Below are 288,358 nucleotides of genomic sequence, written 5' to 3' on the forward strand. Positions count from 1 at the left end.
GGGGGCTACTCTTCGTTCTGGTGCACAGGCTTCTTATTGTGGTGGCTTCTCTTGTTGTGGAGCATAGGCTCTAGGTGCATGGGCTTCAGTAGTTGTGGCATGCAGGCTTCAGTACTTGTGGCTTGCTGGCTCTAGAGTGCAGGCTTAGTAGTTGTGGTGCATGGGCTTAATTGATCCGCGGCATGTGGGATCTTTCCGGACCAGGGCTCAAACCCATGTCCTCTGCATTGGCAGGAGGATTCTTAACCACTGTGGTACACAGGGAAGCCCAAGGGTCACATTTAATATGTCTGTATTTTTATATGTCTCCCAAACACTTATCACAAGGTTTGGAACACCACCGATGCAAAGTAAGGTTTCCTTTCCTGAATTTACGCATACTTGTTAAGGCTTTGTTATTTCCAGGAGTCACTATTGCCCACATGTGCATGAAGTTAAAATATTTTGTAATCATCATGTCTACAGGTATCCATACATTACCAATGGTTGAGGTTCGTTATATCACTATAAACAAATGTTTATGGGTATTTATCAGACACTGTTCTAAGCTCTGTTCTAAACAGATTGAGACACCAGGCCTTTTCCTGTCCTTAGAACTTTGTGCCTGCTGTTCCTTCTGCCTGGAAGCCTTTTCCTACCCCCTCCATATCCCCACCTCCCTCAAGTCTGTCTTCACATGTCACCTTCTCAATGAGATCTCCCCTGGGCATCCTATTTCTAAAGATACCCTCTCTGCCCTCATAGTTACATTCCCCATCCTTTCTCCTGGCTTGATTTTTTTCCCCTTTATAACATATCACGTTTTTAACATTTCTGTATTTCATCAACTCTAAGGTGCCACCTTATTGTAAGACACACCATTATTTTATGTACTACTAAGGAAGGAAAAAATGCTGCCCATTAAGCCATGATATGGCATAAATTAAGACTCATTTTGACTTCAGAATACTAAAAGTGGGAGAAAAAAAAGCCATACCTGGCTTAGAATGAACACTATAATACTATAAAATGCATTCATTTACGTTATTTATTGTCTGGCCCTTTTCAGTAGAAAAAATATTTTAATCTTTTTTTTAAACTTCTAATTCCTCAGGGTCTTGAATACTCCATGAAATATAACAGACATTTAAAATTTTGTTGAATGTGGAGGATATAATGCATGTCTTCAAGAATGAGATGAGATCCAGTAAATAGTTATTAAATAATATAATAAATGCTTAAATAGAAGGTGGTAGGAAATGTTCTTTGCAAGCTGAGAGGGGCGTATATCCCTTCTCCTGGTGGGAGGCCTCCTGGGGAGGTAATGGCCAAGATGGTCCAGAAGGGAGTGAGAGGCAGGCACTGTAAGGGGCAATTTTCCAAGCAGAAGGAACAGCATCGAGGCCCAGGGATATGAGTATGAAAAGTTAGGAGAACTGGATGTTATGTCTGAAGCTGCGATTCTCAAACTTGAGCATGCATCAGGATCACCTTGGGGAAGGGACAGGGATACTGATTCAGTAGGTCTGGGCAGCAGCAAGAGAATTGTGTTTCTACTGGGTTCCTAGGTGATCCTGATGCTGCAGGTTCAGGGACCACACTTTAAGACCTGCTGGTCTAGGGAGATGAGGTTGGATGGTTCGAGAAGGGATCAGCATTTCAGCTCGTGTATATTGTGGGCTCAGCTGTGGAGGGATGATGTAAGCTGACACAAGGCTTAGAGGTGATTGGGGGTGAGGAGAGGACAACAAGGGGCTTTTAATTTCCTGAATATAGCTTTCTAAGATGTGAATGAAATAGAATACAGAAACTTTTATATAGCTACATAAGCCCATGGGAAAGTAAACACCTTTTCTATCTAAGGCTGCTCTCTCTTTCCTTAGAGGAGCCTGGGGTAGACAAAATGTACTAGGTTTGTTCTTTCAGTCTTGTCATGGGAAGAGGCCAAGATGGGGTTAAATGTGATTTTGACAAAGGCCAAGGAGTTTAAAAAAGTGAACTTTCTGAGAGCCAAATGTTTATGCCAAACAAAAGTTATGGAACTGTTTTAAAGGCTGGAAGGAAGTATTTCTCTAGCCAAATTGTCATTCCCATGAGGAAACTGAGGTCTGTAAGAATTAAATGCTGGGGCAAACTCCCATGCTTCCAGCTTTTACATCCCCATCAGTAAAGGTGAGACCAAGGCACTGGAACTGTTACCAAGTCCAAGCTCGTACTGCTCACTGCACGACAAGCCAGTAAATCTGAGAGATGTATTGTTGGGTCAAGGAATAGTGACTGTATTCAGAAAGCCAGCAAACCAAGAAGATGGTGGACTACTGTCCCAAAGAACCACCTTGCCTGGGTTTGGATGCTAGTTTCTTTTATAGCACAAAGGGTGGGAGAGGTGAGGAGGTAAAGTAAAAAAGCAAGAAGTTGTTGCAAATATTTCCTGGTTCTGGCCAGCCTCCAGAGGGGGATGTGTTAATTTCTTCTCTCCTGCAGCCTCCGCCCATGACTGAGAGTTCCAGCTTGTCCTTCCTGGTGGCCTACCTAGCCAAGCTCCACAATTACATTAGCCAGTTCTTTGCTATAAATCTCTTAATATATATCTCCTACCAGTTCTGCTTCTCTGGTTGAGCCTTAACTCATACATGAGGTTGATAGTCATGATTTCCAAGTTGCCAAATCCAAAGATGAATTCTTGGATTCTTTGACACAGTGATCTTTTCCTCATCTTGGAAGCACTTTGTTCATTGGCTCTCCTGGTGACTCTAATGGATCACTGGCTACTTCCCAGTTCCCTTTTGTGGTTCCTCCTCACCTGTCCTTACTTCTTTTTTTTAATCTAGGTAACTTTGGTTTATAACATTATATGTTTCATGTGTACAACACTGTATTTCTACAACATCATATTTCTGAATACACTACAACAGGCTCACCACTAAAAATTTGGTTTCAATCCATCACCATACAGTTGATCCTCTTTACCCAGTCATGTTGTCCCCCTCCCCCTTTCTGGTAACCACTACTCTGTTCTCTGTATCTGTGCTTGCTTTTGTGTCAATGGTGTCATATGGTATTTGTCTTTATCTGTCTGACTTATTTTACTTAGCACAGTACCTTCAAGATCCATCCATGTTGTTACGAATGGCAAGATATTATCGTTTTTTAATGGCTGAGTAGTATTGTCTTAACTCTTAAAGTTAGAATGCCCAGTTCTCAAACCTCTCCCCTTCTCTTCTTGATTAAATCATTCAGTCTTGTTCCTTTAAATGAACTGCATATGTTGATTATCCCAAATTCTCACCTCAAATAAATCAACTGCTTAGTATCTCCACTGGGATATATAAAGATATTTCCAACTTAACAAATCCATGATTGTTAATTTTATGCATCAACTTGGCTAGGCTATGGCGCCCAGATGTTTGGTCAAAACCAGGTTATATGTTGCTGTGGAGGTATTTTTAAAATGTGATCAACTTTTAAATCAGTAGACTTTGAGTAAATAGATTACCATTCATAATGTGGTGATCCTCATCCAATCAGTTGAGGCCCTTAAGAGAAAAGACTGAGGTCCTCCAAGGAAGGAAGGAGTCTGCCTTCAGACTGCCCTCAGACTTGAACAGCAAAATCAACTCTTTCTTGGATGTCCCACCTGCCAGCCTGCTCTGCAGAATGCAGACTTGCTAGCGTCCATAATCACATGAGCCAGTTCCTTAAAATAAATCTCTCTCTACACACATTCTATTGGTTCTGTTTCTCTGGATAACCTTGATTAATACAATGTCCAAAACCAAACTTCTCATTTATCCCCTGCCTCCACCTCCCAAAACCCTGCTTCTTTTCAGCTGTTACAGTTAGCAGAAATTCCAGTTGTTCAGACCAAGAGCTTCTAAACCACCACTGACTTCTCCCAGTCCCTCATGCTCCACACCTAACTCATCAGAAAATCCCTCCATCTTTCCCTTTTAACCAGATCCATGATCTGACAACTTCTCATCATCCTTATTGCTCTTACCCTGGTTTTTGCTCCTCTTATCTAGTTAAAAAATTTCCTAGTTAGTCTTCTGTTTCTTCCTTGGCTCACTTGTGGCCTTTTCTTCGCATGCAGTCAAGAGTGATTCCACAGTGTAGATGAGACCATGTCAGTCACTCCTTCCTCCAAACTCTGCAGTGGTTTCCTCTTTCATTCAGATGAAAAAGCCAAGCCTGTAAGTCTGTCTATGTTGTGGCAACTGTTACATCTTCTACAATCCCTTACCCCCTTCACTCTGCTCACATTCTGCACATTCTGCTGCCTCAGGCCTTTTGCTCTAGCTGATCCATCTGCTGGGAGCTAATTAAGGATTACACTTGGCTGTGAAGAATGGAAAACCCAAAATAACAGTGACTTAAACAATATAGCAGTATATTTTTCTCAAAGAAAAGTCCAGGAGCCATTGATCCAGGGTTGGTAGGCTGTTCCATGGTCTCAGAGATTCAGACTTCTCCAACCTGGAAAGGCCTTCATTCTCAATGACCCCTCATAGTCCAACCAGTAAGGAACAAAAGACACAGGAAGAAAATGGGTCAAGGTCAAAGGAGAGACAACTGTTGTCTTTTAAGAAGATGCACTAAATCTTCCCCTGGGCTCCTGACATTCCATTGCCCAGGATGTAAGCACGTGGTCCTACCTTGCTTCAAAGGAACCTGGGAAATGCAATATTTATTCCGGGAAGTCATGCACCTTGCTCAAATTCATAAGTTCTATTTCTGAAGAAGATGGCCAGAAGGATATTAGAAAGAATGCCAGCAGTCTCTATCTCAGCATCTATTACAAAGACAAAGATGTCCAGTGTGGCTTGGGAAGACGAAAAAAGTGCAGAAGTCTGGAGAGATAGGAAGGTGTGTGGAAGATTATTTCTAAAGATGGTTGCCCCAAATTCCTCCCATTGTTGAGCATTTATATCCCTCTGATCAAGAGGCAGGTCCATCTTCTCCCTTGAGTCTGGGCTACCCTTGTGACTTGCTTTGATCAAGAGAATGTGGTGAAAGTGATGTTGTGTGTTTTGGCTTAGGCTTTAAGAATACTGGCAACTTCCTCTGATGTCCTCTGGAGATTCAGCTTCCAGAAAAAGAAGCTTGACCTTGACCACTAAATGCTGAGAGACCATGGGGAGGGGGAGAGGCCCAGGTAGCCATCCTGGCCAAGGCACCAGACATGTGAATAAAGTGTATTAGACATTTCAGCCTCAGTTTGGCTCCCAACCAAATGCAGCCATACAAATGACCCCAACCAATAAAATGGAGCAGAACTGGCCAGCTGTTCTGCTGAACATCATGAGAAATAATACACTGTTGTTGCTTCAAGCATTGTTTTGGGATGGTTTGTTATGCAACCATAGATAAATGAACTAGCAGGGGCCAGATCATGGGAAGGTATATAGGCTCAGGAAAGAAATATGGCTTTTATTTTTAATGCAGAGGGAAGAACTGGAGGATTTTAAGCAGATGAGTTATACGATCTGATTTACACTTCAAGAGGCTCAGTCTGCTAATGTGTGGAGAAAGGGCTGTAGGGGCTCAAGAGTGAATGGAAATGAAACCAGGAGGCTGTGACAGTTGTCAAAGTGAGGAGTGATGGAGGCTACAACCAGGGTGGTTTTCCCAGTAGTGTTGGGAAGTAGTTCCATTCCAGAAATAGCTTGGAGAAAGAGCCAATAATACTTATTGATTAGACCAAGGGGATGAAAAAAAGAGATAATCAAAAATTATTCTTAGAATTTTAACCTGAGCCCGGGAAGGTGGAAATATCATTAATAACTGAAAAGTGGTTTAAAACAACAACAACAACAACAACAGGAATTCTGTTTTGAATGAGCTAACTTTGAAATGCCTATTATATACCCAATGGCAGGTTTATGTGGGGATCAATGAGGAGGAACTGCCAGACATATAAACTTGTGAGTCTGATTACTGGGGATCATTTTTGCTACTTCAAGGGAGGGCTGTGTTGCTTTGCCCCGCCCTTTTGTGCAGGGTCCACCTTCTCATACAAATGCAAAATATTAGTGAACCCAAATAGTAGTCTTTCACACTGAAAAGTAAATTTAGAAAAGCACACTGTCTTTGAGACAGTCTCGTGGCTTCCTTGGCACCTGACATGCACATGCCACGGACCTGGGATGATTAATGGATGAGACTGTTCGTGACCCACTTATGGGCTGTTGCTTCCATTATAAACCCTTTGAAATCTGGAAGGCTGGCTGGAGTCCATTCCCACTGGACACACTGTCACCTTTTGTATTTATTTTTAAATCATAAGACGAAGCAAAACAAAACAAAAAATACCCCTCATGACCCACCCACTCATATCTCTAGAGATTTGTTGCTACTAAAATATAGTACATATGATAGCATCTGTGTCCCTCTCATGTTTTTTGTCCTATTTGTTAAAACATTCGAGATTAGATCCAGTGCTGATTAGTTCTCACCAGTTTTGGTGATCAACGTTGATCATTTAAGAATAACATATTGCAGGTTATTCATGACTTTCATTGTTATTATTGTTTTTTACATTTCTCAGCAGTCACCTCCATACCAGAATACAGTCAGTGAAAGAGAAAAGACAAAGCAAAACCTTAATATTTTTTCTTGATTGACTAATCCATTAAGCAAAGGTCAAGACATCTTTTGCACGACGTTGAGGACTTTGTTGTCTCATAGTAAAGTTAAGACACATACATGGGCATCTGGCACACTCTGGCAGCTGGAAGTACCATTTCTTTATTTTTTAAAATCAGAACAATTCTAATCTGAATGTCCTCCCCCAATCCCATAAAATTTCCAAGGTTGAGGGGAAGTCCAGTGCAGCAGATACTCTTGGTGCCCATTTATTCCCCTGTGGTCCCCGGCAGCTTAAGGACATGGTGGTGTTCATGCCTCCTGCCTCAAGAACCCATGGCTTTTTCCTGAGGGCTTTCTCTGGCCCCTGGAACTTGCTCAGCCCACAAGGGGCAGGCTGGAAGTGTGAGGAGTTACTACCCTCAAGAACAACTCTCACCCAACAAGATGAGAAAGTTAGAGGATGAATAGCCTTGTCTTCACCCCTGGTGGGACAATCCTGTGGGGAGTGCTACACTCTCTCCATCACAGAGTCCCCAGTGGGATGGAGCCCCAGTTGCCCACAGCAGTAACAGTGACCATTATTATACCGCTAGTGTTCTATCCACCCCCACTCCAATCTCTTATTATGTTTCCTGAGATCACCTCCAAAATAGAATACTTGTACCCAAATTCTTGTCTGAGGGCCTTCTTTTCTGAGACCACAAGTTGAGACATCCAGCATCACCTAATTGCCTTCTTCCCCTTCTTTTGGACAATGCAATGACACTGGGAGGCCCTGAGGAGTGGGGGGGGGCACCCACTCCTCAGTCCCAGAGGGCACTGCTGCCACTGTTCCTTGTCCCAGTCAACATGGACTGGGCTACATGTCCAAGGCAGCCATCTTTCTTGTTAGCTCCCTTCCTTCTATAAAGGCTGGCAAAGCAGTCAGGTAGCCTTCCCATCTGAGGTTCTGCCGCTGCCCAGACCCTGGGTTTCAAAAAGCCTGTTCTTTGGGGGCTCCAAGGGCCCTTTATTGCTTCTCTCGTCCAAAAGCTAGAGAGCTGTGTTTTCACCACTCTGCTCCTCGACTCTGGGGTACTTCAATCTCCTTCCCTCTTGTTTACTCAGCTCCAGTGGGCTAGATCAAGGGCTGGCAAATTTTCTCTGTAAAGGAGAAGATGGTAAATATTCTAGACTTTGTGGGCTAGGCAGTCTCTGTTTAACCCTGCTGTTGTATGTAGCATGAGAGCAGCCATAGGTCATACATAAATTGACAAGTGTGGCTGTGTTCCAATACAACTTTATTTATGGACCCAGAAATTTTCATTTCATATAATTTTGCAAGTCAAAAATAGTTTTCTTTAATTTTTTCCCCCAACCACTTAGAAATGTAAAAGCATTCTTAGCTCGTAGATCATCCAAAATCAGGTAGCAGACTGGATTTGGCCAGTGGGGTATAGTTTACTGACTTGTAGGCTAGACTTTCAAAGAAAAATCCTCTTTAGATTTTTTTTTTTTTTTTGCATTATGTGGGCTTCTCACTGCTGTGGCCTCTCCCGTTGCGGAGCACAGGCTCCGGACGCACAGGCCCAGCAGCCATGGCTCACGGGCCCAGCCGTTCCACGGCATGTGGGATCCTCCCAGACCGGGGCATGAACCCGCGTCCCCTGCATCGGCAGGCGGACTCTCAACCACTGCGCCACCAGGGAAGCCCCTCTTTAGATTTTTTTATGCAGTTAAGCTCCTTTTTGATTGGTATTATTTGAATCTAATTAAGGTTAGGAATGCATTGGATTTATTGGATTTATCAAGTTTTGATGTATTATCAAAATAAATCCTTCTAGGTCAGGGAAGTATCCTTTGCATTTTCCCCAGAGCACCCCTTGTGGTTGTATACATAAATTAATTTATAATTGCACCAGAGTAGAGAACTTATTATTTGTTCTTTATTGTGCTATACACTGTGCTGTGGGACTCACTCAATCATTTTCTCATTTGAAGAAAAGATGATAAAACCCACACTAATAGGTTGCCATGACAATTAAATGACATTGTGTCTGTGGCAACGCTTTGTTAATTGTAATTGTAAAATGTAAGGTGGTATTGTGATCATGCTTTTCAGGTATAAGATATGATGATCTCTGTTACAGGGTGGTGATTCTGTAGGCAAGAGGAATTTGGAAGCTGGAGAATAAATATATTTTATTCCTTAATCTCCCATTATGTGGCTTTGTGACCTTGGATTCAATAATTTCTCCATCTGTGCAATGGTGATAATGTTCTTGATTTGCCTGTAACATGGTGATTAAATGAGAAAGATTGTTAAATGCTATAAACATGTAAGATTTAAAGTTACCATTTGGTCTCAGACCCCTTTAAATTTTTAAGAAACTCAGAGGATTTTTATTTATGTGAATTAAATGTCAATATTACTATGTTAGAAAGGGAAACAGAAAAAAGTCAAAATAAAAATAATAAACCCATCATATGTTGATATAACTAATGTATTATTAACATAGCATATTTCAATAAAAACAACTATGTTTTCTAAATATTGGTGGGAAGGGTGACATTGTTTTACGTTATTGCAAATCTCTTTAATGTCGGGCTTCACAGAAGTTATCTGAGTTCTGGTGTCTTTTTCTTCATTCAGTCCGTTGTGATATGCCATTTTCATTGAAGTATATGAAGAAAATTTGGTTTCGCACAGAGATGGGTTTGATACAAGATGACCTGGCAGACCCTCTGAAGGGCTTTTGGGGACACTGGTCCACAAAGAGGTCCTTGATGCACACTTTAAGAACTAGTTTTAGAGACTATTCCCATCATTCCAGAAGGTTCCCACAGGAACCACTATCCTGGCCTTCAAGATTGGGATTACCTCTTCTTGAGTTTCATATATATGGAATCATAATGTAAGCACTTTTGTGCATTCCACCGTGCATCAGATATACCAGATTTTATTGATCCATTCTCCTATTGGTGCACATTTGAATTGTTTCTAGTTTTTTACTATTATGAGTGAAGAACATATTTTTTGGTGAACACATGCACTCATTTCTCTTGGAGTGGAATTGCTGAAACATAAGATGAGCAGGTGGATATTTAGCTTAATAGATTTCCAAGCCATAGAAAATATTTTTATTTGTTGAATTTTATTTCAGTATATATCATTTAACATAAATTTTTTCATAATTTTCCTATTAATATACAATCTATTCTATATCTTTCTTTTAAAATGTTGCTTTAAAAATCCATGTAATTTCGCAATACTATAAAATTCCATTGCTAGACTATTAAATAAAAAGAAAAATCTGTTTCATTTTATGTGATTGGACAAGGTTATGTAGTAAAGTAATTCCCCATTTACCTGAGTGTCTTCCATTTTTCTGGAAACTTAAGGATTCATAACTAAGACAAAATATCTAAAAACAACTAATGAATATTAGTAGCTAGGGTTGTTCACATGATATAATTTTATTGACCAAGGAGCCCAAAGGAAGGAAAAAGAAGGTTTAAAAACAAACAACAAAAAATAAGACAAGAAGGAGGGGTAAGTAAAAGAAGAAGAAAGAGGTGTATGTCAAATGATAAGGTTGAAAGCATCAGCAGTCCAAGTTAGAAGAAGTGAACAACAGACCCTCAGAAGGTTCCAAAAGAAAATAGAAACAGACACAATGAGATGCAAGAGACACCAAACATGGCAGCTTAGTAGTTGGCATGGTTCAGTGGAAGAGAAAACTGTGTCCCACTCACATCAGTGATTCCAGTGGCTTTATTTATGCACAGTCTCTGGAATTCTGAGATGACACTTTTATCATCTTCATATTCCCAAGACTTGGATGTATTAACTATTGCCACATAACAGACCAACCCCAAATAACATCTGTTTACTGTTTCTCATGAGTTTGTAGGCTGACTGGGTGGTTCTACTGGTTTGGGAAAAGCTTGGCTGGTCTTAGATGCAAGCTCACGCATCAGCTGTCAGCTAGTAAGGTGGACAAGATGACTCAACTCTCTGTGAGTCTCCCCCACCACCAGCAGGCCAGTCTGCACTCGTTCTCATGGGAGAGGCAGAGATCCAAGGGAAGGAAAAAAAATGCACCTCTGCTTTGACAAGTTTGCTGCCATCCCAGTGGCGGAAGCAAATTACATGACCAAGCCCAAAGTCAGTGCAGCAGGGTGCTACCAAATGGCAGGGATACAGGAAGGCATGACAAATTGGGGCCATTAATGCAACCCATCTGTCATACTGGCATGGCCTAAAACTATAATTACAGATAATTAAAAAAATAATATATTACTAGTTAAAAACTATTGGATTGGCCAAAAATATCATTCAGGGTTTTCTGCAACATCTTATGGAAAACCTGAACGAACTTTTTGGCCAATCCAATATTTGAACATATATAGGATTACAGTGGGCTCCTAATAAATATTTGATCGATGAATAAAGTTAGTTCAATGCTGAGAATGTGTCCACTACAACCATTCGTGTGTCAGTCAAGGTATATAAGAATTCATAATTTAGTCTTATAGTCTATAGGGTTCAATATGCTGTTTTATGAGCACCACTCTCTAACACAAACACCAAGATTTTTCTACGGAGAAGCAAAAGATAGAGTTTAAAAGCTGTGTGTGAGAAAATTAAGCATATATATTGCTTGAAAAGGGTAAACAATAAGTATTTTGAGCGACAAGTATAACATTTCCGCATTTAAGTTATATAAGTTTAGAAACAATCAAGGGTCAAATTCTTTTATCTCCCTTGTTATGTTTTAAATACATTCAACTCACCTAAAGCTATTGGGTCATGGTGTGAGTGGTTAGGTATACAATATTAAACTGGCCTCCTTTGGAAAAGTTTTCCAAATTTTATCTTGGTGGAGACTTTAAGGGGTCTCAAAAATTTCCAGGATGAAGTCGCTTGGGGACTGTCCCTTGCCCCAAATTTCCAAGGAAGTATCATGAGGAGAGGAGAGGAAGAGGCATTGCTTCATTAATCGAGTAAAGTGCTGCCACCTATTTTTTCTTTTAATGTAAAATCAATGATACTGCTATTTTTAATCATCTCCCTGCTCCCTTCCTAATATTTTTGCATTATTCTAACCTATGGAGCAGAACAGTTTTCATGATATATTATTATTATTATTATTATTTTGTGTGTGTGTGTGTGTGATACACGGGCCTCTCACTGTTGTCGCCTCTCCTGTTGCGGAGCACAGGCTCTGAATGCGCAGGCTCAGCGGCCATGGCTCACGGGCCTAGCGGCTCCGCAGCATGTGGGATCTTCCCGGACCGGGGCACGAACCCGTGTGTCCCCTGCATCGGCAGGTGGACTCTTAACCACTGCGCCACCAGGGAAGCCCCATGATATATTATTAAAGAAGATGGCTCATAAAAATTCATCCCAGAGGTACTACCCAGGATTTATTATGACATTAAAGTTGTGCTTGGGATTCTGTGAAATGCCAAGCACCAAGGGAAAGTTGTAGAGAAGAGTGGTCTTCTGCTAAACTTTCACATGTGATGATAAAGAGAAGCTATTGAGGGCTTGGAATGAGGCATCTCTAAGACTACCTCAGCACTGAAATAATGCAGGGTGTTCCCTCTTCACTCTCCGTAATCACACTTAGTGTTGATGGAGCCACATTGCCTGTTAACCATTGTAAGAATCCTACTGCTTTGAAAGGATGTTAACAATATGAACTGAGGAAAATTGTTTTTCTTGAAATTGGGAAGGAAACTTACTTTAGCCTTTCATTGAAAGACATTGCACAAGAGGCCAAACAGATAGTTACAAACCCTTCATTCATAGAAAACAACTTAAATGGTCATTGGGTAGTTACTGACTATCTGTTCTTTGCAAAGCAAATAAACAAAGCCTGAAAAGAAATTAGTCTGGGCAGGTGGAAAAGTCTATGCTTAAACAACTTTTAAAGTATAAATGGATACATTCAGAAGAGCAGATGATTTCTTGCTTGGGGGAATGAGGGAAGTTTTGAAGGTGGCATTTTTGGAGGTTGCTTTTAAGAACTGATAGATCAACATCATGTGACGTGGCTAGAAAAGATGTGTGCTACGTGTATGAACAGAGAATAGTGATAATCCAGATTGGCTAAGTGAGGGTGCAGGCCGGGGCCAAAGCCAAATGCTGATATCCGTAATCTCAACATTATTCTTTAGGTAGTGGATAGGAACTCAGGCTTTACCAGCCAGACAGTAATATGATCAGAGCTGCTGTTTGGGAAAATTAACCGAGGTGTAGAAGAGATTTGAGGGGCAAAGAAATTCAATAGGAAGTTACTAAAAATTTTGGGTATTGAAGAATGAGAAAAGTTGTAAGGGAGAAGGCAACTTCCAAGACAGGGTAGAATTCATGGGTTTTATAAATAGATTGAATGTGGGAGCACACAAGGTTTAGCGCCTGTTATGGACCATTAAACAGGGAGGACAGATGGAGGGAGGGTCTCTTTTTTTGATTAATTACAAACAATGTGCATGTGGGCCACTTGTTTAACCGAAAAGCTAAGAGGGGGAACCAGAGGTTTGGAGCAGTAAGAATTATGTGCAGAGGAGTAGAAATTGAAGACATGTGACTGAATGAAACAACTAAGGGAAAATACACATAAAGAACATTCTTTGAATTGATGGTGAGAAATAGATTTCTTTCTGCTTTTGAAATGCTTTCCAGGAAGCTCACTGCTAAATTTCAAACCCAATCGTGTAAGTGCCCTTCAGTTTAGGTTTTCTGATATAGATATAAGGTTTCTCTTGTGCTCTATCTTTAAAATGAAGTCCCCCCCACCCCCATTAAGACTCTGGATTTGAGTAGTTTGTATAGTATTTTTTGAAATACTATATATTTCATGAATTCCAAGCTTCACATATTTTCTACATTTTAACATTCCTGAAATTGAGATGTGTCTTATAATCACTGGATGGTGTGTCATAGTTTAACTGGCAGCATGCTTTCATTCTTTGAGGAATATAAAATAGTAATGGGCATGTTCTAATCAATGATGTCTTGGATTTGATGAAATATGGTACTTCCCGATGGGTTTCCCTATCTTGTAAATCTGCTTTCTTTTCCATGAAGACTTTTATCCCCCCAAAAGGGGAAGAACAATCTACTTAGGGAAGAAGTCCAGTCCAGTGTGAGCATTCTAATCAATCATCCATGAAAGGCTGAATATCCTTTCAGGGCTGATAGGAGGGAGAAAGGTAAGAATTGAGTCAAGTGCCTTGATCCCCAGATTGGGACAAAAAGTCCTGGAGGTGGGAGAAGGAAGATGTAGTAGAACCTCTATAGGCTTGCTTTTTGCTTCTTGTGGCATAGCTCTAGAAAATTACAAGCCTCCTGGAGAAACCCCCGTGGTATTGGAACAGCATGGCATTAGAAGCTGACAAATGGCCGAAGGAGGTATTTAAATGGATGAACCTGAGCTAGCACCTCTGGTTCCCATTCCCAACAAAATACAGAAGTTTCTGTGTATCCCAGAAGAATGTTGGAAAAAACTGAGCCTAGGGAGAAAACTCCTCTGAGCAGAAACCTTGAGACACTGGGATGGAAGGGCCCACCTTGCAGGCAGTTAGGACCACCCAACAGATGAGACCAGATGCTCCTCCCCATTGCCAGGAGGACACACAGGCTTCTATTCACACCAAGAGGCCACCTGGGGAAAGAAGGAGGGAGACCTCCTTAATGGGGAGGGAAGTCTAACTGGGGGTTTGACTTTGAAGTAATTTAATATGCCTCTGAAATAGGTGTTTGTTTTTTATTTTTAAGTTGGAAGAGACTGAGTAACTGTAATTGGCAAGATTTTTTTTCCTTCATAATAAGTGAGAATGCAGGATTTGAGTGCAATATGAACTTACAATTGAAAATAAACACATCTTTTTGTTGTACATTTGAGCTGTGTGTACATTTTCATCCTATTACAATGGATCCTTTCAGGGAATAAGATGTCTCAAATACTGAAAGTAATCTGGATTAAAGAAAAAACTGGCTCTGGATTTAAGCTGGACCTCAGAAATATTTATGGCAATGTAGGAGGATGAAAAGCCAGAGAAGAAATCATCAGAAAAGTGGGAAAAGTAGGAGCTTGCTCCTTCATTTTCTGCTTCTCTCTCAGAAGAAGAGCAAAAAGCAGGGGAGTGATGGATTCAGTCAAGTGCTACAGAATGGTGAGCTCAGCTGAGCGCTGGGAAGAAGCTATTTGATTTGACGAGGGAGCCATTTGGAATCTCTGAAAACTGGCCATCCAAATGTGGTACCATTTTAATAGCCATCATTTTTCATGGGATGTTGGTGTTGAAAGATTCATAGTCTAACTCCACAGTCTTACAGATAAGGAAATTTGGAACCAGAGAATTTCACAGAAGCCAGTTTAAACGATAAGTATGAGAAAAAGAAAAAAACAAGTACTTTACATTGGGAGTCAACTAGAATCAGCCTGTTTTGTGTCAGGAGCAAAATGTGTTGGGTCATGCATAAGCCCCCTTCAATGAGGAGATATTTTATGAAACAGGAAAAGTACACTGGAAAGCATCCTTGGGAGCAAATACTCTGATGGGTGTTAGATGTGTTTTCATTTTTTATTAGAGAAGTTGGAAGTTTAATTTTAATATTGATGGTAACATAATTTTCTCTGCTTTATTCAGAGGAACACACAGAATCAATCTGTACAAGCATATACAACAATTCAGTTGGTGGTTTGTGCCCTAAAATCAGTAATCTGATTAGCTCTAGATTACGGTTTCCATGCACTCCTCTGGGCTTTGGGGCATGGCTCCATTCCCAGGGGGGACTTCTTCATGCACTCTCTGCAACACAACTACAGCAGGCTTAAAGACCATGCAGATTAACACTGTAGCAAATTGTTTTGATATTTAACAGACATAAAAAGGTTATTTCCTGATATGAAATTCTGAAAATCTGCATAAATATTTTTGTGTAAAATTAAATTAGTTATGTATTTATTTTTGAAACTAGAACTTGAAGTATCAAGAATGCCCACATAATTCATATACACATATATATAGACTTCTTCATTATGCTAAAAGTCTTGAGAGTCAAATTATATTCTGTGCCATACATTTTCTTAACCAGTATTTACTTGCATTAGGTTAACTCTGTACGGATTAGTCATAATTGGTGCTTGTGTATCATGCAAACATAGTTCTAGTATTCCTGTTTACTAATCTTGTCATGTGGCAATATTTAGATGATTTTGCTCTCTGACAGTGAGAATTAGGAGTATAAATACTTTATACATGGTCACATTTACAAACGTTTGCCAATAACCACTTCACAATCTTTATGGTGTGAGAGTGAGCTGTAATAATATGGAATTGGCAGAAGCAATTCCTAGAAAGCAATGTCAGATGTCAACTTTCTTAAAAGTTCCTGACAGAGTTCTCCTTTTGAGCATGGATGGGTTTTGGCACAGGGACACTGTTCTTTTTTTTTTTTTTTTTTTCTATTGTTCTAATAATTTCCACAACTGTTACGGGAAGTTAGCTTCTTATGGCATGGTGGAGACTTGGCACTTACTGATGAGGTAACTTAGATGTAGAAAAATTCCCCCAGACTATTTGTCTAGCAGATCACCACTTCTGCTGATAAATTTGTAGACAGAGTTTTTTTTCCCCCTAGTGCATGCGCTTACTATCACAAGGCTAATACACTATTTTTGCTGTTGCTCAAACATGTCCTAATGCATCACAAAGCAGAGTTGTTAACACCAAGCTCATTTATCTGTGATGGTACTTTATAGCAAACATGTTTAAGTGGTATGATCAATGGGTAAACTCTGCCTTATTGGAATCGTAATTTTGGGGGATTTGTAACTACTTTTGGTTGGCCAAGGAAATTCAGTATTCAAAACATTTAAGAGAAGTATGTAAGTCTCTGTGGTTTCAGGTGACATCTTGTCTATACATAAAGGAAACGCAAAAGATATCAGCTTTCTTCCACGGAATTTGTGTTCAGAACTTTGGGAGTGTTCTTTTGATGCAGTGGTTCTGTGGTTTCAGTTTGCGTCCTGGAGTTTCACACAACTGTTGCTGGTCTGCGGTCCATCTCGGCTTCCAATTTCACCATCTGCTGCATCTCCTTCGCCTGTAACATCAGAAACATGACCTTACATGTTGAAATCCTCTCCTGAAGCCATAGAGCAAACCCAACTTCTCTTCTCCCGTAAATTTGATGCTCGTCATTATGTCCTGGCTACTTAAAGTGTGGTCCATGGACCAGCAGCATCAGCATCCCCTGGGATCTTGTGAGAAATGCAGAATCTTGGACTCCACCCCAGACCTACTGACCCAGAATCTGCATTTTAATAAGATCCCCAGGAAATTTTTATGCACATTAAAGTCTGAGAAGGACTGGTCCACACAGTACCAGGAAAACAAATTGAGAAGAGGCTATGCCTGTTACTCATAGATTATGTCGTGTCTAACTGTTTGATTTAGTTTCTACAGATTGACATGCCTTGACTGTGTGTAGATAATTTGATCACTTTTAGAATAAGCATTGCTTATGCAAGACTTATTCCCCAAATAGCCTGAAATTTAATTGAAAGTAGTTGCCTAAGCATTTCACTGATGGAGAAGTTCAGGTGGGAGCATATCACATTGATTTGGTTGGAGTATGCTGCATACAGAACGTTACAGGAATATGTAGGGTTCCTGGAATGCTATTGTCCAAAAACTATCCTTATAGGCTCTCACTTCTCTGGAGTAATTCATTTTTTTTTTTTTTTTTTTTTTTTTTGCGGTACACGGGCCTCTCACTGTTGTGGCCTCTCCCGTTGTGGAGCACAGGCTCCGGACGCGCAGGCTCATTGGCCATGGCTCACAGGCCCAGCCGCTCCACAGCATGTGGGATCTTCCCGGACCGGGGCACGAACCTGTGTCCCCTGCATCAACAGGCGGACTCTCAACCACTGCGCCACCAGGGAAGCCCTGGAGTAATTCATTTTTTATGGTCCACCCCAGGAAGTAAGCCACAGTGAACTCAATCTCGTGAATTAAGGCTGTCAAGAAGATAACCAGCTGATTTGGGGTGGTGAAAAGGCATCATATGGGGACAGGTTCTGATGACAAATCATTGCCTGGCAAAATAGGGAAAATCAGTTGGTTCATTTTATCTTTTACTTTCCAGCCGTATGCTTTTTTCCAACCCAATACATGGATCTTTTGGAGGAACAATAAAGCACCCTGTCCTTTTTTAGTGACACATCATTTTGAAATAAAGGGCATTTAAAAATGGAAACATGGATATAGAAAGATATAACTCAAGAGGAGGACTCTCATGAGCTCTGATAGTACTATTCATGTCTACTTAGGTATTCCAACCAAATGGAAGGTCAGTGGGAGGATTTCGTCAACTCTGCAGATGATACTATGAGCATCTAAATGTCCTAAATGAAGTCCTGCTACAAAATTAGTTTAACCCACAGACCATAGAGTGATTTCCTTCTTATCGTTATTTTTATACTGTGGCTTTAAATTTCATTTTGATGAGGATGGATATAATAACATCAAAGGTGATAACTTTCTGCTTACATTTGGGATGGATGGTTCCCCTTCCCAGATTTTTTTTATGCCTGGGATATAATAATGCTCTAATAGAGAAATGGAGAAATGGAGAAAAATATACAAACATGAAACTATGACACAAGCAGTATTCATAAGAGATGACAGTGAAACATTATCAGCACTGGAAATTAAATATTTTTATGTTCACTAAGTAGTAATAAAGGATTCCCTATGCTTCTCCCCCTATAGCATTTAAAGACAATATTGAACACTGTTTAAAAAGAAGGATCATATTAACACTAAAAAAGGATTCCAAGAACCAGCTTCTCGTATGAGCAGGGTAACCATTCATGCCCACTTGTCAAGGACGGTTTCAATTTATGCCCATGGTCTTGGCTACTATGAACAGCTTCCCCTTTCACTTTCAAAACTATCTTGTTCAAACAATAAATTATATGGTCACTTATAAGGGGTGATTAAGGTCCCTGGCAGATTGGATCTAACACAAAGCATGCCAAGAGTCATTGTATAATGACATTGTATAATGTTTCTGCACGCAGACCATAACTCTTTGTCATTAAAAACCACCAATGAATTTTTACCGGGGTGCTTTAAAAATTAATGGCAGTCATATTAATGTTTGTGAAAGATCTGACTCTGTGACCCAGTCTTAGCTGTGGTCTGTCCAAACAACAACCATACACCACTGTTTTTGATGCCTGGGTACATCTTCATTAGCATGACTTGAGTTTCCCAGGTCTGAAACTGGAAAGGCTACTAAAACTCCATCAGAAATAATTTTCTCAAGATGTTGGCCAGTTTGGTTTGAATATTACATTAGAAATCCAAGCATTAAATAGTCACACTTTTAACTCAAACCCTTGCGATCTTAACTAGTCATGAGCAGATGTGAATCATCAAAGCACCAAGAATACGGATGTAGTTAAGCAGGAAGGCAATGTCTTGCTTATCAGAGTTTTCAGTCCTACCTTGCGTTTGGGACACTGCATGACAGGATTTCAAAAGCTGTTTGTACAAAAATAATAATGTCAAAATTGAGTCATACATACAAAACAAAGAAAATAAATGAATACTGAAGTGAATTTGAAAAATGAATGCAAAACCATATACAGAAAAGCAAAAAGCTAAGACTAAAACATGTATACAACTGTCAGTGACAAACTTCCCCCAAGTTGATCTCAACAGAAAAAAAAAAAAAAAAAAAGAACAAAACAAACGACCGATGCCTATTAGCCCAGACTGCACCTCTCTTGTGGGGCACTGAATGGGGAACCCTCCCTTGAGCGAGACCCCCTCACCTCTCTTTATTAAATGATAGGATTGATGGCAAAAATCAATTTTTAACCTTGGGTGTGACAGTAATGGAGCATTTCAGGTTTGAAATGGTGCATGTCAAGATGGATGAGCTCCTGTGTGTCTGGGAGGTCGATGGGAAACAGCAGCAAAAAACCTTTGGAGTTTTAAACGAATAACTGGCTGACCAAGTAGACAAGGCCATTAGGAGGCTTTAAAAGGCCACATGAAGTTAGGATCCAGAGTCAGGACCCAAATATATTAAAACTTTAGTTGTTTCTACCAATGCCCTCAACACTGTCTAGCTAATGAAGTAGATCGATTCCAGGCTTTTCTTTGAGAGTGACTGGGAGAATTTAGGTAATTAGGGTCACAGGAAAGCAGGTAAGAAACCTCAAAGGGAGGTATTAGGGGAGAATGTTAAAATTCATTTATTTTTGGCTTAGAAACATAAAAAAAGTCTTGGGGTTTAACAGTAGTTTGGGAGATTGTTATATAAGTTTGGGATTGCCTGGAGACAGGAAACTGTTTTCTGCCAATGAAATACTGGTTATAAAGGGAGCTCTCCAAATGGTTCCAGACCTCGCCTATTATGAGGGAAGAAACAGAGTCACTGTGTCTTTTGCCCTGTGTCTATGACAGTGTTGAAACACACCGAGTAAATGAATTGAGAGGTCTCTGCTCTTTAAATTCCAAAAAAAAAAAAAGTATACCAGAAATACCTGGGATTGAATTTGCTATAGAATAGGCCATATTTGTAAAGCAAAGCTTAACAAAGAAATTCAAGTCCTAATTCTACATTTGCTGGAAGTGTCACTATATCTTGAATTTCTTTTCATGGAATCTCATTAAATCTTCATCAAATCTCAAGCATTCTCCTGTTTTTTCCTAAGCTTCTGTGACTCAAAGTATCAGGTGTGGGTGGTAGACATTACCTGTGACCCACTAAAAGGCATTATATGAATTTTTGGAACAAAAAGTCACTGTTCTCCCAATATGATCCAATCAATACAGTTATCACTAATCCAGTATTTCAGTGAAAGAACTCTGGAGTGATTTGAGTTACACATGTATTAGGATAAAAGCCCAAAGTGATTTTTAAATTATGCACTTTAGTGCTCAAACTAAAAACACTAGGTAACCATATTCTCTATCTCTGATATATACCACTATTGTAGTGATGAGTAATTTTTAGCACATTTATATTCTTTAGTCAAACTTGTTGCCAAGCAACACAATGATTTCTAAGTAGTTTCTTAATTTAGCTAACTGAAACATAACTGCATCTTACCTCCACTGTGCCTTCTTCTAAGGCATCCTTACCCCAACCCAGTCCTGATTCACTAAAGTGGATCCTACTTTTTTGGAGATGGTGGCTCTACCCTTACTCATTCTCCCATTCCCCCCCACCCGCCCCCTCTGGGAGCACTTTCTGAGAAATGCTTTAGGAGCAAAATCATTAGTAACTTGTACCAGAAGGTGATGTATCTATGAGTTGGTCAAATGAGTTGGACCCGTGGGACAATAAACACTTATTGCCCCCCTTAGGGATCTGTGGACTGTTCATGAATAGAAGCATTTAGCTGGAAAAGAAATGGGAAACATAACTCAGAAGTATGCCCATGAGTAAAACTTCTATCAACCAAAAAGTAAAGAATCTGAAACCAGAAGTTGGATTTATTTGTTACCCAATTGCAATACAAAAAAAAAAAAAAAAAAAAAAAAAAAAGAAAAGAAAAGATTTTATGGTTTTGTTTTACTTTCTCAAAGGTAGTTTTTAGTGTAATTTCCAGTTAGTTGTTCTCCAATGGAAGCCATTTACTCTTAAACAATATACCTTAAATAGTATTACTTTATATATGAAAGGAAATAGGAAAGAATAATGTAGTACAAATACGTATTTCAGCAAAACCTCTTTAAAGCTTCTACACTGAAGTAAATTATCTAGAAACTTCCAAACCAGCTACACCTAAAGAGATGTATTTGGACTGAGACAGACTGAAAGTTTAACTGCTGCTGAGGGTCATTTTGCCACATAAGCTAGAGGTATTTCCATCAAGTTGAAATGAGAGTGCGGATGGCCGATGGGCTATAGCCCATCTATCTGTACTGCTTGAGGTAAACACACATTTATTCTGGTGTTGGTATATGCCTGATAGCTAAATAGTTGGATTTTGGATAACTGTTTTTATTTGTGTACATTTTTTGTGTTTATTTTTATTTGTGTATATTTAGCGTTTAGCATCAAGAGTATGGTATCCACTCACTTCCAGTGGTTTGTAGAGTTATGGTGGCTCATGCCTCTAGGTTTCACTTGTAAGGCCTAAGAAGGTTCTATAACTTCATTTTTAGATTGAGGTTGAAAGTAGGTGGTCTCTCTCATTTGTTTTTAAATATAACCTCACTTGTCTCTGGGGTACAAGTGATAAAACTCTACATGAAAATGAAGAAACAATTTGTAATCTGTTTTCTCCTCCTCTCTAAGAGGAGTAGAAGTACTCCTCCTCCTCTAAGAAGTAATGTCCTTCTTAGAATCCCCATAATCTAATCAAAACATGACTTTTGATTCTTTTCTCCCCACAGCCACATTCCTCTCCCAATTCAAAAAAGAATACTTTCTGTTCTTGGTGGATGAAATGGGGTAAGTACAGTAGGCACCAAATTTTTCTAGCCATCTTTCCGTGCCACTACTCAGGCCACGGGTTTTAGCGGAAGGGTGACTCTGACCCAAGGCATTTGCCTCCCGAAGCTGGTTGGCTGCCTACAACATTTTATGTTTTTTAGATGAAATACCTGCTCATTCTGCTTCTCTAGGAATTCGAGGTGCTCAAGCTGGACTTTTTTCAACTGGTCCATTTCTTTGGACTGCTTCATTGCGAGCTGCAAAAACAAACAAACAAACAAAAACATCTGATCAACTTTGGATTGTAATCTTAAAACTTATGGATGAAGGTTGGTAGTTTGCAATTTAAGTGATGGATATAAAAATATATTAAAAAGAAGGAAGAAAAATAGCCTGAAAATTGGGAGAGTTTAAACCCATAATTTTTACTGGCAAGATAGTTCCTGCCAAAATCTTAGAAAACAAAAGAGTACTTGTGCACGATTAAAATCTGGCTTTATTTTCTGTATAAAATGGAGCAAATAATTATCTTAAAGATTTTAGTGAGAGATTAATTTAGCTTTCAGGGAGTGGAGAAGAGAAGCGAGAATGTTTAACGTACAGAAAAAGCAAATTAAGCAAATTAGCTAGTAGTCTGATTTCTAAGCATGAGCTACTGTTTATAGCTTTTTAAAGGAAAAGTGTCAAGAAAATTATAAAATACTTACTCGCTTTCTTTCTTCCAGAAACTTTTTAGTGTTGCTGCTGTTTAACTCCCTGACCCGCCTAAAAGCAACAGGTACAAACAACAGTTGGTATGACGTCGGTTGGGATTACATGATATTAAATAAGAAAGAGTCATATTCCATTTAATTATTTGGATGGGATTATCACTTCCTTTTCCTAATTTTTATTGAGGAATTTTGAAATGTACAATGTACAGAGAAAAAGACAAAAAACATGTGTACCCATCACTCAGATTAGTCAACATTAATTATGTTTTACCATGCTTCTTTCATATTTTTAAAGGAAATAAAGCATTGCAGATATAAATAAACCCCCCTTTGTATTCTTCCTCACTCCACTTCCCTCCTTTTTCTCTCTCCAGAGGTAACCACTATTCTGAATTTGGTGTGGACCTTCCTATCTGTGTTTTAATATTTTTTATTATATATGGATATATCCATATGTAATATACACAAATGTTTCTCAAACTTTCACATGCACACAAATCACATGGAGATACTATCAAAAACACAGATTTCTGAACCCACCCTCAGAGGGTCTGATTCAGTGGGTCTGGGGTGGACCTGAGATTCTGCATTTCTAATAAGCTCCCAGGTGATGCTGATGCTTCTGGACTATACATATACTGTTTTGTATGGTTTCCAAATTAACCTAAACGCTAACAAATTCTGGGTTTCTTTCTCTAACTTAAAATTTAGCCTTATGATTAAGAGATATAGCTATGTTTCAAACAATTCCATTATTTTCATCTGCTGCATGGGTTTTTCCGTTTATGAGTAGATTACAGTATTTTCATTTTGCCATTGATAGAAAGTAGGTTATCTCCCATAAATGCACAATGGTTTGGGGCATAGGGTCCGGAAATGCTTGGCACACTATCTATTGGCTAAATAAATTAAGTGTAGGACATATCTTCTTGTGCGTATGAGCAAAGGTTTCTCCAGGGTGTAAACCTAGACTTGCAGGTTGGTAGGGAGTGAACAACTTCTTCATCTTTACTCCAAAGTACCTGTCTCAGTTTGCACTCCCACCCATGGTGTCTGGGTGTTACCCTTTCTCCATATCTTTGCCTACTCTTGTTACTATCAGACATTTCCTTTTCTGTCAATTGCTGGTTTTTTGAAATGGCATCATGCTGTCGTTTTAACTCACATTTCCCCTGATTATTGGTGAGGTGGAGCGTTTTTCATGACTAAATAGATGTATAATTGATTGAATTTCTATAATAGTTATAGGTCTATTCAGGTCTTCTCTTTCTTTTACAGTCAGCTTTGGATATTTTAGTTTTTCTAAGCAATTGTCCATTCCATCTAGGTTTTCAAATTCATTAGTAGTATTGTTTATAGTAGTCTTGGTTTTCAAAAATATTTACTGTATTTGTAGATATTTCCCTTTTCATCTCCAATATTACTAATTTGTGGTATCTCTTTCTTTTTTATCAGTCTTGCTGGAGGTTCACTGATTTTTTTTTTTTTTCAAATAACAAGCTTTCGCTTTTGCTTTTTCACTTTTTTACTTCCATTGCTTTTTGTTCCATTGCTTCTTAAGTTTTTATTTCTTCCCATCTGACATCTTTGGGTTCAGTTTATTTTTCTAATTTTATGTCCTCTTTGAGCATTTACTTATTAATTTTCATTTCTTTAAAAAATATGCATCTAGGCTATAATTTTCACTGTAAATATCACTTTAAGATCTAGGGGCAGGAAAGGAATAAAGATGCAGACATAGAGAATGGACTTGAGGACACGGGGAGGGGGAAGGGTAAGCTGGGATGAAGTGAGAGAGTAGCACTGACATGTATACACTATCAACTGTAAAACAGATAGCTAGGGGGAAGCAGCTGCAGAGCACAGGGAGATCAGCTTGGTGCTTTGTGACCACCTAGAGGGGTGGGATAGGGAGGGTGGGAGGGAGACGCAAGAGGGAGGGGATATACGTGCAAGAGGGAGGGGATATAGGTATATACGTGTAGCTAATTCACTTTGTTATACAGCAGCAACTAACACAACAATGTAAAGCAATTATACTCCAATAAAGATTTTAAAAAAAAGATCTACTCTCTTAGCAACTTTCAAGTAATATACAGTGTGAGCTACAGTCACCATGCTGAAATTAGATGCCTAAAACTTATTAATCTTATAATTGCAAGTTTGTATCTTTTAATCAACGGCTCCCCATTGACTCCCCTACCATCACCCCTGGTAATCACCATTCCACCCTGTTTCTATGAATTTGGCTTTTTTTATAGACTCCCCAAATATATAGTATTTTTCTCTGTATGATTTTGTTCACTTAGGATAATGTTTTCAAAGTTCATCCATGTTGTCCCAAATGGCAGGATTTCCTTCTTTTTATGGCTAAATAATATTTCATTGAATAGACATCTCAAATTTTCTTTAACCATTCATCTGTTCATAGACACTTAGGTTGTTTCCATGTCTTGGCTATTACAAATAATACTGTGATGAACATGGGGATGTAGGCATCTCTTCTAGATAGTGTTTTCATTTCCTTCAGATATATATCCAAAAATGGAATTGCTGGATCATATGGTAGTTCTATTTCTAATTTTTTGAGGAACCTCCTCCATACTGTTCTCCATAGTGGCTGCACCACCAATTTACAATCCCACCAAGAGTACACAAGGGTTCCCTTTTCTCCACATCCTTGCCAACACTTATTATCTATTGTCTTTTTGATAACTGTCATTCTAACGGATGTGAGGTGATATCTTATTGTGGTTTTGATTTGCATTCCCTGACGATTCGTAGTGTTGAGCATCTTTTCATATACTGTTGGTCATTTGCATGTCTTCTTTAGAAAAATGTCTATTCAGGTCCTCTGCCCACTTTTAAAATCAGATTATATGATTTTTAATTAATTTAATTAATTTAATTTAATTATTTTAATCAATTATTTTTTGCTATTGATTTGTTGATTTACTTATATATTTTGGATATTAATCCCTTACCTGATATATGTTTGCAAATATTTTCACGCATTTGGTAGGTTGCCTCTTTATTTTGTTGATTATTTCTCTTCCTGTGTACTTCAGCTAACTCTGACAAATTGATCAACAGTGTTTATGTTGTCATTCAGTTATAAATATCATGTCATTTATGTTGAATTGTCTTCTTTGACCCAAGAATAGAAGTATTTTTCAGCTTCTGTATGTCTTTCTTAGCTCTCTAATTATAAATTTTTAATTTTATTTCTCAGTAGTTTGATAAGGTGGATACACACAGCATGTGTTTAAAAAGGTGACCATTTGGCATAGAGAAATTATTTTTTAAGAGACCAGCCATTTGTAGATGTTTGAGAGTCACCTAACCACTGGATACTGAGTTATAATAAATAAGTATAATAAGTCAAAATAAGGAAATTAAATAAAAAAACTTTCCTGGTTAAGTTATCAGTAACTCATAATTTAAGATAACTTGATCTCAACTGGGTTAAAGTCCATTTTGCAACATAATTGAAAAAGTATGATAAAGAGCTATTTAATAATTAGAACATTTATCATGTTGAATTTTATAGTTCAGTTTGGACAGTCTAAAACAGTTTAACGAGGTTTTATCATGGCATGAATATTTTGTGTTTTTCAGCTAAAGTGGACAATGTCATTTCCATGTACACAAGGCCATTAAGCAAAGATCTTTGTCTGAGAATAACGTCCAGAGGGTGGCACTCTGTTCAAATAAACAAGAACCAGATAACTACCACAAAATGATGGTGTAAATGAGCATTGATTAAATTGAGTAATAATCTCCCTAGAGAGACACAAATGACACTCCATGTTTACTGGGAAATTTCTTGGCCAAAGTGTTGAAAAGGCAATTCATTTCCAGGTCAAATTACTGTGGAATTCCAAATCCTATTGCTGGCCAGTTAATTCCAAACCATATTTAATCCAACAAAGCTTCAGCATAAAAATGCACTGGATGGTATTATGCTTTATATTTTGTCCTATTTCAAGTTTAACTTTAATTATGATTAATAAATGAGATGCGTTTTAAAAATCAACAATATTGAGGTAGTTGGACAGCAGTTACTGCTGTGTTCAAGACAAGGAGGAAACATCAGGTATCAACTAAGCATCCACAAAAGACTGTGTAGACAGTGGAATTGAAACAGGGGTACTTTGCTTGTAGTTGCAAAGTTTCCTAACAGCTCAGCCTATGGTCAACAGCTGAATGACGTAAAGCCCTAAACTTCATGCTCATGTTTTAACTCCCAAAACTAATCTTCACTTTGCTCTGAATTTTGTTGAGCATAAAACACAGCCTTTGTGTGGGTGGTGAACTCAGCCGGCAGCCACATTCTATCCAAGTCTATTTCTCCAAGAGATGCAATCCTGCTGTGCTTGACCACTGCTGTGTGAACCTAGCTCTCAGTTCTGGAGCAGCCAGCATCTGTGTTCTTAGAGACTTTCGGGGCAGCCATGAGCATCACAGGTGAAGATGCTTTTGGGGATTACTGGGAATCAAGTGCTGTTAACTCCCTCTCTTGGGTACTATGACTACTGATGTCCTCCCAGATCCCCTTTACCAGCTTTGGCTAAAAGGCTTGCACCTGGGATCTTCTCTGAAGGTCACACAGACCTTCTCCCAACTCTATGTGGCCAATGACTGATTAACATAGAAGTACAAAAGCCAGACACCTGTGGTTCAAAGGGACAGATCATGGTAGAGTTTACAATCCAGAGGTTGGGATCAGGCTGAAGAGGAACTCTAGCCGAGACCATATCCTTACTTAGCGCCTGCCCTGGCCCCCTTCTGCTCCTCCTCTCCTCTTAGCTGAAGATCCTTTCCTCAGTAAATCATATGCACACAAATTCCTGTCTTTGTTTCTAGAAACCCATTCTAAGACAAGGATGAACCAGAAAACCTGTGTGTGTGTGTGGGGGTGGTGGTGGTTTGAGATGTCACCTGGTGTCAAGGACAGCACAAGGCCAGTCAAGGGAAGAAGACTATCCTACATGCTGTTATAAAGACTGTAAGTCCATTCAGAATGGGCTTAACACCTGAGCAGATGAGATGCTTACAGGATGACCCAATGGGATGTGGGAAGGATATCTTGCCATATTTTATATAATTTTGTTTGTAAATTAGCACACATATATTGAATGTAAATCTGTTTTACTAGTGGTAGTAAACAATCAGAAGATGTTTTACAGCAATAATAATACATCTTCTAGCAGTTATAATAGCAGGATTCTAAACCAGAACTCACAGGTTTTTTTATATCGCAAATGTGAATGTGTGTATACACAAAGAAATATTGTCGAGCCTGTGTATTCAAGTCAATGTTATATTCCGGCAGTGAGCGTTCTGACTCACCTTTCCCGTTCTGCTTTATTCTTGATAGATTTATCTTGGCTGATGGCTTTGCTATTTTCCATAGAAATCTTAGCCTGGTGTGCTCGCATTTCCTTGCTTTCCCTATGTATTAAAAATAAACAAACAGGTGGTGATCATTTTGTAATGTATAGAAATATTGAATCACTATGTTGTGTACTAACATAGAAGCTAACATAGTGTTGTAGATCAATTATACTTCAAAAAACGAAAAACAAACCTAACCAAACTCCTAGAAAAAGAGATCAGATTTCTGGTTACCAGAGGCAGGGGTGGGAGGAGGGGGAATTGGAGGAAGGTGGTTAAAAGGTACCAACTTCCAGTTATAAGATTAATAAGCCCTAGGGATGTAAGGTACAACATGATAAATATAATGAACACTGCTGTACTTTATATATGAAAGTTGTTAAGAGAGTAAACCCTAAGAGTTCTCATCACAAGGAAAACATATTTTTTTCTTTTTCTTTTCTTTTATATCTATATGAGATGATGAATGTTCACTAAACTTTCTGTGGTAATCATTTCATGACGTATGTAAAACAAAAACACTATGCTGTACACCTGAAACCATACAGTGCTGTATGTCAATTACATCTCAGTAAAACTGGAAAGAAGAAAACTAAATTAGGGGAGTGGAGAGCTAGTGTTTAGTGGGTATAGAGCTTCAGCTGGGGAAGATGAAAAAGTTCTGGAGATGGATGGTGGTGATGGTTGCACAACAGTGTGAATATACTTCATGCCACACATTTTAAAAATGGTTAAATGGTAAATTTCATGTTATGGATATTTAACTCTAGTAAAAAAAAATGAAAACGTAAACAGAAAACACATTCCACATGTAACAACGGAACTAGGTTCACTGTTTATTTCACTATTGTGCTCATCAAGTTGTTTTGTACTCTGTGTCAAGGAGGGCAGGAGCCCCCGTCCACGAGGATGCTTCCCCTGGGGGCAGTGGGTCACTGTGAAGTAACAGTGGTGGGCTGGGAAGAAGTGACATTATGTGTGTCTAAGCTAACCCTAACCACACAATGATCATATTCAGCTGCCCAGAGTAGGACACTGTCATTAACATGCCATAAGAATTCTGAATAATAAAAGCTACAAATCCTAAGTTATATACAAATATCTCAGGCAATCATGTTTACCAACCTATATACAATTTTAAAAAAGTAAATAGTGAATACAGCATGAGAGTAATCAAAGAATGCACAGGGACAACCACTTATGGTCAGTAAAATACAAGGATATTCCAGCTTTGCCCCATGTTTTTTGGGATCAGATGGCTTGGAAGAGAAAGGATATTCTAACACTCACAAGTGACCATCCTGTTTTCTGAAAGCCCAGGGGAAGGAAGGGGATGAAATGGTTTCAAATAAGCATAGGAAATAGGGGGGAAAAGGATGTTTACAGGTGACTGATCACTGTGTGTGTGAATACGTGTGTGTACCACAAAAACTCATATCTTTAGATTGATGAGTACATGAAAAGCACACAATTTAGAACACTAAAATGAATATTATTAACAAAGACTCTTCCCAGGAACCTGTGGTGATCTCCTTGAAGCACTGCCTGGAAATGAGGGACCAAGGAGTGAGGTTGTTTAAGTAGTGTTTGTACTTCAGGGAAAGGGATGGACAAAGCTGAAACAGAGAGTTCTTCAGTCAGAGACCTTAGGACCACAGAGGCTGGAATATGTATAGAAACTCCTGGGCCCAAGAAAATGGCTCTCAAAATTTTTCATAACTTGTTATTAAATTGGCCATCTCTTCTTTCATTCAACAAGCACGTATCTATAACCAAATAATGCTGCTGAATATTAAGAAGGCAAGATTTTTTAACCGAGAGCGACAGCTGTGATGGTGACAAAGAAACACAACTATAGAATGCTTGAGAAAAAGCTTCGATGCTGTTGTTTTTTTGAAAAATACCCCTGCCATCGATCTATTTTTTAAGGTAAGTTAGTAATAAGGTTATGGTTCCTTCAAATGACTTCCTGTGTCATGCAAGAATTCATTTACTTTTTTTTAAGACAATGTCTGCTGTTGTGGGCTAATTTTTTCCCTTTATTCAACTTCAAAAAAAAAATTAGAATAGAGTACCTTATTCTTTGAAGTATCTTTGAATAAGGGTGGACACCTAAAATCTGGTATTGTAGCAATGGTCAAAGGGAGGATGATGAACAGACCATTCTGTGTACTAAATCAAGAACATTTCTAAGGGAAAAAAAAGACAACTTTTAATCCTATACAAATAAATAGAATACTTGAAAATGGATAGGGTCTGGAAACTTAGCCCACAGTAAACTCAGGATAGTATACCTCATTTAGTTGATTCATGTGAGAATCAGAAACTATGACAAAAATACTTCATGTTCTTATGGCTGTATATCACTCCAAAATAAAGTTGGAAATCTGAGAATGTGCCTAGATAATTCATGCAGTTAGATTTTAAAAGATTTTTTTGATTTGTTTGTAAAATCCTTCTGTTTTCTACTTTTTTGTGTGTTTCAACAGACCATAACTGTGGCATACAGTTGGCACTAGGGAAGGTGCAGGCGAGCTGCAACAAAGCTGTGATAAAAAGACATAACTGACCTAAACACTCTTCTGCCCTAGGAAAAAGTCCAGCTCATCATCTGCAGTATGCAATTGGCTGAAATGGGGTGAGACCAAAATAAACAGATACTTTTTGCTGTTTCTTAATCAGGCCTGCTTTTCTAGAATTCACAGAAGTCCAGACAATGGAAACAAGGGTCTTTCCTTAGGTACCTCTGAGTGATCAGAACCAATCCCTCTAGGAGCTCAACTGCTTGGTCTTTATCTCCTTCTATGTCTTCTCTTCTAAGAGGCTCCAGATCATTTTTCAAAGGCCACCTGCAGTCCTATCATTCTGTGAAGCATCTGGGACCACTTGGAGGCGGTAGAGCCTTTGACACTTTTTAGTATGTATCATACGCTACTTGTAACGTGACTTAATTTGTCATGGGAGTGTGAGATCTTGCCAACGCTTGGAAGCCCTTTGATGGCAGAGGCCATTTCTTATAGTTCCTCTTGCTCACGTCAACTGTACAATAGGATATATGTAAAAGCTCAATGTTGTATGTCAAGTTGATTTTCCTTACTACCTTGACAGGTGCATACACACACACACACACACACACACCACACAAAACTAGTCTTTTGTAAAAATTGGGAGTTTCTTCTGGAGCTAACTCTCCCACCTGTCATGGGACAGTTTCAACTGCTGGGTCTGCTGCTCGTGGGCGTTGATCAGGAGCTTTTTGAGCAGCTCACACTGCTGGCTGAGGTGCAGATCCCGGATCTCCTGCTCCTCTGCACTGTGGGTGTTGATCATGTCTGACCACTCTTTTGTGTGCTGTGCCACGATATCCTTGACCTGCGTGGGGAAAAGGGGGTGGTGCCACCTGGAATTCTCACAGGTCAGGTAGGAACTGAAAGCACAATATTAGCCATGCATTTCAGATCCCTCCCACCAGTTTTCTTGGTCAATCAGTAGATACCCACATAACCTGCAAAAATATGTACTAATCAGTGGGAATCAGGAAGTCATTGCTTATTAAAATAGAGCAATCACTTTGGCTCTAAATACTTAATCATGACCCGTTATTTCAACTGCCTAACTCGCCCACACTCTGGTTTGTCTGGGCTTTGGGCTCTTTTACCAATTCTATCAGAATTCTCTTCATCATATCATATTTTTCTAGCTTCACTTCCACAAGGCCACAGATCTGAATAGAGAGATGTGTGTTCTCTTATTCCTGGATCATGACTTATTGTGTCATTTTAACAGACACTGGGGTAGAAAGTCTTCCCCTGCAAAGAGTATCTACATTCTTCACACTGTGGTTTTATAGCTCATCAATAGCTAGAGTCTCTTTCTCCACCTCCTTGAATCTGGTTGACCTGTGACTTGCTTTAGCCACAAGACAGTAGCAAATGTGATGCAAGCAGAAGCTTGGAAAGTACTTATCCTTTTTCTATGCCTGGAACCCTGAGGCTAACCTGTGGTAAAGCCTGTGCTAGCCTGCTGGAGGATGAGAGGTCATGTAGGAAAAAACAACCAGCAGTCAGCTACCCATCAGAGAGCTGAGTGAGGCCATCAATCTCAGGTGACTGTTGACACACACGAGCCCAGCCAAAATCAGTAGAACTGTCCAGTGGAGTATAGCCCAAATTCTAACCCACTGAATTGTGAGCTAATACATGGTAATTGTCTTACGTCACTAAATTTTGGCATGTTGTTTCATGCAGCAAAAGCAAATTGATACGGTGGCCAATGTTTCTGCTTTCCTATTTATGCAAAGCATTTAAAAATCATGGCATGTTGCATAGTTGTTAATTCTCAAATATTCCAGTTAAGAAGAGAGAAAGAGAGAGTGGGGAACAACTCTCAAAGATACACAGCTTACTGCCTCTACAGACTGCATGGCAGAGTGGACACAAAATACACAGCACCAAAGAGAACTTCGGCTTGGATGCCTGGCTGGCCCAGGTGTGTGGCAGGGTCGCTGGCTGGATGACAGTGCTGCATGTAGACATATGGAGGCTGGCTGGTTTGACCAAAATCTATAGTTGGAAACTTTCTTTCACAGTTTCTTTTCTTTTATAATTATTATAATTATTTATGTTCTTGACGGCACCTTGGTGCTCAGCTCTTCAAAATGTCCATAATCTTAATTAATGTCCCCTAAACTATTTTCTTTTGTCTTTGGGGGAATCCAAGTAATTAGGCTCATCTCCTAGAATCTCAGCTCTGGATTTTTTCCCATCCCAAACTTCCATAGCAAAGTTAGGACGGAATAAGTATCAAAGAGCTACTGAACCCTCAAGGTGGGTGGTTTTCTGTTCTATGATCAATGTTACTTCTATAGGGAATCATATTCTGTATTTTATACACTATTTCCTTTTAGTCCATTTATTATTTCCCTTGATGCCTCTGAAGCAGACAACATAGATATTGTGAGCATATGTTTACAAATTAAGGAAAAGGTGTTCCATGAAATGGCTCTTCTCCAAGCCAGTGAGCCCAGACCAGCCCCAGGCTACTGTTATTTCTGATTTAAACTGGGTGCAGCTTCTAAAAACTTACACAGTATCTTCCGTAGTTGCTTCTGTAAAAACAGGCATTTTCTTACCTTAGATTTGTGATCTGATGTCAGCGTCTGAATTTTAATTTCTGTTTCTTTCTTCATTTCGAGACAATTACTTCCCCTGAAAATGGAAAACCACAAATGCATGCCAGGCATTAGATATCTTTCCTCTCCCAGGAACCTTTGCTCCAAAGCCTTCCAATGAAGACAATTTGTTCATCAAACATGGACGCCATGGCTCACTGGGCAACCTCGGTTCTTCCAGTAATAGATGCACACCTTACAAAATATCTGTATCGTGATTACTCAATTCAACCACTACACAAAGAGACATTTCAGACCTAACAATTATTTCATTGTTAAAGGTTTGTTTTCAGAGTTTCCATTTTGGTTCCTGCTTTTCTTCAAGCTATTCTTTATTTATTCAATAATACACTATTTAGGATGAGAACTGAAAAATAGGACCTCAGCCTTGAAGCGAGTTTTCAATTCTTCCACTTTGGTTGTAAAGCCAGATTTTTGTTTTTGACACATGCCAGCAAGGGAGAAAAATAGCATTTCTTGGCAGTGTAGGGTAATTTTTTGCTTCTTACTCTATTGTGAGTAGGAAATATATACTAGGCAATTGCCCAGAAAATATTACTGCTTATTTCAGTGATTACTTTTTCCTTTTGGAATATCCATATCATTGCTGAAACCAGAATAGGCCCTGAGCTTCTGCTTTCAGCATATATGCTCTGATTTATTATGGCCTAAGTAAGAGTGCTTCATCATATTATTAATAGAGAGTGTCTCTGAGAGGCACATTTTAAACATCCAACTTATCACTTCTCCATGGCTGGCACTGAGTATGTTTCCCTCCTACACTGTTATTCAGTGAGCTTGCGGCATCACAGAAACATTCCCCCAGCTTAATTCTATCAATAGATAAAATCATTTTTTCTCAAGTGCGAATGGAACATTCTCCAGGATAGATCATATCTTGGGTCACAAATCAAGCCTTGGTAAATTTAAGAAAATTGAAATTGTACCAACTATCATTTCAGACCACAATGCTATGAGACTAGATATCAATTACAGGAAAAGAGCTGTAAAAAATACAAACACATGGATTCTAAACAATAAATTACTTAATAACGAAGTGATCACTGAAGAAATCAAAGGAGAAATAAAAAAAATACCTAGAAACAAATGACAATGGAGACATGACGACCCAAAACCTATGGGATGCAGCAAAAGCAGTTCTAAGGGGGAAGTTTATAGCAATACAATCCCACCTTAAGAAACAGGAAACACCTCAAGTAAACAACCTGACCCTGCACCTAAAGTAATTAGAGAAAGAAGAACAAAAAACCCCCAAAGTTAGCAGAAGGAAAGAAATCATAAAGACCTGATCAGAAATAAATGAAAAAGAAATGAAGAAAACAATAGCAAAGATCAATAAAACTAAAAGCTGGTTCTTTGAGAAGATAAACAAAATTGATAAACCATTAGACAGACTCATCAAGGAAAAAAGGGAGAAGACTCAAATCAATAGAATTAGAAATGAAAAAGGAGAAGTAACAACTGACACTGCAGAAATACAAAAGATCATGAGAGATTACTACAAGCAACTCTATGCTAATAAAATGGACAACCTGGAAGAAATGGACAAATTCATAGAAATGCACAAGCTGCCAAGACTGAATCAGGAAGAAATAGAAAATATGAATAGACCAATCACAAGCAATGAAATTGAAACTGTGATTAAAAATCTTCCAACAAACAAAAGCCCAGGACCAGATGGCTTCACAGGCGAATTCTATCAAACATTTAGAGAAGAGCTAACACCTATCCTTCTCAAGCTCTTTCAAAATATAGCAGAGGGAGGAACACTCCCAAACTCATTCTACGAGGCCACCATCACCTTGATACCAAAACCAGGCAAGGATGTCACAAAGAAAGAAAACTACAGGCCAATATCACTGATGAACATAGATGCAAAAATGCTCAACAAAATACTAGCAAACAGAATCCAACAGCACATTAAAAGGATCATACACCATGATCAAGTGGGGTTTATTCCAGGAATGCAAGGATTCTTCAATATATGCAAATCAATGAACGTGATACACCATATTAACCAACTGAAGGAAAACAACCATGTGATCATCTCAATAGATGCAGAGAAAGCTTTCGACAAAATTCAACACCCATTTACAATAAAATGCCTGCAGAAAGTAGGCATAGAGGGAACTTTCCTCAACATAATAAAGGCCATATATGACACACCCACAGCCAACATCGTCCTCAATGGTGAAAAACTAAAAGCATTTCCACTAAGATCAGGAACAAGACAAGGCTGCCCACTCTCACCACTCTTATTCAACCTAGTTTTGGAAGTTTTAGCCACAGCAATCAGAGAAGAAAAGGAAATAAAAGGAATCCAAATCGGAAAAGAAGAAGTAAAGCTGTCACTGTTTGCAGATGACATGATACTCTACATAGAGAATCCTAAAGATGCTATCAGAAAACTACTAGAGCTAATCAATGAATTTGGTAAAGTAGCAGGATACAAAATTAATGCACAGAAATCTCTGGCATTCCTGTACTCTAATGATGAAAAATCTGAAAGTGAAATCAAGAAAACACTCCCATTTACCATTGCAACAAAAAGAATAAAATATCTAGGAATAAACCTACCTAAGGAGACAAAAGACCTGTATGCAGAAAATTATAAGACACTGATGAAAGAAATTAAAGATGATACAAATAGATGGAGAGATATACCATGCTCCTGGATTGGAAGAATCAATATTGTGAAAATGACTCTACTACCCAAAGCAATCTACAGATTCAGTGCAATCCCTATCAAACTACCACTGGCATTTTTCACAGAACTAGAACAAAAAATTTCAAAATTTGTTTGGAAAAACAAAAGACCCCGAATAGCCAAAGCAATCTTGAGAACGAAAAACAGAGCTGGAGGAATCACGCTCCCTGACTTCAGACTATACTACAAAGCTATAGTAATCAAGACAGTATGGTACTGGCACAAAAACAGAAAGATAGATCAATGGAATAGGATAGAAAGCCCAGAGATAAACCCATGCACATATGGTCACCTTATCTTTGATAAAGGAGGCAGGAATGTACAGTGGAGAAAGGACAGCCTCTTCAATAAGTGGTGCTGGGAAAACTGGACAGGGACATGTAAAAGTATGAGATTAGATCACTCCCTAACACCACACACAAAAATAAGCTCAAAATGGATTAAAGACCTAAATGTAAGGCCAGAAACTATCAAACTCTTAGAGGAAAACATAGGCAGAACACTCTATGACATAAATCACAGCAAGATCCTTTTGGACCCACCTCCTAGAGAAATGGAAATAAAAACAAAAATAAACAAATGGGACCTAATGAAACTTAAAAGCTTTTGCACAGCAAAGGAAACCATAAACAAGACCAAAAGACAACCCTCAGAATGGGAGAAAATATTTGCAAATGAAGCAACTGACAAGGGATTAATATCCAAAATTTATAAGCAGCTCATGCAGCTCAAGAGCCAAAAAAACAAACAACCCAATCCAAAAATGGGCAGAAGACCTAAATAGACATTTCTCCAAAGAAGATATACAGACTGCCAACAAGCACATGAAAGAATGCTCAACATCATTAATCATTAGAGAAATGCAAATCAAAACTACAATGAGATATCATCTCACACCAGTCAGAATGGCCATCATCAAGAAATCTAGAAACAATAAATGCTGGAGAGGGTGTGGAGAAAAGGGAACACTCTTGCACTGCTGGTGGGAATGTGAATTGGTGCAGCCACTATGGAGAACAGTATAGAGGTTCCTTAAAAAACTACAAATAGAACTACCATATGACCCAGCAATCCCACTACTAAGCATATACCCTGAGAAAACCATAATTCAAAAAGAGACATGTACCAAAATTTTCACTGCAGCTCCATTCATCATAGCCCGGAGCTGGAAACAACCTAAGTGTCCATCATTGGATGAATGGATAAAGAAGATGTGGCACATATATACAATGGAATATTACTCAGCCATAAAAAGAAACAAAATTGAGCTATTTGTAATGAGGTGGATAGACCTAGAGTCTGTCATACAGAGTGAAGTAAGTCAGAAAGCGAAAGACAAAAACCGTTTACTAACACATATATATGGAATTTAAGAAAAAAAAATGTCATGAAGAACCTAGGGGTAAAACAGGAATAAAGACACAGATCTACTTGAGAATGGACTTGAGGATATGGAGAGGGGGAAGGGTAAGCTGTGACAAAGTGAGAGAGAGCCATGGACACATATACACTACCAAACTTAAGGTAGATAGCTAGTGGGAAGCAGCCGCATAGCACCGGGAGATCAGCTGGGTGCTTTGTGACTGCCTGCAGGCGTGGGATAGGGAGGGTGGGAGGGAGGGAGACGCAAGAAGGAAGGGATATGGGAACAGATGTATATGTATAACTGATTCACTTTGTTATAAAGCAGAAGCTAATAAAAAAAATTATAAAACTAGATAAAATCTTTCAAGGTAAATGCAGTGATAAGTTTTATTCAACAGTTTCATCTGTTGGCATAAGCTAAGGATTCGTGTAATATAAACATCAAAATTGCATTTTTTTTCCTTGAGTGTATCAACCTTATTATTTATTACCTAGCAATGCAAAATGATTTCTGGAATTTTTCCAACTGTAATTTGTCCTTCCTTCTCCCCCTCGACCCCCATGCACCTTAAAGGTACCATGAAAGACACAGTTATTACTTCATTAACCAACCGCTGCAGAACTTGAATAAAGCTCTTCTTTTCCACTTCAGTCACTCCCTTCAGCTGAGTGACTCACTTATTTTCCAGGAATCACAGTTAATGATGAAAACACAGTTAAGACTAAGTTCTTCCTTGGCCTAAACAGGCAGTTGAACTGTGGGAAAAGACAAAACATAAAAAGGCAAAAAGCCTCCAGAAGGACATATACAGCATTTACCCCTTCTTCTTCATTGCCTTCTCTAGGATTTTCTCATGAGTTGACTTCTCCTTGTCATACTGCGCCACAATTTTGTCAACTTGTGTGCAATGTAGCTTCTGCATGGTACTGTGCTCCTGAACGAGAAGAATTTGTAGTGACGAGTTAGAACTGTAGTGTAGCTGCTCAACTTTATCCCATGTTGGTCTGGCATAATTTTCACCAGCTTTTTCAGAGTCTTGGTTTGAAAATCAAGGAGTAACTGAGTCTGGGAGCTGGAAAGACTTCCAATCTCCCACCCAACCCAACAGTTTCTTGTATTCACATAAGGTCTCTCCAACGAGGGGGTTTCCAGCCTCAGTCCAATGAACATGCCCACCTCAAAAGGCAGCCCTGCCCACTGCTGGGCAACACCAATCATCCCAAAGTTCTTTCTTCTGCACATATATGTCTCCATAGAACTGCCACCCTTCCATCCTTGTTCTGCTGAGTCATCTAATTAGTCCACTGCCCCTTCTACAACCTAGTCCCAAAAACCCAAGTTCAGCTACCATATTTATTCTCTTACACATGCTAAATATAACTATTCATTATGTAGCATGGCTTCTAAACACCGCGCACTTTTTGGAAGGTCTTGAATACCATCATTACACAATGAGAACCTCCATTGTGGTTGTCAATATCAGCTCATTTTGAATCCCCATCAACTGATATTTTTGCCAGCTTCCTAATCTAGATGCACTCACAAGGCTGACAGAATGTTCAGGAACCTTGGCCTTCACTTTTACAGATAGTTAAAATATTTCTCCATCTGCTTCCTTCAATCACTGAAAATGGGGCTGCAATGCTTTGAAAATAAGTATTTCTTTATAAACATTATTTCTTCCTGATAATTTGGCCACAGCCAGGGACTTAACTGAAATCAGATTCCTTTAGCTGCTCAGCCCCTAATCATAGAGGAAAACAGTTCAATCAGTAATATCCACTGTAAGATGGTGCTTGATGTTATATCCTAGTCTTACTCTTGAGAAACTTAGAGAAATGAGATGATACTAAAGTCTGGAATGGATCGACTTTGTTCAGGTTATATAACTACCCTCATGGTCATGTTTCCTTTTGCTTATTTTTTTTAAGTGAGTAACAAAACTGAGTGACTTATTTTTTTAATTAATTTTTTTCCTAAGGTAGGCTCACCTTTAACCTAATTCATGAATATCTTAAAAACTTTCATAAAATATAAATGGGGGAGGGATTTTGAACTTTCCCAAGATTTTCTTAATTTCCCAACACTGTTAGCAGGTTAACACAGGACTTGATTTACAGACAATTTATATATAAATTCTTCAGAAATGCATTGGTGCATATGGTCTCAGCATTCCTGTCCAGTGAATAAATGCCTCTGGGAGAAGGCATGGAGGAAGGTCGTGCTAGGCAGGAAGGTTCTCGGAATAGGACCTGATAACAGGAACAATGAGTGCTCCAAGGTTTTGTTACCTTGCTCTGGATTTGGGGTTAGGGAATTATATGTAACAATGTCCTGCTTAATTTGTGGTAACCTGAAACACCTCGTAAGTCCAGTCCTGTTACCAATATATGTGCCCTTTTGTGTTATAAACTAGGGGTTCTGCATTGGGTTAAGGACATGGACAGTCTCAGGTCTTAGGACAAGCTTCTTACCCTCTCAGTCTGTTCCTCTTTATAATTGGGAGAGTGATACCTTCTTCAATCTTTATAATTGGGAGAGTGTTGCCTACTTCATAGGCTTGTTAGGATTAAATATAAGAGAAATCATATTTCAAATGTCTGTTATACCTTATTCAAAATACAATTACATACAAACCTACTTATATTATTCAGTACTCATGAAAACATGCAGAGAGTGACCTGGGAGAAGGGAGAACAGCCTGAGAAGTTAAATCAATAAACTTTTCCTCCAAGCTTAACCTACTGCCGCAGGAATAGATTGACAGGTCGATGTATCCTTATTTAAATGGATTTAGCTACTCTTGCATTGTCATGGGGAAAAAAACCCACTAAATCACCCTACTACTAGCCTTCCTTCTAAGATTTAGTAATCATCATGCCTGTTTGGCACATGTATTAATTTTCCTGGGCAAATAAGGGGCTCTATGCAAATCTAGAATAAAGCATTTCAGAGGTGCCACATTCCTATGTCTCTTGCAAATATCATTGAAAGGAGGGTGGAGAAGATTGTTTCTTTAAATATTCTAGTGCAGCACAAGAAAAGGAAAAAAAAAAGAGGCTTTGAGGATTGGAAGTAAGCTGACATAGACTATTGCTTAAGGAAGTATTCTGGTGAACCTTAATTAACCCAATTAAGATATGAGGAATGAGGGTGTTTGTACCATAAAGGCATTCATGATGGCTTCAAGTATATAAGATATGCTCTACAAGGGCAGGGAAAACCTCTTTTTTTCACCACTACACGGCCCAATGCTTGGCACACAGTAGATTCAATAAATATTTGTTGCATGAATTAAAAAAAATAGCATGGAAAAGCAGTAAGAGGACTTGGATTCTGGTCCCAGCTCATCCTAGTGGCCTTGTGTAACAAACGTAAATCTTTCCAGGCTTCAATTTCTTTGTTAGAAAACTGAACAGGACCTTGTTTGTCCAACCTAATTCATGGTTATGAGCTGCAAGTTACCTAGTGTATATAGAATTAAAAAAAATAGAAGCATATTGAATTAAAATGATTACAATGAATACACATAACAAGAAAGCTCACCTGGAAAAATTATCTCTTGTGTTTCTCTCTGTGCTCAAAACTATCCCTGCGTGGTAGGTAACAGGTATTGAAGTTTTGGGATAATCTGGTTCCCAGGCACCACTTCCCCTTTCACAAAGGAATGGGGACCTAATTACTGATCATCACGTGATGGGCATGGCAGTGGGCTCAAGCCTCAGCTTCCTGTTGTACAAACTAAAGGAGCCAGGAAATGATCTCTAAGCCTATTTATACTAAAAAACAAAACAAACAAAAAAAAAAAAAACAAAAAAAAACTATCATTGATTTTATTCTTTTGGTCCTTAACTGAGTCATGAGACCCTACGGAAGAGATAAGTCCTTTTTCATTCTTTCAGGTCAAGAGTACCAAAATTAAATATGTTGACTTAAAAGTCTATCTTAATTGGAACATTTTGGGGAAATAAATGTATGGCTTTTAGCAGGATTTGTATATGTTTCTATCAAAGTTAAGAGTACCTGCTGTATATGTGTATATGTATAATTGATTCATTTTGCTGTACACCTGAAACTAACACAACATTGTAAATCAACTATACTCCAATAAAACAAAAGAACTGTCTACCACCATCAACTGCTAAAGGAAAAAAAATCAATAGTAACCTCAAAAACTACAGTATATCTATTTTCTCAGTGGAAAAAAAGTTAAGAGTAAATTCAGTTTCTTCTGGAAAAAACTTCTGCTGCAATTCATTCTTGTGGCTGATGTGACTCTGGGCATAAATTCTCACGCCACAGACGATACTGAAACATCTGAGTAAATCGTGTTTGCTCAACACGCACCTCTGAGATTACCAGTAAGCTGCCTTTGTGGGTGGTTGCTGTGTCTCTGCCCATTTCTACTTCATGACAGAGTTGTAGGTCTGTTACTGACTTGTTACCACGAATTACATTTGATGAGTTTAACAGTAGTCTTGGTCTTTGCTATCAGCAAAACTGCTTGCATAGCAAAGAGCATATTTTCCATTAGCAGCTTTACTGAAATGCCAAATTTTAGTCAGATTCTCAGGCATTTTATTTGACTCATCTAGTGATGATGCTGCAAACTGGTGGTCCAAGGGATGCATTCAGCTTTTGTTATTGTTTTTTTTTTTTTTTTTTTTTTTTTGCCTACATGGTGTTTCAGAAAAAGACTGAATTAGTGGCCAATATTAAAAGAAGAGGAAATTCATGTAAGATTTCAGGTTCTGTGATTCTCCTTTAGGGAATGAAGCTGGCCCACAGACTCTCAAGGTGGGAAGACCTCAGACTCAGACCAATGGTGGGAACTGAGTCTGACTTGCCCTTTGGACAAGAATGAGTGCTCCCTGTTTTCTATATGGGGCCAACTTCCTTCATTTACTTCTTTTACCTCATCTGAGTTGGAATTCTTCTTCTAATGTGTTATTGGGGATATTTTTTTAACTTTGGGTTTAAATTTTTTGCTCTAAGGATTGGACCACATCTGACAATTGAAAAGCATGCTTGTCTTTTAATGAAAGCAACCCTAGCTCTGGACCCAGATGAGCCCTGTGCTAGTGTGGGATCATGGTTGCTTAGTTCTGCTCTTTCTGTGTCTCATCTAATGGACACTTGAAAAGCAGTCCACTAGTTTCCATTTCAAATTGAGAAAGTGAGAGACAAGTAGCAGTTTGACTGTCAACCGCATTCAGAGGATCAAAAGCAATTGACCATTGCCATTTTCCGAAAACTAGCCATGTTAGCTAGCATCTTGATCCCATTTGGGGCTCAAATGGTCATTACCTATCTTTTCTTCCCACTGTCCTAACAGCAGATCTCACAACTATTTCTTTGGCTCTCTTTCGTATATGGTAGATCCTCATTGTCATATCACTATTCCTTCTCCATCCTGCAGCTAACCTTTAAGTTTGGAAATAAGCTCTCTTATGGACCATACATTTCTTAAGCCACTAAGTTAAGTAAACCACATTCTCTGCTTCCCTTTCTGAGAAGTGGCATGATTTAATCAGGCTGATATGTAATAGCTGAGAGTGCCCTACAGTCACTGAACATGGACTAAGTACTGGTCTCTGCTCTTGGCTACCATGTGCCATGGTTGACCCATGGGTGCTGTGATTGGAAGGTGCAGCATAGGCTACCTTCCCTCCTCTGTAGGTTATTTTATAACCCAGAGCTTTGAGGTAGCAAACCTTAGCCCCATCTTAGGTAACACCACAACTGTTAGAAAGGGTTATATAAATGTTCTTTCACAGAAAGGCTGGGGTAGTTAATCCTTACTATTGCTTGACAACAGGGCAAAACCCATTTTTCAGGGAGGTCTGCTCTGCATCTTTATAGGCCTTTAGTGGGGTTTTCACTGAGGAACAGTAAAGAGTGCTAAATAATATTCCTAAAGAAACAGTTTTCAAACATTAGTGTGCATAAGAGAGGAGCTTATTTAAAATGTATTTCCTAGACTTCTCCTTGGAGATGATAACAAAGTCTCCAGTGGGCACAAGAATATGCAGTTCTATGAAGCCTCCAGTTTTTGGCCCAAGGATCATGTGTTGACAAAGCAGTCCCAAAGGATGCCAAGGTATCTGTGTCCTGTAGACTCATGACTGCTCTTAAAAACCTTTTACTAAGACCATCAAGATGTGTGGAAATAAAAACTAATGTGGGAAAACTCAGAGGCAACCCAATATAGTGATGAAGAGCTTGAGTTCTGGAGTCAGATAGGATTTGGTCCAAAGCTTGGCTCCACCATTTAAAAGCTAGGTGATTTAGTCAAGCTGTGTTTCTTTTAAGTATAAATTATCTCATCTGGCAAATGGTTGGTAGACTGTTTGCAAAAAGGGCCACAATGATTTCTCTTTCTGTATCCAATCCCCTTTGCAACCTGACTTTGTGGTTCCTCCTGCCAAGAAGTAGAGTCCTCATACCTTGAATCTGGGACAGCCTTGTGACCCGCTGTAGCCAAGAGAAGGAGGTGGAAGTGATGTTGTGCCAGTTCTGAGCTAAGGCTTGGTCTCTTGGGACCCCTACCATGTGAACAAACCTGGACTACTGTTGAAGATGAGAGACCACAGAAAGCAGAGGCCTTCCGAAGTCAGCCAGGCCCCCACATCTGCCCACCACCTGCCAAACTGGTAGTGACAGCAGATGTACAAGTGAACCCAGATGAGACCAGGAACATCATCTAGCTGAGCTAAAAAATTGTGGGCTAAATAAACAGTGGCTGTTTTTAGTCACTACATTTGGGGATAGTTTGTTACTCAGCAAAAGCTAACTGATACAAATTAATATAATTATAATACTCCTTTATATAATTGTTACAAGAATACCAAATAATAAATGCTTATGTATATATTAGCTAGTTTTACATTTTGAAAAGTATTGACAGATAGAAAAACTAGTGTTAGGATAAATAAGATCAAATGGGATCAGGCACTAAGCGGGTCCAGGGGTAATAGATTCACCACATCCTCTCACCTCCTTCATCAGTGTTTCTTTTTTTCAGTTTTAAAGACAAGCACATTAGTTGAGTAGACCTCAGTATATATTGGGCAAGTAAATATTCCAATATACCCTTAATCTTAAAAGTTGGCTCAGATGAGACAGTGGAAAGAATTAGGGAAGTACTATAGACTGAAAAATTACAGAAACTTTATAGAGAGAAAGGTCTAACAGTTTGAAAATAATTATTTGCAAAGCCTTTGGACAGTTCAAATAGATGAAAAACACTTTAATTATAACCAGCATGAATGAGTTACATTGCTCTATGAACTTCTCTAAATTTCATTTTATTCATGTATAAAATGTGGATAGTACCATTTGGGTTTCAGGTATATTGTGAGAATTTAAGAATGTATATACCATGTGTAACACAAAAGTGACACTAAATAAATGTCAGCCTTATTAGTAGTAGTAGTTCTATATAAAAAGATTATGGAATTCAGAGTTCATAAATTATACTGCCAAAGCATGCTGAATAGAAAAGTGGGCCCCCTGTGTATTTAATGTGGGAGAAGGAATTCATCATAAGCTTATAATCATACATTTGTGACTTGAACTTCTGAAGTACATGAGGATATGGAAAACAAACCATGAAATTCATTTGCCTGCTAAGAAATGCTTTCAGAAAGCATTCTGAAAAGCAACAGGCAAGCACTATATATTTTACTGTGCAATTTGGCTCTGTTACTTGACCGAAGGCATTTTGAAGGCTTCCTCCAAAAAATGTACACTAAAGCTGTTATGAAAGTCCACACAAATTTAGATGGTAGGATTTAGGGAGATTTAAAATCTCCTTTTAAGTTTTGGTTCTATTAGAATGTGGGGCTCCAAGAAGCTTGAAGTTGTTTCTGCAAATGAAGGCAACTTGGATTCTATTCAGCCATATAGAATTTATTTGTTACTAAATATTAATATTTCCTCACCAATAAGCGTGAAGAAAATGGAAGGAATAAAGTTCAGTGGCATCGGAGGTGGAGGGGAAGAGCTGTCAAAGCTACCTCTAAATTCTCTCATGGAAAAATAATTTTTCACTTGCTATTGACTGAATATTTGTATCCCTCCCCACTCTGAATTCATATGTGGAAGCACTAATTCCCAGTGTGTTTGGAGGGGGTGCCCTTGGGAGGTGGTGAGGCCATGAGGGTGGAGCTCTCATGAATGGGATTAGTGCCCTTATAAGAAGATACAGGAGAGAGATGAAAGCTCTCCACAACATGTAAGGAGAAGTAAGAAGGAGGCTGTCTGTAAACCAGGAAGGGGGCCCTCATCAGACACTGAATCTGGTGCACCCTGACCTTGGTCTTCCAGCATCCAGTACTGTAAGAAAGAAATTGTTGTTTAAGCCACCTGGTCTATGGTAACCTGTCATAGCAGCCCAGACTGACTAAGACACCATCTTTGCCACTTTTCCGATTAAGCAGATAGGCCTGTTAATAGAACTGAGACAGTCTGAACTCGAAGGTTTAGATAGGGAATCAGCAGACAATTCTGCTCAGTGTTATATAGGTTAAGTTCTAAAGAACCAAGGAGCAACCTTCCTCAGCAGCTGTCCAGGTAACCAGTATATTGACACTGTACAAACTAGATGGAGATTTACATACTGTCCCATGTGCTGCCACTGCCTTTGATGCAACACGGGAACCTGTTTACTTACTGAAGCATCCAATATCCTTCACAGAATAATGCAATAAGAGTATGGGTTCCAGACTCAAGACAATTAGGGTTCAAATATTGGCTCTGCTACCCTCTAATGCTGGGGCATTAGTTACACAGCTTCACCTCCCTGATCTTAACTTCCACATGTGCACAATGGGGACTTAGAATTTATCTTATAGGGTAGAGGGTACAAGATGAGGTAATAAATATAAAGTGCTGAGCACAGCATCTGGAAAATACTTCACATACAAAAATCCTAGATGGTATATTATTCTTATTATTATCAGACATGGTATATTTCCTGGTCATGCCTCAAGGAAATATTAAATGAGACTCAGGCCAAAATGTTTAAATTTCCAATCAGTCCAAAGGCCATTGAGATGCCTGCCTCAATAACAGAGATCCAACTTAAACGGAAGGAAAATCTGGTGGATGACACCTTACCATATGCCTACCAACTCCATTCCTAATAACCAAAGTCATTGAAAGTGCATTTGCATTCCCTTTTCTCTCCCTTTTCTGTTCCCTTTCCATATTCCAGCTTGCTGCCAATGACCAAGAAAATGGAAATCCCTACTTGAGCTCTGTCTCCACACTTATAAAAATCTGTGGCGAGTTGCCCACATGGGCAATGAAAGGAACTTCACTGAATAGAATTGAAATTCGAGCAGTCTTTGAAGTGACCTCTATATCAACAAATCCATGAAGCCAATAATATAGGGACTATTACTAGGCCAATATTAGGCCAAATTTCTCAAAGGAGCACAAACCATTAAAGAGATGAGAGAGTTCCAGGCTGCACTCTTTGCATCTTCGTATTTGAAGTGACTCAGAGGTTCATCACTCAAGTCCAGCTCTGCAGGCTGTGCCTTGGTTTGAGGCTGGGGTCAGGGTATAAAGAAGTGGGATGGCAACATGAGCTTAAAAGAATTCAGAAGTCCTTTCAAGTTAAGAAATTAAAATTTCTCTTGCTCTCCTTACCCGTAATGGAAGAGGACATATTTACCCTTCCAGCAGCAGCAGCTGTTGTGATACATCTTAGGAAGGAAAAAGATATCACGTTTATCTCTTTTCCCGGTGAGGGAAGACTTGAAAGCAGGATGGTGTCTGGGTGCTGTGAAGTTTTTCAACCTACATGAGAATTCCTGCTATTCTCTTAAACTTGTACCTAACTTAGAATTTCTCATGATCACTGTCCAAAGACCTCTTCTTATGGGTAAGTAGGAACAACAACTATATTCCATAAGTAGGCCAGCAAGCAGAGTTTACATAATGGGGGGAAGGTGAGACAAGCTCTTTCTCTAGGTGGCTTGGGTGAGAAGTTTGGAGCTGGCCAGCATCTCCCCTGACACACTGTGTATGGCAAACTATTTGCCAGTGACTAAGGGAATTTCGGTACCCAGAGACTAAGACTATGTGCTGGTTTTCAATAGTCAGGTGACAGCCCACTCGTTTAGATAAAGTCAAATTATGAAACAGTTTTGAAATGGGTGAAGCTTGTTATGCTTTTGAAATAAATGTTAGAAACACAGATCACAAATCAGTGACAACCAATCCCAAATGGATTCTTTTTTTAAATTTCATTTCTAACCAGTTAAAATGAAGGTCCTTCTGCCCAGTTGGCTGGTATCAGTTTCTAAGTAGTGTTTTTGGCTGTGAGGTTTCATCAGAGAGCTGAAAGGAAAAAACACACAAACAAGCAAACAAAACTACACACACAAATTGCTTGCTCACACAAAACACTGTACCTTTGCATGTTTCTTCTTTAAAGAATTGAGCTCCTTCTGTTGTTTCTTTAAATGCTTCAAGTAAGCCTGTGGTGGGGGGCGGGAAGAAAAACAGTATCCCAAATAAGTTTGTGTAGTACTACCACAATGATTACAGTTGGTGAGAAACAAAAATAAGTCAGTTTCACTAACAGGCAGAACACAAGAGTGCTGGCAAAATGACGGAGTAATTTTACCTTCATCTGCTTTAAATCTTCTATCCTCACTTGAGGGATCAGTTCAATACCTGAAACAAAAAGTCACTGTGTATATTAAAAATGAGAGAGAATAAGTGATCATATCAAATTCACAGTTTTGAAATCACATCTAAAGATGCTGACGCAGCTTTTCCATGTAATGTTATGGATATAAACCTCTTAGTTTCCTATTACAGAGCAATTAATTAGACACTTACCCGAAACGTTTATTGTCTTAGGTCAGGTTCCCTATTATCAGAGCCTGAAAAGGGGATTTGGGTACACAAAATTTATCAAGGGAAGGCTCTCAGAAGAAACCCCTTAGAGGGTGGGAGAGAAGGAGCATAGGGCAGAGGAAGAAGCTTGGGTGTCTTTCTAGCTGAAATCCAGCCTCGGTCTGATACTATAGGAAATTCTTTAGCGTAAATGGCCCTCTGGTGTTGTTCTAGCTTGAGGTAAGGAGACTGGGCTTTTGTAACCCCATATCACTCAGCTAAGGGTGTCAGAGGTTTTACAGAACCTTCCTTTTCGAGGCAAGGGAACTCCCATCGTCTGAGGGCAACTCTAGGGAGAAAAGTGCAGCTGTGATTTGCAGTCAGCCAGTACTCCTAGACACTGAGGGTTGTGGCACCAGCCCCATAGAGGAGATCAGACCAGGCACAGCAGCATCTATTACTGTTACCTTTATCTTTGTATTTGAAGGCTCATCCTATCAGTCCACTAACTACCAACTCCATTCCCAGCTTAACCATCATCAAAGAACAAAACATTTTTTCAGCTGCTTTCTTTAACTGAATTTAATTTTAGCATTTAAGTGATATGCTACTGAGTCCAAGAATGCCTTTAATAGAAAATAATGAAAATAATGAAATCAAACCATCATAGAACAGGACGCTGTCATGAGGACCTAGATTAATATACTAAGTCATCCTGTTACTGGAGTGATGCTAAGCCAGGTGTTGTCATGGCAACCACATTTGTAGGCGAATCCCAAAACATGTTCTGTTTGACTGCAGAGTTTCATCTTCGGCAAACAAGACGAATGTGCACTCTGTACTATAATTGATTTCCGTTAGAATCCCAAAGGCTAGGTATGAAATATTCAAGAAAGATAGGTGTCAAGTTCTAGGCTCTTGTTTTTCAGCTGTACTCATTTAAATAAGATGTGCACATCCAGTGTGAGTGTGGTAAGGACAGAAAAAAGGAGAGTCATGGCAGAGAGAAATCAGTCTTCTGATCTATAACATTTTGTGGTAGAGGTGTCAATGGATCATGGGGCTACTCTCTAATCTCTTAGGTCTGACATCACAAGCTAATTCCCTGCTTTACTGCAGGGCAGAGGAGTCTATCCTGGCATCACTAAGAGCTTCCTATCTTTGGGTCTCTTTTCTCTCTTCTATAAAATGAACACACAGAATTGGGGGGCATGCAAGGTCCTCTGGAGATCTAACAAAAACTAAGAGTTTGACCTAGTCTGATGAGACTCTTTTTTGGTGTTTGTTCAATGAAATCTTGATTAACAGGACCCTGTGAAAACATACTTTTTGCCTTTTTTGGAGAAAGACACATTGTAAAAGTATTAGTTCCTATGAATGATTCAGTTAGGAAAAAAACACACTCTACAGAAGAGGAACTGGTACATGCCTGGTTCCATCTATATGTCCAAAGCAGCTTGTCTGATAGGACTTCCAACAAGAGTGGATATGTTCAATCTGTGAGCTGTCCAGTGGATGGCCACGAGTTACACGTGGCTCTTGAGCACCTGAAATGTGGCCAGTGTACCTGGGGAACTCAGGTTTTGATTTTTAAGCCTAAATAGCCACATGTGGCCAGTGGTTTCTATATCAGATAGTGTAGGTCTCCAGGCTTCTGGTGTGAAAGTAGGGGCGAATTTGTACATTTTGGGCCCCAAAGGTTTTGACTAGTTGAAGGTTCAGTATATAAATTTTTTGTTTTTATCAACGCAGCTCATTAAAAATGACTTGTTTTCACTCAAACCGTAATTTGGAGATCAAATAGTTGAGTTTCCTTAATTCTTTATCCTTAAAATTAAAGAGAAAATCAAGCAGCATTGGTGCAGTTATTGCTATTTGGCTGTGTGTCTAAAAGAAATCATGTAGAACTTCAGGACTCCTCACCTTCATAGATGTTCACAGCAAATTCTGTCGGGCTCCACCCTGACGGCTTCCTTTTCACCCTGAAACTTCTCTTCTTGGCTCAGATAGGACACCTCTCTTCCCTCTTTATGCAGCAGGATTGTTTACTTTCTCTTGATTCAGCTCTTCCTCAGAGCCTGTTTCACTATATACCTCTCTTGCATTTTCCTTCTCTTTCTCTTCACTGGTTCCTACCAACATGCTACTCTTCTCCACAACAACCATTTTATATCTTAAATCACCAATTTTTCTAACCTGGTTTCCATTCTCATCACCCAGGCATCCCTGATCCAACAGTAATTATGCAGTCTTAACTTCTCTGGACTGTCTACAATACCTTCCAAAACTCATTCTTCTTTTTTTTTTCTTTTTGTGGTACGTGGGCCTCTCACTGTTGTGGCCTCTCCCGTTGCGGAGCATAGGCTCCGGACGCACAGGCTCAGCAGCCATGGCTCACGGGCCCAGCCTCTCCGCGGCATGTGGGATCTTCCTGAACCGGGGCACGAACCCTTGTCCCCTGCATCAGCAGGCGGACTCTCAACCACTGCACCACCAGGAAAGCCCTCATTCTTCTTATAACATAGATCTCTCTCTGTTTTTCTTTGTTTTCATTCCTGCTATCTTTCTAAGCTTTCTCACATTCGCTCTATCTCTCTCTTTCTCTCCCTTCTCCCTCCTCTTTACCTACCACAGCTCTGTTGTTGCACGTTTCCACCCAGATGTACCACCAACAGCTTGAACTTGATGATGTCCAGGACCAGAATCATCTTACTCAAAGCTTTTCTTCCTCTTGAGTTCTCTACTTCACTCAATGGCACCATCTCTCTCTGTGACCTGTGCTTGAAGTCGCTGAGTTACCTTCTAAGTCCCATATCCAAGCCACCAACTGATTTCCATCCTTCCTTTCCCTCTGAGTACTTCCAGCCTAATTCAGGCCCTTCTGGCCATTAGTATGGCTCATTCGTTCATTACCCATTTACTTCTTAAGAGAAGAGACTTTAGATCTTTACTAGGCATCGTTCCAGGGACACATTGAATGACAGAGGGGTGGTCTTGTCGGCAATAACTGCTTTCTCTGGTTGTTATCACGTCATATAAATATAATGTGAATAAATATATAATATAAATGTAAGGTGATAAGTGTTATAGTAGAGGCACAAATACTCTAATTCTTCACTTGCCCTTAGCATCCATTCCTTCCTTTTAAAGAATATTTCTGCCAAGACTGTATTAATCTTCTTAAAAACATCCTCTGATGTCATTTCCCATTCTCAGATGCCCCAGATCCTTTCCAGACCAGGACTGGCCCTGCCCCCTTTCCAACCCCTGGCTGCTTCCTATGTGGCCTCTTCCTGGGCTCCTCTACCTTCTCTTCCTGTTCACGTCAGACCTGCGTTTCAAGGCCCAGCTCAGTTAGGACATCATCCTTAAGTCTCCTCTGAGCGCCAGCTGGAAGGGGCCCTCTCCCTCTTGTTTCTGAGAGGTCAGTGCTCACAAACACTGCCTGGCCGAGGGGTGGAAGCCTGTCCCATCTTACCCCTTGGGCCATGTGAGGTCCCTGAAGGTGTAAAGGCATTTCTCATAGAACCGAGTACTGCCACTTAGAGGAGGCTCCCAAGTCTCCTGAACAAAAGGCCAAAATGAGCGTGTAGACCCTCTTCCTCAGGGCGTCTGCTGAGGGGACGAGGGAAAAGGAGAGCTTTCTTCCAGTGGCTCCTTCCTGTGTAACCTCATTTGGAACCAGGAATGAAACAGTTCAAAACACAAACATGGTCCCTTCTAGGACTAGGATCACTTCTGTCCTCTGAAAGCTAGTCACACTGCTTTTGCAGGCCACTTAACTCACTATAATTACTAACGTCTTTATGCGCTGGTGGGCATGACACAAGAACTTTAACTAAACAAAAACTCTTCCATTTTCCACTCTCTATCTCTGTCTGGGTGGCTGATGTTAAGAACGACCAGTGCTGGACGGAACGCCCAAATCCTGTATCATTACCTTCTTCCACGTTCTTTCCAGGGAGAAACAGACAAGTTGCAAAGTACAACTGGGGCTACTTTTGTGCTGTCTCATTCTCTAATTTGTTTCACAAAGCTCAGTGCACACTTAGTTTCCTGCTAAATTACAATGCTGCTTTGGTTAAGGAAAGCCTGTCATTTCTTACCTTAAACTGCAGCACTGTGTGTATTTAAGTACACAGATAACTTGATCTTCTTATACCAAAGATGCTGAATTCACATATAAATGGGAGATATATATACTGAGTAGAAAACCATTAGGAAAAGCAGAAATTCTTCTTAAAGTAAGAAGAGTGAATTTAGTAAATGATTCAGGTCAAGGAGAATATTTACAATATTTAATTATCATATGGGATGGGGACCCTCCAATCAGAATGGAGGCCTGGACAATAAGAATGGAAGTTCCCTTTAAATAATCAGTACAATTGCTACCCCTACACACCAGCACATGGGACACATAATTCTTTGCAATGCCACCTCTAATGATCTTTTGTTTCATTCATAGGTAACCACACAGAACTGGCCTTCAGATGCCCGTCAATAATTTTACAAATAAATAGTCACGGATGCTAAATATCTACAGATGGGGGGAAATTATCAATAAAGGAATCCAGGAATGTCAGAACAATCAGGATTCTGTTGGTTCATAAGCTCACTGCTCATGCCTATGGTAGTATCTGGAGGAGAGAGGGGATGAGTTTGCTAAGTTCACTCTGTGAATGTTTCTTTCCATAAAGGACACCAAATGTAAACATTTTTAGATCTACGAATATTTTACGCAGTATGACTACAGTGCAGGGGATCTAGCAGATGAAACACTGACTTCCTGTTAACCACTCAGGGAAATTAAGCTGTTTGTTCAACCCACAAGAAAACCTGCTGCTCTTGAGATTATGGAACCATGAAAACTGGCAAAATTAACAATTCTAAATACCTGCATCAAAGATTCTAAAATTGCCAGAAGAGACAAGGAGCCCAGACAACTCTCCTTTACCTTTCTTGGCCTCCAGGCCAGCTCCCAGGGTGGCCGTGGTGGTGGGCCTCAGCTCTGAGCTGCTCTGAGGGGTCACACTTGCTTTCGCTGTGTTGGCTTTCCCTTTCTTGTCATTCTTTGACGTGTCACTGGGCACATCGGCGATGTCACTCTGGAACAGAAATGTTTATACTGACCCAAATGAATGCCACCGTGAGATCAAATGTCTTGCACATTCTTCCTTTTACTGAATCCAGTCTGTACCATCAACTTTTCCCCTTCTGCATCCTAGCCTCTACTCCTTAAATAGGTCTTGGCTTGGCAGGAGTAAACACATGGTTTTCTCAGGCTTGAGACAAATGATGAAGCCTAGGAAAGCAGATGTAGCTCCTTTACAAGCAGTGTATACCTTCTTTTTCTCCAGCTACTGGAGAGATTTCCATTTCCATTCTAAACTGAGGAGTAAGGGGAGTTTTAAAAACAAAGAAGCAAACACCACAACTGTGAACTGAAATTGAAGGTTGGATGCAAGACTAGTAAAAAATAAATAGTAAACGCCAATTTCATTAATACACTGAATAAGGTTAGCTGGTATTTCAGTGTCTCACAAAAGCATCCTATATTCTAAATGTTCCTAAAAGCATCATGAATGTTTTCCATTTCATTTCTAATGGGGCCAGGATCCCCGGATGTGAGTAAAGCCACAGTGAGGAAGTGGGTCACATTTTATTAAATATGCTACACCCTCATAGACCTTTGAAACTCTTTTGTTGAATTGATAAGTTCAGTTTCAAAAACAACTTCTGAACTTGTTCTATTAATTTATTACTTTGTCTTGCTCATGTAATCACTGTTAGACAACCAAACTTCCCCAACTCAGCTGTCTTTAATTGACCATTGCTACTTACGGTTTCAATGCCCATAGCTCTCATTTGGTCTGCTCTCTTTTCCGTAATGGAAAGAAATTTCTTTGGATCTGATAAAGCATCCACAATATCTGGGGGAAAAAATATCACTGAGCTGTAAATTCTCTGTTTTACTGAAAACATCTATGAAAATTCAGCTAACAAACTGTTTATAATCTCCAACCCCTGTGATGCCTCTGTTAAGTACCTTCTCCTAGGACATAAGACAAGGTTAGAAGAGCACAACTAGTTGCTGAAAACAAGAAATAAGTAAAGGCAAGAATAAAAGACCAGATGATTTTCTCTTCATTTCCCTTTATTTTTTTTCCCAAATGAAGAAGACGGAGAGGCAGGTCAAGCTAAGTGAATTGCCTTGGGGTCTCTCTACTTGTGTGACTTTGAACAAGTTGATCAATATTTCCAGCCTCAGTTTCTTCATAGGAAAATTAGAACTAATACACCCACCCTGCAGAGGCACTATGAGCATTCAATGAAAAAGTACCGGGCTTCCCTGGTGGCTCAGTTGTTGAGAGTCCGCCTGCCGATGCAGGGGACTTGGGTTCGTGCCCCAGTCCGGGAAGATCCCATATGCCACGGAGCGGCTGGGCCTGCAAGCCATGGCCGCTGAGCCTGCGCGTCTGGAGCCTGTACTCCGCAATGGGAGAGGCCGCAACAGTGAGAGGCCTGCGTACCACAAAAAAAAAAAAAAAAAAAAAAAAAGAAAAAGAAAAAAAGAAAAAGTACCTGGAGCACAGTAGACGCCACCAGCACTAACCTTATTTTTAGATACAGAAGGAAAATGCATATTTAAAGCCAATTTTTGTACCATGTAGATAAAGTGAGTGCAAGTTATAGCTGAGAAAACACTGGAGAAATATTTCAAGATTTCATCTTTTAGGGAATTCCCTGGCAGTCCAGTGGTTAGGACTTGTTGCTTTCACTGTGGTGGCCCAGGTTCAATCCCTGGTTGGGGAACTAAGATCCTGTGAGCCTCCTGGTGTGGCCAAAAAAAAAAAAAATTGTCTTTTATGTAACATCAATTGAAGAGTTCCAAGTACTTTCAAATGGAATTTCATACAATTTTGTATAACTTATCAATATTATAGAAAGAATCATTATTCTCATACCCTTAAAGCAGTACATAATTTACAACTCTTAAAAGTTGTATTTTTAAAAATTTACCCCTAGCAGAATCACCTTCTAATTACATTGATATGATTTTTAATTTTTTTCATAATTTTTTTCTTTTATAATAGAAAATAATATATGTACATGATAAACATTCAAATGTATAAAATGAAAAGTAAACATCTCCTCTCCTGCCATCCTAGACAAAATTCAACACCCATTTATGATAAAAACTCTCCAGAAAGTGGGCATAGAGGGAAACTACCTCAACATAATAAAGGCCATATACAACAAACCCACAGCAAACATCATTCTCAATGGTGAAAAACTGAAAGCATTTCCTCTAAGATCAGGAACAAGACAAGGATGTACACTCTCACCACTATTATTCAACATAGTTTTGGAAGTCCTAGCCATGGCAATCAGAGAAGAAAAGGAAATAAAAGGAATACAAATTGGAAAAGAAGTAAAACTGTCACTGTGTGCAAATGACATGGTACTATACATAGAGAATCCTAAAGATGCCACCAGAAAACTACTAGAGCAAATCAATGAATTTGGTAAAGTTGCAGGATACAAAAGTAATGCACAGAAATCTCTTGCATTCCTATACACTAATGATGAAAAATCTGAAAGGGAAATTAAGGAAACACTCCCATTTACTACTGCAACAAAAAGAATAAAATGCCTAGGAATAAACCTACCTAAGGAGACAAAAGACCTGTATGCAGAAAACTATAAAACACTGAGGAAAGAAATTAAAGATGATACCAACAGATGGAGAGATATACCATGTTCTTGGATTGGAAGAATCAACATTGTGAAAATGACTATACTACCCAAAGCAATCTACAGATTCAATGAAATCCCTATCAAACTACCAATGGCATTTTTTACAGACTAGAACAAAACATCTTAAAATTTGTGTGGAGACACAAAAGACTCCGAATAGCCAAAGCAGTCTTGAGGGAAAAAAATGGAGCCAGAGGAATCAGACGCCCTGGTTTCAAACTATACTAAAAGTGACAGTAATCAAAATAGTATGGTATTGGCATCAAAACAGATACATAGATCAATGGAACAGAATAGAGAGCCTAGAAACAAGCCCACACTTATATGGGCAATTAATCTATGACAAAAGAGGCAAGGATATACAATGGGGAAAAGACAGACTCTTCAATAAATGGTATTGGGAAAACTGGACAGCTACATGCAGAAGAATGAAACTAGATTACTTTCTCACATTATGCACAAAAATAAATTCAAAATGGATTAAAGACTTAAATATAAGACTGGAAACCAAAAAAACTTCTAGAAGAAAACATAGGCAGTAGGCTCTTTGACATCAGTCTTAATAATATTTTTTTGGATATGACTCCTCACATAAGGGAAACAAAAGCAAAAATAAACAAATGGGGGTACATCAAACTAAAGACTTTTGCACAGTGAAGGAAACCATCAACAAAACAAAAATACTATCTACTGAGTGGGAGAAGATATTTGCAAATGATAAATCTAACAAGGGATTTATATCCAAAATATACAAAGAATTCATACAACTCAACATCAAAAAAACAAACAATCTGATTTTAAAAAAAGGGCAAAGGACCTGAATAGACAGTTTTCCAAAGAAGACATACAAATGACCAAAAGACACATGAAAAGATGCTTAACATCACAACTCATCAGGGAAATGCAAATCAAAGCCACGATGACATATCACTTCACACCTGTCAGAGTGGCTATACAAAAGTCACAAACTTCTAGTTATAAGATAAATAAGTACCAGGGACGTATGTACAACATGATAAATATAATTAACAGTGCTGTATGTTAAATATGAAAGTTGTTAAGAGAATAAACCCTAAGAGTTCTCATCACAAGGAAAAGTTTTTTTCCTATTTCTTTAATTTTGTATCTATATGAGATGACGGATGTTCACTAAACTTATTGTGATAATCATTTCATGATGTATATAAATCAACTCATTATGCTGTACACCTTAAACTTATATAGCACTGTACGTCAATTATATCTCAATACAACTGGAAGAAAACATTATATAATATGCTTTTTAGATGTACTAGGTTATATATGTAGAGCTTTAAAAATTATCTTTAGTGAGTAGACAATGTTCCATTGAGTTTATGTATAAAACTACTCACCACTGCTAGATATTTAGATGGACTTTCATTTTTTCTATAAAAGATGACTTTGCAAGGAATATGTTAGTGCAAAAAATGATTCCTTCATCATTTTTAAATCAGAAATTAGTAGTTCAGATATATAATATAACAACCTATATGCCTGATGGGCATTCCTAACAAACTTTGTTCCTAATAAGCTTTAAAATAGTTATTGAAGAATAATTAATGGAAAAAAATGAGTATAGAGAAAATAAAGCAGAATCAAGAGGGCACATTGGGTTGAATACCGTCTCCAAAAATTCATGTCTGCCCAGAACCTCAGAATGTGACCTTATTCATAAACAGGGCCTTTGCACATGTAATTAGTTAAGGTCTGAGATGAAACCATTCTGGATTAAGGCTGGAGCTAAATCCCATGACTAGTATGTTTATAAGAAGAGGACAGGACACACAGAGACAAAGAGAAGAAAGGCCAGGTGATGATGGAGGCAGATTGCAGTGATACAGCTACAAGCCAAGGAACACTAAGGGCTGCGGGCAGCCACCAGGAGGGTCTGGGAAGAGGAAAGGAAGGATTTTCCTAAGAGCCTCCAGAGGGAGCATGGTCCTGCTGACTGCTTGATTTCAAACTTCTAGCTTTCAGAACTGTGAGATAACAAAAGTTTCTGTTGTTTCAAGTCTACCAATCTTACTTATTTATATTTTTTCAAAATACCAAGTATTTTGGGGTTTAGTGCCATTTCCAAAAGGCTGGTCTCCTGATGAAGAGTTTCCATGTATATTCCTGTTTTTCTCCTCTTTCCTTCCTGCCCGTGTTTTCTCACTTCCATATAGAGTTGAAAGCATCAACTTAGGTATCCCCAAGAACTGCAAAGAAGATGGTGGTTCCTTAGTACAGACTTCCAGATACTTATTGGCTTTTTAGGAGAACTCTGGGTTTTGTTTGTTTGCTTATTTGTTTAACCACTGTTTTTCAAGGCACGTGGGTGCCTCAGTGGTGAGCACCAACCATGGCACCTGTGACATCCTTCTCTCCCTCCGTGTGCTCACTCCTGGCCCAGGTTCCCTTTCATTCCCAACTCTACTGTTTCTACCTCATCAACAGGTAAAGGCAGCAGAAAAATACATGTTCCCTGTTGGCTTCAAAGTGATGCTAGTAAAGATCAACAAATTCTATAACTATGATTTTGGATTAGCTCTTTTAGCTTCTACCAAATGATTGATCATTTCCCAAACTGCATTTCCAGGAATGCTAGAAGATACAGAAGGTTCAGAGGCCAGAAGATCTTGTGGTTGAATAAGATCAGGAAATCCTCACGTCTCCCTTCTTCTCAGACATTCACAGAGCATCTCAAGGAACTATGCAATAAACATGTATAAATTCACTTAGCCTAGCAACTCCCAATGTATTTCACCATAATTCATCCTGCCCCCTTCCCACTAGAGCTTTTCTTCTTGGTGTTCTAACTAATATTTTCTGTAGTTCAGAAGAGGTCATAAAAATGGATATCACTGCTATGTGAATCGGTTTTTCAACAAATATTTGATAGAAAGAATGAGACATTTTAGCATCCATGAAGGACAGGACAAAATGGAAAATCTTTAAATTGTACTGGGAAATTCTGAGGTCATACTCCACAAATGGCATATTAATAATGGTTGCTCCTCCTCTGGAACCATCTGATGTAAGAAATGGTCAGTTATCTTTGCAAAGAGGTTGGAAAGCAACCCTGTGAAGATACCGGACAAGTGAACAAGAAACACCCCCACCCCACGCTGTATCTTTAACCATAAGGGGGGCAGAAAGGGGAATTGGGCAAATAAACAAAGAACCACTTCGTCTTTGCTGACATAAAATTAGCCTAGTTGTAGAAGAGATAATCTATAGCTGTGGAAGCAGTGATAAGCATTGCTCAAGGGACAAGGGACAAGAGGCTCATGAAACACAGCTTGGAGTGACACAAATATCACACTGGTGATCCATGAACTCTGGAAGCATAGCTTTGACTCTCTTATTTGTTCTCCTCACTACCACTCAGTAATGATAAAATAAATACAAATGATAAAAACCATCAAAGCAACAGTGGTGGGAAAAAAGAAATACTGACACTCATTTAATTGTCATCATCTTTGGAACCGTCTCCCGTCACCAACAGCAGTGGCTAACAGTGGCAAAGTTGTTGCGATAGGTAAATGCCATTGTCAGTGGTGCCTGCACCTACAGAAAAAGCAGCAAAGACAACTCAGCACACTGAGTCTCACTGGATTTGACAAAGGAAAATGCACTTTAGCACCCAACCTAGTACTTCTACTGTGTGTGTGTGTGTGGAAATGAACGAGAGGACTGTTTTACTCTATGTTCAGTAGAAAACTAATATTACAAAAAATTAAACTCAGGCTTGATTCCTTCCTAGTCATTCTTCTTCTAAATGTTACCTTTTATTTTTTTCACACTCAAGTTTAGTTTCTGAGAGCTGAGAGACTTCATCTCTGTTCTTAAGCCCAGAGATAATTTACATCTAGGCAGCTCAGGAGCAGAAAGATCTATGAAGAGTTCAGAATCTTCCAGAATCATCTTTGTTTGCTTATCTCTTTGTGTATCTTTGGAGTTGTTATAATAACGAGAAGGAAAAGTGGAATTCCCTGCCTCTGTCTCCCGAGGGGATGAGGAATGAAAACAGGGAACTCACAGGAGTGGAAGAGGGTCAGGGTGGAAAACACTGGTTCTGGACCTATCTCCTGTTTGGGAGGGAATGGGTCAGCTCAGAGTCCAAGGCATCTAAAGAGTACCGCATGCAAGAAAATAGAAATATTTTGAGCAATTACAGAAGTACCTAGTTGCCTCATCAGTAGAGATTCATCATCATATGGTGACCTCATAGCACAGAAGCCCAATAAATAAGTGACCAGAAGCTCCTGCAAAAGCCCAAGCCCTCCCTAAAGAACTGCCTTAACTTGGAAAAGCCATTTAAGAACATTTTTCTTATTGCTATAAAATGACATCACCCACCTGACATTACTGAGATTTAAAATACATATAAAAATCATGTAGAATACAGAGTTGCTGGTGCTTAAAGACAATCATAGTAACATTACTAATACATTAGAATTCTGAAGCTTCTTAGCAAGCCCAGGATTAAGAGATTTTTCTTAGGATGATGAATTACTTATGACAAAATAACTTACTGCATGGGCCTCCCTGGTGGCGCAGTGGTTGAGAGTCCGCCTGCCGATGCAGGGGATACGGGTTCGTGCCCCGGTCTGGGAGGATCCCATATGCCGCGGAGCGGCTGGGCCCGTGAGCCATGGCCGCTGAGCCTGCGCATCCGGAGCCTGTGCTCCGCAACGGGAGAGACCACGGCAGTGAGAGGCCCGCGTACCGCAAAAAAAAAAAAAAAAAAAAAAAAAAAAAAAAATAACTTACTGCAGTCAATTAAAGAGTAAAATTAGGGAGAAGAAAATAGAACCAATTGAGTTTTCTTTAACTCATTAGAAATAAATAAAATGAAAAAAAATAATGGAGGGCTGTTATGGTCAGGTACTATTCCAAGAGCTCATTTGATCTTCACTTATGAGGAGGGTACTACTGTTATCGCCGAATTGCAATGAGGACACTAAAACAAAATGTTATGCTAAAGTCATCCAAGGTTAGACAGCCACGGGGCTCCGTCAGTGTTCTTATGTACCTGTTATGTGGTCTCAATGAAATAGCATTCTTTCGGGACAAGAAAAATAGACAGTCTTTGAATCTCCAACCATTACATTCATAGAACTTTATCTAGACATTAAAATGTATATGAGACCACTTTAGAAATTAATAGAAAAAGATCTTATGAGTAAATTAAAATTTGATTTAAACAATTACTTAAGAAAAAGAGGAACAACCCAATTTAAAACAAAACAAAACAAAGGCACTAGAGTTTTTTGCAGGCACAGGAATATGTGACAAAATATATATATATATACAAAATGAGCTCAATCTGACTCATAATTATAAATACGTGATTTGAAATGATGAGATACCACTTTGACTACCACAGTCCAGAAGTAATAAGTGGAGTCCTGCCATACTGGACAGTGAATTCTCTGTGATGTTCCTGGACGCTGTCCAATGGCATGGGGAAGCTCCACCAAACCTTCACCCCTACTCTCAGATAGTGGTGACACTATTAACGTTGGGTATGTATCCTTCTAGAATTTTTTATGCATTTTATACATGTATAAATAGAGAGTTATAGGGCTTTTTGTAAATAATAATGAGATTGTTTTGCAATTTATTTTTTCACTCAGCAATATATCACTGTCATATTCCTATGTTCAAATACTGAGAGCCAAGTTATTTTTTTTTAGTGCAAATCACACATTTTTCACTAACTTTCTTAATGCACTGAAATTCAAAGTTTAATTTGTCATTGAGAATTTACCTGGTTTTTTTTTTTGCATCTTTATTGGAGTATAATTGCTTTACAATGGTTTGTTAGTTTCTGCTTTATAACAAAGTGAATCAGCTATACATATACATATATTCCCATATCTCTTCCCTCTTGCATCTCCCTCCCTCCCACCCTCCCTATCCCACCCCTCTAGGTGGTCACAAAGCACCGAACTGATCTCCCTGTGATATGCGGCTGCTTTCCACTAGCTATCTATTTTACATTTGGTAGTGTATATATATCCATGTTATTATTTTTAATGGCTATTAATGCAGTATTCTACAGAATGGCTGTAACGTATTTAACCGATCCCTAGCGATGGATTAGGTTGTTTCTAATCTTCTTTATACAAATAATGTTACACGCCACTACAGTATACTTTAAAAAAATTGTTTGCTTTTAACAATCTGATTAAAGAAATAATTCCTAGGGTAAGTATTTGGTGGACTGTAAAAGCTGGGGCTTACTTAGCTTGGTCAGGCCTAAGAGGTCTTACTTCTGTAACTGGATCTAAAATTATGGAGTGATTTTAGACAAACCGACCCACCTAAAAGCCGAGAAGACATAATTTACCAAATTACTTAGTGCCCTGACAATGAGAATATTTTCCTGAAGGTGCCCAAGCTGTTCAACAGGAACAGCACACTGTTCTTGCTGACTAACACTAGGTTTTGAGGACACATCCTCAAACAGGAACCAGATCTTTTCAGTGTTAACACCAAACACACTGTATTTCAGCTTCTTCAGAATGAATCAGTAAGTCCAGCACTTTCCTTATCAAGGCCTTGGCCTGGGCTGCTTCCCTATCTGGAGAGAAATCCAGTCTACCTCTCTGCTGTGATGTATTATTCATCTTTCAAGGCCCAGACAGCTACTGAAACCTCCCTACTCTGATTAATCACTCCTTGGTTCAATGCTCCAAATACCATCTGGCTACTGCTCTTGGGGCATTTATAGAACAGGTTACACTTATCTACGTATACATATATGCCTGCTTACGAAAATGTATATGAGTACAAGGTTGGAAAATTCTTGAGGTTAAGTGTACATGACTTTTTCAACTTTATATCTCTTACTCAGGCTATTCATAGAGTAGGTACTAAATAATTGTTGAAAATATCTATTCTCTTGTGAAAAAATAACTTAAATGAATACATGAATGGTATGCCATTTTTACTTTTTAAACTAGTAAATGCTAACAAAAGTTATAGCTCATACACTGCTGATGGGTTATTTGTCAACTTGTATCTAAAGCTTTAAATATGTATACACACTTTGATGCAACAAATCCATTTCAAAGAATTCATCTTCAGGAAACAACCACGAATATTTCCAAAGCTTTACATTTAGGGTTCTTAGATGCAATATTGTTTATAAGAAAGAAAAATAGAAATGAGTTTAATGTATCAATAACATGATAAATTACAGCATACATAAAATTGAATCTCATCTAGCCAATAAGAATAATTCATGACATGGAGAAAATACTCTCCATTATGTGAAAAAAAAATTAAGTCTCTGAAATATGAATCCAACTGAGTATGCATAGTAAGATCCAATTTTATTAAAAATAAAATAAAGAGAAGAAATGATATTGGAAGTAAAGGGACCAATATGGTAACACAGTTCTCTCTGGGCAGTGGATTTATGAATGACCCTTTAAAAATTTTTTATGTTGTCAGAATCTCTTTCTGATACATATTGTACCTACTTTGCCTTTTACAGAATAAAACCCGCTAAACACATTTGTGGAATGGATGAATGAATTCATATTATCTCTCTTTAGCCACATAAAGATCTGATGATGTATATTGACCACTTTCTTCTTTTTTCCCCAGAAAATGTTGGAGTGCAGTGGTGTAGAATTTCATTTTGAACTTTTTCCTATAGAATCAACAAATATCAATGTTCTAGGCAACAGGGACTCTGTAGACTTCCTCATGTGCTGGCTCAGTACATAAATGTTCAGATCTGAATGTGGGTGGTTAGTTAAGCAGATGAAATACAAATACATTTTGGAAATCAAGAGGCTGTAAAGAAGATCAGAAATGTGGAAAAAGTTCTCATATTCTTATTTTGTTACTTTCAGGTAAGTCTCTTAAATAAACCCTCATAATGCCTGCCCTCGGTTTCTTCACATATAAAAGAAATGACTGATAATTCTGAATAAACAGCCTTTGAATGTCACATCTGAGGTTAAGATGTCAACTGCAGAATCCCATCAAGGATAACATAGTACAGAAATTTCTGATGCTTCTGATAGAAATACTCCAATGACATTGTTAGGAAAGAACACTTGCAAGATGATTTTTGAAGATTTGAATCAATACTTACATAAATATTGACACTAGTAATAAGCCACATGATAAATACAGATATTTCTTCAGCATACATCTACATATATTCACATCCATTCTGAACAATTTCACATTTCTGGACTCTATGTAATGTGTTTGGCATAAAGTAGGAGCTCAACAAACTATACCATTTCCTTTTCTATTCATTGCTCTCTTTTTTTAAACATCATTATTGGAGCATAATTGCTTTACAATGGTGTGTTAGTTTCTGCTTAATAACAAAGTGAATCAGTTATACATATACATATGTCCCCATATCTCTTCCCTCTTACATCTCCCTCCCTCCCATCCTCCCTATCCCACCGCTCTAGGTGGTCACAAACCACCAAGCTGATCTCCCTGTTCTATGCGGTCGCTTCCCACTAGCTATCTATTTTACGTTTGGTAGTGTATATATGTCCATTCCACTCTCTCACTTTGTCACAGCTTACCCTTCCCCCTCCCCATATCCTCAAGTCCATTCTCTAGTAGGTCTGTGTCTTTATTCCTCTCTTACCCCTAGGTTCTTCATAACACTCTATGACATAAATCACAGCAAGATCCTTTTATACCCACCTCCTAGAGAAATGGAAATAAAAACAAAGATAAACAAATGGGACTTAATGAAACTTAAAAGCTTTTGCACAGCAAAGGCAACCATAAACAAGACCAAAAGACAACCCTCAGAATGGGAGAAAATATTTGCCAATGAACCAACTGACAAAGGATTAATCTCCAAGATTTACAAGCAGCTCATGCAGCTTAATAACAAAAAAACAAATAACCCTATCCAAAAATGGGCATAAGGCCTAAATAGACATTTCTCCAAAGAAGATATACAGATTGCCAACAAACACATGAAAGAATGCTCAACATCATTAATCATTAGAGAAATGCAAATCAAAACTACAATGAGATATCATCTCACACCAGTCAGAATGGCCATCATCAAAAAATTTACAAACAATAAATGCTGGAAAGGGTGTGGAGAAAAGGGAACACTCTTGCATTGTTGGTGGGAATGTAAATTGATACAGCCACTATGGATAACAGTATGGAGGTTCCTTAAAAAACTACAAATAGAACTACCATATGACCCAGCAATCCCACTACTGGGCATATACCCAGAGAAAACCATAATTCAAAAAGAGTCATGCACCAAAATGTTCATTGCAGCTCTATTTTCAATAACCAGGACATGGAAGCAACCTAAGTGTCCATCATCAGATGAATGGATAAAGAAGATATGTCACATATATACAATGGAATATTACTCAGCCATAAAAAGAAACAAAATTGAGTATTTGTAGTGAGGTGGATGGATCTAGAGTCTGTCATACAGAGTGAAGTAAGTCAGAAAGAGAAAAACAAATACCATATGCTAACACATATATATGGAATCTAAGGGAAAAAAGAAAAAAGTCATGAAGATCCTTTTCTATTTAAACAGCCCATTTCCCTGGAATAAATTAGAGTTTCGTTTGAAAAGGAACACATGTAAAGGCAAAACCTTTAAGTCTTCCAACATATTTGTTTATACAACTATTTTTAAAATGTATTAGGTATTATGCACTGCCTGCTTCCTAAGTGCAAGTATGTGGAACCTGATTTAATCCATCTGCTGATGTCCCGTGGCCATCACATGCTTCTCAACACCCACGCAGATCTTCCTGGCTCTTTTCTGACCCGTTTACCCAGCCCCACATCACCCAGTCCCAGACTCTTCCATGTGCTCATATCTGTTACTCTGTGTTGCAGTTTCTAACAGACTTCCTTTTCCACGAAAAACAAAGGGAAGGGGAAAGGAATCTTTACTCTTGATTTCTCAACTGAAAAATCCTCGTGGCTGACCTTACTTTTTGAACCTGCACTCAAGTTGTTAACGTTGAGCATTAGTTGCAGAAAATCTGCCCTCCAGAGAAGTCTGCGTTGTTAAAAACACACAACAAAATAACCTAAAGTTCCCCAAACAAGACTGTGATGTGTTCCAGTATAGCACAGAAACTAGATCTTCATCTAGAGCCAGATACATGTGTGTGCATATATGCCTTGTTATGTTATATACTGTAATGATGAGCACACACTTCATAAGGATGTTATGAGGGAGACAGTAGTGGTACCTTTACTCTACAGGCCAGGAAATGAAGGGTTTGAAAGGTGATGTCACTGTCTCATGGTCACTCAGCTAGCAGTGGAGAGTCAGGACTTGAACCCTTGTTAATTTGATGTACTTTGTGTACTGTTTCCTGGTTCAACAGACTCTGAAAATATAGAGGATCTTTGTTTTCTTTTAATGTTCTTGGCACAGTTGGGGGTTATAAAAAATTAATATGTTTGGATTTAAGCAAAATCCTATGACTTGGTCCAACTTTTGATTCTTCCCATTGATTTCCTTAGTATAACCAAAGGTGGTCTTTTATGGACTGATGACTGGATTTTGTGTGAGGATGAACTCTCCTGTGATTTGGGAAAAAAAAATCCAGGCATGTTGATAGTTGAGTTCAATTTTAATCTTTTTAGTGAAACCAATTGACAAGATATCTAAGGTTTTACATCATTCATGTCTTTCCTCACTTTAAGTGATGGTGTAAATGTATTTTTCACAAATGTATTTGTGAAAGTTGAAAAACAACATAAAATTACAGTATTTTAAAATAAGAAAGAACCTTAAAGATAATCTAGACTTGCCCTTTCATTTCTTACTAGAAGACCTGAGGTTACTAATTCTCCCTGATTTCTTCAGTACTATAGGGGTTGGCAGCATTGTCAGCAAAATACTTTTTTTAAACAATTGTTGAAATAGCTTATAATCGTGCAATTTAGGGGGAAATATATACACACACAAAAATAAATAAATAAATTCTAAAAGTTTAACTAACCTCCAAATCCATCAGGCACATATGTTTTAAGAACAATATTGCAGAAAATTGTTGGCAGTGATAAAGGTTTATTTCCCTCATTTCGAAGAGAAATGTGTCGATAGCCTGCTTGGAGGCCATCCAGTGGCAGAATCCTCTGGCCAATCAGCTTGTTGTTGTCATCATACACTGCAATTCTCAAGACTGCCAGGTCAGGGAGGATCACCTGCAAACAAGAAATGGTACTTTTCGTTGCTTTTTGGAACGCAGCTCCCAAGAATTACAACTCTAGGAATCTGGAGTATATTCATACTGTTCTGAAAGGCTTCTTTATGGTGAAAATAAGCCAATGGTCAATTTGCATTCTTAAAGCATACTGTATAAGCTACAATGCCCAAGCCATTGAGAAAGACAATTGGAACAGGTTGGAATTCATTTCCTGGAAATCATTTCCTGAAAATTTTAGATGGAATGAATGGATGTGAAAGATGACTACTCCAACCCTTGGCATCTTTCCCCATCCCACCCATGTAATGGATAAGCAAAAGGAGACCCTGAGAAATAAAGTGACTTTCCTTTATGTCAGAGATGGTCAGTGACAGCTGGGCCTGGATACTGGGGCTCCTGATTTCTAATCCTGTGATCTGTCTACTACCTGGGCTGCTTATGACATCAAACTCTGTTTTTAAGAATATGGAAAGTATCTTTGAAGAAACACCTCATGTACAAAAGACAATCTATATATAAATTTAGTTTTCCCCTTTTCCTTGCACACCTCAGTTTTTAACACATTTTGGGATATTAAATAGAGTAAGATGGGGCAGCTAGAAGCATTAACATAGGGAATTCCCTGGCAGTCCAGTGGTTTGCACTCTGTGCTCTCACTGCCAAGGGCTCAGGTTCGATCCCTGGTCAGGGAACTAAGATCCCGCAAGCTGTGCAGCACAACAAACAAAACAAAACAAAACAAAAAACCACCACCAACAGAACAAAAACAACATTAACATATACACAAGACATCTACTCTTGCCATCCCCAAACCTAATACATGGCCAAAACATCTGAGCTCAGATAGCAGAAGCCCTATTCAGATATTAAAGAGCAACATGACAAAAAAAATCCTATGTTTTTTAATCAAGAATGTCTATTTATTGGCTATGAGCCACTAAGATATCTCGCCTGATTTGAGCACTATGACTAAAGCTAGACAATGAACTGGCTGCTTATTTATGACTAGAGGTTATAATTTAATTCCAACTTCATGAAGATGAACAGGAGAAACCAAGATTAAATGCATCCAACCTTCAGTCACTATGTTGTTCCTCACGTGGTGATGGGGGGCTTACCTTGTGAGATTAGTGCAATGAACAAAAACAATACCAGCAAGAAGGAAAATAAAGTTAAAGCACTTGGTATCAATGAAAGGCAATGTATTGTAACTTCTGAAGAACAGGGAAGGACGCAAAATTGGCATCTTGTTTCTGGGGCTAGTAATACTGCATGAAAAACCAAGTTTGATATTTCCCTATGCATCAAAAACAATGCCTGAAGCCAACTTTCTGAATTTCTAGAAATGTGTGTAGGGATTATTCATTATGCTCCAAAACACTGACCATACTGACAACAGATCCATCTATAACAAATTGAAAAACATGGGAAGAAAAAAAGACACATCACAGCTGTGTATGCAATTCACACTGCACTCTGATCATAGAAGAGAAGGTGAAAATGGGGGGAGGGTGTTGCATGGATAATGGTATTCACATAACAGGGAGTGCCTACATGTCAAAATGGCTTGATTTATTGAACTATATTGATCTTCTGTAATATGCTTTCTGTAAACAGGTTAGCCAATTCTGAGGTTGATAATCCCTATTTTTGTTAAGATAAAAAGCTGATTATCTGTGTTGCATGACATACGTATGTCATGCAACACTTGGAAAACCTGTGCCTGAAGAAGAAGCAAGAAAGCATTTTGGTTGGATAACAGAACAAGTGAGAAAGAAACAGGCATTTTTGAGATAGTACTGCCAATGCATGGATTTTTCAATACATTTTCCATTGATGAAAGAGAAACAACTGGAAAAAAAATGGTTACAAGATTAAGGGCCTCCCCAGTGGTTCAGTGGTTAATAATCCACCTGCCAATGCAGGGGACATGGGTTCGAGACCCGGTCCAGGAAGATCCCACATGCCGCAGAACAACTAAGCCCATGTGCCACAACTACCGAGCCTGTGTTCTAGAGCCTGTGAGCCACAACTACTGAAGCCCGTGTGCCTAGAGCCCGTGCTCCACAACAAGAGAAGCCACCACAATGAGAAGCCTGCACACCGTACCCCCACTCGCCGCAAATAGAGAAAGCCTGCACGTAGCAACGAAGACCCAACACAGCCAAAAATAAATAAATAAAACAAATTTTAAAAAATGGTTATAAGATTAAAAACTGCATCATTACAGAGAATGACTGATTGGTCTTAGCATCAAGGTATAATAAGGAGATAAAAAACAAAAAGACAAAAACAGCACATGACCCACAGGACCTGTGGGTAGCAATGGGGACCACACTTTCTGGAGGCACAGGACAATACCAACTGACCCATTTAAGGACATTTATTGATCTCAGTCTAGGTGCAACATCCTACCCATACTCTTGGCTAAAGGAACAGTGCAAGTCACCAGCTGCCACAAGGGCAAGGAAGAGCTCTCCCACATGTGGTGCTGTCCACCTGTAGGGCTCCCTCTGAGTAGACTGCTAACCTGGGGCTTGGGCACTGCCATGTGGCAGGTGGGCTCCACCAAGGAGGAAGGAGAGCCAAGAGGGGGACAGGGACAAACTGAAACAATAATCATATGATGGCTGCAGAACTCATGCATTAGAAGAACACATTTAGGGTTGAATAACTGTCCCTATATCATGTAGTGTCTCTACATTAAAATGTGGTTCCCAACTTAACAGAGTGAGTCTGACACATTGAAAATACCCTACCTTCCGAAATACAAATGATTCTTCATTGTAAACTGGATTGAGTCCATTGTTCATCACCATGCGTGTTCGGAATTCCTTCCGGATAGTGTCGGTGGGCAACCCATACATATCCACTTCTACATATGTGCCAATTTTTTTATCTGATAAGAACTGACCTGATATGACCTATAGAAATAGGATGAGAGAGAAGTAAAGTCAGTGTAATCATCAGTAGCAAAGAATAATCTGGAAGGAAGAGATTCTCCGTTCATCTTTAGAAATTTTAATTATCTATGGAAATAATGTATTCATTCCTTGTTAAACTAAAACATGGTTGAGCAAGCACTACATGCAAAAAACTATTCTAGGCAGAGGTTCTGCCTCCGAGAACTGCCTACAAAAAGAAAGAGGGAACTATACATGAATCATCTATTACAAAAAAATACTGTCCACAGCATCTTCACCTAAGTGCCCATACCTATGAAATGAAGCAATGGATTCAAATATGCCCTAAGGTCACTTCATAGCTCTGAAATTCTGTCACGCCACACTTTTACTGAATTCTTTCAAAAGTCTTGAGACACACAGAAAGAAAAGCAGTGCTAAACTGATGTTGACAATCTTCATACAGGACAGTGTTATTTTTTGTAAAGACCAGTATTAAATTTTATCTATTTTAAAGTTATGGAGAGACTATTTTTCATTTATTTTACAAATGACTACAGCCACTTATTAGGTTTTTTCACATTATCTAATAGCTAATAATTGTGAAACAGTTTTTCGAGGTATAACTGACATAAAATAAACTGTATATGTTTAAAGTGTACAATGAGATCAGTTTTTCCACATGAGCACACCTGTAAAACTATCACCACAATTAAGACAATAAATATTTCCAACAACTCCCAAAGTTCTTTGTGCCCTTTTGTAATCCATCCCTTCTTCCATCTCTGTCTAGAGGAAACAACTGATTTACTTTCTGTTACTAAACATTAGTTTGCTTTTTCTAGAATTTAGTATAAGTGGAATCATATAGTACATATCTTTTCATTAATAAGCTTTATTTTTATAGCCATTTATGCTTTACAGCAAAGTTGAGAAGAAAGTACAGAGTTCTCATATACCCCTGTCCCCATAAACACCACTTCCCCCACTATGTGTATCTCGCACCACAGTAGTATACTCGTTACAATCAGTGAACCTACATTGACACTTCATTATCACCCAAAGTCCATAGTTTACATTTAGGGTTTACTCTTGGTTTTGTACATTCTATGGATTTGGAAAAATGTATAATGACACGTATCTACCATTGTAGTATCATACAGAATAGTTTCACTGCCTTAAAATCCCTTGTGCTCTGCCTGCTAATCCCTCCCCCCAACTCCTGATCTTTTTTACCATCTCCATAGTTTTGTCTTTATTCGGAATGTTATATAGTCGGAATCATACAGTGTGTTACTTTTTCAGACTGGCTTCTTTCACTTAGTAAGGTACATTTAAATTTAATCCATGTCTTTTCATGACTCAATAGCTCATTTCTTTTTAGAACTAAATAATATTCCACTGTCTGGATGTGCCACTGATTATTTATACATTCACCCAATAAATGGCACCTTGGTTACTTTCAAAATTCTGTCAATTATGAATAAAGCTACTAAAAACATCCCTGTTAAGTTTTTGTGTGGACATAAGTTTTCAATTCATTTGGGTAAATAACAAGGAATACAACTTGCTGGATCATATAGTAAGAGTATGTTGAGTTTTGTAAGAAACTGCCAAACTGTTTTCCAAAGTGGTTTTATTATTTTGCATTCCCACCATCAATGGCCAAGACTTCCCGTTGCTCCACAGCCTCTACTAGATACGTTTTGATCTGGTGTTTTTCATTAAAAGCAGCTAATAACGTCACTAGTAGAAAAACATGTTTCTTAAGAAAAAAAGAAAGAATTTAAAATCAAAGTTGAGAGCCACACATGGATCTTGCAAATTGACATTAATATTTTTTTTTTAATTTGGCTGCACCGGGTCTTAGTGGGCACGTGGGTTCTTAGTTGTAGCATGTGGGATCTAGTTCCAGGCATTGGGAGCATGGAGTCTTAACCACTGGACCACCAGGGAAGTCCCAACATTAAATATTTTAGTTGTAATTTCTTAAGACTTTTCCAAGACCACCTGCATATACATTTATACTATTCTGTGAAAAACAAGCACCTTACCTGCACTGAGCAAGTGGCTGCAATAACCCCATCAACAGGCGTTTCAGAGAAGGGATCAAATGTTCGATCGGGCCGTCTCATGAAATCTGGTTTGAGAAGGTACCTGATGGGACAAAAGTGCAGAAGGATTTTATTTTGTTAGTTACTTTTATAAAGACTAAGAAAACCACTATTCAAGATACTGAATACATATTTATCCCCATTTCTAACTTAGGAGCTAGGCTTTTAGGTAGAGGATCTCAAGAACTGAAGAGAATATCCCTGCCCTCTGGATAATCTTAATGAGGAGCAGGGAAGAGCAAATGTTCTCTAGATTCCAGGCTCTGGGACATCTATGATTTCCTGACACTACCATCTTCTCTGGAACTTGTTTATGCTCTTACATGCACAAAATATAATGAAAAACCAACTAAATGAGCTATAGTTGTCAAAATATGGGAAATATGTGATATTATTTATTGTTTTAATTAATGTATTAAATTATGGGATATAATGAGAAGTTTGATAACTACATAGTTTCAAAGTGCCGATAATCATAAGACTATTTTGAGAGATTTCTAACAAAAGTAATGAGATGGGGCTTCCCTGGTGGCGCAGTGGTTGAGAATCTGCCTGCTAATGCAGGGGACACGGGTTCGAGCCCTGGTCTGGGAGGATCCCACATGCCACGAAGCAACTAGGCCCGTGAGCCACAACTACTGAGCCTGCGCGTCTGGAGCCTGTGCTCCGCAACAAGAGAGGCCGCGATAGTGAGAGGCCCGCACACCGCGATGAAGAGTGGCCCCCGCTTGCCACAACTAGAGAAAGCCCTCACACAGAAACGAAGACACAACACAGCAAAAATAAATAAATTTAAAAAAAAAGTAATGAGATATCTGTGATTTATATCGGTGTCAGAGTCAGAGGTACCACTAACATTACTGCAGATTGTTGTCTATTTTCATAACCGAAGGGAATGTAAAGTTTCAGTTAGAGGTAGGTGAAGATAAAGATGTTATTATTTCTCCAATTCTAGCCAGGATAATTAGGTAAGAAAATGAAATAGAAAGGCATCCAGACTGGAAAGAAGTATTTAATACTATTTCTATTCTCAGATGATATGATCTTATATATAGAAAATCCTAAAGAATCCACTAAAAAGCTATTTGAACTAATAAACGAGTTCAGCAAGCTTACAGGGTACAAAATCAATATATAAAAATCAATTTTATTTTTATGCACCAAGCAATGAACTATCCAAAAATGAAATTAAGTAAACAATTCCATTTATAACAGAAACTAAAAGAATAAAATACTTAGGAATACATTTAACAAAATAAGTACATATACTTGGAAAACCACAAAAAATTGTTGAAGAAAAATTTAAAAGAACTAAATAAATGGAAAGATATCTTGTGTTCATGGATCCGAAGGCTTAATATTGTTAAGATGGTGCTAGTCTCCAAATTGATATGCAGATTCAATACAATCCATGCCAAAATCCCAGCTGGCTTCTTTATAGAAAATGACAAGTTGATCCTAAAATTCTATTGTAAACTCAAGGACCAAGAATTCCCCAAACATTCTTGATAAAGAAGAACAAAGTAGGAGGTCTCATACTTCTCAATTTCAAAACTTTCTACAAATCAACAATAACCTAAGCATCTTGGTACTGGCAAAAAGACAGATATATAAATCAATGAGATAGAATTGGGAGTCCAAAAATAAATTCATATCTATGCTCAACTGATTTTTAACAAGGATGCCAAGACTAGTCAGTGAGGGAAAGAACAGTCTTTAAACAAGTGGTGCTAGGACAACTGGATAGCCACATGCAAAAGAAAAAAATTAGTCCCTTCTTTCACATCATAAACAAAAATTAACTCAAAATGGATCAAAGACCTAAAAGTAAAAGCTATAACTATAAAAATCTTAGAAGAAGACTTAGGGATAAATCTTTGTGACTTGGAATTTGACAATGGATTCTTAGACATAACACCAAAAGCACAAGCAACGAGCAAAAATATCAATACATAAACTTCACTTCATCATAAAGACTTTTACACTTCAAAGAACACTCCCAAGAAAGTGAAAAGACTAGTCATAGAATGAGAAAAATAGTTGCAAATCATTTACCTGATAAGAGGCTTGTATCTAAAATATGTGAAGAACAAATAACCCAGTTAAAAAAATGGGCAAATGATTTGAATAAACAGTTCTCCAAATAAGATATGCAAATGGCTGGCAAGCACTTGAAAAGATGCTTAATATCATGAGTCATCAGAGAAACGCAAACCAGTACCATAATAAGATAACACTGCACATGCACTAGGTTGGCTACAATAAAATAAAAAGTCAGGTAATAGTAACTACGGACGAGGAGATGGAGAAATTGGAGCCTTCATACGACATTGCTGGTGGGAATGTAAAATGATGCAGCCACTTTGGAAAACAGTCTGTAGTTTCTCAAATAGTTAAACATAGAGTTACCATATGACCCAGCGATTCTACTCTTAGGTAAACACCCAAGGGAAGTGAAAACATCTGTCCATACAGAAACTTGTACATGAATGTTCATAGTGGCATTATTTGTAATAACCAAAAGACAGAAACAATCCAAATGTCCATCAAAAGATGAATGGATATACAATATGAGGTATATCCATATAATGGAAAATTATTCAGCAATAAAATAAATAAAGTACTGATACACACTACAACATAGGTGAACCTTGAAACCATTATGCTAAGTGAAACAAGACAGTCATAAAAGGTCACATATTATATGAATCCATTTACATGAAATGTGCAGAACAGGCAAAAATATAGTGACAGTTTGTAGATCAGTGGTTGCTTAATGCTGGGATGGGGGCAGGGGATGTTGGAAGGTGACAGCTAAAGGGTATGAGTTTTCTTTTTTGTATGACTAAAATGTTTTAAAATTGATCTCCAGCACTGTCTGCCCTTTATCCCCACTGGGTATGGTCACAGAATCACACCTTGGCTAGATTCCATAACTTTCCTGAAACTTCTGTTAAAGAACTTCATCTCTCTAAAAGAAATATTTTTTGTTAAGAATGACTATAACCATAGATGAGAAAATTCCACACCAATGTGATCAGTATATAAAGGAAAATAAAGGCACTTTCCCCAAAACTCTAGGTTTGCTTTTAGAAGTAAAAGAATCACAATTTGGGATCAAATCTTTCATATTCCTTAGAAGTATAACTTTCACTAGTTTCAACTCTAGATGATGTCAAATTTATTACTATCTTTTAAAATACAACCAAAAAAGGAATCCCAAGGCATAATATTTTTCCTTAAAGGAAAGTTTAAAGTCATGTTTTTTGGTTTTGACAAAGTTGCCATTCTTTGCTATCTTCAAAGTCTGAATAAAAAAGTGTTAAAAAACAAGCTCACATTCCACTTGGATAAAATAATCAATAAAAAACCCGAGGACAACACTGACTTTTAAATAAAGGATATAGAGAGTTTATAGAATAGTTCAAATATTAAAGATGACATTGAACATTCACCTGTCTCCAATAGAATGCAACTCATAATATTAATATATCAATACAAGGTCTCTGCATAGAAGATATTGTTTTCTATGTTTATAGAGCTTTGATTTGGACCTTTTTTTGTGGCAACTGTTAACCATTGGAAAATATGATGATACAGCAAAAACTCAAGACTTAGGATGGGAAGTAGATGAGTGAATACAATTCTACACACACTTCTCCAAGGGAAGACTACTAGCTTTGCCTGCCCAAGCATCAGACATCTGCTGCGAGGCGAGGTCATGGATCATGGCTCTAGCTTTCACATGGAGGCAGCATTTGGATTCCAGTTGTGTGAAATGAAGGAATCTGCCTTCTGCGAAAGGTGGGACTCGAGGTCCATAAAGGTCTGTAGTCCTACGTCCAGTCCAGAATCTCCTAGGGCAGTGCTGTAGAGATTCAGGACTCCCTGTGGTGTCCCTCAGTCATTTCTGAAGGGTCAGGAGCCCCTTCTCACCAAAAACAGAGAAATGTCATATTGATGATGTTTCAGTACCAAAAACATTCTTCCACATTCCCTGCTGCTCTCAGACCTGCTTAGAAGAAAACTAATCTGTGAAAGCATGATCCAAAATAAAAAATGTCAGGAGGAAATGGCAAGAAATCCAAGTCTGATTCTCCAAAGTTGGCAGTTCATTTATATACTTAAAAAATAAAAGAGACTGTGTAGAATTGATACCGATCAGGACCCTTTGGGGCTCCTGGACACAAAAGCCTGTCTGTGTCCCCCCATTTTTTGTTTGTAGGAAATAGGCTTCATTCAGCCACCACCACCTTCCCTGAGTTCCAATGAGCAGGTTCAAACAGTTGCTAATCAGGGAAGGGAGGAAATGCAGAGACCAAGGAAGAACAGTCAAGAAACAATAGTGCAGCCTTGGGGCAAGGTTCTGGTCCTCTCACAAGGGATACACAAAACAATATCTTTGAGCTGGTTTGCAGTTACTGAACCCCCACTAGGTGGGAGAAGTTAACTGTATGCTGCCCACAAGTACCAGACCCCAGACCGGTTGGAACCAAGAGGTTCATGATGCTGACTCCCAATTACCTCACCACCAACCAATCAGAAGAATATCCACGAGCTGATCACACCCTCTTTGAACCATTTCTATAAAACTCCTCACTACCCCTTCTGGGTTAGGACACACAATTTTGAGGGCATTAGCCTAATGTGGCCCCCTTTGCCTGGCAAAGCAATAAAGCTACTCTTTTCTACTTCACCCAAAACTCCGTCTCGAGATTTAATTTGGTGTCAGGATACAGAGGCTGGATTTGGCTACAGAAGTCTGACAGGATCCCTGGCTTGGGGGTACACTTAGCCAGCTTGTCTTGAACGAGTGTCAATTTCGGGCCTAAGGAGGCAGAGACTGTCACTCACAGACCTGGAGGCTGTGTAGGTCCAGGGACCATGGGCATCGGTGGGGAAGCAGGAGCTGAAGCCCTGGCTTTATGGGGGTGGGGTTTGTGCCACTGCAGGCCTAAAAGGCACAGAATGTCTCTGTACAGAAACACAGCCCTCAGACACAGCCCACAAGGACTTTTTATTTTTTATTTATTTTTATTTTTTTAACATCTTTATTGGAGTATAATCGCTTTACAATGGTATGTTAGTTTCTGCTGTTTAACAAAGTGAATCAGCTATACATATACATATGTTCCCATATCTCTTCCCTCTTGCGTCTCCCTACCACCCTCCCTACCCCACCCCTCTAGGTGGTCACAAAGCACCGAACTGATCTCCCTGTGCTATGCGGCTGCTTCCCACTAGCTATCTATTTTACATCTGGTAATATATATAAGTCCACGCCACTCTCTCACTTCGCCCCAGCTTACCCTTCCCCCTCCCCGTGTCCTCAAGTCCATTCTCTACCTCTGCATTCTTCCCATAATTCTTCCCATCTTGCCCCTAGGTTCTTCATGACCATTTTTTTTTTTTTAGATTCCATATATATGTGTTAGCATACAGTACTTATTTTTCTCTTTATGACTTAGTTCACTCTGTATGACAGACTCTAGGTCCATCCACCTCGCTACCAGTAACTCAATCCACAAGGATTTTTTAAAAGTCCCTGCAGGTGGGCAGGAGAATGACAAGGGTAGTGCAGTGAAATCTACTGGGTGCCTCAGATGCCCTTGCTCAGTGGCTGGCCCATCTCCACCAGCTATGACTCCTCAGGGGCACAGCACACTCGTGAGAAAGATTGCCTCTCTCTGCCCTGTTGGTGACAACCTCTTCCTCCAGGCTGGGTGTGGGGAAAAGGGAATAGGCAGGGGGACACGAGACTGAACAACACTGTTAACGTCTCTTGTAGTCAGGCTTCCCCAAGGAACAGTCATAGATTTTAGTCCCCCTGATGGGACTTGAGCTTTTGGTCACATCACCTCAAACACATGAGCACAGAATTCAGGCTAAGGTAGCACCATCCTTGCTCATGAACATATTTTAAAATACTCAGTGGTGTGGAAGGTGAGACATTGAGCATGTGAACTATGGCAAATCGGAAACTCCTGAAAAGAAACATAGTGAAGGCATAGAACTCCTGTTGGTGTAACAGAGCAGGACCCTATGGGGCCTTCCTGGGACAGACTTCTCCGCTACATCCTCTGCCTTAGCTCCTCTCTGAAGTACCTAGATAACAGTGTCTGATGCATATTTCCTGAGTTTTTCAGATGCTAAAACCACCACCAAATGGAAGAAGTTAATTACTTGCACGTGGCCCCCAGACCTACTGGAGCCTAAGGATTGATAATGTGAACCCCTGTGACACTGCCTTGTTACTTCACCGTCAACCAATCAGAACTGTGCACAAGCCCAATCGTGTGTGCCCTGTGACACCCTTCCCCTGCCCATCATCTGGCCTTTAAAAATGCTTTGCTGAAACCCTTCAGGGAGTTCAGGGGTTTTAGAGCACTAGCCACCCGTTCTCCCTGTATAGGGTCTTACAATAAACGCTGCACTTTCCTTCACCACAACGTGGTGTCAGTAGACTGACGTTACTGCATGTGCGTGAGCAGACCCAAGTTTGGCTCAGTAACACTGAGACCCTTTTTACGTGGAAACAACTCCCCTCCCCATGTCAGGGCAGGACAAGTCATCAGACGGCTGAGGTGAAAGGAAAAGCTCCTTTGGCATCCATGAGCCACAGGAAAGTTCAGGGAGTGAGCACAACCAGCTGTGAACCATGAGGGCTGTCTCTTGGGCTCCTTACAAGCCTGTTGTGAGCAGACGGCTCATTTAATCTTGTGTGATTCCTGCCTGTGATTGGTCATACGGGCTTAAGCTTTTTTGAAACCTCACTTTTTCACAGAAATCTGCAGTTCATGAAATACTTCAAATAGACTCAGTTCAAACCCACTGAGCTGTCACAGCAAACCCAGGGTGGCAGGTGTTACCGGCTTCATTTTATCAGCCGGAAATTGAGGTTTAGGGTCTAACACACTTGCCGAGGGCAACAACAGCATGTGGCACACCCAGGGCTCAAACCCGGGTCAGGCTGGAGCTGAGGGCTTTTACCCCCTGCACCACAGCTGCCCCTGGGGTCTCATTGCCTAAGCCTCCACTGGGGGTCCACCCATCAATTTACCTACACGATCTCCTGGTTCTGAATGCTCTGTGCTAAATAACAAAGTAGCTTAAAAAAAAAAAAAAACTCTGAAATGTGTATTTAGCTCTTTTCTTCTGACCCATAATTTTCTTTCCCCCCCTGTTTTATTGAGATATAATTGAAATATAACACTGTATTAGTTTAAAGTGTACAGTTTTTATTTCTTTCAAAATACACAGTAGAGGCAAATATCCTGTAAGCTGCTATATCCTGATTTGGGTAACAGGGTTGTCACCCGTGGGTGTAGGTGAACTGGCGGGCAGGAGGAGGTGGGAATGGGCATTTTGAAACCATACTTGCTGAAAATTTTATCTTGACTGTTTTTAGTGATGGAAATTAAATATCCAACCAGGGAGGTCATGGACATCCTGACAGTAGCATGGTGGGATGAGATGGTACTCTATTGGATTAGTCTAGAGGTCTCTGGGCAGTGGTTTGTGATTATTTACCTGCAGTGCTGCTTGGGGACATTTGCATGGAGAAAAAAAAATGGCCACACAGTTTTTTTTCATATATATAGAATGTTAACTTCATATTTTCATTTAACCTTTCAGTGTTTCAATGAAATGAACATTTCCTATTTCACTACTTGGTTTTCAGATTTTAGGGAGCTCTATTTAAGTAACTGGAACAACATTTATAGTGTCATTTTTTGGTAACCGTTATTTACAAGACATGCAAAACATGTCCATCAAGAGAGGACAAAGCCTTCTTCCTAGCTGAAATAAATTCCACATGACACCTAGGACTTCATTATATATTAAATCAACTTCATTCCTCTATAGGTCGTACGTAAAATACACATATTTAATGTCTTTGTCTACCACTGATGTCCAAATGAGCAGATTCATTATCTGTCTTAGCTATAAAAACCTCCGCTATTGAATTTAAAGTGAGAGCACTAAACTCTAGAGTGTGTATAATAAACTGCTTAACTAGTCGTTAATTTTTTTTAACCTGCTTAAACAGGGGTCCTGTGAAGAATGTATGTTGCAGATGTAATTTACCTGGGGATTTCATTTGTTTCTATTCCATCCCTCAAACCCAGCTTAAATTCAGCAGCTCCTAATTAAAAATGACACGGTTTCATTACAGCTGTAGTATGGAGTGTGGAACACAGTGACTACAGTTTAAATCACATTACTTACCCGCACGATCCATTATACTCAAATTTTCCCTGATTCAATTGCATCGCTAAATCTGTTAAGAGACAAAAATAATTTAGCATCTCGTCTCCTCGGACAAAGAAGATCTTGATGGGGTGATTTCAAACAACGGAAATCAGATACTGACCCCTGGCTGAAAGGTCTCTTTTTAACACCACAAGGTACTTCTGGGTCTGTTTAAGGCATACAACTCTCTCTTCCATGTTGAAATGACCTTGTGTTTAAACTAAACAAAAAAAATCTGTGTTCATAGAGATCATGTTGGCAATGCTTTAAAATTTGGATTCAATATATGTGTCATATGACTGTTGAATTAGTGTTGAGAGTACAGATGTCCAATGTGATATATAGTTAGAGGAGATGTGCCTTACCACTCCAGAGGAAGGGTACTCTGGACATACCCAGTAGGGTCATGTGAATATAAAACTCGATTAAAATAAAAAATAAACTAGGTAAGTATCATGTAAAAATTGACTTAAGGTGACTTCAGGAGAATTCTTCTAGTGGGGTCTAATGGCAGGGCATGGCTTATAGTTTTTCTCTTGCAGGCAAACACAATCTTCTTTCTCTTCATCAGCAAAAGAAATGGGCAGCTGATAAATTTTTTTTTTCTTCTCAAAGTGCTGTGATTAAACCTAACATTATAGAATACAACATAAGCTGACCTAGATCATAAGCTGCCTTTGGATCATTTAATCCATATAACGGAGTCACTGACAACAAAGAATGAAACTTGACCCCTTTTTAAGTAAGTAAAATCAGCAGTGCCTTTGAATCTTACTTTGTCTCTGTTAGAAACACTCCAGGGTTGTGCTGGTACCTGGTCATAGTTTAGCAGAGTGAGCACTGATAGGGATGCTGAGCAGAAATCTGAATTCAGCTCCTGATCACTAAGGCAGCATCACCAAGGGTTGGGAAACACAGTCAGGTCACATTCATGCCAAAGGGATGAAAGTCATAGGACCTTTCGATCAGTACAGATCTTAGGGCGCAATGTGGATTGAGATTCACAAAATATGGTGGATGGACTTGAAAAAGAAAATGCCCCCCCCAAATGGGGAAACATGGGAGGTACCGTCATAGAGCAAAGAACAGAACAAGAAAGGTGGTTTTTTGTTTGTTTGTTTTTTTAACCAGTATTAAGGACCATGCTGTGGCATTAACTACAGAAAGTGAATATGTTTTGTGGCATATTTCGCACCTGTTTTAGGTGAGTAACTAGAGACTATTATTTTTCTATTTTTAATTGCAATCCTAGGCCCTTAAGCAAACTTTGAAAACTTTACAAATTTTGTTTATGCATTCACAAAAATTGACTGCTCTCCTTGCAGGGAAAAAAAAAAAAAAAGATTATATACTGGAAACTTGCCTCAGAATACACTTTGGAGGAACAAGTTATACATTAGTACCTCTAAGGGTATAGAACTCCTTAAACACCATTTCAGCAGAATCTACTCTATAATATTCTGCACTTTTATGGTGAGATGCCACTATTTTGCTGATCTGCTGAATGTTAACAGTGGGAAGGGTAATTTCCCTAGGAGAAATGAGTCATAGTTACTGTACAAAAATGCTCAAATATTTCTCACTTCATTCTGTCTCTGGACAAGAAGGTAAGTTTGATCCAAAAAAAAAAAGAAAAAATAGACATATTTTGGAAAAAGGGACAATGTTCAGCAGATTAGTCATGGCATTTCCAAAAGGATATTCAATTGAAATCAAAATCTATTATCTTCTACCATTGTTTTATTGCTCTAGTTTGCATTTTTAATTTCTCACCATTCTATAAATACAACAACACATTGTGTTGCCATATGTCTGCTTCCATGAAAAAAATGCCCACAGCCAACTGATGGCAACTGTTGGCAATGTCCTGTCAAAGCATTCTTGTGGAATTCGAGGTCACTGGACATCAGTTCCTACCTGGGGTTTGATAGTTCAGCGAAACCATCTGGCAGCCAGCGTTCCAGAAAATCTGAGGCATGTAATTACTGGAATCGACTCGGCCTCCCTTGGGGTAAATGCGACTCATTTGCCGTTTGTTATAACTGTGTAACATATTAAGGAAAATGGAAAAAAGAGTATTCCGGCAGTGACAAAGAGCTAAAACAATGAAGATCTAGATCAACAATGCCACACATATGACAACAGAGAACAAATTTCACATGTATAAAGGATGCTTAAGAGAAAAACCACAGTTCACCATGTGGATTATAAAAACAATCCACATTTGGGCAGGTTTTCCCAGCTGCTGTGGTCTTTCACATACATTATTTTATTAGTTCTACAAGCACAATAATATATTAGCCATTTTTCTATTTTAGAGATTCTTGCCAAACCCAAAGTTCACCAACCACCTTATTCCACTTAATACATAAGGATACTTCACAAATTCAATCGCATGTGTCTTCAAGTAGCCTAGACCAACTGACTCATTAAAAGAAGACATGTTATAATGAATATTGCGTTCTGTAAAGGAAAGCAAAGATGCACTTAGAAACCCTGCCATCAAACCCTCCCAGAAAGACAAGCGATAAATATAATTACACCCTGAATCATGAGGCCTTAGAGGCAGATGTTTCCTTACTATATCAGTAGCTCCTAATTTCATTAACATCCTGTGGATGGAGATGGCTGACTTAAGAAAAGTGTGATGAATTAAATTTGGAGTCATTAAACCAATTATGTGTATACCAAGTGCCATTCACAGCCACCCCTGAAATATGTATTTCCAATGAGGATGATAGCTTCTCCAGTCCAGAAATAATTATGAAAAGTCTGAAAATACTTGATACGTTTTTGGAGACCAGCTTTCGACAGAAAGCAGTCTTATAAAAGTATATCTAATGCAAGAGGCTAAACTCTTGGATTGCTACCAAATCCATAGTCTGTCAGAGCCACCTCGTGGACGAGGTAGGGAATGACAACACAAGGCCCCCACATGCCAAGGACATGTCACTATGTGGTCTATGCAATGAAAATAAGGTGAGATGGAACAGTCCATGTGCCCAGAAAAGAAAATGGCAGCAAGTCAGATCACAGCTCACAGCATAATGTAAGAAAAGCAGACAAAAAAGGCAATAGCATTTAACCTTTGGTGTTACCTTCAGCCACATGGAAACCTTGAAACTTTACGGGCTGTGCATAGTTGATCATTGTGGACAAATATGGATGGATATTAGTGGTAGCACCTACATATTTATAAGATGCCATCCATGCCTGCTCATCTTCTATAGTTACCAGGCCCTACGAGCACAACAAAGGGAATATGCACGTCAGTGACTTCAGCAGGACTCTCAGATTTATGCTTCAGACTGCCCCACTAGCAATAATTTGCACACACACACAGATTGAAAGATAAAGACTTCTTTCTTCTTCAGTTATCCTAACTAAAGGATAACATTAAAAGTTAATGTCCACTGTAGCTCCAAATAATGCAAATGGAGATAATAGTAAAATATGAAGTTTACCTTACATTTGGGGGACATTTTTTAGATTTTCAAAGGACTTTATTCTGGAAACTATACTGAAGTTCAGAGCAATGCTATGAAATATGTATACCAGGTATTATCATTCATAATTTCACAAGTTCTGGCATAACGTCAAAAACAGTGGTCCTTCAATTTTAGTATAAATCTAGGCTTGTTAAATCACAGATTCCGGGGACCCACTCTCAGAGTTTCTGATAAAGTGAGTCTGGGGTGAGGTCTAATAATTGGCATTTCTAACTAGTTCCCAAGCGCTAATGATATGGGTGGTCAGGGGAACCACACTTTGTTTAACACTGCTTTGGAAACCAAGCCACATACATAAATGGTTTATGGTATTTAAAAAAATGCTTATTCTTAAACTAATGTGTGAACCCACTATACAGGACCTATTAAAACTGCATTGTTTTGCATAGAGGCAAAGAGAAACAACTTATTGTAGTTTGTTTCGTAGTAAATCAGAACAAAAGCAACAAAATCAACAACAAAAATAACGCCTTCAAAAGCGATCAACATTTAGTTGAGATTGATACTGAGGAATGAACTGCTGACTCACATGAATCAATTCATTGGTTAAAAAAATAGTCAGGTCATTTGTTTATCTGATAACTTAACATTCTAGATCAATCAAACTGATTGCACCAGTAAAAGTCTGAGATAAATAATCAAAGAATGTAACTTGGGATTTTTTTTAAATAAATTTTTCATATGTCCTGACTCCCCAGATAAGGGCAGAGGCATGTCTAATTCCTTTCTTGTGTGTTTAATGATAATAAGTAACACCGTACCATAAGCTAGGTACTGGCCTGATTCCCTGCATGACAACCTCGCTACTGTCAGTCATCATGTGTAGCAAGGATTAGAGTCTGCCCCACTGACCACATGAGAAGACTGAGTCCTTAAAGATTAAAATAACTTGGTCACAGCTACTTAGCTAATAAATATCAGTGATCACAGGTCAACCTGTCCTTTGTTGACCCCAATACCTCACGAAATTCTAGTAGGAGAGAATTTCACAAATATCTTGGGAGAAGACCGAGATCAGACTTAACAAGAATTATTCCAAACAATATTTAGACAGTAAGAAGATAGGGTTTTACTCCAAATAAGATAAGACCCCATACACAACAAGATAGTATTTTCTGACGCTCTGAAGTGTGGGAACCAAATGACAAGGTAAATTTTTGCATCTCACTACTATAATAAACCACATACATTGACTAAAAAAGACCACTTTGATATCATGAACCGTGAAGAGGATAAAAGAAACTAAAAATGTAACTTTACTTTCCTTACAATAAAATCAACGTCGAATAATGTTAGATAAAACTCCTAGAATGCGTACAATGTGAAACTGACAAGTTTTCAGAATGTCAATAGAGTCAGAACCAAGATCCCCTTCCCATTTTACTATAATATGAATTGGTTGACCTATAGGTCATTCTTATTTTAAAATTCAGTGTGTTGATGATTATGTACTCTTATTCTAGGAATGAAATCTCAAATTCCAACTATGAAAATGCCTAATTACACTAAACACTTATTTTTAGGAAAATCACCTTATTTGCCTTCCCTCTGTTTTGTGATTTTATCAGGATATAATCATTTCATCACTGTGATGAATTCTTTCTTTGGAAGACTCATATGTAGATGCATTGAGCATGTAAATATTATACCTATAATACCTATAAACAGTCTGATATTTCATGGGGCAGTGGGTGGGGGAAGATAGACTAACAACACTTAGTACAAAATGCTCAATATTAGAGGCCCACGTATGGTGTCTTATAATGAAAACAAAATGTACAATGAAATTATTTTGTTACCTTTTTGTTGTTTTCATGTTCAAGGTCATCTGAAGCCTAAATTAGAGAAAGATAAAAATAATTTACCTCTCTAAAGGGCAAAATTCCAAATTTACTAGCCATACATATGTAGATATTTAAATAAATTCAGGTACACTTGTTATTCTATTTGCTAAGATGGGAAATTACTGGTAACATAAAGCCATAGATAAAGTGAGAACTGAAAAGATATCATGGCATAGCTCTCTTTCACACCATAAAAGCTCATCTTAATGCGTATCTCCCTTCTTTATTGATAGTCTTTGCCTATTTTGATGCTTCCTTATGGTAATTTAGTACATGATTTAGTGATGGGGCTTGGGAAATCATCGATGTGGCCAACTCCTCTGGTATGTAAAGGGTCACTCTTCAGCTATTCAACACTCATGTCTTGTGTTGATAAAGGCAGCCTAAAGGTAAGCACTGAGTCTTAGTAGGCATCTATTAGTCTGAAAGTAGCTGCAATTCTCTATATTGGAAAAGGTAGGGGTAATGGCAGTATTCCCTTGGCTTTGTTCGGCAGACAAATTTGCTTCCATTTCCTTAGCACCTAAGGCATACACCTACCCGCATCTTCATCCTCTGTCTTAATGATCAAGTATCGCTGCTCCCATCAAAGACCACATCCTCACATCACCATGATCCCACTCACGTCCAGGAATTCATTTATCACTCCAGATTCATTCATCCTAAAAATAATACTCCCTGGACTCCTCGGGTTTCCTTTAGCCACCAGCTCCCCTTTATAGCAAAACTGCCCAAAAGTGTAGTGTCTCCTCACTCGCATCTGTCTGCTACAGGGGTCCCAACCTCCACACTGAGACTCCTTTTTTCAAAGTCACCAATGACTCCTCGGCCAATGACGCTTGCATCTTCTTACTCAATCACTCAATAGTATTAAAAAAATCAACCACTTTGCCAGGGGATAGCAGGTGGGGGAAGTGAGATGTTGATCAAAGGGTACAAACTTCCAGTTATAAAAGGAATAAGTTCCGGGGCTCTCACATACAGCATGGTGACTACAGTTAGGAAGACTGTATTGTATATTCAAAAGGTGCTAAGAGAGCAGATCTCAAATGTTCTCAGTGCGTGTGCGTGCGCACACACACACACATCACTACCCCCCACACAAAGGTAATTATGTGGGGGCTACACTGCTCCATTTCTTTAAATTTTTTCAGTGGCTTCACATTTCACTTAAATTAACATTTGAGTTTCTCACCATGCCCCCCATCACATCCTTCATCCTCCAGTTCCCACCTGCCTGTCTAATCTCATCTTGTTTCACTCGACCTCTCACTCAACCCACTCTGTTCACCCTGCCTTTGTTGTTGCTACTGCTGTGGTCCCTCTCTGGGCAAAGCAACACCTCTATTCTTGTGCATGGCCTGTTCCTCTTTATCCTTTGGGTTCTCATTTCCTCGTTTTATTCTCTCCGCCTCTTTTTTTTTCCATCTGAGCACTCACCCTTAGTTTTGTAATAGCACCTATCACAAATTGTAATCATATAAATTTACTTGTTTGTTGTCTGTTTCCCACCCCCTTCCAATAAACTCCCATCAGCCTATCAGCTCCATGAGAGCAGAAGCCAAGTGTGTTTTGACCCTTCTGGGTTGTTATGGTCTAGAAAGTGCCTGGCACATAGTGGGTACACAGTTACTATTTTTTTGGCTGAATGGTTGGATGGATGGAAACATTTTTAGGCTTATTCTACATTAAGAGGGAGATGAGATATCAACGAGTAGGACTGGTTTTCTAATGAGGGCTTGCTGGGGTGATCAGGGTCATTTTCCTGATGATTTGAATAGGTTAACCTTTGCTGCTGGGGTGCTGTTGTTTTCTCCCAGCTCACCTATAATAATGCAATAAATAAAAACATCTGAAGGACATGGGCCAAAGAGGTAGGGGTCAACACTGTGCACAACTAATGAGTCACTTAAATGTCCTTTCTAACTTAGTATTGTGCATGCCTCGAGTTTGGTATTGATTGTGGTCACCCAATTGAGAAGGGGAATTACAGGCTACTTATTCTCTTGTGGCTCTCACATTTCTGAAATGCTATAACTAACAGCTGCTACCTCTTGCAAGTCATGAAAGCAAAGGGAACCAAGAGTCTGACCTTCTTAACACTATTGGCAATAGCTTCCTTGTGACCCAAGTCGTCTGCAGAAAGTTCATTTCCATATTTGTATTCAGGGTGAGCTTCTTCCTCTTGCTCAGCTGTGTGAAAGACAAAAGGAAAGTCCATGAAGCCAACTTACCACCAAGGGGTCAAGCCTCCTCCATAATCTTGGGTAAAATATAAGCACTTTTAGAGAGGAAGGAAGCTAAACAAAAATGGGAACATTTAAATAAGCAATTATTTTTCAAATAAAACTCTCACTAAACTCTTACCTACTCAAGGTCAAGGAACATATCTTGTTACTTCTCCTGCATCTAGCATGACTTTTTAAATTGAATATAGCTGATTTATATTGTGTTAGTTTCAGGTGTATAGCAAAGTGATTCATTTTATATATATATATATATTTCTGATTATTTTCCATTATAGGTTATTACAAGATATCAAATATTGTTCTTGTGTTACACAGTAAATCATTGTTAGCATGGTTTTTACATGATTGATGCTTAATTCTTAAGTGAATGATTACTTCCATTCCAGTGTACTAACCTTAAAAATTAAAGCCTCAAACACCTCAGGAAGATCTATGACTCATAACAGGGTATTTTGATCCTCTATGACACCCAGAGGAAAGAAAAAAAATACAAGAGAAGGAAAGTACATTTGATAATTCTGAAAAAGAGTCAAAAATGTCCACTTGAATTTTATGGGCATAATGACTTGTGGCCGGGAGTGGTGTGATGTAAAAAAGATAGAGCTTGGAAGGACTTAGTGCTCCCGTAAATCATTTGCCAAATCTGGCTGCAGTTTAAAAGACTCTGAAATCATTCCTTGGGCTCATGGTGGGAAGGGAGCAGGAAGTGGGTGCTAAGTCAAGCTGGTGACCCAGGAGCCTGGCCTGGCTATATAGGGAGACACAGATGCCATCACCCGGCCCACCAGTCCAGGAAATTACAAGAACCCTGGTAACCACCCAAGGCTGTAGGTGGAAATAGGATTGCCCGTTGGAAAATTAGGCACATGCTGGTGTGAGATCTGTATTCCCATGATGTCCATCCTGCAGGGGCTCCCAGGAATTTGCCTAAAAACTAGCCAGGATCAGGAGACACACACAGGCCACAGGACAAGGCCAACACAAATCCACACTGTCACTATACTGGGCATGAGGGACCTTTACTATTAAAAAAAAAAAAGTGAAAATATTTCTGAGGGAGGTGAACAGACCCATAAGAATTAGACATTGTTTTAAGTATGTTTAAAAGGTGGAAAGGAGAATTCAAGAACAGGAGTAAATGAAAAACTTTAACCGATTCTAAGGTGCATTTTTCCCCGCATTGTAATATATCTAATATGGCAATGTATCCTTTAATCGATGGCATTTTACGATTCACTTGGAAGCAGTTTTCTTTCTTAGTCAATAAAATAGTAGTGCCTTTCAACTGACGGTGTCTTAGATTCAGAATTTTAGATTGCTTTTTGCAAAGTGCTATTCCAGGGAAGGGATAAAGGTAAGGGAAACGAGTCAGACACCCTCCTCTTCTGGAACTCATATTCTGATGAGGGGGTATTCTGGAGGCAGATGATTTTTTTTTTTAAAGTAGGTCATATAGGCCTTGGGCAAGAAAAAAAGGATTTGAGAAGCTGAAAGAGGTCTTAAAAGAATCTAGTCCAGTGTCTTCATTTAAAGGAAATAGATTCACAGATATGATTTGACTTGTCTGAGGTCACAGAGTTAGAATATGAACCTAGATTTCTCAGGCTTCTTAGCCCAATGCTCTTAATGTGACACTGGGTTTTCATGACCTACAGACTGTAACCAAGATTTTGAAACCTCCCACCATCACTACTGAATTTCAATTTTATGTCTAGTCTAACCTGCTTAGCCAGATATAAACTACTTGAATTTCCAGGGGTATACCCCATAGAAGGGGGAGAGACTTAGTAACTGTTTTAAAAGGGTTGTATGACTAAAGGTTAGCATCTCCTGAGTGTGTATGTATGCATAGACACACCCACAACCACACACAATGTTGCTATTCCCCACTGTCTGAATCTACATCCAGCCTAATGACTGGGCACACACTTCCACTGACTGAGAGCCTTTTCTATTTTCTACAGCCTCCAGGCAGGCCTGCCCTCTTTAACTATGCTTGGTTTCCTCTTGCCTGCTGTGTTGAAGTATTTAAATGAGAGACTCTAGTCATTCAGGTATAGTAGGATCATACTGTGATAGCAGGGTAATTACAACCAACTGGTTGACCAGAGCTGAAGTCAAGTATGACTGAGGAAACGTGAGACTCACATATGTAACTGGTATAGCAGAAGCCTCTATGGCCTTAGAGAGAAATTCAGGTGCATATGAACCCATATATTTCTGTTAGATAATCAAAATTTTATCTCAAACATTTTGGAATAACATGGGAATCCCTAGAGGCAAATTTATTTTGTATATAGGAATAATTAGCATTTGCATAAACGTTGGGAAAGTACCCTTAAGGACAGTAAGTGGAATTCTGCTGGCCCCTCATTTTAGATTAATGTGTGTGTGTTCAGGAAACTTCACATTTTTGACTCACATCATTTATATTTTTTCTCCTTTTTATAAAGAAAAATATTTTTACCAATGATTTTGCATATTTATGTTCTCTTTATATTCTTATATATTAGAAGGACAATATTGTAAGGTACAGAAGGTCTTGACCCTGGTCTCAAGGCAATTCTGGGATTGAATCTTAGTGGCATTGCTCACCAGCTGTGGGATTGCATGTAACATATGTTACCACTCTAAGCTTCAGTTTCCTCATCTGAAAAATTAGTATAATAATACTTATTTCTTTGGCTGCATAAAGATTAGATGAGGAATTGATGTAAAGTACCTAATCCACAGTTGGTACAAAAATCGTAGTTATTATTACTATGATTTTTCTTAATGTATTCCATTATTCTTCAGTTTGTTTTACTGGATTAGAGTATCTAGTAACACCTTACATGTGTTTGATTATCATCTATGAAACTTAATCTAAGTTAAGGGACAGTTTTTATATAATATTCAGACTTTCAAATTTTAGAATTATTTTATTGATCTTTTGAAATACTGGGTTGGCCAAATTTCCATAGGATGTTATGGGAAAACCTGAACGAACTTCTTGGCCAACTTGGTATATTCCTTTCAAGATTTTATTCTTAAATCTTGTTTGGGTTTATTATTTGTAAAAACTGTGAAATAATATAATAAGCAATGTGGCAGACTGTATTTTCCAAAGACAGCTGCAATAATACCAGCTTCCCACTGATTCTTCTACAATGTGATCTTGCCTCTCACCCACCCCCTGGAATGTGGGTGGGTCCTAACTAAGACTGCTTGGATGAATAAAGTATAGAGGAAGTGATGATGTGCCAGTTCCAAGCACAGCTCTTAAACAGTTTAGCAGCTTCTGTTTTTTGCCTGTTGGAGCACTGGCTCTCAGGATGCTCTGTCAAGGAGCTTGGCCACCATGCTGTGAAAAGCCCAAGCCACTTGTGGAGGCCACATGGGGGTGCTTGTGTCAACTGAGCTCCCAAAAGCCAGCCAGAATCAACCGTCAGCCATGAGTGAGCCATCTCAAGACTCCCGGCCCAGTGGAACCTTCAGATGACTCTAGCCCCCGATGTCATTTGCCAGCAGCCACATGAGAAACCAAAGGAAGAGCCCTTAACCTGAGCCCAGGTGACCCACAGAACTAGGAGAGATAATAATAAAGTGTTTTGGGGTGGTTTGTTACACAGTAATAGATAACCACAACAGGCATTGATTAAATACTGCCAGGTATCTCTGGCCTCCCAGACCCTCCCTGACGTATAAAACATATGGAAGTAAGTCATGTTCCCAGGCAACATAAATCATTCGTAGAGTCTCTTCCATAGTCAGTAGTCTCTATTAAGGGGTTGTGAATATGATTAGTTGATTCTCACAGCTTTTAGGTTTTTACCTATAATGTCAAACTTTCCTAAAATCTACTCTTCTATTTCAGATGTTTATATGAAAAACAGAGTTTCTACAAGTGTTTCTAAATTACTTAGTCCCAAGGCATTATCTGAATTCAAGGCACTAACCAATAGACACTCAATGCATGTCCAAACTATTCTGTTAATCAACTCTCATGTCATTTTGTTAATCAATTCTCATGATACATAATGAACAAATAATTTTCTAAAAACATTCCAAACCTTTCAAATGACCCATGTAAAACCAAAGATTATGGTTGTGGTTATATGGCCAAAGTAAAAATAGAAGCTAATAACAAATATTAAAATATTTTGAGCAAGGCTGCCTTTGCAAAAATTACCTACCTGTGAATATAGATATAGATATAGGCAATTCTGGTGAGCTGGTTATTTGAAGGAATTTGAACTTGAAAGTTTAATTCTGGCTTTGAGTTTCTAGTTCACTATAAGTGCACACAAACCAAGCATTTACTGAGGGTCTCTATCCAGGTTCCTTCCCTTTTAACTCGCCTTATTGCTGTCATCAGTAACAGCACTGATGTTCAGGTTTTGATAATGGGAGAGAACTGCAGAAATGTTCTTTTTATTCCAAGCCCGGCCTTCTACAGCAAGTGCTTCAAGGATTCTCTGGCTGTGAGTTTCTGCTGAATAGCTGAATGCACAGCAGGAAAGGAGATGACTAAGCTACTAAAATCTAGTGTGCAGGTAAATTCTAAGTCATATTATTTGGAAAAATACCCCAAAATACCAAAAGATTAAGGTTGGCACATGTACCTGACTATTAGGAATTAGAATGTTGTGTTATATAAAAGGGTCCACTGAGACAAATTCATGTTTTTCTTATTTTAAAAAGTATTTTTTTTGTGATGTGTAAATTTAAAAAATCCAACTCACCACTTTCTATTTCCTCTTCATTGTCATCCTCTAAGATGTTCACTGGAGCAGCGGATTCTCCCGCTTCCATCATACTTTTCAAAGCTTCAAGCTGTTCTGTTATTAAAAATAAACAAGAAGGAGATGGAAATGGTGTTGGATCACTTATAAAATAGGCTTAAAGATCAACATGGAGAAGGAAATGAAAAGGGAAGGAAAACCTATTGTCGAGGCTCCTGAGGCTCATCCACGGCCACTGTCTCCCCAGTCCTGGTGGCCTTGAGTCCTTAAGGCAAGTACAACAACCCTATTATCTATACACACTGAGCCACTATTAGAACGTGAGGGAAATGCCCCATATCCTGGTCACCAGGTTGAGAAGTCACAGCTCAGTCCCTGTGAAGGATTTGAAGCTTGATAACAAAAGCCCAGAATTTGGAGCATCTGGCACAGAGCAAGGTTTATGGACTGTTACGGTGAAGTGACAGAATAGAGACTGAAAAAGCTTCAAGAAAAAATATTTTTCTTTTATTAGTTGTGAACACATATAAAAGATGCCTAACAGCCAGCATTAAGAACATTGTTGGGGGGCTTCCCTGGTGGCGCCATGGTTAAGAATCCGCCTGCCGATGCAGGGGACATGGGTTTGAGTCCTGGTCTGGGAAGATCCCACATGCTGTGGAGCAGCTAGGCCTGTGTGCCACAACTACTGAGCCCACGTGCTGCAACTACTGAAGCCCACGCACCTAGAGCCTGTGCTCCTCAACAAGAGAAGCCACCACAATGAGAAGCCCACGCACTGCAATGAAGAATAGCCCCTGCTCGCCACAACTAGAGAAAGCCCGAGCATAACACTGAAGACCCAATGCAGCCAAAAAAAAAAAAGAATATCGCTGGGAAACAGGTACTCTTCATATATTATTGTGAGGGTATAAGCTGGTATAAATTTTCTGAAAGTCAGTATAACAAGATACATATGATATAAAATGTGTACATGCTGTGGCCAACCAACTCTAATTGTACCAAGGAGAAGGCTGCATAAATGTACAAAATGAACAGCCAAACATGTTTACCATTGTTGTTTTCATAGCAATGAAAATCCATCAACTTGGATCTGTTTAAATTACACTATATGCCACATAACAAATTCTGTAGAGTGTTTCATACACTAGAATCAAAAAAAAATTCTACATAAGAATTAAAATTAGTATGTAGATTTATATCCTACTGGATATGAGTATACTTCATTGGTTGAATTAAAAATGACTAAAAATCAGTATATTTAACATGATCTCAGTTTTGTTAAAAATGCGTGTATATGTACGTGTGTACATGTGTCTCTAATACATGTATATGTGTGTAAAATACATAATTTAGTGTTATTTTATTATATTTTTCTTTGCTGTTTTCATTTTCCTATAACATTATTGCTTTTGCAATAAAAATAAACTGGAGCTAAAATAGTTAAAATTTTTTAATTTAGAATAACCAAGGGGAAATCCACAATGCAATCATACCAATATTTGATGCTATTCATTTACTGAACTAAGAGATTTGTTGGAAGAAAATATTTTCAAAGGAAACCCAGTGGGGGCAATGTCTAGATAAAATCATTTCCCCCCACCCCCCAACCACACACACATTCACACTCGTGTATTACCTAGGATCCCTAGATATGTATATATCACAGGGAAAAGTGCAAAGGGAAGCTTTTAAAGGAGGCTTCAGAGTGTATAAAATGATAAAGTGCTAGTTCCTTATATCTTGACAAATTCTAAAATGCTTCTTTTGCTTTCTTCTCATCTCTCCTTGGGACTCCTCCAAATTCTGATCTATGAATATATGAATATGTTTTCCCACTGGAGGAAGGGGTTGATGTGGAACCTAAACTTGAATAAAAATGTGGCAACTTTGCTCTGCACAGTATATAGAACATCACCACTAGACCTGCTTCCTCCCCAATCCGTGGTGTTAAAGTATATTTCATTCTACATAGCTGAATTGTCTCAACATGCAACATACATATGCTTCTGCCATAGATGAGCGTATTTGACTTACTTTTTTCAACCTCAGGTTTCAGCCGTTTATTTTTGATGAGTATTTTTCTTTTGAGGTCATTTGGGGATGGCAAAGACCTGCCTGGTTCCAGCTAGAGACAAAGAGAAAAGGCTGAATTCACGACAGGGTCGCACTTCTCCCTTCTCATTCCCAGCCCAGGATGAGCAGAAGGCCTGTGAGTTACACAACCAACACCCACTAGATGGCAGTCTGCACAGTTTTATACTTTTATTCCGCAACCCAAATTAGCCTGAGCTTTGCCTTACACTAAGACAGCAAACTTGGCATCCACAGGGTCTCTAGAGGTTTGCAGAGCTGCTCCACCTTCCCCAGGGAGTGGGGTCTGACCTACAGTGGTCTTGGGGAAAGGGGTCCAGCTCAACCCTAGACCTTGCCCCTTTTAAGTACCTGGTAATGTACAAGAGGCGATGGGGTCAGCTGGGGTCAGAGGCGCCCTCCCAGGCAAAGTCAAGAGGCTCCTGAGCCCCCCCCACCAAGTGTTGGGCTGTACAGTAAGCTGGTCTGCTCAGTAGGGTGATCCATCTTCAATGCTTGGGATTGTGGCTTTGTGGGTTCAATAAGAGAATTAAGAAGGAAGTGGTCCTAATTATTGAAATCTGAACTCTACTATGGTTTCATTGGCTTGGATTAATGTCTGCAAAGGGGATGTTCCTTTATTCGATTACTTATGATCCACAGAACTGTGTTATATCCAGTCATCCATTTCCCATCCCCCCACCACCCATCTGTATACCCACCTACGCTTCCACGTGTCCACTCATTTTCCAGACTAATTTTTATACTATTTGTACACGCAAGGCACTGTGCCTTCCTATGTCAGTCCTGACTCAAATGAAACTCTCTGCCGAAATTCTGCTCCTTTGGGGAAGCCTGCTGTAACCAGTCCACTCCCAGTGATCTCTTCTGCACCTGGATATTGGCAATAAATATTCACCACACTAAAGGCCATCTGTTTTAGTTAAGGTTTTACATTTGTATCCTGTGCCCTCCTTCCAGGACTGAAAGTTCTGTAGTTCAGATCTTAATCTCATTTATATTGCCTGTACTTCCCATAACCTCTCATGTATGTGCACATCACAGAGAATGCAGAGATCTTTCCGTAAAAGCCAGCACCTTAGTCTAACAAAGAAAATAAAACAAACAAAGGGCCTAGGTAAAAAATAAAATAAAATAAAATAAAGCAGGGATGTTCCTTAGTTTAGGTTCCCTTAGAATCAGTCTGAGACAAAGAGGAAAGTACCAGTAATGTATCTGGGGGCCAGCTCCAGGGAACTCCAGCAGAGGAGTAAGAAAGTGAGGAAAAGAAGACAGGCAGCCTATGAAGGGTGTGCTATCAGGCAAGTTGTCACTGTGGACGGGAGCATGATCCTGCTGGGGAACTTGGGGGGACAGTGGGGACCATGGGCCCGGAGTCATCCCGCCTGAGGAATGAGGAAACACGGGGTGGGGGGTGGTAATTCTCTGGTACTTCTGGCCTGACTTTCCTGTGTGGGCAGAGCTCCAGGGACCAGAGCGTCCCCCCAGGCAGCAGCTGCAGGTGCTGACAGTGGAGATCAGGCCGATGTGCAGGGAAGCAGGAAGAACTGCCAGGATGTGGATGGGGCCCCTGCAGCCAAAGCTTCAGCAGGCTGCAAATATCCTCTTATATTTTTTTCAGTTCCCAAAGATGTACTTCTGCAAAACTCACTGTTAAACTACCTGATGTGTTCCCAGGTAGCACAGAGCACCTTCCCCCTTTAGTCATGGTGATGTTCTATTGCTGCTTCGGGCTACCGTGTTTGGGCCTATCAGCTGCTTGTCAACAGTGGGGCAAAATGTTTCACTACTGTAGAGTGTTTCATACTTTTTTTCACTCCAGTAGCTTTCTTGTTACTCCCAAGATCTGGTGAGAGTGGATCTTAACCACGTGGGGGTTATGGATCCTGGTAAAAATCTGATGAACTCTCTGGAATGACTGTATACAAAACAGCAAACTGTATGCAATTAGAATGAGTTCACAGACCCCACAAAGCCTATCTATGGGGAACAGGTTAAAAATTCTTTGTTTGATGAAGGAATTAGTAGGTGTAAAAATGAAGCTCAAAAACGTGCATATAACATTGCCCAAGAGTTTATTTTGGACTTAGGAGCTTGAACTTCCAGCTTCTGTGACTTGATCCAGGGAACTTCCCATAGCGACAGGCTCTCATGGGTGCTGAACCCTGGCTGCACATTTGATTTACCTGGAGAGCATTTAAAAAACACCAGGATCTGGCTGAACTTGAATCAATTTCACAATCTCTGAGTGGGGCTGTGGCAGAGGTATGTTTCACGGTTCCCCCAGGTGATTCTAACCTGTCACTGAACTTGAGAATGATCACCAACTCTAGACTCCTGGCCAGTGCGCGCTTTGTGAAATTTTAGGACAGAGGTCTCAGAAGCCATAAAGACCCCCATGATCTTCTGAATTAAACTGAGCCAGATGTTTACTTTGTGCCTCTCTCTACACACCCCTCTGAAGCACAGTGGAAGCTTCCCATACCAACAAATTGAAATACACATGAAGGTCTTTAACATTAGTCCTCCAGAACTACTTGACCCTTCAGAAATGAATTTCAAAACAAATCAATTCATGTTAGAAATGTGGTTTGCTAAAAATACATACTGGATGTGATTCAAGTGCTTGTTTCAACAGGAGATCTCCAAATAGATCTTCACAATATTTGGACATCTTGTACTGTTGATATTTGCTAGAGGGAAAGAACCGACATTTGTAAATTCAAACATCCATTAACTGTCCAGAATAAGAATAAGAAACATCCATTCCTAGCGATTAACAACTCCCACTCTGCAAAATGTTTGATTGTCCTCTTGATGTTAATGGGTTAACCGGTGTAGTTTAAAAAGAAGTAGATTCTGCCCCCAAACTAAGAGTTGGTAAGCAGAGTAAAAAGTGTCTTTCTAGTTCATCAAGTCTGACTACAAACGTACTGCCAAGTCTTCCAACTCAACGGAACATTGAGCAAGGTGTCCTGCTCTCTGACCTTTTGTTTAGAGGAAGCATTTCTAAAACACATTAACATGACTTTTTTTTTTTTTCTTTTTTGGAAGTGTTGAGAGGTAGTGGTTTGAGTTGCTTCTCTATTTTTTTTCCCCCCATAGGACTATGTGTACTTACCACTTCACAAAAGAAACTATTCGGTTATTCAAAAAGATGTAGAGCAAGGGTGGGGAATGGGGATTAGGAAACAACACTTAGAGGCTTGGAGTAGAATGAATCATTATACCTGCAGTGATTTTCAAAGGAGAGAATTACAGGATATTCAGATGTGACAAATGCAGTTTCCTTGATGGCTTGAATAACATCCTTTAAAGATAAAGAGTGTTAATGAGAGAGGAGAGAAAAAAAATTAAGGTACCTGAAACCAATTGGAGACGATTAATTTGAGCTTTTCAGAAAGCCTGTTTTGGCAATTAAGACCTGCAGAACCCATTTACTGCTACAGATTGAGTCCCCTGTGGTTAGACCCAGGCACAGTTCATGGTTAATGACACTGTTTTTCAAAGCTACTTTTACTTCTCCAAAATTAGGGTGCTAGTAACTGACAAGACATTTCACTAAATGGCAGTACAGTTCCTGGCTCGATAATCTGCCAAGATGGGTTCAGAGCTCACCTTTCTCACTGAGAAGCAGGTGAGCTTTCTGCACAGAGATTTTCACAGCAGACCCCTCTCCTTCCCCTCTCGCCTCGAGGAGAAATGTGTTGGTAAAAACCTCAGGACTGTTAGAAGCTTTTATTGAGTTTCCTCTGCCTTTTGGCACCAGAGTTGGGCTACATTTCATTAATTCAATGAAGACTCCTGTGAATTGATGTGACATTTACAATATCCCTTGTTTTGTATCACCCTGGTAGTTAACCATGGGGCAAGTAGTTAACCATGGGGCAAGTCCCATCATTCTGTTAGTTGGAAAACTATTTGACAATAGCTACCTAGGGAAGCCCATTGGAAAGAATAATGGCCTAGGCTAGACAATCTTGGAGCATTTTACTGAGCATCCTTATGGCTCATGTTGTCCTTTAGCTATTCTTGCTTGAAGTTTCTTCTCAGGCGAAAATGCCTTGAGTCACTTCCCAAGTGACCTTGATTATCCACTTGAGTTGACCTAGAATTACTCCTTTAGGAGAATCTTGGTTCTGCCCATGGTTTCTTCTTTGCTCACCTCCAAGCTGAGAGGGAGGAACCTCCTTTTGAGCTTAAGCTTCCCTATTAGACTCCTTAATTCTATAAAAAATGATGTCAACCCTTGCTGTCAGTTTGGTGGCTATGCAAACTCATGGCTTCCCACTTGAACATACTCTTGGTACTTCTCAGGAAATGTAATCTTGAATTCATTGATGTTCAAAACTCACCAACATCTTGGCTAAGAGAAATGATATGCATGGAGGGTCATGCGTCTAGGGTCTAGGTGTCTGTTTTTAAAAACACTCCCGGTGGGACTTCCCTGGTGGTGCAGTGGTTAAGAATCTGCCTGCCAATGCAGGAGACACAGGTTCGATCCCTGGTCCGGGAAGATCCCACATGCCACAGAGCAGCTACGTCTGTGCACCGCAACTACTGAGCCTGTGCTCTAGAGCCTGTGAGCCACAACTACTGAAGCCCACGTGCCTAGAGCTTGTGCTCCACAACAAGAGAAGCCACCGCAATGAGAAGCCTGTGCATTGCAACAAAGAGTCGCCCCCACTCGCTGCAACTAGAGAAAGCCTGCACATAGCAATGAAGACCCAATGCAGCCAAAAATAAGTAAATAAAATAAATAAATCTATTAAAAAGAAAAACAAAGCAACCCCAGTGATTTTCCACATGTTGGCAGAGTTGAGAACCATTGATCCAGAGGCTGAAATAACTCTCCTGAGTTATACAAAACTGACAGAGGTTGAAATACTTGACATATTGTCCAACCACAGAATTTCATTTTTTCACTTGTCTTTTGGCAGGACGTCACTGGAGCATACTGAGGAACTTGCTAAGAAACCAACCTTCAAGTTGTACATAGAGATCACCAAAAGGCCATGACTGAAATCCTATTTGTAAAAGTGTAGATTACATTCTGTGAGGATCTTGCGGGGGGCGACTTCTATCTGGTGTCAGTACTGGGGAATAACTGTGCTTCGCTGGACTAACTACTCTGTATGTATTTTACAAATCCTGTGAATTATCATGTTTCTCTCCTTGCACTGAATTCAAAAAAGTTTGGGGCCCAATTTGTGGTATGGCTTGAAAGTTTATAGGATTTCTTGACAAGCATTCATAAAACTCTAATCTCACTATCTTACTTTCTTACCCATATAGGCACTATTTATAATCTATTTTATTTCCTGTATTCTATTTATCTTTTTATTCCACTTTGAAAGTCCTTCAGAAAAAATGCAAAGTAAGTATGCACAAAAATAGATAAGAAAATGAAAGACTGTTTTTAAAGTAAGTGGAACAAGGGAGGTTCTGCCAGAGAAGTCTCATTATATGGCACCATCACCATTTGAAAGCAGAAAAAGTAGCATGAAGGAAGTATTAAGTGGAGAAAACATTGTTCTTGACTTTCTCTGAAAAACTGGAAGAAAGGAATATAAAGGTAAGATGCTTGAGAAGATTAATAATTTGTTTTCTCCACTATGTCTCTCTGTTTCCACAACAGTTTAGAAAAGGCAATGGTGCTGTTTCCACAACAGTTTAGAAAAGGCAATGGTGAGGTAATTTTAAAACTTACCTTGGAACCCTCCTACACTGTGATTGGGAATGTCAATTGGTGCAGTCACTATGGAAAACAGTATGGAGGTTCCTTAAAAAGCTAAAAATAGAGCTATCATATTATCCAGCAATGCCACTCCTGGGTATATATCTGGAAGAAATTCTAATTCAAAAAAATACATGCACCCCAATGTTCATAGCAGCACTATTAACAATAACCAAGACATGGAAGCAACCTAAATGTCCATCGACAGAGAAATGGATAAAGAAGATGTGGTACATATATACACAATGGAATACTACTCAGCCATAAAAAAGAATGAAATCACACCATTTTCAGCAACATGGATGGACCTAGAGATTATCATACTGAATGAAGTAGGTCAGAAAGAGCAAGACAAATACCGTATGATATCACTTATATGTGGAATCTAAAATATGACACAAATGAACTTATTTACGAAACAGTTTTCTATGTCTGTGAGTCTGTTTCTAACAGTTACCAAAGGGGAAAGGGGGTGGGGAGGGATAAATTAGGAGGTTGGAACTAGCAGATGTAAACTACTATATATAAAATAAACAACAGGGTCCTACTATATGGCACAGGGAACTATATTCAATATCCTATAATAACTATAATGCAAAAGAATACGAAAAAGAATATGTATATATATATGTATAACTGAATCACTTTGCTGTACAGCAGAAATGAATACAACATTGTAAATCAACTATACTTCAATAAAAAAAAAAAACACTTACCTTAAAAAGGATATCTGTGCACATTGCTTTTCCATGAGTTATTATTGGTTCTTGGTCCTCACCTTTTCCATCCCAACAGTCAAGTTCAACACATCTAGGAACATTGTGATTTACCAATATTGAACTTTTACAATAAAATAGTGTGTGTACAAATGAAAATACATCAGAATAAGTTGTTTTCTATAGAAGTAGAAAATGGAATGAAGGAAGTAACACGATTATTTTTTGGAGGATGCAGGTTAAAATCGCACCAGGTTGGTGTCATCAAAAATGGACTGTCGGAGATTAAGAGTGACAAGAGATGTAACAAGCAGTGGGGTTCTGGATGAAATCCTAGTTGTGACAAAGCTGTAATAAAGGACAATTTGGGGAAAACTGGGAAAATTTAGATATGGGCTGGGTTTTAGAGGATGTTAAAGAATACTGTAAAAATTTTGTAGGTGGGATGATGTTACTTTGGCCATAAATTAAAATGTTCTCATTGTTTAAGTGACTCATATTTAAGTATTCAGAAACAGATTTAGTGATGTAGTTAAAGTCTTTTAACGTATTTCCATACACACAGAAAATAGTGAGTTGAAAAATTAAGCATTTGTCATCGACAATCAAGAAAACAATCATAATGTAACTACATTTCTTATTTTTCACTTTCAGCATTTTCACCACATTTTAAACCTCAAATATTTTCCAATTTCTGTAAAATTAAAACCATTTAAAATAATCTTTATGGTCTGAGAATGAAATTTTAGAACTTTGAACATTAAGTAAAGCTAAATTTGCAAGTGCCTAGGACCAACAGGAAACTTAGCATGACTTCTTAAAATATGATATTTTTTTGGTAATGTTGGGGGAATATTTTAAATTTACAGTAAAAAAAAATCTTTTGACCCATAGGAGGACTCTAGATCTTTCTGGAACAGATACCAATTTTCCTTTCTCAAGGTTAAATGGCCATTGTAATCCATTAAAGAGAAAGACAAATGTCCTTTTCACTCTGAATGCTACTTCCTATTTTTCAGAGAAAACTAAATTCAATTGAAGAGCATCAAATCCAAAGAAGAAACAGTGTCTTGAGTTTCTGACCTGCAACCAGCCAGGAGGACTTGTCTGTACATTTCTACTGAAGACTTCCCACCAAACTGTCTGCCAGTGAGATAGGTGTTGTGGGAAGAGCTGATGAAGTAGTGAGCCAGAGGGTGGTCCATTTCTTGGTAAAGCTCTAGGCGATCTAGGAAGACTGGGGCATTTTCATCTGACATCAGGTATCTGCAAAATCCATCACTTGATATTTGGCCTGGGGGGAAAAGGAATATCATGGTAGACTTATGGCTCTGAAGATACACATCTCATGTTTTATTCATGACATTTGAGGCAACTTAAACAGGAGGAGTAAAAACTTCTTCATAGTCTCTTTCCCAAGAACCTTCGTCTTTCAGAACTTGAACAAAGTACCCGCATTGCATAAATAATCTAATGCTTTCCACAAACAGGAGGCATCTGCTTTCACATCCATGATGGCAAAACACGCAGTTCCCTAAGTTCAAAAGTGCAGCACCAGGAGCCAGATTGGAGAAGGGATGAGTGGCCTCTCTGGATTCAAATAATTCCATTTTCCTATTTCATCTAAAAAATAGGATATGGGACCAGTGAGATGAGTATTCAGTGGTCATTGAAACGTGATCCCAAGAGCCACCACTCATCATCTCAGTCACACCTTTGTGACATGGGACAGGGCCGGTGTCAATATTTGTGCCTCTTCTCTTACCCTGTCAATCATCAACAGCTTCAGCTTCTTGCATTTACTTAAGCATTTCAAAGTTACAAGCTGGTTTCAAGCTTACAGAAAAGTACAGGTAATAGCAGGATAAACAGCCATGGATCTACACCACAGCCTTGTTAGATCTTAACCTTTTCTTTTATTTGCCTTACTTTTGTTTGTTTGTTTGTTTGTTTGTTTGCAGTACACGGGCCTCTCACTGTTGTGGCCTCTCCCGTTGCAGAGCACAGGCTCCGGATGCGCAGGCTCAGGACACTCAGGCCCAGCAGCCATGGCTCACAGGCCCAGCCGCTCCACGGCATGTGGGATCTGCCCGGACCAGGGTACGAACCCGTGTCCCCTACATCGGCAGGCAGACTCTCTACCACTGCACACCCAGGGAAGCCCTTGTTTTAATTTTTTTAAAGAAATGCATAATTACAGATGCCCATGAAGCACCCTGTGTGTCCCACCTCAACTCCATTCAATTCCATCTTTTTATTCCTAAGTAGACAGCCAATAATCTAGTTTTTGTGCTTAACATTCTCAAAGTGGTTCTGTAACTTTATATGCATTTATCCAACAAATAGGTAGTTTTGACTATTTTAAAATTTATATAAAAGTTACCCCATTATTTGCATTTGCAGCTTGCCATTTTTCCTGTTTTCTTGTGATTTATCTAGTTAATAGAAGTAGCTCTTGTTCGTTTATTTTTCACTGAGTAATGTATAGTAGAAGTATGCAGTGTGTAGAGTGTAAAGTAGTCCATATGTGAATATACCACAATTCATTATCCATCATTCTGTTGATGGATATTTAGGTCATTTCTATTTATAACTAAACGAACTGCAGTAAAAATTGTTGTGTCTGTCTCCTTGTACACATACATTTATACTTTCCCAGGCACTGTGATAGATGCAGGATAGAAGAAACAGACAAGCCCTACCTTCATGAAACTCATATATTATGGGTGAGAGAACAAATAAATTAACAAATAAATATAATGTTATGAAAATGCTAGAAGGAAACAGAAAGCAGGGTATGAAAGCAATCAAGAATGACCAGGATGCTGTGTTTGCTACGTGGCCAGCAAAAGCCCTTCTGACAAGGTCACATTCATGCATGGGGAGCAAGCCTCATGCACCCCTGGGGCTGCCCCATCCTAGACAGAAAGATCAGCAAGTGCAGAGACCATGTGATGGAGGGGAAAGTAGCTAGAAATGAGGAATCCAAAGGCTACATTGGTTGGACTTTAGTTTTCACTAAGTACTTTGGATCTTATTCTGAGTGTGCTGGGAAGTCTTTGGAGCATTTTGAAGAGTGGAAGAACATGATTAGATTTGATTTTAAAAAGTTTACTCTGGCTGCTGTGTGGTACATAAATCGTAGGGCATTGAGGAAAGGAGAAGACTAGTTAGAAATCAGCTGGCCTCATCTAGGGAGAAATGATGTAGGATCCAATAGTCCAGTAAGTGTGGAGATGGTGAGAAGTGATTTATTTTCAGGATAGATCTTGTAGGTTTTGTTGATGGATCAGATGTGATGTGAAAGAATAAACAAGTCAAGGATGATTCCAAGAAGTTTGGCATGAAAAGCTGGGTGAGTCATGGTACCATTTTCTAGGCTGGGAAAGGGACAGGTCTGTGGATGGGGACAATCAAAGCATACTTTATTTATTTATTTGTTTGTTTGTTTGTTTGAAATGCCCACTCAGCATCCAAATGGAGAGGTCTACTATACAGGTCTGTAGTTTAAGAGACAGATTAGGAGTGGAGAGTTTAATCTGAAAGTCATGTGTGTATAGAAGAAACTTAAAGCCATTGGCTTGGATGAGCTCATTCAAGGAGTGAGGATAGAAGGAGCAGAGATCTGAGGACTGAGCAGGGCCACTCTGACACCAGACTCGGGAAAGACATGGGACATTCTCTAGGGTACATACTTGGAGGTAAAGAGGCTGGGCTGTAAGAGAGGAATATTTTCCACTTTATTATTGACAAAATATTCATCAAGGTGGTTGTTTGCACCCATTTACACACTCAGCATAGTTGATAAGAATGCCTTTGGCACCACATTCTCACCCATACTTGATAATGACAGACTTTAACATTTCTGTCATATATGAAATGGTGAAGCTATGCTTTTTAGATGTGTCAGTGGTAATTTCATAGACTTTTAGGACCTGGGAAGACCTTATACATAATAAGACACACCTCTATCATAACATTTATCACACCACCAAGGCACTACTGAGTCATAGGTCTTTCTCCTTCAGTAGATCACAACTGCCTTATTTCATTTTGAATCTCTAGCACCTAGCACAGTGCTTGGCTGTGCCTATAAGGATTGAAAGCAGGGGACAGAAATACTAGTTGAATGACTGCATGAACCCCACCATCTTACAAGCAGGGAAACTGAGGCATAGGAATACAGTTCTTTGCTCAAGGTCACACAGCAACAGGGGATGCAACAAAAATCACATCACCTCCCACCACTGCAAAGTACTAGATTTTCTGCCAAGCCACTCCTCCCTTCACTTAAATCACATGCCTTGTGGACTTAATTATGATACTCAGGATATTGATAAAGAGGTAAGTAATGAAGCACTCTTGCTGAAAATAGATATTTGAGACCCTAGCAGAAAAGTGTAAATGTATGACTATAACCAAGGGAAAACTCTGTTGGTCTTGGAAAAATATCAGGGGTAAGGCCACATGGTATGGTGGGCCAGTCATGCGTATAAACAGGTTCTATGTGGGTCCAGAGAATGTATAAATCTTTCAGCCACACTCACTCAGGCACAAAAAAAAAAAAGAACCTCTATTCTAAAGAGGAGAAAACTGAGGCCATGATACTCATGGGCAGATGGGACAGAAAGAACTTAACCTAGATCTCCCTTCACTCTCCACTGAGACATAAGGCCAGAGGCTCCCAGTCAGGTATCTCCTGGCACTCCCTGGAGATACTGTATTAGCATCATCACTCCCATCCTTTGCAGGTGTTTCTCATGCCTATAGAACCAATCTTAACTTTCTTCTCCATATCTTTCGTTTGTTAAATGTTGGAATGAACAACACATTGTTTCCAAAGTTTCACTGAAAGAGGCAAATGCTCAAAAACCCCAACAATTTGCTAAATTGATTCCTATTTAATTTCATGTCAATTGCATTTATCTTCCATACCAGAGGTCAAATGATGAGTAAAAAGACTCCTTAAATTGTGTATTAAATTTAGTTAGCTTGCAAAACTAAAGGGAGAAGAAGAAGAAGGTGTCAATTTTGATAGCAAATGCCATTGCTTTCATAGATGGCAAACAGAGACTATAATTGGCATTTTTACATTTTAAGCACTATGCAATACTAAAGATAAGAAAGTACATGGGGAAAATATCACTATAGCTTAATAATAAATTTATCATTACACTTCAGGCAGCACAAACAAATTTTGGTGTAAGGTAAAATTTATACTTAGAGCAAGGAAAAAAAAAATAATCAGTCAGTTATCAATCCTTGCCTCTAGAGAGCTCCAAAGCATTTAAAGATACCTTTAACTAAAAATTCAAGGACTTTAAAAGTTGCATATGTCCTTGATTTTTTTAAACAAAGAAAAATTCTCTCTTTTTCCACTTTTCTTACCTTTTTTCTTCAAGTCTTCATCAGGCTCATACATCTCAATGATCTGCATTGCCCTTTTAGCATCATAAAATGGGAATAAAATTTCATTCAATCGAGGATCTCGTTGATGCTATGATGAGAAAATAACTCCATTTAGGCTGACATTCACCCTTGGGCCAGTACACATCACTAAAGTATGTAATTTCTAATATAAGATATATCTAGAATATCATGTTTACAGTTACAAAGAGAAGATTTCACTTTTTTCCTGTCTTTCTTCCTAAAATAGACTTCAGAAACGTCCAAATTTGGTAGTAGTTTGTTCCCCTCACTGAACTGAAGAGGGAGAAAACAGAAGATACTTTCTTTCTTCAAAAGTTGACGGACAGAGAAAACAGTATGGCATTGCCATACCACAGGCAAGACATTTGGCATAAGTGCTTCTAAAAAGTGAGATCAAAAATCTTAAACAACAACAAAAAAAGGATAAACAAAAGCAAAACTCCAAAAAAATCCCAAATATATAACATACCCATTTAAATGCCAAACTAAAAACAACAATAACAAAAAACGCATCCAAAACCCTAAAGTTAGACAGGCAGATACCATTTTCTTTTCATTATGTCTTTCTACATGAATAAAAGATTTCTTGGGAACTGCAAACTTCATTCTCTTGAATCAATATTTATGAAAATGAACCCATTGTCATCATTGAAAATTAATCAGCACAAGGATATTTATGAGCTCTAAACAATATGAAAATGTGTGTTTAAGTATCAGTAGTTCAGAAATTCTATTTCACTGTGAAATCTAACTTGGTTTGCCCCGAGGAAATTCTCTGGGCAGAAAGGACGTAAATAATTTGGAGGTTGGTGATGTCATTCTTTTCAGATCAGCCCCTATAGGCTCCTGGTGCTATGTTATATGAGGCACCAGGAGCAAATCTATTTCTGCAGTTCGGCCATCCTAACTTCACAGCAGTGATGAAAAAAGTCCAACTTACTAACCGACTCAGCTACAATCATGTGTGTGTGTGTGACTATCTGACTATCTTTCTGTACCTAGAGGTAGTGGGTCCATTCAACTTCCTTATTGTTCATGGTAGAGTAGAGGACCAAACACTGCATCCCTGGTCATCCGTCAAATAAATAAATAAAGGAAACTTCAATGGAATAATGGCATATAAGCAGGTGTGAGCAAAACTTGGTCAGTACGTAGGACACCGGCAACAACTCTTTACCCAAATATATGCACAGACTTTGAAAAGCACGATTGAAAAAGTATTGAAGAAACAATTGTTAAAAGTTCATATGGATCTCCCTTCCCCATTTGTTTTGAAATGATCATTTGAAAAGTGGGGCACACAGAATGAATGCCTTTGGCCAACAGAACACTTGATGTAATTTCCTAAAGCACTTGTGGCCTAGCCTGCTCTGATCCTCCCACCTCCCCACCGAGTTAAGAGTGTTAACTCCTAAGGAATCAATATCTCTTTGTCAATTTATCCCAATGAAGCATGCTTCTGTTGGAATCTAAGAAATCACGGCTCACAACAGCTCACATCCATGCATGTGCTAGAGCAGAAACTGTTATATGAGCAACAGGCCTTGAGACCACAAAGAAAAGTCCTGGGGTATGCAGAGAGATGGTGCAGTGGAGCACGGAACGCCAAGCAGGTGAAGGCATGCTACAAGACATCTTGTTTAGGAAATGGATGCTGTCATGCAACTCCAGAGCCCTTACCCGAGGGAATGACAAGCAGAGCTCTCTGGTGAGAAAGCATTGTTTTCAAAACAAACAAACAAACAGTACATTTTCTAGGCACTTTCCTTTTCAGTCTCTGTAAATAATACCATGGAAGAAGATGGATGTGGCAGGAAAAGGGCCTTTTGAGACCCCACTGCAGTTATGTTCATGGTTGGCCACTATACTAATAAGGTTTTCTTCCTTATTATAATTAAGTCTTTTAATTTAAAGATATGCTTTTGGTAAGTGTTCTGGATTCATGGAGATCATGGGGCAAATCCATATGAATTTAAAAGTGAGAGAAAGAAGAGACTCAGCTAAAGAAGAAAGAGGCAAAATTGGGAAAGGAAGAGAGGGAATCCAGGTATTCTTAGGTGCTTTTTATGTACAGAGGTATGTGGGTTCTAACCTGATGCCCCCTGTAGTGTGATCTGTGGATGGCAGCAGTAGCATCACCTTCACCTGGGAGCTTGTTAGAAATGCACATTCTTGGGCCCCACTCCAAATTTACCAAACCTGACTCTCTGGGGTAGAACCCATGAATCTGTATTTTTAAAAGCTTGTCAGGTGATTCTGATGTGCTCAAATTTAAGAAGCACTACTCTAATATGTAAAGGTTTGCATTTCAATATATTTGCATATCTGTAAAAAAAAAGTACATACGTTCTGCAAAGGATAGAAGAATGCTAAATGTTTGAGATGGCGTCCCAATTAACCCCCATCAAAATTTATCAGAGGGCATGATATTCACTAGAAGAACATCCCCCTATCAGAAGCAATAGCCAGGAAAACCGAGTACATAAAATGGATGTATCATAATCCCCTATTCTACATTTGCAGCAAATAAGCATTAAGAGAAGACAATATGAAATTTCACTTGTCTTTACATCTGCTCCACCAGATACCTTAACCTTTTACTTTCCTGAAAATGTTCATGTTTCAAAAAGGAAGCACAGTGTAATCTGGATAACCCAAAGGCAAGGAAAAAAATGGTAAGACTTGTATTGAGTCACAAAAATATAATTTTATATGAGAAAACATAGAGGAGAAAGATCATTTCCACGTAATCTCAGAGTAATAAGGTTGCAGAAGATTTCCACATGGACATAAGGACAGTGGGTCAAATGCTTCACGGCTCTGAGGGAGAGACCATGGGTTTTCAGTTGGGATTTGGGGTAGCAATGTACCGAGGGCATCCACCCTGTGATGTCCAGGGCTTTGTAAAATACGATACTGAACAGCTTCTGAAAATAGTTCACAGAACTCTGCCCAAGTGAACAAGAAGATAATGAACATGCCTCCTTTATTATGTCCTTACTTTTATTGAGAAAAGACTTCAACTGGCTTCAATCCAAGCAGCACTGGGAGAGAGATGTTGACATAAATAATATTCAAAAGAGATATAAAAAGATAAGGGAACAATTGGTAAGGTTTATAGCACCAAATACTTCCGTCTCTCTCTTTGCTCATGCATTAAAGAATAAAGATGTTGTAAATGGAAGGCTTCCCTAGTAGCGCACTGGTTGAGAATATGCCTGCTAATGCCAGGGACACGGATTCGAGCCCTGGTCTGGAAATACCCCACATGCTGAGGAGCAACTAGGCCCGTGAGCCACAACTACTGAGCCTGCGTGTCTGGAGCCTGTGCTCTGCAACAAGAGAGGCCATGGTAGTGAGAGGCCCACGCACCACGATGAAGAGTGGCCCCCGCTTGCCGCAACTAGAGAAAGCTCTTGCACAGAAACGAAGACCCAACACAGCCAAAAAAAAAAAAAAAAAAATCCTTAAAAAAGAATAAAGATATTGTAAATGGAAAGCAATCTTGAGCCCTTTATTACATTCTTTCAACTGCAAAATAAAATAACAAATCAGGTTTAGCTTTAATGTGATCCTATGATATACATGAGGCAGGGGGAAAGATTACCAGCTACGCGGGCCTCTCACTGTTGTGGCCTCTCCCGTTGAGGAGCACAGGCTCCGGACGTGCAGGCTCAGCGGCCATGGCTCACGGGCCTAGCCGCTCCGCGGCATGTGGGATCTTCCCGGACCGGGGCACGAACTCATGTCCCCTGCATTGGCAGGCAGACTCTCAACCACTGCACCACCAGGAAAGCCCAAAGCTAATTCTTGATTGTTGTGGTTATCTAAAATCTCTGCCTCTCTTTCTTAATTTGATCTCTTTCTCCAGCTCTTCATGCATCTCTCAATTCTGCCGGCCCTCAGTTGCTGTCATCTTTGTAAGAAGTCATATGGAGAATGAAGGCAAAACTAAAATCAATTTAGCTTCTCATTAGGAACAGGGAAAGAGAGGTGAAACTAACTGAAGCCAAGAAGCTTTAATTAGCCCTGATACATAGAGAACTGAGTTGGTGGCAGTATCCAACCATGTGCCAGCTCATACTGATGGCCCCCACCAGCTCTCCTGGACTCCAGTTTGCTATTTCCATAATATAGGCAAAGAAAGTTTCCCTCAGCCCACTGGATGGGACCAAGAGACATAGCTGTGGCAAAATTTTAGATCCGGGTGGAGGATTTCAATGACTAAATTCATTATGGAGGATAATAGGTTTATGCTGCTCTCACTTTCTTTCCATTCACACTAAGCATTCCAAGGAGGAATCCAGCACTTCACAAACTCTAATGTGCAGACAAATCACCTGGAGATAATGTTAACTGCAGATTCCAACTCAGCAGGTCTGGGTGGGACCTGAGATTCTGCATTTCTAACAAGCTCCCTGGTGATGCCAATGCTGCTGGTCCCCAGATCACACTCTGGGAAGCAATGAACACGGACATACAGAGAAGCAAATGAGGAGCATATCTAAAGCTACTAGTGAAAATCTAGTAAGTGGTGATGGCATGGGTAGAGAGCAGGTGGTACAAACCACTACACGGCGACAAAGGCAGTAAATGATAGTCTCTCCTCACCTTCCAAATTCCTGGAGATACACATTAGTACACTGAACAGAAAATTTCATATAAGGAATAAAGGGATTTACAAGCTGGAAGGTGGTGGGTGGCAGCATGGCTTTTGCTAATATAAATAGCATTTTTTATTGTTTATTTTTATTTTTATTTTTTTTTTTTGCAGTACGCTGGCCTCTCACTGTTGTGGCCTCTACCATTGCGGAACACAGGCTCCAGACGCGCAGGCTCAGCAGCCATGGCTCACAGGCCCAGCCGCTCCACGGCATGTGGGATCTTCCCGGACTGGGGCACGAACCCGTGTCCCCTGCATCGGCAGGCGGACTCTCAACCACTGCACCACCAGGGAAGCCCTAAATGGCATTTTTTTCCTGTTACCTATTCTAATTGATTAATGCTAGTATACGTGTATGTATTGATTTTTCTTTGTTGATCACTTATTTGGTTACCTTGTTGAACTCTCTATCTATTCAAAGGGTTTTTCAGTTGATAGTTTTTGATATTCAGGTTACATAATCATCATCTGCAAATAATGAATAGGGCCTTGTCCTTTTGTGTTCCTGGGATTCATTTATTTTTTCTTGTCTAATTGTATGATCCAGGTCTTCTAATACAATGTTGAATTCCAGCTTGTTGAGACTATGTGGCTAAGGCATTTTGAAAATGTTTAGGTCTAAGCTTTTCAAGTCAGAGACCCTTACATTCCAATGCCTGTTCCCTTCCTGAGTGAACTCTGTCTCCTTTCATTATGGGTTTTGACAGTGCTCTGCCCAAGGGGTACTTTCGACATTGGAGCAATGAGAGGGACAATGGTAGGACTCAAAAGAGAGGGTGCAAGGCGGTGGCAGAATGTTCTCTAAGTTTGACAGCCTTCTTCAAGGAGACATTCAGATTTCTGTCCTGTTCTTCCAGCTGAGTTCACTAGGACAGAAAAGGAAGAGATTCAGGGCAGACACTTTGATTAAAAATAAAGGCTGTATACTTTCCTGGACTGTCTTGTAGTTTCTGTGACATAAAGAAATCTAGAATCACATTGATTCCATGAGTCCCACCCCCCCCAAATTAAAGGTGCCACCTTACTGTTAATGAGAAGCCAAACAGAAGGAAACATAAGTAAATGAACACTACTGGCCAGTGTAATAGTGATAGATAAAAGCTTACCAAAGAGTAAGTATTTCGAGAAAGAATTTGGGTGTCAGAGCCAGAAAGTGTGGGTGATCATACCTTTTAAAAATTAAATTTTTTGTCCAAGTGTCATAAGAACAACAAGAGTAGTTATCCTGTAGGTCTACAGAAACCACCCATAAAAGGAAAGGCATGAGATAAGCACCCATGAATGCAGCACCTATTCTGAGGACTTCAGAACTGTTTCCTCATTTGAACAGTACAATGCATATTAAGTCTCTGTCATGTTTAATAGATGGCTGGGTACCAGCTTCATCCCAGAGCGCCCAAAAGGCCTTTTTCTAGGCAAACTGATGAGGTGGTACATCTTCTCTCCACTAAAGCATCTTCCCTCCTTAGTAGAAAGCAAGATTTTTGCCCGTCTCACCAAAACGTAAGGTGACCAATGACCCAAAGTGCATGAAGAAGCTGAGAGAGATAACACAATACATTTTTTAAAAGAAGCAGAAGATGGGGAAAGGGTTAAGGAGGCAAAGCAAGGCAACTTAACTTCCAAGCAACGGTGGCGTAAGAATGTGGATAATATCTGGGTAAAGATTATGAACATAGTATTCACATGACCAAAAACTAGTGGAGTGAAAACTTGAAATGTTTTCAAGTAAAATAAATATTACAATGTACTGAAATGATTATTTAAAAGTGGAGGCATCTGCACTGCTATATGGGGGAACTTTTCTCTCTTGCATCGGTGCTTCTAGGCTCTGGTTACCATAGCTTCTCAAGTGCAACCTTACAAATTGGGAGCTACTGAGCCCTGACAGGGAAAGAAAAGAGAAGCCCTTTGGCAAAGATGTGATCTGTGTCTGTAAACTGGCAAATCACAGTCTACCTGCGGTCTTTCCTTGAGGCAATACCTCATATCTGGCATGATACTGCCTTTCCTAACGTTTTCTCTTTATAAGGTATAATGGCTAACATCAATTGTTTTGAAACAAAAATATACTGTCCATTCCTCACTTAAAGTCTTCTTATTATTAATGTGTTTGTTAGACAAAAAGTGAGTTTCCCTTTTTGGATTAACAAGAGCTTCAATGGGTTTCACTGAAGAGAAAACACTTTTTTGAACGTGTAGAGGAAAAAAGTTAATTTTAGTTGTAATAAAAATTGCAACCTTTACGTGTTCTGAAATATCTTTCTCTTGGGCTTAAGAAAATTTTGTCAATCAGTTTTGGTTGTTAAGTGAATCATGTTCTAAAATTAGCTCTCAGCTTGTTATAAAAATAAAAAGGAAAAATTTAACCTGCCATCTCATTGGCCTAATATTCACTATATTTTCACCCAGGAACTCCATGTTGTGCTTGTTGTCCAAATATTCTATTTGAACCTACATATTTTTCTTACATGCAATCCATTAAAAGACAAAAATAAAGCTTTTCTAGTCCATGCAAAGGTATGAGGAAAAGTTAGCAATGGAGAATCCAACTATAGTGCGGTAAACTCAATCCATTCTCTTTCTATTTCTTATAAGTAAATAGAAAAAAAAAAAGTACCTTAAATATCACCTTGCAAAAACATAGACACATTTAATTAAATGAATATATTATCAAATTCACACGCACACACAGAACCGGAGCTACACATCACAGCAAGAAACCAGCAAAAAAGCAGTGTGCAAAGCCAATGAGGAAGTGCATGGACACACGAAGGCAGCAGCTGATTTTTGCACCTGGTAAAGCCATCATGGAAAGATCAGCAGGTCAGAAGCAAAGCGAATGAAGGTGTAGGATGCAGGCATGCAATGAGGATGCTGGAGGAGGGCAAGCCACTGCACACAGACTGATGGAGTTAATGTATGAAAAAGCTTACTTCATTTAGAAAGCTCACTAATTGGTCTACCGTTAAATAATCAGTTTTGTCTCCATTGCTGAAAAGAAATTTATTAGAAAAAGTAAGTTTTGGTATATGATGCTACAGGAGGTACGATTTACATGTTGACATTTGTTGATGATAATTCTACACTTATTTTCTAACCCTGAAGTAGTGGTGAACTCTTAAAATGGCCAGAGACTGTTTGTAAGGGGGAAAAAAAAAACCCAACACAACAACAAAGGAAAGAAATCATTCCCACTAGCTTACAGAAAATGTCTGCAGTCCCTCTTTTGCATTATCCACAGGCATTATTATAAAACAACATGTAAGTCATCCATTTGAAATAATTGGAATGAATGGACTTTTCAACAACATAATAACATTCCAAATCAAATCTTGTTAGTTCACATAATGGGTTAATACCTAAAGGAGCAAGTTAACATTGTAGGTAGTTAGTAAAGCCAATGCAGGGAGGGGAGGGGGGGAAGTTCCAGGTGCTACAACTAACTTACGTAAAAGTTTCTCAAAAAATCAGAGCAAACTTTTACACCAAATAAACTAAGGGGTGAAAATGTAACCCTGACTAGATATTCCTAGATACTATCAACATACTATTTGAAAATATTAGGACAAAATGTTTTTGAAATCTAAAAATACAAGGATAACATTGATGTGACACTTTCTCATAAATGGAACTTACATTTTTTTAAAAAGATCCTCTATATCTGTCCGAGGACAAATCTTTTGTGTCAGTTCATAGAACTTTTCATAAGTAAATGCTGCAGGTTCAATTTCATCATTCTGGAAAGAATAGAAGCGTGTCATAGATCAGGGCACATTTTTCTCTCCTTGGAGGATCTACAGAATCTACAGGTTCATGAAGCACAGTGATGACACTTGGAATTCCAGGGCCTTCATCTCTGATTCTTGCTGATAGAAGCCAGGAGGTCCAGCCGTTGGCCAGGCCTCTAGAACATGGCACGTGTAAATGAGCATTTCTAGTTACCATGCATCCATGGTTTGCATGTTCAAACACTGGCCACAGCTGGGCTTGCTCTGGGAGACACTCCATAGAACAAATACAAAGAAACATTTTTTCCTTCTCTCCTTGAAGGAGAAAAGCAAGTGCCTGCCTAAAGGATGACGACATCAAGCCCAATGTTTTCTTATGATTATTTTGTGAATTTTCACAAGACCACATGAACGGGATCCTATAAGAGTTTACTTTTCATACAGAACTTCATATTTCAAATCAGACTTGCTAAGGCAGCAACAGGCTTAAATCTTTCTGTCAGTTAACATGTTAATTGCAATTATTTTAATTCCAAAGGGCCACAAACACAAATGGTATGTTTGGGGAGAGGTGCTTCATAAAATATCGCACAGCCATCCTGAATAACTGAATTTATGAGCCATTTTTCATGCTGACGTTGTACATGGTCCAGGCAATGTTGATGGGTTTCTGTAAAATAAGCTTTCCATAAGCTGTGTGAAAGAGCAGCCTGGCTGTCATTTCCTTTTCTTAATAAAGTTGACAACAACATTTGGAAGTATACTATTTGAATACTAAAATATTTAGGTTAAAATGCCCAGAAAACAAAAGGAAGGAAGGAAGGATAGAAAGAAGGAGAATAAAGGAAACACTGACTGTACTATGTGTGACTGAATCTAATTCTGAATCTAACTGAATCAGTTTAATACAATCTTGTTTATTACATGAGAACATAAATACACAAAGTGGTTTTAGAAACACGTTATTAGATTAATGAATACCTTTCCACTGGGAAGCCCTAGCTCCTTGAGTGCTTGAAAGATCACCTTTTCTGTTTTCCCCGATGCAAAGGTTCTGGTAATACTAGGGCAGAAAAGAAAAAGAAATAAAGTTACTATTAATTCTGTATTCTCTGATGCAAAGATCCCATTAAAACTAGGGATGGTGGGATAGGGGAGAAGAAAAAGGAAAATAAAATTACTTTTCATTTTTAGGTATTTTTCACTTCCCAACTAGCTCCTGCAATGTCCCTCTGGTTACCAGAGCTGGTTGTGCCAGTGTGGTGACTTGATGCTAAGACAGGTGGTCTCTCTGGCTACTTGTGAATGTAAGATGCACCAGGGATACAGACCATTGGACAATCACAATAATAAGTTCCGATCCTATCAAACTGCTTTCTTAGGAAAAAGGAATGTGGCAGATGGAACAGCATGTCTAGAATAAACCTCATGGTGACAATATCTTGACTTGGGGAAAGGAAGGAGGTCCCTTAGGACACAGCATGTGCCTGTGATCACCCTTACCTGGCTTCATACTACAGCTGACATGCATTATCAGACATATATATATATATATATATATATATATATATATATATATATATATATTTGTTTGTTTTGTTTTGTTGTTGTTGTTGTTTTTGTTGTTTTGAGCTAAACACCCTTTAGCTCCTCTGACATGTCAGCTGCCTCAAGGATTGGGGACTTTATTATGAAAGTGACAGGTGTTAGGGAGAGGGGAGGCAGGGGAACAATTATTCAGTATTTCAGCAGAAACTTGGCATTCCCCTGAGACATGGTATATTTGAATAATGGTGGTGCCTCTGAATTAGTACCGTGTTCATCAAGGCTAGTAAGATGGATAACACCTTAAGGAGCATATTTCCTGATGATGATAAAAGTAGGAGAGAGACTCCTGATAAATGAATTGGTGACACTCAGAACAAACACTATTGAGGAGAGGACTTGGACCCTGGAATCCATACTTGACTCTGAGCCATGTCTCGGCCACCCAAAGAGCTTTCATTCACTCCCTGAATGGAGGCCCAGGTGATTTGTCACCATAATAACTTAAAGTCTAAATCAGAAGTCCAGCCTCCGCTGAAAGACAAGAGCTTACTTTCATCTGTGAAGCTTGGCTTTGGACCACCTTCTCTGTGAACACAGGAGGATCTGTAACAGCGCCTCCCATGCCCAACCTTGTCATACACTCCACCATTCGCGTTAAGTCGAAGGCAAGTTCCCAATGTAAGCAGTGACCACCATTTAATCTTGATGAGTGGGAGAAAGCACCAATTCAACTGCAGAGTACAACTTCCCAGAAGAGATTGGGAAGAACTAGCTGTAGGTAAACGAATTGCTATGTGTTCATTCAAAGCTTTGTTGTTTCATACGTGGTCTAAGAATACTTCAAGAAGCACAGTTTTAAGAATGTTTGAGACAGTTGTATTCATATATAGGGAGGCCTATGAATTCTCTTTAACAAATCTGCAGACATGGTACAGCATATACGTATGACATTAAGTAAACCAGTTTCTAGGGTTAAGGGTGCTATGCCCACATTTTCCCACTTCTCTAGAGTTTCTGGAATTTTCATACACTGGACTGAGTTGAGAAGCACTTTATCTGCTCTTTATAATAGGGGAAAGTGGCTATTCAGTGTGTCTTTTTTTTGAAACAGAGTATGTATGTGTTAATGTGAGAGCTGCAGGTTCCAGCAGGATTTGGGATGTCTTGCATCTGTAACCAGGAGGAAACTCTCTGTCTAGCAATCTCAGGGGAATCTCAGCTAACTCGAGCTCCTGTTAGGTTTCAACAGGCCTCATAAAGGAGATGAAAACTGATGAACATGGTCATGAATGTAGCAGGTGTAGGGCCTGAGCCTTTCTGGTGAAACAACCTGGTGTTGGGGAGGGGGTGGAGTGGGGAGGAAAGGGAGAGTTCGTAGCAGTAGAATCTTGGCTGGGGCTTGGGGGCCAAGAAATAGGAAGCAGAACAAGGACATCTTTTGGGAGTAGACTGTCCAAGCATTTGTGGGAGATAGAGAAACTGAGAGAAGGAGAAAATAGGGTGTTCAGGGCCAGGAAGGAGGGAAATCCACATGGGAATATATCAGTGAGGGCAAAGTCAGAGCCCAGAGACATAACAGAAGATAATTAAGGAAAGAGGTGGGACTTCCCTGGGAGTCCAATCATTAGGACTCCGTGCTTCCACTGCAGGGGGCATGGCTTCGATCCCTGGTCAGGGCACGAAGATCCCACCTGCCGAGGGGCCAAAGTAAATAAATAAATAAAGGCAAGAGGCGGTATGATGGTCAGAAGGGATCGTTCTCAGGCCCATCTTTTCACGAGGGGGCTCAGGCTGGGCAACCATAACACAAATTTGCTCCCCTCATTCTAAGAGAAAATAGGAGCAAGGAAGTGGAAGAGACCATTTCCATGGAGGTGGGGAGGAGGGGGAACGGGGATCCTCTATTGCCTTCTCTCCAGGCAGCTTTCAGAGTCATTCTTAGGCCTCAAAATGGATTCGGCTTAGGGGCGAGTGGGTTGTGGTGCAAAGGTGAATTCTCTGAGTTTCCAGTTGCATTGGAGGCCCAGCATTTAACCAGGGTCCTGAGAGAAAGAAACACACTTATCACAGGCTGGGGGCATTTCAGACACCATCGAGGGCATTTCATGGGCATGTAGAGTGTTTATAAGGGATTGCAATTTATTCAACCCTTTATACACAGCCCCAAAGAGTACAGCTTAGTGCTTCATAGCTACAGGTGCTCAAAGTTTCTGTTGAAGCAAAACACACTACCTACCTGAAAGGAAGTGCTAGAAAAGCAAATACCCTTAAGTGGTACCCAGTCCATCTGATTAAATCCCTGTTCCAGCAGACCTTATAGGCAACCAAGACAGCAATGACCCTAGAAACTCAGGGAGTCTCACTCTGCCCTCAAAGGGTCTACAATCTCTCCAATGGTTTGAATACCATCTTCTGAAACAGTCAAGGAGTGTTCATGCAGTGAAGCCCCCTGCAGAACAAGACCCTCATTGTAGGCAGGCTGGGCCTTCAGGATGTGGATGGATTATGAGGGAGCTGGGTTGCTATGACCACCCCTGAGGCCTTAGTCCTCTTAATACATCTTCTCCCTTGGTACTCCTTCTACTCATAGCCGTTGGTTCCAACTTCGTGTTACAAAGAATGGGACATAGCAATTTAAAAAAAAAAAAAGAAAAAAGAGTGACCAAAAGAGTGACCTTCAAAGTTTTGGTCTGAGTGGATAGGTAAACTGAGTGTGAGTTTGTAAGTTTGGGAGAAAGGCAGACTGCATAAGATGATGTACAAGGAAAGAAAAGAGAAGAGGGAGGTAAAGACTTTCTTCCCTTATCCTTCCTGCAGCTTCCTGGATATTAAATTTTGGTTACAGCTCACAAGGAGGGGCCACTCTCAAGCTGATCTAATGACCCTGAAGCCAGATCCCCTCTAATATTACACACACACTACACTAATAGTTTCCATTTTAAAAACTCCAGAATAATAGTGATGAAATGACATTTTAAAGTGTTTACTCTTCATATCCATTAAAACATTCAGAACAATTTCCATCTCGCCCTTGGCAGCTCATCCACATAAAGATTTATCCACTTTTTGCTGGCTTGGTATCAAGTTTCCATCAACTCTGACAAACTGCCCCCGGATCACAGATGTCTTGTGTCAAACACCTGTTAATGCTGTCAGGCACCAAAGAGTTCATGTCAGAGAAAGCTAAAGAAGAAGACAAAATATCTAGGCTATTTCTACAAAGCAGGGGGTAATAATTTTGTATATGAACATGCTGCACAAAGATCTTTGGAATCAGCAAAGGCTTCCAAGCTTGTGTAACAATGGCTTGATTCATAAGATGTATACAGATGACACCAGAACTGCTCGTTAGGAGTGCTTTGATTACAATCTATGTGTTTCTATTTTGTCCATTTCCTGAAACTTATCTTGGGAGAAAAATCAGGAGAGCAAGTTATGTAAAAACTGATCCAACCTACATTTCTGGTCTTCACCCTGCTATCTGTGCTAAGTTTGGACTTATTACCTCAATACTGATTTTTAAATAAAAATGCACTATATATTTGGTAATAGCTGTAGGATGCTGAGATACATTAAAATAATGGTCTTGCTATTCTCGACAGAGCAAAGGGCTTTAAATAAAATAAGGATCAGTGTAAAGTGCCTTTGCCAACAACCATCAGTCAAGGGTGCTAGTGGGGCTTTTTTTAAACTTCTAAAGTAAATGCAAAATTGACTTGCTAGTAAGTTATTAAACAAAAAGCAGAGAATCCTACATATAGATTTGTAAAGACCACAACAGATGCATGAGGTCGATAACCCTGGAAGCCCTCAATAAAAGGTTAAATAAAAAGAATACTGCCATGGTCTTCTTTATGATGTGTATGCTTTCTGTTTGCCCATTGATACATCAGTTTTGTCACATGGATACCTTAGTCCATGAATGTTACAATACATGGAGTTAAGGAAAATGATGACCTCTAGGATAGTTCTGACAAACGTGAAAAGAATGACATTGAGGGAGTATAGAGATACTCTCAGAGGGTTGCAGAATGGAAGCTTCAAGTCTAGGCAGAGACAGAGGGAAAGGAAAGGCAGAAATGGCTGAGTGTAATTTGTGGGTCTCAGCTCCAGTGCATTCTTTCAAATGCTGTGCAGCTGGTGACCTGTCCACCTCATCTCTGAAAGAAAGAGCGGTTCTAACACACGACTCCACCCAGTAGTTCTGGGTTTTGTCTGTTATCTGTCATTGGCTTCTTTGCTAAAGTGTCCAGGAAGAGGTCAACTTGAAGGCAAGTCGGGAGAATTCTATAAGAGTGGTTCGGTATCTGGGGAACTCATGATTAATTAAGGTTCCTGAATCCTAATATAACCCTGGCTTCATGTGGGCAGCAGATGCTCTGGGGCCCAGTTCAGCTTCTGGAATTTTCATGAAATGCTTACACAAACACCAACGAAAAAAAAAAAATACTTGGGGAGCTGGGTAAAGAATTCCCATCACTACTGTCGCAAGAGCTTCCAACTGGACCCACAGACCATGACCCTAACGCCGGAAGGAGTGGAGAGGCAGAAAAAAGGGGAGCATGAGAAATCCTCAGAGGGTGAAGCAATCAGCTTAAGTACTGAAGCACAGGTGTGAAGGCCGTTTCTGGTTCATCTTCTCTTCATTCTTGACTCCACCCAGGCTTTCCTGCCATTTTCTCCCTCGTCTCTGTTACCTTGGGCAGGGTAAGCAACAGCTCTGAAGGGTATGTGGTGTCAATGATAGCATACCCAGACACCAAGTCCACTCGTCCTGGGCACCAGAGGACCAGTGAAGCCGAGAATGAGATGCACTGTCTAGAGGCATCACACTTCCTAAGACACGTCTGTATACTTCCACTGTAGGTGCACAATATAAACTTCTTTAATTTTAGTTAAAGGTTGCTCAGGGCAAGTAGGTGAAAGATACCTGAATCCTGAAAACCCACTTAGCTGAAGATTAAAAAATACTGCTAGATTTTCAGATGTTCTTTAATTTATCAGAGTTAATGCTACCCGTTCCGAGGAAAGATGCAACTTTACGTCCATAAGTGATTTTTACAAACTGAACACAGCATTTGATGATGTGATTCAAACTAAGCTTCCAGAAATATCTTTAAAGAAATTAACAAGTCCTTGTGGGGGGCTCTCTCTGTGGACTGGTATCACAAGGGCTGACCCAGGCTGTGCAGAGCAGACAAGAATAACTGACTTACCTCCTAACTGGAATTTTCCCATTTGTGTTGGTCATAAATGCCAATTTCATCCAGCTGGAAAACAACAGTAACAACTGTTTTAATGTTTCTCGGGAGAAATAGCTTCAATCTGGTTAAGAACTTTAAAAGAAAGTTCATTCAAACAAAGAACATTTATTCGGAAAACCAGAGACAATTACACACTGTGAGATGAATTTACTGTTGTAAGATTTAGCAAACAAAAATATAGGACTCTGTTAAATCTGAATTTCAGATAAACAACAAATAAATTTTTACTACAAGTATGTTCCAAATATTGCATAGGCTTTATTTATACTAAAACATTATTTGTTACTTATCTGAAATTCAAATTTCACTGAGAGTCCCATATTTTATCTGGCAATCCTAGATGAATCAGAAAATTGGGAATTTGCATGAGCAAAGCAAATTGTAGGCCCTTATTTGATGATTGGTTTTGTCCTTGATTGTTGCTCTTTAATAATCTACTAAGGGGGTAAGAAATGCAAGTGCATGGTAACACCAGCCAGCCTAGTCTTGAGGACAGTGGGGACCCCCTCCACCCCAGCCCCAGCTCCTGCTCTAAGTGAGGTGAAATACAGATGGAGAAGCAGGCAGGTGTGAGCCCTTAGTGACCTAATCCTCACAGCAACTGGTGGATGGGTGGACGCCAGCTCCATAAAGGGATCTGGATCCTTAATTTGTAACAGTCAGAGAAATTCATCAACTCAAACTGATGGTGAAAAACGCCTTGCTTTCCCCAGGGGTTCATGACACATGGAGACCCAGAACATATATTTGTCCTTTGGTGCTTGGACTATTCTTAGCCACTGACTCCCATTCTCACTGTTTCCAGTTAATAACATTCTAACAATCTGCAGAATATGATGATTTGGTAAAGTTTCTGTCTTAAGTCAAGCTTCCTAGAAGCACGTGACTACTTTTAAGGGGATGGTTTCAGAACCATAGGAGTGTGGGAAGCAGACAGGCAGGGAGGAAGTTACACAAAGCTGTGCTCTCAGCTGGAGCTTTGTCCTGACGCCACAGGGAGCTCTGGAGTCTGATTTGCACCAGGCTTGGTGGCAAGGGGGCTGGCCTCTTGTATACTGTCTCAGCCTTCTTTGGCCGTGGACTTCCTTCCAGAAGAAGGGAGGAGTCTAGGTTCAGCCCTCCTTATCCGTGGACATGAAGGGTCAACTCTAAGGGACTCGCATTGGTAGATTCTGGTATCAGCACGGTTCCTGGAACCAATCCCGCAGAGACGCTAATGGAGGACTGTGATCTCCCAGGCTCAGTGACTCCCGGTAGGCAGAGGGCAATTCTCTGGAGAAGCAGGCAGGTGTGAGCCCTTAGTGACCTAACCCTCCCAGCAGCTGGCGGATGGGTGAACACCAGCAACAGAAAGGGATCTGGGCAGGACACCAATGAAGGCAGATAAGCTCTGGTGTCCAGATACAAGGACTTGGGTCACTCAGGCATAAGTGGGCATGCCAAAAGTCTGAGGTTCTATAACTTCAAAGTATCTGTTGGGTTGCTCTTTATTTTTAAGAAAACATGACACAGCAATTGCAGAGGACAAGGAGAAGCAGCTGAACAAAAAATAGGAATGTACAAGACTAAATAACTCCCCTCTGATAAGACAATGGGAACAACACTGGAGGGAAGATATCAAAATCAAAATAACTAATACTGAACGAGGAGGGGTGGGGAGCCAGGCACCAGGTTAGATGCTCCCCATGACCTAGTTCCTCTGTGTGGAATCTTATGAGTGACGTCACCACCTCCATTCACAGATCAGGACAGTGAGGCACAAGGTTAAGCATTTGCCAAGAGTGACTCAGCAACCAAGTGGCCAACCTGGGATTTACAGCACAGAGTCCATGCTGTTAAAGCACCTGCCAAGGGGACCAGAAGTAAAAAGCAAAATTCCTGAAGGACCGATCTCTCCTCTCATCGGCCGGAAGTCCAAGGAATCCCACCCTTGGTGCTGGACCTGGGCCTGGCTAAGAGATGCAGGCTTATCCCTGCAGATTCTCAGTGTGGTTCTCTCCTGCACCTCATAACTGCCTGCCAAGGGCCCTGTGATAACAGGTGGCCCCACTCCTCCATGGATCACTGCTTTTCAAACAGGCTGATTTGGGCTTTGGCTAGAATTTCTACTTGAGTAACTTTCATGTCACCTGGAAAGAATAACTTCGCAGGGTTAAAACCTACCCTGTCATGCAGGTCCTCTCTGAATTTTGAATACAGAGCTGAAGTAAGGAAGGCCTGCTTTCTGAATTTCAAAAGTACCTTTGGATACCTGATTGGGTGCTAAACAGTCCCTGGGGCCAGTGCTCCTTCTCCACTGGAGCCATTGGTGCTTTTGCAAAAGCGCTTCTCTTGGCCACACTCCTCATTTATCAGTGTCATGCAACAGAGACTCCAGCTACATCAGCAACCAAATATGGTCCCGGGCATGCGGAGCTATTTATCAGCAGACTCAGTCTTGGGACACAAAAGACAGGGCCCACAACCCAGAGAATACTGGGGAGCTGAGTTTCCAGCATCTTTCTGCCATCAACCATTCCTTTCAAATAGGTTTCAGGCTGTGGGCTTATCACATATGCCCTGCCAGGTGGCATGAAGAGTACAGGTGCGTGTTGGTCAACATCTTCTCCAGGGTCAGGAGCATAGAGGTGAAGGCAAGGAAGATGTTGCCTGGTCCATATACATAGCCTTCATCTCCTAATCTGACTGTTTGCTTGATAACAGCCAAAAACAAAGGATCATGCAAATAAAACTCACTGTTTCTTGAGGCATGTCATGGGACTGACGTTGTTGGCCCTGAAGTTGTGTATGATGGATCTCAGGCCTTCGACCCATTGCTGAAAGAGAAAGAAAAAAGTGTTCTTGGTGAGCAAATCTGCCAGAGTTAAATTGGGTGTTTTTTTATTAGACAGCTCGAATCCATTTCGTGGAAGAATAATATAAACTCTTCTTTATCTCTTTCCTGCCACTCAGCCATCCTCATTCCACATGCTCATATTTTATGCTTTAATAAACAGCTTTCTTTCTTCCCATGAAGATAAATGTGGCATCTACAGTGTCATTAAACACTGGGTTGTCACGAAGCAAGGCTGCCCACTGATTGACTTGTTAAGCCTTCTATTTGCACCCTGTTTCAATATAAGCCCCTTTCAGTTGCTGGCAATATTAATTATTTCTAAAGCAACATTATACGATACATGATGACATACTTAGCTACTCTCATTATAGAGGATGAAGGCATTCGAGGTGCATCCATTTTATTGTGTGATACTATTTCAATGTAAGAATTTGTTACCTATCTTACCTGTCTGTGTTTTCCAGCAAAGCCTTAAAAAGTAAAACAGGCATCGATGCCAGGGTACCCAGAGCAAAGAGCAATGTGCTTGCATAATTTCTGTATAAGGACTTGGACCTTGGTTTTAGTTCATAACATCACTCCATGGATTTACAAGGAAAAGTGAAGAAGACTGTGCGTGGCAGTAAAGGAATTTGTGTTTCCAAAGGGCATTTTACTAGAAAAGGCTGGCCCATGAATTAAGGCCCACTCTGCCCTTGGGTTCAATAACTGATGTCAGTGAATGCCATACCAAATTGCTAAAAATGAGAGTCACACTCTTGGCAAAATGCTTTGAAGCAAATTGATACTGGGGTTTCAAACAGAACTGGGGCCCACACACAAGCCAGCATCTTACCTTCTTAGCTTTTTAGTCTGACTGCTGTAGCTCTGTGCTGAGGAAGGGAAAATATTTTTGGAATAGACAGTAATGTAGACGTACAGTCTTCCTGCCCTGTCCAGCATGGCAGCCACTAGCCGCATGTGGCTAAATTAAACTGAATAAAGATTCGTTAACTTAAATTAATTAAATTAAAACCTAATAAAAATAAAATTCAGTGCATCTGTCGCACTCATCACACTTCAAGTGCTGAAACCCAACATGGGCTTAGCGCCTAACATATTAGATGGTGCAAATAAAGAACATTTCTGTCATCACCGAAGGTTCCATTGGACAGCATTGCATAGTATTACCAGCTTTAACATGGCCAAGGGATTAAGTCACTTGCGAGGGTCAGAGATGATGACTGGGTTCTATACGTGTGTGTGGTTTTAACTTTAATTGTGATATAATACATATAACATAAAATTTATCATTGTAACCATTTTTAAGTGATCGGTTCAGTGGCATTAAGTAACAGTCACATCACCACCATCCATCTCCAGAACTCTTTTCATCTTTCAGAAATGAAACTTTGTTCCCATTAAACAACCACTCTTCATTTCCCTCTCCTCACAACCCATGACAACCATCATTCTACTTTGTTTCTCTGAATTTAACTACTCAAGGTACTTCATGTAAGTGGAATCATGCAGTATTTGTCCTTTGCGACTGGCTTATTTAGCTTAATTTAATGTCCTCCTCAAGGTTTATCTGTGTTGTAGCAGGTGTCAGAATTTCCTTCCTTTTTAAGGCTGAATAATATTCCATTGTATGTATAGGCCACATTTGGTTTATCTGTTCATCTATTAATGGATCTTTGTGTTGCTATTATGACTCATGCTGCTATGAACATGGGTGCTCCAGTATCTCTTCAAGAGTCTGATTTCGATTCTTTTGGATACATACCCAGAAGTGGAATTGCTGGACTGTATGGTAATTTTATTTTTAAGTTCTTGAGGAGCCGCCATACTGTTTTCCACAGCCCTTGCACCGTTTTACAATCTCACTAATAGTGCACAAGGGTTCCAATTTCTCCACAGTCTCACCAAACTCCTTATTTTCTGTTTTGCTTGCATTTTGATAGCAGCCACCCTAATGGATGTGAGTCTACAAGCGAGTTTGTGCTTTCCTCTTTGAGCCCCAGTCATACCTAATAGACTTCTGAAGGGGGACTTGGGAGTGATACGAGGAAAATTTCCATTCACAGAGAGAAAAGGCCATTTTCTGAGGACTGTAAATAGCACTGAAAGCCTCAGCAATCATGATGGTGAAGTCAGGGTTCTGAGGGAGGAGGAAGAAATGAAATAGCAGCCTTGAAGAAATGCCTCAATTATTTTCCTCATCAGACCTCACTTCCTCTGTCAGGATAAATATGGGACTATAACTCCCTGGGGACAATCAAATATCCTGTGATTGGCCTAACAAACAACAGGCCCACACAGAGTTTCCCAAGAAGAGACAGAAAAAACACAAATAATTTGGTTGGCATGAACTGGGAAGCACTGAAGCCTTGTTACGTGTTCCAAAACACAAAACGAAGTCCATGGTTTCTTGGGGCAAAAAAGTGGATCATTTCTGAGACTGTTTGCTGGTTCTTTCTGATCATTCTGATTTAGTTGTTTCTAAAATAAATTACAGAGATATCAGGCTTTGAGGGGGCTTCAACAACTTTCATCCATCTTTTAAAAATACAATGTGGAAAATAATTTGTTTGTTTATTGTGATGGAACAGTCCTTGAGTGTGACCTTTAAGGTCATCACACCAGTGACTCGGCTTATGCTTTAGTTAGTAGAAAGGCCCCCGAATCCCCACAAGTCCTAAAGGGCATGGGGAGGGACCTGAAGCTTCTCCTCTTGGTGATGCTGAAAGTGAGGTCCACAGCCTTGTCCAAGGTCACTGAGCAGCCGGCCTCTGCCCTTTGTGTCTGGGAAATTTGTATTCAGGGCTCGTCCAAATGTCTCTTTCCCATCAGACCTTTCCTTCTGTCTGTTATCTTAATGTACACCTGACATAATAAGGCCAAAAGACTGTGGGAAATATGTTAAGCATTTTGTTTTGTTTTTAACGTAAAATAGATGAAATGCCAGAAGGTGTCAGTAGAACCCTAGAATTTAGTTGGAAAGTTGTGCCAGAAGTGAGCTAAATACATATCAACTTCTTTGATTGTTTCCAGATTAACAAAATCAGAAAAAAACTGACTTAGGTTTTTGTTTTTTGAATTGCTGAATATAAGCACATACGTTAATAGTCTACATAACGCCCCACAAGGTGTGTCTTCAAGCCCCAGGATGCGTGTTTCTAGATCATTCCCCAACACACGTTGAGCTCACACACTGCTCCATGGTGACACAGGTTATCATTCCTACTACACTGGGTGTCTTCCGTCTGGTCGGCTGTCCTGAGTGGGCACACGTGGCCTGGATGCAGGGGAACCAGCCCACAGGATCAGTTAGGTTCCAGTGTCCAAATGGGCAGTTTCTGTACCTCCCCAGGAGGCTATAATGGTTATTGTTCTCTCATTTTTCAATATTTTCCAATTCTGTCTAAATTAACTTAAAGCTTATTTCAGCCCTTCTAAGAAAATGTCCTTTGAGGAACTCTTGGGGGCTTGTTCTGGATGGTTCGAGGGGAAAGGAGTGAGGAATGGGAGCTGCCCCTAACTCTCTCCTGGGAACTTTCACCCTCTCCTCTGGGATTCCTTAAACTGATTTTCATCATGCAGGTGGTGTCCACTTTCCAGGTAAAGGGCTGAGCCTCACCCTTAAACACTAGGACTCTCATACACAAAATAATCCCTTTCCTGTTAAAAAGCAAACATATAGAATAACACAAAAGAAGCCGACTCTCAGACATAGAGAACAAACCAATGATTACCAGTGGGGAGGGGGGAGGGGCAATATGGGGTGGGGGAGTGGGAGGTACAAACTAATGTGTGTAAGATAGGATCAAGGATGTGTTGTACAACACGGGCATACAGCCAATATTTTGCAATCACTGTAAATGGAAAGTAACCTTTAAAAACTGTATAAAAATAATTAAAAAATGAAATTAAAAAATGCTCTCTACAGAAAAAAACCAAAAACCAAAAACCAAACAAAAAACTCCCCAAATGTATAGAGACACAGACATAACAAAACTTAACTGAAAAATATGTGAATTTACAGAGCACATATCTTGCTTTTTCCTTTAAAAACATTTGGAAATATTTTTAAGGTTATGAAAGCAATATTTAAATGCCCTGTGTAGAAAAAGGTAAAGCAAAAAAGCATAAAGCAAATAGTCAACATCACCCCATATTCCATTACCAATATTGAGAGCTGACAACACTTTGCTATCTGTACTTTTAGCCTTTTTCTATACACATAGATTTGTCCTCCTAAAATAACTAGTTCTGTTGTTTTCCAGTCAGCACCACTTCAAGCAGAGTTGTTGTTCCTTCAACTCAATCTTATCTCTAGATTTTGTTTCAGAAGCATGCTTCTTAGTTTTTAGTCAAAGTAGCATACTGTCAAAGCAAAAAAATCACAGAAACTCAGTGACACTCTCTAAATCTGCTGTGTAATTTTCTCTAGAGGGAAGACTCAGTAGCAACCTCCCTAATCATCTGGTGTTTCTTTTCAAAGAGGAGGCTACGGTGGAGACAGTGGAGGCATCTTCAACTAAGTTGGCTCAGAAGTTAGAGACTTGCCACCTAAGGTGTAGTCCAGTGACCAGCAGTCAGACCCTCCTGGGAGCTTTTACAATGCAAATCATCAGGCCCCATCTATGAAATCTGACCCTGTGGAACAGAAACCTGTGTTGAAATGAGCTTTCCAAGTGATTGTTTTGCAAACTCACTTTTAAGAATCTCTGTTCTAGACTCAGGCCACTCGGAGGGGTGGCTAACTTCATCAAGATGTCCAGGAAGCATCTTCAGGCTCACCCCAGTCCCACAGGGTTAGAACCTTCATTTGGTAAGCTCCCTATGTGAGTTGTGTGCACGGTCCAGTCTGAGAAGCACAGGGCTATGAGGGGGCCTTCCCAGCTTGAGCACCTCTTCCCACTGACCACTGAGGAAGAGCTGATATGGTTTCCTAAGGGAACTGAAGTTTTTGCATGTGCCCTCAGCTGGGATATCCAATCTTCTAGTGAGGGCCTTACAGAGTCCAATCACTATTTGGTTTTGTCAATGCCCTCCCAATCTGGGCTGAACAAATCCGCACTCACTAGAATAGAAGTTCTGACCTGAACGATTAGGGGAAGTTAAAGGGTAGAAACAAGATGAGGTGAGATGCTGTAGGTAGTGACTTTCAACTTCCCCCTCTCTGAGCTGTGAAAATCATCAATGGAGGGGCCATCTGAAATACCTACAACATGGGAACTTCGTGGGACCTGTAACTCATAAGCCTTGATCCATACAGGGTTTGTTTGTTTATGTAAATGGAGACAAAAAGTCAGGGCATATTTCAGTTGGTTATTCTCAAGGTGCCTAATTGCTTTACTAATTACAGTCAACCCTTGAACAATATGGGTTTGCACTGCATAGGTCAACTTATAGGTAGATATTTTTTCTACAGTACATATGACAGCACTACATGATCTGTGGTTGGCTGAATCCATGGATGTTGAATTGTGGATACTGAGGATCCGTGAATATGGAAGAAACATGGATTTGGAGGGCGAATTATAAATTATACATGGATGTTTTTCAGTTATAGAGAGAATTGGCGCCCTTAACTCCTGCATTCTTCAAGGGTCAACTGTGATTAGTTTTCATCTGCTCAAACAACATAAGCCAGGAATTGATATAATTCAAAATACATCTTTTGATCCCTTTGTACTGTGAATTCTTGTAAGACTACAGGGCATTGAAGAAGGGCAATAAGACTCATTTCCATGTACGTGGGGTAAACTATGAGGCTTTTCAAGTGAAGATTTCCTTCCACAGCGTCTTAGGGTGTAAAGTTGCAACATTTCACAAATCTCCAGATTAATAATATTCAATGTATAAAGATATCTTTATATGAAACGAGAAACTGAGTTTTAGGACAGTATTTGGGCTTTAGACTGCCACTGAATATAGGCAGTGGCTCAGATTCTAAAGTAAGGATACTGCAGGTATCTCTTATGGGTCTATGTAACTGAGGCAAATGATATCATTTCATTTTGGTTAGGATAAGGTATTAGTTGGCATTAAATTGTCAACATTTAACTTAGAGGGCAGGCCAAGGGGAGGACACTTCCAGCTGGTACATTGTTGAAAGCAAGCTATGTGGATGGCATGCAGAGACGAGATTAGAAGTTCCCAGAGGCTGTTGTACAGTAGACTCCCCCAGGGAATACTTCAGAAGCCTCAACATCAACCACAGAGATTCTAATTAACAATCTGAGTGTGGCTGGGCCACCAATTTACTTTTTTTGACAATGTAGATAATTCTAGTGTGAGCCTACAACTGAGGACCATTAAACTAGACCATCTGCACTAAATTTGGCTCAGGTCAGTAATTTTCAAATTTTAATGTGCATTTGGACTACTTCAGATTTTGTTAATGTACAGATTCAGATTCAGTAGGTCTAGTGTCTGCTGGAGATTCTGCATTTCTTACAAATTTCCAAGAGATAGCAAGTAGGCATCTGGGATTGCTCGAGTTTTGTGCCCTGTTCATACAAGGGTAGCAGTGCTGGTACATTATTTCTAGACACATTGTAGAAATTGACACCACTAAGAAATCCATCAGTGGAAAAATAGTTCTACTCTCCATTATGCTAGCTTTTATCAAGTGGTCCCCCATCAGCAGAAATAGCATTTATTAGAAATGCCAATTCTCAGGTCCCACCCAAAACTTATAGAATTAGCCACTCTGGGGGTGGGGCAGCAATCTGAATTTTCACAGGTCCTCCAGGTGACTCTAACTTATCAGAGTATTTGGTGCTAAAATCAGAGATAAAGAGCCTTGAAGAAGGTAAAGAGGGGGCCACTGGAGAAAAGACTTGTCTGGTTTTGTGTTTAATCAATTTTATTGATGTATAATTTATATATAATGAATGGCCTATGGACTTTTGAAACTGAGCAGGACCCTGTGGGGCTCCTGGGCACAGAAGCCTTTCTAATTCCCCTGTTTCTTGTTTGTAGGGAATAGATTCCAGCCTCCATGATCTCCACTGAGTTCTAAAGGGCAGATTTGCATAGTTGCTAAACAGGGAAGGGAGGGGATACAGAGACAAGGGAGGAGCTGCCAAGAAACAATAGTGCAGCCTTGGGGCAGGGTTGTGGCGCCCCTTCAAGGGATATGCATAACAATGCCTTTGAGCTCTTTACAGAACCATAACCCCCAACAAATGGAAGATTTTAGCATTCTTCATTACAGATTAAATGAACCAGAGAAGCTCATTAGGTGACCACCAGAGGACAGATTGAAGGAGTGCAGGCCCTGTACACACCCTAATCCTTATCAGCAACCCCACTTTTGAACCACTGCTATAAAACTCCTCACCAAATCCTCCCAGGAGAAGACATACAGTTTTGAGAGGAATGAGCCCACTGTGCCCCCCTTTGCCTGGCAAAGCAATAAAGCTATTCTTTTCTACTTCACCCAAAACTCTGTCTCAGAGATTCAATTCTGCACTGGTGCACAGAGGCCACGTTTTTGGCATCACTTTGGATTCAAGCTTTTCAAATGCTAACTAACCACCTTGAGAGTGAGTACTACCAATTGAGACACTTCAAATTTTAAATTCTCATTCTTCTATTTTGGATTAAAATTCACACACATATATCACTGTAGATGCTAAAGTATTTTAAAGAAAGTTACGAGCATTATAAAAGCAATGCCAGCCACCATAAGGAGGTGGGCTTAAAGGATGTTCCACAGACACTGGAAACTTGGGAGTGGGTGAAGCTCCAGGATCTCATCAGGCAGCAGTAGATGGCCCCACAGAAACCTGTCAGAAGTAGCAGCACCCCACCCCCCGGTTCTGAGAGAGGTGAACACAACATCAGGACAGACCTGGTCTGAAGGGCCTGGGCTTCTTGGGAGAACATTTATTAGATAATTTGGTACAAAAACAAGAGAGAGGTCTGATTCCCAGAAATGGGGTACATGATCATAGCATGACTCAGGGCACCAAAAGTCAGTGATCAGACCTCAGCCTCAAGGCTGAAGCCAACACAGTGGGCAGGAATGATTAGAGGCTAAGTGCCCCTGTCTTTAATGTCTTGGTCCCTGTAGTATTCAACCCTGGACTGAGGCAGAGCCTGGCTCAGGAATTAGAAAACCCCAGGGATAGAAGCAGGAGAGTGAAGAGGCTGGTGATTTAGGCAGCACTTGACAAAATTTAATATGTTACCCTTTGAATGTGTTCATAGGGGATGCTAAAGCCATTCTAAAATTAAGTAGCAGATCTACTGGTTTGTTTATATATATCACAGACTGACTTCTATATCATGTTAAAAAGAAAAAATAAAACAAATTTTCTCTTTCATGTCAGCTACTTTCTCCTGGCCCTAATAAGGAGACAAAGAAGTACAGGTAAAATGTACTAAGTGTCAGCCTGGCAAGAGATCAATGTCAACGTTGAAAACTCCCTCATGACCATGAGACAGAAGGCCAACAGGGAAGCAATGACAGTGGTGACAATGAGAACAAATCAGGTAAAGAAACCTGAAAGTCACCTTAACTGCTGCCTCAGAGAAAGAGGGCAAGGTAACAGAGACAGAACAGAATTGCATGCATAATAAAGGGGCTATGCTTGCAGTCCTAGACAAAGTCCATTGATAAACCCAGGATGGAAGGTTAAATTAATGAGCCTATGATAATCACACAGTAGCAAACTATTGAAGTAGGTGGCCAAACAGCAATGTGGGTTTTGTAAAAAAAAAAAAAAAAAATCAATAGGCAGACAACCCAGTAGTGATCTCAAAGCCCTTAGGAAGTCAATAATTGTTCTCATGAAATTTTCAGATCTAAAAGAGAATTAGGGGATAAAACAGGAGCGATGGGGGCCTTTTTTCCTTGACGTAGTCTGAGTGTCCTCCAGAAAATACATTTTTCATCTGCTGTTCTCTGCTCACAAAGAATACTAAGTCGCTGATAAAGGGAATTCATTAAGCATTAAGTGCCACCTGACTCTTAACTCACCTTCACAGCACAGTGAACCAGTGTTTGGGCAGGAAATGAGCTGCCATATATGAGTATGGGTGGCTGTGTTTGAAAGATCGATTTAGATGGGCCTGGATAATATTTATAACTTCCCTAGTCAAAATTAGTTTAGTCACTCACAGATAGTCAAAACAGTCTGTCAGCCTGGCTGGTTATCTTGACAACACTAGGTCAAAAAGAATCTCTAAATAGTCACAGCAAGGAAGGGACACTGCGCTATTCTTGGTCATTACCCAGAAGCTGAAGTGTCAAATTTCCATTCCAAATGGGTTTCTGTTCACTATCATTTCTAAGAGAATTTTTTGCATCGCCTAAGGCTCACTCTACCTGTGACAACCTGATACCTTGTAACAATGTTCTTTTGGACCTACAGAATCTTGTCCCAAAGAACCACATCTAATTCCAGATACTTACTCCAATAAATATACTGTTGAAGAGAATCAGGATATGACACTCTAAAATATGCCACTTTGGCGTAAGAATTATTTTGAGCTGAAGGCATCTGAATTCCTGAAATTCCTTATCTGCCTAAAAGCAGAGCCTCCCAACAGAACTCAGTTGTCATAAATCCTCTCCCCAGAAGCAACACTAATCTCCTCTTCTGGAAAATGAAAAGTTGGCACCACACCCAAATAGAAATTGTCACAAGACAATCATACCTCCTGTCTCTTCTCCTAAGGGCCCATTTACCTTCCTTAAAAACCATCTACCCTTAACCCCCTCTCCTTACGCTATTAACGTGCTATATAAACTCTAAAATCTCACTGCTCCTTTGGGTATTCACTTCTTTCTGTGATGCCCCTGTTCACATAAAATGAAAATGTAATTAATCTGTATGGCTTTTCCCCTGTTAATTTGTCTGTTATCCGTTTATTTCACAGATCCAGCCTAAGAAATCATACATGCATATATACATTCCGAATACATTTATGCCTTGTGTTCACTCTACATAAACAATATACAGTAAGCAATAAGTGATGTTCTTTAGTGCCTCAAAGTTCACAGAGCAGCTCCATTCCTACAGAAATCATTCAAAAAGAAAATGAGATATTTGGTTTATTTTATGTAACACTTATTTGACATCCATATAGAGAACTCTAAAATAATAGAAGAATTTTAAGATTTTAAGAAAACCAAGAGCATCATTTTATGTTGGTCAGAAACTACCAGTTTTGTAAGAGTGCATTTTTGGTCTCAACTGTCAAATTTGCAAAATCCTGATGGTAAGGGATGAGTGAACAGCTGGTGAATTAAAAGGTGTTCATGAAGTTGTTTCTTTGGCTAATGCCTGTACTTAAGATCCCCAAGGTCACTTTCCTCCTGACATGTGTCAGTTGACAACGCTGGCAAATTAAGCCATGCCAAAATAAGCAGAACTCAACATGCAGACAAAGCCGCCTGCTGAGGGTCTGGGATAAGCATCATCAATCAAGGAGCCTCTGGCTGCCCTTTTCTAGGCAGCATCACCTATCAGCTCAGGCAAATCAAATCTATAGGTAATCCTACAAACTAAACATGACTTTCAAGATAAGAGGTACTAAAAAGAATCTAAATCAATGGGTTTGAGTTTCACTGTCTAATTTCCTATCATTTATGGAAAAGATTCCACCCTTTCCCTGTTCTTGCCCCCCAAAAAGGGGGAGGGAAGGAAGAAACATGGCAGCAGGAAAACAAGGACAATAAAAAGAATGTTAATGGCAAAGATGAATAAATGAATGTCTAGATTACATTGTTTTGATACATCTGGAAAAATATTGGGCTGAACAATGTCTCTATGACATTATTGTTGACTTTTTTTCTGTAAAGCAGTAGTTCTGAAAGACTTTGTGTCCCTTCAATAGGCATAAATGAATGAATGAATGAATGAATGAATGTAAGCTTGGGAAATAGCTGAATATCACCCCTCCTTGCTGAGACTGGTATGAGAATAATTCTGCTTCTGAGAGTGCTATAGTAAAGAAACCCATCAAGGCTTTCTTATGCTCGTTTGACCAGAGAACCCCCTTTATATGTGGACTTCTTTGAGAAATCCATTTTGTGGGCCACCAATTTGGGAAGTGCTGCTCTATGACTATACCTTCCAGAAATAATGACATTAAACATTTACCTGAAAAGTACAGTAAAATCATACAATGTTACAGGTGGAAGAGGCTATTCCTCAACTTGTGAGCTGCAGCAGAGGGTGTGATAGAACACAGGATCTGGAGTGGACCCAATGCCTGGGTTCAAGACACCAGCTGGCCACCTACTGGCTGTGTGACCTTGGGCAAGTTTCTCAACCCCTCTGGACCTATTTCTTTCTCTGTAAATGAGAATAATCCACCTCACAGGATTGTTGTGAGAATTAAATGAGATAGATAATGCAGGCCAAGCACTTTGAACAGTGTCTGGCATTCAATATAAAATTAAAATTTCACTGCTGCTGCTCTTATTATAATTATTAGGGGCCAGCAAACTTTTTCTGTAAAGGGCCAGGCAATAAATACTTTAAGGTTTGGGTGCCACATATGGTTCTCTGTTGCACAGTTTTTATGTTTTGCTTTGTCTTAATAATCCTTTAAAAACTTAAAAGCTATTCTTAGCTCACTGGCCACACAAAATCAGGCCGAGGGCTGGATCTGGCCCGTGGGCTGCACTATTATGATTACGATTATTAAATTATTTGTTCCAGATCATAGTGTTCAGAGGCAAGAGTTTCATCTCAGGCAAGGTGTCTGACCCACCGCCTCATGTGTCCCATCCTTCAATTATACCCCAAAGATTAGAAACCATACAAACGCATGTAGTCCCATGTTACACATACATTATGTTCACAATGACATTTTTTGCTAGCAGTAAAAACCGGAGGTATGTGGTAAATGGAGAAGCAATTTAAAGCTAGTGACATTTTTCTGTCCCAGGGGCCAAAAGGTGAAATCCAAACTTCTGGTGCAATTAGAGTAACTCATTCTGCATTTCCTTGATGGAGTCATTTGATAACACTTGCAATTAGGGCAAAGCAAGCAGCTGTGGACTGGGCCCAGCATGGAGTCTCTGCTTAGGGAAGCTTCAAGTTCATGAAACCCTCACAAGTGAAAACATGTCCCCTGTGAAGATCACAGCATTCTGAAAGAAGTACCTAAGAGGCTGGGAGGTTTCTAAAGAAGCAAGAGTGGGTAACAACCAAAAATGCCCACCTCAGAGGTCATGGGGACTTGCACTGAAGCCCAAGAAAACATTTTAAAGACCAAGAAGGGCTTCCCTGGTGGCACAGTGGTTGGAGTCCGCCTGCCGATGCAGGGGATACGGGTTCGTGCCCCGGTTCGGGCGGATCCCACATGCCGTGGAGCGGCTGGGCCCGTGAGCCATGGCCGCTGGGCCTGTGCGTCCGGAGCCTGTGCTCTGCGGCAGGAGAGGCCACAGGAGTGAGAGGCCCATGTACCGCAAAAATAATAATAATAATAATAATAAAATAAATAAAGACCAAGAAAATGCACATGATAAAAACTATTAATGATAAAATACAGTACTATATTAAACTCTATAAACAACATGAGCCCAACTTAGTATAAAAGAAAACTGTGTGCGTATTAAAAAGACACATTAGAAAGGGGGTGGGGGTTTTAGGAAGGGGAAAAGGGGGACATGGGGCTTCCTTTCTTTTTGCTCTTCCGTGCTTTAGACCAGAATGTGGTGGGAGTGCATGCCTTACCATGAGCAACACTCCTTTTGCATTCAGAAAACACTGGAGAACTGTATAAAAATGCGTGGGCCACGCAAATGTTGAAGACGACTTTGCAGCCTGCTCAGTGTGGCTGTGGACAAGGTCACCACGCCTCACTCAAGGCTTCTTTCTCACTTTGCTCCTCCCACAGGGCCATGCTCTGATGGTTGGAAAACCGGCAGGAAGTAAGTGCCCCCAGATGGTATATGCACACCCCACGTCACTAAATTCCACTCCATCCCTATCTGTCTCCTGGCAACTTTTATTATTCACATCATCTCCCTGGCTCCTGCAGGCATCTCTGAGTCCACAACTTCTGGTCTAAGGGAACTACAGTTTTTGAAAATACAGAGATAAAGAATAATTCCAGAGTGCAGAGAGCGCCACCATGGGTCAGACACTGAAGTACTGGATCCTGGGACAAATGGTCTGGCAAGAGCAGCATGAGAAGTGAAGGAGGAAGGAAGAGAGAGCAAGAGAGACGACAGGTGGTCGTGGGAGGCCCCAGGAGACAAGTGTCACCCATTCCACAGATTCACTGATGAACCAGAGTTTGATGGCCTCCACGTTCAACCCAGCAATTAAACAAATGAACCCTACTATCTTTATTTGGCAAGAAGAAAACACCTAGGTAAGATGGGGACATTTAAAGCTCACAAATACACACCCATGCATCTGCTCTGCTCTGATTCACAGCTCTGTCCTTAAGATGGCTATTTTTTTTTTTTTTTTGCGGTACACGGACCTCTCACTGTTGTGGCCTCTCCCGTTGCAGAGCACAGGCTCCAGACACGCAGGCTCAGTGGCCATGGCTCACAGGCCCAGCCGCTCCATGGCATGTGGGATCTTACTGGACCGGGGCACGAACCCGTGTCCCCTGCATCGGCAGGCGGTCTCTCAACCACTGCGCCATCAGGGAAGCCCAAGATGGCTTTTTAATGCCCCTCACTGATTCGTTTCCCATGCATTCTGGTAGGTTTAAAGAAGAAACAAAACAAGAATGTGCCAACTTTCAGTCTTGGAAACATGAAAAACACACACACACATACACACACCATCCCAGACTTGAGCCTCAAAACACCATGAGGCAGTGTGGTGAAGAACTTAAATCAATTAGTATATTGGGGTTTGGACTCTGGATAGAAAGTTCAGATTTACAATTTAGCTCCTTTAGCATTCAGCAGGCATCAGCTCAGGTGAGTCTGGTCAGCAGAGCAGTTAATGTAAGTTCTTCAAGACTTCTGCAAGAGAAGCAGGATATAATCGCTCCTCATGGAGTTTCTTTGCAGGGCAGTAGTTCTCACCTTGAGCCTTTATCTGGAGGGCTATTTAAAACAGGGGGTACTGATTCCACAGGCCTGGGGCAGGACCTGAGAATCTGCATCTCAGATTAAGTTCCCAGGTACTGCTGGAGCTGCTGGTCTGGGGACCACACTTTAAGAATCACTGGCATATATAATACAATTAAAACTGAATTTTAAGAAATACCTTTTTTTCTAGAGGCAAGAGTTTCATCTCAGGCAAGGTGTCCAACCCACCGCCTCATGTGTCTCATCTTTCAATTATACCCCAAAGATTAGAAAACATACAAACACGTGTAGTCCCATGTTACACATACATTATGTTCACAATGTTTTTGTTCACAGTTTTTGCTAGCAGTAAAAACTGGAGCTATGTGGTAAATGGAAAAGCAATTTAAAGCTAGTGACATTTTTAAAACTGCATTTTAAGAAATAGCTTTTTTTCTAGAGTCATAGAAACAAATTCATTTTCATCGTGCTTTCTGTGTTCTCAGTGAATTCTAACCATTTGTATGTTAAACCAATGGGACTCAAACTTCAACCAGCATCAGAATCACCTGGGAGGCTAGTTAAACTATTACCATCAAAATACTGAATCACTATGCTGTATCTCTGAAACCAATATAACATTGTAAATCAACTATACTCCAATTAACAAAAACAGAAACAAAACAGATAACTGGGCTCCATCCTGAGAATTTCAGGTTCGTTAGGCTGGCATAAGGCCTGAGAATTTGCATTTTTAAGAAGGTGCCAGGTGAGGCTTCTGGTTTGATCCCCTGAGTAGGTCTGTGCCTGACTAGGGGTAGAGGAACTAGTGGAGGGGAGCGGGGCTCTGCAGGGTGTTAGCAAAGCCAGTAGAAGGGACTGACCAAGCATGAACTTGATTTTTTTTCCCCAGCAAAATGAAGAATAAATCCCTTCTCCAAGAACCTTTGCATAAATTCTTCTACTCAACATAATTCAAGTTCAGCAGAGCGATTGTGACATTCAACCCAATTGACTAAAATAAGATTTTATTCCCTGTAATAAACTACCTGACCTTATCATTTTTGTCTACAAGAATAACACATAACATTTTTGTAATTTAATTTCTATAGTACCCGGTCATGAGCTTATTTGTTTACTTGGTTACAAAGCATAATTTATGGAGTTTGCCAAATATTTACAACCTGCAGAAAGTATAATGAGCAGTCTGGAAATTGTCTGAACTTAAATCCAAATCTTTGCATTTTGAACTTCATAGTAACAGCTTATTTTTGTAATCAAAGTAAAATTCAACTTGGTATAAAATAACAGACTTATTTGAGGAAATTTTTAATGACGGTTGCCTTTCAATCTGATGTACAGTGACTGTGCTTGCAGTTTGCTGTGTAACGCCAGCTGTAGCTTAATGAAAGACATCTGAACTGCTTTCAACACACCAGGGACAAAACCCTCCCCAACTAGTTGTATCCCAAGAGAGAAAAAAGTACATCAGAGAAACTGAGTTGCTTTTCTAACTAAAGAAGTTTGTTACAATATTTGGTATTATTTGTAGGGTTTATGGTAAAACAGTGGGCAGAGAGATGAGTAGGATTCAGAGAAAAAGTTGTATTGCACACAGTTTAGAAAAAATTGGGAAATATCTCCTTCATGTGGCTGCTTTTTCATAGATATTTTAAGTTATGTGACCAAACAGACGCACCTATTACCCAAAGGCACACTGGGTTTGAGGGAAAAGTGCCAGCAATTTGTTAGCAATTTCTTTTAGCAGAAGGTTTTTAAGGAGAGGAAGTGAAAGCTGAATTTTCTAACTGGAATGACAAGAAGGATTTAGGGAAGCAGAAAATAATGATCTAAATTGGAAAGATGCCAAGACACCAGGGTTACAACCTCCAGGCTTGTCATGGATTCTTAGCAACAGTCCCATTACATCCTGAAAAGTGACTCTAAAAATTACACCATGGAATCCCAGACCTTTTGGGCTATCACTGAATCACATTTTCTTGGGCTTCTCGTCCAAAGATAATTCTCTTAGCTTTTCTTTGAGCTAAACTGTAAAAAACTTGAGGGTTATACCTATTCATCGCCTAGGTTAGGATTTATGGATTCAGTCAACATAAAGACCTCAATAAAACAAGTATGTATTGAGCATCTACTAAATGTCAGGCACTGAATATTCTAGATGTCGGGGATGCAACAGTGAGCAGAATGTTGCCTTCATGGGCAGGGAGGAAGGCAGTAAATGAATGTATGGCATGAAAATAGTGGAAGTGCAAAGAAGATAAATACAGCAAGATAAGGAGTTAGGATGTGCTGAGGGGAGATGATACAGGAAGCTAAGGTGATGTTCCAGGAGAGATTTGAGAAATGTGAGGGAGAATGCACTGCATGTAACTGGGGAAAGAGTATGTTCCAGGCAAAAGGAACAGCACATGCAAAGTCCCTGAGGCTGGAAGGAAATACAAAGGAGGGAAGAGGGAGATGAAGGCAACATGAGGAAGGGAAGTGAGAAGGGATTCTTGTTGGGTCCTGTGCGCCTTGCAGGGTTCTAAGCAGCAAAGTGATGTGACCTGAATTACATTTCAGAAACATCCCTTCAGCTACAGACTGCAAGGGGCAAGGCCAAGGTACAAATGCCAATTAAGGGGGGAAATGGTATTGGCCTGGAGAATGTTATAGTGATGCTGGTGGTAGAAGCAGCTAGATCCTAGATACAAGAGTGTTGGTTAATGGACCGATCAGGACACTGGAGGAGGGTGTTTGCGGACTCAGCAACTGGAAGGATGTGGGTGAAAGGTTTAGATGCTGTTAGACATTTATTTCATAGGGAAGAAAGGTCTATAGAATTGAGCTCAAATCTTGCAAAGAGGTAGAGTGGCAAGGCAAGCTTATTACTCTTCAAGCAGAGGGGGTGATTGAAGAAAAGACAAGCTGAGCTACAAAGATGTCTTTTATACTGGTGACATCTTATATTGAAAAAAGAAAAAGCACAATCATTTTACTGTCCTGTGTGCTGTGAAAACATTTTGTATTTATTTGAAAGCTTAACCCTAAGAAAGTCAGATTTCATGTCAAATTTTATTGATTCTTAAAACGACTCCTTGAAATAAGAAGAAAAAATATCAGAGAACACTTTTAGGAAGTTGGTGAACAAACAAAGCAAGATGACTTTTTCAGAGTCAGGAAAGATTCCGCGTGTAAAAGTTGGTCCTCCATGGAGAGGACATGAATTGAAGGTTGGCCCATCTGCTTGGATTAAATGTTTAGTTAAGTGAATTTTTCAGAATCATTGGACTGTAAGTATCATAAAAGACTGGGAATTAAGAACAGACTCAAGAATCTCAAATAAATACTCCTAAGCAAGTTCTGTACTAGAAACCCTCTTAAAATTTCTATTTCACTGGTCAGACCAAGACTTGTCAGATGGCATAAAACAAGCAAAACACTCTGACCACCCAGGGAATGCCAAACCCTTACAGTTAATAAGATATTTTCCAACATGTTGTACCTTTTTGCTCTCACTTTGCATGCTTACCATGAGTTACTTACATTTGTTTCCATACCTGTCTATGTATGTAATAAAAATTACATGAACCAGTGAAATACGCTTGTGGAAAGAAAGAGGGTTGTTGTTTCTTTTGGAGAATACTTGGGAAGATTTCTTTAAAGGCAAGTTGCTAAAATTTTTTTTCTCAAGCTCAATGTAAATAAGACAACTAAAGAATTAGGGAAAGAAGTCATGCAGTTGTAGGATTCTGTATTTTGATTGTTCCATGAGTGTCTTTAAAGTCTCACTTGTACTTTAAAGAAACCAAACTGGATTATTTCAGGCAATGCATTATGGGTGAAGTATAGGCAAAAAATACATCAACCCCTGTGGTACATATCTACAATGGAATACTACTCAGCCATAAAAAAGAATGAAATAATGACATTTGCAGCAACATGGATGGAAATAGAGATTATTATACTAAGTGAAGTAAGTCAGAAAGAGAAAGACAAATACCATATGATATCACTTATATGTGGAATCTAAAATATGACACAAATGAACTTATCTAAGAAACAGAAACAGAATCATGGACATAGAGAACAGACTGGTGGTTGCCAAGGGAGAAGGGATTGGGGGAGGGGTAGCGTGGGTGTTTGGGGTTAGCAGATGGACGCTTTTATGTATAGAATGGATAAACAACAAGGTCCCACTGTATAGCACAGAGAACTATATTCAATATCCCATGATAAACCATAATGGAAAAGAATATTAAAAAAAGAGTGTATATATATGTATAACTGAATCACTTTGCTGTACAGCAGTAATTAACACAACATTGTAAATCAACTATACATACTTCAATTAAAAAGAAAAACTACATCAACCCCCACCTACAGACCCATACTGAATGCAAAGACCTCGGCCCTAACATTAAAAGACGGGTCAACAATTGAACCATATTTATATGCTTCAAGTTAAAATAAAGCATTTAAGGTCTGTAAGCGTTATTTTTAAAAATGATGACTTGCTTGAAATAGAGACACAGATGTAGAGAACAAACGTATGGATACCAAGGGGAAAGCGGGGGTGGGATGAACTGGGAGATTGGGATTGACATACATACACTATTGGTACTAAATATAAAATACATAACTAATGAGAGCCTACTGTATAGCACAGGGAACTCTGCTCAATGCTCTGTGGTGACCAAAATGGGAAGGAAATACAAAAAAGAGGGGATGTACATACAGCTGATTCAATTTGCTGTACAGTAGAGACTAACAACATTGTAAAGCAACTATACTCCAATAAAAATATTTTTTAAAAAATGACTTGCGTTAACTGACTTTTGTGATAATGTGACCAGAATACTGCTAGCTAAGAGGACAGAGAGCATATTCCATGGTCCCATAATTCTATTCTAGGCTCCTAAGCTGTACTCAGGTGAAAGTGACACCACAGGCTGAGTCCCAAACACCATTTCAGGCACACTGGGAAATCTTTACATTTCTCACTTGATCTGATCTAATTTATGAATTCTGCCATCATTTTGATCTATGGTAATTACATCTGTATTTTGTATAAATCCTCTCACTTTGATGGCTTGTGTGTTCTGTTAGGGCTAATAACATATATAGAGGCATAGGAATAAGGCAGTGGTGATGGGGAAAATGTCAATGCTGGAGGTGGTAATATTATGATCTGGATGCAGACAGTTAAGTTTTGAAATCAGGAAGTAGGCAAGATTATCCACACACGTGTACACATAAGTGAAAAATTTGTTCAATATCTTCCAAGTATCAATTAACCAAAAGGACATGCTCTAATAAGCATGGGCTGTCTAGTTTGGACAGTGAGATTGATATTTACATATTACACTATTAATGAATTATAAAATTATAACTAATAGTTCCCAGAAGCTGAAACATTTAGTTTATTTAATAAGAGCAGGGTCAAATAGTATTGAGTTTGAATTAAAAATCCAGTACAGAATTATTTTATAGTCCTACTTGTTTGGCCAGCTAATCTTAAATTCAGTGGAAATGCTACTGCAAAAACACCCCAAATCAAATCTTTAAGTATAAACTTCCACCTGGAACATACACATATATACCACGTACTGATGAGTATAGGTTTCACACCATGACTTTTAAACAAAAGGAACCAAGCCTGACAACAATCAAACCATGGAAAGTAAGAACATTATGGGCTTACTGATCTGAGCCACCTTCCCAGGACTGTACTTGCTCAGGGATGGGGTAGGGTGGAGAGTATCACTCGGGAAATCAGAAGGCCTGAGCTTTAGGCTGGACTCTGGCCTAGCCTGTTGTGTAACTGCTTGGCTTCATTTGCCACATCTGACAAATGAGGTGGTGGGAAGCTCTGCTTAAGTTCCATCTCCAGCTCTAAAATTCTAGGACCCTGTGATCAGCATAGCAGGCACACATTGAGGGCTTTGGATGAGAAAGGCCGTGCACTAAGCACTTTCCATGTAACAACTTGTAATCTATACAACAATCTTAAGAGCAGACATTTTGGTATTGTTCTTATTTTATGGATGCAGAAGGTGACTCACGCTCAGAGAGCCCAGTTGCATGTCTCAGTCACACAGCTGGGAAGAGAAAGAGCAAGGATTTAAGCCCAGGAAACCTGGTCTCAAGCCCAGGTTCTTAAGCTCATAGGAGTCATACTGTTTCTTGTAATATGACGCATTGACAAAACCCAGGGCATACTGTTCTACAGAACAGTGTTTTTGCAAAACTTTAGGCAGCTAAATATCTCTGTCTGATTAACAAGTCTTTTTCTTCCTGGGTGGTCAGCACGGACTTCTGGGATTGAATGTTGTTATTGCAAATAGCAACCTGAAAGACCTCTGTAACAAATAACGTAAGCGTGAACTCTAAGAAACGATGCTTGTTTAGATCAGCAGGGTTCAAGAAACCATTCAAACAAGGTGTTGATCTGAGCACAATAAGAAAAGAACTTGAAGGTAAAATCTGTTTCCCCAAAGCGAGGTGATCTGGGAAAACAGCATGAAACCAACCAAACCACCACAAGGACAGAAGCAACGGCTCTCATTTCACATGGAACATCCATTCCTGGACCCAAAGTCACAGCTGGGAGCTTCTCAAACTTTACTGCACATATGAGTCACTGGGGGGCCTTGTTAGAAGTGAAGATTCTGAATCAGTAGGTCTGGGTGGACCCAAGACTCTGATGTGTAAGGAGCTCGCAGGTGAGGCCTATGTAGCTGGAATGTGGACCACACTGTGTGAGTGAGGGTGAAAGAAAGATGGTCTTGGAATCTGCAGAACTCAATTCTGTACCCATTAGCTCTGGGCCCAGGGTTAAATCTTCTCATCTCCGTTTCATCAAATAATCTTACCTATATATTCCCTTCAGGCTCTAAACTTCAACATTTCTAATGATGGCCTTTCTCATTCGACCCTGCAGTGAGCTTCTACTTGCAGGATCAATGGGAAAATAAAGTGCTCCCCTTCCCAATACCCTAAAGCCATGTTTCTGCAATGGTAGAGCAAAGGCTTAGGCCTCTTCACACATATTATGCAAAGATATTGGGTGCTCCATCCACAGGTAAAACCACCCTGAAGACAAATGACTTGCAGGAAAGTGATTTAAATTTGAAGCTTTTTACTTTGGCCAAAATCTCTTTGAGACTCACTTGCCAGGGCAATAGTAGGCTGTTTACAGTATTATGATGGATTATTACCCAATACTTTAATAGCTTATGGCAGGGGCATGTAGATATCTTAATCACGTAGACCTGCACTGTCCAACAGGGTAGCCATTAGCCATATGCAGCCACTGAAATGTGGCCCATCTGAATTGAAAATACATATCAGATTTTGAAGGCTTTGTATAAATAGAAGAATGTAGGAGCCGGAGGAAGATGGCGGAAGAGTAAGACGCGGAGATCACCTTCCTCCCCACAGATACATCAGAAATTCATCTACACGTGGAACAACTCCAACAGAACACCTACTGAACGCTGACAGAAGACCTCAGACCCCCCAAAAGGCAAGAAACTCCCCACATACCTGGGTAGGTCAAAAAAAAAAAAAGAATAAACAGAGACAATAGGATATGGACGGGACCTGCACCAGTGGGAGGGAGCCGTGAAGGAGGGAAGGTTTCTACACACTACAAGCCCCTTCGAGGGCGGAGACTGCAGGTGGCGGAGGGGGAAAGCTTCGGAGTAGCGGAGGAGAGCACAGCAACAGGGGTGTGGAGGGCAAAGCAGAGAGATTTTGGCACAGAGGATCGGTGCCCTCAGGCACACACCAGCCCGAGAGACTTGTCTGCTCGGCCGCCAGGGCGGGCGGGGCTGGGAGCTGAGGCTCGGGTATCGGCTTTCAGTCGGAGCGCAGGGAGAGGTCTGGGGCTGGCCGCAGGAAGAGACCCTGAAGGGGTTAGTGCTAGCCCGGAGGGAGTCCGGGGAAAGGGTCTGGAGCTACCGGAGAGGCAAGAGACTTTTTTCCCTTTTGTTGCCTGGTGCGCGAGGAGAGGGCATTCCCCTCCCTCCCCTCTGCCTGAGTGAGCCAGAGCCCCCGAATCAGCGGCTCCTTTAAACCCGTCCTGTCTGAGCGAAGAACGGACGCCCTCCGGCGACCTACGCGCAGAGGCGGGGCCAGGTCCAAGGCTGAGACCCGGGAGCTGTGAGAGCAGAGACAGGGAAATCTCTCTGTGCAGCCTCCGAGGCAGCGGATTAAAGCTCCACGGTCCATTTGATGTGCCCTGCGTCTGTGGAGTGCATGAATGGACAGCGAATCATCCCAAATTGAGGAAGTGGTCCTTGAGGACAAGATTTAAGACTTTCCCCCCCTTTTTTTTCCTCTTTTTACAACGAATTATCTCAAATTAAGGAGGTGGACTTAGCAAGATTTCAGACTTTTCGCCCTTTTCCTCTTTTTACAACGAATTATCCCAAATCGAGGAGGTGGACTTGGAGAGCAAGATTTTTGATTTTTCCCCCTGCTCTCTTTTTGTGAATGTGTATGTGTAATCTTCTGTGTAAGATTCTCTCTGTATAGCTTTGCTTCCACCATATGTCCCAGGGTTCTTTCGGTCCGTGTTTTTTTTCAATAATTACTTTTTAATTTTAATAACGCTACTATATTTCATACTTTATTCTATTTTACTTTACCTGCTCTTTCTTTTTTTCCTCCCTTCCCTTCCTCCCTCCCTCCCTCCGCTCCTCCTTTCCTTCTTTCTTTTTCTTTCCTCCATCCCTCCCTCCCTCCCACCCTTCTTCTTTCCACTTTCTTTTTCTTTCCTTCCTCCCTCCCTCCCTCCCTCCTGTCTTTCTTTCTTTCTTTCCTTCCTCCCTCCCTCCCTCTCTTCTTCCATTCACTCTTCCTTTTGCTTTCATTCCTCCCTCCCTCCCTCCTTTCTTTCCTTTCTTTCCATCCTTCCTCCCTCCCTCCTTTCTTTCTTTCTTCCTTCCTTCCTTCCTTACTTCCCTTCTTCCTTTCTTTCAATCTCTCTTTCTTTCTTCTACTAATTATTTCTTTCTACTCTTTCTCACTGTTATTCTGAGCCGGGTGGATGAAAGGCTCTTGGTGCTGCAGCCAGGAGTTAGTGCTGTGCCTCTGAAGTGGGAGAGCCAACTTCAGGACACGGGTCCACAAGAGACCTCCCAGCTCCACATAATATCAAGCAGCGAAAATCTCCCAGGAATCTCCATCTCAACACCAGCATCCAGCTTCAGTCAACGACCAGCAAGCTACAGTGCTGGTCACCCTATGCCAAGCAACTAGCAAGGCAGGAACACAACCCCACCCATTAGCAGAGAGGATACCTAAAAACATAATAAGGCCACAGGCACCCCAAAACACACCACCAGACGTGGACCTGTCCACCAGAAAGACAAGATCGAGCTTCAACCACCAGAACACAGGCATTAGTCCCCCCCACCAGGAAGCCTACACAACCTACTGAAACAACCTTAGCCACGGGGGACAGACACCAAAAACAACGGGAACTACGAATCTGCAGCCTGCAAAAAGGAGACCCCAAACACAGTAACATAAGCAAAATGAGAAAGCAGAAAAACACACAGCAGGTGAAGGAGCAAGATAAAAACCTACCAGACCTAACAAATGAAGAGGTAATAGGCAGTCTACCTGAAAAAGAATTCAGAATAATGATAGTAAAGCTGATCCAAGATTCTATTTCCCAGATCCAAAATCTTGGAAATAGAATAGACAATATGCAAGAAACAGTTAACAAGGACCTAGAAGAACTAAAGATGAATCAAGCATCGATTAAAAACACAATAAATGAAATGAAAAATACTCTAGATGGGATCAATAGCAGAATAACTGAGGCAGAAGAACGGATAAGTGAGGTGGAAGATAAAATAGTGGAAATAACTGATGCAGAGAAAAATAAAGAAAAAAGAATGAAAAGAACAGAGGACAGTCTCAGAGACCTCTGGGACAACATTAAACGCACCAACATTCGAATTATAGGGGTTCCAGAGGAAGAAGAGAAAAAGAAAGGGACTGAGAAAATATTTGAAGAGATTATAGTTGAAAACTTCCCTAATATGGGAAAGGAAATAGTTAATCAAGTCCAGGAGGCACAGAGAGTCCCATACAGAATAAATCCAAGAAGAAATACGCCAAGACACATATTAATCAAACTGTCAAAAATTAAACACAAAGAAATCATATTAAAAGCAGCAAGGGAAAAACAACAAATAACACACAAGGGAATCCCCATCAGGTTAACAGCTGATCTCTCAGCAGAAACTCTACAAGCCAGAAGGGAGTGGCAGGACATAATTAAAGTGATGAAGGAGAGAAACCTGCAACCAAGATTACTCTACCCAGCAAGGATCTCATTCACATTTGATGGAGAAATTAAAACCTTTACAGACAAGCAAAAGCTGAGAGAGTTCAGCACCACCAAACCAGCTTTACAACAAATGCTAAAGGAACTTCTCTAGGCAAGAAACACAACAGAAGGACTATACCTACAATAACGAACCCAAAGCCATTAAGGAAATGGGAATAGGAACATACATATCAATAATTACCTTAAATGTAAATGGACTAAATGCTCCCACCAAAAGACACAGAGTGGCTGAATGGATACAAAAACAAGACCCATATATATGCTGTCTACAAGAGACCCACTTCAGACCTAGAGACACATACAGATTGAAAGTAAGGGGATGGAAAAAGATATTCCATGCAAATGGAAATCAAAAGAAAGCTGGAGTAGCAATTCTTATATCAGACAAAATAGACTTTAAAATAAAGACTATTAGAAGAGACAAAGAAGGACACTACATAACGATAAAGGGATCGATCCAAGAAGAAGATATAACAATTGTAAATATTTATGCACCCAACATAGGAGCACCTCAATACATAAGGCAAATACTAACAGCCATAAAAGGGGAAATCGACAGTAACACAATCATAGTAGGGGACTTTAACACCCCACTTTCACCAATGGACAGATCATCCAAAATGAAAATAAATAAGGAAACACAAGCTTTAAATGATACATTAAACAAGATGGACTTAATTGATATTTATAGGACATTCCACCCAAAAACAACAGAATACACATTTTTCTCAAGTGCTCATGGAACATTCTCCAGGATAGATCATATCTTGGGTCACAAATCAAGCCTTGGTAAATTTAAGAAAATTGAAATTGTATCAAGTATCTTTTCCGACCACAATGCTATGAGACTAGACATCAATTACAGGAAAAGAGCTGTAAAAAATACAAACACATGGAGGCTAAACAATACACTACTCAATAATGAAGTGATCAATGAAGAAATCAAAGAGGAAATTAAGAAATACTTAGAAACAAATGACAATGGAGACACGACGACCCAAAACCTATGGGACGCAGCAAAAGCAGTTCTAAGGGGGAAGTTTATAGCAATACAATCCCACCTTAAGAAACAGGAAACATTTCGAGTAAACAACCTGACCCTGCACCTAAAGCAATTAGAGAAAGAAGAACAAAAAACCCCCAAAGTTAGCAGAAGGAAAGAAATCATAAAGATCAGATCAGAAATAAATGAAAAAGAAATGAAGGAAACGATAGCAAAGATCAACCAAACTAAAAGCTGGTTCTTTGAGAAGATAAACAAAATTGACAAACCATTAGCCAGACTCATCAAGAAAAGAAGGGAGAAGACTCAAATCAGTAGAATTAGAAATGAAAAAGGAGAAGTAACAACTGACACTGCAGAAATACAAAAGATCATGAGAGATTACTATAAGCAACTCTATGCCAATAAAATGGACAACCTGGAAGAAATGGACAAATTCTTAGAAATGCACAACCTACCAAGACTGACTCAGGAAGAAATAGAAAATATGAATAGACCAATCACAAGCACTGAAATTGAAACTGTGATTAAAAATCTTCCAGCAAACAAAAGCCCAGGACCAGATGGCTTCACAGGCGAATTCTATCAAACATTTAGAGAAGAGCTAACACCCATCCTTCTCAAACTCTTCCAAACAATATCAGAGGAAGGAACACTCCCAAACTCATTCTACGAGGCCACCATCACCTTGATACCAAAACCAGGCAAGGATGTCACAAAGAAAGAAAACTACAGGCCAATATCACTGATGAACATAGATGCAAAAATCCTCAACAAAATACTGGCAAACAGAATTCAACAGCACATTAAAAGGATCATACACCATGATCAAGTGGGGTTTATTCCAGGAATGCAAGGATTCTTCAATATACGCAAATCAATCAATGTGATACACCATATTAACAAGTTGAAGGAGAAAAACCATATGATCATCTCAATAGATGCAGAGAAAGCTTTCGACAAAATTCAACACCCATTTATGATAAAAACCCTGCAGAAAGTAGGCATAGAGGGAACTTTCCTCAACATAATAAAGGCCATATATGACAAACCCACAGCCAACATTGTCCTCAACGGTGAAAAACTGAAACCATTTCCACTAAGATCAGGAACAAGACAAGGCTGCCCACTCTCACCACTCTTATTCAACATAGTTTTGGAAGTTTTAGCCACAGCAATCAGAGAAGAAAAGGAAATAAAAGGAATCCAAATTGGAAAAGAAGAAGTAAAGCTGTCACTGTTTGCAGATGACATGATACTATACATAGAGAATCCTAAAGATGCTACCGAAAAACTACTAGAGCTAATCAATGAATTTGGTAAAGTAGCAGGATACAAAATTAATGCACAGAAATCTCTGGCATTCCTGTACACTAATGATGAAAAATCTGAAAATGAAATCAAGAAAACACTCCCATTTACCATTGCAACAAAAAGAATAAAATATCTAGGAATAAACCTACCTAAGGAGACAAAAGACCTGTATGCAGAAAATTATAAGACACTGATGAAAGAAATTAAAGATGATATAAATAGATGGAGAGATATACCATGCTCCTGGATTGGAAGAATCAATATTGTGAAAATGACTCTACTACCCAAAGCAATCTACAGATTCAATGCAATCCCTATCAAACTACCACTGGCATTTTTCACAGAACTAGAACAAAAAATTTCAAAATTTGTTTGGAAAAACAAAAGACCCCGAATAGCCAAAGCAATCTTGAGAACGAAAAACGGAGCTGGAGGAATCAGGCTGCCTGACTTCAGACTATACTACAAAGCTACAGTAATTAAGACAGTGTGGTACTGGCATAAAAACAGAAAGATAGATCAGTGGATCAGGATAGAAAGCCCAGAGATAAACCCACGCACATATGGCCAACTTATCTTTGATAAAGGAGGCAGGAATGTACAGTGGAGAAAGGACAGCCTCTTCAATAAGTGGTGCTGGGAAAACTGGACAGGGACATGTAAAAGTATGAGATTAGATCATTCCCTAACACCATACACAAAAATAAGCTCAAAATGGATTAAAGACCTAAATGTAAGGCCAGAAACTATCAAACTCTTAGAGGAAAACATAGGTAGAACACTCTATGACATAAATCACAGCAAGATCCTTTTGGACCCACCTCCTAGAGAAATGGAACTAAAAACAAAGATAAACAAATGGGACCTAATGAAACTTCAAAGCTTTTGCACAGCAAAGGAAACCATAAACAAGACCAAAAGACAACCCTCAGAATGGGAGAAAATATTTGCAAATGAAGCAACTGACAAAGGATTAATCTCCAAAATTTATAAACAGCTCATGCAGCTCAATAGCAAAAAAACAAACAACCCAATCCAAAAATGGGCAGAAGACTTAAATAGGCATTTCTCCAAAGAAGATATACAGACTGCCAACAAACACATGAAAGAATGCTCAACATCATTAATCATTAGAGAAATGCAAATCAAAACTACAATGAGATATCATCTCACACCAGTCAGAATGGCCATCATCAAGAAATCTAGAAACAATAAATGCTGGAGAGGGTGTGGAGAAAAGGGAACACTCTTGCACTGCTGGTGGGAATGTGAATTGGTACAGCCACTATGGAGAACAGTATGGAGGTTCCTTAAAAAACTAAAAATAGAACTACCATATGACCCAGCAATCCCACTACTAGGCATATACCCTGAGAAAACCATAATTCAAAAAGAGACATGTACCAAAATGTTCATTGCAGCTCTATTCACAATAGCCCGGAGCTGGAAACAACCTAAGTGTCCATCATCGGATGAATGGATAAAGAAGATGTGGCACATATATACAATGGAATATTACTCAGCCATAAAAAGAAACGAAACTGAGCTATTTGTAATGAGGTGGATAGACCTAGAGTCTGTCATACAGAGTGAAGTAAGTCAGAAAGAGAAAGACAAATACCGTATGCTAACACATATATATGGAATTTAAAAAAAAAAAAATTGTCATGAAGAACCTAGGGGTAAAACGGGAATAAAGACACAGACCTACTTGAGAATGGACTTGAGGATATGGGGAAGGGGAAGGGTAAGCTGTGACAAAGGGAAAGAGAGGCATGGACATATATACACTACCAAACGTAAGGTAGATAGATAGTGGGAAGCAGCCGCAGAGCACAGGGAGATCAGCTCGGTGCTTTGTGACCGCCTGGAGGGGTGGGATGGGGAGGGCGGGAGGGAGGGAGATGCATGAGGGAGGGGATGTGGGAACAGATGTATATGTATGACTGATTCACTTTGTTATAAAGCAGAAACTAATAAAAAAAATAAAAATAAAAATAAAAAAAAAAAAAAAAAAAAATAGAAGAATGTAAAATATGTTAACTGATTTTATATTGATTTCATGTTAAAATGACCTACTGGGTTAAAATACGATATATTGGAATTCGAAAAGATACATGCACCCCTATGCTCATAGCAGCACTGTTTACAATAGCCAAGACATAGAAACAATCTAAATGTCCATCAACAGATGAACTGATACAGAAGATGTGGTAGATATATACAATGGAATACTACTCAGCCATAAAAAGAATGAAATCATGCCATTTGCAGCAACATGGATGAACCTAGAGATTATCATACAAAGTGAAGTAAGCCAGACAGAGAGAGACAAATACCATATGATATCGCTTATATGTGGAATCTAAAATACTGAAATTAATTCAACCTGTGGCTACTAGAAAGATTTAAACTACATCTGTGGCTTGCATTATTTTTCTACTGGGCAGAGATACTACTCAAAGTGTGGTTCTCAGACCAGCAACATAAGCATCAACTGGGAGCTTGTTAGAAAGGGAGAATTTGTCCTCACCTCAGACCTACTGAATCAGAATCTGCATTTTTACAAAATCCCAGGTGATTCCTGTGTACATTCCAGTGTGAGAGGCTCCTACAACATAACACAGTAGGTGTTCGGGCTCTTGGCATACATGAGGGACATGCTAAAAGGGTACTGTGCTTGCTGAATTTTCTAGACCAACATTCCAGCAAGGCAATGGAATCATTTTTTTTTTAATTTAAATTAAATTATTTTACAATTTAAAATATATATTACAAGTATACATGAAAAATTATGTGCACCACATATGTACATATGGGGGGGAAGGGAAGGAGGCTGTTTCACAGAGGATACCTTAGTTACTTCTGAATTTTCAGCCACCATGTATGTGAAACTGATGTTCACCAGATCTGTACCACTGCAGACACAAACTACCCGCCCTTCCAGGTCATTTTCTGATTTTCCAATAGCTTCAAGAGCAGCCAAAATTTTGGGATCCTATTGAGGTAGACAAATAGGAAAAAATACATTAGATCACAGAGCATGGCAGAAAGATGGTAAAAATAAACTATGTTTGATGTAAAAAACATACATTAGGGCAAATTTTTTTTTTATATCTAAAAATGCCCAGATATCTGGCATTATTCTAAAACTCCTGGAGGTAAAATCTTTAACACTACACATGACTGAAACTCATTTGGTAAGAAAAGTATTATAAAATTATCGGTTTAGCAGACTGGGAGGGAGGGTCTTTCTTTCGATTTCTGGTTGTAGTTATTGGAGGACCCGGACTATGGCAACAGGACAGAAAGGCTCTGACTGGGACATGCTTGCATCCACAAAGGTCAAAGGGATCTCTCAAGAGAACAGTCACTGAGGATTCAGGCAAATATGCAGGGCATTGCCACAACAAGCAACCACAAGTTACTCAAAAATGAGATTAAGTCTTTCAAATAGTCTGGACACAAAGAGTGAGTGTGTGCACCTCTAGGAGCCCTGGCATCCTCATCTGGAATGAAAACTGTGTAAGTTTACCCTAATTAGCAAAAAAAAAAAAAAAAAAAAAAAAAAAAAAAAAATAGTGGTTTTGTCCTCCACAAGAACTCAGGGGGAAATGCCAACATGGTTACACAGAGATTGTAACTAACATAAAAGAGGGTCACTAAAGAATAAAAAATAAAAACAAAGTGAGGAACATAATTTCATTTTGATCATTTAAAAACTTGCAGGGATATTATGGAAAAGGGGATAAATACTGTGCTAGAATATTCTAGGAAAAAACATCTTTTAAATTCCTAGCACCACTATGCAAACAGCTTCTTATTCAAACAAATCAATCACTGTGAAGAAGGCTGATTTATGCGCTCTTTCCTTCTTTTTTCTCTCAGAGGCAAACTGAGCCTTCAAGGTGAGCTAATGATGAGATTTCTAAACTGTGTCTGTTCTTCATTCCCAGCTGATGATTGGGGGGCGGTAACGGGTTAAACAACATTCTGTGTTTAGAAGACCAGCAAACACCAATCACAGGTACCTTTGGTGTGGCTCCCAGTCGAACACTGTTGATGAGAGAACATTCTAGAACTTGTCCTTCCTGCAAAGAGAGCATTTAGCATAGCAGTGAGCCTAAATTCTGCCAGACCTATGGCACAGACAAGGTGACAAATGTTTGTGATGATGAAGGCAATGCTGACTAGAGTAAGGCAGAAGCAGGATTAAAAACAAATAATAATAATAATAATAATAATAATAATTTCCAGCAGTCAGAAAGTCAAGGCCCCAAACATTCCATTTCAAATATATGTATGAATGCAACTTTGAATAATTATTTATAAAATGTTACTTTTATACATGTAATAACATTAATACTGTATGTATATTATTAAATGTATATGTGTACATGAAATAGTAAGTGGGACTATGCTAGTTTTTATATAACTCTGATTCTACTTTTTGTAAATTTTACCCAAAGGTTCATGAAATGTGTCATTGTGCCATGTGTTAAGTCCTGGGGTATAACCAGATGAAAATGCCCTTAAATGCCCCCCCTGAGACTTCAGCTTGAACATCTCTCTTCTGGGAAACCTTTCTAACTCCCAAGACTTAAATCAGACTTGCCTGTTTAAGCTCGTGTAACAACCTAAATTTCTCTTTCACAATTCTCAATGACTTGTAACTTTTTTCTTTTTTTTTTTTTGGATGCGCGACTTTGATCCTAGGCTGGAATCTATGAGGATCACATCCTTGATCATCAATGTATCCCCAACTCCTAGCACACGTTTTTAAAAGTCTTGAATGAATGAATAAGCATAGGGTCCATGCCCTCAAGAGGCACTCCATCATTTGTTGAAAAATGAAATGCCTTCACCCTGAGAGCAAGAAGGAACAGCTTGCTCTTTCTGAGACATACCTTGCCTTCACTTCTCCAGGTCAGAAAGAAGCCAAATTCATCCACTTTGAAGAGGCAGTTGGGTTCAAACACAAAGGATTCCTGTGAAAAAGAAATGTGTTGATCTGCATGACTCACACCATTTTAAATCTAATAAAAATGCAAATATCTTTTAGTCTCTAAACAAAAGAAAAATGCATTCTGAATCTAATGACCACATTTCTTATTATATTATGTAATGTTTTCATTTTGAAAATTTCTTGCATTCATTTTTGCATTGAAAGACTGATCAATTTTATACAGCATCTTCGTTTAGGGTAGTTTTAAGAACAAAACACACTAATGTTCTGAAGGTCACAGAGGAGAAATTTGCCCTAAGATCTTGGAAAAGAGCTCCTGGAAAGAAGAAAGACTCCCAAGTTCCAGCCAACTGGTATCCCTCCACACAAGAGGAATTGTTGCTGGTCTCTAAGAAAATGTCAGAAATCAGGAGATAATTTTTTTAAGTCACTGATTTATTTTTTTAATTTTATTATTATTATTTTTTGTCTATACAATTCAGAATTCAGAGGTTTACTCAGATAATTCCTGAGCTTTTTGCTTTTATATTCAACCTCACTTGGTGTCCCATAAACCAGGACTTAAGCAAGATTTTAAGCTACTCAAAGTGTAGTCCTGGGACCAGCAGTTTCAACCTCACCTGGGAGACTGACTGAATTGGCAGAATCTAGGGCTCCAGGCCAGACAGACTGAATCAGAGTCTCTGGGGTGGGAACCAGAAACCTGTGTTCCAAAAAGCCCTCCAGGTGATTCTAATGCTCACTAAAGTCTGAGAACCACTGCTGTGGACATGAGGAACTCTTGAAAACTACAGAATCAAAATTCGAATCAAGATGGATGTTAGTCAAATTCAGGGGCCCCAGAGCAGCTAAGTTGTATTTGCCAAAGGATTCCTGGTCTTTATTTTAGCAAGAAAGCAACATTTTTCTTAAGAATGCCAGGAAAGTTCTATGTCAATGGAAGCAAAAGGGCATTCAGGGAATGAATCAAGATACGTTCTGCCCTCTGTTTGCATTACATCAAGACTTGGCACCCATGTGTCAACAAATCCACTCATTCTTCTCGTGATCTAAAGAACTTGTCCTCCTAGATAATTACAACACTGCTATAGAGAACCTGCCTGGCAAACAGGAGCAGGGTGTGACTTCAAACAAAGAGCAATTACTGAATTAAGATTTTAACTGTAGTCTCGGTTTCAGCCACCAAAACATATCTTTCCAAATTCCAAGGAAGCAGCAACATTCATCAAAGTAAATCCCATGTCAAGAGGCTTGGCCACTTTAACGTGTCAGAATTTAGAGTACCAGGGGCCCTGAACAAAGCCAACTTTTAAATTTATTTGGGTACTTTTTGGACAGGTGAAGAATTATCAGGGCTTCCCTAGTGGCGCAGCGGTTGAGAGTCCGCCTGCCAATGCAGGGGACGCGGGCTCATGCCCCGGTCTGGGAGGATCCCGCATGCCGCGGAGCGGCTGGGCCCGTGAGCCATGGACGCTGAGCCTGTGTGTCCGGAGCCTGTGCCCCGCAGTGGGAGAGGCCACAACAGTGAGAGGCCCGTGTACCACAAAAAAAAAAAAAAAAAAAAAAAAAAAGAATTATCATAGTTATTTCAACTCTGTACCAGGTTTGTGCTTAGCACTGTAGTCACAGAGATGAGTAAGACGAAGGAAGGAGCATAATGTGACCTTTGCTTTTGGAATCAAACCCCGGTTCTGCCACTTATTATTTACCTTCTCTTGCAAAGACACTTTTTAAGTCTCAGAATACTTATCTAATAAAAGGAAGTATTTACACCCACCTTTTAGGGAATGAAATGAGATGATAAATTTAAAGTACCTTTACATTTTTACCATGAATGTGAATCACATAGTTATAGTTCAGTAAGTGGTAGCTACCATCCCTCACGTGTAGTTCAGGTTTATATTTTTGGTAGCAAATTATGATCAACGTGAAATTGCCAATATGTGATGTCTTTGACCCACAAAAATACACTTTTAGATGGTTCAACTTTTTAGAAAAGGCTTGACCCAGAAGTTGACATTTCAGATGGGTCTTAGAGGATGAGCAGAAGTGATCCAGGTGAAGCAGCATGGCAGGCATGTAGGCTTTACCTGCCAGTGGGGACTTATGAGGAGCCGGTGTGGTTAGAACATCTTAAGGGGATGGTAGGGGATGAGACTAGACACGTAAATAAGGCTAGATAAGAAAGGTGTTGTATGTCATACAAAAAGGTATTGAAGTTGAACCAAAATGTCTTATATCATTACTGACTGAGAAATGAGAATAATCAATTAATTAAACTATGAGAATGAACACATTTTAGAATACTTCCCAAGTAATATCCTAACAGTAATAAAGAATTTTAGTGTTCAGAAGTATGACCTAAATTGGTGTTTACAGAGTAGATCCACAATGAATCAGCTACCATCATTATTATTTACTAATGTGCACCCTATCCAATTCCAAATAAGGATTTGAGATGATCCAGGAAATATACATGACAAATAAGAATGATTTTCCAGCTTATTTTGAGGTGGAACTTTCAGTTCCTTGGCCTTCTTAACTGCAAGGAGTTTTTTCTTTCTTCCTCTCTCAATTACTTAGCACCCTCAGACCTTACCATCGCCACCTGGAAATTTGGATTCCTAAACATCCCACTCTTGGACCCTTCCATCTGATGCTTTTTAGCCCCTAGCTCTACAGTCCTCACTCTCCTGTATTAATTTGACTTCTTGCAACTTCCTCTTCATTAACCCTGCCAATCTCTCACTAACCACCAGACTTCTCCTCCTTTTACTTCCATCCTTGTCTAGCTTATTTCCATGGCCCAATATTACAATCACTCCCTCACAGACACCCTCAACTCCTATGTCTCATTTTCTGTTTTCTTGGCCAAAAAACTAAGTCCACCCTGTCCATTTTTTTTATTGCAGAACTTGATGAAAGAAAACCACAAAACTGGATTGTCTGGCTTTGGTTTAAATTCAAGATTATCAACTTCAAAAGGATAGTCAACATGACTTTCAACCTTGTAATTCTTTCTTAAAAGGTTCCCCACTCTTTGAAAGGACTATCTCATTGCTTCTTCTCATACCCCTTTACTCCCAGCCAATTACTGGGCTTCACTGATTAAAGGAAACTCTTCAGATGAGAACTTTCTCCATCTTTCCTCCTAATAAAGCACACGTTCTCACATCAAAGGTCAATCCCCCAACTTCTGCTCCAGATTCAATCTTCTTCCAGGTTGCATCCTCTTTCACCTACACAAGGATTTCAGTCTTCTGTTTATCACCACCCAATACTCAATTTTTTTCTCTATTATATCATTCTGATCAGCACACAAATATGTTCTAGCTGTCAACACTTCCTCCTTCGTTTACTCCCTCATGTCTCTCATCCCCTTTCAGAGCATAATATCTTGAAGAGTCTTTCTCTAGCCACTGTCTCTACTATCTCCCTTCCCTACCATCTCTGACCAATTCCATGTGCCCTCTGTTTCTATCACTTGCTAACATTTCTCTGCTAGTTCCACCATGACTTATGTTCATGCTGCCAAATGTACTGCACACATTCCTTTTCTCCTTTGATTTGATCTCTGAGCGGCTGACTATTCCCTTCTTTTGGAAACTCTGGAATCTTGATATTCTGACTGTGTTCTGTTCCTTTAAGTTCTTTTCCTTCTACACCCAGCTTCTACATGTTCCACAGGAATTGGCTCTGGGAATTCTCATTTCCACTACGTTCCTAGACCTCCTTTAACCCCAGGGCTTTAATACCATCTATTTCTTGATGACTCCCAAATTTATAACAGCAGCCCAGTCTTCTCTGAGTTCCCAATTCAGACATCTAACTCTCTACCTGACATCTCCACACAGATGTCTCAAAACTAACACATCCATAGCTGAAGTCTTTACTCCTCACCCTTATCTCTCTAAGCCTCACTATCACAAGACTTTCTGGGCTCAATAAATGTCACTAGTATCTATCCATTTACTGAAACTGAGAGTCATCCCTTCTTTTTTCTTTTTGGCCACACTGCTCAGCTGGCAGGAACTTAGTTCCCTGACCAGGGATTGAGCCTGGGTCCTCGGCAGTGAGAACACAGAGTCTTAACCACTGGACCATCAGGGAATTCCCCTAAGAGTCATCCTTGACTTTCTATTCCTGATTTCATTTTCATAGCATTTTTCATATATATCCATTTTGCTTCATCTCCACTACCACCACCTTGGTCCAAAGCATCACCATCTCTCCCATGGACTGATCTTCCCACTTCTACTCTCTCTTTCCACAGCAGCCATATTGACTCTCCAAACTTTTAATCAGTTCACTAAAGTCATTTAATAGATCCCCATAATATTTAGGATAAAATCCCAACTCCTAGCATGGCCTAAAAGGTCCTGCATAATCTGGGTCCTAGAGACCTGATCTCACACCACTTTCTGCCTTTGTGTTCCCTCTTGTTCATTACAACCATCAAGACTCTTTTGCTTGAACTTCTTAAATTCTTCTAGCCTCAGGGTCTTTGCACTTGCTGTTCCTCCTGCCCAGAAGTCTCCTCCTACTGTCCTTAGCTCCTCTTCATCCTACAGGTCTTGTCTTAATTATCCCCTCTTCAGAGGGGTTTTCCCTTACCTCCCTAATATTTTATTTTCTATTTTTATTTTCTATTACAGTATCCTGATTATTTCCTTGCTTGCAACAAAACACAGTCTGCAATTATTTCACTATTTATTGATTTATTGCCTGGCTCCCACATCTGAATATAACCTCTGTGAGGGCAGAGTCCTTGAAACTTTCTTGTTCACATTTGTGTTCCAAGCACCTAGCACACCAAAGGCACACTGAAACTAAATTCATGGACTTAAAAAAATAAGAAAATAATTTTTTTCAAATGAAGTATATCACAGTAGGCCAATATATAAAACATAAACAAGAAGTTACTCAAGTTGAGGGGGCTGCACCAGGCCCAGAGCCCATCAGGGTCAGTCCCTGGAGGGCTGCCACAGACAGCCATACAAATACCAGGGCACCACCCTGAGGTTGTCTGCCGAGAGGAAGCAGCACCTTTTTCTAAGTCATACAAGCTCATCTTAGAGGTTGAGTGTGGCTTTGGGGTACCTCCTAGGAATCCATGTTGGACCAGGAGCACTGTTCAAATGCCCCTGCAAAGAGATCCTTTGCAAAATGGGATGGGAACTCTAAGGAAGGAGAAGAAAAATATGGCAAATTTGAAAAATAAGGACAGAGTAAAAGAGCTTTTAGAAATACTTGTTAAAAGGTCCTACACAATAAGAATTGGTGCCTATTTGGCACTGGGCTCCCTAGCAACAAAAGCAAAAGGGGAAAAATATCATTTACCAGGTGTCCATATAGTTCATAGATAAAAAACATCAGATGTTAGGAGAATCAACTGCCAGAACAGAAATTCTCCAGTGAGACCTCTAAGGAGCCGTGATAGATGCTAATGACAAGGTTTCCAACAAAGACCACAATAAACTTGTCGGCTGTGACCGGAAAATTCTCAGACCAAGTGGATTCAAACTACCCATGAAAATCAGAGAACAGACCTGAGGGGTATGTGACAATCAGCTGAAAGGAACTGAAACCCAACCTATTTAGATTTCTCTGCAGCTCCCACACATTCTCTATTCTTTTCCCCTAATAGCAGTTTTAAATTTCACACAGGTACCTACTGACCAGAACTTGGACTGTGGCCTCGTGACCACACTGAGGCAATAATATCCCTAGTTCCCTTGTCAGGAAAATCTTCCTCCAGACTTGAGTGTGGCAGGGGAGATGTCAAAGGAAGCTGGGCCCTTGCTCCTTCACAAATCTGTTTGTTTGCAATTAACAGATGGTAGTGGGATCCTCTGGTAAGGATGCAAACCATAATGGAACTTCTTCCAGGGGGCTCAGAATTTCAATTCTCATAGGACTTAGTTAAAACTCATTAGTCACGCTTTAGAGTTCAAGGACTAGTTAACACATCCAGCCCAAACCAGCTCTTTCCTTTGGCCATTGGGAGAGACAGTGTGAAAGGAACAGGAACTCCTGTGAAAGCGGAAAAGCTGGTAATTGGGGGGCATTCTGTTTGGAAGAAGCAAGAAGCATCACTTTTGCTGGAATCACTACAGTTAGAAGCTGTTCCTGCCTCAAGGATCCCTGTTCTGAGGGGTTTTTGCCCCTCGGGGCTTCCAGAGATGCTGCCCCCATTTCATCAAGGATAGAATATATTTAAAAGCTTGGTCTCAGCATTATGTTTAGTGTATTTTTCCCCTAACACATGCTATTTCAACATTATTCAATATCACAATTTATCTTTCAAAGATTCAAGTTACTTTCAAAATGATTTAGATTAAAAATATTTTTCCTTTATTTCAATTTTAGAAGTGATTTGGCTAAACGACATTTCATACCATTTCTTTGCATAAGGAGTGGTAGAGATCTCAGCAGGCCAAATACTCTAAAGAGGAGGAAAGTATTTGGGTGGGGTTTCTAGATAACAGGTGATAACAGGCGGTTGATTTTATTTTAACTGTAATTTGTGGTTATTTCTTACCTTTCCCTCTCCTGCTCTCTCACCCACCATTACTACTTAAGTTAACTGTGAATGACTATATCTTTCTACTGTGGGGTCTGCATCATCAAATAGGGAAGACTCAAGTCTCACTACCGGGAAGAGATAGTGATTTGGGGCTGGTTAATAAACATGTTAACTTCACATTGTTTCAATTAAACATTAGCTGTTCTGGGCCTCTTTTGTGCTTGTGATGGGATGGGTAGCTTACAATATAGAAGGAGTGAAATGAGTGAGGACTTCCACATTCCATCATGAAACTCCTGATTTCTGAGAAAGTGAGCCTCTAGGAGGTGCACTGTGGCCCAGACCTTGTAGCTTATCCTTCCCGGGTTTGACTGTCAGCCTCCTCACCAGGCATCTGCCAGAGAATCTTGCACTGGTGCCATTTCATCTCTCCAAGCTTCACTTTTCTCAACTGTAACTTGAGAAAACTGCTACCAACTTCACATGGCTCTCAAAGTTGAGAAAGCCCAAGTGCCTGGGACGAGGTCAATGCCGAATAACTGGTAATAGTTAGGAGAAAACTACTGTGTTCAGGGCTACTATCCAACACTGTTCAATAGATTTTCTGTGATGATGCAAACATGCCAGATGAACACAGCCCAACGTGGAGGCCATGAAGGCTACGTGGGGCTATGAAGCCCTTGAAATGTAGCTAGTGTGACAGGGGCACTGAACTTTTCATTTTCATTTAAACAGCCAGGTATGATTAGTGGTTACCTTATCAGACATGCAGTGTTTAGAAATAAGGGGAAAAATGTTTGAAGGAGAGTCAATTCTTTAAAGCTACAGTGGATAAATAACAGACCTGGGATTCAAACTGGTTTCTCTGATTCCAAAGCCTGGGTCTGTTCTACCCTGTCAACCTTGCCGAGCAGGTCCCACTCTGCCTAAAATCAGTGGGTGTTTGGGTTGTCAGTGAGTGAACACTGCCTTGGAGGCTCCTCCTTTGGGTAAACATGGTTTGATCAACACTGGAGGAAGAGAAAGGGCTTTGTTAAGGCTGAAGAGGGACAAGTGAAGTCTGAGTTAGAGAAAGGCCACAAAGGGTCTAACCAAATATAAATAACATTATAAACCACTAACACCAAAACAATGCTAACTAAGTACCAGGCAATGGTCTGAGCTTTGTACACATTAACTTATTAACCGCCCAATTTCCCATGAGGGAGGTACTATTATTATTCCCATTTTACAGAGGAGGGGGCCATTGAGGTATGGAAATTAAGCGTCTTGCCCAGTGTCATGTAGCTGGTGGGGCCGAGCTGAGATTGATGGCTACACTGAAGCACGCATTTGCATCACACCTGCTTTGAGACCTGTAAGTGAGGAAGAGACATTGTCAGGGAGTGGGCCCAGGGAACTGCTCAGCATCACCTCTGAAGGAGGCTTTGCTGTTCTCCTTGTCACTGAAGGCCAGTGACCATCACTCAGGTCAGAAGGGCTTCGGAAATGCTTCAGTTCTAGTTACATCATTTTTAAGGATTCTCTTCTGAACTTCACCAACTGTACAGACTGTATTTATTACCGGGTTGTTGTAGAAAGCTATCAGAATTTTGTCTTGGATCCTGGTATAAAGAAAAATTATTTTTCCTAATCTATTGCTTTCCTTGTAATCTGACAGACACTTTGAATCCTATAACTGTTTTTCTTTCCTGCATTACTCTGGCCACCATGATCAAAAATTCTTTCAATTTTATGGGACATTTTTGCTGCCCATAGAGTGGCTGCCTGTTAATTTTACCCCTAATTTGATGTACTTTCCCATTTTTTTTCCTGTCTTCAACTTAAATCCCTAATGCATTTTATCTAGTGGCACCTACTTCTGCACTACAGCTGACTTTGGGATGTGGAAGAAACATGTGTAAATAAGCACGGAGCCCATTTCATGAACACCTGAAACTACTGGGCATGTTACATTGATTTTAGGGTCCAACAGACCTGATCCAAACGTGGCTAGACACTTGCAGGCTTATTTGAGCTTTGTCTCTTCATCTCCAAAAGCAGGGATGGCAACATGAAAATAACACATCTTACACGCCACCTGTGGGCACTGCAGGGCTTGATGCATAACCTGAACCCATTACATTATTACTGATTATCAATATAAGAACACAGTGACAGTGACTATGACTCATGTTTCTAGTATTGTTTATGGTGAATCATCCAAGAAACAAATGTGGTAAATGTCACCTCCCCTACCTGACAGATTTTCTCTGAGATTAGCAAGTCACCCAAGAGGGCACATATAATATGTGGCAGAATTATATCAATACATCATGGTGGGGAAAGCATCTCTGTCAGTTGGGTCTTCATGATGTGCAGTGGTACCGTGCGTGCTTATTTCCACCGATCCAGAATTCAGATCGGGAGGTCTACACATGAGGATAACCCAGAGCTTGTAAATTACTGTGGAGCTAGACTCGCTAAAGTATCGTTTCTGCTCAGAGAGGTCAGGCTTTGTTCTGTGCCCCAGGCAGCCTCACTCCACATCAGGCACAGAGGGCAAGCCATCAGAACGAAGTTTTAGTTCTTCCTTCTTCAAGGGCATGTTGGGGAGTAGCGACCAGAGGAGACCGTCCCTGGGTTGGGAGCCCCTGCCTCACACATCTTTGATTTCACTCTCAGATACTGAGGGGCAATCAAGAGATTGTTAGGCGTGTTTTACAGGTGCTGGACCTGCTATCTATCTTCTCAATTCCACAGAAGCAGAAATGAAAAGTTCTCCTTCTCAGTAGCCAACTATGAGCATTTAGAGAGCCGATTTCAGCAATGATCGTGAACTACAGGGAAACCTTATTTTGATAACAAGTAGATGGATTTAACCCATTCATTTCATTTTATTCTGACCTCAGAAATGAAGAACATCATTGTCACCTTTCAAAGTGACCTGGCTTGGGAGAGTCGATGAAGGCTGCTGAAAACGAGCAAGAGGAAGGCACAGCACCTTTTCTGACTTTTTATGTCATCTTTTAAAAAGAAACTGAAAGTGGGCCTGATGGTGTTTGCTATTAACAAGGGCTCTGACATATCCTTGGCTCTGTGAGAAGCTGATCAGCTCGATTAGGATCTGAATTTGGGAAGAAGAAGGAATTGCTCAGATGATCCACCTGAAAGAGTCAAACTCTATATTTCTGTCTGCTCACTTTACGGTCCTCAATATTTAGGAATCTCCATTTTCTCTTTTACTTCCAGATAAAGATGTTGAATCTTTGGGTCTTAACTTTTAAGGTCTGCCAGTTTGAGATGTCAAACCCTGTATCTGTCTCTCTTTGTCCTACCCTCTCCCAGAAGCATCTCTGTTGTGGGCATTTTGAGGCCAAGTATGAACACTTAGACTCTGAGAGCGCTCTTGTCTTGTAGCAGGGCACTGAGACAGGCTCCCTGATTCTTGTCAGACAACACTTGAAGAAATTATTCCTAAGATATTCGCCAATTACCTCTCAGAGTGCAAAAAGAAGAAGAAAGTCAACAAAACATGCCTTTCGATGGAGTGGGTGGTCACTCAAGAAAGTAACTTTCTTGGGAAGGAAAACAGTCATGTTAGTCAAAACAGTTGCTGTAGCAACTAAAATGAGAAAAATGAAAGAAGACCAGCTCACTCAGAGCCAGGGAGGAAAAGAAATGTTTTTCATAACAAACATTTACAACAAATATTAAAAACATATGTCACCACCACCGCCACAGACACATCCCACCCCAAAGATTCTCTCCTTGAGCCAACTTTAGTCAGGCTCCTCTGAATCTTCTTCCCAAATAGGCCTTGACTTTTGGACTTCTGTGTCTGTCTTTGCATTGCCCAGTGTTAGCAAGAATCCTGCTAATAAGTTGATTTAGCTAGAATCCTCCACCCTCAGTATCTAATCACCCTTGGTATCTGATCTGGTTCTTCAACCTCCACCATCTCCCAGGTGATGTCTGATCATCCTGGTTTGCCTTCAGCAAGAATCCTACTACGATGGTTTAGCCCAAATCTCTCCTTACCCCTGATGTTTCCTCTTAGTAATTCTCCATCCATTGACCCACCCCCCAACCTACTCCTTGGCTATAAATCTTTTTTTCCTTATTGTATTCAAAGTTGAGCTCAACTTCTCTCCCCTCCTGCAAAAGCCCTATTGTAGTAGTCTCCTGAACACAGTCTGTCTTATTTTTAACAAGTGTCATGAATAACATTTTCTTTAACATCCTCCCCCTCCAAAAAAATTCTAAGAACATCGGAAGATGTGCTTTGCATAAGCGCTTGAAACAGGATCATAAGTTAGCAAATCCTTCTTTTCAGTAAACCACTTCTAATAAAAACACGTTCAGTTTCAGGATAATAAATTACAACTAGCCAGGGATTATACATATAGCAACACAGAAGACATACATCTGAAGAGGCTGATCAAAGAAATAACATTTTGAACTAGGGCCAAAGGGAGATGACAGTCTGTGTTGAATAGAGTCACTGAAAGGAAAGGAACCTCAAATAACTTTCACGGAATTTCCCTTTGAATATCGGCATTGCCCACTTAAATAGTCGAGCTTGTAAAAATGCTTTTTCTTAACATTAGCTGCATGAGATGTCGCTCCCTTTCCGCTTTTATCTTCTGAAATAGCTTATGTTTAGGCTTCAAAGATACACAGTCCCCACTGGCTCTAAGGACCAATCCTGGTTCTATCATTTTTTATTGTGTCTACAGGAGGGGCAGAAATCACTGGCACATGCACAGGAGGACCACTGCTCCCAACCTAGAGAATTCTGAGCACAGACTTGGCTTCAGAAAACTGCAGTCCAAAGGTTTAGCACATGACTCTTCTACCCTGAGGGAAGGGCTGTTGCATGAGTTGGGTCATCTAGGAACAGACACCAAGATGAACTTGATTGATTACGGGGAATTAATTGATTACGGGAAATGCGTATGAAAGAGAAAGGGGAGAAGAAACAGGAGTAGGCAGGGAGAGCCTTCAAACCCCACGGCAGGACTAATGACTGTGAAAGCAGAGGAGGGAGGAAGGATGAGCGGGTAGGAAGGGTCTCAGACTGCAGAGCAGCTCTGAGAGCGTCTCCGCAAGGTGGATGGGAGCCCCAGAGCAACAACCACCCACCAGAGGAGGCTCACCTGGGGCAGGAAAGGGTTGGCTCCAGTCTCTGCCATGTCACTCGTTGGCTGGGAGCCTCGGCTGAACGTTGCAGGGGTGAGGATGCTGCAGGGGAGGCCGTCCCACTGACTGCACTCCTAGTGACAGTTTTGTCTTGGATGGAGATGTAAATGACACAACTCCACGGCTGCCACAGATGGGATCCCTTTCTAACCCTTCTCCAGGTTGCCCTAAAGGAGCTCCAGTTCCAGTTTCTTAGGACCCTTAAAAGTCTTTACAAATTAGGAACCATTTAAATAACAATCAATTTGAGTCCCAGATATGTAACCAAGGAATTGCTGGATCATCAGAGATGCTTATTAAATATCTGTGAGGCGATGAATGAATTCCCTGCTGGGGACATAGCAGTAAACAAAAACAATGTATCTGTCTCTTGGTTTATATTCTATGTGTGACTTTGACAATGAACAACAAGCAAATAACTAATATATCAGGAATTGATAAATGTGAAGATAAAAAAATCTAAAAGGTAAGGGGTGTGTGTGTGTGTGTGTGTGTGTGTGCTCACGGGCACATGTGTTTTTTAAATAAGATGATGATGAAGGCCTCTTTAGATGAGGTGACTTTGAGGAAAACTGGAAAGAAGTGAGGAAGTAAACCAGGAGAACTGATGATACATGGAGAAGAGCAGTCAGAGCAGAAGCTGCAAGTGCAAAAGCCCTGAGGTTTGTGTCTAATACTTCCAGGGAACATCAATGGGACAATGAAGTGATGGGTTTCGTAAGGGATTTGTAAGGGGACAAGGAGGACTCTGGAAATTATTTGGAATGAAGTAGGAAGCCACTGAAGGGTTAAAGTAGAAGAGGGGTATACTCCAACTTACACTGTAAAAAGATCCATCTTACTTATTCCTCATCATGGCTCTGTGAGGTAGGTATTATCACCCCCATTTTCCTGACAAGGAAGCTGTGGCTTAGTGCCTAGTGGGTTTAAGACTGGCTCGTGGTCAGATCTCTTGAGCAGCAAAGCCCAAGTTGAAGCTATTTCTGTTTAACTCCAAACCCATGCCCTTAACCAACTATGTGTACTTCAAACTCTTCAAGAAAGAGTTCTCTGGCAAAGATTTTACCCTAAATACCACTTAGTACAAACCCTTTATTTGCAGACAATATCCTGGCAACTTGGCTCTGTTGAGCATCCAAAAACTAGGCTCCTTTTTGTATCTCACCAAAGTTGAGAGAATCATCTGCCCTTTTAGGTACTTGGAAGAAGACAATCCACAGTAGGAGAGCACTGGAGGCAGCAGCAAAACTGTCCTCAGGGTGACTCTTTAGTAGAAAGAGTATGTTGGCTTACATTCCTGGGAAGCTATTCTGGCTCAGCCCATCCGCTTCATTAAATGTTTTGATGAGGCAGGATTTCAGAGCAATTGCCTACTATTTATGGTTTTAAGAATAAGCAGTTTAAAAACCATGTGTTTCTTATTAATTTATCAGAATCAATATTCAGTATTAAAAGACAGGTTTCCCTGCTGAGGATATTTTATGTCTATTTCTATTGATTGAAAGGAAATGTAATAGCACAGGGAACTCTATTCAAAATTCTGTAATAACCTATACGGGAAAAGAATCTGAAAAAGAATGGAAATATGTATATGTATAACTGAATCACTTCGCTGTACACCTGAAACTAACACAGCATCGTAAATCAACTATACTCCAATAGAAAATAAAAATTAAATTAAAAAAAATAAGTTCATCACATTGTAAATCAACTATACTTCAATAAAAATTTGTATAAGTAGGTAAATAAAAATTAAAAGTAAATAAAATATTTCATTAAAAAAGGAAATGTAAAAAAAAAAGCAAAGAAAGGAAATATTATATTCCTTTCATATAGTACATTTTATCTAGTTGTGTGGGGTCTTCTTCCCCCAAAATGTAAAGACTAAAAAAGTCCTGCTTAGTACTTTTTTATCCTTAAATGCTGATTTTCACTGATTCTAAGGTAGAGGTACTAGTGTTTTTAGGGTTGCTTATGAGGCAGTTATTTGCTCTTAGGGGCAAATAAATGAAAAATAATTTTTTTTGCCCATCCTCATTTCTTTAGCAGAATACAGTTAAGAACTCCTGGCTGTAGTAATATAATAATTGTGGTCTTAAATAGGTAAAGCAAATCGGTGACTAAAAGAGTTAAACAGCCTTCATTAAGGAACTTCAGAAAGTGTTTTTTCAATAGGTAGTTTGGGTTTTTTTTTCAATCATACATATTTCCACAAAAAATGTTTCTTTGTGTAGGGGAGCAATAAGATTTCCTTGACCTATTTAGGGTCCCTGGCTGGGTCTGAAAATTAAACTGACAAAACAGATCAGCAGGAGAAAAGCATATAAATGTATCTAATATAAGTTTTAGGTGACCTGGGAGCCCTTATATGAAAACGAGGACTAGAAGAAACAGTTAAGCTTGAGTATTTTTGCGCTGGGTTTGCAGAAGAGTAGACAGTTGTGGAGAAATATGAGAGTCGAGGAGTATGAGGTAAGTGTAATAAACTGGGAGGGGGGGACTTCGGAAGGGCTGTTTGTTCAGATTCTTCTCAGAGCCCCTTTTTCTTCAAAAGATAAGGATCCCCCTTTTGTCCAGGAGTAGGAAGCACACCTCTCACATGTGGGTTTTATGACCTGTTTCAGAGGAGAAGAGGGGAATAGATGGGAAGGTCAGAGTGACCGTCCTGCTTCTGCTGTTTTCTCAAACTCCTTCACCTTAAAATACTCAATATGCTAAAGGTGCCATATTTGGGGGTGACATATTCTGAACCCCATCATTTGCAAATGGCAGCCATTCTAAGATGTCAAGTCATCGTACTGATAGCTGTAATTCCTGTATGTTCTCTTCATCAAGACATCAGTTCTGGAGACTGGCTCTGTCCATGATTACATGTTGGGTAGTAGGCAATTTCTTAACTGATTTAAGCTTCTCTTTCCCCACCTGTGTAATGTGGAAAACAATCTCATTTCATCCTCGCAACCACCTGCGGGTTTAAAGAGATGACGGACGTCAAGTGCTTAGCACTGTGCCTGGCACCTAGGAGAGCTCAATAAAATCTAATAGGTTCAACTCCTCTGGAAAAAAGAAAAGTCTCTTTTAGTGAACAGTCTTCCCCTGTTTATCTGAATTGCCTGTTTGGGGAGATTAGTTGTAAAGGACTTTATTTTATTTTTTCCTTCTAAGGAAGTCTAAAACTCCTTCCCTTGCCCTATGCCTAGTGGTTGTTAAATTCGAGCTGCATCAGGATCACCCAGAGGGCTCTTAAAACACAGACCGTTGGAGTCCACCTGCAGTTGCCATTCCCAATTCAGTAGGTCTGGGGTGGAGCCTGTAATTGGCACTTCTAACAAGTTCTGCATGTGCAGCTAAGGCTGCTGCAGGGATCACACTATGAGAACCACTGCAGGCTAGCTAGCATGACATCTTTCAGCTCAGCCTGTGAAGAGTTATGTCACCTCAGGTGAGGTGTTTAACCATGTTAAGGCTTGATTTTGTAATCTGTAAAATGAGGCTACAAAGACCCACTTAACAACAGGGTTCTTGGGAGGCTTGAATGAAATAATGTCTGTAGAGCATTTACACAATGATACCATTTGTAGAGCACCTGGTGAGGGTTCACAATGGCAGATATTTCTACTGCAAGTGAGGTAGGAGGTAGATGGGCCCTGGCTGGACAGCTGGTATTTACCAAGTGAAGTAAAATTAGAGCTTTGTTTTCCTTAGACACACCAAGGACAGGAGCTGAACTCTGCTGGAATAAAGAGATAAGATGACCACTCCTGAGGTCAAGGAGAACTCCCTGGACTGCACATGTGTAGAAAGCCTCCTCCGGGGCCCAGAGAGAGGGGGCCCCACCCCATAATAGGTGATCTCAAACCTCCAACAGGCCTCTGTGCTGGAATCCATCTTGGCAAAAACACGCGCATGCGTGTTGGAGAGGGTCCTAGGACAGGTGAGGTGTGGAAAAGAAATGAGATAATTGGCTCAAGGTAAACAGCGACCTGGAAAAACTGCCCTATATAAGTGATTTAACTGCCTCTTTACTGCACTCCTTCTCATTAGGGAGGACACTCACACTCTTTCTCTTTGGGTTCGAATCTCTGCCTTGCTTCTACCTTAAATAAACAGTTTCCCTGTGTGCTCTCCCACAGGTTGTGTTGTGCTAATAATAATAAATTTTGTACCTGATTTTACAGTTTTTACCTCCTTGAAACATTCTTGTTTTCAAATGGGGCAAGAGCCAGAGCCTCTTTGTTTTTAGCCTTTAGCCCCTTGTGGACTAGTGGTTAGAATTCCTGGTTTACATCTAGGCTACTCAGGTTCAATTTCTGGGCAGGGAACTAAAACCCTGCTTTTTAAGACCACTTGCTGCTGTCTCTCTGAGAACATAAGGACTGAAAAGCATCCTCCCTAAAAAGAACCAAAACCAGTAACAACGAAAACATTTATCATCATTTTTAGGAGCAGGGAATTCATTCACATGAAACTGAGTTTAAAGAAATGCCATTTTCTTACTTGAGAAGGGACTTCAAAATGATTCACTTTAAAACAGGCTGTATATTTCATTCGACTGTTCATTTGTTCACACTTGAATGGACTCCATTCACTCAATGGCCAGGCCACACGCATGAACAGAGTGTGATCCCAAACAGAATGCAGCCAGGATGTTCTCTGGGCCCCATCGCCATCAAGCTGGAGATCCACAAGGCTGCACTCGTCAACCCTAATTAAAGGATGCCTGGGCTTCCCTGGTGGCGCAGTGGTTGAGAGTCCACCTGCCGATGCCAGGGACAGGGGTTTGAGCTCCGGTCCAGGAAGATCCCACATGCCGTGGAGCAGCTAGGCCCGTGAGCCATGGCCGCTGAGCCTGCGCGTCCGGAGCCTGTGCTCCACAACGGGAGAGGCCACAACAGTGAGAGGCCCGCGTACCGCAAAAAAAAAAAAAAGAAGGATGCCTGACCACAGCCATTGACCTCCTGCTCCCCTGCAGCTATAGATAAGATTTGAAGGAGCAGATATTGTGCATTTTCCTATTTACACTCAGGTAGACAAAAAGCAATAAAAAACTAGCACTGTCCACCTGAAACTAACATGATATTATAAATCAACTATATTTCAAATAAAAACAAATGTTAAAAACAAAAGAAAAACAAGCACTGTCATTTCAGCCACTGAATTTTAACTGAATTCTTTAGCATAGTAGTAATACTCCAGAGACCTAAGCAGCTCCTCAGCTAGCTCCTTATATTTGATTTACTCATTATTTATACACATTCTTTTTGTGTTGTATTGCTTCGTTTTGTTTTCACCAGCTCCTTGTAAGTTGAACGCCAGCCCGGATTTCCTTCTCTAGCTTCCTAGTGGATGCATGTCTCATCTTCCCACAAAAAAGTCCTTCCTACACCCTTGAATAGCATGAATCTCAAGTATTAGAGTTTTCCATGAGACTGACTCAGACACCATTTTATGGGTGAGATGCTTCTATTCCTCCAGGGAATAGAGTTATCTTGTACCTTTGTGAAGAAATGAAGAAACGTAAACCCAAAGAAACTTCACAGAGAGGGAAAAAGCATAAAAGTGAGAAGAGTAAGCAGAAACAAGTAAACAAAACTGGAGCATCTTGGACAAGAATAGCTGATTATTCAGCAAAAGCCAATACAGTTATAGAGAAAAGGGAATAAAACTGAGGATGAATAAACTGAAAATTTAATAATACATTCATAAGGGAAAATGACTGAGCTAAAAGTAATTACCCGAAAGTATCATCATCACCATCGAAACTAATTTGTTATTCATTTCTATGTATCATTATTCATCTTCTAAGCTAGGTGTCTGCAGACCACAGCCCTGTTTTTGAAAATAAAATTTTCTTGGAACACAGCCCATTCATTCATTTACGGATTGTTGAATGTTCTATGACTGCATTTGTTCTACAAAGACAAAGTTAAGTAGTTGTGACAGACACCCTATGGCTTGCAAAACCTAAACTATTTAATATCTGGTCCTTTACAGAAAAAGTGTGTTGACCCCTGTTCTGTGCCTTTTCAATGCAAGATGATTGATTACATAAAGAGTACCTACAATAACCATGGTTGATTGCAGAGAGGAACACACTCCTTCACCCCTCCCTGAATCTCGCTGCTTGCAAGGTGACTTTGCAGCCCCTCCCAATGTCCCCACTTACTTTGGTCTAGAGCATGCAGCAGAAACTCGGCTGTGTGCAGGAAAGAACAAGCTCCATCTGCTTGCAGGAGGATGACAGACCAGGTGGGGTGGGGATGAGAGGGTCCTGCTAAGACCATCCTAAATCAGCCAGCCCCAAGTTGGACCAGCAAACACTTGAGTGTGCCTATTCCAGCCCAGATGGCTGACCCACAGATTCAAAGACTACATAAATGGTTGCTGTCCTAAATCACTGAAGGGAATTAGAACATGCCATCCCAATATATGCCACTTTGCATATGGATTATTCTGAGCCAAAGGCAATTGAGAATCAACAAATGCAGAAAGAAACCTGTTCAGAGCTTCCCTTATCTAATTAAAGCAGAAACTTCTGAGAAATAGACTTCCATATAGCCCCCCTCTAGGGAGTTTTGTGGCTATGAAGAAGAAAGTCAGCACCAAGATGTGTCTGCACAAACCTTACTTAAAATAACCCTGATCTTCCATTAGTTTCACCATGTATTTACCGTCCCACAATTTTCTGCCCCTAGAAGCCCACTAAGCTCACTAAGGCAGGTGAAAGGACTTGCCCAAGGTCATAACTTGTAAATGTCAGGGTCAAGGCTCAAATCAGAGTCTTTTGTCTTCAAGTGCACTTACTTCCCAGAATTTTGCAAACCATACAGACGTTTCCTTAAACACCTCCTGCTTGGATGACAATGGTCTCTAAGCTTTGGGGGTCTGAGATCACAGATAATGTTATTAGCACTGTTATTTCAAAGGCTGGTCTAGAGGAAGGAACAGGTCCGGGCATTCTTGCAAAACCCCGGCTGATACTAGCTCTTGCAGCTTTGGATTGTTTCAGCGTGATTTAGTGATTAAGTGCTCAGGCTCCGGCCACACCTTTCTTACCATATGAGGAAGAAATCACAAGATGATGATGAAGAGAGAGGTAACTGAAGGCAGGTGGGTGTAGAATCATAGGATCCTTAGATGAAATATGATACATACTCTTCAGACCCACCTACATTCCTAGCTCCCCTTTTCTAGCACAGAGATATTAAGAAAATTGCCTGTAGAGATACACCAAGTAAAAGGAAGGACTAAGATTCCAGCTCACCTTCCTTAAATTAAACTTCTGGTGTTCTCTAACCATACTCTGTACCTCCGGTGTGCACTTTGCACCCCGCCCGTACAAATCCGTTCTCCACACAGCTACCAAGGTAACTGTCACCAGAACGTAAACCAGATCACGTCAGTCCCTGTTGAAAATGGCTTCCCATAACACTCAGAAAGAAGTCCAAGCTCCCCATCCTGGTCCTATGACCACTGAGTCTCATACTCAGATGTGCATCCAAGTCTCTTAGAGGGCTAGTTAAAACATACACTGCTGGGCCCATTCCCGGAGTTTCTGATTCATCTATGAGATGAGCCTGAGAATCTGCATTTCTGATAAAGTTCTAGGTGATGCTGATGATGCTGGTTTGTGGACCACACTTTCAGAACTGCTGCTGTATGCAATGAGGCTTCTGCCTTCTTCTCAGACTTCTGTTCATACCATGCCCCTGCTCACGACGCCCACTCCAGCCAGGATGCCAACAGCAGCCCTGGGAGTGGAGGACGGAGAAAGGAAGAAAATGCATCCATTTGTTCATCCTCTTGGGTAGTTTACTATGTTTGTCATTCTCTTTTTGTGCAGTTTATTTTTAACTAAAACTTATGTGATTTCTGTATATGTGAAATGCTTCTGGGGTACAACAGAACATACAATGACAAGTACCATTGATTTCATGAAGAAGAACCCCATAAGCACATCTATAAATTACCCCTTCTCTGACATTCTCTGTGCCAGCATCAGAGCCCACCCAGCTTCCTGGGCTGGAAATCCCAACCTTGTTTTACACTTCTTACTCTCCCTCACCTTCTACATCCACCAGGTTAGAAAATCCTCTAATTCATGTCCATCCTCCACCCCTCCTCTTATTTCCCATGTGTCTGAATGACTGTCTATCCAGCCATTCAATCCCACGTCTACCCTCCCAGACACAACTAATCAGCCAGACCCACTTGACAGTCATATTCAGACTTCATTCTTTCCTGCTAAAAAGTATCCATCGAAGGATCCCTAGAGCCTTCAGGATCTAGTGCCACTGCTTGGGGTGGAAAGTAAAGCATTTATGGTGGGACACTGCTCATCTCTGCAGCTGCAGCTCCTGCCTTCACTACCTGCCCTCCTACCCCAGACAGACAAGCTACGTCCCCCATCCCATACCCATGCCCTTGCAGGAGCTCAGACTGTCCCCTCATCTTAGCTGTGCTTTGATCCTCTAATGGACTCACCCACCAATATGCAGACCGAAGGGGGCTTGCTCTCTGAGGCCTTCTCGGTCAGTCCCCTGGACCCACTGCCCACCTTGGTCTTCTCACCCCACAAGGGGTACAATCTGCCACCTTCCTCATTGCAATGTGACTGTGGGGGGGAAAGCACAAGGGTGAGGGTGGTAGGACATCTGGGGCCACATGCTGAGGACCTGCAGTATCAAACCAAGACATCTGGACATAATTTGGTGGACAATAAAGTGATATAACACATTTTTTGTTTTGTTTTAAATGTCCAATTCTAGTAGGGACTGGAGCTTGAAGAAAGCAGGACTCATGGCAAGACAGCGAATAACTGAACTAATTATCCACCAGGCACACGTAGTAATATTGATAGGTTCCTTAGGATAACAACTCAGAAATGGAACTCCATTTAACTCATTTCCCTACTTTTCCTCCTCTCCCTTCCAAATGTGAAATCACATTCTTTTTGGTTTTGTGATTGGCTTTAAATAATAGACAGAAGCCTCTATTTCATGCACCGTCAACTAACTATCAACATTTCCTCCCACTGAGAACATTAAGCCTCTGGTTTTTCCTCTGTGTCTCCAACTAGTTCTCCTTTCCAAGATCCGTCTGTACCCTTACTTTGCACTGACAAAGTTAATAGATTTTTCATTCTGTTTTGTCAATAATAATTAAATATTTTGTCTACCATTAGGTTGACTCTAAACATTGAAAGACTAATAAATATGATCAGAATTGTTATCATTATGATGACTCTGTATCTTTCACTGTAAATACAAATAATGTGCTACAATTCCACTTTCTACTTTGTGAGCTGGATATCCTAACTCTGTGGGTACAATTGAGTTTAAATCACCCATAACTGGGAATGAGATAAAAAGATGGCTATGTATCCTCTCCATGTTATACAGGAACACTGTCTAGAGACCCACCCAAGGATGATTTATTTCTCTAGAAGAATGCCCCCTTGTTTGACTTATTATTTACTCTAGTTTAGGGCTCAGATTTTCGGAAGTTCGCTAGATAAGTTGCAGCCATTTTTTGTTCTGTAAGGGGTGCATGTGATTTGTGTCTGGTAGAAAAGACAACCTCAGAGGTTACGGTTTTATTACCCTCCAGGGCAGTAACTGGTTTTGTATCTAATTGACAAAGCTCGTTGCAGCTTTCCTTTCCTCTTCCTCCAGTGCTCTTACAACTAGACTTATCATCCTGCTGGTGTCCTCACTGAGGAGCTAAATAAATCTTTCAGTCAAAATGCTTTCTATGAGGATGTGTTTTTAGTTTTTTGCAAATTACATTTGTTAAATTATTTGCTTCACTGATGTGCAGCCTGGGGTATGTAGGGTGCCTGGGCCTTTTGGAGCTTCACTGAGTGCCCTACAGTTTGGTTTCAGAACTACCTCAGAAAGAGGCTAAATTCGGCCTGTCCCACTTGGCCTCACTTTAGCTTTTATTGGTGCTGTACTTCCATATTCCTCTGGGATTGGCAACTACCATAACTGTTTCTGTTTTCCTGGCAGCAGTTGTGAGCACCAAGGGGCTCCGTTTCTGTGTGTGTGCAGGGGAGGGATTTGGGGATGGCGAGTGGGAGGGGTTAGTAATAAAGACCAAGGCTTCTCCAGAAAAGGGCACTCCAACCCGGCAGCCTGCCTCAGATACAAAATCCCACAGGTGAGGAAAAGGGATAGCCCAACCCAAGCTGGCATTTGGGATGTGGGGTGGTGGGGGAGGGGTGTCAGCTATAAAACATTCAAATCTCTGCTCTGGCTGCCACTAAGAAGACGTGGCTGATGAAACTGCAGATCCCAGTTAAGCAAACTGAGAGCTCTTTCTGCGTGCTGGGGAAAGAGGATGGTATTTTAAAATCTGGTTGTAATTTAGGCTAATTGTCTAGAAAACTGTGTTGTCCAATAAGAGAGCCACTAGCCACATGTTGCTATGTAAGCTTTAATTAAAATTAATTAAGATAAAACCTCATTTCCTCAGTCTCACTGGACACTTTTGCTGTTGTTGTTGTTTTGTTTGTTTGCTTTCCCAATGTCAAACTGAATTAATTTTGCTAAAGAGAAACTCTTGCACTCTAAGAAAAATAAGTGCAGTCTAGATTTTGTGCACAGGTGGGGGAAAAAGCTCTGAGATTACCAACTGTGCATCACAATCCTCTTCACATGTGGTAACAGGCAGCCCAGATACAGACCATGTCCATCACTGCAAAGTTCTGCTGGTGACCACTTCTCTAGAAGGACGACAGACCACTTATCTTTCAAGGGAGAAAGGTCTTTAAAATTTTTGTGTGTTTAAGTATATCCATTGCCCTTCAAAGTTACACAAAAGTGGAGGTCTCAGGAGAGTCTGGATGGGAGAGTTTCAGCTGGACAAGGAACCACACTGCTCAGGATGAGAAGGGACCAGAATTTCCCATTTTCCTCCTTGGTTTGAAAGGGAGTTGTTTATTGTTTTTTTGTTTCTAATTGGAATAAGAGGCATAGGGGAAAAAGGAAAAGGGTGTATTGGAAAAGGATTCTGAGGGAGAGATCAAAAAAGAAAAGAAACAGGAACATGCTTCTTGGTGGAAGAGTGGGGCAAAAAATAAGGCAATGAGAGAGACACCTGTTGCCCCGGGTGACCTTTGAAATTTATTCTTCATGATATCTATTGTCTCCTACTGCATGCTGTAATTCTCCTCTGCTATCACCAAATTTTTAATAAAAGCCTATTTCACACAACATCCTTGTTCCTGAGGTTCAGTGATATAATGGGTTTAGGGAGAGAAATAAACTAGAGCAGGGAACAGTACTGGGAACAGAGAGGTATGAAGGCACTGAGGAGCTGAGTGATCACAAGGCGGCTGTAGGCACCTAGGAATTCTAGGAAAGGCTGGGGAGAGCTCTGAATAGCCAGAGGATGGGGTCTTCAGCCCTTTAATAAGGACATGAAAGGCAAGTCAGGATGCCAGTTGAGTTAGAGACATTTGGGCTGCATGGGTTTTAAAAAGCACTGCTGTTTCTCTCCTCTGTGATAGAAAAATGTCTAAAGATTTTTACACCACTTGTTGTACCACTTAGGAAACAAAATATATTTTTCATGTGAGTAACTTAAAGTCAAGTAAAGTTAGATAAAAACAGCTTTCAAAGTGGCAGGAGAATACAATCAGAGACTACAATGCAGGCTGCAGTTCCTGAAATTTTGGGCTATCTCAGAAGAAATCCCTCAGCAGAAATAATAAAATAATGCTTAAATACAGTTGCACTAGTTGCATTTATAGGCAAAATAATACATATTTATAAAACAGTGGTTAGTAAATGCTATTTTTTTCTGACCTAGTGAATGCTCACCCACTGATTAAAACACTTCCCTGCCTTCTTTAAACCAATACGTGGAACACAATTTAATGTTTACCCGATCCTTCAGACCGTCATGATAATGTTAGTTGCCATATGGTGCTGAAGGCGTTTATGCCCCTTCACAAATGGCCCCTTTGCCGTGGCACTTTTGGGATGATCAGGTTGTGTTTTCTCTAATTTCTGTTCCTCCCACTTGCTGTCAGCTGTCATTTCTCCCCACTGTTCATGCAAAAAACTGTAGAAACAAACCTTTGCTGCTTATATTTGGTGCCTTGAAAATGTTAATGGCCGTGACTCTAAAGAACTGAATCTTACAGAATAGGGAAATACAGTTGAGCCTTGAACAATGTGAGCTTTTAGGGCTGCCAACCCCAGTGCAGTTGAAAATATGAATATAACTTTTACAGTCAACCCTCCATATACGTGGTTCCGCATCCGCTGATTTCAGCCAACTGCGGATTGTGTGGTACTGTGATAGGTATTTATTGTAAAAAATCCATATAAAAGTGGACCACACAGTTGAAAACTGTGTTATTCAAAGGTCGATTGTAATAAGAACAACTGGCTACAGTCCCATTTGAAACACTATTTGACTTTCTGGTTTGAAAATTAATAAAGGGAAACCTTACTAAAATGGAGTCAGGAGGCCAGAAGGAGAAGCTCTCACAAGGTACCACTGGACATCAACTATGGGAAGAATTGACAGTTACAGATCCCAGAGAAGAATCATCAATAGGAAAGAATCACCAATTACAGGCCCACAAAAGAAAAAGTTGTGCATGGCATCTCCAACAAGATACTGACTAGCCCAGCAACGCAGCCCCTGAGTAACCTGCCAGCTCCCTGAACTCACACGTTTCTCCAATGGATTTTTGTTCAAAACAACCCCTCCTGACTTCCTCCTTTTTGTCTCTACAATAATATTCCCCTCTTTTGTTCTATGGACTTGTCTATGGCTTTTGCTGTAGCTTCCTTGTCCTGAATTGCAACTCCTCTTCTATTCCTAAGTAAACTCATTTTTGCTGATAAAATAACTGTTTTATTTTTAAGGTCAACACCAGTTTGATATGTTTTATGAAGAGGCATTATTTACTTTATGAAGCTGAAAAGTTTTTGCTTATAATCCTAGTAAAATAGCACTTAAGAAAGTTGAAAGCTTAGCAAGATTGTATTTAATACTTGTTAAGATTTCTTTCCTTCTAGCTTTACCTCATTTTCAGAGGAACCTGGAAGAAAAGTAAATGCCGTTAGAAGTACAAATCATCAGTATTTTCTAAATATAAGTGAGTTATGATGATTAATAGCCAAAAAAAAATCATGAGAAATAAAAATGATTCAATGATGATAAACTTCCAGTTCATCAAATCACATTTCACTTTATCAAAAAATAGTACTCTTTCTCTAATTGGTTTCTGCTTATATGACAGCAGAAGAGATACTCAGCCAGTGATTACATTTAATCTCTTCAAAATGACGTTCTCTGAGGAACTGGAAGCCAGGAAGTATTTTTTAATTATCCTATAGATTTCCAGAGCCTGGGAAACTGCCTCAGAAAACCGCAAATCTTTTGGGATACTCTAGTAGATTCAGGGAGAGATGTCACTCGCCAGCTTATAATGAAGGGCAATGGCCATCAACATGGTGGCGCTGGTACTCAACCTAGACCTGACTTACCTGGGAGAAAAGGCTTGGAAATGCCTCTAAGTTAGCCCTTGGCCTCCTTGCCAAGTTGTGTAAAGTGGACAAAAGTAGTCAAGTGAACTTACTTTGCATTCAGCTTGAACTCTATCAAATTGTTGATATTGATAATTTTTAATTTAAAAGATGAAAATTAGATATGATTTACTCTAATATTTTGAATGTGTTGAACAACAGATTTCCACACAGGTCTCAAGGACCTCTCACCATTTCAATTATCAAGAAAATGAACAAACTATAATAAAACCAAACCGAGTTGGAATCAATTGTATCTAAAATCCCCCTTTATTTTTTAACAACATCTTTATTTGAGTATAATTGCTTTACAAGGGTGTGTTAGTTTCTGCTTTATAACAAGGTGAATCAATTACACATATATCCCCATATCTCCTCCCTCTTGTCTCGCTCCCATCCTCTCTATCCCACCCCTCTAGGTGGTCACAAAGCACGGAGCTGATCTCCTTGTGCTATGTGGCTCCTTCCCACTAGCTATCTATCTACATTTGGTAGTGTATATAAGTCCATGCCACTCTCTCACTTCATCCCAGCTTACCCTTCCCCCTCCCCCTGTCCTCAATTCCATTCTCTACGTCTGCGTCTTTATTCCTGTCCTCCCCCTAGGTTCTTCAGAACCATTTGTTTTTATTCCATATATATGTGTTAGCATACGGTCTTTGTTTTTCTCTTTCTGATTTACTTCACTCTGTATGACAGACTCTAGGTCCATCCACCTCACTCCAAATAACTCAATGTTGTTTCTTTTTATGGCTGAGTAATATTCCATTGCATATATGTGCCACATCTTCTTTATCCATTCATCTGTCGATAGACATTTAGGTTGCTTCCATGTCCTTTAAAATCCCTTTTTTTTTTTTTTTTTTTTTTTTTTGCAGTACGCAGGCCTCTCACTATTGTGGCCTCTCCTGTTGCAGAGCACAGGCTCCGGACATGCAGGCTCAGTGGCCATGGCTCACGGGCCTAGCTACTCTGTGGCATGTGGGATCTTCCCGGACCGGGGCATGAACCCGTGTCCCCTGCATTAGCAGGTGGACTATCAACCACTGCACCACCAGGGAAGCCCTAAAATCCCTTTTGATACTAGATATTTACAGTGAATTTGGCAATTGTAGGCATTCTGCTAGTCCCTGGAGAGAAAAAGATAAGTAAAATATGGTCCTTGACCTCAAAAAAATTAAGAGTATACTAGGAAAGACAAAAACGTTAAATGAAATGTGACTGCAGTATAGTATGTGCAAGGATAGTTTAGTGGTAACACAAAGGAGTGATCAATTCTTATCAAATGGGTCAAGGGAGATATCAAAGAGTAAAGATTTCTCATCTGGGTTCTGAAGGATAAATAGGAGTTTTCCAGTCAAACAAGGAGGGATAAGTGCCTTTCAGGAAAAGGCACAAGTAAGCACAAAGCATGAAATAGAATAGTTTATTGGGGGAATATTAAGCGTATTCTTAGGGTTAAAACAGAGAGTGTTTGTAGAAAACTGGTGGGAAATGAGGCTGTAGAATTAGGCAGGAGCCAAATTATGGAAGACCTGTATTGAATTCTGATGAGTCACCTTTATCCTACAAGAGGGAGTCATGGAAGCATTTTAAATAGAGGAAGAAGAGGTTCTGATTTGTATTTTCAAGATTACTCTATGATGACAACTATGGAAGAGGAAAAACAATTAGAAAACAGACTAGAAGAAAACTGCAAAAGAGTTAACAATGGTTGCCTCCAGGTGGTAGAAAATTGTTTTGTTTCTTCTTATAGCAGAATGATGTTCTTTCAGGGAAGCAGTAAAGTTTCAGTAGTATAGATAGCTGTCATCGCAATACTTCAATTCAGTATGAAGAATACTGACTACATTTGGGTCCATCCTTTGCCTTTCTCACTTCTGTTTACACAAAACTACTATGGTACAAATCTAGAGAGTATTATGATACATATTTTTGAAAAACCAAGTCAACCAGTTAGTGAGTTGTGTCAGCCCACAGACCTCACGAAAAGGCCTGATGATCTGAACCCCTGGGAGGCCACCACGATGAGCCACATACATTCCACTGATTTGAAGGGAAGCAACTCTGACTCTGCATGAAGTCTGAACAAGTTTTGCATCTTACTTCGCCTTAGAGGCAACACAGTATCATCACACACCCCTCCACAAGTCACCTCAAATTCAAGTAAACTCTAAGAAAAACAACATGTTAACAATGCAAAGGAGGCTTACACTCTCCGTCCTAAACCTTCTGAACAGACAGGTGGCCCAAAGCCCCTGGTTTCTAGAAAGTCTGGAGCCATCACCACCTTGCAAGGGCACAAGCAATAAATAATAGAAGCAGAGGCACACAAAGCTTTGGTCAAACTGATGTGTATAAATGAGATGAGCAAAGCATGTGACCAGCACAAAGTCCAATCACTACTACAGTTATGACAAATAGAAAGTGTTATGAGGAAAGCCTGACAGAAGCACTTCATTAACCAAAAACTATTACTCCATGAAACTCATCTGTAAGACAAGCATAATAATGGCAACAATCTTAGAAGGTTATTATAAGGAATTGAACAAATAATACACAGGAAGTGCTTAGAAAGTTGTCTGGCACACAGTAAGCACATAATAATTTATAGTATCATCATTATTACTATATCTGGCACAGGGAGAGTGCTCAGTAAATTATAGTATCATTATCATTATTATTATATCTCATAACTTTGACTCTTTCCAACTATTCCAGCTTATAAATCTCCAGGATATTCTTACTTATGTCAAAGACTATTTACTTAATACTGTGATTAAAAAGAAATAATTATAAGAATGTTTTGAGAGAAACGATTAATAATGCTTCTTTACCTCTTCATATCTGTCAAAAACTGCTCCTTCTTGCAAAAACGAAGGAACTTCCTTCTGCCAATTAAATTCATAAGGTTTGGCCATGATTATATTTAAGACCTGAAAATGAAAAAGGGTATCTCATTAGTGAACACAATTAAAAAACAAGTGAAGATCAAAGGTTAATCATTTGATATTTACGTGTTTGCAAAAGCTTTTCTTCATACACATAGACTAAGTCCATAAATTATCTTTTTTTTTTTTTCCTTCTTCCCTTCATCTGACCCTGAATTCCCTTCTCCTGGTTGTTTGGTGATCATTTGGTGATTGTTTGGGAAGCTTCCCCCTTCCTCTTCAAATCCTATAAAATAATTATGTATATATAAAATCTGATATCATCAGATAAAAGAAAGAAGCCACACACCTAAACCTACATACAGTAGAGGACTGCTGCACAGAGCGAGAGGTTCTACAAGCCTCCACTACAAGGTGAACTCATGGCCAGGGGGAGTCGACAGGTGATGGGGTTGTAGAATCAACTAGGATTAGCTGTAATTTTTATTTCTCTTGGTCCTCTCTTTAGCCCTCTCTCACCCCCTCCTCCCTTGGGCCATGCAGTGAACAACAGAATGTCTGCTTTGTAGCATAGGCAGTGAGTATGACATTGAAGGGAGGCTGGCATTGTCCAGAGTGGCTGCCTACACTTAGGAAGAACTGGGTGTTCCTTTTACCCACCCTTCTTAGCATCCTGCACCATGGTGTGCATGCAATAGCTGTAAACAGGGCATCTTAAATGAAAAGGATCACCAATAAGAATCACCAAATATTTGAGCAATGCAAAGAACACAGAAGGCAGACACCAAACACAGTAAATAGAAGAATTTACACCCAAGAAAATAGAGTTAACAGGACAAACAGAATCTGACTTTGACTTAAGGATGGCTGATATCCTCAGAGGGAGGAAAGAGTGAATTCTCTTCCCAAAACACAATTAACTACAGATTCTAGAAATTTTAAAAAGATTGTTGTAGTCAAACTCCTAATAAATAGGTGACCTTCCCTGTAAAGAGAATTCATATGAAGTGCTGAGCCAAGGAATTCTTACAGAATACAACACAAAAAGAAACAGAAAGCATGACTGAAAAATTTAGAGAGATGGAAAATGGAAACAGAAGATTCAAAAACCACCTTATAGAAGGATGTCTTCTATTAGAAAGAGAGAAAGTAAATCCAATGGAAAGATGGGAACAATTAAAGGAATAGTAGAAGAACATTTCTGAAATCTGAATATTTGTGCTCTTAGTGTGAAAAAATCCAGTGATGCAGTAGGTATAAATGGGGGAAAAAATACACACACCTAAACATTCTTTGAGGTGACTAAGAACAAACAATATAAAGAGAAGTTACAAAATTTCTCAGAGATGCATAGAGAGAAGACAATTTAGAATTGAATGGCAATGAGCATGGAATCAGGCACACCATCAGAGTATTACATATGAGAAGACAGTGGAGCAGTAACTGCAAAGTTTTGAGGGAAAGTAACTGTGGACTAGAAACTCTGTGACCAATGGAATAATGGTTTAATTGTTAGGAGAAGATATATTTACAGACTTTCTAGGTATCAAAAAGGTTTAATAACCTACTCTGAAAGAGTTAATGTATTATATATTCTGTCAAGAAGAAAACGAAATATAGAAAAATAAGAGATATGGGAAGTAAGGTTGGAAGGAAGGAAGGAAGGGGAAAGGAAGGAGAAAGGAAGGAAGAAAGAAAGGAAGAAAGAAAGGAAGGAAGAAAGAAGAAAAAAGTTTTAAAAAGAGACAAATTTTACTCTTAAGTCTTATGTATTATACAAAAAGAAAAAGATATAGAAATTACAATCTAGCATCCAAATTCCAGATTATATCAACACAGGTAGGTGCTGGAGGGAAGGAAATATGGAACAAAGGGAGGTAAAAAACATTTTAGGGAGTGCAATATAGGTAGTTAAAACTCTAGATATTGGCAGAAAAATAGAAGATCAATTATGAGTGTTAAAAATTTAAGAATTTTCCTAATATTAAATTTTAAATGGAAAGTATAACTTGCAAATAAATGAGGGAAAAAATAGAACGAAGAAATGTGAGCCTCCTTTAAAAAGGAAACAGATAAAAGATGTGGGAAAGGAGGGGAAAAAAAAGAAGAACACACAATAACTGGAAAACACAAAGTAAAATGACAATGTATTACTAACTGTAATAAATATGAATTGGCTAAATCCATTTATAAAAGACAGATGCTTTCAAATTAGGTAACATTATAGTTGTTTACCAGAGATATTATAAAATAAAAATTATATAGGACATTTGAAAATGAAGGGATGAAGAGAAGATATAACAGGCACACGCTGGGAAAGGAAGAGATGTAACACTAATAATATTAGACAAAATAGACTTCAAGGAAAAAAGCAAGAGACAGTGATAAGTCATATTAAGAGAAGGGGTGATCAAAATTTTTCAGGTCATTAACATTAGATATGTGACCACACAGCATCAAAACATAGATTGAAAAACTGAAAATACAAAGAGAAACAGGCAAAGTCACAAACATATTAGGAGCTAATGATTCTCATAAATTAATGGAAGAATATTGAGGATTTGAAAATCACACAAATTTAACCAAAACAATTTAAATGACTCAAGTTAACATAACTGAAATATATTACTTAATGAGTTTAGGCCCACCCCACACACATATATCTTTCCTTCATTCTCTCTTTGTACCCGGCTTCCCCAAACACATATAACAATCTCAAAATCTGATCATGATTAGGCCACAGAGAAAATCTCAGTACTTTCCAAGAGTCAGAAATTACAGTGGCCATGCTTACTGACCACGACTAGGCCAACTTATAAATTAATGACAGAGAGTGTGTAAAACCTACACACATATGAATTAAACATAAACATACACACTTCTAAATAATTCTTGATTTGAGCAGAATAGTCAAAAATTATAAACTTCTTAGAAATGAAAGATGGGAATACTATATGTACATTAAAACCTAATCCCAAATAGTAAAACAATGACTGGTAAAAGTTAATTATTTTCTGAATATGCATATATTAGATAAAATTTGGCAGGTGTTGGGGAGAGAGACAGAGAGAGAGTCGGGGTAGGAAGGAGGATGAGGAAGAACCATAAACTCACAATATCCATGATGAAAGGTGGAGTGTAAATACAGAGAGAAGGTGAACACCATAAGAGATACTAGGCATAACTTTAACCAAAATATTTGAAAACTTAAAGTGGATGTTTTTCGAAGTTAAAATAAATTTGGCTCAACAAATGAGCAGAACGCTTAAACAGACCAGTGATTTTGGGAGAAACTGAAAAAAATAGTAAAAGATTAGGCCCAGATGGTTTTACAGGTGAGTTCTACCAAATCTTCTAGGAAAAGGTAAATCTGTGTACCTACATTTTTCTAGGGCATAAACAAATAAAATAAAATAATAAAATAAAATAAAATAAAGCTACTACCCGACTCATTTCACAAGTCCCTTATCAGACCCTGACAATGACACCACAAAGGGTTAATAAGAAACCAACCAACCAACCCTAGAGCTTATTCTCACAGAGAAAAACCTCTGGTAAAATATAAACCAATCTATTCCAGAAAGTTACTGAAAGAATAATTTGGGATGTTTCCACACTGAAAACAATCAATATGATTCACTAAGAAGCAAAGTCTAATACATGTGCACATTACAAGATGATGTGAAGCTGAACGTGAAAAGTCTCTAACATATACCATTAAGTGAAAACCACATTTTTGCAGCAAGCCATGTAATGATATGGAATAGGAACAGTGTGACACCATTTACCTAAATACATAGCCACAGAATGACATGAACAGTATAGTAAAAACACACACACAAGGCCAAACTATATATTTTTCTAGGTAAATATTCGTGCATATAAATAAATTATTACAAAGTTTGGAAAGAACCTTGCAAATTTATGACTCTGCTTACTTCTGGGGAGGGAACAAAGCTTGGGGCTGAAAGTCAAGATATCTTTCATGTTATCTCCGTCCTGGACTTTTTTCATTATGGGAATATATTCCTGCATTCATGTGCTGCTTGTGTAAATAAAAAAGAATGCAAATTTCAAAAAGGAGAAGAAAAAGTTGAAATCACACAGATAGGCAGACGCATGAATCTTTAGTCCCAAATAATTTAAAGCAGACGAAGAGCACATTAGGTCACGTTTCAAGATAGCTTCTTCCCAATGGCAACCATTGGTGTTTGAAGGAGGAACTCATGTAGTATTTATTACTGACCAGGATAAAAACTGATGAAAGCATGAAGGGCATTCTAACCAGCCCAGACTGAGGCAGGAAGCAGCCCTCCATTCATCAGTACCAAGGCCTCCCATGGAAAGCCAAGGCAGACAAGCTATGCCAGTGGGAGAAGAGAGTCCCTCTGTGAGTAGGTTGGTCCATGTCTCAATCTCCCACAATGGCTGTGACTGGGTCTCTCTTCCTCTCTCTCTCTGCTTCTCTGCTCCTCTTCGTCTGCCTCTCTCTCTGTCTTTCCATACCCATTTCTCAGTGTCCACAAACACAGCCCCTCCACCCAAGGCTGTGTCAAAGAAAGCTTCTAGTGCAGTGATGTGCATTCCTGCCTTCTATGTCGTAAAACAGATCTACAGAGAAAAACGGACCTGCAGACCCCCCTCAGGCTATCATGGACGTGTTGTTCAGTGACCTATAATAAGATGGGTCAACTACAGGGACCTAAGTGTTAGCATGAAAGAAGGATGAAGAAACAACATGGTGGCTTCCCCGGTGGGCAAAACCCCTCTCCTCTGCAGGACTTCATGTGTTCTATGACCTTCCCACTCCTGCCAACCAACCCTTTCAATATTTCCTTTGGTTTTATTGTAAAGGGAATAGAAACAAGGGGCTTGCAATATGAAATGCTCACACCAAAAGTGAAATGAAAAGACAGCTTAGATCAACTTGTGTCATCTTTCATTGGCTTAACTCCAGTTCTCCCAGGATCTTTTCAGTAAAAGGACACATGGCAGACGTCCTCAGTACATGAGGTTTCTCCAATTTCACTACTATCCTTACTACTGAAATATTCATGTCTACCTTGGGTACTAATTTCATCATAATGGTCTAATTATGTGAAGGATGTTGGTGGGAGCTAATGCAAAGAGGAGGGTAATTGTGACCTTAATCTCTAAAGAGCTTGACAGTGGAAGTAGGAGCTCATCTCACTGCTTACTTTTCCTGAGCTTTGGATTTCTGAACAAGTTAGATGGCATTTCAGAAAAATGACATTGGAGTATCCTGAATTTTCCCAGTTTTAAACAGGATTTAGGGGAGGGAGGGGGACTGCTCCTTGAACTGTCTCGGAAATACTTCCTCAGGTCTGTCATTAGGGGCAGCGGCTGGCTTCTTTTATGTAGATGGTACAACTATGACCTGCAGACCAGAAAACATTGGGCCAGCCAGTCATGTTTAATAACAGTTTGATCCAGGTAATTGACTATTAAACGGGAATAAATGAGGTATGTGTCACAATCCAACTGACTCCAGAAAAAGTTAAAGGGACAAATAGTTACTTCTTTTAAAAGTCAGGGAGCGGGGAACTGGCCACTCTGTTTGCAATGATCTCAAAGCTCCACCCACAGCTAACTGATAAAAAATCAAAAAGCAAACAAAAACAAAACGCTTTCACTGCCATGCCAAAGGCTCCTCTCCTCAAATTTTCTGGCTAGCCTTCTAAGGTCTCATTTACAAGATACTTCATGGTTCAGTTGTCTCCTGGAAGAACATTACCTCACCCCACAGAGCCCACAGGAAAGGGTCCTTCTTAAGGAACACGGGAAGTAAAGGAGAATTTACACAAAGAATGGATATAGAACTTGGTACCTTTTCCAGAGTAAACACCTTGAGTAACTACTGGAGGGAGGCCAGTGGGCTTTTAAATAGTCTCCTTGTTTCTAAATTCTTATGCAATTGGAATGGATTAGCTGTTACATTGGCTACAGAGGAAAAACTCCCAGGGTTGCAGGGAGGGGACGAGAGAGAGGGGCAGTCCCTAGAAGACCTTGTTTCAGAGCAAGTGGCAAAAAGCTCCTTCTAAAGATGATAAGGGACTGAAAGCGTTCGTGGGGAGGACCACCAGGGAGTGCAGGTCGGCTGTGGGGATCCAAATACTCAAGGAGGATGTGCCCATCACCCAAGAAGATGGCTTTCCCTCCACTCACTCATTCAGTTGGGGTGAACCGAGGAAGGGCGGCTCTTTGTTTGTTGGTCTGCTCTGCCCCACATCTTTAAATCTGCTGTCTAGAAGGTGGTCTTCAAAGCTTACCAGACTACCGATCCCAGATATGCTAGCTCAATTATGGAGTCAACTCTTCTCCCCAGGCCAGTTGGGCCAAAACTTTGGCAAATAATTTTTTGTTTCTGGACCTATGTCTCATGTTCTGGTAGAGAGCAGACAGGGGGGTGTACACGAGATCAGGTATATTTAAGGTCCTGGGTATTGCAGGCTGAATCACGGCACCCCAAAGATACCTATATCCTAATATCTGAAACCTATAGGCATTACCTTATATAGCAAAAAAGGACTTTGCAGATGTGATTAAGTTTAGGATCTTGAAGATGGAGAGATTCTCTTGGATCTTCCCAGGGGGCCCTCAATGCTATCACAAGTGTCCTTATAAAAGGAGGTAGGGGGAGATTTGACACAGACGAAAGGGGAGGCAATGTGACCACTGAGGCAGAGATTGGAGTGATGCGGCCACAAGTCAAGGAGTGTTGGCAGTCACCAGAAGCTGGAAGAGGCAAGGTACGAGTTCTTCTCTCCAGCCTGGAGGATGTGTGGTCTTGCAGACACCTTGATTTCAGACTTCTGGCCTCCAGAACTACGAGAGAATAAACTTCTGTTGCTTTCAGCCACTAGTTTGTGGTAACTTTTTTAACAGCAGCTCAAGGAAACAAATAGAGTGGGCCCTCTGAAGCTGGGCATAGCAAGTTGCCAAATCAATCTGAAAAGGAGAAAGGACAGCTCTGCCTTGAGGGATGGGCATTCAACATGTGTTTGTTCAACTGAATCTAAGAAAGACAGAAAGAAAAGTAGAATAGAATTTCATCTAGAAATGAACTCAGATAACTCCTGTCCTTCTATTCCAATGCCCCTGTGAAAAGTAATTTCTACAGTATATCTTTCCCCAGATCCAAATGCCATTTAACAATTTTGCACCTCAGCAATATGTACGAACTTTAAATAAACCCTGCAGCTTCCCCCAAGCCAACCAAGTCATTCTCCACTTTTTGTTTCTATTTGTGAACAAATGAACTCGTCTGAAAAAGCGTTTGCTTCCACTTGATGACACACAGCTTTCAAGTAAACAAGCAGGCACCATGGCTCAGTTATGGATTTTCTTAAGTGAAACTTTTACCTTTTACCTTCCACGTTACGACAAAAAAAGTTCCATAAAGAATTAATCCCTTCCCTATCCAACCATATAAATCTCATTAAACCAAATAACCCATGACCTTAAATGACCCCATGTTGAGAACAACCAACATTGTTTCCCAGAACACAGAGGGTTGGGATAAAAATTCCACTGATGAAAAAGTCAATTAGTTGACTCCATCAAGCACATTTCAACGTCCTGCTCCTCAATCTTTAAATAAGGTAATCCTTATATTTCTAAAAACAGAAGTACAGCTACAGCAGATCACCCAGAGCCTTTAAATAAATGGCTTTAATTCAAGTAAGAATTTAATTTGACTCTGATATATTGCATCATTAATGACAATTTCTCCATTTGCTAAAAATAGCTCCATTTTTATCAAGCCATTAAATAACCTTTTTAAAAAGCATATAAAGGGTGCAGGACTAAGAAAATGATAATAGGCAAAGTCCAGGGTTGAAGGTAAGGGCATTCTTGTATAGTTTAATGAAAAATAATTTTGCAATACATTTCTATAGCCTTGAAAATGTATACAAAATCTATGTACAAAGACACTTTCTCACTGTTGTGCTGTTTATGGGGAATAGCACTGCTGTGCTATTTGAGTCATCTTTATATGAACAACAGTAAGCAATTTGTTACATATATGATAGTATTTAAATATTCTATGCCCATTAAAAATAATGTTTTCAATGAATAGTTCTTTGCTGAACAAGAGCAAATTTAGGATAGTTTCTAAAAATATTCACAACTCTTGGCAAGCAAATACAAATGTTCTCAATATATTATTAAGCAAGTAAAAAAGCTGGTTACAAATTTGTTTGTAAGTATGATCCAAATTTTTATGTGTTATGTACACGTTCCTTACACACACACAAACACACACACACACTTTTTTTGGGGGGGGTACACGGGCCTCTCACTGTTGTGGTCTCTCCCATTGCAGAGCACAGGCTCCAGACATGCAGGCTCAGCAGCCATGGCTCAAGGGCCCAGCCGCTCCGTGGCATGTGGGATCTTCCTGGACCGGGGCACAAACCCATGTCCCCTGCACCGGCAGGTGGACTCTCAACCACTGCGCCACCAGGGAAGCCCACACACACACTTTTTAATAGAGGAAAAAGACAAGAAAAATATACACCAAAATATTGTACAAACAGTAGTTACATTGTGGTGACATAATTTTAGGTTATTTTTATTTTTTTTAATACTTTCTGTATTTTAACATTTACAGTGACTATAATTTTTATATTCAAGAAAAATGTGTTGAAAGTAAAGAGATGGTATTAAAATTATTTTTTCACATAAATCGATTTCTATGTCCATGTTTTCCACCAGAATTCCTGGCAAGAACAAATACCAGGAAGAGACTAATACATAAAGCTCTAAAATGTTCTTTTCCTTTCAAGAATTAAAATCTTGACTATACATCAGGACCCTCACACACACCAGTTATAACTGATTCTTAGGAAGGAGTTACTTAATATTACTGACTAAAACTTGGGTATTAACTCTGAAACTTCTAGTATACTTATATTTAGAAATAAAACAGATTATGGTGGTGCTGGATTTAGTCTTTAAGGAATTCTGAACTAAAGAACCCTAAGGCATTTGCCATGATTCATCTATTAAATTCGTAATTAATACATAATAAGTATATTTATTTATTAATAAAGCACCACTTGGTCCAAAATAATTTCCTGGAGTTTATAAAAGACACAAATTAAACAGGAATAAAATAAAAACAACAAACATCTACTCTTTGACTCTGTCTCCCCTGGTCACCATTAATCATACTTAAGAGGTAAACATAATATTCTTAAAACTTAATAATTACAAAATAGATGAATAAAAATATTAAAATAAATTGCCTTTATAAATTTACTAGGTATAATTATGATTATATTACAGGGTTCATTATATCAGACTTTTACAAAACATGTCTAAAAGATGCTTGACTATCCGGGATATTTAGGATCAGCTTCATTTGAAGATAATGAATAACTATTAACATATAATTCAGTCTGTAATGACCAGTTTTAAAGAAATTAGAATATGATGAAGTATATAGTTTCCCAAGAAAAGAACTGATTTGTTTCAAAACATTGTTTGGCTGTTCGTGTCTGCCTGCAGCAATTCCTTTGGAAATGACTTCTGGGTATACATGCGAGCCCTCCAAGATCCTCTTGAACAAGTTAAAAATTGAAATTGTGTTCAAAGTAATTGTCTATGACTATGGTTCTCTGGCCTGATAGTGCCTTGCTATTCACCTCTTCCCTCTCAGTTAAGTTTCTCTGAAGGACTCAGGTAGAGACCCGGGTTTAGGGACCAATATTGGCGAAGGAGGATTCCATGTCAGACATTCAGAGCAGCAAGTATGAAGCCTTCTGAGGTTCCATTTCCTCAATATTTAGTAAGTCCTTGGCTTAACAGTATTATGGGGAGAGACCTTCAAGATGGCGGAAGAGTAAGATGTGGAGATCACCTTCCTCCCTACAAATACATCAGAAATACATCTACATGTGGAACAACTCCTACAGAACACCTACTGAATGCTGGCAGAAGACCTCAGACTTCCCAAAAGGCAAGAAACACCCCCACGTACCTGGGTAAGGCAAAAGAAAAAGAAAAAACAGAGACAAAAGACTAGGGACGGGACCTGTACCTCTGGGAGGGAGCTGTGAAGGAGGAAAAGTTTCCACACAGTAGGAAGCCCCTTCACTGGTGGAGACAGGGGGGTGGCGGAGGGGGGAAGCTTCAGAACCACGGGGGAGAGCACAGCAACAGGGGTGCAGAGGGCAAAGCGGAGAGATTCCCGCACAGAGGATTGCAGCCGGCCAGCACTCACCAGCCTGAGAGGCTTGTCTGCTCACCTGCTGGGGTGGGTGGGGCTGGGAGCTGAGGCTCCAGCTTAGGAGGTCAGACCCCAGGGACAGGACTGGGGTTGGCTGCGTGAACACAGCCTGAAGGGGGCTGGTGTGCCACAGCTAGCCAGGAGGGAGTCCAAGAAAATGTCTGGACCTGCCTAAGAGGCAATAGGAGAGAGTGCCTGAGGAGTGAGGATTCAGAGCTCTGCCTAAACGAGCTCCAGAGTTGGGAGTGAGCCGCGGCTAACAGCGTGGACACCAGAGACGGGCATAAGATGCTAAGGCTGCTACTGCAGCCACCAAGAAGCCTGTTTGCAAGCACAGGTCACTATCCACACCCCTCCTCCCAGGAGCCTGTGCAGCCTGCCACTGCCAGGGTCCCGTGATCCAGGGACAAATTCCCAGCGAGAACACACAGCACACCTCAGGCTGTTGCAATGTTTTGCCGGACTCTGCCACTGCAGGCTCACCCCAAATGCCGTACCCCTCCCTTCCCCAGACCTGAGTGAGCCAGAGCCCCTTAATCAGCTGCTACTTTAACCCTGTTCTGTCTGAGTGAAGAACAGACGCCCTCAGGCAACCTACAAGCAGAGGCGGGGCCAAATCCAAAGATGAACCCCAGGAGCTGTGCTAACAAAGAAGAGAAAGGGAAATCTCTCCCAGCAGCCTCAGGAGCAGCGGATTAAATCTCCACAATCAACTTGATGTACCTTGCATATGTGGAATACCTGAATAGACAATGCATAATCCCAAAATTGAGGCAGTGGGCTTTGGGAGCAACTCTCTCTCTCTCTCTCTCTCTCTATATATATATATATATATTTTTTTTTTTCCTTTTTCTCTTTTTGTGAGTGTGTATTTGTCTGCTTTGTATTTGTGTGATTTTGACTGTATAGCTTTGCTTTTACATTTGTCCTATGGTTCTGTTTTCTGTGTTTTTTGTTTGTTTGTTTGTTTGTTTTTTTAGTAATTAGCCATTCTTATCATTGGTGGATTTGTTTTTTGGTTTGATTGCTCTCTTCGTTCTTTCTTTCTTTCTTCTTTTTCTTTTTTTATTACTTTAAATTTTTTTTATTTTTAATAATAATTGTTTATTTTAATAACTTTATTTATTTATTTATTTTCATTTCAGGAAAATATCTGTAAAAAATACGAATACATGCAGGCTAAACAATACACGACTTAATAACCAAGAGGCCACTGAAGAAATAAAAGAGGAAATCAAAAAATACCCAGAAACAAATGACAATGAAAGCACGACGACCCAAGTCCTATGGGATGCAGCAAAACCAGTTCTAAGAGGGAAGTTTATAGCAATACAATCCTACCTCAAGAAACAAGAAACATCTCAAATAAACAACCTAACCTTACCCCTAAAGGAATTAGAGAAAGAAGAACAAAAAGACCCCACAAAGTTCACAGAGGAAAGAAATAATAAAGATCACATCAGAAATAAATGAAAAGGAAATGAAAGAAACAGTAGCACAGATCAATAAAACTATAGCTGGTTCTTTGAGAAGATAAACAAAATTGATAAACCATTAGCCAGACTCATCAAGAAAAAAGGGAGAAGACTCAAATCAATAGAATTAGAAATGAAAAAGGAGAAGTAACAACTGACACTGCAAAAATACAAAGGATCATGAGATATTACTAAAAGAAACTCTATGCCAATAAAATGGGCAACCTGGAAGAAATGGACAAATTCTTAGAAAGGCACAACCTTCTGAGACTGAAGCAGGAAGAAACAGAAAATATAAACAGAACAATAAGAAACACTGAAATTGAGACTGTGATTAAAAATCTTCCAACAAACAAAAGCCCAGGAATAGATGGTTTCACAGGTGAATTCTATCAAATATTTAGAGAAGAGCTAACACCTATACTTCTCAAACTCTTCCAAAATATAGCAGAGAAAGGAACATTCTGAAACTCATTCTATGAGACCACCATCGCCCTAATGCCAAAAACAGACAAAGATGTCACAAAGAAAGAAAACTACAGGCCAATATCACTGATGAACATAGATGCAAAAATCCTCAACAAAATACTAGCAAACAGAATCCAACAGCACATTAAAAGGATCATACACCATGATCAAGTGGGCTTTATGCTAGGAATGCAAAGATTCTTCAATATATGCAAATCAATCAATGTGATAAACCATATTAATAAATTAAGGATAAAAACCATATCATCATCTCAATAGATGCAGAAAAAGCTTTCAACAAAATTTAACACTCACTTACAATAAAAACCCTCCGGAAAGTAGGCATAGAGGGAACTTACTTCAACATAATAAAGGCCATATATGACAAACCCACAGCCAACATCGTTCTCAATGGTGAAAAGCTGAAAACATTTCCACTAAGATCAGGAACAAGACAAGGTTGCCCACTCTCCCCACTATAATTCAACATAATTTTGGAAGTTTTATCCACAGCAATCAGAGGAGAAAAATAAATAAAAGGAATCCAAGTCGAAAAAGAAGATGTAAAGCTGTCACTGTTTGCAGATGATATGATGCTATACATAGAGAATCCTAAGGACTCTACCAGAAAACTACTAGAGCTAAACAATGAATTTGGTAAAGTAGCATGATACAAAATTAATGCACAGAAATCTCTTGCATTCTTATACATTAATGAAGAAAAATCTGAAAGAGAAATTAAGGAAACACTCCCATTTACCACTGCAACAAAAAGAATAAAATACCTAGGAATAAACCTACCCAAGGAGACAAGAGACATGTATGCAGAAAACTGTAAGACATGATGAAAGAAATTAATACAAACAGGTGGAGAGATACTCCATGTTCTTGAGTTGGAAGAATCAACATTGTGAAAATGACTCTACTACCCAAAGCAATCTACAGATTCAATGTAATCCCTATCAAACTACCAATGGCATTTTTCAGAGAACTAGAACTAAAAATTTCACCATATGTATGGAAACACAAAGGACTCTGAAAAGCCAAAGTAATCTTGAGAAAGAGAAATGGAGCTGGACGAATGAGGCTCCCTGACTTCAGACTATACTACAAAGCTACAGTCATCAAGACAGTGTGGTACTGGCACAAAAACATAAATATAGATCAATGGAAGAGGATGGAAAGCCCAGCGATAAACCCACACACATATGGTCACCTTATTTTTGATAAAGGAAGCAAGAATATAAAATGGAGAAAAGGCAGACTCTTCAATAAGTGGTGCTGGGAAAACTGGACAGCTACATGTAAAAGAATGAAATTAGAACACTCTCTAACACCATACACAAAAATAAACTCAAAATGGATTAGAAAAAAAAATGGATTAGAGACCTATATGTAAGGTCAGACAGTATAAAACTCTTAGAGGAAAAAATGGGCAGAACACCCTATGACAAAAATCACAGCAAGATCCTTTTTGACCCACCTCCTAATTTAAGGGAAATAAAAACAAAAATAAACAAGTGGGACCTAGTGAAAATAAAAGCTTTTGCACAGCAAAGGAAAATATAAACAAGATGAAAAGACAACCCTCAGAATGGGAGAAGATATTCGCAAATGAAGCAACTGACAAAGGATTAATCTCCAAAATTTACAAGCAGCTCATGTAACTCAATATCAAAAAACCAAACAACACAATCCAAAAATGGGCAGAAGACCTAAATAGACATTTATCCAAAGAAGATATACAGATTGCCAACAGACACATGAAAGAATGTTCAACATCATTAATGATTAGAGAAATGCAAATCAAAACTACATTGAGGTATCATCTCACACCATCAGAAAGGCCATCATCAAAAAATCTAGAAACAATAAATGGTGGAGATGGTGTGGAGAAAAGGGAACCCTCTTGCACCATTGGTGGGAATGTAAGTTGATACAGCCACTATGGAGAACAGTATGGAAGTTCCTTAAAAAACTAATAATAGAACTACTATAAGATGCAGGAACCCGACTACTGGGCATATACCCTGAGAAAACCATAATACAAAAAGAATCATGTACCAAAATGTTCATTGCATCTCTATTTACGATAGCCACGACAGGGAAGTAACCTAAGTGTCCATCGAGTGATGAATGGATAAAGATGTGTCACATATATACAATGGAATATACTCAGCCATAAAAAGAAACGAAGTTGAGTCATTTGTAGTGAGGTGGATGGACCTAGAGTCTGTCATACAGAGTGAAGTAAATCAGGAAGAGAAAAACGAATACTGTACGCTAACACATATATATGGAATCTAAGAAAAAAAAGAAAAAAAAAGCATTCTTAAGAACCTAGGGGCAGGACAGGAATAAAGATGCAGATGTAGAGAATGGACTTGAGGACATGGGGAGGGGGAAGGGTAAGATGGGATGAAGTGAGAGAGTGGCATGGACTTATATATACTACCATTTGTAAAATAGATAGCTAGTGGGAAGCACCTGCAGAGCACAGGGAGATCAGTTCTGTGCTTTGTGACCACCTAGAGGGGTGGCATAGGGAGTGTGGGAGGGAGACGCAGAGGGAGGAGATATGCAGATATACATATTATGTATAGGTGATTCCCTTTGTTATAAAGCAGAAACTAACACACCATTATAAAGCAATTATACTCCAATAAAAATGTTCAAAAAAAAAGTATTATGTATGATCTTTCCAAAATATAAGATATTATTTATACATTAATGATTTTTGTGGTATTGAATTACAGACATGACTGTTAAAAATAAAAATTTGTTTGATAGGATGCAAGATAAATCAACCTTTAGGATATGAAAAATATATACAGAATGTGTTTCCTGGGGAGAGGAATATGTAATTCAACTGTTTTCTCTCTGACTTAATGGAATAACAAAACTGTCGTAGAAAGAAAATTTTTGTAAACACATAAAAATTCTGCAAAGTAAAGGCATCTTATTTCTTTTATGCTTCTGATATAAAGTATCTTTGTTTTTACTGACTAAGGGAGTACAGCAAACAGCAGAAGGTACTTTATTACTACTGAGTACTTAAGGTAAACAGAGTTAACCTCAAGAGCCCTGATAAATACAACAGTACTGAGAAATAAGACAATTATTTAAACTTGTGATACGTGTAAACAAATGACTGGATATTTCCCCCCTTTTTCAAGAGCAGAAGTTGTTATTGTTTTCAAGACCAGAACTAACAGAATATATGGTGGATGTGTACAGTTTACCATGGATAGAAAAAACTTCCTGCTGAGTACCGGGTGTGAGCCACATACAATAATATTTGGGGAGAGTTCAGCCCTTCTCACTTCGACATAAGGGTTCTGATAAGGTCTGGAGAAACAGGTAACAAAATGGTGACATGACAGATTAAGTACAGTTTTAAGTGGAGATCATAAATAGATTATAGAAATCACTCTGTCTTGGATCTTGATTCATGGTGTTCTTAATTGACCAGCTAAGACAGAAGTCTGGGGATTTGTCCTTGGAGAGCCCAGGGGTCCAGAGTGGGAACTAAGACCATGGGGGCTTGAATCAACTTCTCCCTCAGCCTTAGTTTCTTCTCAACTGGAGCACCCTTTGAGCTATTGATGGTAAGATCTGGATAGCCAAGCTGGGGACTCAAGTCTTCTGGGGACTCAAGCCAGGAGCATAAGGCAAAGATCAGAGGCAGTGTAGGCCCCATGAGCTTGCCTTTGATCAGTGGTTCTCAAAGCATGGTACCCAAATGGCAAACCTCATCTGGTACATTTTAGAAATGCAGAAATCTCAGACCCCACCCAGATCTTCTGAATCAGAAAATCAGTTGGGAGGGTGGGGTTCAGATATCTATGGTTATTCCAAGTGTCCAGGTGGTTCTATGTCAGCTAAAATTTGAGAACAACTGCCTTGGGGCAAGTCTTCATCAAAGGGAAAAAGGCAAAAAAAGAAAAAGAAGGAAAGAAGGGTCTTCTGCTCTTCACCTATGGCCCAGGCCAGCTCACCAGGGAAAGAGACGCAATAGGCATTTGGGACTAAATCTCAGGTAAGAAATACAGATGGTCCGTTTGTGTAAACTGCACACTTCTCTCAAGGCCATGGAAAATCCAGGAGACAGAGATTCTGGGCCCTGGCACCTGCCTTCCAACCAAGACCAGGAGTAGAAAATAAAGGCCTAAAGTAAATGGGTAATTTTCTCAATATGCGGGCCTCTCACTGTTGTGGCCTCTCCCATTGCAAAGCACAGGCTCTGGATGCACAGGCTCAGTGGCCATGGCTTACGGGCCCAGCCACTCCACAGCATGTGGGATCTTCCCGGACCGGGGCATGAACCCGTGTCCCCTGCATCGGCAGGCAGACTCTCAACCACTGCGCCACCAGGGAAGCCCTCTCAATCATTTTTTCAAGCCTAATCCTTAAGGGTTAAGTCTAAAGAAGCTAGTTAAGGGACTTCATTGGTGGTGCAGTGGTTAAGACTCTGCACTCCCAATGCAGGGGGCTGGGATTCGATCCCGGGTCAGGGAACTAGATCCCACATGCATGCTGCAACTAAGAGTTCACATACCACAGCTAAGGAGTTCACCTGCCGAAACTAAGACCTGGAGAAACCAAATAAATAAATAAATAAATAAATAAATAAATATTTTTAAAAAAGAAAAAACAAAAGAAGCCAGTTATGGGTGACAGGTGACTTGAAGAAAGCAAATAAAGAATGACATAACTGAACAGTCAACACAGCATCTGTTTAATCTACAAAGTAGATGCTGCAGTCACTTAACAAGTAACTTTAAGCACTTCCTTCTTTTGGCCCAAGTCTTCATGGTCCCTGATAACTATAAGCTGAGAGTACTAACATTTCTCCTAAGAACTCAAAAAGGAAAAAATTGGGTAAATAAATTCAACCAGCAAACTCAGCCTTTAAGAAGCCACAATTAAGAAAAGAGCTGAGGAGAAAGATCATGTTAAAACATGAGGGTCTAGAAAAACATTCCCTCGGCTGAGTGGAAAAGCAGCAGCATCCCAAAAGATGCTCAAAAAGTGTCATTTTGGGATTTCCCTGGTGGCACAGTGGGTAAGAATCTGCCTGCCAGTGCAGGGACACGGGTTCGATCCCTGGTCTGGGAAGATCCCACATGCCACGGAGCAACTAAGCCTGTGCACCACAACTACTGAGCCCGCGTGCTGCAACTACTGAAGCCCACGTGCCTAGAGCCTGGGCTCCGCAACAAGAGAGGCCACCGCTATGAGAAGCCGGCACACCACAACGAAAAGTAGTCCCCGCTTGCCGCAACTAGAGAAAGCCCGTGCACAGCAATTAAGACACAATGCAGCCAAAATGAACAAATAAATAATTATATATATATATATTAAACAAAAGTCCACCAAAGGCATTCTAAAAAAAAAAAAAAAAAGGTCATTTTTCCCCTTCAATTCTTCTCTCTGGATTTATCAGACTTGACTCATTGCCCCAAATACACTGAGCCTTTTGCATATTTTTCTTTCCCTCTCATTCCTGGACCTCTCTCCTAAATTTGGTTATCTCTGGTTATCCTTCAGATATCAGCATGAGAAACTGGGTTAGGTGCCACTCCTGTATTTTCACTGAAGCACACTGTATGTCTCTCTTTGCGGAACGAATCATGCTACACTGTAGGCAGCTCTTGTTTATCTGTTATCTTCACTATAGGAGGAACTCTGGGGAGGCCAGCCTCGTTTGCTACTATTTTTAGTGCCCAGCACAGCATACAGGGGACACTCAGTAAACACTGCATGACTGAAAGAATGAACATCTTATTCTGGGGAGGAACTCCCAACCAAGACGAAAAAACACCAAGGCAGAGGACAATAAACACTTCTCCTGTTATCAAAATGCACGTGTTGGTAACCTTTTTGTATGTACATGATTTCTCCTCCAGGATCTTGAAATGCTGTTCCCACTCTCTTGTTCCGGACTCATACCATGCTGAGCCCCTGCTGCCCGGCTGGGACCCAGCCTGAGAACAAGTTTCCATATTCACCTGGTTCTGTAGCCTGGTGGGGCCCATACATGACTTTTGGGCTGTACATCCCAACCTCCCATCTGTTGTGTCCCACCCTTAGCTCAGACCTCTGACCACCGATTCCCTTTGAGGGCTGCTCAGATTGGCTTCTGGGTCCTCCAATGTGGGACCATGCCCTGGGCATGTACTCATGGGGTGAGTGGTTTTCTTATCCATGGAGACTCCTTCTTTACAGAAGGCCTCCTGGGCTGTTCATAAGGTCTTCTCTCTGGTGCCCAGCCCTCCATACTTTGCCCTTCATTTGCCCTGGGACTGGCAAATTATTATCTGCCACAATTATTAGGCAAAACATCACCAACATGAATCACATGTATCAAGGGAGAAGAAAGCTCTCTTTAGAGGCCTGATTTTGCCTTAATTATCTGCATATTTCAAAGGAATGATTTTTATTTTATCTTCACTTGAATAATCTATTGAATGTTGCCTTGGGTGTGTGTATGGAATAAGTCTGAAGACTGCAAAACAGGACTTCACAAAAAACAGGGACACTGTTTTGGACTAGGACAAGGCACACATTCAAGAGCTTGAAGAATCCTTTATTGTAAAAATGATTTTCTTATTAAAATAAACATACACAGACAATGGGTTCAAATTTAATCAAGATTCCTGGTATTTAAACATTCTCCAAGCGATTTTATTACTAGGTCTTTGCTATTATTATACAAGAGTTATAAGATGAGAATAAAGTATAAGGCCATGCATATTGGAACTGAGTCCAGACCATAAAAGGAGAAAATCAAATATTTTCCTTAGGTTGTGAGTTAAAGGGTATCCAAAATTAACCAGCTTTTATATGTTCATACACACAGAGGTACCACATGACCTGAAAATAAACTGTGGTTAAAGAGTTCTAACCTAAATAAACCTCAAATCTCACACAAATTCAATTATCTCCTTACATGTTCAAAATTGTTCTACCTCCATTCTTAAAAGCTTAAAACTAAGGCTAGAGATGGAACTAATAAAACAGAGACAGTGAGAAAAAGTTTTGTGAAATTTAAGGTTTCAGGAGGTTGATTTTACTTTTTTCTATTCGTGCAAATTCTTTCCAAAGTCCCCAAACCTATCTTCATGGGGTTTTTGTTTGTTTGTTTGTTTTTATGCACAAAAGTACAATTAGTCTGAAAGGAAAAAGAAGCAAAATCTTTATCCTCAGTTCATTTATGGAAAAAGTGTTAAAGGTCTTTGTGTTTTTGTTTTTGTTTTTTTTCCCCAGGTGTGGCATCATATAATTAACCATTTTTTTTCCTACGAGGCAGGGAACTTACTGCATACATTGGTTTATGAACATGAGAATGCACAGAAAAACTAGATTCATGTGTTAGAATATGTGCCGTCTTTGGCTTTGTCTGATAGAACAGCAGGACACTGAACATTTCACCTGTTTCACTACCATTTGCCTAATAAATACCAGTACCAATGGTCACACGATTTGAGATAGGTCTTCTAAGGTGACATTAGAAAAGTGAATTAGAATGATCCAAATTTTATGGCTCTATAAATAATTTGGTCACACCCTGAAAAAGGGTCTGACTTTAATTATATATTATTGTTTCCACAATTAATATTAAATTAATATGACCTATGCAGCTGGCTGGAATGGAAACGGCAGGGCAATCAGAGATGGATGATCTGGATTCCAGTCCCAGCTCTGTCCCAAGTACTTGTGGGACCTTGAGGAAGCCCCTTAAGTTCTTGGAGCCTTAGTTTCTTTGTTCGTAGAAACTAGAGGCTGAAATAGTCATGTTTCTGATTCCTTCTAGTCTTGGTGAGTGTGATTAAACATTATTTGGGCTGCAAATAAATGTAGATGTTATTTAAGAACCATATATGTCCTTCCTGAAATATATTTTATTTCCTAAAAGGAAAGCCACTTTGAGACAGCTTCAAGTAAGATGAAAAACAATGCATTAGTATTGTGTATTGAGGAACAACTGACAAGGTAATGACATGGTGACATTTCTAGAACAGCTCTTCAGTATCAAAGCAGACTTTCAAGATGCCAGACGCTTGCCCAATGCTGGTAAGGTCAACAGCCTTCAGATAATTGTTCCTTTCATACCATGTGTGCTTTTGTGGGGTTATTTTGAAATGTGTCTGCTTGCATTGCTTATATAGAAACTGAAAAACATCCCTCAAGGCCCAGAGGCATGGGAAGGATATTGGGGGTCGGAGAAGTCGGATGTGAAGCAATTCCCAAGAGTTCACATCGTATTTTATTTTAGCAAATGTTGCTAACTTCTAATTCAAGCCATATCAGCAGGGTGGGAAAAGAGAGCCAAAACAGAGCTTTTGTAACTAAATCCCCTGCCCCTTTGTCAGACAAGCCCTTGGTTTCCCCAAGTGTCAGCACTAATAAGCAAAGTTACTGAAAATCGCTTGGGTCCCTGTGTCTGCAATCAATTATTTTGTTTCTTAAGGGGTAAAGTTTGACCCAGTATATTCTGAAATGCTACAAGATTGCAGGCACGCTTTTAAAGAAAGAAGTCAGCAACCTGACCTGGAGACTAGGAGGATGACTCTCTCATTAGGCGAAAGAGGCTGGATTTCCTGCCATAATGAGAAATCAAAGTGGCTGCTGTCACCACTCAGCCCTGATGGAGTAGTTGCGGGCTCATCATCGCCGACCCTCCAATCTTCACACAGCTCTTCCAGCCAGGGCACCCAGTATCGAGGTAACAGCTTACATTTTATCAAGTATTTTCACAGACTCTCTTTAAGTGAGAAATCATAACCCAACTGCAAAACGTGCAAAGCAGAGCTCAGAAAGCTAAGCCTCCCTCAAATGATGGTAGAACCAGAACTTAAACCTTTTAACTTTAAACTCTCTGTCTGACCTTGGTTCTCATGATGAAAGTTCCTTAAATTCAGTAAAAACAATAAAGATACAGCCTCTGACCAAGATAAGGGGAAGTCCTCTTTTCCTGGGATTGTATTTAAGCTGCTTTAATGATAGATAGTTAACCAAAAATGAGGATTGCCTCCACGAAGGAGATGCCTAAGTCATGATCACTATCCAATTTCCTACTTCGAACTTAGCTAAGGACAGAAATCCTTGTTACCCAGCTTCAAAATCAGGATGTACCAACATTATTCAAAAGAAAAATGAATGTTTCTTATTTTTTTAATGCTCTCATAAAATAATTTTCACTCTAAAAAGATCACTGTCTTTAATTCTTAACTTTGTTTTTAGAGTAGTGTTCTAAATGTGATGGAGAAAACTTAGCTTGATCAAAACATCAGGATCTAGTCACTGGGTGCCTGATGTGCTGCCCTATGATGTTATTTTGGAATATTCGTAGTGAGCATTTTAACAAAATTAATGTGGCTGCCTTTATTTAACTTGGATGAAATCACAAATGTTTAGTAAGCCAGTACATATATTTTTATTTTTATTCTGCCGCAATTGAAACCAACCCCCAAGGTGAAACAGGAAAGGAAATGGGATTCAACTATGACCATTACATGAATGTAAGTTAAATCAGGCTCTGTGCACAAAACATCTACTGTCACTAAATCAATTATCATGCCCTGAAGTTTTAAAGAGAGAAAGGCTTACAATTAAGGTATATTTTGACCACCTATGTCACACCCTCTCACGGCCAATTTTCCTTAAATAATAAAAAGCAGCTTTGCTCAATATCACCATTTCCTACGTATAGACTCAATAAATATCTTAACGTATGGAATCTACCTCACCTATTCTGTTCAAAATGCCATTTTGAGCAGTTGAACCTGTTAGTCTTCAAACTCAATGTCCTTATCTTGGCTCTGGTCTTTCTTAACCTCCCACCTTCACCCTATACTCTACTGATCCTCTTTCCACGTGTCTGTTCTGTCCACCCCTTTGTCCCCATCTTTTTTGCTCTTTCGATTCTCCTTCCCATGACAATCCTGTGGTATCACCATCCTTTTCTCCTCTCTAGGACTTCACTCCTTGTTTTCAGTGGCCTCCTAAGATAAGACCCCATCCCTACTGGTGCTCTTCTAGCACTTCAGACGTCCCAACATGTCCTGAGCAGAGGTCACTGCTAAAAAATGACTGCTTGGAAGGATGGGTCAAGCTATCAAGAGACATATAAAAGTGAGCAACACAAAGATCTCCCAGAAGGTTTTGTTATTGTTTTTGTTTTTAAAGCAACTATGAGGCCAAAAAAAAGAAAAAACTGGCTTTTTTAATATGAAAAACATCTGACCTTTATGTGAACTCCAACCTTAGTGAACTAATGGTGGTGAAGTAATGGTTTAAACTTTAATGCAGTCTCAGGGAGGACTTCAATCAAGGGACAACTATCTCAGCAAACTCTTTTGGATCCCACCATTGCTTGGATTATTTTGTACATTCTGTGCCACAATTTTAAGAAGCATATCGACAAAACAGAGAACTGGTGAAGGAAGACATACTATTTAAGCAACAAGTTATAAAAGAAAATTCCAAGGATTTCAGAGTTAATTTGAGCTCTTCTGTAACTGGATGGACATAGAGGTCAAAAATGGGTGGACTGAGCAGTTCCTCAGCCCTACTGGTGGAGCTGTGATAGAACTGATACAGTTGAACTGCCCATCCAATACCCATCCCATCCTCTTTCTGATTCATGGCATGTATTGAAAATCACCCAAAAATCACCCACTTGGAAAAGGGAGTAATGTAAACATTCTGTGTTCATTTAGAGGAAAACCTCTGTACCAAAGATCAGTGGTCTTAGGAATGTCTATTTTAAATCAACATCAGGAAAATAAGAATTATTTTACAATGAAGTTGTACAGTTTCAGAACAGATACTTCTAATCACTTAAGGATTTAGATGTTTCTCTGTTCTTGGAGATTATAAAGGGATTGTTGCACTGGATGAGATGAGATTAAATGTTCCTCTAACATATTTTCAGAGATAAAGCTGGGTTAGTCCATGTCACTAGGGCACTATCAGCCTCTTTCCAAATTCCTCTGACCCAAATAAGTCTAAATACTATCTCACTTCAAGTTTGCAATGAAATGATTTTTGGTGTTTATGCTGTATAAGAATATTGGTTAAAGTTTAAGCAGTAAACATTTAGATACACAGGGCTTGATTGGGGAAATGTTCATCCAATTTTGCATTTGAAAATAGTCTTGGAGCTAATAAAAAGCAAAACTTTCTACTCCTTAAAAGCCATCGTTTTGCCTTTGCTTTGTGGACTCTAAAAGAGATTCTTGGGTCAAGCCATCAAGGAGACCACAAAAAGCAGTTTACAAAACAATGATTCATACTGACTATACTAATTAAGACTTTTTTTCCACCCTAAACTAGAAGTAGCAAAAAATATGAAGTCAAAGCTGTGGGCTTCAGACTTTGGTCATTTTTGGTCACATGTTTGCCAGTCTCTGGAAAACAAAGAGTTTCAATTTCAGAATACCAGGTCAATATTTTAATTTTGGGAAGTTACAGTTAGTTTGCCATATATTCATCATTTTAATTTTATTAACTGGATACAGTATCCTTATTCAACACTTGTCAGAAACCCTTGTACACTGCTTTGCTGCTAAACAGCTGTGACATGCCACCCCCAAACAGTATTTTTAATATTAAATAACTGAAATTTATGGGTGGAATTTTCTATGTTGTTAACTTATTTTAACAACATGGAGACTAAGAGAATTATTAAGACAACAGGCACTTCAGCAGCAGTTAACTGACACTGGTGCAAAGAAAGGGAAAACATGTCTGAAATTTCTGTGTTCTGTTCTCTGTTTAAATTATGGAAATTATTATTGTTTGGCTTAAGAGAAAGAAAAACACAAGAGATCTGAAGAAATGAGATATAAGATAAACCATGAGATACAGATAAATCACGCATACTCTTATTCAAGAAAGTTCCCATCTCTTCTTCAGTTTATATCACAAAGTAATTTTATTAAGGTTTTATGGAAAGGTCACTATTGCATTTCTTTAATACTAAAATCTATCTCAGCATACAGAAATCCCCCATGAGCCTGAAATATTAGTTCAAGACTAAGTTTATTAAGGTTTTGGCATGACTCAATATTAACTTTCTCCAAACATGACAAGCATTTTCAAATCAGATAAGCTGTGGGATATAAAACTGTGGCTCATAAAAATAAAATCAGGAAAATGGCATCATTGCATATTAGTTCTTAGGGATTAACTTTAAATATACTCTAAAATTGTGAGGGGGCTTATCAAAACAGTTCATTCTGTATTGGCATTTTCATTTCACAAAGGATCAGATAGAAACATGGTTAAGGTCTGTGTAGCATGCTTCGAAGCAAACTGATATTTTTAAGACATATTCTAACTCAGGTGCCAATACTAACTTTAGCATCACAATCCCTTCTGTCTCCTAATACAGTCATCTATGAGTTGAGTGATGATTAAACAGAGAAATGTCTGGACTCTCTGTACCTGAGTCTGCTGCATCTGCTATCTTAAGTTTTCAAACTCACATATTCCAGGAAAGGTGTAAAGTTCATCTGATATAATGAATAGCAGAAACCCGTTATTTGGCAATATATGATATCACTGTCTTGGTTTTTAAAAATAAAATCTTCATTGATAACAAACATGTTGGAAAGTTACAATGCTCCCTGGTGAATGAAAAGCATGACCTGACATTTACAGAGCACCTACCCACAATCTTACCAGATGCCCACAAGCAGTCATCCTTTGATTCACAGATGAGAGACTGAAGAAGTTGCTTGGCCCACAGCCCTGAGCCCAGGAAGATGCCATGAAGCCCTCCTGGTTAGATGACCATAGAAATCCCAGGTAATAGAAAGTCTATATGCAGATACTGATGGCTTGGGAAAAGTCTCTCCTACTGGACCTCAGGCCCTCATTCCCTTACTTAGTTCTTTGTAGATTTTAATAGTTGACTTGGATCCTCTCTCCATGAAGTTACGACTCATGATGACCTCCTAGGCATGGTCTTAGGCTTTGACTCCTACTGAATATTATGGCTGTGTTTTAAACTAGATGTAGTACCTCAAGATACATTCCTACTTCTCTGCATAGTATGTAGTATATTACATACCAAAGCTTAAGTGATTGGCTGCAAAACTGGTATTTCCTCTCTTGGCCTCAAAAATTAAATGCTGGTTCTCAAATCTTCTTAGGCAATAAATATAAAAGCTTTAAGCCCAAGGAACTGGATGCTAAGGATGCAAAACCAGAAACCAAGGGGGTCCTCCCTAACTGTTACCTTCCAAACTTAAATCAATTCTTTTCCACTATAGCCATGAGGACCTCCTCATATGCTAAATAAGGACATTTCTTCAGCAAAACTTTTACAAGAAATTGTGAAGGCTTATGGGTGGAGACATAGCCCAAATGTGTTTATAGGTTAATTCTACTTTCAGCATACTTGATTATTAATAAACCCCACTGTAGGCATTTACATCCAAGAAATACACAGTAAATAAGGAAAAAAAAAAACCAAAACTAAACCCTAAACTCTAGGCTAATTACAAATATCCATCAACACACACATCTCTACAGGATAGCTCATGATTGCAAAAGACTCATGGACTCAGTCTAGTGGCAAAGTGCACTCAGAGTGGGAAGGGCTAATTTCAAGAGCTGTTCAACGAATTACTGTGAAACCAAAAGAGAATCCCACGAATGCTGTTTCAAGGAATTTCCCTCTGAAAATGAACATGCCTATAATCTCACTTTGAAGGAGGCTCCCCAGGTAGAAGAGATGACATATGTAGAATGCTCTTGCTCTCTGAACAATGCAGCTACTTACACATTGAAGGAATTGTTCTATATCACAACAGAAACTGATGCTATTAACAGCTGTACAGCATTCTAACCTCTGCTGACCTCTAGATTTCCTATGAATTCTGATACTGGGAGGACTGCATTATGCAAACAGGGGAGAGCATCAGGCTTTATTTACTGAGGGCCACAGCAAGTAAAATGATAATTCAGTTTTTTCTTTGAACAATGCACATAATAGCCCAATATTAGTCATAAGAAACCAATAACTTGGCTATAACCAAATTACCTTGGAAATAAATGAATGTGTTCGTAACAAGGTTGGTTTGGCTTGATTAAAAAAATGCCACTATAAATTGACTATAACTACATTTCTAAGAACTCTAAAAATTTCTATATTGTTTACATTTATTACAATATATTATTTTTGTAATACATTAAAAAATATATGTATTCTCACCACACTTAACAGAGAATGCTCTCTGCCCTTGATGGTGTTCTTTTTAGAAAATGTGTTTGTGAAAAAAAGAAAAAAAACTTTTTACACAGGTTGTTTTTTCATGCAGGAAGTCAGTACTCACCCCTGTGCATCGTCCCATGCACAGTTATATGACATTAAGGCCATTTTAAGTTAAATAACCACTTATTTATTTTGATTTATAATATATAGTTTGTTGGGTCCTACTGAAACTATTTAAGCAGAGCTACGTAGACTTGGTCTAACAACCAATCTTTTTGAGAAGATAAATTACAATAAAAGCAGTACATAAATATGGGACTTTTAATAGGATTATATCTAGTAAAATGGCAAGAATTACCAACAACAGCTATCCAGTCTATTTGTCTTTGATCTATTTATCTATTTCTGGTGGAAGAAGATATTTCTACATGTGGTCAAATATTATTATATACATTTCCATAGATACTGATTTGCTAGCACTCAGTCAATCTTGAAAGTAGATTTTTTTTTTTTTACAGGATGGAGCAGGGTGAAAAACCTATTCAATGTTGGAGGAAAGGGAGAAAAGAGATCGTAGGGCAGACACATACATTTTCCCCCTCTCTCATGTCTCTCTCCAGACTCATATAATTCTCAAAGCCTTCGGTTCTTTATCCTTTACTGATATGACTCCCCATCTACCTCAGAATGCAAGCCAGTCTATACCATGTGCCATAAGGCCCTACACAACTGAGCCTCATACCTTCTCCCCCCATCTCCTATTCCTTTCCCACACTCACTGGACTCCAACCATATGGACTTCCTTCCAGTTCCTCAGAGAGGCCATTCATAATTCTGCCTCAGGGCCTTTGCATATACCATTCCCTCAGTTTAGACTGTTCTTCCCTAAATATCTGCAGATCGCTGTTCACTTGTCACCATATTCGAGAGGCCCCTTCTTGCTACTCATCACAAAATAGCTTACCACCACCACTAGGATTTCCTTCCTCACCTGTTCTATTTTCCTACATCAATATCTGACATCTAATATTATATATATATATATATATATATATATATATATATATATATATATATATCCCTTCATTGAAGTAGCAACTTTATGTATTTTTGTTTTCTTTTTTTAAATTAATTAATTAATTTATTTTTGGCTGCATTTGGTCTTCGTTGCTGCACACGGGCTTTCTCTAGTTGTGGTGAGTGGGGGCTACCCTGTTGCGGTGCTCAGGCTTCTCATTGCAGTGGCTTTTCTTGTTGCAGAGCACAAGATTTAGGTGTGTGAGATTCAGTAGTTGTGGCACATGGGCTCAGTAGTTGTGGCGCACTAGCTTAGTTGCTCCGCGACATGTGAGATCTTCCCAGACCAGGGATCGAACCTGTGTCCCTGCATTGGCAGGCGGATTCTTAACCACTGAGCCACCAGGGAAGCCCTGTATTTTTGTTTCTGATGTATCTCTGTCATACAAAACATGTGTGACACAGAGTTGGTATTCAATATATACTGTGCAGAATGAATGTCTCTCTCTCTGACTTTTCTGCAATGAAGGAATTAACAGAGGAATCCGTACATGACTGTGGCCTGACGTGTTGATGACTTGAGGAGAGAAAATGAAATGGAACATTTACATTAACAATACAAAGGGAATAGACTAGGGCATCAGGGTTAAATATCGTTTTCTCCTTCTTCCCCAAGGGATTATCTGTTAGTTATATCAATAAGGCACAGGCCCCACACTAAGGAACTCAAATCCTGCAGAGTAAAAGAGGTTGGTAGATAATTCAACACAAGCACTATAATATTTTACAGGAATTTAGAGACAGGCAAGATGACCCCTACCCAGGAGAGACAAAGGCAGGAAGGTTTCCTGGAGAGAACATTTAGAACGGGGCCTTAAAGGATAAGGATACTTATTAAGTGAAATGGTCAAGGGGGACCCCAGGATTACAAAATAGGACAGGTAATGCTTGAGAGGTTGGAAGACTGCATGACAGGTGACAGGCAAATCACCATTTTGCTTGTGAAAATGTAAACCACTTCCTACAACCCTCCTCCCTCCCTCAAATTGACAGCTATTAGAAGACCCACCTCCAACCGCTGAAAGGCTAAAGATGGAAACTCATGGTGTTTGACTATGACTCTCAAAGGCTCAAATGAATTTTGTTAAGAGTAAACTAAGTAAGGTATATCTCTGTCATTTGAGACAAATGTGACATCTAACTGCTCAGAAGGCTTTACTGTCCATTGTTCTTTGCAACCATCCTCAGTGGGGGCTTGGTGACCCGTTACAGACAACAGACTCTGGCTGAAGAGGAGCGGTGTCCCTCCTTGGCTCCTCCTTCTCTGGGCATAGCAGACCATTTGCAAAAAGAGCCACAAAGTCTTTCCCTCCCTGTATTGTGCCCCTTTGCACTGTGACTCTGCAGCTTCTCCACCAAGGTGCAGAGACTAGGTTTCCACGTGGATCTTGGATCTGGGTTTGGGCATGTGACTTGCTTTGATGCAAATCAGATGCATGAAATCATTTGCATATTGGGGTTTCCTTTCTTGTTTCTCTTTGGAACCCTGAAACTACCACGTTAGAGAGTCTGAGAAAGACTGCTGGAAGATGAGAGGCTACATGGCAAGAAGCTTCCATCAACTCAGTCATCCAGTTGAGGCCTCAAATATGTGAGAAAGACCATCCTAGATCATCCAGTTCTAGCTGAGCTGGCCCAGACTAGTAAACCTGACCAACCAGCACACTGAATTTTGAAAAATAAAACATGATTGTTTTTTAAATACATAAAAAATTGGGGTGGTTTGTTACCCAGCAAAAACTAACTGATACATCTGCTAAAATAAGGATGAATAGGATGGGAGTTTTCTATATGACTCTAGTGAGTCAATGGGCATCCTGATTATGTTATATAAAAGATGCTATTAAAGAGGACTAATGAGATCCAGGGAAGAAAAAAGGGATCCAGGGGGAAAAAGGGGAGTAATTAGAAACTAGGAAAGCAATCCAGGGCTTGAGTATGAGAGTACAACAAAATTAAAGTCAACTATATGTGACTACTTAAAGCAAGGACTTAAAATTGTAACATTACTTTTCTGGATGACACTAATTATTATGAACATAATTTGTCCACTTGACTGCAAGCAACTTGACACAGAAAGGTCTGTTTCTTATTTAGCTTTGAATCTCCCACACCTGCTTCTCTAAACCTTGTGCCTAGCAGAGTGACTGGTATTTTCACAGGTGATTAGAGAATCTTTGAAAGAGGAGTGAATAATAGAATGAGGGGGGCTTCCCTAGTGGTGCAGTGGTTGAGAGTCCGCCTGCTGTTGCAGGGGACGTGGGTTTGTGCCCCGGTCTGGGAAGATCCCACATGCCGTGGAGTGGCTGGGCCCGTGAGCCATGGCCGCTGAGCCTGCGCGTCCGGAGCCTGTGCTCTGCAACGGGAGAGGCCACAACAGTGAGAGGCCTGTGTACCGCAAAAAATAATAATAATAATAGAATGAGGAAAGAAATGACCTGGTGATTAGCTATGTGATAACAAAGTTATGTGTCTACATCTTACTCCATATCTCTTTTGATGTCAGGCTTTGCTTTCTCCCAAATTTTTCTTATTTACGGCCCCTATTCTGTTCAGAAGAATAAGTAAGGCAAAGATTATGTGATAAATATGAATCAGGAAGGCTCTGAGTGAGGGTATCTGAATTTTATAATAACATTTTATAGCAGGGATTGTATAACAGCCATTTTATAACATTTAGATATATTTTTCACTCCTGGGTGTTTTACTTTCTGTTTAACTCAGATGGCTGATATTGTTTGTAAATTTACATATAGATAAATAAAGTAGTCATGTAATACTTATTGAAATTTTAGAGTGTGTTTAATGCACCAATACCCACATTTTTTCCAGTTAAACTAAATGGAAGAGAACTATAGCCATCTAACCATAGACAGTTTTCCTGGGAACCCAAAATTAAACTCATCCCCAATTTAATTTTACAAAATCATTCAGCTCCACATTTCAAAGTAAATAGATACTATCATTTAAATATAAGAACTACACCTTTAGAGCAAACTTGCATAATAAAATATTATGTGATAAACGTAAGTGTAAAAAAATTTAGAATTCAATTGTGTTTATATACCTATTTAGCTTCACAGATCAGTTGAATTACTTTGAAACTCTCCTACTCTGGAGTATTTTCATTTCATTCTTTTAACCTAATATACCATGAATTATTTTGAATGCACTAATGTGCCTGGCCCTATAGACCTGGCTCATACTAAGAACAATATTGTTCCAAATTTCATTTTACATGCATAATATCACTTGCATAATAACTGACAGATTATTTTTATATTTTAACTTATATTTATATTACAGTCACAGTTTTAAGTTTTGAATCTTATTTCATATTTTGTATTCTAAAATGTTTTCACACATCAAATCTGTATAAATACTCTATGCCATAGTGTTATTATTGTGTGTGTTTTGCAGATAGGGAAATGAAGGCCTTGAGCAATTCAATCATTTGTCCAAAGTCACAAAGATATTAAATGATGGAGCCAAGATTTGAATGAAGGCAGCCTCATCTCAGAGTTAGTGGACTTTTAAGAAATTCTGCTTTCTCTCAAAACATTAATAAAATGGTTCTTTTAAAAAGTGAACTTCTTGTGACTTCCCTGGTGGCACAGTGGTTAAGAATCCATTTGCCAATGCAGGGGACATGGGTTCGATCCTTGGCCCGGGAAGATCCCACATGCTGCAGAGCAACTAAACCCATGCACCACAACTACTGAGCCTGCGTTCTAGAGCCCACGAGCCACAACTACTGAAACCCGCATGCCACAATTGCTGAAGCCCACGCGTCTAGAGCCCATGCTCCACAAGAGAAGCCACTGCAATGAGAAGCCCATGCACTGCAATGAACAGTAGTCCCCGCTAGCCCCAACTAGAGAAAGCCAGAAAGCCCGTGTGTAGCAATGAAGACCCAACGCATCCAAAAAATAAATAAATAAATAAAAGGGGGGAGGGTGAGTTCCTAAGAAAGTTTGAAGCATGATTTAATATGGGAAATTAATTCCAGAGAAAGTTTGAAAACAGCATCTACTATGTAAAATGTGGTATACCTCTTTTTTTTTTTTTTTTTTTTTGGTCTCATAGAGCAGATGTTTCTTTGCCCTAAGCTAACAGTCTCCTTCCTGTCTCTTTCCTTTGTTGAACCATAACACGAGTAGGCCTCCAGGCACTGTTATTATGACCACACATTCATCATACAGAACCACACTGCTGATACACCGCCGTCTGCTGGGATTTACGATGGATTTAATAGCTGAACTGACTGCAGCACGCTCCATGGGAACTTGTGCCTCCCTCCAATGCAGGTATCTGCTCTTAGAGTGAACGGTCATAAAGGTAAGATGGGGCCAAAGGTAAGAAGGGCCCATGGGAAGCAAACCAGGTTCACAGCATACAATGAATAAGTCACAAACACGGGTATGCGGCAACATTAAAAATCCAAGCAAGACAGGTATGAGTTTTCTCGTCATGTTTCTTCCTAAAGAGAATGCTTCTCTGGTTGCCAACTCCAACCAACAGGTGATGAGAAACCCACTCAATTTAGGACAGACTCCCACCTTCCCTTCTGTCTCTTCCATCTTTCAGGTCAAAGCGGGTGAGCAGAACATCTTTGTCCTTTGATAGGTCTTCCTGCTTCCTCTTCCCAACCTGGAAATCCAATTTAAAGACCTATGGTTTGGTCCTTTCCTTAACAATCCAAACTACCCTGGGAAATGGGAGGAGTAACCAAATGGCTTTGAGCCTGACAGTCAATGGAATCTCCTTCCTGGGAGTCAGGTCAGTGGCCCACTTAAGCCAAACTTCTCAGAACATGAACTTCGATAGCTACAATAGAACCTCTAGTAACAGGGCTGAGCTTTGTGTACTGAGTCTTTGGGTTCCTTCTGGCTCCTAGCAACCAAACAAGTACCCCCCCCCACCTTCTTAAAGTGCCTTGGCTTTACCATCTGCAATATACAAAAGCAGTGGAGAACACAGAACACCCTAAACGTCTAACAATAGAGTGGGGTAAAGTCAACTGTGACAAACCCAGGCAATGGTACAAGGCCATTCAATGTGACGGTTTCCAAGAGCTTCTTCATAACACAGGTAAATGCTGGTATTATTTAAAATGAAAAAGTAGAATGTGATACATGATTTCAACTATTCACAAAGATGTATAGAAACAAAACATAAAAGACTTGAAGGAAAATATTCAAATGTTAGTCAGTGGCTTCATTCGGGTGAAGGTTTCTTGCTGAGTTTTTCTTTTCATAATTTTATGTACCTTCTAAATTTTTTAGATGATCATTTCTTATTTAGATTTTTTAAATTCTCCAGTCTCCTTAAGAGATTATCGACATGATGATGAGCCCTAAGAAGTTGCTTAGTAAGTCAATCATTAATACCCTCTGAAGTATTTCTCATATCTCAAAGTTCAGGTTAATTTCTTGCTAGTCCCTCTTCTCTGTACTTTCCTTTCTACAGTTCTCTCTGCCTCAAATGAACCCACACCCCACCGGTCTCCCCATCTTATAATCCAGTCTATCCTTTGAAGTCTGGCTCAAATGTCACTTCCCCCTAGAAGTTTTCTCTAATTTTCTCTTGCATTGAATTGCATAGCACTTCATACATACCTCTCCAAGGCAACAAACCTTTCCATCTAGCACTATCATTATTTCAAGCTCAGGTCTAAGCCTGAAAGAAATTTTAGATGCATGGGAAACTGAATTTATCTTTGCATACAATACTTTACACATCAGAAGCATCAATTGTTGCAGATAAAGGAATACAGATGAAACACATAGGAAAAAGGATAAATTAGTAATCAAATTATTTACTTTTAGCTTTAATTTTGCAATCTGTCCTTAGAGAGTTTCCCATTCTCTAGCCAAATGCCACATTCTAAATTTTGATGCTCATGGTTTCATAAAGTTATTAGCCATCTTGCTTAACTGAAGCCATCCAGCATACAATATATCTGTGTTACATAAATGCAACCACCAAGGGAGAAACTACAATACAACTTTTAATAAAATACTAGGTGGGGAACTCCATGAGGGCAGGACCTGTGAATCTTTCTCATTTTGGTGTCCTCCTGGTGCATGGAAATTTCTCAATACATGTTTGTTAAACAAATGAAAATAAATAAATGAGTGAATAAACAGGTATTGCATGAGTGAGCTGAGTGGCTGTAGTCATGGCACATATGGACGATGTTCATTTTGCTTGCCAGCTGCCATTGGAAACCCACAGCGATTACTACATTAGGTGACACTGGAACCCCAGCTCACCTTTCTGTGAGCTGTGAGATCCTGGCAGCCCCCTCAAGCTGTATGCTAGAGGCAATATCTACCTGATCAGTCCTCGCTAGGGTGGTATTAGGTAAGTGCATACAGAGGACTAAGCACAGTGCTCAGCAATGCGTAAAGTATGTCATGAAGGCTGCTATGAATGTGAAGAGAGAGACTGTTGGAATAACCATGGATGAATTAGCAAGCAAACATCTTTGTTCAAACATTTCCTAAAATCATAAATAAAAGAATTTTACATGCTTCCCTTAAGTAAAACTACTTGAAAACTTAAGACAGAATAACTTAGTTTCTGGATGTCCCATGTAAGCAATATACACCCTCATGCATGACACTGTTCTTGTAAATCAACTCCTGCCTGGAAATATTGCCAATGGAACATCAATACCAACTCTTTTTCAATTTGACTGTAATGAAATACACTAGTATGAGAACGGCTGACACCTTCCTTGATTTACAGAGCATTTAAGTTTATAAGAGAAGGTCACTGATATGTATTAGTCTTACAGTTCGCAAGCCACCCTTCCTACCCACCATGAATTGAGAGGTAAGAGTTGTAACTGGGAGATTCCATGTAGCTGGAATTCTACGTGCTCTGACCTTTAGCAAGTTGCTGTTCTCCATGTCCAAATCTCCAAGAAAACAAGATGCAAACATTTGCTCTGAGTGGCCTGTGAGATTTAATTGAATAAAAATAGCCTAAAGTTACCTTCTAAGGCAATAGGCATGTAGTTGTGGCTGCACACAGTCATACACTAGAGCAGTGGGACTGTTCCTGACTTTTTGTTTTATGTAAAAATCACATACACAGAGTAAAATTATCAAGGTTGCAAAACCTCTGGAAAACTTTTATTTTATTGTTCCAAAACAGTAGTGCCTGGCTGCGTGTCCCTTCAGCCGGGGACTTCAGACTTCATTCCTCCTGGATAGGAAGGCCGTCCGGTCATCTATCCTGGCATTTGGGGCCCTTGGGTGCTTACCTCCCTTCCCCCCTCCTCTTCAGTGAATGGGGCTGTAAGGAAATGATTATCATAAGACTCACAGGGGAAGGGTCTGACCACAAGAAAGACCCTCCTTGACACTCATCAGCCATTAACAATCCAACCAGCAGTGGCCTTTTTGTAACTGTAGGTTACAAAAGGTTAACAGCTGATACACTAGGAATGATACTGCCCTGGGAAATGTGGAATCAGAGGTCAGATGGTTTGAGAGTGTGTCTTTAATCTCTTTGGGTCCTAACTGTAAACTGCAGTGGGAAAACTAGGGGCTCAGTACTCCTACCTTCTCAGCAAAAGAAAAAAAGCTGCTCTTTTCAGAAAATCAAATCGTTGTCCACTAACCCAAAGAGACAAGTTCTCTTTTCTTCTGATTTTTTTCGGGCCTGTTTGGCTCATCTATGGAGACAGCTCATGCTTTTCAAAAATTGGGATAAGTGGTCATTCAATATTACGTTGCTAAGTGGTCCTTTCTAGGTTAAACATGTTTACTCCGCATAAAGCCTGAAATTCTACTCAACTGGTTATATCCTGTGACTAACAGAGGGAACCCAGTTCTTCCCAGGCACAGATGAAAGATGATAGTCAGACAGCAGGATGGGGTTGGGAAGTTGTCTTGCAGGAGCCCAGGCTTCCCCCTGCATCCAGATCACCTGGGGAGCCTGTTGGAATGACTGGATTAGTCAGCAGGTCTGGGGTAGAGACTGAAATTGCACATTTCAAACAAGCTCCCTGGTGATCATGATGTTGCTGGTGGACCATATTTTGAGAATCATAGAATTAATTTTCATCAGCCTGGATCACTGAAAACATGTGGCAGCACCACCAACCACTTCATCTGCCCAGTATTGTCCGATGAGCAAAAAATAAACTTTCACCATATTTGAGCCATTATCTATTTGTGGCCCTCTTTGTTACAGAGGATAGCTTACCTATGCAATGCCTTTCCCATTCTTTTCCTTCCCTTCTTCCTCTCTCCTACCTCCCTACCATTTTCTCCCCTGGAATAGCCCCACGTGTATCTTAAATTACAGTGTATTGATTAAAAGAATAAACTGAAATCGGAAAGGCTAGGTCCAAATTCATCTCCATCCTTCCCTTGCACAACATTGGATAAGTGTGCCTAGATAAATTTCCCAACCTCACTTCCCTTAACTGTGGAAAAAATAAGTATATTTCTCACCTTTTGGGAAGGTCACATGAGATAATGTCTGTAAGGCAGTTAGCACTTTATCTGGACAGACTTAGCACTCCATAAATAGCTAGCTATCTTTCTTCTAAGTCTAGTCTGATATAAATATGGTCCCATTTAATATTATGTCACCTGCTTTCTCCCTTACCCCAGTAATGCTGCCTCATAAGAAATATAATAAAATATTGTTCCTGTGGTTGTCGACACAGCATTTCCCACTGTACGGTAAAATTCTAAAGAGCCTCCATTGCATTCAAAGAATTCCAAACTGGAAAATAATTTTTCAAGCATCTTAAGCATGGTTATATCATTTTTTTTTCATTTGAATGAATGAGTATTACAAAGCTAAAAGGGAGAAGGAGGAAATGGACCCAAAAATTAGCACAGATTTTAAAAATATTACGTAAGTCAAGAATTTTACCATTTGAAACCCTGGATTGTACAGAAAAAGCAAGACCCTCAGATAAGGAGGGATATTTATATAGTACATTTATTTGCTCTCTTGAGTCACGAATAAAACCTATCAGCCAGAAGAGAAATCCTCAAATGAAACACGGCTTCTGTTGCCCAGATGGGTATTCCAGAAACAAGGCATAGGGGAAAAGAACAAGGCATGGTTTTCATAAGACAAATGATATTATTCTCTTTAACACTGTGGTATGTTTAAAGATAGAATTTCCCATTATAAAAACACATTACCCAAGGCTGATGGAAATAAATTTGTTGTTCCCAATCATACACATGAAGGCTCATATATATATGTAATTTCAAACATGTGTTTGCATGTATAAAAATAGAACAAAGTCAGAATATGATTATTTGCAGGTAAAAGACATGTTCAGTCTTAACATCTAAGGAGCATTGTATAGAAAAGACTAGTATAATTCCTTTCATCTTACTTTTACATTTCATTCTTCTTCTAATGGCATATTAGTGGGATTAGCACTACTGTTCATAAGAGGCTGCATGCATCAAAAGTTTATTGGGGGGGAAAGCAGGGGTGGTGAGGATGAATTGGGAGATTGGGATTGACATATATACACTAATATGTATAAAATAGATAACTAATAAGAACCTGCTTTATAAAAAATAAATAAAATAGAATTCAATAATAAAAAAAAAGTTTATTGAAAGAATCTGCCACAAGTGGCATGAATTCAAGAAACATTCTAAAGGAAAACCAAATAGACCAGAAGTCCATAGAAAACCATGTACACTCATTCCTCTAACACTTAACTTGTCCTTCCTATAGGGAAATGAACTATGAGAACAACACAATGCTGGCCTAGAACAGGAACTGTGAAATTCACATTTTATTCTTTAAAATACTCTAAATGCAACTCTTCCCTCTAACACTTCTCTCCTGCCCATGAAGTCTTGTTGATTCTACCCCTTGGATCTCCCTTGAATCTGCCCCCTTCTCACCCTCAGCCTAGGCTAAATGTCCATCACTCTTTTTCTGGGTTGCTGGAAAGCTTCCTAGTTAATCTTTCTGTCTGCAGTCCGTCTCCTACCCTTTCCTCTATTCTCTAGACAGAAGGCCAACTAACTTTTCTAAAACTGAAAGTTTTATCAAAAAGTGGGCAGAAGACCTAAGCAGATATTTCTCCAAAGAAGAAATGCAGATGGCCAACAGGCACATGAAAAGATGCTAACATCCTTAATTATAAGAGAAACACAAATCAAAACTATGATGATTCAAACTGGTCAGAATGGCCATCATCTGAAAGTCTACAAATAATAAATGCTGGAGAGGCTGTGGAGAAAAGGAAACCCTCCTACACTGTTAGTGGGAATGTAAATTGGTGCAGCCACTATGGAAAACAATATGGAGGTTCCTTAAAAAACTAAAAATAGAGTTGCCATATGACCCAGCATTCCCATCCTGGGCATATATCTGGAAAAGATGAAAGCTCTAATTTGAAAAGATACATGCACCCTAGTCTTCATAGCAGCACTATTTATAATAGCCAAGACATGGAAGCAACCTAAATGTCCATTGACAGACGAATGGATAAAGAAGATGTGGTACATATATACAATGGAATATTACTCAGCCATAAAAAGGAACGAAATAATGTCATTTGCAACAACACAGATGGACCTAGAGATTATCATACTAAGTGAAGTAAGTCAGACAGAGAAAGACAAATATCATATGATACCACTAATATGTGGAATCTAAAAGAATGATACAAATGAATTTATTTGCAAAACAGAAACAGACTCATAGACATAGAAAACAAACTTACGGTTACCAAAGGGGAAAGCGGGGGAAGAAAGGATAAATTAGGAGTTTGGGATTAACAGATACATGCTACTATATATAAAAAAGATAACAAGAACTTATTGTATAGCTCAGGGGACTATATTCAATGTCTTGTAATAACCTGTTATGGAAAAGATTCTGAAAAAGAATATATATATATATATATATATATATATATATATATATATATATATATATATATACAACTGAATCACTCTGCTGTACACCTGAAAGTAACATAATATTGTAATATTGTAAATCAATTACACATAAATAAAAAATGCAAGTTTTATTATGTCACCTGATTAAATCCTTCAATGGCCCATTACCAGCTACAAGATAAAAATCCATTTAACAACACAGCTTTAAGAAGACTTACATAACTTACATAACCTGTCTTTCCAATCATACTTTTATCATCCACCCCAAACACACACACATACTCCCCAACCACAGTGCCCAATTCTGTATATGACATACCATCCAAACATAATACTCTTACACTATCTGCTTCCCCCTTCTTCACTTGGCTAATTAAGTCATTATCCATGACTTAACACAGATGTCAAGGATTCTGGGAGGCCTTCTCTAACCCACAACTTGGGGGGGGTCTTATTTGTGATCCCCTTCTTCTCCCATCTGGTCTCCCAGAACAGTAGACTCTAGTACATGTAAGTTGAGGCTCTGGAGTCAGACTGCCTGGATTCAAATCCTAACTACACATTTTATGGCTGTGTGATCTTCTTTGAGTTATTTAATGTCTCTGAGCCTCAGATGCCTCATTTGTAAAATGGAGATAATCATAATGCCGACTTCAATAGGACTGTTTTGAGGATTAAATGAGTTAATACAGAAATGACTTAGAAGGAGTCTGACATCTAATTATTGCTCAATAAATGTTAGGCAGGACTAATAATAAACATAGTAGTAGAATCATGCTAGGCTCCATCTGCAGGTCTTTCCCCCTTGATTGTATGCTTTGCAAAAACAAGTATATCATTATCCCTCCTGCAAAACATTTATCTATGCCAAATATTCAATACATTGCTCTTTAATAAATATATACCAACTGAGGATTCAAAGCAATCAAAGATTTCCATTCCCCGAAGAGTTCTCAGCTTCCCCTGAATCACATGGGATTTCCTCCCATGTAACTGTGAAGTATTTTACACCCATACACACATACTATATATATATATATATATATATATATATACGTACCTGCTGTGTATCAGATACTGTACTATGTACTAAGAGGCAGAACGAAATGAGAAAAATAATTCCTGTAACCAGAAGCTCACAAGCTAAGTCAAGTTAACTGCTCCCAGTGAACAAACTGTGAGGACATTTTCATTAGACACAAGAGCAAGTTGACCTTGTCTGGTATCAACCTAGACCATCTTTTAATTTTAAGGGTGTGCTCACAGTGAGACGTGTCACACCTACTCACCCTCAGAAATGGAATACATTCTAAAACAATTTGATTAACGGCCTCTCCTGTAGCTTATTAGCTTTGCACAAAACAACCTAGAAAGTACATGAGTTGCCACAATGAAATGTACGTAGAACATGCTAAAACAATCTTGTCCAGGCTTATGTTTGACTGAGGGGTCAGGTGGCTTGATCATCTAAGTTGGAGCCCTTTGTAGACACTTTATGGTGATAACCATGGCAGCGTGTAGGGCATTAGTCACGCTCTATCTTGAATTTCTGATCACCCATCAGCATCCTCTTTAGCAGAGCATTTTTAAATGTCTACTAAAGTGCCTAGAATGCTTTAGCTACAAGTCCCTGATCTGATTTAGTTTCATCAAATTATTTTCAAATGATATAGCAGAATCCCACTGCAACAAAGTTCTGTTATTAAGAAGGTTTTTATACATCAGGTCAAAACTTATCCCTCTAAAATCCAATAAGCACACACTCTAAAAGCCCCAACTAATGTGGTTAGCCTGGACATTAAATGTGACTTCTGACTCCAGGCCCAAGTGCTGTAGAAAACTCCACTAAAGTTGCACATGGGCAACCCTTCTTGGAAGAAGCTCAGGATTACTAATTAGTCATCTCACTGGGCCACAAATATTTTATGCAGGATGTATTACTTACTCATACTTCACATTGTTCAAAAATGATTGATGGAGGTAAGTAATCTGGATAAGCAGGTATCGGTATCATCTTAATGATAAATGCACATAATTAGATACATACGAAATAGCTTAACTGCAATGGAAAAGCTAAAAGTTAGTGGTTAAAAGCATAGACTTTGTTACCAGGCAGCCCTGGGTTCAAGTTCTTCTTGATGAGCTATGTGAATCTTGGGAAAGGTACCTAACTTCTTTTAACCTCAGCTTTCTTAACACTTAAATGTGGGTAATAATACTACCTACCCGATAAAGTCATGAGACAATGAATGTAACATACAGGATGTCTGGGGTATTGTAATTATAAGAAAACTCCTTGATTTCTTCACCCCTGACTGTTCAACTGAGCCTAAGAAAGAACAGTGCTGTCAGGGTTCTGCTTTTCAAATAAAATTAAAATGCAAAACCAAAAACTTGAGGTAATGAATGATCACTGAACCCTTCAGAAAAGAGATGGAAGATAAGTCCTCAAACTGGATGAATCTAAAGCTGGTTAATTACATTCTGCCCACTAAGGCCTTTAGGAACCTGAGACTGAATGATGTAATCTTTTCTCCTTTTCCTAGCTGTTAGCTGGTAATGCTTTCTCCTACTGCAATTGATAAACACATTTCTACAATGAATCATCAAAATATGCTGAAATCTGTCTACAGGAAAGGGTCTTTGTGAATAAAGCCAAAAATGATTCTACTTTTTCAAATAAAAATTTAGGTGGCCTTCACTGACCTTTCAGTTCTAATCTGGCACCAATCAACAAATAATTCATTTAAAAAGTATTTCATCTTTTGGAAAACTCATGGAAGTGATAAGAATGGGCACCTAATACATTCTAGGCACTTGGTCTAACTATTAAAATAGAAAAAATTCCATTTCTTGAGATTTGTCTAATGATCGTGTTCCTATTCAGGAATCATAATTAGACTATATAACTTGAAGAACTGTCGTGATGAACACCTAGTTTGAAGTCATCCAGGAAAGGGAAGACATTTGTCTTCTTCATTTCTTTGTCATGGTTAAGAGGCAAAGTAGAGCTATTTAAAAATATATAAGGAGATTTTAAATAAAAGGACACTCTCAAAACTTTTATACTCTCAAAATGAAAGTCAGGAATGTTAAATACATACAATGGAATACCATTCAGCAATAATAAATGGATTATCTATATCAGAAACAACAGAGAAGAAATTCAAATACACAGTCCTAATGTATGATTCAACACAAATTGTATGGTTCCATTTCTATGCTATTCTGGAAAAGGCAAAGCTATTAATGATGGAGGGTAGATCAGTGGTTGCTAGGGGTTAAGGATGGAGAAAGGGCTTAACTACAAACAGTCAGCAGAAGAGTATTTTTCTGGAGTGATGAAACTGCTCTGTATCCTAATTATCACTCAGTGGTTACATGACTCAATGCATTTGGCAAAACTCATATAACTCAAACCAAAAATGTGAATTGTACTGTCTGTAAATTCAAATGTAAAGTTTAAAAAGAAGAAAACATACAGTTCACTGTTTACTGAGGCCTAATCTTAACACTATTTAAAATTGTAGTAGATAGGTGGTTTCTCTTGAACAAAAAATAGGATTTCATTATAAAATCCCAGGAAAACCCATTTTTCTCCAGCTTTACTGAGGTATAATTGACAAATAAAAATTGTATATATTTAAGGTATATAATATGATGTTTTGATATATGTATACATTGTGAAATGATTACCACAATCAAGCTAATTAACATCTATCATCTCACATAGTCACCATTTTTTGGGGTACTTTTGTATGGTGAAAACACGTAAAATCTACTCTCAGTAAATTTCAAGTATACAATACAGTATCATGAATTATAGTTCCCATGCTGTACATTAGGTCTCCAGAATGTATTTATCCTATATAACTGGAACTTTGTACTCTCTAACATCTCTCCAGTTCTCCCACCCCTCTGCCCCTAGCAAACACCATTCTACTGTTTTTACGAGTCTGACTTTTTCAGATTCCACATATAAGTGAGATCATGCAGTATTGATCTTTCTGTGTCTGGCTTATTTCACTTAGCATAATGTCCTCTAGGTTTATCCATGTTGTAAATGGCAGGATTTCCTTATATTTTGAGGCTGAATAACATTCCAGTGTGTGTGTGTGTGTGTGTGTGTGTGTGTGTGTCTGTGTGTGTGTCTGTGTGTGTGTATCATGTTTCCTTTACCCACTTATCTGCTGACAGACACTTAGGTTGTTTCTGTATCTTGAGTACTCTGAATAATGCTGCAATGAACACAGAAATGCAGATATCTCTTTGAGAAACTGATTGCACTTTTAAAAGCTGTAGTATATACTGTAGATTGTCTGTGTACTCCATTCCACCCTTCTTTGGTTGGGGAGGCCAGAAAGCTAAACATTACATTTCTAAGACTTCTTTACAGCTGGGTTCTGGTTAGAATTGGAGCCAATTAGAAGCACGAATTAAATACCTGAAAGAGTGGCCATTTTCCTGCTGCTCTGCTCCTAGCAAGCAAGGTCTGAAAGATACAGGTTTTAGAGGAAGTTGTGGCAGCAATAGCAACAGTCGCATGCCTTTGAACTCAAAAGTCCAGGGTTGGACACACGTTCCTCATTCTTCAGTCTTTCATGTCATTTTGTAAGCACCCAGTCCCCTGTATTAAATCTCTTCTGCTTGAAACACCTGGAGTGGTTTCCATTTCCTGACTTCATCTCTGCTATTATAAAAGGCCAATTTATTTATAAAATAGTCCCACCTCATGGTCTTTAAAGATGGGATTATTGAGACATTCCAGAAAGGTCACATTAAATTCAGCAATCCATGGCCAAAGTAAAGCTACCACTGTTCTGCAGTTTTCAGTATTACTTAGCCCTCTTTAACTGTGTTGGAATGATGATAGATGTTAAACAAATCATCTCTTATAGGTGACAGCTCCAGGCTGATATCTGATAGTATCAAACCTAGCAGAAGACAGACTCTACGTCCCAGGTATCTCACATAAAGTTTCAGAATTAAGCTTAATCCCACCTGGTCAGATCCAGGTATTCTGTCCATCCCAACCCTAGCTATCAGTCCCAGGACTGACAAATGAAAACAGAACATAAATCCTTTTACCTTCTGACAACTGTTAGCATGTCCCTCATGGGTTTACTGTTGTTCACTACTTGCGGATTTTAAATGTATCTTTCATTTCCTGTTAACAATGAACCACATTAGTCAAGCCTAAAATAAGTACTGCAGACTTGTTTAAAGAGAAACTTCCCAAGAGGCTTGGCAAACACAGCCTGAAGTATTAGGAATAAGTTTGGATGCTTAGGGACTGAGATACCTGCATTTTTACACCTCTAGGGAAGATACTTGAGGAAATACAATGTGCTTACCCACCTTGCTCAAATGCTAATACAAGCACAGCATTTTAGACAAGGTATGTGATGACAAGTCCAAAAAAATGCATCCCTGAGAATAAGGGTCATGGATGCATGATTGAAAATATACATGTACAGAAGGTGCACAGTACATTTTTTATTAAAGGAATGAATAAGATGTGCATGTATTTTGGGCTCTATAGGAGTAAAAAAAGGTTGGCTTGAGCTAATTAGATGGTTTCTTTATCTCTAAAGCAGGAGTTGCTCATGGCAGTGGCTTCTGGTTGCCTTTGCCCCTTAACATCACTCCCCATTCCACTGATAAGAGTGTCCTAATAATGTTCATCTTGAAGTCCTCCCCTCTCCTGCTCTTCATTCCTGAGGTCCCAGCGATACTGACTCCAGAAGTGCAGCTTGTGACCTGGGCTCGGATCTCCCATGGCAAGGGATGGAATGCGCCTGGCTCAGGAATGGACAGAATATTGGATCTGACCAATCGGGATTAACAAGATCACTTGTGATATATGTGATACATTTGATATCTGATATATCTGAGATACCTGGGAAGTAGAGTCTTTCTTCTGCTAGGTTTGCTGCTAGAGCTATCAATGACTAACATGTAAAGTCAGAGAACTGTCCAAACATAGGAGAAGGCATATCAGAGGGACAAAGGAAGCCAAGTCCAGTACAATTAGACTAATGAGACCCTGGAACCTACTGTATCTGAAGCACCTTTCCAGCTACGTGAACCAAAAAGTTATCCTTTCCTTGCTTAAAACTCTGAGAGTCAATATATTAGTTTGTTTGTTTTACTAATGTTTGTCATCCAAAGAGCCTTTACTAAAACAGTAAACTTCATCCCCAAATGTGTATTTTCGTGCATACTTTCATGTTTCTAGAGCAGTTTCTTTAGCTTTCATGAGATTCCCAAATGAGTTAATTCCCCAAAAGATCAAGAATCGCTTTTCTAGAGAAAAGCAATCCCACAAAACTTAACTAAAAATTTCCCTTTTATGGCATATTTTTATTTTTACCAAAAACAAACAAACAAAAAAACCCTGACCAATTTCTACTTCTAAATAGGAAAGTAGATATGGAATAATCATAGAAAAGAAGAAAGGAAGTAATTAACCATGGCAGGTCAAGGCTTTAAGATCTTTGTTGTTCTACAAATTCTTATTTTTTAGCATCACCCCAAATCTTATCAAACACACTGAATGGCACTCACAGCAGATGTAGTTGGTATATAAGTCCACGAGGATGATTTAAGTTACAAGTTGAGATAATGTCATGGTTGATAAAATAGTTGACAATGAAATGTCTTATTTGGGAGATATTTAATGAAACAGTCATTTTGTTGTAGCTTTCATCTTATATTTTGGAGCCAATAAAATTTTTTCAGAACTCACCTATTTTTTGAGAAGGCTGAAAATATCCCACAACCTAGGAGGTATACTAACATACTTAAATGATAAAATGCTTAAAAATTATTTTTAAAAGTTGCCACACAAGAATATGCACACAGTGCTGGGCTCCATTTCCACCTATTTGACACCCAATCTGCCCTGTTCTGATTACGAAATCTCAAGTTGCCTCTGCCTATCCAAAGGTGATCACTGCACAGCGCTGGTTCTTCTTTATTGGTAATGTAGAAGGCTCTACTGATGGAATTAATGGATCCTTAATGAATTTTTCCATTTCAAAAGGAAATTCTGCAATTCAATGTTAATCTTCTAATTTATAATTTGTTATACTTTAATGTTAATCTTCAAACTTATAATTTTATTGAGACCGCTACAGACATAGCAATGAACCACAATATACAACAAAATAAAATAAAAAACAAAACAACTCACAATACTCTGCCCGTCCTCCATCTTAGAGAAGTGGGCCAGATATCAGAAAAATAAGTTTAAAAAATATTCTCGAGTAATATAGGGATCCAGCCTGAGATGGCAGCTTCAAAAGAGAAAAAAAAAGGAAGAAAAAGTAAAAGTGTTAAGTAACTTTCTTCAAGGAAGAATGGGAAAAAAGGTTTAAATGCCTCAAAATACAAGGAAGACAACACCTACCAATTATTAAGTTGAAACAAGTGCAGAACTAACTTAAAATAACACATTTTTCCCCCTAGACTTGCCTACAGGTGTGTGGGAGGAACTGATTACTGATAGGTGTATAAATAATATTTTATAGGTAAGGAAACCTGTCATTACAGTTTTAACATCTTTATATAGAACAGTGTTTCGCAGACTTTAACATGCAAATAAATTATCTGATTTTCTTGAGCAAAAAAAGAAAAATGCAAATTCTGATTCAGTATGTCTGGGGTGGAGCCAGAGATTCTGCAATTCTCACAAATTCTCAGGTGATGATGATGTTGACAGTTAGGAGACCACACTTTGTGTATCAAGTCTCTAGAGTTCAGTATTTTTTTTTTATTTATTTTTTTTTTTTTTGTGGTACACGGGCCTCTCACTGTCGTGGCCTCTCCCGTTGCGGAGCACAGGGTCCGGACACACAGGCTCAGTGGCCATGGCTCACGGGTCCAGCCGCTCCGTGACATGTGGGATCTTCCCGGACCGGGGTGTGAACCCGTGTCCCCTGCATCGGCAGGTGGACTCTCAACCACTGCGCCACCAGGGAAGCCTGAGTTCAGTATTTTTTAAGAGTTCCCCTTCAATTTAAATCAGCTTGCCAACAGAGATATTGTAACATTTTTAAACAGTGTTAAAAGTTCATACTTATAGAGGTGATTTTCCTTCACTATAGATAAAAAGAACACTTCTCAACTTTATTTTTTCCAACTTTATTTTTTCCGAGTACTATTTTTGGAGCAGTGGCCCTCACTCTCAAAGATTCAGCTTCAGCAAGTCTGGGGCAGGGCTCAAGACTTTGCATTTCTTGAGCCCAGGTGATGGAGAAGCTACTATGCTTGTTGCCCCACTGTTTTAGGGCAAACATCAAGAGTTCTGCTGGAAATTTCTGTAAGAATTCATGAGAACAGAAAGTCTTTACTATCAGAAACTCATCAAGTATTGGAGCTTCAGGTGACCTGAGATTAATCTTTCCCAAGGTCCTCGTTTGAGAGGCAAAGAGCTTGGGTACCAGAGAAACTGGGTGTCTTACCTGGAGCCACAGAAGTGGTTAGAGAAGCAAAATGAGGCCCAGAACTCCACTCTTTTATCGTTACACAAGGAGTCTTGTCCCTATATCACACTACAGTTTTTTCATCTTTTTTAAAATATTCCTGAATCACTTGCTGATGGATCCCTAACAACCCAACACTGAACACATTTCAGTTCTTCCAGTCACTCTCTTTTTAGAAATAATCTCCAATAAAGTGTTTCTAAGTGTGGCCCAAGGGTCTCCTCTATTGGAATCTCAACAGAGCTTGGCTTGCTTAAAGATACAGATTCTTAAAGTTGTCCCCAAACTATTGAATTTGATTCTCTTGGGCTGGTAACTGGGAGTCTGCATTTTGACAAGCATACCTGCAAATGCCCCTCAGTGGGACTGTTTGATGAACAGGTCCATAAGATGATGGTTCAACCTTGGATGGTTCTCCTTGAAGGAGAGGGTTTAAAAATCCCCATGCCCAGGCTGCATGCAATTACATGGGAATCTCTAGAGGTGCAGCTCAGGAATCAGTAGTTGTCAAAGCTCTCCAGTGATTCCAATGTGCAGCCAAGGATGAGAAACAGTACTCAGAGATTTCCAGATACTTCTATATTTCTATCCAATATAAGGATGTTAAACCATCAGACAAAATGATACTTTCTTTTAATGAATATAGAAATTTGGTCACTTGGAATACCAAGCGTATTAGAGCAGTTGGCTTCAAAAATTACAGTCTGATCCGGTAAACCCAAATACTTCTATTCCAACAAAATAAGTTGGAAAAAAAGTTCTGAATTGGTGTCAGCAGGGTCCTACTGAGGTGGAGCTTCCTGTTTGCCTGGAGAACTAGAAATTCTTGTTATTTCCATCTGGTCGCTTCTGGCAGTTTACAAAGCAAGGATTTTTATAAGTAATTATTTTTTTATGGATTTCTGGTTAAGTTACTAAATAATAAATGTTTCCCTGCAAATGAGCAGTTTGATTTAACAGCAATGGCAGGTTATAGTGACCCACGTCAGTTTCCAGGATTCTTTTAAGGAGTACACAAGAGAAAAGTAGGAAAATAGAATTCCTGCAAAGTAGAGTGTCTGAAAATCATCTTTTTAGACTTCAAAGTCCAAAATGCTAATGGAATGGATTTCTGAATTGCTGCCAAAGATGTTCTACCTAGTAAGTTTCTTGAGGGTATCTATATTCTAAACGATCAACCTAGTAATTTCTCCATAATCAAAAGTTGTTGGTTTAGCTCAAAAAGAGCTTAAGCTTTATGAAAAGGTGCCATTTTAGGGACTTTAATAACTTGCAGAGCTGAACATAAAAACAGAGGTAGGTTAGTGACTTAATATATAAGTGACATTTATTAACTTCAAGATAATGACTACCTAATTAAAAGCAGGTTTGCCCTTATTCCCGTCTTACCCTTAGGTTCTTCATGACATTTTTTTTCTTAGATTCCATATATATGTGTTAGCATATGGTATTTGTCTTTCTCTTTATGACTTACTTCACTCTGATTGACAGACTCTAGGTCTATCCACCTCACTACAAATAACTCAATTTTGTTTCTTTTTATGGCTGAGTAATATTCCATTGTATATATGTGCCACATCTTCTTTATCCATTCATCCAATGATGGACACTTAGGTTGCTTCCATCTCCTGGCTATTGTAAATAGGGCTGCAATGAACATTTTGGTAAATGTCTCTTTTTGAATTATGGTTTTCTCAGGGTATATGTCCAGTAGTGGGATTGCTGGGTCATATGGTAGTTCTATTTGTAGTTTTTTAAGGAACCTCCATATTGTTCTCCATAGTGGCTGTACCAATTCACAGACTTACTTGAGAATGGACTTGAGGATGTGGGGAGGGGGAAAGGTAGGCTGTGACAAAGTGAATGAGTGGTATGGACATATATACACTACCAAACATAAGGTAGATAGCTGGTGGGTGGCAGCCGCATAGCACAGGGAGATCAGTTCGGTGCTTTGTGACCACCTAGAGGGGTGGGATGGGGAAGGTGGGAGGGAGGGAGATGCAAGAGGGAGGAGATATGGGAACATGTGTATATGTATAACTGATTCACTTTGTTATAAAGCAGAAACTAACACACGATTGTAAAGCAATTATACTCCAATAAAAATGTTAAAATAAAAAAAGCAGGCTTGCCGATACTTCCATTTTGGCGATGATATTAACACCTTTATTGATTTTCTCTTTCCTTTTTTCACCCCACAGATCACCCCTCAGTGCCAAAACAGGACAGCATACAGTATGGTTCCCACATCAGACACTGGCATCTCTCTCCAGCCTCATCCTGAACTCTGAATTTCCAGCAGAAATGCACTCAAAAGGAAGCTTGGGTGAGGGCAGGGGAAGGCTCTCAGCTGAAGTTCAGACAAAACAGTTTGGCCGCCACCCTTCTCTGGAAGAAGCCCTTTTAACAGCCCTAATCTGTGGTTCTTAATTTGCCCCTCTGTCTAATCAGCATTTCTCAAATATTTATGGCCTACAATTGTTGGGAGATCTCGTGAACTGTCAGATTCTGATTCAGTAGGTCTGGGGTAGGGCCTAAGAGTCTGCATTTCTAAGTTCCCATGCAATGCTAATGCTGCAGGTTCATGGACCACATTTTCAAGTGCAAGGAGCTAGATATCATTTTTGGTGGAAAAGAAAACACAGTGATGGTGAAAGGCTATGTCCCCTGACCCACATCTACTAAGGTGTCAGTGGTAGTTGTCACTTTTGGAGAGCCCATCGAGCCCACAACTTCTTTGAGAATTATTATCTGACCCATTTCCATGGCATATCAATGGCACCCATATTTGTGCTAGGACCTTACCACTGGCCAGAGCTAACTGGACCAAGGATGGACATACATGTGCTCAAGCTGAGCCAATCAGCTTCTTCCTCTCTTGAGAATTTGGGGTCAGACCTCCGAGGGCCAGTCATGAGTTGCTTGAACCAGGGGATGTAAACCTCTGGAACCGTCATTGTACCTCATGTGGAAAGAGAAATGGGGACAGAGATAAATAGCACTGGAGGAGCAGAGATGAGAGATGAGAGAGCACCTCAATTGCCGCCTGGCTACTTGAAAGCTTTTTAGTTCCTATTTTCAGATTCTTCCTTTCTTACCATGGGATCCCTGGAAACAGCCCTGCATCCTTTTGATAAATTCCCCTTTTTCTTGCTTAAACTAGCTTGAGAGGGAGCCTACAAATCCTAATGCAAAGGGAAGGTAGTTTTACTTTTCATCAGAGAATACACTGCCTGTCCCAGAGGTCAGGATCTTAGAGGAATAAAGAGTTCACGTCCATATCCAGTAGTGGTGGGCAACTTCCTGGGGCTACCTGTGAACAATCCTATGACCTTCTGTGAGTCATTTAAAAGGAGCCTTTAATTCCTTTTGAAATGTCGGTCAATGTCAACTCTTCAAACTCTTTTAATAATTAAGGCTCTGTTTACTTCAGTCTATGTCCTTCCTTCCCATTTCCTTCAACCTTATTATCCTTACATGCCAAGTAGAAAGAAACCCGGCCTATTCCTCCAGCACTCCCCTGCTAAGCAGGTGACTCGCATTCCACTCACAGTAGACAGGTGGCTGGCCCACAGAAGGCATCCAGGAGGTGGGAGCTATGATTTTTATGAGTTCCTCTCTCCACTCTCTCATTCACCTGATTACCTGTTTGATCCTCCCATCTTGCCTTATCACACTCTTCCTTATTATAATCCTTGTAAATGTCTCTGATCTTCCGCTTAAAATAAAAACCCAGTGGTTCTCCTCAGGTGGTACCAGCTCCTGGATTCCTACCTATCCTAAAGACAATTCCTTCCCCCACCCATCCAACCCCATTCATCCACTTGACCTCAGAAGATATAATTCCACACACCCCCCCTTTCCATAACCACCAACACATCCCATCTTTCATGATATGTATTAGACTTGGTACCGGTGGAATTCATCTTGACAAGGCTAGCTTATGCCAAATGAGTCATCCCTTAGGGGTAAACAGCCCAGCAAAGATAAGCCTCTAACTTTCTGCCTCCTTGAGATAAGAACAGAATCTAGATTCACTTTTATCCTGAGATGCATGGTTACAGCTCCACGCCACTCTGCATTAGTGAAGTTTCTGCCTTTTCATCTATTGGTGGGTACAAAAGTGTACAACCATCTGTTTTCATTCAAGATGTGTCTTTGGACATGTCTCCCACATCCATAAAGACTTCCATTCACCTAATACAGCTAAGAAAATTGCTATTGATTATGACAAGGTCAACATTTCATTATCTTTTCACTTATGGTATCAATTGTATACTAAAACTCCCTTAGAAGAACAAATATGTTCAATCCCAAAGCCAATAAAAATGCAATATATTCATTTCCAATTTAAACTCATAATATATTTTTCATTGATTTCTCTAAAATGATCTATGCCAAAGTTATTAAAACTATGCTTATGAGGAATATTCATTGCCATGAAAAAGCACTCCAGATATAATGGTTTTGGGGAAAAAAACAGAAGACATACACATGATATGTCCAAAGTTTCAAAGTATAGTTTATGTTTATGTCTGGAAATACTAGAAATAAATATAACAAAATATTATTAGTGGTTATGTCTGGATGATAGGATTGAAGTAAATAGTTCATTTCTTCTTTGTAATTTTATGAAGTAAAAAAGATCTTTTCAGGGAACTCCCTGGCAGTGCAGTGGTTAGGACTCGGCACTTTCACTGCGGTGGCCTAGGTTCAATCCCTGGTTGGGGAACTAAGATCACACAAGCTGCGTGGCGCTCTGCCCCCTACCCCTCAAAAAAGATTCCTTTCAGTGCTCATGAACACGTATAATTAGAGAAAAAGTAAACATTACCTATATATCATGGCCTACATTCAGCAAATTAAAATGATTCATGCATCTCCTTTGTTTTGACTGTCCTGCGGGAAGTACAGTTCAGTACATTAATGTGATTTGCTGACAGGCTTCTTAAATTTTGTGTCGGAAAGGAAGCACTGGAGGAAGACTGCTGTGTTCTTTCCAAGTGCCTTAGACTGAAAGGATGAGATAAGGCATCAACCTTAGGGTTGATTTGAAAGTGATAACACCTGTCTCTTGGACTAATACACGGGGTGGGGGAGAAGAAAAATGATGGCTTTAATACTTTTTTGTGTAACTTAACTTTTTTTTTTTAATTCAAAACATGTTGCTTCCTACCTTCTAAGACAATGTGTTTTCTTCTAAAAACGCCCTAACTCTTCAAACATATTTAAATATTTATTTTATTTCTTCAAGCATTTTCTTGTGGAAAAATACAGAAAATGATCACCACTAAGTAAATAAAATTATAATTGCATGATCATCTGCCTTTGAAAATATATAAAACAAGAAAATACCCTTCCAATCAGACTTATGAGAGATAAGCAATGTTACCAGGTACTGACTATGCATATGTTCGTGTGTATACATACATATATCATGTCTATGTGTATGGCAGCATATACATGTATATGTATGTGTACACACATAGTTATAAAGTAGATATACAAACATACATGTTTTTAAGAAAAATTAAAATGACATCAAGTTTTACATACTTCTTTGCAGTTTGCATTTTTTGGAACACATAAAACACATTTCTCAAAGGGAACTACTAATTCCAATAGCATAGCCATTTTAAAATTTAATACTGCCAAATTACCCAAACAAACAAACAAAAAAACTATGCAAGATATCCTGCCTTTTGGCCGGAACTGCCATCTTCCAGTAATTCGCCAAAATGACCAACACAAAGGGAAAGAAGAGGGGCATCCACTACATGTCCTCTAGGCCTTTTAGAGAATACGGAGCTGTTCCTTTGGCCACATATATGCGAATTTACAAGGAAGGTGATATTGTAGATATCAAGGGAATAGGCACTGTTCAAAAAGGAATGCCCCACAAATGTTACCACGGCAAAACTGGGAGAGTCTACAATGTTACCCAGCATGCGGTTGGCATCATTGTAAACAAACAAGTTAAGGGCAAGATTCTTGCCAAGAGAATTAACGTGTGTATCAAGCATATTAAGCACTCTAAGAGCTGAGATAGATTCCTGAAACGGGTGAAGGAAAATGATCAGAAAAAGAAGGAAGCCAAAGAGAAAGGTACTTGGGTTCAACTGAAGCTCCAGCCTGCCCCACCCAGAGAAGCACACTTCGTGAGAAGCAATGGAAAGGAGCCTGAACTGTTGGAGCCCAATCCCTATGAATTCATGGTATGATGGATGTAAAGAAAATAAAAGACCTGGACTGTTAAAAAAAAAAAAAGAGAGAGAGATATCCTCCACTTAAAAACTTTCTTGAAAGGCATATGATTATTTTTATTATGATGACAATAATAAAAATTAAAACAGTCCAGGATCTTGGGGTGGGAGGGAGAAATGCCTTCAATGTAAATGGTGGGTTGTTTTTGCTTCTTTGTTTCCTTAAACTGGGTGGTGATTAAGAATATTTATTATCTTGTTCTTCCTCATGCTTTTCATATATTTTACAAATATCATTTTGAGACTGCTCAATATTTAATAAAAATAATTTTCTAAAAGATATAAAAGTATAAGACAAAAAGGCTTCCTTTCTCATCACACCAGTCTACTCCCACAATGGTACAAATAAATTGATCATTTCTGATTTCAACTCCTCTAGTCTACCTCTCTACCTCTCTAGAGGCAGGACTATTCAATAGAACTCTAGCGAACCACATATGTAATTTTAAACTTTCTAGTAATACTTACATTAAAAACAACAAAAAAAATGGTAAAATTAATTTTAGCAATATATTATTTAAATAGACTGAAAATACTATCAGTTCAACATTATTCAATATTAAAAATGACTGAGGTATTTTAACATTCTTTTTTTTCACACAAAGCCTTGGGAATCTGATGTGTATTTTCCTTAGAGCACATCTCAATTTGGATGAGCCGCATGTCAATGGCTCAATAACCTTGCCTGGCCAGTAGCTACTGAATTGGAAAGTGTACCTCCAGATAATATGCTCAAACCCCTATTTCTTGATGTGTCAACTTAAAAATTATCATTTGACTCCACAGTATGCCATTCCCTCTTTTTCCTTCTCTTCACCACTGCTAATATTATATAATATTTTGTTTTTCAATTGATCTGTAGACAGTTTAAACCTCTCTTCTTAACGCACCAAATTGAGGCAGTGTTATCTCACTCTCTCTGTAAAATGAGGGATTAGGGTCCCTCTATCTCCTTTCATATTCTTCCCCTTTCCACCTCCCAACTTTTCTCTAGCTAACTACTACTCTCACACTGTCAAAGTTTTATCATTTATACCATGTTCTGTACTATAACATTTTTACACAGTGATGTTTGTAAATTGCAAAATGAACAGCATTTACAATATGAAAATTACATGGTAACTACTCTCTGCAGAAACAAATTGTACATGTGAAGGAAGAGAAGGCCATACAACACTGCTCTCACCTGTGCTGCTCCAAGAACCAGAACAAAGAAAACTGAGTCGAGAAGGGCCCGACTTAAATACTCCGTTAACTGAGAATATGCAGGGTTTTTTTGGTTGTTGTTGTTTGTTTGTTTGCGGTACACAGGCCTCTCACTGTTGTGGCCTCTCCCGTTGCAGAGCACAGGCTCTGGATGCGCAGGCTCAGCGGTCATGGCTCACGGGCCCAGCTGCTGCGTGGCATGTGGGATCCTCCCGGACTGGGGCATGAACCCGTGTCCCCTGCATCGGCAGGCGGACTCTCAACCACTGCACCACCTGGGAAGCCCAGAACATGCAGTTTTATCACACTTTCTCTTATAGAAATTTCATTTGCTTTTAGGATTTTAGAGCTCCCTAAAAATCATATTCTGCTTTTGACAGCTTTTTTTTTTTTCTTTTAAACATTTGCCAAAGAGCTACTGTCTTGGGGTTTCTTGTTTTTTGTATTAGTTTAGTTTATCCATCTATCCTTGGAACCCACATTTCTCTCTTTTATTTTGCTGCATTAATTCTTTTAGGCATGAACTGGGGATGAGCAAATGTTTTAGTTCTTACTTGTCTTAAAATGCTTTTATTTTCCCTTCATACTGAATTTGCAGTTTGTTGGGAACAGAATCAAAATTCCTACCAAACCAAGAAGGTATCATTCTCTTGTCCTCTAGAAATCATCTCTGTGGTCAATTCCCTATCCCACTCTCATTTCTGGAATCTTTTAGCATCCTCTCCTGCTCCTTGGTGTTCTGAAATATCAGGAAAATGTGTTTAATTACCGATCCACTCATATGCTTACTCAACCTACTTTGCACTCAGAGAGCCTTTGTTGTCTGAATATTTGGAAAAGTTAAAAATGTGTGTGTGAATGTATCTTTTATTTCCTCCAATTTTTTTTTTCAATTTTCTCTTTCCAGACCCTCTATAAGAAAATGTAGGACCACTATCATGTCTCATCTTTTCACTCATATCTTCCAACTCTTTGTTCTTTCGCTCCGTTTTTCTGGAAGAGTTCTTCATCTTTTCACTATACTATTATTTTTTAAGTCAATAATTACACTTTAATTTCCAAGAATCCCTTTTTGGTCTGGAGATACTCCTCTTCCATAGGAGTCTGTTCTTAACTTTCCCTGATGATAAAATTTGGAATTATTTTAAGGATTTATCTCTTCTCATTTATTTCTGTTTCTTCTGGCTCAGTTGATAGGTTTGTTCACATTGATCCTTCTCTTTTAGCTGTCTGTTTTTCATCAGTATCTGCTGATTCTAGTTTGTTTGACCATGTTAATGAATGATCTGGACGCCACAGAGTAATCCAGATTCAAATCGCTACCAACATGGCTTCTTCTTCATTTCTCCTCATCAAAATGCAGACCATTCCATTTCTGGTCACTTCTGAACTAATTCTTGGTGGGCACTTAATTCTGGATTCCCTAAGAACCATGAACTATTTGGGTTAAAAACTGGATTTTCTTTCTGCAGTTTTCAAAATTATGGCAGATGAGGGTCTGATGGGTATTATTTCAAAATTAGGCTTTATCTGACAGATCAAAGATCATTGTTATAACTTAGTCATAATGGCTACATTGAAACAGATTCTAGAATTAATTCAGTGTTACAGAACTTAGTTGAAGAAAAACTAATTTCACTTACATTTAAGGTCTAAACAAATCAATAAATGAATCTATTTATTTTCATGCTATTCCCACTTGTACCATTTTAGGATAGGCTGCTAAAGCAAAGAGACGTTTGAAATTGTGTGGGTACCTCTATCCTTTCTTATTACAGTAGCTTATGCCCCAAAAAAACAAACAAAAAAAACAACAAGTAAGTGCCCTGTGTCCAGAAAGACAATAAATACCACCTCAGACAGGAGGGTAAAGATCCTAAGACACTCTGTATGACAGACTCTAGGTCCATCCACCTCACTACAAATAACTCAGTTTTGTTTATTTTTATGGCTGAGTAATATTCCATTGTATATATGCACCACATCTTCTTTATCCATTCATCTGTCAATGGACACTTATGTTGCTTCCATGTCCTGGCTATTGTAAATAGTGCTGCAGTGAACACTGTGGTACATGATTCTTTTTTCTCAGGGTATAGGTCCAGTAGTGGTAAGTCAGAAAGAGAAAAACAAATACCATATGCTAACACATATATATGGAATCTAAAAAAAAAAAAAAAATGGTTTTGATGAACCTAGGGTCAGGACAGGAATAAAGACAAAGATGTAGAGAATGGACTTGAGGACACAGGGAGGGGGAAGGGTAATCTGGGACGAAGTGAGAGAGTAACACTGACATATATACACTACCAAATGTAAAATAGATAGCTAGTGGGAAGCAGCTGCATAGCACAGGGAAATCAGCTCGGTGCTTTGTGACCACGTAGAGGGGTGGGATAGGGAAGGTGGGAGGGAGACTCAAGAGGGAAGGGATACGGGGGTGTATGTATACATATAGCTGATACACTTTGTTACAGCAGAAACTAACACGACATTGTAAAGCAATTATACTCCAATAAAGATGTTAAAAAAAAAAAAGATCCCAAGACACACATGTAAAAACTAAAATGGTCTCTGTGTGCCTATCTAATTGCTTTTCTCTCAGACTTGTAGCAGAGCCATAGTTAAGAAAGTTACTGAGTGACTGTTCTATCTTAAATCTCTCTGAGTTCACCATGCCATGCCATGAAATCCTGCTCTACTGTGCAATCGTCCCCCATGAGAACAAAGACTTGCTTACGAGGCTGAATGTGTAAGCTGCCTTCCACTGATTTCAACCTCAGTCTTTCCTCAAACCTTGCAAACACACATACTAAGGGTCCCATCTAAACAAAATCCTCCAACACTAAAATCCTCAGGAAAGTTTATTTCTGAAAAATCCATTCTCAAGTGATTATACATTCATATTACACAACATTTACATTTTAAAAATGTGAATCATGTTATTTAATTTTCCAGCTCAGATGGAAAACACTGCTAACACTGGTGATACTTAAAAAGATATGTTGCCCAGGAGAGAAGACTATAAAATGTTAAATATCTGTAATGAAATGTAACAGCTACCAAAACAAGAACAGATGCCTCAGCAGATGGTGCAACTTGTCCACCCAATATCTTTTCTCCCTATTTCAGTGGGTAATGAAAACGAACCCAACTAAAAATACTTGCTTCCAGAGGCTTCCTTATAATTAGTGGTAGCTTTGTGACCCTGTTTAGTCCAGTGATAGACTAAATGTTGAGATTTGGGGATAAGTTTCCGCTTTTCTAATATAGATACAATGTTCCCCACTTCCTTTTTTTGCTTTCTGCTGGGAGTGTGTATGTGACACCTGGAGGTACAGCATCCATTTTGCAACCATGAGACAATGATCATCAGGATGAAGGCTTATCAACTAAGGATGGTAGAGAATTAATATGGAGAGAGGCTGGATTTCTGAGGGAACCACTTAGCTTGAACCAGCCCTGTACTACCTACCACTGAACTTACTGTTATGTGAGGCAAATATGAACCTATGTGTTTAAATACTTTCTGGTTCACAGCACTCATTCTTGACTAATGCACTGGCAATACCTGAACTTTAGTTGGCCCTCCAGTCATGCGTATACGAAGACTTTAGTGCTTGACCAAAATAGAGATGACTTTCTCTTCTGTAATATTTCCTTTAAATCTTAGATAGAGGCCCATAGCCCCTTACCAAAATCCTTTGGGGTCTGATATGTTTCAATGTCAGAAAGGTAATATGGTGCAAATATAATACATTATGCAATAGTCCCATCAAATCTAGCCATCACCCTTAAGTCCAGGAGTTGACAGACTATGGCCAGTGGTCAAAGTCCATCCTGCCTCCTATTTTTGTAAATTAAGTTTTATTGGAACACAGCTATGCCTTCATTTACATACTGTCTCTGGCTGCTTTTGTGCTAGTCACAATGGTAGAGTTGAGTAGTTGCCAAAGAGTATGATCCACAAAGCCTAAAATATTTACTATCTAGATCTTTAGAGAAAAAGTTTGTGGATCCCTAGAAAATACACCAATATTTATGCAGTGAAACCTAGAGCTCTTCACCCAAAGTGGGATAAATAAAGACTATATATAACCTCCTGTTGGTTTGGGCATAATTTTGTCACTAAATTTATGCCAAACTTATGGGAAAACTAAATTTCAAAGCTTTAGTGTTTTCAGAATTACAGGAAAAGGGACTGAGGTTCTGTCAGGAGATAGGAGCAATCTGTCAGGCTGATATAATCCACCATGGAGCAGTCAGCTCGCTGGCCAGTCCTTTAACGTCTCATAGCCCAGAAAGCTTAAAAAGTTCTATTGCCTGAGAGCCCTAAGAAATAAAGAGGCAGCATACTACAGTGAAAAGAACACCGGCTGTTGAGCAAGATGAATTATTTCTAATCTTACATTCTGCTGATTTGGGGTATATATTGTTCTTCTCTGAGTCTCTATTTTCAAATCTGTGGAATGGAACCAAAATGTTACTGACTCTGCCCAGGGCCACAGAGGATGGTAAGATTATTTGTCAAAGTGCTATGAACAATGCAAGACACAACACACCCATGTGTTACATATATTATTGGTCAAATTGGATATACTTCATTATATATGCTGGCATAAAAGTGTATTTTACTAGATATAATGTGTATTTAATTATTAGCTTTTCCTCTTTTATTGAACAGAGTGTTTGATTGCAGAAAAGTCAAAGTTTTTCCAGTCCTCCAAAATGTCTGGGGTTCCTCATGATATTTCTTAATTCTAATACAAGGAAGCTAAAATTATACTTTTAATATTTTGCTGTTCTATGCATAACTTGAGCCATATGGACCATATTTCTCAGGGAGCTTCTTTGAATAGTTCACTTCTAATGATTATTCAAAAATGTCATGGGGACTTTACCATATTAATTTTTTATGCAATATAAATATTAGAAAAAACACATAAATGTGATAGATTTTTTCATGACTTAAAAATATTTTTGATATAACTTACAATTTTAAATTTCAAAAATCAGATTTTTCTAAACTAAGACTTTTTAAATCATGGAGTTTACACAGTTAAAATACTGATTTACTTTCAAACGTAAGAGTAAGAATTGCCATTATTGCTTAACTCCTATATTTCTCCAAGTGCTGTCTTCACATACTTGTTTACACAATCTCGAATAAAAACATTTATACTTTAATAATAATTTCCAGAAGCTGATAGGATTCTCTTAATATTTAAATAAATAAATACTACCTAAGACATAGCTGTTTTATTACATAGCCTAAATGTTACATGGCCTACATTTTAGAGAAGTCCTTTTGTTAGATTTGACAGCAATTACTCATCGTGGAAATGTATCCTGTACAGAAGCCCTTCTACCAAGAAACGGGTTAGATTTCAAAAGGCTGTCAATCAGCCCCTTTGTTCATGAGTCCACATGACCACGACAGCGCCTCTTAGAGCTGGGCAAACTGAATAGGCTTTTGTTTTAAACTGGCTTTGTCTGTACTAATGAGAGCCTCCCAGGTGAAGGTTCCTAGTAGAGAAGCACCTATTTTTTTCCAAGTCTGCGCTGCTAAAGTTCCCGCCTCAGAAGAGAAGCTCAGGTGGTATAGTTTGCAATGGAGGCATGTAAATATGCAAGCCTATGTTTTGAGGTCTGTGTACACTTTGAGTCTCCAGGAACCCAGACGAAGGATACATGAGCAGATTACAAGGTACCCAAATATGGTCATAAAAATCACATCTCAGTTAGAGCTCATAGATTCAGAGCTGCTTTAAATGAGTAGACTTCATATCCACCTCATTGGAGCTCATCATCAATGAGAAGGCAAAACATAATCAACGAAACAAAGGCAGAATTATGAGCACCTAAAGGAAATTAATTCTGGAAATGTATAAGGTGGGAAGTGTAAGAACTAAGAAAAGGACACTGTGGATGAAACACTGAGGCAGAGGCAATGAATAACACAACAACAAAGAAGCAAGATGCATCTTCACTAGGGCTGGAGCAGAGGTGAGGAGTTGGAAGAAAAGGCAGCCCTTGATGGGCTTCCAGATCGGGTTTGAATACGGATCAGCACAGCCTAACGTGTCAGCTACCTGGGAGAATAAGGAAGGTAAGCTATGGTGAAACTGTTGACTGGGAAACAGAGGAAAGAGTTAGCCAGATTGAATGGAGAAAAGAGACCAAGAGAGTGTGACCCAAGCAAGTATAGCAGATACCAGCCAGACACGGATCCCTACAGAAAATATCCACAGAACAAGGGAAGCAAATATGGAAACCACTCTTGGTTACTTAAGAACTACCACTACCATAGTGCTGGGGTTGCAATGTGTCTGAATTGAGGGGACGAATCAGGATTGGTCTAGACCAGCAGTTCTCACACTTGGCTGAATATTGGAATAACCTGGAAAGCTTCAATAAAATATTGATGGCTGGACCCGATAGAAAGTCTGATTCCAAGGTTCTCGGGTGGATGTAAGCAACAGTATTTTCTAAAGTTCCCAGTCATTTTAAATCCTAGCCAAAGTTGAGTACAGCTTAAGCTTTAATGTGAATTAAATTAAGTTAAAATATAGATTTTGACTGAATAGATCCAGGGTGGGACCCAAGATTCAGCAGTTCTAACAAGCTCTCAGAAAATGCTGTCACTACTGGTCCCTGGGCCATGTTTTGAGTAGTGAGGGCCTAGTCCTGCCTTTTCCAATACAACAGCAACCAGCCACTTGAAACGTGACTGATGTGACTGAGGAACCAAATTTTTCATTTAATTTAAATTAAATTAAATTTAAAATCTGAAACATGATTTGATTATTGGAAAATATTTAATTATGTATGGAGCAACTTGGTGAACACCTTTTCAATTGATATCTAAATACAGATCAAATATCTCTAATGAAAATTTAGCATCTGAATTGAAATGTAGTATAAGCATAAAATATGGACTCGATTTCAAAGATTTAGTATGAAATAAAGAAAATAAAATATCTCATTGGCAATTTTTTTTTTTATATTGCTTACATGTTGAAATGATAATGGTCTAGATATGCTGGGTTAAATAAAACATTATTAAAATTAATTTTACCTGTTTTGTTTTCTTTTTTTAAAAATGTGGCTACTAGAAAATCTTAAATTATATATATGGCTAGCTTTATATTATTTTTGGACAGCACTGGTCAAGAAAAAAGGCAAATGAGGCCTTCCTGTTTCATGTTGTCAGTAATTGATCTAATGTATGAATATCTGACACAAAACTAGATGATGAGAACCAAGGGGAAGCTGTAGCAGGCCTCCTGAGAAAGAAATTATTTCTTAATAAAAAAAAAAAAGGCTAGGAGTTCCCTGGTGGTCTAGTGGTTAGGATTCAGCACTTTCACTGACATGGACCGGGTTCGATCCCTGGTCAGGGAACTGAGATCGTGCAAGCCTTGCTGGGTGGCCAAAATTAAAAAAAAAAATCCACATAAGAAAAAGTCCTTTGTCCCTGCCTCCTTCCATGTCTACTTTGCCCCTGTCTCCTTCTAGCTGTATTTTTTTGTTTTGTTTTGTTTTTCAGTACACAGGCCTCTCACTGTTGTGGCCTCTCCCATTGTGGAGCACAAGCTCCAGATGCGCAGGCTCAGCGGCCATGGCTCACGGGCCTAGCCGCTCCGTGGCATGTGGGATCTTCCCGGACCGGGGCACGAACCTGTGTCTCCTGCATTGGCAGGCAGACTGTCAACAACTGCACCACCAGGGAAGCCCTTTCTAGCTGTATTTCAATGAAGCTAAGAGAGGATAAAATGCATAGAGTTGGCAGCCATTTTACCACCATGAGGAAACAGGACCCTGGGCCCTAAATACTCCTTTAGTATTTGCAAATACTAAAGGTTACAAATCAAAATAAGACCCTCCATCTTTGAATTTATTATTAGATAAAAAAATGCCCTTATTGTTTAAATCAGTGCTCCTTAAATGTTACTGTGCATTTGAATTATCTGAGGATCTTTTTAAAATATAGATTCTCTTTCAGCAAATCTAGGGCGGGACCTGAAAGTCCAGGTTTCTAACAGGCTCCCAGGTGACATCTATATAGCTGATACAAGGACTGCACTTTCATTAGAAAGAGCTCAAACCGAAATTACTTAGATACTCTAGTACTTGCTGATGAAAGCATTCTTAATAGACACAGGAGGCAAAGCCAATTTCTGCCCATTAACAACAGCTCCATCTACACACTGGCTGGCAGCATAATCATGTCAGACCAACTGGGGACCGAGGATCTAGGAATTTTGTAGCTTTCCCAAAAGACAATAACTATTATGGGAGCATGAGGGCAGACAGCAAGCGTTCTGTGGTCATGTGAGTTTGGAAGGTGCTGGGGTAAAAGAAGTTAAGACATTTCTCTACTATTGGGCTTTGCATGCATAGTCACTGCTATGGAGCTACATGCTTTAATTTTGAAAGTATTGTTAATTACACTTGATTACAAGATACTTTCTTTTCACAGAGAATATCATTAGAGTAAAATACCACAGAAAACACTTTGTGAATTGCTGCATTATTCAGATCATGAGTTAAAAGAAACAGTAAGGCCTATAAGCCTTGATGCCTGAGAAAATGTAGTTTGTGTGGTACTAAATGTATAAGAAGCATGGATTTTGGAGTGAAATAATCTAGATTCAAATCACTCACTGTATGACACACACCACAAGTCAGCTGTGTGAGGATGGACAAGTTTGTTACACTCTGTGGCTAGACTTCTTCACCCATAAGACAGGAGAAGAATGCCTGCCTACATCATAGAACTATGGTAAGAATAATGAATGCTCACACTTTTCAAAATGATACTTCTTGGATGTGGAACAGCATTAAAACTTTATATATATATATATATATATATATATATATATATATATATATATATACATATATTTAGAAATACATAAATACATCATGAAGTAGAATATATAACTCACATGTAGGCTAAAGGTACCTGGGAGAAAATCTAGGCTACCTGGACATGTTGAGGAAATCATTCACTCTCCTCTCTTCTTAAGTGTATCTCACAGACTAGCTGCGCATGTTCGAAAGTACTTTTAAGCCAAAGCTCTTAGAGCTTGAGGAAGCCTTGGGTACCACTTGGCCAGTGAAGGCTAGTTACTCAGCAGATCTCCCCACAAGGGTATCCATCTCACAGATTGGCCACCACTTTCCAAAATTTGCAGGTTCAGATGTGAGAGGTTAGGATGCCCAGAGTTCATAAGGCCTCAAAGAACTTATTCTGTTTAAAAAACTAAAAGACATTAAAGGATTTTTTAATGCCAAAATATTAGAGTGAGAACAATTGTAATAACTTTTAAGTGGCTCATATCCTTTGACCAGTGATATTATTTGATGCTTAGAGAAAATGATATGTTTGAAGAAACTGTTCTTTGCAAGTAGTACTGATGATAATCTGTCCATTTTTGCCTGTTTCCTTTCTCTATACTTCTATTATTGACTTCCTCCCTTCTAATCATTTTTGAATAAAGTTTTACACAGAATCATTCATTTGCTCAAAAAATATTTACCTGGTTCTTTCAATGTTGCTGTGTTCTGAGAACACAAATATGATGTAGACATGGTCCTGTCTTTTCCACAGGTAAAAAGACAGAGGAGAGAAAAAGTATGTATATGAATAATAGCAAGTTGAGACAGTGTGTCACTGAAACCTTACAAAAAGCACATGGATCATTTCTGGTTTAGGGAATGTGGTAGGCAGGATAACAGCTTCTTCCTAATGCTCAGAATCTGTGAATATGTTATGTCATAGGCAAAGGAGAATTATAGGCAAAGGTTGCAGTGGCATTAAGATTGCTATTCCACTGATCATAACATAAAGAGACTATCCTGGATTATCCAGGTGGACCTAATATAATCACAAAAGTCCTTAAATGAGGAAGAAGGAGGCAGAAGAGTAAGAAACACATGACACTGTGAGAAAGACTCCACAGGTCATTGATGGTTTTGAAGATGCAAGGGGGCCACCGGCCAAGGAATGCAGGCGACCTCTAAAGCTGGAAAAGGCAAGGAACAGATCCTCCCCAGAGCCTTTAGAAGGCACAGTCAGCCAACACCTTGATTTTAGCACATTGAGACCCATTTTGGACTTCTGACCTCCAGAATTTAAAGATAAGAATAAGTCTGTGTTGTTTTAAGCCACTAACTTCATGGTAATTTTCTACAATAGCAATAAGAAATTAATACATGGGATCTGAGAAAACTCTGTGAAGAAACCAGCCTGGTAGGTTGTAAGGAATTTGAAGACATAGATGTGATTCTTAACAAATAACAAATAAATATATAGTTCTCAAAGTATTAAAGGATTCACTAGGTCAGATTTAAATTTTCTGCCCAATGAAACAACAAAAATAAATGACACAAACTCTTTATACCACTTTTACTAAATTAGTCTAACATAAAAACAGCACTGGGGCTTCCCTGGTGGCGCAGTGGTTGAGAGGCCGCCTGCTGATGCAGGGGACATGGGTTCGTGCCCTGGTCCAGGAAGATCCCACATGCCACAGAGCAGCTAGGCCCATGAGCCATGGCCACGGAGCCTGCATATCCAGAGCCTGTGCTCTGCAACGGGAGAGGCCACAACAGTGAGAGGCACACGTACCGCAAAAAAAAAAAAAAAAAAAAAAAAAAAAAAGACAGCCGTTTTTATATTTAATGACATGCACAAGAGATGCCAAAATTAATTGTTAAAAAATTACGTACTCTGAAAACTTCAAGTGATTACCAAACTTTATCCCTAACATTGCAAACGATCCCCTTATCTCACCCATATTCAAGAAACTATTCAAGTTAACGTGGTATATTAAAAGATTTCCAAATTTGGTATTAGTTTCAACCAAATCAGAAAGCCTCAAGGTCAGATAACCTCATCCACTAGAGGGCAGACAGCAGAGGCAAGAAGAACTACAATCCTGCAGCCTGTGGAATAAAAAACATATTCACAGAAAGATAGACAAGATAAAAAGGCAGAGGGCTATGTACCAGATGAAGGAACAAGACAAAACCCCAGAAATACAACTAAATGAAGCGGAGATAGGCAACCTTCCAGAAAAATAATTCAGAATAATGATAGTGAAGATGATCCAGGACCTTGGAAAAAGAATGGAGGCAAAGATCGAGAAGATGCAAGAAGTGTTTAACGAAGACCTAGAAGAATTAAAGAACAAACAAACAGAGATGAACAATACAATAACTGAAATGAAAACTACACTAGAAGGAATCAATAGCAGAATAATTGAGGCAGAAGAAAGGATAAGTGACCTGGAAGACAGAATGGTGGAATTCACTCCTGTGGAACAGACTAAAGAAAAAAGAACGAAAAGAAATGAAGACAGCTTAAGAGACCTCTGGGACAGCATGAAACACAACAACATTCATATTATAGGGGTTCCAGAAGGAGAAGAGAGAGAGAAAGGACCTGAGAAAATATTTGAAGAGATTATAATCGAAAACTTCCCTAACATGGAAAAGGAAATAGCCACCCATGTCCAGGAAGCACAGAGAGTCCCATACAGGATAAACCCAAGGAGAAATACACCAGGACACATAGTAATCAAACTGGCAAAAATTAAAGACAAAAATATTATTGCAAGCAGCAAGGGAAAAGTAACAAATAACATACAAGGGAACTCCCATAAGGTTAACAGCTGATTTCTCAGCAGAAACTCTACAAGCCAGAAGGGAGTGGCATGATATACTTAAAGTGATGAAAGGGAAGAAGCTACAATCAAGATTAATCTACCCGGCAAGGATCTCATTCAGATTCCATGGAGAAATCAAAAGCTTTACAGACAAGCAAAAACTAAGAGAGTTCAGCGCCACAAAACCAGCTCTGCAACAAATGCTGAAGGAACTTCTCTAAGTGGAAAACACAACAGAAGAAAAGGACCTACAAAAACAAACCCAAAACAATTAAGAAAATGGTAATAGAAACATACATATCAATAATTACCTTAAATGTGAATGGATTAAATGCTCCAAGAAAAAACAGAGGCTTGCTGAATGCATACAAAAACAGGACCCGTATATATGCTGTCTACAAGAGACCCACTTCAGACCTAGGGACATATAGAGACTGAAAGTGAAGGGATGGAAAAAGATATTCCATACAAATGGAAGTCAAAAGAAAACTGGAGTAGCAATACACATATCAGATAAAATAGACTTTAAAATGCAATGTTACAAGAGACAAAGAAGGACACTACATAATGATCAAGGGATCAATCCAAAAAGAAGATAAAACAATTATAAATATGTATGTACCCAGCATAGGAGCACCTCAATACATAAGGCAACTGCTAACAGCTAAAAAGAGGAAATTGACAGTAACACAATAATAATGGGGGACTTTAATAACTCACACCAGTGGACATATCATCCAAACAGAAAATTAATACAGAAGCATGAGCTTTAAATGACACAACAGACCATTTAGATTTAATTGATATTTATAGGACATTCCATCCAAAAAGAGCAGATTACACTTTCTTCTCAAGTGCGCACGGAACATTCTCCAGGATACATCACATCGTGAGTCACAAATCAAGCCTCAGTAAATTTAAGAACATTGAAATCATATCAAGCGTCTTTTCTGACCACAAAGCTATGAGATTAGAAATGAATTATAGGGAAAGAAACATAAAAGCCACAAGCACGTGGAGGCTAAACAATACATTACTAAATAACCAAGAGATCACTGAAGAAATAAAAGAGGAAATAAAAAATACCTAGAGACAAATGACAATGAAAACACGATGATCCAAAACCTATGGGATGCAACAAAAGCAGTTCCAAGAGGGAAGTTTATAGCTATACAAGTCTACCTCAAGAAGCAAGAAAAATCTCAAATGAAAAAAAAAAAAAATCTAACCATACACCTAAAGGAACTAGAGAAAGAAGAACAAACAAAACTAAAGTTAGCAGAAGGAAAGAAATCATAAAGATCAGAGAAGAAATAAAGGAAATAGAAAAAAAGAAAACAATAGCAAAGATCAATAAAACTAAAAGCTGGTTCTTAGAGAAGATAAATAAAATTGATAAAACATTAGCCAGACTCATTAAGAAAAAGAGGGAGAGGACTCAAATCAATAAAATTAGAATTGGAAAAGGGGAAGTAACAACAGACACCGCAGAAATACAAAGCATCCTAAGCGACTACTACAAGCAACTCTATGCCAATAAAATGGACAACCTGAAAGAAATGGACAAATTCTTAGAAAGGTATAACCTTCCAAGACTGAACCAGGAAGACATAGGAAATATGAACAGACCAATCACAAGTAATGAAATTGAAACTGTGATTAAAAATCTTCCAAGAAACAAAAGTCCAGGACCAGATGGCTTCACAGGTGAATTCTATCAAACATTTAGAGAAGAGCTAACACCCATCATTCTCAAACTCTTCCAAAAAAGTGCAGAGGAAGGAACACTCCCAAACTCATTCTATGAGGCCACCATCACCCTGATACCAAAATCAGACAAAGATACTACAAAAAAAGAAAATTAGAGACCAATATCACTGATGAATATAGATGCAAAAATCCTCAACAAAATACTAGCAAACAGAATCCAACAACACATTAAAAGGATCATACACCATGATCAAGTGGGATTTATCCCAGGGATGCAAGGATTCTTCAATATATGCAAATCAGTGTGATACACCATATCAACAAACTGAAGAATAAAAATGATATGATTACCTCAATAGATGCAGAAAAAGCTTTTGATAACATTCAACACCTGTTTATGATAAAAACTCTCCAGAAAGTGGGCATAGAGGGAACCTGCCTCAACATAATAAAGGCCATATATGAAAAACCCACAGCAAACTTCATTCTCAATGGTGAAAAACTGAAAGCATTTCCCCTAAGATCAGGAACAAGACAAGTATGTCCACTCTCACCGCTATTATTCAACATAGTTTTGGAAGTCCTAGACACAGCAATCAGAGAATAAAAAGAAATAAAAGGAATCCAAATTGAAAAAGAAGAAGTAAAACTGTCACTGTTTGCAAATGACATGATACTATACATAGAGAATCCTAAAGATGTCACCAGAAAACTACTATAGCTAATCAATGAATTTGGTAAAGTTGCAGGATACAAAATTAATGCACAGAAATCTCTTGCATTCTTATATACTAATGATGAAAAATGTGAAAGAGAAATTAAGGAAACACTCCCATTTACCATTGCAACAAAAAGAATAAAATACCTAGGAATAAACCTACCTAGGGAGACAAAAGACCTGTATGCAGAAAACTATAAGATACTGATGAAAGAAATTAAAGATGATACAAACAGATGGAGTGATACGCCATTTTCTTGGATTGCAAGAATCAATATTGTAAAAATGACTATACTACCCAAAGCAATCTACAGATTCAATGCAACCCCTATCAAATTACCAATGGCATTTTTTTACAGAACTAGAACAAAAAATCTTAAAATCTGTATGGAGACACAAAAGACCCCGAATAGCCAAAGCAGTCTTGAGGGGAAAAAATGAAGCTGAAGAAATCAGACTCCCTGTCTTCAGACTATACTAAAAAGCTACAGTAATCAAGACAATATGGTACTGGCACACAAACAGAAATATAGATCAATGGATAAGATAGAAAGCCCAGAGATAAACCCACGCACATATGGTCAACTAATCTATGAAAAAGGAGGCAAGGATATACAATGGAGACAAGACAGTATCTTCAGTAAGTGGTGCTGAGAAAACCGGACAGCTACCTGTAAAAGAATGAAATTAGAACACTCCCTAACACCATACACAAAAATAAACTCAAAATTCATTAGAGACCTAAATGTAAGACTGGACACTATAAAACTCTTAGAGGAAAACATAGGAAGAACACTCTTTGACATAAATCACAGCAAGATCTTTTTTGATCCACCTCCTAGAGTAACGGAAATAAAAACAAAAATAAACAAATGGGACCTAATGAAACTTAAAAGCTTTTGCACAACAAAGGAAACCATAAACGAGACGAAAAGACAACCATCAGAATGGGAGAAAGTATTTGCAAATGAATCAATGGACAAAGGATTAATCTCCAAAATATATAAACAGCTCATTCAGTTCAATATTAAAAGAAAAAATAAAACCCAATCCAAAAATGGGCAGAAGACCTAAATAGACATTTCTCCAAAGAAGACATACAGATGGCCAAGAAGCACATGAAAAGCTACTCAACATCACTAATCATTAGAGAAATGCATATCAAAACTACAATGCGGTATCACCTCACACCAGTGAGAATGGGCATCATCAGAAAATCTACAAACAGCAAATGCTGGAGAGGGTGTGGAGAAAAGGGAACCCTCTTGTACTGTTGGTGGGAATGTAAATTGATACAGCCACTATGCAGAACAGTATGGATGTTCCTTACAAAATGAAAAATTGACTTCCCATATTACCCAGCAATCCCACTACTGGGCATATACCCAGAGAAAACCAAAATTCAAAAAGACACATGCACCCCAATGTTCATTGCAGCCATATTTACAATAGCCAAGCCATGGAAGCAACCTAAATGCCCATTGACTGACAAATTGATAAAGAAGATGTGGCACATATATACAATGAAATATTACTCAGCCATAAAAAGGAATGAAATTGGGTCATTTGTAGAGATGTGGATGGATCTAGAGACTGTCATACAGAGTGAAGTAAGTCAGAAAGAGAAAAACAAATATTGTATATTAACACATATATGTAGATCCTAGAAAAATGGTACAGATGAACCAGTGTGCAGGGCAGAAATTGAGACACAGATGTAGAGAACAAACCTATAGACACCAAGGGGGGAAAGCGGCATGGGGTGGGAGTGGTGTGATGATTTGGGAGATTGGGATTGACATGTATGCACTGATGTGTATAAAATGGATGACTAGGGTCTTCCCTGGTGGCGCAGTGGTTGAGAGTCCGCCTGCCGATGTAGGGGACATGGGTTCGCGCCCCGGTTCAGGAAGATCCCACATGCCGCAGAGCGGCTGGGCCCGTGAGCCGTGGCCACTGAGCCTGCGCGTCCGGAGCCTGTGCTCCACAATGGGAGAGGCCACAACAGTGGGAGGCCTGCGTACCGCAAAAAAAAAAAAAAAAAAAACAAAAACGATGACTAATAAGAACCTGCTGTACAAAAAAATAAATTAAATTAAATTTAAAAAAAGAATTAAAAAGGAGAAGTAATTATCAAAAAAAAAAAGCCTCAAGATCAAGAGGATTTAGGTGGTTTGGAAGATAGAAAAATTCAAATGTCAATGCAAATGTAAATGTCAGTCACATGAAGACCTCCAGTATTCAAGTAAAGATAATTCTACATTAGCTACAATCACAGTATTTACATACACATATGTATATACCTATATATACGTTGTGTGTGTATATGTATATATAGATACAGACATGGATAGAGATATAGAGGTAATATATATATGTCAATAAAGGCATTCATCTTATTTTCATAATTAATAGTGCTGACAGGTAACTGACACAATTAGAAACATCGTCCACAATCCTGCAGTTCTCCGTGTTATAAGAACACCCGCCCTGATTCAGCTTGACTACAGAGACAAATATTGATACTTTGCTGCTGTAAGCCATTGCCTTGTACAACAAAAGATTGTATTATGAGGTACTTTAATTTTTTTTTAAGGAATGAACAAAAAATATTTTTGTATAATTTATATTGAGAGAAAACAGAAGCTGCATTAACAACATGCTTCTTAGTTTCTCTAAGCCCACAGAAATCAGATCACAGCGTATTGGCCAGGACTGGAAATCCGATCACCTAGTGCCTGGAACATCTGTCACCTCAGCCCCTCCAGGAGGCCCTGGGGAGTGTTTATCATAATCACTCTGTTTTGCAGTTTGCTGCAGGCCGCATGCTGCCCCCAAGCCCCCCTGGAAGTAGATGGAGGGAGTGAGTTCGACAAGTAAATATCAAAGTACAAACCTATCAATCCAGTACCATTAGGGAAACATTCAACCCAACAACTTGGTTCAACTAAACAACTGCCCAGGAGGGTTAGAAACAGAAAGGTGTCCATGTGTGGGGCCTGGGCCACAAGGTGATGGCACTTTTAAAGCTGAAGGATCCCTCTGTTCTCACAATACAGGAGGGAGCATCTGTACTGGAAGGTTGTATTATTATACAAAAAGGGCTTATACAGTGTCTACAAGATCTTAGGTGCTACAGTAGACATACAAATGTTCTAAAATTTCTTGCCTACCTACTTTCATGAACGTCTTGAACATGCCTAATGCAGGCTCACCCACTGGATGACAACAGAGGTACACAGACTTGTCTTACAGCTCTTCCTAGAACAAGCCTTTCAGGCCCTCTCAAGCTGGGGTCTAGCGAATTCAGGGCCAGGGTTGGGGGGATGGGGTGGTCTGTGAACTAAGATGGGAATAAAGTTACATCTTTATTTACACTAACTTCTCATTAAAATCCAGACTCTTCTTCAATTATGGGCATAGGCAACACACCACAATAGTATTAGTAGGATCTGTGATTCTGTCATCAATAGAAACCACAGATATCTTAATATCACATTACGGTTGCCAAAGGATCTTGAAATGCTGTATACCATCACCACCACTTTGAAATTATAGTAGCTAATAGGGCTACAACTAGATATTAGTTTATCCATTAAAGATGAACACATTACTATAGCACAATTCATAATACTTTGATAGCTCTAGTGCAATATAACTGATTTCCTTGGTAATCTTATGTATTTTATTTGATGCACGAATAACCTTTCTTTCTGCCAAAAAATACACAGGCTTCTCCAGATGCCAAATGGGTCCATGACACAAAAATATTAAGACCCCTCCCCAGGCTAGAACAACAATTCTAGTTCCCGAATTCTAGTTGACTCACCCAATCAATTTCAAATTCAGTCAAATTGAATGACTGGGATCATATAGGAAAAGACAAGGCAATTCGAAGTATTTTCTCTTTGAATTCATTTATTCACGCATGCAGCAGATACCAGAGCAAACCATATCTGCAAAGCACCATGGCAGGTGATGAGGGGGGTAGAAAGATAGAGAAAGCGATACTGCTCTTAAGGAGCCCAAAGGCTCACAGAAAAAAGGACTCTACAGATAACTGTGCACAGACAGCTTTACTCCAAGGGAATAAGTGTTGGATTAAAGAACTAACATTTGAAACCGAACATCATCGAGAGCTTTTAGCCAGAGGCGACTTGAACTGAGATTTTTCTTTAGAAAACTAATCTGGTTGAGCAGTTTGTAAAGTGGGCTGGAGGGAGGTTAAGATCATCAAGGAGATGATTCTAGTAATTCCAACAAGAGATACCACGGGCTTAATGGAGGAAAGGACCAAGAGAAAAAGTGAACGGTGATGCGGGGCATAGAGCCCTTGTCTTGTGCACATGGCTTCATCTGAAAAACTTAAAGAATTTAATTGCCAATAACAAAGAAATGTTTAGCTAGACTAACTTAATATACATTGTGTACTATCATGCTGTTATTTGTGCATTGTATTATATATATACATATATATGCATATTGTATCATGTAATTATTTTAAACTGTTTTCAACCACTTTATAATAACGTGGGGAAATGTTTTGCTACTTTAAGTGAAAAAGCACTATACAGAATTATATAGTTTAGAAGTATATGTGGGTTATTACAAAAATGTCTTCAATTTGTTCTCTCCTGTATCCACACTTGTATTAGTTTCCCATGCCTGCCATAGAAAAACTACCACAAACCAGGTAACTTAACATAATAGAAATATATTCTCTCACCGTTGAGGTCACAAGTCTGAAATCAAGGCATTGGCCCGGCCACATTTCCTTCAGAGGATCTGGGGAGATTCCATTTCTGTCTCTGCCCATTTCTGCTGGTGAAGCACTCCTTGGCTTGAGGCTGCATCAGTCCAGTCTCTGCCTCTATCTTCACATCAGTTTCTCCTCTTCTGTGGGTCTCTCTCAAACTGCCTCTGCCTCTCTCTTACAAGGAAGCACTTAGTGTCCACTTATCCAGGATAATGCTTCCGCTCAAATTATTTTAATCACCTCTCTTGCCACATAAGGGAACAATCATAGGTTCCACCGATAGGATATGGATTTCAGGGGCCATTTCCAGCCAACCACAGCATGCTTTGTCATGTGTTTCTTTGGCTCCTCCCACCAAGAGGAGGAGTCAATTTCCTCACTTCCTCCATCTGGACTGACCTTGGGACTTCTTTAAGCCAACAGAATGCAGCAGAAGTGATCTTGTGCCAGTTCCTACCGTAGGTCTCAAGAGACCTTGCTGACCGCCAGTCTCTCTGTTTCTCTCTCTCTCGAAATCCTGCCTCTCCTCCATGAACAGGCCTAGGCTAGCCTTCCTGATGAGGACAGGCACATGGTCTAGTCAACCCATCCTCAGCCTATGGCTGGCAAACTCCCAGAGGTGTGAGCAAGGCCATTCTTGACTAGCCAGACACCAGCTAATGCCAAGATATGAGTGAGCCCTGCTGAGGTCAATCAAACCTGGACCACTTCCTCACAACTGCCCACTGCACCCGTAAAACACTAAAGACTTAATGTTTTAAGCCACTGATATTGGTACCATAACACATTTTCTTTACTGAAAGAAAAATAATAACTATCACTCACTGCTAGAATTAGAGCACTGCAAGACTGAGTGCATGTTATTTTGCAAATTCAAAACGGAACTTCATTTAAAGAACAAATTTAAACTTCTCAGCAAAACAATAGCAACAAAAGGTGTTTAACTCTAGACACTCATTTTATTGATCATCAGGTATGTACAGTAGAATCCTGAGTAGACTGACAAAACTGTTTTTCTAACAGAGCTTTGGGATTTATCATCTGACACTTCAACCACAGGTAGACTAAAATTATACCATCTAAGAGGCTGGTATTACCTTTTTTTTTTTTTTATCAGGAGTTAAGAAAGAGATCAGCTGATTTTCATCTCCAAAATTAAGTCTGTAAAAATAACTAATATCAATTGGATCCATACTTCTGATAAAAGCAAGTCATCAGATTAAAATGTTTCCATGACTAACTCTGTATCCTTACCAGCAGAACTAAATTGATTTAGAGTTCAAGTTTCTCAAAAATATTTTGGAAATGTAACATTATGTTCTCCATGACATTCTATGGCATTCTTTTACAGCTTTTTAATTGAATTCAATTTGCAATGGGAAAGGAAACCTAATTCTCTTGGGAGGGTTTCAGGAAGATGTGGGAGGGTTTCAGGAAGATATGGGAAAGTTCATCTGGGTAAAGAAAAAGAAATGATTCATGACTAAGATGAAGTAATACCGTCAAATACCACCCCTGAGAGCCAAAATCAACACCTGAAGATCAGGAGTCACCTAGAGGGACAAGACTTTGCTCACAAGGGACAACTCCTCTCCCATATATGACAATGAACTGACAATTCAACACCAGCTTTTGGCTAAAACAACCTCTGAATACCCAGGATCCATAGAGAGAGTCAAGTCCTTAATAATGTAAAATAACATTTAATGAGGGCTCACAGTGTTCCAGGAACAGTTCTTATGTTTTACATAAATAAGCTCAATTAAGCCCTACAACAACCCATGAAATGTCAATTAATTAACAATTAATAATAATTCCCATTTTACAGATGAGAAAGCTGAGGAAAAACACCAGCCTAAGACTGCACAGAGAGGAAGTGGGAGAGCTAGGATTTGAGTCCCATGTATCTGGTTCTAAAGTATCTTTTTAACAGCTCTGCTTTCCTGCCTCACATTCATAACCATGTTCTGAAAAACCAACATTCCAGATAAGCTCACGTTTAAAAATCAGTCAAAAGACTATGAACTTTTCAAAATAAAATAAGGAGCAAAAACTGTAAATTCAAACAGTCTTTTTTAAACATTTTATTGGAGTATAGTTGCTTTACAATATTGTGTTAGTTTCTTCAAACAGTCTTAAGAGAAGCCATAAAGGACCTTGAGAAATCATCTCCTCCTGCCCCCTGTTGGCACATGCCTCTCTAAGTTGCTGCTTCACAAACACAGGTTGGAGGACTGGCTGCATCACGGTCGCATGAAATTTCCAAATGCATTTGACTTCCATGGAGAATCACAAAATCACTCAGAGCCCTCAGTGAAGTCATTTATTGACAGAGAAATTTATTCATTTATTGCTAAGAGAAATCTCTTCTGGGTTAATTCGAGCAGCCCTGAAGAACAGCTCAGCAGCCTCCCCTTTAAATAAAACCCTCCACCAGTATCCTCCTCTCTGGGTTCACCAAGTCAATTTCTTTAACCTTCCTTTCTAAAGCTTCTATTCTAATGATGTTGATTGTTTTTTGAACCCTCTAACAATTTTTCTCTACTTTTTTTTTAGGGTTGCTGGATAAAATATAGGACACCCAATTAAATTTGATTTCAGATCAACAACAAATAATATTTTAGTATAAGTATGTTCCATGTATAAATATGTCCCAAATATTACATGGGACATACCTACACTAAAAAATTACTCATTAATGATCTGAGTTGCAAATATGAGTGGAGGTTGTGAATCTATATTTACTATATCTAGCTATTTTCTTTTAAACCTGTCAAAACCACATACAGTTGTCTAACTCAGTTGTCTCAAACTTAAGCATGCGTCAGAATCACCTGGAGAGCTGTTAAAACATAGACTCCTGGATCCCACCTCCAGAAGTTCTGATTCAGAAATCTCTTGCAATTAGGAAACTGCATTTCTACCAGGTTGCCAGGAGATGCTGATGCTGCTGGTCTGAGGACCATACTTTTTGAGAATCAGCACTCGAATTCCCTGAATTAAGTATAGTGTGGGGAAGGAGCATGTCCGAGTCTGTAAAATCCCCAGCTAAACTGCACAAGCCCAGGGGAGAACATGGGGTCTCCTCTATGCCCATGGAGCATTCAAGTCCCTTTTCCCCAATCCTACCAGGAAATTAGAAAGTGCCTCAAATTAAGAAGGTCCAGCCCCTGCTCATTCATACTGGATTAGATTCCCTGAGATGGAAAGGACCTCTTTAAGGCTCAGATGAGTGTTCCTGAGGCAAGTTTGTTCCAAAGGAGGAACCTGCAGGGGGCTCCAACCCAATCCCCCTTCTTAAAAGCTGATCTCATAATGACTGTTCCCATTTTATTTTCTGACCTTTGTGCCCTGGTAAACTTTCCCCAGGTCCAATATTCGGTACAAGAGGCTGTGGCATGTGGCAGATTGCTTGATGCCTCCAATTAGCAGCCTCCCTGTACCCTTTTCCTTTGTCCACTAACTTTGAAGTCTCTTCCCATTCTGACTCTGGGGTTGGCCTTGGACCTCGTTTTGGCCAACAGAATAAAGCAGAAGTGCCATATGCCAGTTATAAATCTAGATTTCAAGAGGCCTTGCAAGTTTCTGTTCCTTCTCTTGGGACCCTGTTCAGTCATCATGAACAAGGCCAGGCTAACCCAACAGAGCATGAGAGACCACGTGGAACAGAGCTGAGTCTGCCCAACTGAGGTCATTCACAACTGGCCAGTCCCCAACTGACCCACTAGCTGACCACAAATGTATGAGTAAGCCCAGATGAGCCTAGCCCAAACCAGCAAAAATGCCCAGCTGGCCCATAAGTTTGTGACCCAAAATAAATGTTTATTGTTGAAAACTGAGGTTCTGGGGTAATAACTGTTCAGCATTACTGTGGCCATAGATAACTGATGAAGTGTCTGACATTCTGGTCATGCTCAGCTCAACCCTCTGATTCCAAAGACTTTGTCAGGACTCCTCCCTGGAGAGGGAGCTCTCTTCATTTCGGCATCTCCAGGTTATGCCCTTGTCTGAAAGCCTCCCATGTCGTTGATACTCTGGGCATAGCCCTTGAATGAATCTGCTGATTCACTGCACAACTATCCTGAATTGGACAATCATATTCAGTGTTGGTCAACACTAACCATGTTTCTTTCGTTTCCTTTTCTTTCATGCTTGGCCAATTTTGTTTCCCATCCTGCTTTTGGCTCACTGGTTTCTCTTAGGGGGTTTGTGTGTGTGTGTGCTGTTACTGTTTTGCCATGAGATGAATAAAAGAATGACTGAGACTGATTCGCCAATCTCTGCTTCTCTAAGAAGGAGAGATGCAAAGGAGGTGTATGAATGAGCAAGATAAATGGGGATGAGGGGAGAGAGGCAACAGTATCTACCCCAATCATAAAATCATTACCCACATCAAAGAAATCAGAGAAGCCTTCTCCTTTCAAGTGAGAAGTTCCTTTGTAGTTAAACAATAAAACTAATCCCACTGGAAATTTTTTCAACTTACTTTTTTAAAAGTTTACTTCCTGTCTTGCTTATATTTCAAAGAAAACTAAGCCTGAATATTTCTTGCATAGGTACTATCTTCCATTCCATAACCTCAAGACAAGAAGGGAAAAGGAAGAAGGGATTTAACTGATTCAGTGGGCTAGACGAGATTTCTGTAACTCAAAACAAATCTTTGCTACCACAGGGAAATGCAGTAGCGAATTTCTGACACCGTGGACCATCAGAGCAGGCATCAGAAGTACAACCTAAGCAGATAGGGTGGTTGGACTAAAGTCGAGTGCTCATCAACCCTCCCTCCCTCTCTCCTTTCCTCCATAGATTCGTCTGAGCCCTGCAATGAAATGAAAGTAAAGGAATAAAGAAGAGAACTGACTGATAACTGAAGAGAAGAGAAAGTGTCAAGAGCAAACAAGATTAGAAGTTAGAGACAAACAAGCGGGCATAAATCTATGATCTGAGATCGAATTAGGGAAAGCTGCGGTCCAGAATATGGCAGAAGGGGATTGCAGTGGGTGTGGCTTGCAGTTGGCTGGTGCACAGGATAGGAGGAAGATTCAAGCTTAGACACAGCACAGAAGATGACTTAAAAATAATTTTAAAAGATACATGCATCCCTATGTTCATAGCAGCACTATTCACAATAGCCAAGACATGGAAACAACTTAAATGTCGATTGAACAGATGAATGGATAAAGAAGATGTGGTATATATATACACAATGAAATATTACTCAGCCATTAAAAAGAATGAAATCATGCCACTTGCAGTGACATGGATGGACCTGGAGATTATCAGACAGGGAAAGAAATACCAATGTGGAATCTAAAATACGAAACAAATGAACTTATTTACAAAACAGAAATAGAGTCACAGAGAACAGACTTGTGGTTGCCAAGGGGCAGGGGGCGTGGGGGATGGATTGGGAGTTTGGGATTAGCAGATGCAAACTATTATATATAGAATGGATAAACAACAAGGTCTTACTGTATAGCACAGGGTATAACATCCTGTGATATACCATAATGAAAAAAGGATATGAAAAATAATATGTATGTAGAACTGAATCACTTTGCTGTACAGCAGAAATTAACACAACATTGTAACTCAACTGTATTTCAATGAAATAAATTTTTAAAAAATTAAAAAATAAAAATGGTTATATAAAAAGCACATGCTAAAAGGCTGAGGATATAGTTATTTATAGTGAACAGTTGTTGCAGAGAGAACAGAAGGGAAAACTGAGCAGCAGGGGAACAGGGAAATAGTATGGTTAAGGAAATTATGAGAGACTTAACACTCAATGCTACACATCCATTAAAATCCAGTTCGCAATGAATGTATAACAGCCTGGGGAAACTATGGTGATATAAGATGTGAAAAAAGAACAACGGAAATGTTCTAATGTTTGAAAATGCAAAAGTGGGGGATTGTTTAAAGAAGTGGGAGTGAAAGGAAGAAAATTCCAGAGGACAGTGGATCAAACATCATAACCCTACATGGTGGGGGAAGTTATGAGAGGCTTTCAAATGTTGAAGGAATAAGAAACAGAGGCTCAAGAATGCTAGGTAAACTAATGCAGGCCTCAACCAGAAGGACTATATATAGTAATGTAATTATTTTAAAAATTGAGGTTTTCATTGATGTGGGTTAAATCTGTATTCATTAAATAAGTTAATAAATAACATCTGAAACTGATCAATTGAGTCTGAAGGACAAGGACTTTAGGTCATAGCAATAACCAGGATATGATTTAAAAACAGAAATGGTTATAACAATTGCCTCCAAAGAACTTGAGGGGGTAGTGGAAATTGATCCAGTTCACATGTCTTTCTTCATATTTTTAAAATATGTATACATATACATTACTCTTATTAAAAACACAACTGGGCTTCCCTGGTGGTGCAGTGGTTGAGAGTCCTCCTGCCAATGCAGGGGACACAGGTTCGTGCCCCGGTCCGGGAGGATACCACATGCCACGGAGCAGCTGGGCCCGTGAGCCATGGTCACTGAGCCTGCGTGTCCGGAGCGCCTGTGCTCCGCATCGGGAGAGGCCACAGCGGTGAGGGGCCCACGTACCGCAAAAAAAACAAAACAAAACAAAAAAACCACAACTAAAATGTTACACTTACCCTACTGAATAACTATTCAACACAGATGACCCAGTTGGCAATCAAGAGGAACAGGAGGGTATTTTGTGAGATAAGTCAGAAAGTCCTTCAAATATAATCCGATTGTCTTTGAGTACCATCATTTAGAGCATGGAAAACTGCGCTAAGAACCTCAGTAATGAGGGACTGCTGATGATTTCCACTTTCCTTTTAAGCCCTGGAAAATCACAGGGAAAGTTATTGCTACATCAAAATCAGTCGAGGCAGCAGCTGCCCAGAAATGTGGTGTTGCCCGGAGACAGTGTCATGTGTAGAAAGAACTCGAATGGTAAGACCAAATTGGGAAATCAAAGGCTGTGCTGTTTCCCAGCTCTCCTACTCTGTGCTGAAGGACAGCTATGCCTACATCCGGATGAGGTGTCCCTCCGAAGTGTCGAGTCCACCTCCTCCTCCACAACACACATGGAGCAGCCCACGTCCATCAATCTGGCAGTCCCTTAGGCTCTTAACACAGGACCACTTCTGCTTCTAGAAACCATCTTTGTGGACCATGACATGTTTCCTTGTAGTGAAGTGACAGCAGAACGTCTTCATGGTTGAATGTGAAAATGGTATATGCTAGTGGTATGTCCACAGGCTCCAAGTCCCTCCTACAATATCTGTATCCTTACACCTCAGAGCATCACCATTCTAATCTGCCTGTCCTCATGCTCTCACCTGGACTAGCCTTATTTCTGTGCAAGCTCATCATTTCCTTCTTCTCCAATCCCCAGCCCCTGCTTCCAGGCCCCCGACCAATGCAGTCATCTCAACCAGCAGGCTGCTATGTGATTATTCACAAAGCACTGCTCCTTTCATGCTAGTTCCTTCCTTTCCTGATGAAAACTTCCCTTAGATCATCACTGCCCACCACAGTGTGACCCCAAAGAGTGTCCCAAGCAATACTAATGCCCCCATTAGTTCTTATAAAAATACTAAGAAAAGAAAGGGAAAGAACAGATTCCATGGAGAAACAATTTGGAATATACTGCATACTCTAACTCCCATTGGAAGATTCAAGATCTACATTAGAATGCTCTGGGTTCTAGGAATGCCATGCCCAGCTTCGTTTAATTCAGCATTTCACTTCTATACAAAACATAGATTAACACAACCTGGAATTACTCTTCTGTTGAGCAAACTTTGGCAACACTATTGGTTTGTGTTCCAAGGAGCTGTGGTCTAGCATGGTGCTTCTCAAACATGAACGCACAGAAGGCCCACATGGAGGGCTTGTGAACACACAGATGCTGAGCCCCATCCCAGAGATGCTGAGGCAGTAAACGGGGGCTCCCAGATTCAGTAGCACTAACAAGGTCCCGGGTGATGCTGCTGGTCTCTCAACGACAACATGAGTAACAAATTCCTATGGGAAAAAAATCTAAACTCCTTATCATGACATTCAGGGTCCTTCTTATTTTAATCAGAACCTCTCCACTCTCCTTTTCTCCTCTAACTTCCCTTTGGTTATCTTATGCTGCAGCCCAAAGAACTACCTCCTTTTTCCTGTATCCCAGTTGTTCTTTCTGGCCTCCATTATCTCCCTGTGCCCAAACCCTTCTCCCTTCAAGATCTGGAACAAACATATGCTTGGCTGGCTTGTCTTTTCTTTACATACTTTAGAACTTCCTGTACTGATTTGTAATTGTTTACCTGCATTGCTTAACTTCTGTAGCCTATAAGATATAGGAAGGCATATTCTGCATCTGGCTTACATTTGGAGATGACGATACCTGGGAGAATGTTTTATAAATAGTAAGGGCTCAATCAGCATTTGATGAGTAAATAATGCATGGCTAACAATGGCTGCTGATCTGAATTAGGGGAGATCCTTATTAACTCCAAATTGTAAGATGGGTGTGCAAACATATGAGGGCTTAAAAATGAGGCTTCCCCAAAGAGTTTAGTAGATTCTTTACTACAGGACATGAGAAATTGTAAATGGTGACCCATGTTAGAAATAAGAGAAAATGATCCTTAACTACGCAGAGCTATTAAAGACGACAATAAGACATGTATGTGTATACAGAGACTACAGGTCACTTAAGCATACACCCACACCCACACCCACACATATATGTCTTGATCTGGGAAGTGGTTATATGGGTGTATATACATATAAACACACAAAAAGTCTTGAACTATGATTTATGCATTTTCCAGTATGTAAGTTATACTCCAATAAATAAAACACAGTAGAGAAAAGTGAGAAAAAATAATACAATACAGAAAAGACCATGTTTTAAAGTTCTTATCTTGTCTTTTTTAATTCAGTCTCTTAGAATATGTGGGAGAGTAATGCATTATTTCACAATCTGTATTTTTCTGACACAGTAAATGCATCATTAAGGAATTATTTAGGGAAGGTACTAGAATAAAAACTATCACATAGGTATCATGATGACATACATGTGGCAGTAGGTAATGAGAAATCTGTATGCTGTTGTCTTTCCCTATGAAAGAAAGCATCTTAGTCTTTTGTTTCTTCCAGGCCAAGTTTTATCCAAAATTCTATAACCTAAGTCACCTTTGGAGGAAACAGCATTCAGCCACCATTGATCTCATCTGACATTGTTAGTTTCCATAGAAACTCCTGTAGAATGCTCCCGCTTGTCTGGACTAAGTGCCTCTCCCATCCACTCAAAACGAGGCCAGGAAAACCCTGCCTCGGGGTCTGACATCTCCCAGCCCTGCTCTGTTGCAGAAGGACACAAGAGCACTTAAGTCAGCATCTGTTACCTTTATCAGAAGAGCTGTCTCCCTTATGGACACACAAATGAAAGATTAAACACTGCCTTGTCCAATTAGCCTGGGTCTAAATAGGCTGTTCTCTGCAGGACTCTCGTAGGAAATGTTCCTGAGGCTCATATTTGAAAAAAGTGAACAAAAACCAAAACCAAAAGGAAAAACCTGGATACTAGAAAAGAAACCCTGTGTCCTATCAGTTTATATCATTATGTAATTACCAGCAGCCTTTGAGGGTAATATCGGTTTTTATCCTGGAAGATTATTCCTCCTGGCTTTGGGAGGGGGAGGAAAATAGCAGTAAGAATTTCAGGGCTTGGAAGGATGTACAGACCTATGGGTCATTTGAACATTCTTAGTTTTATCCAGTATATATGCTCACCATAACCAGGCTGTCCTGTGAAAACGTCAAGACATTAAAAGACAAAATTAATCTACAGTGTAAGAAGTCAGGAGAGAGGTTACCCTCAGGGAAAGGAAAGAATAATGACCAGAACGGATCATGAGGGGGCGTTCTGGGGTGTTGGAAATCGCTGTTTCTTTTTCAGGTTACCTCGGCACATTAACCTCATTAAAATCCAAGGAGCTGTGCACTTATGATTTGTGCACTTTTCTAATTGTATGTTAGTTATACTTCAATAAAGAGATTTTATAAACAAACAAATGACAGACAAACCAAGGCATCTAGGTAATGGAGATATTTGGTCTGGAGTAGATAGAGGCAATCACAGCCTGCTAAATTTCCTGCTGAACTAAACTAGAAAGGTAAGTTAGGAACAAGCTCCAGACCACTCATAAAAGATGCCCAAAACAGTGACTTTGGGAGCTAAATTACCTTCATTCTTCTTCGATGAGAGTTTGTCCATGAACAGGCTGGACACGTCCAGCCTGAGCCTTCCTTACCCACTGAATGATGTAAGCCACCTGGTATCTGTAGGTGGCATTTATGGGATCATGTGCCCTACAACCTGCCTCTACATCTGGGAACTCTGTCAACCAAGGCTGACTGGTCCTGTGTAAGCCCCAGGATCGATGTTAGGCCATTCATTGACTTCCAGAGATTTTTGAAAACAGAATTGGGAAAGTGGTCCATTTTTCTGGATGCCTGAGGCTATAATATGTATAGTTTGTTGGCTGTTGGAAGTCATGTTTCCATTAAAGGGAGAAGTCTGGTCTACAGAAATAAAGTTGGTTTATATCAGTTAGTTAGACACTATTGTAATTTTTCTGTAAAATATAGATCAATACCTTTTAAAATTTACAGGCTAACAAAAACAAAAAAAAAGTGAGACCAAGACTTTTTAACCTTAGATGGTATCTTCAACCACCACTGATATCTTCAGTCACCCATGTGTATGGGCATTTGCTTGACCTTGAAATCATCAGCAGCAATACATCCTTTAAAAGTCATGTGTCACATCCTTCTCTGCCCAATAAACTGTTCTCTTCTCAACTATTATAACTTCAAGTCCAACGATTCTAAATCCCACTGAGACCTACCATCTGTTGACTCTACCACTCTTTCATCCATCACAGTCCCCAGGCCTCCCTTCCCTTCTTTCCTATCCTAAATTCTACTGTCACACTTAATTCTCTACTAAGCAGTGTGGTCATGGAATTGAACTAGGCTGAAGAAAAACTCAAAACCAAACTGACTAGTCTTCACCTTACACTCATGACCACAGATCTCTAATGAACATTCAAAGGTTGTCCAATAATCCTTCTTCAGTATGTTTTCTCCTCTACTCTCTAAAATGATTTCTCCTACAGTCTCCTCAAGCCTGAGTCTCCTGTTCGTGCCTCTTTTCAATGATAATATTGCATCGAACCCAGCATTTTAAAAGAGTCACATACACAGACTTCAGTTTCTCACCTCTCTCTTTCCTCAGACCACTCCAATTAGAATTCTCCCCTCTTGTAAAGGTCCTCAGTGACCTTCCTTTTGGGAAATCTGATGGTCATCTTTCTGTCCCCATCAACCATCTCAACAGTTTTGACCCAAGTAACCACTCTCTCCTTCTTGAAACATTTTCTTCTCTTGGAGACAGCAATTCCACACTCTCCTAGTTTTCCTTGATCTCACAAACCACTTGTCCTCAATCATGACCTCTTTTGCTTTGTTTAACTTCTATATGTTAGAGTGACCCAGGGCTCTTCTCTGTGTATCTTCTCTTCCTAGATCATCCCATGGGAGCTCAAAGCTTTACATAACACCTATATTTCCATTCCTAGTTCTCATATATCCAACTGCTCCAGACTCATATATCCAACTGCTTACTTGACATTTCCACTTGAATACTTACTAAGCATATTAAACTTTAAAATTTAAAGCAGAACACTTGATTTTTTAAAAAAATCCATATGTTTCCTCTAGTTTTTCCCATATCAGTAAATTTCTCACCTGTTCTTCAGTCTGGTACCTTAGGAGTCATCTTCAATGCCTCTTTTCCTTGAAATATCCATACCCAATTCATTTGCTGCTGGCATCGCTTCCAAAATAATTCCCAAATCAGCCTACTTCTCTCCATCATCATCTCTGGCATTAACATCTAAACAATCATAGTCTTTTTTCTTATGTTAATCCCATAGCCTCCTAACTGGCTTCTTGGCTTCCAATCTTGTCTGCAACTCCACACCCCAATTTATTGTCCACTATAAGAGTGATTTTCTAAAATATAAATCAGATCACATCTATCCTATTTCTTAAAAATATATATATGTATATAATCTATAATATATGTGTATATAGTATATATAAAGTAAAAATCCCCTTACCAAGGTTTAAAGGGGATGATGCCATCTGGCTGCTGCTCATCACTCTGACTTCATCTACCATTTGCTCCTGACTGGCTGCTGTTATTTGAACACACCGAGTTCATCTCTACCACAGGACCTTTCAACTTGCTGCCCCTTTTGTCTAAAACACTCTGCCCCTGTTTCTTCACATAGCTGTCTCCTACTTATCTTTGGGGTCTCAGTTATACGTTACTTTCATAGTACGACCTTCCTTGACTAGAAATCCAAATGACTCAACTCCCCACCTAACTCAGCCTCTTATCATAAAAATCTCATTTTATTTTCTTAACACCTATCACTCATAAAATTTCTTGTTCTTTCATTTGTTTACTTCTTTTTGTTTTGTTTTTGTTGCTGTATTTTACCTTTTTTATTGAGTTATAATTAACATACAATATTATCTTAGTTTCAGGTGTACAATATAGTGATTCAATATTTTTACACATTATGAAATGATCACATCAATAAGATCAGTTTCCATCTGTCACCATACAAAGGTGTTACAATATTATTGACTATATTCCCTATGTGTACATTACATCCCAAGACTTATGTATTTTATAGCTGGGAGTTTACATCTCTTAATCCTCTTCACCTATTTTCTCTGTCCCACTGCCCATCCTCCCCTGTGGCAACCACCCATTTCTTCTCACAGAGAAAACAAAATTCTTTTGTTTTGTTTGTTCATTTGTTTTGTTTTCTAGTTTTCATATAAGTGAAATAATATGGTATTTGTTTTTTCTCTATTTCACTTAGCATAATACGCTACAGGTCTACCCATGTTGCTGCATATGGCAAGATTTCATTCTTTTTTAATGGCTGAGTAATATTCCATTGTGTATATATATCACGTCTTCTTTATCCATTCATCTATGCTTCCATAGATGCTTCCATAGCTTGGCTATTGTAAATCATGTACAGTGAACATAGGGATACATATATCTTTTCAAATTAGTGTTTTCATTGTCTTTGGATAAACAGCCCAGAAGTAGAATTGTTGGATGATATGGTAGTTCTATTTTTAGTTTTTTGAGAAACCTCTACACGGTTTTCCATAGTGGCTGAACCAATTTACATTCCTATCAACAGTGCACAAGTGTGCCCTTTTCTCCATACCCATGTCAACACTTGCTGTTTCTTGTCTTTTTGATAATAGTTATTCTGAGGTGAAATTTCATAGTGGTTTTGATTTACATTTCCCTGATGACTAGTAATGTTAAGCACCTTTTCATGTGCCTGTTGGCCATCTGTATGTATTCTTTGGAAAAATGTCTATTCAGGTATTCTGCCCATTTTTAATCATATTGTTTTCTTGATATTGAGTTGTATGAGTATTCTATTTATTTGGACATCAACCCCCTTATTGGATATACTGTATGCAAATCTTTTCCCATTCAGTAGGCAGCCTTTTCATTTTGTTGATAGTTTCCTTCACTGTGCAAAAACTTCTTAGTTTGATGTAGTCCCACTTATTTTTGCTTTTGTTTCTCTTGACAAAGGAAACATATCCAAAAAATGCTGCTAAGACCAATGTCAAAGAGATTACCACCTATGTTTTCTTCTAGCATTTTTATGGTTTCAAGTCTTACATTTAAGTCTTTAATACACTTAGAGTTTATTTCTGTATATGGAGTAAGAAAATGATCCAGTTTTATTCTCTTGCGTATAGCTGTCCAGTTTTCTGAATACTGTTTATTGAAAAGACTATTTTCCCCATTGTTTATTATTGCCACCTTTGTCATAGGTTAATTGACCATATGAATGTGGGTTTATTCCTGGATTCATTATTCTGTTCCAATTGATCTATGTGTCTGTTTTGTGTCAGTACCATACTGTTTTGATTACTATAACTTCATAGTATAGTTTCAAGTCTGGGAGCATACCGGCATCTCTATTTTTCTTTCTCAAAACTGCCTTGACTATTCAGGGTCTTTTGTGGCTCCCTACAAATTTTGGCAATTATTTGTTCTAGTTCTGTGAAAAATGCCATTCATATTTTGACAGGGATTGCACTGAATCTGTAGATTATTTTGGGTAGCATGAACATTTTAATGATATTTGATTCTTCCAATCCATGAGCACAACATATCTTTCCACTTGTTTATGTCATCTTCAATTTCTTTCCTAAATGTCCTATAGTTTCCCCAGTGTCCTAAAGTCTTTTGCCTCCTGGGTTAAATTTATTCCTAGGTATGTTATTCTTTTTGGTGCAACTGTAAATGGGTTGTCTTCTTAATTTATCTTTCTGATAATTTGTTATTAGTGTATAGAAATGTAACAGGTTTCTGTGTATTAATTTTGTATCCTGAATTTTTATTTAGTTAATTTATTAGTTTTAACAGAACTAGATTTAATAAATGGATTTCCTTCTCATATAGTCTGGGTGCCCTTTATATTGCTGCTTTTTCACTGTGTCCTGGGGTTGGGGGTGGGGGTGCGAGTCTGCACTTGGACCCCTCAGCAATATCCCTCCCTACTGCAGGTTGCTGCTTCAGGGGAGGTGTTCCTATGGATACCGTGTCTCCATCTTTCCTACCTGTTTCTCTGTGTCCTTCTACATGCAGTAGGTGTTCAGTCAGCCCTCGGATCTTCTTCAAGAGAATTGCTCTGTATGTAGGTGTAGACTCAACATGTCTGTGGGAGGAAGTGAGCTTAGGGTCTTCCTAAACTTGGACCCCTCTCCTATTTACTTCTTTATTATCTCTCTTCCTCTCTACCAGAAAGTATTCCTCTCAAAGATCACTGCTTTCTTCCAAGTGCTTAGAAAAATGTTTGGTACATGTTAGAGAGTTGATAAATACCTGATGAATGAATTAATTAATCACAGACATAAAACGCCAAAAAAAAGACCATTTAGAAAACACTAATCAGGAGGGAACTAAAAAGTTTTTCTGGGTCAGCTTCTTTATAATTTAATATTATGCTATTAAATATACGAAATCTGAAAAACATTTCTGAATTATCAAAACAAAACTAAAATGAAATACATTTTAGTCAATCCAAACAGACTACAATTTGACTAAGAAGCAAAACAAAAACTGCTTCCATTTTAGCATCACCAGCCTTTGACAACATAAATCACTGTCTCTAGCACTCTGGTGCATGAATGACATCTGGGAATTTAAAAATCCTTTGATGGTAAAAGAAAAGAAGTTGCTCTTACTAAGTTACATCCAGCACTGAATCCAAATAAACATATGACAAACATATTTTTCTATCAGCTCTATCTTTTAAACAATCAGAGAGTGAACAAGCCAAAACAAGATTTTAACAGCAGGTTCTGCATGGCTAGATTGGACACTTCCACATGATTTTAAGGGATTGTTTGACTCCTGTTCTTATATTATTTTTTCCACTCTGGAACTTGTATAGTATACATAAAACATTTACCCACTTTTAAAGCAATCGGTTTTCATTAAAGAATGAGAACTGATTGACATGAACATATGATCTATGAAATAATAATAATAAATGAAATAACACAGCATGTATTCTTTTATGTATCACTTCTTTACACAGCAGGATGTTTCTGAGATTCACCCAAGTTGTTGTTTGTACCAGTACCTTGCTCCTTTTGCATTGCTAAGCATTGTATGCATACTTCATAATTTGTTTATCCATTAATGTGGTGGATACTTGTTTTTTTTCCAGTTTCTGTTCTAAAGCTGCTATGAACATTCATTTACAATCTTTGTGTGGATATATTGTCATTCTCTTGAGGAAAAAAAACCTAGGAATGAAAATGCTAGAGGCATATGGCAAGTGAATGCTGAACTTTGTAAGAATCTGCCAAACAGTTCTGTGTGAATGCACTAAAAAATATGTTTATTTTCCAGATATAAAACTTTAATATTGAACATTTCAGACTTTATAAACCAGTTTCCTTTCTCTGCCCCACAAGATACCATCATGTTCTTCTGAACCTCCATGGAATTCAGTGTACAGGGCCTTCTCACAATGGGCTAAGGAACAGCTGCTATACACAGCATGATTTTTTAATGTGAAATATGGAACTAATTAGAAAGAGGATTCCCTTAACAGAGCCCCATGTGGGTACAAAGGACTAGTAAGTCACGTGACAAGGAGATAACTCTCTTCTATGAGAGTTTATATGACGCATATTCTTCCATATAAGGTGTTACGTTTGAATTTTCTCAACAGTCTCCCTACATAAGACCCCAGAGATCCTGTTTTCCTGTTACAGCTTCATAAGGCCTGTCTCCATGAGATAACAGCTGGAGGTTTCCACTAGATTACCTTATTTCCAGAGGCTACATTCTAAGTAGGATAAGAGAAGAAAATTGAGCTATCACTCTGCATTCTCCTGACTGGGATCTCTCCCAGTAAACTGGCTGGAACAAGCCATGCAGGAAAGTAAGACATCCATGGTTGAAATAAATATTCTGATTAAACTACTCATCCCAACTTGGGAATAAAGAACCACCACTCATAAATAAATGCCCTAGTGATTTCTTTCCAGGTTGTTATTTTCTGATTATGAATATAGGCAAGTCTATTATGAATATAAAATATAATAGGCCACAGAATTTGCATAGTTAAATAATCCTTCTCTCAAAGGCATTCACCCAAAAGGGAACATTTCCCCACCTCTTAAATCTGGGCTGGTCTGTGACTTCCCTTGACAAACAGAGTGTGGAAAAAATGATGGTATGGCTTTGGTACTCATTCACATTCTCTCCTTTGCTCTTTCTCTCTCTCTTTGAAACCCAAACTGGCCTGCTAGAAGGCAAGAAACACACAGAGGCGAAATGAGCCATCTCAGTTAAGGCCATTCTCTACCAGCCAGCCCTCAGTATACCCAACAGTTGACCAGAGATACTTAAGTGAGCTCAGTTGAAATCGGTAGAACTTTCCAGCTAAGGGCAGTCCAAACTGACAATCCACTCAATTGTGAGCTAAATAAATGGTTGGTGGTTTAAGCCAGGACATTTCTGAGGTAGTCTGTTATGCAGCAAAAGCTAACTGATATATTAATCAGCTAGGGAAATAGTTTATTTCCCATTAGCAGTGCATAGAGTCCCCTCCTACAACTTCTCCTTATTCCCCGTGGCCCTGACTTTTGACCCACTTCTCTGGCTCTTATTTTCTACTTGTCTATGTTCTCCTTTACCCCTATGCTGTCTGGTATGGGCTGAACTGTGGCTCCTCCAAAATTCATATGTTGAAGCCTTAACTCCCAGTACTTCACAATGTGACTGTATTTGGAGATAAGGCCTTTAAAGAGGTAATTAAATTAGAAATAGGCTCTTAGGATGGGCCCTCATCCAATCTGACTGGTATCCTTATAAGAAGAGAAAATTTGGACACACAAACAGACATCAGGGATGTGTGTGCACAGAGGAAAGATTACATGAGGATCCATCAAGAAAGTGGCCATCTTCAAGCCAAAGAGAAAAGCCTTAGGGGAAACCATCCTGATGACATCTTGATCTTGGACTCTCAGTCTCCAGAACTGTAAAGAAAGTAAATTTCTGTTGTTAAAGGCACCCAGTCTGTGATATTTTGTTATGGCAGATTTAGCAGACTAACACACTGCCTATGGGAGAAAAGTGTACAATAAATTTCCCAGCTTTTTTCCCTGACAATCACTGATAATTCCGTCTTAAGCAAGGCAGGAAACCCTCCAAAAAAAGTCTTAAGCAAGCCCACTCCTGGCACATATCCAAAGAAAATGAAAACACTAATTCTAAAAGATACACGCACCCCAATGTTCATAGCAACATTATCTACACTAGCCAAGATATGGAAGCAACCTAAGTGTCCATTGACAGATGAATGGATAAAGAAGATGTGGTGTGGGGCTTCCCTGGTGGTGCAGTGGTTGAGAGTCTGCCTGCCGATGCAGGGGACACGGGTTCGTGCCCCAGTCCGGGAAGATCCCACATGCCGCGGAGTGGCTGGGCCCGTGAGCCATGGCCTCTGAGCCTGCGCATCCAGAGCCTGCACTCCGCAACGGGAGAGGCCACAACAGTGAGAGGCCCGCGTACCGCAAAAAAAAAGAAGATGTGGTGTGTGTGTGTGTGTGTGTATACACAATCAACTACTACTCAGCCATGAAAAAGAAATTTTGCCCTTTGCAACAACATGGATGAACCTGGAGGGTATTACACTTGGTGAAATAAGTCAGAGAAAGAAAATTACTGTGTGTTATCACTTACATGTAGAATCTAAAAAATAAAACAAATGAATGAACATATCAAAACAGAAACAGACTCACAGATATAGAGAAAAAAACTAGTTTTTACCAGTGGGGAGAGGAGTAGAGGGAGGGGCAAAGCAGGTAAAGGGGTACAAACTACTATGTACAAAATTAAAAGGCTACAAGGATATATTGCACAGAACAGGGAATATAGCCAATATTTTACAATAACTTTATTTTTTTTAATTAAAAAAATATTTTTTTTTTGGCTGCGTTGGGTCTCTGTTGCTGCACGCAGGCTTTTCTCTGGTTGCAGAGAGTGGGTGTTACTCTTTGTTGAGGTGTGTAGGCTTCTCATTGCAGTGGCTTCTCTTGTTGTGGAGCATGGGCTCTAGGCACGTGGGCTTCAGTAGTTGTGGCACACAGGTTCAGTAGTTGTGGCTCGCAGGCTCTAGAGGTCAGACTTAGTAGTTGTGGCACACAGGCTTAGTTGCTCCGCAGCATGTGGGATATTCTCAGATGAGGGCTCGAACCTGTGTCTCCTGCATTGGCAGGTGGATTCTTAACCACTGAGCCACCAGGGAAGCCCTACAACAACTTTAAATGGAGTATAATCTATAAAGACTTGAATCACTGTGCTGTACACCTGAAACTAATATAATATCATAAATCAACTATACTTCAATTAAAAAAAATAGGTAAACAGAAATTTTAAAAGAAAAAAGTTTTAAACGTGAAGAATCCATATTTGTTGTAAAAGAAATTTTTTAGATAAAAAACAAAGTAAAATATAAGCTTGCCACTTTGGGGGGAGAAATATAAAATAAATTAAGGAAGTAAAATTTCCACCTCCATGCCATCCTGAGAGGGGATCTCTGCTGACATCTGGTATGTCTTCTTGCAGTGTGAACTTTAGCTCTTGCACTTCCCCACTGAATGGTAACCTCCCTGAAAGGCAGTGAGCACAGGCATGGGACATAGGCCCTTTTTCAGGTGGCACAGCATCCTAAAGCCCTTCCTTTGTTTGCAGAATTTCTGGGTCTGTTTTAGCAGCTGAAAATGGCAGACAGTTACTCTCATAACTGATTTGAAAGCACACATCTAAGTAGAGGAGTTTATTGTTGTACCTGTTTAATGGAATTTTACTATTGCTAGCCCTTCTGCTCCCATAGGAAATGCAGGATCACAGTGGATGCATCAGACAGCATGCGACAGTCTACACTTACCCTAGAAATCCTAGCCAAGGGTTTCTCCGTGGAGCAAACTGTCAGAACCACCCTTGATATATTTAATAAAAATAATGACTGTCAATAATTGAGCACTTATTATGTGTCAGGCACCCTATAAGAGCATGGGGTAGGTGTTGGTGGTGGTTTGTTTGTCTGTATCAGATGAGAACTGTATCCTCACAGCAATGCTATAAGCTCCTGCCAAATCCTGAAGACCAAGTTATACTGACCACAGTCAGTGATGAGTTCTGGTTGGTCCTTGAGTCAGGCCTGGTGACATTTGTTGCCCCTCAAGGAATGGCTTCTCAGTTCTCACAGACAAGGGCTCCCACCTGGTCATCTACCCTAGATGCTTCTAGATGCTCCTGTTCAGTGCATAAGGGTCCCAGGAGTCCTAGTATACATGTCTCCCCAAACTGCTTCTCCTAACCTAGCTGGGAAGGTAAGAAAAGCCCTTGTTTCACCTACACAGAAAAAAGCCTCTTTCAGGAGGCCCAGCCTAGGCCCAGAAGTTATCTCCTACACTCATAGGTGGCCCTGGGTCCTTTGCCTTAATCAATTTCCTGCTACTTGTTTAATCAGTCTTATGTAACTAGTTCTCCCTGTACAGTTATTTGGATGTTTTCATTCAGTGCTCAAGTGTTTAACACATGCACACACATATACACAAACACATATGTAGCTGTTTCCTACTCTGTTCTAATGAGGGTCAGGTAGAAAACACGTGTGTCTCTTCCCATCCTCAAAGTGCCTAGGGGCTAAAGCAACTTTCTCTCACCTCCCAGGAACAATCTTTCAGCTTGTATTAGATGAGCACTCTAAAGCCATCTGGAAATGGTTAAAGAATAGTTGCTGAGGATTTACAGATAAGAGTTATTTACAAAAGGAAAAAAACCTACGCAGTCCCCACTACTCTCAAAGGAATGGACCAGAGGTCAAACATACTGGAAAAAAAATGTGACTTATCCCAGCAACCAATCCCAGCAAAATCACCTGTCTTCCTCCTCACTCTCTCTCCACCTTCGGACTTCTTCCTGACTTTGATGCCTATGTCACAGCGTTCCCTTATATAAGAGAAGGGTTTTTTTTTTGTTGTTTTCTTGTTTGTTTGTTTGTTTGTTTTTGCAGTACACGGACGTCTCACTGTTGTGGCCTCTCCCATTGTGGAGCACAGGCTCTGGACGCACAGGCTCAGAGGCCATATGGCTCACGGGCCCAGCTGCTCCATGGCACGTGGGATCTTCCCAGACCAGGGCATGAACCCGTGTCCCCTGCACCGGCAGGTGGACTCTCAACCACTGCGCCACCAGGGAAGCCCTAGAAGGTTTTTTTTTTTTAAATTGTCTACATAATTGAAGACAATGACTAACACAACTGAACACATGAATAAACCAGAGAACAGTACTAGTCATCATAACAAATGGGGAAGGTCACATGTTTGCTCTTTCCCAAAAGGTTCCCTTGGAATTCTTTTGTTTTCATTCATTACATGAATAAACTCAGCATATATTTATTTAATAAAATAGAATCGATTAAATAATACATTATACACTTCAATATTCAGCTTCTTTTAAAAAAATAACCAAGATATCCTTATATGATGCTTACAATATTCACTTTTTCTTAGGTGTTCAAAGGTAAACTTCACCTTTGCAGTTCTGTAAGTCACAATCTAGGAGTGTTGACTGATTTCTCAGCTCAGTGTCCACAAGGCTAAGATCAGGATGCTAGCAGAGCTGAATTCCTTTTCAGAGTCTCTAGGGGAAAATTCACTTCTAAGCTCATTCAGTTTGCTGGCAGAATTTGGTTCTCTGTGCTTGTAGGACTGAGGTCCTGATTTCCTTGCATGCTGTTGGCTGGGGTTGTTCTAGTCTTCTAGAGGCCATCCCTATCCCTTGGCTCATCTTTCTCCATCTTCAAAGCCAGCAATGACACATGGAGTCTTTCTCATTCTTCTACTCTCTCTGACCTCTCCCTCCCTTGGAATTCTAACAAGTGGGTTTAACCCAAGAGCCTGTGCATTGGCTTTGCTTTGAATACCACCAACACTGTTCTCATCACGGTTCTGAGGGAGTGACCTTAAGCAAGAGAAGTGTTTGGAGTCCAGTGCACCTATAACAAACCACCATGCAACTATATGATTATTCACTGGGTTGCTGCTTTCTCTTGAGGTGCAGTACCACAGTTCCAGAATCACTACAGGACAAAATGATAATAAAAGCAAAAGGAGGAGGAGCCCTGAATAGCCAAAATAATACTAGAAAAGAAGAACAAAGTTGAAAGACTCATACTTGATGATTTTAAAACTTACTACAAAGACATGGGAATCCAAACAATGTGGTACTGGCAAAAGGACAGGCATATAGAACAACAGAGTAGAATTGAGAGTCAAGAAATAAACTTATACATCATGGCCAATTGATTGACAAGGATGCCAAGATCATTCAATGGGGAAAGAAAAATTTCTTCAATACATGGTGCTGGGACAACTGGATATCCACATGCAAAAGAATGAAGTTGAATCCCTACCTCACACCAAATTCAAAATTTAACTCAAAATGAATTAATACAGGGCTTCCCTGGTGGCGCAGTGGTTGAGAGTCTGCCTGCCGATGCAGGGGACACAGGTTCGTGCCCCATACTGGGAAGATCCCACATGCCGCGGAGCGTCTAGGCCTGTGAGCCATGGCTGCTGAGCCTGCACGCCTGGAGCCTGTGCTCTGCAACGGGAGAGGCCACAACAGTGAGAGGCCCACATACAGCAAAAAAAAAAAAAAAAAAAAAAAAAAAATTAATACATAAATATAAGAGCTTAAAACCACAAAACTTTTAGAAGAACATATAGGGGTAAATCTTCCTAACTTTGGGTTTGGCAATGGATTCTTATATTTGACATGCAAGCAAAAGCAACAACAATAAAAAATAGGGAAATTCAACTTCATCAAAATTAAAAACTTGTGTGCATTAAAAGACATTATCAAGAAAGTGAAAAGACAATCTATAAAATGAGAGGTCTCTGCAAGTCATATATCTGATAAAGATCAAGTATCCAGAATATATATATATATATATATATATATATATATATATATATATATATATATATATATATATATATAACTTTTCCAATATAATAACAAAAAGGCAATCAACCCACTTACAAAATGGGTAAACAACTTGAACTGACATTTCTCCAAAGAAGGTATACAAACAGCCAACAACCACATGAAAAGATGCACATTATTAGTCAACAGGGAATGCAAATCAAAACCACATGTTGTACCATTTCATACTCATTAGATTGCTTTAATAAAAAGAAAAAGAAAATAAGTGTTGGCAAGGATGTGGAGAAACTGGAACTCAAGTACATTGCTGGTGGGAATGAAAAATGGTGCAGCTACTGTGGAGAACAGTTTTGTAATTCATCAAAAAGTTAAACATAGGGACTTTCCTGGTGGCACAGTGGTTAAGAATCCACCTGCCAATGCAGAGGACATGGGTTTGAGCACTGGTCCAGGAAGATCCCACATGTCATGGAGCAACTAAGCCCATGTGCCACAACTACTGAGCCTGTGTGCCACAACTACTGAAGCCTGCACACATAGAGCCTGTGCTTGCAACAAGAGAAGCCACCACAGTGAGAAACCCGCACACCGCAATGAAGAGTAGCCCCCACTCACCTCAACTAGAGAAAGCCCACGTGCAGCAACAAAGACCCAACACAGCCAAAAATAAAAATAGAAAATAAAATAAATTTATCAAAAAAAAAAAGTTAAACATAGAATTAGTATATGACCCAGCAATTCCACTCCTAGGTATATCCCCAAAACAATTGAAAAGAAGGACTCAAATACATGTATACACATGTTCATAGCAGCACTATTCACAATAGCCAAAAGATGAAAACAGCCCAAATGTCCATTAATGGATGAATGGATAAATGAATTGTAGTATACACATACAATGGGCATTATTATTCAGGGATGAAACACTGATACATGCTAAAACATGGAAGACTCTTAAAAACATTACGCCTAGTGAAAAAAAGCAAAGGTCAAGGTTTATATGGTCCATTTATATGAAATATCCAAAATAGGTAAATCCATAGAGATGGAAAGCAGAGTGGCTGTTGCCACAGGTTGAGGAAGGGTAAAGTGGGGAGGAACTGCTTAATGGGTAGGGGCTTCTTTGGGGGTGCTGAAAATTTTTAGAATTAGGTAGAGGTAGTGTTTGCACAAGTTTGTGAATGTGCTAAATGACACTGCATGGCTCACTTTAAAATGGTTAATTTTTGTTATGTGAATTTCACTTCATTTTTTTAAAAAGGCAGAAGGAAGAAGAAAGACAAGGCAGGCAAAGCAATGCAGGTTTTTAGCTAAGACCAAAGCCTTGGGAACAGCAGAAATAAGCACCAGGAGGGGCGCGGGTGCTGGCAGATGTGCTCGGAGGGAAGAAGCAGAGATGGTGTGAACACAGAAAAAGGAGGTGGTTCAATCCGGGGATGGTGTCCTAACAGAAGAGTTGCATCTGTACTCATTCTAGAATCCACAGAAGTGGCCCTTTGTAAAGTCCCTGAAGGAAGGGCACCATGAGGACCACGAGGTAGAGGAAGTTCCTTAAAGGAAGGACAATGTGGTACCTGAAGCTCCTCAAGGTCAATCCTTTGCAGACTCTTCATTCCTTTACATTTGTACAAGAGAAAGAGCAGAGGGTTACCGAGGAGAGGAGAGAGGCGAGTGAACATCTCCCATGCCAGGGAGCTAAATTGGATTTGCTTACTTTTTTCTCCCTTTTACAGAAACAGACAAAACAAAGGGAACATTTCCATTGTAGGGGGAAAAGATCCACATTTCAGGTCTGAAAAAGATTCAGGATGCCCAATTCAAAATAGGAGAGTATGTAACATGTGTGGGGACATGAAATTCTATCTTTGGAATAAGTTCTTGCTGTCACAACCACACAAAGGCTCTTGGGAAATGTCATACAAAGAAGAAAGTAGTTTGGAGCCTCACAAACATCCCTGGGAAAGAAAAATGGGAAGGAACATATTATCTACAGTGAGACAGGTCCTACGTATGCAACATCTCCTTGTAAAGACTTCCAAAATCCAATGAAATCGGTGACACTGTGCTCATTTTCCAGGCGGGAAAACCAAGCCCCAGGCTTCAGAGCTCACATTCTTTCTGCTACACCATAATGCATTGAGCCAGGTGAGAAAATATAAAAGTCACCAGGAGCAACCTCCAGTTTTCCAGTAAACGTCTAATTGCTTGGAGAAGTGGGTGTGACTTTTATTTTTCTATTAGTTCAATAAGGGCTCTCAAACATCTCCAATGAGACAATACACTGCATCTATCCAAATTCCATACCGCTGTATTATCACTCGAGGAGTATACAAAATACTACCATTGCATCAGTTTCTTGCTGCTTATTTTTTATAAGAGTAGTGCCTTCTCTCTGCTCCCTGCATGCCCACTGTAAAAGCACATGGCCTGCAGCCATACAGGAAGGGTCAGTAGATCATGTCAGCACTTTTGCCAGCAGAGCCACTGCAGTTGTCCTCAAACTGCTCTCTTCCTGCGTTTGTGACACTTGATTCCCCCCACAGGCTACAAAATATGGCAAGTAACGAAGCAGCTGCTGACCTGCAAGGTGGTCACTGCCCAAGGTCATTGGCTGGTTCCTTTCCTGGGAGACTTTATTTTAGTCCTCAGGCCTCAGCAAGCTGCCCTTTCCCAGCTGAGGACAGTGAAGACACGACGTCTGCTCCTCTGTTCATTTCAAAAAAGTAGGCAAGGACTTTCAAATGCAACAATTCCACTGGCTTTCAACGTTTTATTGATAAATCCAAAAAAATGATAAAATAAAAAGGATCAGGGAACTGAACTGGATTTTTTTTTCTCCCTTTTATAGAAACAGACCAATCAACGCAAACCTTTCTACTGTATGGGGAAAGAAAAATCCATGTTTTTTTCTGGATCTGGAAAAGATTCTGGAAAAGATTCAGGCTGCCCAATTCAAAATAGGGGAGTGTGGAACACATGTGGAGATGAGAAATTCTGTCTTTGGAATAAGAAGTTCCTGCTGACACGACCACACAAGGGCTCTTGGGAAATGTCACACAAAAGCAATTTTAATGTCATGATGACTTCAAAAATAGCATACTCACAAGCTTCATGTGAAAAGCCTGGTTGAAGAAACTAAAAAATATAAGGGCAACAGCTAAAATTTTCTATACTGGACTGTTAGACCTATTCCAGTTTCTTCAAATCTTTCAGAAAACAAGAAAGGACAAATAACTTTGCTAATATAAACTGAAATTTTCTTTAGCCTGAAAAACAGCATAAGCCTTCAGCATCTACTGAAGTAGAAAACTGACATTATTTTCCCAAAGGTATCACACTATAATTGTATGGTTTATGCTTTTCTTCTCTAGTATTTTATTTTAAAAATAAAGAAAAGTTGAAAGTTCTTTTTTTTTTTACAGTGAACAACCATATTCCCACCACCTAGCTTTTTTGAATATCTAGCCTTTTATCCAGCTCTCTATCCAGCAATTCTTTTTTTTTTAATATATTTCACAGTAAATACATTGCAGAGTTCAATACACTTTACCTCTAAACTCTTACACTGCTGGCATTTTAAATCTTTTCTAGTTAAAGGTTGTGACTTAGCAAGAGGAAAGAGGGAGAAGAAAGTAAGTGAAAGCTCATCACACACCTAGTTCCCTCTCATGGAGAGGACATCCCTACGTGGTAGAGGGGTGTCCTTCTGGCAAGGAGAGTAAAGGGTTAGAAACTTCTTCCTTCTCTTTGGTTTTGCTCTCATCTCTCAATTATTCCACAAATCAAGAAAGGGAGGAGAACATTTGAGGCTGGGCCATGCCCACCCCTTGGGGATGCCTCTAACAGTAAAGATTAAGTGAAAATAATAAAAAGTGGATGGCAGACCAGTACTGACCAGTCACTGTTTAAACAAAAGACTTCAGATTGTCTTAAGGGCTGCCCAGTCTAGCTTACCAGGTAAGGGAGCCACTGTGCAGAAGTGTGCCCAGGAATGAATGGTGTGTTCACGCCAGAGCATGCCCCGAGTATGGCTACAGGGGGCAAGATCCGTACAGCAGTGGCATTGGTGAGGGCCCTTGTGGTGGAAGTTCTTCCAACATTCTCTTCATACATTGTGACTTTAACACTCTCCCACGGGGAGGTGGGCATTTATGTCTCCTTCCCTTGAAGCTGGATAGGCTTGTGACTCACCAGTAACCAAATAATGTGATGGAAATGATGCAGCATGATTGTTAAGGCTATGCCATAAAGAAGATTTGCGTCTCACTTGACAGGAGGAATAATCACACTGGAGCCCACATAAGCAGTCCAGCTGCCCTGAAGCCACCATGCTGTGAGGAAGCCCACAGTTTCCCATGAACAGAGACATCATGGAGAATCCTGAGACTATATGGAGAGAGAGAGCCCAGCCAGCTTCCAGCTGCTCTAGCCTCTTGTTCTTTCAGCTTCAGATGCCATTTGAATGCAACTACCTGAGGGACCCCAAGCTGGAACAGCACAACGAAGCCCTTCTGGAACCCCTGACCCACAGAAAATGTGAGAGGTGAAAAGGTGGCTGCTTTTGTTTCAAGCCACTACATTTTGGAGTGATTCCTTACACCACAATAAATAACTAAAACAGACCCCAGCATCTGAACTGGGTCATGATGATACCTCACTTCATACACTGCACAATCCAAGTCTTCAGACCTGGTAACAAACTAGCCACTACCTACCTTTCTTATTGTGTAGTTAGTACTTCAGCCTCATCAGTTTACATGCAAGTACCCAAACTCTTCCAGAACCTTCTCCCGCAACACACATTATATACATATATATATATATATATATATATATATATATATATATATATATATAAACTTTTTTCCATTGCCTAAGATGTCCTCTTTTACTTTTCAAAATTTTTCGACATTCTACCCTCATTCAAGACTCAGTTTCTTCCAAAAAGTGACCCTATAATTCTGCACTCCTCAAAGTTATCAGTGATATCTTAGCTGCCAAACCCAACCATTTTAATCATAATTCATGCCTACAGGGCATTAAGTCCCAAATGGAAGCAGCAATGGCTCATCAAGGACAGATCAGCTCACTTTCTTTGGACAACAATGTTGCCTCACTTCTTTATTGAATGGGGTTACCAAGCTGGGAGATTCAAAAGTGCTGACAAAAAGTCTTATCTAAAGGAAGTAAGCCTCTTACTAGAGTTTTTCTATAACATTCTGAAGTTGCACTGTCCAATACAGTGTCATTGGCCAAAGGTGGTTTTGAGCACCTGAAATAAGGCTAGTCTGAACTGAGATCTGTTGTAAATATAAAATATACACAGATGAAAATTCTTAAAAAAAAGGTAAAATATAATTAATAATGTTGAATGTTGAAATGATAAGAATTAGGATATGCTGGGCTAAAATATATATTGTTAAAATTAATTTCAAGTGTGATCTTGGACTTCCCAGCCTCCAGTTCAGCCTGTTATCACAACCTCTTTTTGTTTTCTTTTTAAATGAGGTTATAGGAAAATTTAAAATTATTCATGCTGCTCACATGCTTTTTCTATTGGACTAAACTTTTGTGCTATACTGAGTTGAAGGTGCCCAAGGAAACACCATATATTTCCATAAAAGTTTTAGGAAAATACTTCTAAGGTAAAGGTGAAATGTTTGGATATAAAATTTAAAAGGGTGGTTAAAAGAGGTGAGAATGAAAAATAACAGAGTTGATATTTATGCTTGGAAATGTTTCTAGCAAGAATAAATGCCAACCATACAGTCACACAGTATCCTTGCCTCTTTTTCAGGGCACTGAAATCATTACCCATGATGAAGTTCATATAAGGAAAGCTTTGAAACTTCAGATTTTATTTTTTAACTCTAATATATGTAGCAATTCTACTAACTGAAAATTACCTAGGTGTCTCACTCACTGAAAACTACATAGGTGCAATCACTTTAGGACTTAGATATTTGAAGCAGTAACTTACGACCTATTCAAGGGAAGAAAATGAATTTAAACAGCTTCCGAAAGTATGTAAACTTGCACCAGGAAAAGGCCTAAGGGATGAAAAATGTGCCTGCGTGAGTGAGGAAGTGAGTGAGAGACCATGTGTCTAGGTAGAGAAGACACTCCAGTGTCTTGTTCAGATATCACTGGGTACCTTTTAACTGTCCTGCATGCCCACCTCCCAGCTTTTGTGTGTTTTGCTTCTAAAGATGGCACTAGCAAATTTCTCAAGAGGAACAGCCTTCAACTTCTAGAGCTGCTTCACCTGCAGATGCAGAGTCAAGTGCTCCCCGGTTTACAGCCCCTCTCCCACCAGCCCACAGCCAATGGCTGAGGCAGGGATGGGAAAGCCCAGCTCCTTACCTTGAGCAGAAGGAAGAGATTCTCAGGAACAATTACACTCCAGAGCTCCCCCAGGGGTCAGGCTGAGGCAGGGACATTGCCCAAACCACCCCTCTGCTTGGCTCCCTCCTTCTCCCTTACCTTCCCCAACTCCCTAGTTCTCTTGGGAGCACTGCCTTAATAAAACACTTGTGCAAAGATCCCACCTCAGATCTGCTTAGGGAAGCCCAAGCCAAGAATTTTGTGATGTATGAATGGACCCTAAGAAAATGTGAAGCCAGATTCTTATTGTTTTTTTTGTGTGTGTGTGTGTGGCTTTATTTATTTATTTTATTTTTTTAACATCTTTATTGGAGTATAATTGCTTTACAATGGTGTGTTAGTTTCTACTTTATAACAAAGTGAATCAGTTATATATATACATATGTCCCCATATCTCTTCCCTCTTGCGTCTCCCTCCCTCCCACCCTCCCTTTCCCACCCCTCTAGGTGGTCACAAAGCACTGAGCTGATCTCCCTGTGCTATGCGGCTTATTGTTGTTTTTGTACCTCAGATAAGAGTTTCTATAACACTTAAGTATTTAAAATAACTGCACAGTTTAAGAAGCAAGAAGTATCTTTGTTCCTAAAGAGCATTGCAGTAGCCCTAGAACAGAGGTCTTAGCCCTAGAAAAAAGATGCTAATAACTGGCACAGCATATATATCTCCAGGTGGGAAAGAAGTTAAGGGTAGCGTGTAAGGCTCCAAAATAGAAGTAAAAATAAAGAGAAGTCAGCTTAAAGTTTGGTGAGCTTCATAACTGACACTAATGTTATCAATTCTGTACATAATTAATATTTAATAAAAACAATTTCAATTCATTCAGAAGTCAAGAAAGCACCCCAACATTAGGTAAATTTCCCACCAAAAAGAGTCTACCTTCCAAACTGAAATAAAACAAGGCAGTAGGTATCAAGGGTTGTTTTCTTTCTTTTCATGAAACTTGAAGACAGCCTTTAGTTTAACTAAGCTAATAAATTCCTCTTTACGAAGAGTCATTCTGAAGCTAGAAATTTAAGAGTGAAGATAATCCATCTCATTTTGTTTTCTATAAATATTTCCTATTTTAACACTGATAAAAAGCTAAGTTGAATGTAACATAAATAAGAGAAATCTAAAATACACTTTTTGCCATTAAGGGATTAAAATATATTCTGAAAGCTTACTGTGGATGTAATAGTCCTAAAAAAAAAAAAAAAAAACACTTAGAACTAATGTACAGCCCACTGTTGGAATCATGGGAAAATAAAGCAGGCTTTCAAGATGAAACCAGAAAGGTTCAGATGCCAGGGTCTAGATAGTCCCCATTTTAAATAAAGGAAGACATTATAAAGGAACCCGATTTCACTTCAATAAAAACAAACAAACAAACAAAAACTCTTCATAAAAGGTATCCAACAATTGAATGTTGCTAGAGTGGGACATTTTTAGTTTTAGGAGAGGATAGCATGAAATACACAAGAATTGTCTCTTTGGGAAAGGCAAGTCTAAC

General features: G+C 39.4%; 1 protein-coding gene and 1 pseudogene across 2 annotated transcripts; one reads left to right on the forward strand and one right to left on the reverse strand.

Annotated features, from left to right (window-relative positions):
- Positions 1-16,580: 16,580 nt before the first annotated feature.
- Positions 16,581-184,859, reverse strand: PLCB4 (phospholipase C beta 4; the record flags this gene model as incomplete). The annotated part of the gene is made up of 38 exons (XM_079718827.1): positions 184,752-184,859; positions 184,572-184,670; positions 156,422-156,502; positions 155,546-155,605; positions 154,369-154,512; positions 124,739-124,818; positions 121,955-122,008; positions 116,172-116,253; positions 115,099-115,199; positions 114,396-114,453; positions 106,755-106,863; positions 102,450-102,660; positions 101,367-101,460; positions 98,144-98,223; positions 97,522-97,606; positions 94,857-94,947; positions 92,820-92,915; positions 87,939-88,039; positions 85,802-85,837; positions 83,592-83,733; positions 82,872-82,956; positions 82,411-82,535; positions 80,470-80,521; positions 72,181-72,283; positions 69,983-70,147; positions 67,017-67,221; positions 54,097-54,185; positions 53,210-53,360; positions 48,041-48,090; positions 47,826-47,891; positions 38,220-38,335; positions 33,269-33,344; positions 31,334-31,509; positions 28,093-28,194; positions 22,735-22,792; positions 22,198-22,284; positions 19,080-19,116; positions 16,581-16,669 (listed from the first exon to the last, which is right to left on the reverse strand). The coding sequence occupies exons 1-38, from the start codon at positions 184,779-184,781 to the stop codon at positions 16,581-16,583; spliced, it is 3,666 nt and encodes a 1,221-aa protein (XP_079574953.1). The 5' UTR covers positions 184,782-184,859.
- A 52,405-nt stretch (positions 184,860-237,264) lies between these two features.
- On the forward strand, positions 237,265-237,747 carry LOC307063380 (large ribosomal subunit protein eL21-like; annotated as a pseudogene). The gene has a single exon. The product of its transcript is annotated as a large ribosomal subunit protein eL21-like (transcript).
- Positions 237,748-288,358: the final 50,611 nt, after the last annotated feature.

This window comes from Hyperoodon ampullatus (assembly GCF_949752795.1).
Source record: "Hyperoodon ampullatus genome assembly, chromosome: 14".
Lineage (NCBI taxonomy): Eukaryota > Metazoa > Chordata > Mammalia > Artiodactyla > Ziphiidae > Hyperoodon > Hyperoodon ampullatus.